This window comes from Ptychodera flava, chromosome 12 (assembly GCF_041260155.1).
Source record: "Ptychodera flava strain L36383 chromosome 12, AS_Pfla_20210202, whole genome shotgun sequence".
Taxonomy (NCBI): Eukaryota; Metazoa; Hemichordata; class Enteropneusta; family Ptychoderidae; genus Ptychodera; species Ptychodera flava.
This window is the reverse complement of record NC_091939.1, coordinates 40,249,416-40,521,863: the sequence shown is the minus strand read 5'-3', so window position 1 is coordinate 40,521,863 and position 272,448 is coordinate 40,249,416. Positions and strand designations below refer to the sequence as shown.

At 36.8% G+C, this 272,448-nt stretch overlaps 11 protein-coding genes and 1 long non-coding RNA gene across 19 annotated transcripts; 7 read left to right on the top strand and 5 right to left on the bottom strand.

Annotated features, from left to right (window-relative positions):
* The first annotated feature begins 3,090 nt into the window (after positions 1-3,090).
* LOC139145892 (adenosine receptor A2a-like) lies at positions 3,091-19,847 on the top strand. The gene is made up of 2 exons (XM_070717337.1): positions 3,091-3,700; positions 19,046-19,847. Exons 1-2 carry the CDS (start codon positions 3,128-3,130, stop codon positions 19,451-19,453), a joined length of 981 nt encoding a protein of 326 aa, XP_070573438.1. The 5' UTR covers positions 3,091-3,127; the 3' UTR covers positions 19,454-19,847.
* Positions 19,848-48,668: 28,821 nt separating this feature from the next.
* LOC139145877 (NFATC2-interacting protein-like) lies at positions 48,669-64,987 on the top strand. Its single transcript, XM_070717305.1, has 8 exons — positions 48,669-48,785; positions 52,821-52,989; positions 53,429-53,569; positions 55,098-55,226; positions 55,988-56,150; positions 56,863-57,007; positions 58,777-58,904; positions 62,386-64,987. Exons 5-8 carry the CDS (start codon positions 56,097-56,099, stop codon positions 62,545-62,547), a joined length of 489 nt encoding a protein of 162 aa, XP_070573406.1. The 5' UTR covers positions 48,669-48,785; positions 52,821-52,989; positions 53,429-53,569; positions 55,098-55,226; positions 55,988-56,096; the 3' UTR covers positions 62,548-64,987.
* A 969-nt stretch (positions 64,988-65,956) lies between these two features.
* On the top strand, positions 65,957-74,121 carry LOC139145876 (uncharacterized). Its single transcript, XM_070717304.1, has 4 exons — positions 65,957-66,343; positions 67,314-67,418; positions 67,855-67,924; positions 68,509-74,121. The coding sequence occupies exons 1-4, from the start codon at positions 66,335-66,337 to the stop codon at positions 68,796-68,798; spliced, it is 474 nt and encodes a 157-aa protein (XP_070573405.1). The 5' UTR covers positions 65,957-66,334; the 3' UTR covers positions 68,799-74,121.
* Positions 74,122-75,753: 1,632 nt separating this feature from the next.
* On the bottom strand, positions 75,754-76,272 carry LOC139146315 (myosin heavy chain, cardiac muscle isoform-like). The gene has a single exon (XM_070717721.1). It carries the CDS (start codon positions 76,270-76,272, stop codon positions 75,754-75,756), a length of 519 nt encoding a protein of 172 aa, XP_070573822.1.
* Positions 76,273-77,913: 1,641 nt separating this feature from the next.
* Positions 77,914-79,773, top strand: LOC139145875 (uncharacterized). Its single transcript, XR_011555041.1, has 3 exons — positions 77,914-78,070; positions 78,835-78,946; positions 79,159-79,773. It is a non-coding gene; the product is annotated as an uncharacterized lncRNA (long non-coding RNA).
* A 3,523-nt stretch (positions 79,774-83,296) lies between these two features.
* On the bottom strand, positions 83,297-105,105 carry LOC139145874 (apoptosis-inducing factor 3-like). Of its 5 annotated transcripts, none has more exons than XM_070717300.1 (18): positions 105,038-105,093; positions 100,716-101,132; positions 99,877-99,930; positions 98,808-98,895; positions 97,463-97,572; positions 96,792-96,901; positions 96,167-96,211; positions 95,765-95,846; positions 95,099-95,211; positions 94,398-94,576; positions 92,886-93,016; positions 91,526-91,641; positions 89,035-89,247; positions 88,375-88,492; positions 87,623-87,721; positions 85,399-85,474; positions 84,818-84,922; positions 83,297-84,675 (listed from the first exon to the last, which is right to left on the bottom strand). In XM_070717300.1, the coding sequence occupies exons 2-18, from the start codon at positions 101,020-101,022 to the stop codon at positions 84,642-84,644; spliced, it is 1,980 nt and encodes a 659-aa protein (XP_070573401.1). In that variant the 5' UTR covers positions 101,023-101,132; positions 105,038-105,093; the 3' UTR covers positions 83,297-84,641. The 5 variants fall into 5 exon arrangements, with proteins under 5 accessions (XP_070573401.1, XP_070573399.1, XP_070573402.1 ...); XM_070717298.1 differs by lacking the exon at positions 91,526-91,641 and adding an exon at positions 91,716-91,831 and having other exon boundaries at positions 105,038-105,089; XM_070717301.1 differs by lacking the exons at positions 91,526-91,641; positions 99,877-99,930 and adding an exon at positions 91,716-91,831 and having other exon boundaries at positions 105,038-105,105.
* Positions 105,106-105,620: 515 nt separating this feature from the next.
* Positions 105,621-109,256, top strand: LOC139145869 (cytochrome c oxidase subunit 6A, mitochondrial-like). Its single transcript, XM_070717293.1, has 3 exons — positions 105,621-105,764; positions 108,352-108,512; positions 108,915-109,256. Exons 1-3 carry the CDS (start codon positions 105,662-105,664, stop codon positions 108,999-109,001), a joined length of 351 nt encoding a protein of 116 aa, XP_070573394.1. The 5' UTR covers positions 105,621-105,661; the 3' UTR covers positions 109,002-109,256.
* Positions 109,257-110,188: 932 nt separating this feature from the next.
* On the bottom strand, positions 110,189-147,466 carry LOC139145870 (ribosomal protein S6 kinase-related protein-like). Its single transcript, XM_070717294.1, has 10 exons — positions 147,248-147,466; positions 126,762-126,953; positions 124,944-125,027; positions 122,356-122,424; positions 120,998-121,070; positions 118,772-118,920; positions 116,781-116,898; positions 116,095-116,297; positions 115,183-115,422; positions 110,189-114,632 (listed from the first exon to the last, which is right to left on the bottom strand). The coding sequence occupies exons 1-10, from the start codon at positions 147,314-147,316 to the stop codon at positions 114,588-114,590; spliced, it is 1,242 nt and encodes a 413-aa protein (XP_070573395.1). The 5' UTR covers positions 147,317-147,466; the 3' UTR covers positions 110,189-114,587.
* A 235-nt stretch (positions 147,467-147,701) lies between these two features.
* LOC139145872 (thioredoxin-related transmembrane protein 2 homolog) lies at positions 147,702-155,028 on the top strand. Its single transcript, XM_070717296.1, has 7 exons — positions 147,702-148,047; positions 148,487-148,661; positions 149,327-149,403; positions 150,762-150,868; positions 151,471-151,536; positions 153,342-153,471; positions 153,808-155,028. Exons 1-7 carry the CDS (start codon positions 147,895-147,897, stop codon positions 153,949-153,951), a joined length of 852 nt encoding a protein of 283 aa, XP_070573397.1. The 5' UTR covers positions 147,702-147,894; the 3' UTR covers positions 153,952-155,028.
* A 3,879-nt stretch (positions 155,029-158,907) lies between these two features.
* On the bottom strand, positions 158,908-181,629 carry LOC139145873 (huntingtin-interacting protein 1-like). The gene is made up of 25 exons (XM_070717297.1): positions 181,335-181,629; positions 178,011-178,074; positions 176,753-176,895; positions 175,869-175,925; positions 174,692-174,772; positions 173,503-173,582; positions 173,044-173,105; positions 172,751-172,891; positions 172,210-172,343; positions 171,657-171,794; positions 170,622-170,785; positions 169,867-170,011; positions 169,178-169,262; positions 168,547-168,635; positions 167,800-168,289; positions 167,293-167,382; positions 166,813-166,899; positions 166,401-166,508; positions 165,769-165,911; positions 165,310-165,420; positions 164,753-164,905; positions 164,480-164,580; positions 163,645-163,874; positions 163,119-163,291; positions 158,908-160,643 (listed from the first exon to the last, which is right to left on the bottom strand). The coding sequence occupies exons 1-25, from the start codon at positions 181,515-181,517 to the stop codon at positions 160,608-160,610; spliced, it is 3,288 nt and encodes a 1,095-aa protein (XP_070573398.1). The 5' UTR covers positions 181,518-181,629; the 3' UTR covers positions 158,908-160,607.
* Positions 181,630-211,252: 29,623 nt separating this feature from the next.
* Positions 211,253-230,024, bottom strand: LOC139145890 (coiled-coil domain-containing protein 62-like). Of its 4 annotated transcripts, none has more exons than XM_070717336.1 (12): positions 229,914-230,024; positions 221,235-221,527; positions 219,241-219,433; positions 218,770-218,936; positions 218,273-218,374; positions 217,687-217,764; positions 216,848-216,941; positions 216,253-216,354; positions 215,566-215,755; positions 214,829-215,033; positions 214,185-214,291; positions 211,253-213,835 (listed from the first exon to the last, which is right to left on the bottom strand). In XM_070717336.1, exons 2-12 carry the CDS (start codon positions 221,421-221,423, stop codon positions 213,829-213,831), a joined length of 1,434 nt encoding a protein of 477 aa, XP_070573437.1. In that variant the 5' UTR covers positions 221,424-221,527; positions 229,914-230,024; the 3' UTR covers positions 211,253-213,828. The 4 variants fall into 4 exon arrangements, with proteins under 4 accessions (XP_070573437.1, XP_070573435.1, XP_070573436.1 ...); XM_070717334.1 differs by lacking the exon at positions 229,914-230,024 and adding an exon at positions 225,680-225,957; XM_070717335.1 differs by lacking the exon at positions 229,914-230,024 and adding an exon at positions 224,587-224,755.
* Positions 229,735-236,488, top strand: LOC139146312 (density-regulated protein homolog). Its single transcript, XM_070717720.1, has 4 exons — positions 229,735-230,176; positions 232,402-232,617; positions 233,720-233,875; positions 236,358-236,488. Exons 2-4 carry the CDS (start codon positions 232,422-232,424, stop codon positions 236,486-236,488), a joined length of 483 nt encoding a protein of 160 aa, XP_070573821.1. The 5' UTR covers positions 229,735-230,176; positions 232,402-232,421.
* The last annotated feature ends 35,960 nt before the right edge of the window (positions 236,489-272,448 follow it).

Genomic DNA, 272,448 nt, shown 5'->3' with positions numbered 1-272,448 from the left:
ACATGGGAACACAACACGCAAAGCTAGACAATAGTCAGGTCATATGCTATGTCCATTTCAGGTAGAGAATCTGTCTGTAAGAAATGTAACTGTTAAGTAACTCTTTGATGTTTTCTCAGCTTTGGTTTTAGAACAGTAGTGTTGTAACATGCCTCATTCGGGCTAGTCTTCCTTTCAGTCTGTCTAATGTATTCGATCACTTCAATTCTGTAAAAGTAACAGAGAATATTTCTCTCAATATAGGAGATAGATTTTGTGTGAGAGAATAGATTTGACCGGGAGTCTTCAGGCCGCAGACTATGAGAATACGATGGCTTAATGAGAGTTCACAGGAGCTACTTGTTTATTTCAAAATCGTTTTTAGAAAATCTGGCAAGATACAATAGACCCCAATGAACGATGACGACTTTCCTTACTAAAGGATGCACGATACTCATTTCATGAATAATCTTTGGAAAAAGTCTTCTGTATTATTTAATGCGTTCGTTTATAGGTCAGACCATAGCTACGACCACAGATGAATCGCGCGTTCCTTTCAACTTGATCCGGTGACATTTTAATCAAATTTTGATTTCTAGTGAATCGACTTTCAAGTAATGTACATTACTGCTTTGCCATTGATATCCGTCGTTTAAGTATCGGGTTACTCGCAAACGGCAAATCGAGTTAAATGCTTTTCTGTTTTGTAAAGACGAAGAGCAAATGAAAACTTTATTGGAACACAAATACGTCAAGGCTACGACCCGATATGAACAGCCTACTTTACCTGTGATCCGTTGTTATACCGTTTCAGATTACAATGATTAAACAAAATGTCATGTTATCAAAATGTACTCAACGTTGAAGGATGGCAATATCGCGATACCAAACTAGGCCGATTACATGGCCAGTATTTGACTTCCCCATGGTTAGACAGTAAGTAGCATTTATTTGTCATGCCTACTGCGATCATCTCAGATGAAGATATAATTTTTGGGAAAATTGTTATTTAGAAATTGTAAAAACATCACCCTTACACTTTGCCTTATGTCTCTGATGGCGTCGTTATCGGAAGACGCTATTGTTTACACTTGTCTTCTAATGGGTACAGTGATCTCACCTGCAATGTGCGTGTACAGAATAACGGGGTATGTTGCAATGCTGTTCTCAGACTTCTCTTATACCCTAAACGAGGGTCTTTTTGCTGCCCATGAACACAATTACCAATAATGAGATACCCGTTAGGGATTGAAATAACATACAATAAATTCGTTCAATAATTCGTTAAGAAAAGGGAGCTCATGGTTTAAAACAGTCGATAAGGAAAGGACGAAATGTGGCGAGTAACAGTTAGTAATTTAAAAGTCAGCAATTTACGCGTCGAAAGAGAGCGGTGAGGTCAAATCGCTCCTCATCGAAAACTGTTGTGATTTACAGAGTAATTGACTTCCATGATTTCTTTTCCAACGTAGCATGGTTATTATTCGATGTCAGAAAACAAATCCCTGAAAACATGGGTATTGGCAATATGACATGTCTAGGCTTGCCATCAAAGCCTAGGACATTTGTCACGAGATTCGCATTTTCCGAATTAATCGACTTGCTCCAGGGACAAGTTTTCGCTCATGTATAACAACTTATGGATCGATGAATGTATCAGTCTGTGAATAATTTCAGTATTCATACATAAGTCAGCAAAGTCCGCCATATATCATTCATACCAAACTGAAACCTTCAGCAACCCCTCGAGATAAGCTCTCCGTGTACATGTTTGTGCCATAGGCTGCGATAGAGAATAGTGATTCGGTCTATTGGAAAGAAGAAATCACCTATTCGTAACATTTCTGCCGAGTTTTGTGATTCTTATGATAGAAATGTTTTGTTTTTATCGAAGATTCAAAGATATTGTTAGCCCTTTAGCCAAAAATTAAATAATATTTCTTTGACCTCAGATTATCATGTACGTCACTTGCAGTGCCCAATGCAAGTGTTTTGCGAATTTGACTATATTCACTGGTTTTGACACATTATCTATTTTTGCTCATTCATCCATGCATGAAAAACTCACGATGATGCTGTGAATAGTCATGTTCAGAGTAAAGCGAATGAGGTGGGACGAAAAAGGTATGTTTGATCGACGTTATTCATTAATTGAACCATTCAAACACGCGTAAATGATAATTTTATTTGCATGTTTTTTGTTTCCAGGGTGATAGATCTGTCCTATCGTCCAATCAGCGTTAGGCGCCATCTCCGAAATTAATAAAAACCTGCAGTGGCGTAAATAGTGGTCTCAGCTCACGAGCCGATACCAGGAGACCCTGGGCTTCTTGATGCACTTCCAATCCTGATGATTTCGATGCAGCTTCGCTCATACCATTCCATTATGCGCTATGCTCATCACCAGAAGAGAGTTTCCACAACGAGTGATACAACCAATGAACACAAAGTAACTGTTTTGGAAACTGGCGGCACTACAGCTGAGACACATCTGTCCGTCAACTCAGCAACTGCATCCCAATCTGGCAATGACTTTTTCTGAAAGTAATTTTGTTAAGGTAGAGACTTTATTCAAGACAATTCAACTGCAGTTTTCTTACGAATCCACACGGTGCGGATGCCTTTCAACCCAGGAATGCAACCATTTCCATTTATTTTCGTTGAGACTGGTTCAAACTAAAGGTGATAATAGCCGTTGCTACAGAATAACGCAAAATTTTCCGCGGGGTGAGACTTATTCAGATCGTACCAACGACAGATTTTAACGATTTGGAAGTTTAAATTCATAAAAGGGAAGACTTCACCAGGTGACTGAACGCAGATTGAATAGACTCCATAGAGTGATCTTGTCTTTAGTTTTTGTACATCGTGACTGTTTGATTGAACTTAACCGATCCTTTGACGTCACAGAAACCGACACCAGTAAACGATTTCAAATTGTCTATAAATTGGTGTTAAGTAATACCAACATTAGGCGAGCGCTGTAAAGCACTTCTGCATTTGAAACACGATATACTGTGACTAGAATTACACCAGTTCTGCGCCAGCTTGATAAAACTAACCCGCTTTTCGCTGATTTGCAAGACACATCGGTACAACAGACTCCACTAGTAAACACATATGAGAACGTATTAGAACGTCGCTAGAAATGGCCGTCGAATTGTTCTACCTTATTACTGAGATAGTAATTGCCGTATTGGCAGTCTTTGGCAATGGTTTGGTAATATGGGTCATCTATCAAAATAAACGATTGCAGACAATCACAAACTACTTCATACTGTCTTTGGCGGTGGCTGACTTCTTAGTAGGATCATTAGCCATTCCCTTCGCAATACTAACAAGTTACGGTCTACCTGCAAACTTCGAGGCATGCCTCTTTATGTTGTCATTCTTGTTGGGACTTTGCGCAAGCTCTACTTTCAGCCTGATCGGCGTCAGTGTCGACCGATACATCGCCATCGTTCACCCGCTACGCTACCATTCTTACATGACGACAAAAAGCGCCGTTGCTATGATTGCCGCCTCCTGGTTCATTGCAATGATTATTGGTACGCTGCCTATGATGGGCTGGAACCTTGGACGACCGGAAGAACCCCAATGTTTCTTCATGGATGTCATCGCAATGGAGTACATGTTTTTCAATTTCATCGTGGCGATTATAGTTCCCCTTGTCGTCATGCTAATACTCTATAGTATTATATTCAACACCGCGCGGAAGCAGGTAAGCTATAGTAGTACAGAAATCCGATATATTTTGTATTCTTCGAGATTAGTGTAGATTGACAACCTGAAGAAATCCCTGCTTAGAAGACCAAATTAAAAGAAAGAACACTTTTGTTGTCTATGATGGGATTTTAAGAAGACGGGTATGTATGTATAGATCCACAATTTCAGGAATAGGTTTCGCTTTTCAGATACAGAGAACAGTATGTATGACTCTAACCAAAGATTGCATTATTGTCAAAAAGATAGAAAGTCACGGACCGATAAAATCAGAAATACATTCCAAGTCTGGTAATAGCTTTCCGTCAGGTAACTAACTGTTGGCAAGAATGTGTTCAGTACTAGCGTTGGACACAGTGAATGGTTTGGATGAACTATAAAGATTTTATCACGCAGTCCGTCTGTACAGAATGACAAGGCAGTGATTACGTAATGGAGGTGCATTTCCAAAGGTCCAGCAGTTACATCAATCACCCTAGGTTATATCTTTCTCATTTTGGCAATTTTATACTTTCTGAAAAAAGTCTTAATCGATAGTCTGACTGCAAATGCTCTTCTATTCCCTTCAAACTGATAACCTCACACCGTGCCCTACTTTTTCCCGTAGAACGCGTAAAATTCACATAAATCGTAAGAAAAGTGTCAATGCGACTTACAGAAAGACATTATTGACTGTCAACCTTTATGTATCTATTGGTTCCTTCCGAGATTTTTAAATATTTTATACGGTCATTCTATTATTTTTTATTATATTGGCAAATCAGATTTCGGAAATTTACACCTAATAAATACACCAGATGGCATGAAATAAAACACGCACATTGTAGTGAACACTTGGTTACACTAAAAATTGTACAATGATTTATTCAAAGCGGGAATTACACATAATGATTCCACTTAATATGAAATATTTTGTAAATGTTTACTGAGAGTTCGCCGAGGATGATGTCACTTGCAACGGTACAGTCGTAATGCTTTGCAAATATCAATTTTAATAAGCCTAGAAAATTTCAGTATCTTTTGTTTACTTGGCAGACAGGCAAAATGGGTTCTATGAACTATCAAAACAAACGGAAACCGCAGCTGTCATAATTGTACACTGCAATTAGTAATCAAAACTCATAGTTGTTTACACTTATTTGAACTTGTAAAAATATATTTAATACAAACTCTGTGAAAAGGAGCGCCGCCAGGTTTTCAAATAGCTTGCAACTCCCATTTTGTCATAGGTCTATTATGATAGGACCTTGACAGATCGCTTGAAAAATTGAGTGATTTTAGGTGTATCTGTCTGTCTGTCTGTCTGTTTATCCGTATGTATATGAATATATGTATGTATGAATGTATGAATGTATGTATGTATGTAAATGTCTATGTACCTATCTTTCTCCCCCTGCCTGTCTTTCCATGACATATTCATTTAAGTCTTTTCAGAATGCACGCATCTTTATGCATTCGTCATCTGTCTGTCTGTTCATATCTGTCTCTATCTGTCTGTCTGTCTATCAGTCTGTCCTGTCTATGAGTCTGTATCCGTCTCTGTCTCTGTCCGTCTCTCTCACACATATTTCCCTTTACAAGAGTAATACTGTCGTAAAACATGAAAAACCAGACTTAACACAGCAAAATTGTCACCATTTTTAATGGACGCCCGTGAGATACTTTGCAGACAGACACTCAATTATAGCGTGTGTTTCACCGCACAAGTCGCTTACGCAGGATGTCACAGCTTGTGAAAGCCTTACTCCTATGAAAGAATGGCATTAACCACATGTGGATTGGGATATTCATCCCATTGTGTGTCAGTAAATTTAGTAAACTGTCAATATTGTGTAAAGAGATAAATCATTCAATATCTTTACAACAGTGTCAACAATGGGAAGTAGAATTGCTGAACTCTACATACACAAAACACGGCACGTCGTGTTCTGTCCTGGAATAGACAGAGTACTGTTGCTGGTACAAGCTTTGTATCACATTCGAATTCTACGATCATTAGCAAGGACGTTGCTGTACGTCGATACTTTTCGATATTCAAAACTGAAAAAGGAGAAATGAAATCAGTCTTTTAAGGCTCATTGAAGATTAATTTGCTTAGGACAACACCGACCTTTGTCAGTCAGTATTTTAGTAAAAAATTGTCAATTAATGAAAACTTTGTGGCTCACTTTTTTACTGTGTGCTATTGTTCTCACTGCCAGAATTGTTCTGAAATCTAGGGCACTGTAACCTCTAACACACAACAAATTATTGTCCTACCGGCCAGGTGTTGTCTGCCGGGTGTAAATTTACTCTGTATGAATTTATATGCAAAATCCCGGTCACAGTTCAGTTCAGAGTAATTTATGCACATTTTGCTCGTTGCATAGTTTAAATTTAACACTGTGAATATTTTCAGCGAACCCGTTTTACAGTGATAACAGTTTATAGTGACAGAAGGCCGTGTCATGTGACGAAAACGTGTCTGTTGATTGGTTGATGCTGTAAAATGGAGGCTGAATATCATCCGTATTTATGTCGTTGTATTTTGCTCAATTATAGCGTCTGCTGTCATCGCCATTGTTGTTTATGTACGAGTAAGAATCCTTGCCTTTAAACCATTGAAAGCAATCCTCATCTGTTTACCCCTCGACTGAAACTTTAAAACTTTCCTAAGAATCATATAAATTTTGACAGAATATAGTGCACATACGTGGCTTTATACTCGCTGACAGCGACAGCATGTTAATATTGAAAACCACCGCTGTCTGTAAATGAGGCAAACTAGCAAAGATAATAGCTGGACACTGCAGTGCACAGCGTATTACAGCCTTAACGTGTTTGTCATTGAATCTAGGACAGAATCCCAAATGACGTACATCTGTAAGATGTGATAATAACGGGTTCATTATTGCCTATATCTGTCATCTGTGTACAGTTACGTCCGGTAATTAAAACTCAAAATATCAAATTCTGATAAAATTTACATCAGGAGTGTTTATAACATGCACATATGTATGTATTTCACAATGGCCTGATCCATCTTCCCGAATGCCGAAGATACACTTCCACCTCGACAGTGCTTTGGTATTTTAGTATCTATGATCAGCTAAGGTCAGTTTGATAGATTATGCTTTTAAGGTCAAGTTGGCAGTGTTTTCAACAATGACATATATATTTGTCATTAATTTTCAATATCGAAGGAATTTTCGTGATCAGAAATTCATTTCAGTCACATTATACAGAATGTATCCTGGTCAAAAGTTTGTGAGATACTGCCAGACCTGAATTGCGTCACCCATAGGAATTAAAAATTCCCTTCTTTGTGATATTCCCTTCACGTTTACCATATTGTAATATCTCCTTTGAGAGAGAGAGAGAGAGAGAGAGAGAGAGAGAGAGAGAGAGATCAAACCGACGAATCGGATGCTCCATGCGATTGTCGAAAGCGACTCGCCAACTACTAAATAACCCTACTTTACATTGCCCTGAGGGCAATACATTTGTCATAGCGAATTCTTTAATCGATCGTTTAAGCTTCATTAGCATTCCTCTGAAATGACTTATTTACGAAGAATTAGGTGGAAACAAAATATAATTTAAAGGTCAACTGAAAATAGCACACCTTCCCTGCCTTCCCAAGGACTGGTTGTTCTACTCGTAACAACTGTTGAATTGCCATGAGATGTTCACTTGAAACATGAAAGCTCGATCCCCATCTCCAGGTTTATGAATGAACATTTCGCCGGGACATTCCGTATGCGCGAAGAGCTCCTCAGTACGTTGGTCGTGCAGTTTGATATCAATATCAGCAGTAAATGATACATCGATTCATGGTATCGTGCAATGAGCTATGAGGGAGTGATGTCCCAATGGATAAAATACCACTTCATTACTATTAAAGTTGTGTTTGTTTGTCAATATCTCTCGCAAGTTGAATATCGATTTATTGAAGTACGTTGTGTTACTGACTGGAATGTGAAGTTACAATGTAAGAATAATAGGTCTATTTGTGTATTAGACAAAACTCTCACCTAATATGGGAGGTAAATTGCAGTTTGTACATTTTGAAATTAAATGTAAGTGTGAAAACAGCCCAACTTTTTTAGGGTACTGTACGATTGTCCACAATTCAATTGTAGTCATAGCTGTGAAAGAATGACCAGTTTTTACAAGATTCTACCAACAAATCAGAGCAGAGGCACGATTTATTTTGGCATGTAACCGAAAAAATCATATTGATGGACAACTACGGATACTCAAATTGGAAGTCAGGTACCTGAGAAGAATTTACCTTTATTTGCCGTACGTTGTCCCTCTTACTCTCAGTATCTGTATTGCCGAAACAATAAACCAGAAAAACGGCGGTGGTCGACCAACGCAGGATTGAAACCGCTATTTAAATTATTTCAGTTGAACTCCTCTGCATCCATGCATCCGTACATCCATAAAGTTATATTAATAACGCAGACAACAATCGAGTCGCTGTTGATGGCATTTTTACTTTACCAACACACTGTCCATTACTTTATCTATTGTAGAATCTGGAAAAGTAGACCCCGATATTTAAAATTTCAGTCTATTTCCAAATGTCGGAAAATTGTTTTATCCACCTATTTTGTTTCATTTCTGATGTCTATTTCGAAACAATGACAAATACAGCCTTATTGTCTGCGTTTTTTCTCAATAGGTATATGGACACGAAAATGTTATAGTCAAAAGAATATTGTAATTTAAAATTCCTTTTATTCCCAGAATGGTATACCTCATTACCGTGACTTCAAAGGCTGAACAAAATGAGCACATTAATGAGATCATCAATAAATTGGCATTCAGACTGAACTGTTTAGAATATAGCGAAAGCAACAATTAATCTTCATTTAGATTTCACAAAATTCGATCAAAATAATTAAGTTTCACATGTTGTGAGTGTGATATCAAGAATACCAATTGCAAACATTAACATTTTGCAATGGCTAAAAGCACGTTTACCGGTACGTTTTAGTCCTTAGGGACTTGTGGGTTTGGTCATGTCAGTGCGTCGATGTGTGCGTGTGTCTGACCGTCTGTCCGTTCACGCACATAACTCAGCGATGCCGGGAGCGATTTCATTCAAACTTGGTACATAGGTTACTCCCTATGTCATACATATGCACGTCGATTTGTTTTCTGATCCGATCCAATATGGCCGCTTGACGGCCATTTTGTTTCTTGTATTTCATGCCGGTGCGTCCGTTCACGCAAATTTCTTAGCGATGCCGGGAGCGATTTCTTTCTACCTTTGTACTTGGATTATTCCCTATGTCATACATATGCACGTCGATTTGCTTTGTGATCAGATCTAAAGTGGCCGCATGACGCATATTTTGTTTCCTGTATTTCATGTCCATCCACAATGGCACCAGGGTTCATCCACAGGGGCTCGAGGATCCGTTTATACAGATATCACAGACATGCCTGAGCCAATTCTTTTCAAACTTGGTACAAGGATAATACACCATAGCTAGCATACATATGCACGTCGATTTAATTTGATTTTGTATGCATATAAATTTTACTATAACCCAAATGGGATTCGAACCCCCACACACTCACGGCAACATCGCCTAGCTGCCAGGCCTCACACAAAACCAGTCGGCCACTGCTTCCAACCCAAAAAGAGTTGGTCACAGTAACCGACTTAGATGTTACAATTCTGTGCGCGACCGAACAACACAGTATGCGTGGAGCAGACGACACACAGACACAGTACATAGTACACACACATATAGTAATTAGTGCTAATTTGCATTAGAGCTTGTACAGATATCGGTCACACAGAGTTCTAATAGCATACAATGAAATATGTCAGTATTGTACCAAATAATTGCTAATTAGCATATTTTCATGAATTTAATCAATGAACTTCCCTAATTAGTGGGCTTTGTTTAGAAATACTGCATTAAATTTATGAAACGTGATACAGATGTTGATCTGTCAGTACTGTGGTACTGTGTGAAGACATTACGAAGTAATATGTCAATAAAAATTGCTAATTTGCATATTTTGATGAACTTTCATAATCAGTGTGATATGTCTTAAAATGCTGCATCAAATTTGATAAAACGTGGTACACATGTTGATCTTCTAGTTATGTAATGACGTGCAAAGATATATAGCGGTATCATGTCAATTAAATACTTGCATATTTAGTGAATTTTCGTAGTCAAGAAATAGTTCAACGAATTTCATGAAACTTGGTACAAATGTTGAGCTTACATTGCTTTCACTGTGAATACAGACGTTTATCAGTGTCATGTTTACAAATTTTAATAGGCATATTTAATAAAATTTATAATTAACGTGATATGTCCAGAAATACTGCATCAAATTTGATGAAACGTGGTACAGATGTTGATCACACAGTGTGTAATACAATTCAGTGACACTTAGCGGTATCGTTTAAATTAATTGCCAATTTGCATACATAGTTTTTAGGGTAAATGTCAAGAAGCACTGCATCAAATTTTATGAAATGTGGTACAGGTGATAATCTGTCAGTGTAATAATAGGATGAAAAAATGTTTGGCAACATCTTGTCGATTAATTACTACTACTGGACTTATTTAGTGACCTTCTGTAATTAGGGTGGCAGCCCAGATTGGTTTTACATTTTCACCACTATGGAACTCATTCTCGGCCATCGAGCCCCATCTTATTACAGTATTTTTAATCACAGACCCAATTAATGAACAGGACTCTATTCTCTCTCGGAGGACCTGTATTCAAAGTACCAATTAAACAGTGGGGACTGTGTCATCAACAATGACTTGTTTTCAAATTGAGGGTCGTTTGTACCCACATAGAGTAAAATATTGAATGACGTAGGTTTCTAGGAAGTTATTAACACTATCCGTCCAAATAATTTCACGAAATTGTCTGGAAATAAGCAGATCAGCCGTTGATGCACTAAAATTAGAAAAAAAGCATGCTGGATAATTAAATGAGAGACATGCAAAGATTTTACTGTCCAAATGACTGTGTCCAATTCGATTTTAAAGAAATATGCTTGTAATATTGTAATAAATGTGTTTTGTATGACACATTAAATCTAGCGAGGGCGTGTCGAAATCGGAAAAACAAACGTTTTTTTTTAAATCACACGCACCAAGAAGTAGCAACATTTCACACACAGTTTGTGTGTCAAAAAGTACACAGGTTTTTTTTTAACAGGAAAATATGCACTAATGCCAACTGGCAGAGCCGACGACGCATACGAATTAAATACAAGAGTCAAAAGTAGCATCACCAGAAGCAGCCTAAGTGCTCGAAATCACCAGATTTTTCTGTTATCTTTAAATTTGTTCCTGATTTTTGATGATATGTCGTAGTAAAGTGAAACAATATGGTCGCGTTGTCAAAACTCTGCACCACGAATCAGCCCATGTGATTAAGTGGAACGATATAGCAGACCTTATACACGTATTGGGTTGAACATAATTGTAAATAAAATACAATTGCCGGGTTTTGCGTACTTTTGTTGTATTAAACCTCTCAAAAGCTTGGCATGTACGTCAGATCTAAGTGTGGTACCGGATTGACATCTGTAATATGGTCATACGCAATAGCATAAGTGTTCTCTTGACGGGCATACGGAAGAGAGGTTTCGAAATTCAAAGCATAGCTGATTTAAAGTCAACACTTGTCCCGGAATAAACGGATGATATATCCAATTCGTACTACTCGTCGGCTGCATTCGTAACACTCTAATTTTAATCCCATTTTCAGCAAAGCGGGCCACCCTGAACCCCACTGTGTTTCTTTAGAGAACAAAAATACTGTCTTTTGACGTTTTTGGTGGCACTTGTCTATTGTATTACCCCTATTTGTAACAATCAACCCTATTTGTAACAAAATTTAACCAACTTGAAACAAAACCTAATTTTCTACAAAACTTGGCCGTATTTGATGAAATCTTGATGAAATGTGCATATTAGTATGTTTTGGGCAATTTTTATTTTTTCCTTGTCGAAACTCATTTTTTCCGAAAATGCTCGTTAGATTAACTTTCGTTGTGCAGGTTGCCTAGTATAAGAGGCCTACTCGTAAGATATAATCGAGTTGTGCAGATAGGTTTGTTTTGGGGCAATTTTCACCAATTTCGGTCAGAAAAGTTAAAAATCTTGTTTTCTGACCGAAATCATACTAAACCTATATTGGGTTAACTTTTGTTACAAATTGGGTTGATTGTTACAAATAGGGTTGACTTGTCAACCCTATTTGTAACAATCAACCCTATTTGTAACAAAATTTAACCAACTTGAAACAAAACCTAATTTTCTACAAAACTTGGCCGTATTTGATGAAATCTTGATGAAATGTGCATATTAGTATGTTTTGGGCAATTTTTGATTTTTCCTTGTCGAAACTCGTTTTTTCCGAAAATGCTCGTTAGATTAAATTTCGTTGTGCAGGTTGCCTAGTATAAGAGGCCTACTCGTAAGATATAATCGAGTTGTGCAGATAGGTTTGTTTTGGGGCAAGTTTCACCAATTTCGGTCAAAAATGTTAAAAATCTTGTTTTCTGACCGAAATCATACTAAACCTATATGGGGTTAACTTTTGTTACAAATTGGGTTGATTGTTACAAATAGGGTTAACGTGTCAACCCTATTTGTAACAATCAACCCTATTTGTAACAAAATCTAACCAACTTGAAACAAAACCTTTTGTTACAAATTGGGTTGATTGACACGTCAACCCTATTTGTAACAATCAACCCAATTTGTAACAAAAGTTAACCCAATATAGGTTTAGTATGATTTCGGTCAGAAAACAAGATTTTTAACATTTTTGACCGAAAATGGTGAAAACTGCCCCAAAACAAACCTTTGGCATGTATCTGCACGACTTGATTATATCTTACGAGTAGGGCTCTTATCCCTAGGAACCTGCACAACGAAATTTAATCTCACGAGCATTTTCGGAAAATGAGTTTCAACAAGGAAAACAAAGAAAATTGCCCCCGAACATACTAATATGTATATTTCATCAAGATTTCATCAAATACGGCCAAGTTTCTTTGAAATTTAGGTTTTGTTACAAATAGGGTTGATTGTTACAAATAGGGTTGACACATGTCACCCCTATTTGTAACAATCAACCCAATTTGTAACAAAAGCAGTTTCGGAAAAATGAGTTTTGACAAGGAAAAAAAAAAGAAAATTGCCCTCAAACATACAAATATGCATATTTTATTAATATTTCAACATATACGGCAAAGTTTTTTTGAAAATTAAATTTTGTTACAAATAGGGTTGATTGTTACAAATAGGGGTAATACAGTCTATTACTTTGTCAATTTACTGGGTTGTTGTTTTATATATCTGTCAGCTGTACATGTTTCTGTTTTGTTTTGCGTGCTGGTATACTACATAATATGTCGACATTTGTGCGTACAGACTCATACATCGTTACATCGACAGTTCGTCCAACGCTTTTAATGAATTGTGCTCGTCATACTGTCTCATAAAATAAATCATGCAGATCATAGCTGTTCTAAAGGATATGCCAGAATAAGTAACGAACGCCGTACGGCCAACGAATGATCGTATTTGTTCATTCGGATGAAATCTTTGTCAATTATTTCTCCCGGGGGATAGGAACTTTTTTGAAATACATATTTCATGTCACATTATCTAATAATTTTAAATAGAATGAGGAGTAGGCATTACCGGCAGAGGTGCCATTTCTGATAAAAGATCTCGATATGGACAGTTATTTGAGAATTAATAAATAAAAGGGTATTCTACCACCTGTTTCTGAAAGCATTTTGATCATCTGTCTCCTTCAAAAACGGGTACATTGTGTAGTTTCCTCGGAAAATATTGTAAAATTGGTAGGAAAGTGTACGTAAACCCGACCCTGAATTATAGTTACCGCTTTCATTGAGAAAGGAAACAAGGGTTGTTATCTTTTTCTAGGAAATATAGCGACTGTTTTTAACGCCTTGCTAAAGAAATATTATCAGAGTATTGAAACAACATCTGCAGGCGTCTCTAGAAGTTTTCATTGGCTTTTAACTTAGAAGAATGATACGTAATTCAAACACATGGAATATGATATAAAGATATACTATGTACAGTCGTTCCATTTAGACGAGTAAAAAGACTCTCTCGTTCTTATAAATGGTAAAATGCCAGCAGAGATGATTTTAGCTCACTGTCAGGAGACATATAAACGCCATAATGGGTCCTTCAGCTGCCTTCACAAACACCGCTTTTCACGGAAGGCTATTGAATCTGCATCAAGGCCACCATTAATTGATATTTAACATATTGCTATTTCAATGCTGATTTTTTTTTTCAAGTTTGCAATCTACAGACAATCATTTATCACTTCGCAATGTGTTTGAAGTATAAGTCATGGAAAACAAAATTTTCCATTGATTTCTTTTTCATTCATTTCTATATACAAGATATGAAGATGTAATAAAAATGGCAAATTTTTGATATTGAGAAGTCTCTCCTACCCACAATATTTTATTCCATATTGATTTCATTTGTTTTTTTATGTTATTTATCGAAATCGGAAATTGTTCTTATCCTTACCAATAATTTAGCTAAGGTGATTTTCTTTGATGTAACTGAAGTCAAAATAATGCACTTATTAGGTATATATATACATAGTCATGGCTATGAGATTCGTTGTGGCATGTCCGAGTTATGGCTCCAGCCTGGCAAAAATAAAAACAAGATGGTCACTCTGCGGCCATACTCCATCGTATTGCATTATTTACGTGCATCTTTACTTCATATTAGTACGCTCTTGTGCCAAGTTTTATTGAAATTGCCCCTTGAATTTCTGAATAAAGGTTCTCGACAGACAAACATTCAACAATTACGGCCGTATTAGATCAGAGAGCAAAACAAACTGATGTGCATGTATCTTGGCACAAGAGTAGAAGTAGCATTGTGACCTGGAACATCGCGATAATGCCATCTTGTAATAAGGATCTAAAGTGATACTTAACACCAACAACTTGTGAGTCAGTTTCAGTTACAGAAAGCATTACAGTCTAGACATTCCCAAATGGTACAAGCTTAATAAACAACAACAACTATCTGTCTAGTCATGTCATAGCACTGGCCCGTGACCGACAAAAATTCAAACAAAATTGCCACCAGACACTGTACTTGTTCGATTTTATCGCAGAGAATGTTGACGACGTACATCTAACTGTCATGGTACTTTTGTCCTTCTGCCAAGTTTAATTAAAATCTGTCCATCTATGTCAGATTACCCGTTGAAGATTGACAAAACTTAGTTAATGGCCACAATTCGCCAATTAGTGACAAATTTATATGCATGTATAAGCTGAAGTCATAGTGTACTGTGTTTGTGTCAACTTTCAATGAAATCAGTCAAAACTTATGTACATTATAGCTCTTCGTACAAACTGGCAACCTGGCGGCCGTATTTGATCGGATGACGAAATAATTCGATTAGCATATCTATGTCATCGTGTGTTGTCCCTATATTAAGTTTGAGACAAATCGGTCCAGTCATGTCAGAGAAACGACTCCACACGGACGCGCATGGGCAGACGGGACGCGATCCAGAAGCCCACGTTCCGGACTTCGTCCGACGGGGACTAAAATATTTATATTTGCAACACGATAACGATTTCAATAAGTTGTATGTAAACATGGTTTACTGTGTATTCGATTCCCCTTCATGCTCAATCACGATAAATGTACTTATATTTTTCAGGTATACTCTAATTGACTTGTTAATGTAGTATTCAGGTCCTTTCATTTCCCTCTCATTACTCCAAGCCTTTGGAAACCGTTCTATAGTATGTACAGTCTAGTGTCTAACCTGCTAAAACGCACACCTATGAAAACTAAATGGCCTTTCAGAGTTTTTCTTGAAATTTATTGGTTAAAACGTAATACGGTCCTGGGCCCTTGAATTGACACGTCAAGTTGTAGGAATATCGGGCGGAAGTTAATATTAAGAAGGTTGTATCTTTCTATCCAGCAGTTCGCTGAACAATTTGGTAGTCTCATTGTCCATCTTTCCGTATTTCTGCCTTCTACTTTAGTGTCGATTTGTATCAACGCGACTTCTAGACTTCTTGATTAGATTATGTAAGGCACACAGATTCCCGGTGCATTGATTAAACTGGAAGAATGGGTTTGTAATAAAACCGATTTTAATTTTGACATTTACGTGACGGTGAACGATCACGTCTAAAACAATTCGATCCAACATGTGAAGTAAACGTAATATATTGTATGCAAAGGTCAGCGTGACCTACTTATAGACAAAATAGGGTTTTCATAATTAACAGCAGTTTTTATAGCTGTCAATTGAATTTGTAAAATATCGATAAGTTGATTGTCTGTGCCATGCCAAGAATTAAACTTGGTAATAGACGTTATAAATACTTTATTAGATCAGATTGTCTTGAATCTAAGGTGATTAACTTACATTCAACGGCCAATAAGTTGTTGTATTTTTAGCTCCGCTGTCTGCGACACGGAGCTTATCAAATAGGCTGATTGTCCATCCTCGTTCGTCGTCCGTCCGTCGTCCGTAAACAATTGCCTTCTTCTTTGAAACCGATGTCGGATTACTTTGAAATTTGATATGCAGTTCCCTTGCAGTGACCTCAGTTAGGTTTGTTCAAATCGTGGTGAAATTTGCATATTGTATTTTGGGAGCATTTTTGCTGTTTTTGGTAAAAAAATCGTCTCTAAAATCGCATGTTTGATTGCTTTGAAATTTTATGTGTTCAAATTGTGGTGTTATTTGCATATTTGTATTTTTAGGCAATTTTTGTCATTTGGTCACAAAATCTTTAAAAATCTTCTATTTTAAAACAGCAAGTCAGACAGCTTTGATGTTTGGTATATAGATCCCTGGGGATGACCTTTTTCAGATTTGTTCAAATTGTACAGAAATATGCAAATTTGTATTTTTAAGGCAATTTTTGTTATTTTTGGTCAAGCATTTATTTAACCAAAAGCGCTTGTCTAACAGCTTTGATATTTTGTATACTGGTCCGGAGGGATGATCAAAATGTGATACATTCAAATTATGATGAAATCTGTAATTTGTAATTTTAGTCAAATTTTGCCATTTTTGGTCAAACAATTTGTTTTTCAAAAAACTGCTCGTCTGATAGCTTTGGTTGACATGTTCTTAGGGATGATCTTAACGTGATATGTTCAAATTATGCTGAAATCTTCAATTGTGTATTTTTGCAGCTCTTTTTGCCATTTTATGTCAACCCATTAGGAAATGGGAGCTATCAAAGATTTCCATCTTCTTCATCAACACATGTGACACAAATAGTTATTCGCTACATAACACAGCGAGTCTATAACGGCCGTTAGGTCGCTTGTTGAGTAGTGCAATAAGTGCAATATCTTAATAGCTTAATGTCACTTCTGTTTACTGAATTGTGGGGCCTCTTGCAGATCTGACAGGTCACCATTATTGTAAGCACACTTTCTATGTCTCTCGAGAATCACTCATTATTGAATGGTTCAGTACTGTTCGGAACACTTTGCTTGAAATGAATACGACAGACACATATGCAGAAGGGGTGTTTGTTGGAGTACAATTCTTACCATACAAAGTGCTAGAAAACGAATGACCGATCTTTCACTGGCAGAAAGAGAAATATACTTTACATTCACTATGTCAAGTAGCCACTAATAATACACAAATATATCGATTGCCGACAAGTGTTGAGCAAATTTAAGAACAATGGTTTTAAGCTTTCAGTAACTGTGGGTCTCGTACGGTATGGTTATCGACCAAGTGGATTTCTGTTCATCTTGGGTCGATTCCATACACGACTGGTTTACATTACGCTTCAGAAGGTTCATGTTTGCTTGTAACCTAACGTTATTACATGGACGATCAATACTTTACATAAAATAGAGAAAGTCTTGCTTGCGACTTTTAATAATCATTGCAATTATGAACGCTATTCAGAGCAAAGCATTGAAATTCATGGAAGCATAGTTTCAATAATTCATGCACGATTTGAATGTCAGCTTATAATGTAATTATTGTGGATGAAAATTTGATTAATATTTGATGTCAACCTTTGCGACTTCTGTGTTCTACTCAAAAACCATTACAGTCCCAGTTTTTGTCAAACCATTTCGAAGAATTTACCTATGCGTTACATGTAACTGTCGTCCTGGACAGTCATTCAATCAAAATATGGCCTTTGAAATATTTCATGCATTCTTATCGAAAATCTGCTCCGACGCAAGTCACGGTTCAACTCTCTCACATTTTTACATCGATGTCAATTTGCTAGACTAAATATACACGGAAATACATGGACGTGTTGTCAAGTAAAGTCATAGACATACATGAACTAGGTGTAACCACTTTGAAATTTTCGACAATTCTGTGACCCTGTATTCAAGCAAACAACTATTAGTGAACACACTTGATGATGTTATACAGTGTTGGGTTATACATTAATACGTAACCTATCCGATTAACTTCAGACACAAAACTTCGTGGATTTCATTAGAATGACTTCCTTAACGAAATGGCGCCACCAAGTGTACCGTGAAGTTTATGTATAGTTTGTTATGATGACTAAGAGTCACTTATCCATCTTGATTTTAAATTGAATCAAGTGATGCAATATTGCAATACATTCTCCAAAGCTTAAAGCAACATACCAGTTTTACAGGCCGACTGAACCCGCAAAAGATAATATATACTTACTAGTAAGATTTCCCCACGTAAGAGACCTCATCACAGCCGTAGCAAAACAATTTACTTTTGGTGCGATGTGTAACAAACAAACAAATTTTAATATTCTTTAACTTCAGTGATCTGAAAATAACATTTTTAATGTAACAAAGAAATGTTGACCCCAATTTACAGAAATGGGGATGATATCTGCACGCTATAGGCCCATAAACGCGATGGAAAAGTTCCTTCTGTGAAAAATGAAACACCTGTTTTTAACTATTTTCCTTATCCATACTCTCCTGCAATGTTTCGTTATGCATGACTCGAATAAAAATGACCAAATACCGAACAACTATATACACCCGTCTATCTTTCTATCAGTCTGTCCTTTCATTGACAAACTATGCGCTCTCTCGCTCAGGTAGCCTCTTTTCTGCAATTCGTTAGGAGGGAACAGAGAACAATGGGAGCTTATTTGACTTGAAATTGATAACAACTAGAAATAGAACTGACCATTCTTATTTATTTTGAAAGAGAACATGGTCTATCGAGTCAGAGTGTGTCCACAGAGTGCTAATGTTGGTGGCGATTTTCATACACGTTTGTAAGCAAGTCATCTAACAATATTGGTTTTGTGTGTTCTCCACAGATAAGAAGCATTGCCGCCCTTGAAGTCCACATGCCAAATAAGAACGACCGAGGAAGAGGAACTAAGAAAGAACTGAAGGCGGCCAAATCTCTAGCCGTTATCATAATTTTCTTCATGGTGTGTTGGTTTCCCATCTACATTATCGATACATTGTTTTTGTTCTGTCCTGAAAGCTGCCAGGTTCCATTGCAATTGCTGTATTTCAGCATATTCATCTCTCACGGTAATAGTGCATTGAACCCAATCCTCTACGGCTTTGGAAGAGACTTTCGCGCTGCCTATAAACGCTTCTTCCTTGGCTTATGCCCGTGCTGCAAGACCCTGTCTTGTTGTCAAGACGACCCGCGTAAACCTAGCGAAGGGCAAACCAACTCGAGTCACGAAATGAGCGTGATGCGAGTCAGATGAAGTCAAGCAATGTCACATGTCATACTAATTTTGAGTATATTGTAACCATATAGACGATGGAAACGCCAAAAGGCTAAGACCAAAGCTGTGCGGCTGATCGGCCCAAGTCGTGACAGTCTTATATCAAATGGTTTCCTGAAGAAATTCAGTGATTCGTCTGTATTACTCACCACGCTAGTCAAGTTCAACAACTGAGTCACGCGTAGCGGGCTTTGTTGAAACACTAACTTTCAATCTATAATTTATGGGTAATATTCGTTAGCTACTGTAGACTAAAGTCTATAGAAGTTATTGGGATGGGTACCCGTCTGGCGTCCGTCGTCTTTATATATGTATGTATGTATGTATGTATGTATGTATGTATGTATGTATGTATGTATGTATGTATGTATGTATGTATGCATGCATGCATGCATGCATGCATGCATGCATGCATGCATGTATATATGTATGTATGTATGTATGTATGTATGTATGTATGTATGTATGTATGTAATTATGTCCGTTTGTGAGGATGTCCGTCCACTCAAATATCAGAACCGCAGTACTTGCAGATTTGATATTTGTTGTGTCGATGTACAATATAATTATGAGAAACTATTCTTGTTTTTTGATATTGTTGAAAGTATGCAAATAAGCGCAAAAAAGGCATTTTTGGTAAAAAATCTTCTTCATAATCGCTGGTCAGACAGCTTTAATATTTGGTATATAGGTCCCTAGGGATGACCCAACTTAGATTTGTTCAAATTGTGATGAAATATGCAAATTTGTATTTTTAGCATATTTCTTTGTCATTTTGATCAAAAATTTATTTCATCAAAACCGCTTGTCTGACAGCTTTGATATTTGGTATACAGATTCATGGGAGTGATCAAAATATGATTAATTCAAATTATGATGAAATCTACAATTTTGTATTCGTGGGGCAATTTTTGCCATTTATGGTCAATAAAAATTATTTCTCAAAAAAGTACTTGTCTGATAGCGTTGACATTTGGCATACCGGTTCCTACAGATGAACTAAATATGATATATTGAAATTATGATGAAATCTGCAATTTTGTATATTTGGTGCAATTTTTGCCTTTTTTGGTCAAAAAATTTGTTTCTCGAAAACTACTTATCTGATAGCTTTGATATTTGGTATACAGGTTCCTAGGGATTATCTCAGTGTTATATATTTAAATTGTGATGGAATCTTTAATTTTTGTACATTTGGGTCAATTTTTGCTAATTTTGGCCAAACTCTTTGTTTCTCAAAAGTTGCTCATCTGATAGCTTTGATATTTGGTATACAGGTTCCTAGAGTTTACCTTAATGTAATATATTGAAATTATGGTAAAATCTTCAATTTTGTATTTTTGTAGGTAATTTTGCCATTTTTGGTCAGGCCATCCTGAAATGAGCTCTCAAAGATGACCACCTTCTTCATCAACACATGTGTCACACAAAGTTATTCTTTACATAACACAGCGGAGCTCTGCGTACTATTAGGTCGCTTGGTTTTTCAAAACCTCTGGTCAGACAGCTTTAATAAAAGGACAAAGTTGGCCATTTTTCATGAATTTGTTTGATACGAGATACTACTTATATTGTTTGACATGTTGAAAAATACTGAATGAATGGATGACCATGCATATATTCCACCCTGGTTTTAGACAAGATAAATGAAACAATCGCGAAAATGAATTAATAGTCACGACCATTTATTCTTTCTCGCGATGGTTTCATTTAATTTGTCTAAAACTGGGTTCGAATACATCATGCATGATCACCCATTCATTCAGTATCTTTCGAAATGTCAAACAATATAAGTAGTATCTCGCACAAAAATTCATGATAAATATCCGACTTTGTCCCTTGAATATTTGGTATACAGGTCCCTACGATGACTTTAGTGAGATAATTTCATACATTCAGGAAATACTTAATTTTGTATCCATGTCTATGGTAGCTTCAGGGACATTGGCCCTATGTTTAATTATGTAATTTGGCAGAATTTTGTTTTCTGAAAAGCCCAAAGCCGTTTGTTGATACCGTTGTCCGGCACTAAGAAAATAACAAACACAGACATTCAGGTGACCATACAAACCTTGTAAACTGTAAGAGTGCAAACACATAGAAATATTTTTAGTATCGTTATTCTTCGCAATTAATTCAAGACGCAGTTGAGGTCAAGACCAGACTGCGATACGATTTGGGTCAGGAAGATAGGCTAACTGTCTGGGTAATTTTGTAAAGTGCCGCAATAGTAACGAAAACCGAGTCTTCTCCGATTGACGGTATTTGGGTTTTTGACGTTTGACGGTATTTTTTGTTTTGACGTATTTTATTTTAAAAAGAGAGGAGACAACACCAAAAACCTGTCGCTTTCTAGAAGCTACTATGAACGCCTTGCATTGTCTGGCAGGGATCGATTGTGTTACGATGGTTTACGACCACAGTAAAATTAATACTGTGCAAGGTGAATTAATATGGTTCTTTTTAAGTGACACAACCATCACGCTAAACTGATGTTGACATTATAAATATTGTATAGTGCAATTAAGATGTTTTATGTCGGCGCTTCTCCTTCGTTAATTAGTACTCTTTTAAAATAAGCCTTTTTGATCATCACCATCACATAACTTTATTTTCGTATTTTGTGTTCAATGCAGGGTAAATCCTTCAATAATTAAAGTATTAAATATGCATGTATCTATTATTATGCTAAGCTCCCAGTGTCAAAGTTAAAGAAGTACATAAGGTTGTGGTGATATCTCGGTCGGGTGGACCATGGTATTTTTAAACCTGTAAAGATGGCTAAAGTCTAACAGATGCATTTGGAATAATTTCAGTTAATTTGGCATAATTTGCAGGCAGACAAAGCACTTGCTACAGTTGTTTGTGGCTATTTGTCACTGCTAAGCTGTCATTGCAAACTATCGCTAGTAAAAACTTCAGAAGGCGCCCATCGATTAAAGGGATATAGTCGTAGGAACTGCACTCAAAAGTCGCATGGGACCCATACTACCAATGTAAACACTGTATTCAAGGTACGATGGTGATTGCTGAAAGTTAAGACATGTCTGTCAGAATCTACATCGTATAATTTAAATATTGGAGCTATGATGATGAGGTGCATCTAGCTATCGTACACGAGATACATTGTTTGTAAAGAAGACACTAGCACAGGCGCAGTTCCGACGACTGTTTCCCTTTAATAGCATTTCGACAGCTTATTTCTTTATCTATGCGTCAGAGGAAATTGCTTGAGACAAGAGTTATAAACCTTCAAGCAGAACCTCTGGAACATCGATTGAACGCATCATCTGAAGATAGTGCCTTTTCTGTGTTCTTCTTCCTTGAAATTTGTGTAGCTATCAAGTTTTGGGGTAATTTAATTTATTCGAATACGAGTTCAGACGTCGTGAATGCTATAGTCACAGCATATTTTGCCAAACATTAGTTTATAAATTACAATACCCCACAATGGTCAGATCCAATGAATTTCGCTGCATTTGTATATTTGTTTGATTCTGGTTTCACGCCGACGTATTTCAAAGCAAAGAAGAAAATGCTTGCTTGATGTTTTTCTTCATGATTGCTCACCATAATTTTGCCATAACTGTTTCCCGTAACATCAATGCCTTAAATAGAACCAAGTGATATTGGCAAGATTTGAATGCATCCTTCTGGATAAACTATACATGACATGAATTATACGAGAAAATTCTGAAGTCTATAATATTTCAGCTTAATCTATACACTAACCTGCGACATTTTAAATTCATGAAAATAAATTTATGGGTGCAATGATTTAGAGCAATAAAATTAAATTCAAATTCAATTTTGTAAAAAACGGAGACAAGAGAAATTCAAAAGTTTCAGCCAAAACTATTTTAACCTTCGACGACTGTTCAGATTCGTTAATTTATTAATTCGTCTAACAATCAAATACTCCTGATCCGTTACGAACAGGAGTGAATTCTACGGGAATCTATTTTGTGTTGAACTTCAGGCTTTAATATTCTGTATCGAGTTAACTCGGTTAAAATTTCTCACAAATGAATCATCCGGGATACAGACGACTTACAAAGTATCATATCACAATAATTTCTATTCCATTGAAGTACATTTATGATTCGACTCAAGAGACTATACATATACATGTAAATAATTTTGTTATGACTGTTTTAATAGACTTTACGAATAAAGAAGTGTGTAAGTAATTCTAAATGTCGTTTTGTGTTTCCATTTAAAACATATATATATATATATATACTATATATATATATATATATATATATATATATATATATATGCTTATATAGTAGATAGATAGAAAGATAGATGCATACATAGATACATACATAGATATGAACGCCCACACGAACGCCTTGTGATGTTTAATGTGCATGACTCTGAAACCTTCGTTTTACACACAAACTGTGAAATTTTGTTCCAGTTTGGTATGACATGTAACATTATTAAGGCTTTAAAAAAATTCACATGATTGTAAACTTATTCCTTGCTAAAACACTGTACATTGTTCATGACTGTAAAAAAACATCCGTGCAAATATCCGCAGGTATCAAATTCTTACGCCAACAACAACTATAAACATTAATATGTCGTTTCATGAACAGGATCCTGGGTGTAAAATATATCATTCAAGGAAAGAATATACTTCTCAAAAAGTCAGTTGAATCTTGTTCCGCCTTAATGCAAATAAAGTTAGCTATTGTGCGAATCGTAGTCGATTAAATTTAATCGGCTGCTTAGGTGTCTGTTATTTTATAGTTTGGTATATATATAAAACCTTGAAATTATTCACACAACGCAACGCCCGTTACCGAGTACAGAGAGAATTGAAAACGTGATTGTTATATTCATCACAATGCAACTAGGTCATAGGTAACGATGCTGGAGATGTGTTCGTTTAATTAATCAATTCATGAAGTTGGCGTATTCAGGCTCATGATACTTCAACCAGAGACTTTTGGGTATTCGAGAAGGGCTTACATCGTTGTAATTTAATTCGATAGATGGTTCCATACGTATAGTTCAATTTGAGAGAGAGTTGCATCAGTATAGTTTAGTTCCCAAGGGGTGGGAGACAGCACCTTCTACGGATGATTAACTATCAGGACAATAACTGTATGAATCTTAGGCTAAAAAAACCATAATTGTTGCCCTTACATGCTTTTAAAAAATAGGATAGTTCCTTCCTAGCACATTTTCACATTGCATTGTGTTGTTACATGGCAACACAAGACTAGTGTACACATGTTTGAATGACATCAAAACCGAACTGAATCATCATAATTCTTCTCAGCGCAGAAAATTTTTCACCATTGATCACAGTCCAGGTTTTTCTAGATGAAATTATGATTCACTTGTGTCAATTTGGTTACCGTCATGTAAATATCCTTTACACAGAAGTAATCAAATTGACCTGAGTAATGTAAGAACGCCTGACATTTGTTTTCATCAACTACATATTCGTGCCAACATGAACCTGTATAACTATACGCCCTTCCCTACTTTCAGAAAACTTTACACATGTGTGAAAGTCCCTACCCTGGTTAAGAACATACATGGAATTCATAAACGATTGTATGACCGGAGTTATATCGATTGATATGTAAAGTTGCGGCTGGTTGACCAACAATTGATTTGGAAGATGGCTTCACTGGCGAAGTCACCAGAGCGATGCACCAATAACAGCAGTACATGTACTAGTGTGCGTGAAAGTATAGAGAGCTATGGGGAGAGGGGATATTTCTCAGAAAAGGGAGTGTGCAAGGGATGCCCAACTTGCAAATCATTGTAGTCGGTAAAAGCAATTTCTCAAGCCCAAGAAACTGGTAAAGGGGGTTAGAGTAATGCAACTTAAGTTTGTATATTTTCATTCTTTTCAAACTTTATTACCGACAGTTACTGTGTGAACATAAGTACTTACACTTTGTGCTAAAATATAAAACATCAACAACTTTTAATATTAACATAGAAATAGAACATGAAATGCGTTTATAGTTTTCTTGGCATTTTCCCTCACAACGTCTTCAAGCTGTTGTCATTCTTAAACTTCTCGCAATTGCTAACAACTAAAGCGAATATACTTTATGTCGAAGTTCTTCATGATGGCCTCGCTAACATGTATCAATCTGCAACACTTTTAGCCAAGACCCTGTAACATCGCTAGCGCATTCAACACAAACAGAATGGGTTGTACAATAAAGGGAACAATGATGACTTTACTGTAAAATTTGTTCGAAAGTCCGAACTAAAATGTATGTCACTGTGGCGGGTGTAGTAAAGAGAAAACAGACAGTTGACCAGTAAATCCCTTCGTCCATTAACGAGCTATTGTTTGCCGGACGTTGGCCGGGAAACGTCCGAACTCACATCTGCTCACGTGTCTAAATGAGTTGAAGGGTTATATTTTTAGGATACAGGGAACACATCATAGTGTCCAGCCGGTGTGCATCTCACCGTGTGGCGCAAGCATTGTCTCCATGTCGATAAACTGACATAGATTTACTTTTTGTTCAATGATGGATAGTCTTACATAACCGGAGGTTACCAGCTGTCACATGGTTTAATCATACGGCTGACTCGCAGCGTGTTTGCAAGGTTATATCTGATTGGTCGATTGTCACTATTCACAGCAACTTAGGGAGTTTATTTGTATTATTTCATTATAACGGTACGATTCTGCCAATCAATTGGATAACAGCTTCGAAATCGCTGCGAGTCGGCCCTAATCATAAGATCGATTTCAATTGTCACACAACCATTTCATCAATTTGCAGTGATGAACTCGTCAACGCTTCTTGTCAACTCTACGGCCAGTGCAGATTTCACTATGGTGTGTCGGTCCCCAGAGGTCCGACCGAACTGGAGAACTGCCCTAGAGGATTGGGGAATAGCCTGGGACCTTCATGTGTATGGCTTTGGATGCGTCTTCATCCTGCTCACGTTAGTGACTGGCTGTTTGCTCTGTCGTTATTGTTACTATGTACATAGTGTGAACCAGAGAAAGTCAGCCAAGTTGCATTTTTCGCTTTATCTGATGATTCTCGGATTGGGCGTTACAAGATTTGTGCATCTCTTCACTGATGCGTACGGATCAAAGACTGTTCTACGATGTCTGCTGTCCATAGTAATTTGGTCCCTTGGATGGCCATGTCTAACAACCGCTTACAGCATCCTTCTATTGGCGCTCTTGGAGACAACCAGGCTTTACTTAACATCGCCTAAGTTTCAAAAAGCTAGCGTCATTGCCATCATTACGACTCTACAGTTCACTTATCTCATCATCAGTGACGTCATCGTTGCTTATTTTGCCGATGCCTTCGTGATGATCATCCTTTGTGAAGCCATGTTCGTAGTTTGGGACCTATTGCTAACCATTGGATATCTGCCTGCCGCCAAAATCCGTTCCAACCTGTTTTTGTCTAGGCCGAACCAAACACCGTCGGAGAGGGAAAGATCGGCCCGGCTTCGTCGTCTGACGCGCCTTATCTTTGCAAACAGCGCAGTCAGTTTTCTGCTAATGTACCTACATATTTATTCAGCCGTGGAACTGTCCATGGCGATTGCCAAACGAGAAATGGATCTGCATTGGGCATGGTTTGCCATACAAAACGCCAACAGAACGCTGGAGATAGTGGTGTCGTCTCTCATTTTAGCAACGATCACAAACGTTAGAAAACCAATGCTCACCAACAGTCGTGGTAATGATACATTAAACATGCGTTAGTGAGAGCGTCAGTTGAAATATTACACGATATAATAGTTTCTCTACTGTCTGTGGATTAACAAAAGCAAACAAAATATGTTGAAACAATAGACAAAGGTCAAACTTGATAATGTTTATCATACAGCACATGTGCTGGTATATATCGCATGTCGTCAGGATGTTTCGTACAGTATGAACTTAGAGGAATAATTGTGTCCCTTATTGTCATTTCTTTGCTCACTGACAGCGTATTCAACACAATTTAGCAGAAAATGGTGTTCCCTTATTAAGAGACGAACAGTACACAGATCATACAATTGCTTGTTTGGTGTCTAAGCAAAATTATTTCTCGTGGTTTTCCATGTGCAAAAAGAGTATTCTTAGGTTTAAATATTTAACAGCGATGAAATAGTTGCAGGTTGATTCCGCGAAATAATATTACCCGTACAACGTAACGTTCTAGGAACTACATACAACCTGTTGATTCTCTGTACAAATCTATGACGTCAGTGCTTGGCGGTGTTCAGCAAATTTCTCTTCAGAACAGCCAGTGAGTAACTCACAAATTCTGGCTGTTATTGTTGTTGCCATTAAAAACATGTACAACAATTAGGGCAGGGCTTAAAAGCCGGTATGTTTTAGTGAATATCATTTCCCTGTAATTTCTCTCGAGTACGGTGCAGGATTGCTTGATAGCTTACTAGCCCCTAAATAGCTAGAGGTAGCTAAAACCTACATTGCCATAAGAATGACTTATATTTAGATATTTGTGGCTATCTAAACTATTATTTATTTCCACATGACACTTTTAGCTGCTAAAAACAAAATTGGTAGCTATTCAGCTAAAAATATATAAATCTTGTACGCCTGGCTATTGAGCTATTCAAGCTATTAGCCGTTTTTAGCAGCTAATAGCCACTCTTATAGCTAGCTATTAGCTAGCTATCAGCTAAAAACTCCCAAGGTCGGAATGGGCTGGCTATTGAGCTACTCAAGCTATTAGCCATTTTAGCAGCTAATAGCCACTCTTATCTAGCTATTAGCTCTACCAGCTAAAAACTCCCGCGGTCTGAATTGGCTGGCTATTGAGCTATTCAAGCTATTAGCCATTCTTAGCCGCTATTAGCCACTCTTAGCTATAGCTTGCTATCAGCTAGGCAGTGGACACATTTTAGAAGGCCTGACGACTACTTACGAAGGAAGTTACGAGCGTGACTTTCACTGAGGTGTACAAAGAATTAGACATCTGATAAATATACTGAATAAATATTGTAGCACCAAGAACGTAGTATTGAGTTCTATATGGAAAATATTTTCTTTCATGCAAGTGTAAGTTTCTACTAACCACAGCACATGGCATTTTTTTCTGCATTGACTGCTACAGAAATCACAAATTGTACGTATTGAGGATTTCATTCACTTGCATGAAAATTTTTTTTGCCAAACGAAATGATCAGGAGAATCCTGCGATTGGTAGAACCAAGAAAATAATATTAAGTCACATGGCTGGTTGAGCGGTAGAGTAATTGTGATCAGTCTCTGTTTGGAAAGGTTTCATGTGATTGCTTGTGCCTGACAAAGTTTCCTGTGATTAATTGTACGTACATTCACGCAGAGGCTTTATGAAATATCCGTGACGGGTTTTGCATTGTCTTTTGCTCAAAGACTTATGAAATATGCATGTCAGTTTGCAGCTGAACACAAAATTATTTGTAGAAAACTTACAACAACTGACAAGTACTTCCATAGGAAGTTACACAAGCGTTTGGACGATAAGCTGTTGTCTTTGCTTGGTCTCTGTATGTGCGAGAATATGGGTAGAACCAAGAAAGTTATAACAAATGTCAGGTTACTTTAGAAATACCTAATTGTATTGTGCATTTCTCGTCGAGCGGGGCTCTACGGAGGAAATGGTGAACGTCTTAATTATTATGTTTTTATAAACAAAGGGTAGAATCACTTCAAAAGATCACACTGTACTTGAGAATTGGTTATGTTCACTTTACAGGTTTTAAGAGATACTAATCCCGGCGACAAACATGAATGACTGATTACACAAGTTCTAAATCAGACAAAGAACTGCGACAAGGAAGTTCATCTGGAAAAGCGGAAGCGCAGTTGCGAGATCACTCAGATCGGCAGTGGGAATAATTGGTGTAAATAAGAAAGATATCGACAAACAGGTGCTGCATTGCAAGAGTAATCGCACTGTAAGACATTGCAAGACTTCTCGAGTTTAAAAGAGTGTACCTTCCGAAATTTTGTGAGCAAATGTTGAAAATGTAATAAAAAGTCAGAAAATACACGTACAAAAGGCAAGGCAAGGCAATAATTAATACGGGAAAACATGACGGTGTTTTTGCATGAATAAGATTGATAAGAGAATAACTGATAGCCAGCTAATAGCCAGCTAACATTGGCTAATAGCGGCTGAAAACGGCAATTAGCTTGAATAGCTGAATAGCCAAGAATTTTGGTATCAAAGCAGAATATCTGAATAGCTGCTCAACAACCCCGAAGCAGCTATTAAGTTTCCGCCATAAGGTCCCAAACACAATAGCTGATTAGCCACTAATTATCCCCTGAGTCATAGCTGTAAACTCTCGTAGCTGAATAGCAGCTAAAATGTCAAAGTTGGCTATTTTGGCTATCAAGCAGTCCCGCACCTTTATGATTTCACCGGTAACGTGCGAAAACCTTGGGCTTTAGACAGGCAGCTTATCACATTGCCGTAGAGATATAAACGCAAGGTTACTGTGTATGACGTCGTTCAGTCGAAATGATCATTCGATTGTGTGGTTAGCGTTGTCCATATCTCAACCACATCAGTTTCTATGCTGAGAGATTATCACGTTTTATTTTCAGTAATACATCAAGATCTTGACGAAAAGATCAGAGAAGGTAGTTGAAATTAAATCCCCAATAGCTGCATATGAATATGTAATGATCCGATCTCCAAATATCCTGAGTTTTCTAAGAGTTTTCTTCGAATGAGACCAATATAAAGACTGGAAAAGTTTTAAAATTTTAGATTTCGAAACAATTTTCAAAAACTAATTATATGACAGAGACAATAAAGATTACAACATCAAAATGTTGGCTATCGTGTGTTGTGCGTTCAAGTAAATGTCATCATGCTTGTTTCCTTATGATCACGATCTGTATGTGGAGGAAATACTGCATTTATGTACTTTTCCGTAGGGCCACCATTTTATGAGTGCGTCACCCGTTTATTATTTAACCTGTTAAAATGCGTAGGCATGGTCCAAAGCAGTGAGCAGTTATTTGATACACGTCCTTCAGTTAGCTCATTTATACGAACCGACTTTGGTTTGAAAATAAAATCACGAAAATGATGAAAAAAATTCGCAGCTACTGGGCCTTTAAACGACCCTTGAATAAATGTTACCCACAAAAAAACTACAAGCGGGACGTCATTTGCTTTTAATGGTATCTATATATTAATATTAGGGTTTCATATTTAGGTTATAGCGCTTTTCTGTGTCTCATATGAATTCTATAGGGAAAGGTAATGATATACCACGTTTGTAGCCCTGTCTCAGTTCTTGTGTTCAAATACTTCAACAAAAAGCAAAATGAACTTTGATATGAAGGTGATGGCAACTAGAATCGACCGAGACACTGTTTGAACTGATTGATTGCCTCGAAAGCAATACCCATGTTTGATAACCCCCTACCACCATATACAAGTAAGTTGTCACTTCCCATAGCTTTTTGTGATGATACCGTATCACAAGAAACAGTAAGGTGATATCTATGTCTGTCAATTCCAGAGTAATTTTCACATTTGTAAGATCAATTACAATAAAAACATATATAAATCGTTCATGTTGAGTTATATATCCATTAAAAATTACGATATCCTAATACGTATTTTCACAAATGTGGCAATAATATCGGGCTTTGTCAATTTCTCATATAATGGTGAATAAAAACAGGAAAAATGGATAAAAGCTAAATCTATATTTGTATTGTTAATGGGAAGAAATCAGATGTCAAAGAATTGCACAAGTAGACGTTTTTGGCTGACAGATGTTGCAAGTTATAAGGCAAGTTACTGGCCTTTTGGAGACTAAATTGTCGAAAAGCATACAGTATCTAATACTGGACGTAGTTGGGTTCATTTGCTGGCCTTGAAGCAAACTTTCACTACCCTTGTTGATCAGTATTGCATATCGTCAGCTGACGGTGGACAAACATTTGTGAATGAATAAAAAAATACATCATATTGTTTCGTTATTGGTCTTCTTATATATGTAATATTTTTGATGACCGGAATTTTGATTCAGATGGACTACTTCATGTAAACTTCAGTCTAGCATCAAGTCGTTTGCGACTTGAACTAAACAACTGCTTGGTGTGAAAATGTAAACCGAAAACCAAAACTAAGAACATATGTCCTCTTTAAAACTGATTATAACGTAGAATGCTATGTATCGATGTGTCTGTCTTGTAGACGGCTATCTTTACTGGCTCAATTTAGAACCGGTGTTTTGCCTTTACGAATAGAAACTTGAAGATATTGGGGAGAAACTGTTGACAATAGAGTTTGTATTTTCTGTAATCAAAATGCTAAAATGAGACGCACTTTCTTTTTCATTGTAATCTTTATGATAATTTGAGGGAAAATGTATCAAACTTTGACATCAGATACTGAGACATGTAAATTTTGATGTTTAGAAATGTTAGGGGAATATCAAAGTTCATTGAAAATGCATTTACAAGGAGAAAAGAGCATTTATATATGAATATTTGAATACGCATTGATTTCTGCTTACAATGCCCTCGTGACCTATAATTTGCACTGTCTTTAAAGTGACATGTAAGCCCATTGGGTTGGGAGGTGTTAACCTTATGCTGAATTGTTTTTTTAACCATGGATATCTCATGTCACTATAATAAACTTAACTAACTTGCTATGAATCTTTAACAGTACATAGTGAATAGACGGTATCATAGAAGAACTGCGGTTCCCAGACACTTCGCACCAGAACCACTTCGCACCAAACCATCTCATTCCATATCATTTCGCACCAAAACAACTTCGACCGAAGACCTCTTAAGCCCAGGAGCCATGTTGCCCCAAACCAACCGGTAAAGCTGAAAATAACCAACCAATGCCATCGAAGTTTCCATCACCTTTTCATCATCCCATGACGAAAGTCTTGAAAGTGTACACATTTCAAGAGAATGGCATTGCTCAATTCCGCGCACGGCACCTGAGTAGCAGCTTTTAGTAGTCATACTTTTTCTAATTCTACCGTTTATGGTTTTGTGTAAGAATAAATGATTCATGGTAGCCAAAATGTCCTGACACGGTCATGCTTCCAAGCTGCAGGTAAAACAACGCTGTGATACATCGTGGTTTTAGGACGAATTGGCAGTATTATGTTGGTATTATACTCGGAGCGAAGTGTCAGTTGATGAAGTGGCATGGGACGAGGTTGTACTTGAACGAGGTGGTTTTGGTACGAAATGGTCAACTTTTGGGACGAAGTTGTGTGGGGCGACCCGGTTTTGGTGCGAAGTGCCTGGACCTCAAGAACTACTGGTGCGTAGTGCCTGGGCCCCAAGAACTACGGTCACTCAACCTACATCAATAGCGAGTGTATCGTTGATAGTGAACTATACGAGCACATGTTAATTGTTAGATAGACAGACACACTATTGAAATAGAGTTAAGGTGAAATTTTCTCTGGATAAAATGTCACTAGATCATAAGTTCCCTCCAGACCGAGGAGAAAATCGGGGGGAGCTATGGGTTCCTATGTAAACAAAATAAAACATGCTAAGCCCTACATATAATCCATGATCACATGTCTTTCCTACAGCGATTTCTAAACCGTGTTTGTTGAATTATTTTAGTTTAGTAGAGTCTTGCGCCAGAACAAAGGAAATGAAGATGACGATAGAAGATAGTTACAAGAATATAACTACTTGTGTCACGAACATTTTTTTTCAATATGCAAAGAGGTGTTCAACGATGGGATCCCCTTTGGCCGTATCTATTTATCGCAGCTGTTGATCAACTTTTTATCGCCACTATAGAAAATCTTCCGATGTATATGCGATAAACTACACGTCAATTGTTCACTCGATTCAGCACCTTCTTTATGTTTAGTCAGAGGAGTATATCAATTTTACCAAAGATGTTTTCAAATAAACAAATAAATAAATAGATAAATAAATTAATAAAATATTAAATAAATAAATAACTAAATAAATAACTAAATAAATAAATAAATAAATAAATAAATAAATGATCGTTGTTTCAAGTACATATGGAACAAACTAACGGGCAAAAAGACATTGACTCGTGATATTCAAAATGGGAATTGAATATGAGAGCTTTATCAACGATGACTTATATCTTTACACTCAACATGGATAAATAGGTCAATGAATTAAAAGGAAAGCAAATAGTATGAATTGTATCATGCAGTGAGTGGGTTTATGGACAAATTCAGCCTGGAACTGGTATAGGATGTGGAATCTAAACATTTTAACCAAAACCAATTCTGGAAAATACTTTGACAGCATAGGCGAATTGATAAACCAGAATCAAGATCTTGAATTAATCTTATAATATACCTGACAAAAATCCAAACATTCTAATAAATAACAAAACAGTGCATTATGTAAATTTGCATCAACGTGAAATTTGTTATTTCGATAATTTATCAGATGCAAATTACAGATTTGGGAAACTTGATTGGTTCGGTCAGTCATAAAGTATAACCCGATCAGATCAACTGAAATGATTTATTTCATACATCCGATACCTAGACAACGGAAAAATCGGACTTAAAGACAAAGAATCTGAAAATTAGCATGATTAAATGAACATGGACATTTCATAGAAACGATCTGAAAAAAATTCTTCCACTGATTCAAAATAATAGGCGACACCACACTGTAAAGTTTTCAGTTCGAAATATGCGACACTATACACTGTAAAGTTTTCAGTTCGAAATATTTACACAGAACCATTGCTGACAATAAATTTCTAACAATAATGAACATTGTTCATACAGATAAATGTTCAGTTCGCGATGAATAGATGAAAGATGGTTTAGATATTCTTTCCTAAAATGAATATGGTCTTAAATTTTTTGAGGAAAATTGATTTTTCCAGACGAAAATACTTTATAAAACTTACTTTGACTCAAGAGAATGTTATTTGGGAATACTAATATATGATTCAGAAGGATGCATAAAATACCATATGTTAAACTATTTGTAATTTTCGTATTTCTTTCTCAGAATATACTGTTCGTGAGAAACACCAAACAGATATCGGGCAGCGTTTTGTCTTCGCAAACAGGATGTAACGCGTCAAAAACACACAAAGAGAACCCTGCCTATTCTTCCAAAAGCCAATTCGTAAACAGTAATCGATTTTCAGTCTTTGGCACGACTAGCAGTCCCGATTTGAAGTTTGCGCCTGACATTTCTAGAAGTCTGAAAATTGCTTAAAAATGAAAGTACATATTTTTGTCCCTATTTCACAAGGATCACTCGACATAAAAACCTTTGTAATAATCCGTTTTCGGAATCTAAAAATGTTAAAATATTTCCTGTTAACATTATATTTATTTTTATCCATTTATTTATTCATAATTACACTGGTTAACTCCCTCTGTCATAGAGACTGATTTCAAAGGAGAACAAATAAATATGTAAACGTAAAAACGACCATGAAATAAAAATCTGAAAAATAAACAAAAAGGACAGGTATATCCAAAACTACAAAGTTAAAAATTCAGCACGCTACTAAAACAACAAATGAAATGCCAAAACAGTTGAAGTGGCAGAGTCTTTGTTTGGAATGGGAGGGGGGGGGAGAATAATGTACAACAAACTGTAGCGTTAACACACACGTTAAAAGTATATTGGACGTTTTACACTCAGTGATCTGATCTCTTACAGAAAGACACATTTTTCATTTCATTTGGATGGCCCCACAAATGTCACCGTAGAAAATGTGATGATTGTGCTGGCGATAATTTCATATTTTATCTCCTCAATTCTTTCTACATAGACTTTATTACATCTTCTTTTTTAAATGGAAAGAGCAAAATTTGAAATCATTAGCAATCAGATCAAAGTATTCAAGTCGAGAACTATTTAACGGTAACCGCAAGGACGTGTATTTATCTGTAAACATTGACTCTTCAAACTGTCTGAAGTTAGTAACCAATAAGCGCCACTGACACAGAGCTACAGTCAGCAACAAGGTTTAATGGGATTGGCTGAAAGTTCGATGACGTATGCAGACATGGAGCCCTAGCAGCCAATGGAATGGTAGATGGGACAATGGACTACATCACAATCAAACCTTCATGCCTTCATTCTGAGGTTGTTCGTCGGATAGAGAACTGGTTTATTTAATGCCAAGCACTGAGTCAACGTTTTTACGATTTGGACATCGAGAATGACATCGGTAAGTGTTGTGTATAATCACTATCAATTCTAAGATCATGGATACAGGCATAGAGAAAGATAGATAGAGTGGCAACAGGTATTGTTTAAGGCGTGAAGCGGTTACGTAACTCATCCATGTTCGCCTCGCCTGAGGTTGCTCTCGCCTCTCTTTTCCGAAGAGTGCCGACCATGAATCCTTCGGTAATTTTCGGATTTTCGCCAATTGTTAAGCGAAAGTATGTTCGGCAAAGTTTGTGTTGTTGTTGTCGTGTGGTGCTGAGCAGAATTGACGTGCTGGCGAAAACGGGAGTGTTTTGAGCTTCAGGAAAATGAATTTTACCGTTTTAAAAATTCCTCTCATATTTTTATGAATATATAATGAGTGTGTTTGAACCAAATTTGCAAGTCTTTTATCGATACTGACTGGTTTTACTCAATGGTTTACGGTCAGTCATACCCTCTTTTACACGTGCGTCAAGGAAGGACATGTTTATGAAACTGCTGGCGTGTTATGTTTTGATTGGCGTGAAGCAGTGTTTCTGGCCTGAGAGCACACGAAGTAACTATGGTTGCTACGCGACTGGCAGTACGATGCCATCTCGTCGTATTTTTCGCATAATCTCGTGTAATTATCAACCACAAACAAAGCCTCCAAAAAGTTTAACACCTTTGGAGCTCATTTTAATATGAAAAGCCAATAGTCTACCGAGACGACCATGGAACAAAAGACATGCAAGTGTTGCGACTCTGTCTATATGTTACTCTGTGATACAGGTGATGCCTTCATCAAAGTGTGATTTGGTCAAACGGACTGCCATTACTGTAATTGATGATGTGTAGGCCTACTTTTATATTACTTGTAAGTCAATGTTTGTATTCTGTGATTCTGAAATCTCATGAGAAGGAAGATTATTTATTCTTACAGTCGATGTTACTCATTCCATGTGAGATTTAAGATACCAAAAAACTTTTACACATAACCTGCTCTACCAAATTCTTTGTAAATAGTTCAACATTCACCACTGATAATAAAACCATGATTGTGAACGGTGTATGTGACCATGTGACCGAAATAGAACCGCTGATTCGTTGAATGTTCTGTGACAGACAATCACACGCCCAATGATTTACGCATGCGCCATAAATATTCTTCAGGACAATGGTTGGTGGCGAATAAGGAATACGAGTGCGTGTACATGTGCATCATTACGGACAAAGACTACTCTTCATTCGTCGCAACTTTTACAAAAGACAAGGTTAAAACCTATTCTTGAACTACTAACGGTAAACATGTATTGGATTCTGTACACCACAAATCAATAAATTGATTTATTGGTGCACACATTCATATATCTGACTATAAACACATGCTGTTATCACGGAATGTGGATGCATTTTGGTTGTAAGTAGCCTAAGTGAATGCTTTTGATATCTTATTTTTTGTTTGCGTTGTAAAATACAGGAAATACAAGTGAATATGGCGAAAACTGAAGACAGCATAAGCAGAGAGAATATCAGTGGAGATGGCAAAATACCATCACTGACTAAAGATGAACAAGGTGAAATTACGGCGACCGAAAATCAACCTGGTTCAAGGTAAATTTATGACCTGTCTTTATGTTTTTATACACGAATAAGGTTTGTAGTAGCATAAAATGAACGAAAGGTCAACATTGTTATGTGGAAAAGCCCAAACAACTCAGACACTAACATTTTCCGTGGAACCGTGGAATGTACCTGTGCTCTGCACTGTCCATTCAAAGTGCCACATCATTTATAAGTCTGGTTTCCAAATCTATAATCACGCATGGTGCTAACAAACAAATCTTTGAAATCATCAGGATAAGACGATTTGGCCGGCGTATCGGAAGATTCTTCCACCGTCTGTTCAGAAGACGGCAAAGACCACAAAACAATAGAGATGGCGTTGATAATGTGACAGTAAGCAACTTTGATTACATTATTTCATTTCCTAATATTGATTTCATCCTAGACGACAATCCTGGCAGTATATATATATATATATATATATATATATATATATATAATATATATATATATATATATATATATATATATATATATATATATATATATATATATATATGGTGGAGAGTTTTGTAGATCATACGAGCAAATATATCCTGCAGAGCTCAAGTTGAAGTGTGAGCATAATGGACAACATGCTACATTTCGCGAATTGGACATATCTATAGTAGATGGAATATTCGTCTATAAAATCTTTGACAAGCGCGTGTGCGAATGCCAGATCGCGAAAGTAACATCCCTTCGTATATTTTTTATGGCACTGTATTGTCAGAATATCTGCGCATTGCTCGCGCAACACTTCTAATAGAAGATTTTCTTCCAAAAGTTGCCAGCCTGTACAACAGGATGTTGTCTCAAGGAGGACAACAACCTAAAATTATCAGACAGTTTCATAAAGCTATGTCAAGACATCCTCAACTCTTTGAAAAATTCAATGTAACACTGAAAGACATCATATATAACATCAGACTCAGAATAACTTAAGGTGTGGTGGTACCTGATCAGTACTGCTTGGGGAGCCAAGGCAGTTGACTGTATTGTTTTTAAATCCCCGAAACAGTCGCCTTGGTAAATAACTGATGAACACCTAGGAGATTTTGATGATGTTATTTCTTTGATGTATATTAATTGTTATAAACTAATCCTGCTGATGTCATATCTTCATCATTCATATGACACAATCATAGAGAACCCATAATGATCTATTGCTTGCACTTGCATGACGTTTCTTTACATCATTGCTGTATTTATTTCCATCCGAGTGAATTTAAACTGTTTAACTACTTTTGAATATATATATATATATATATATATATATATATATATATATATATATATATATATATATATATATATATATATAATATATATATATATATATATATATATATATATATATAACCGTACTCTCTGTGCCCAAGTTCAGAGGTTGCCATAAAGCCATTATGGTGATAACCGGGAGGGCACATTGTATACATTTTGTATATATATATATATATATATATATATATATTATATATAATATATATATATATATATTATATATATATATATATATATATATATATATATATATATATATATATATATATATATATATATATACCCTGCACATATCATTACTTTTCAGGCGACGGAAGATGAAGACAACACCAGTGCAAATGAGGGTACAGTCAATACCGTTACCAGCAAACAAGGCACCAGTGAACAAGGCTTTGTAAGTAGCGTGATTCGCATGATTATCTTAGAACCCCCGGGTCTATGATATTTTATAATTTTAAACCAGGGAAAACTACATCATTATTTAGATGTCTTTTAGTATTGTAAATGTCTATAAAACAATATTATGGACCTTATACTTTGAACGCTCTGAGCCCATTATGATGAAGTTTGTGATAATGTCAAATGAAGATGTTACATAATAAAACATATCGCCTTCGGATTTAATTCGAAAACGAAGAATGTAGGAAAGATTTCAGGGGAAGAGAGTTGTACACTGCAACGCAGAGTATCTATATATCAAAACATTTCATTTCCAATGCATCTATCTGACTATGTTCACTACTACCCAGCGAAAGACAACAACCTGGGTACAGCATGTTTATCATAGAAGCAGTGTACAACTTTTAACATACTGAATGTTTTCAGGTTCTAGAAGACGATAAAAGCAACGGTACAGACGAAAATGCACTCGCCCAAGACTTTGCCCTCCCTGACAACACCAATGAGGACACCGATGAAATAAGCAAAGTAAGTGTGATATAGTAAGATACAGAGACAATGATGTTCACAGAGATGCCTCATACGAATTGAGAAATTTACGTGCGAGATAAGGGGAGGGCATTGAGGCAACTATACACCTAGCCCATGGTTAGCAGGCCAGTAGAATTTTTGTTGTTGAGGGTTTGGTATTGTGAGCACCCTTTATGGTTAATAAATTTTTACTGACGTCGAGACTTATTGGTGTTATGCCCTTGAGCAAGGCACTTTACTCATTAATTGCAGGTTTGAGTCATGGGTATATAATATATATATATATATATATATATATATATATATATATATATATATATATATATATTATTTTATTTATTTATTTATTTATTTATTTATTTATTTATTTGTCATTGGAAAGCAAGTCGGAAATAGGAAAAATCCATTTTGCATACAGGTAACAAAGAATCACCTGTTGTATTCAGCAAAGGCATAAGCCGTCGCACAAATGTCCGTCCCCAAGTATAGGGTTGGCGGAAGGGGAGTCTTGGTCTCAGCACAGGGTTTCTCTTATGCTTTACATGTATTTCATTTTAATACGTTTGACTATGATATATGTATTGATAATAAAGATTTATACTACCAACCTGGTGTCCTGGTGTTATGTTAGCACTGGTTTTGTAACCATTTCTTTTTCTCCTTCGTTCGCCGTGCCACGTATTTGTCCTTTGACAATTTACGCGAAGTTTTGTCACTGTCGTCACTGATGCGTTTGATTGCCTAATGCGCCAAAGCAAGCAAGGGTAAGTTACTAATCTGTGGACGCTGTCACCAGGTTATCACCGGATGAACTTTGACAAAGTCAACAATGAATGCACCAGCAAGGAATAACCGGACATTATTGCCCTATGGCAAAGGGGTAATTTATGACACTTTTACAGTTAAATAGCTTACCATCACCATTTTGTACACTGAGTGATGTCATGCAAGTATTCCACGTACTCTTGTGATATCACCAAAGGAAAAGAGAGCGACTTTGTCGTTTTAAAGGCGAAAGATTACTATCATACTTGAAAAATCCGCCCTAGACTTTTAGGCCCTGGAACATTCGCAGGCAATTAAAGTACGTGGATTGGGATGACTGCCAGCAAGCAACAGACGACAAGTATGCCCGATAAAGAGCCGGGAACATTCCGTACGCAAAGTGCGTGGTTTGGGATGGCAGTCAGCTAGCAGTGCAGCGGACGAAAGGTATGCCCGATGAATAGCCGAGAACATTCCGTACGCAAAGTGCGTGGATTGGGATGGCTGCCAGCCAGCAGCAGGCGACAGGTTTGCCCGATCGATAAAGAACCGAAAACATTCCGTACGCATAGTACGTGAATTGGGATGGCTGCCAGTCAGCAGCAGGCGACAGGTATGCCCGATAAATAGCCGAAAACATTCCGTACGCAAAGTGCGTGGATTGGGATGGCTGCAGTCAGCAGCAGGCGACAGGTTTGCCCGGTAAACAGCAAAGAACATTCCGTAGGTAAAGTACGTGGACTGGGATGGTTGTCAGCCAGTAGCGGGACAGGTATGCCCGATAAACAGCGGAGAACATTCCATAGGCAAAGTGCGTGGATTGAGATGGCTGCAGTCAGTAGCGACAGGTATGCCCGATAAAGAGCCGAAAACATTCCGTACGCAAAGTGCGTGGATTGGGATGGCTGCCAGACAGCAGCGGGGACAGGTCTGCCCGAAAAATAGCCGAGCACATTCCATAGGTAAAGAACTTGGATTGGGTTGACTGCCAGCCAGCAGCAGGGACAGGTTTGCCCGAGAAATAGCCGAAAACATTTCCGTACGCATAGTACGTGAATTGGGATGGCTGCAGGCCAGCAGCGGGGACAGGTATGCCCGATAAATAGCCGAGCACATTCCATAGGCAAAGTGCGTGGATTGGGATGGCTACAGTCAGCAGCAGGCGACAGGTTTGCCCGGTAAACAGCCAAGAACATTCCGTAGGTAAAGTACGTGGCCTGGCATGGTGGTTGTCAGCCAATGGCGGGACAGGTATGCCCGATAAACAGCCGAGAATATTCCATAGGCAAAGTGCGTGGATTGGGATGGCTGCAGTCAGTAGCAGGCGACAGGTTTGCCTGGTAAACAGCCAAGAACATTCCTTACGTAAAGAACGTAGATTGGGATGGCTGCTAGCCAGCAGGGGGCGACAGGTATGCCGGGTAAACACCCGAGAATATTCCGTAGGCAAAGTGCGTTGATTGGGATGACTGCCAGCCGGCAGCAGGCGACAGGTGTGCCCGATAAACTGCCAACAATATTCCGTACATGTCAAGTCTCTGATTTTTGGCTGAGTCATCCAAGTCAAAATATGCTTTAAACACAGACAAAAATATACCATTTTTTTCTGCGCCTGTCGCAGATTGACAAATCTACACCTGCCTAACATCAATTTACATTAGTTTTCTTTTTAAAACGAATTTTACCTTTTAATGAGTCAGCAAAAATTAATGGGCTGATTATCATAGAGATGTGTAAGTGTGGCACTATATTACATGGGTTTTAATGTGCGGTCGCAGGCAGAAGTTGACGGCCTTGATGATGAAAGTCTCGTACTGCTCTTGAACCATGGAAACAAGTATTTAAAGAACGAGGTGTAAGTTTGGTATTATATGTGTTCGGAAATCCTAAAGGTTTTGCAATGCCGTCCGATAAAAGTGGCATGGACTCGAAAGTCGGGCCTCGGGAATTAACTTAAGTAAAAAGTGCACCGATAAAGAGCCGACAATACTCCGTACGCAAAATGCATGGATTGGGATAGCTGCCAGTCAGCAGCAGGCGACAGGTTTGCCCAATAAACAGCCAAAATATTCTGTAGGCAAAGTGCGCGTGGATTTGGATGGCTGTCAGCCGGCAGCAGGCGACAGGTGTGCCCGATAAACAGCGGAGAATATTCCGTTGGCAAATGCGTGGATTGGGGTGGCTGCCAGCCGGCAGCATGCAACAGGTGTGCCCGGTAAACAGAACATTCCGTACGCAATGTGCGTGGATTGGGATGGCTGCCAGCCAGCCAGCAGGCGACAAATGTGCTCGGTAAACTCCCGAGAACATTGCGTACGCAAAGTGCGTGGATTGGGATTACTGCCAGTCAGCAGCAGGCGACAAATATGCCCGGTAAACACCCGGTAATATTCCGTACGCAAAGTGCGTGGATTGGAATGACTGCATGCCAGCAAGCAGCAGGCGACAAATATGCTCGGTAAACAACCGAGAACATTCCGTATACGCAAAACGCGTGGATTCTGATAGCTGCCAGCCGGCAGCAGGTGATAATTATGCCCGGTAAACAACCGAGAACATCCGTAGGCAATCTGATTAAAAAATCAGCTGTAGAGTACGGCGACGTCTTCTTATGCGTACGCGGTATTCTCTCGCTGTCGTAGTGCATGTAGTGGGAGGCGACAGCGAGAGAATGCCGCGTACTTGGCGTACTCATAAGAAGACGTCGCCGTACTCTACATCTGATTTTAATCAGATTGATCCGTAGGCAAAGTGTATGGTTATGGATGGCTGCAAGCCGGCAGCAGGCGACAGGTGTGCCCGATAAACAGCCAACGACCAGTGGGGAATAAAAACGCTTATTATGAGGAGAAATGAAAATCTCTTTTGACGTATCTTATATTTGATTTCAAGACAGCAAAGTTTGAGCACATAGAAGGTACAATTCATGAACTACTGAAAATGATCATCTTCAAAACTTGCTGCATATATTCTCTACTGGCGGCGGGCAGTGAAGGACCTTGCGGCCACAAATGTCTATCCCTACGTACCACTAGCGGTGCACTTTGCTTTGATTAAGGAGCGGCGTGCCGAAGCGAGAATTGTCATGTCGGGTACAAAACCATAATAAATTGCTGCGTTCATTTTTGACGTTGATATAAAATTTGCTGATCGATATTTTCTGGATATTACTTTCAATGGAAAATGATTTGAAGTTTTATTGTGTCTGTTTGTTCATGATTTTATAAATAGAGCAAATAAATGAATCTTACAAATAATGATTCTTTACCTCCTACTAGGCTAATGAAGACCCAGCTGAACACATTGTCCATTTCTTATTGAGAATGAACGCAAGCAGTAACTTCAGTGGTGTAAGTGTGATCCAGTAACCATGGGAATCATTGACTTATAACCAAACTAAAGTATATAGTTTGAATGGGATCAGTGCTTAATCTAAATTGTCAGAGATTATACGTTGATGAGTCAATGATGGCGGTACCAATATTTTGAACTTCGATGAAGATCAAATCAATTATTTATTAAGTACAGAAATCTCCCATTTACGTCAAAAAGTAACACTTGCACGGGGCACGTTAGTTTAATCTGGGACGAATATACCTGTTAGGTATACTAGTCCCAGGTTTAATCTATGATTGACCATAGGTATGACATCAATTTGTCACAACGACTGAAAAGTACACAATGTATCTAGTATTTTATAGAGTTTTCACTTTGAAGTCTGAATGGCAAAACATTTTGAACTTTAGTGTATATTAACTTTGTATCTCAACACAGCTAATTGTACAACTGCTTTCCTGAATGGTTTTGTAAGGTCGACATGTTTCATTCAATTTTATTTGATAGATTCCTGTTCGCAATCAGGGACACGTAGATCCACAGAGATGGGATCTCGAGAGACTTGTTGCCGATATGAGAATTGTAAGCGGGGCTGTCGATGACGCCACCATGGACAGTGTTTTGTTGGCGCTGATGCGAAGGCTGCAGGTTTGTCCAAAACGATATGATATGATTTTGAGCAAGAGAACTTTAGAATCAGTTGCTGGTTTTGACGATTGATGAAAATGTGAAATTTTCTTAGACTTGGAAATTTTTCTACACTCTCTGAATAATGTCTCCAACGGTAAGTGGCACATAGACAATTAAGTCAACAAATCTCATCTCTTTCGTTCCATGGTCTATGATTAATCCAACGCAGTTTCTAGTGTACACCAGGCAATTTGATCGGCACGTTCTTTAAAGTCGACTTTTTAAAATCATGTTTACAAAGATTACATCATAAGATGTAAAAATTATCAACATTTTATTAACTCGCCCTCTTTTCATTGAGAAAACACCTCTCCGTTTTCAATGCTTAGACAAGTCATTATGCTAATAATCACTTTGCAAGGCGACAAAATTTAAAATCCCGGATCTGCTTTCACCAAAAGCCTATACCTTTCGTCTCCCAGTATTAATGCACCTATGACGTAAGGTACTTCAATTGCTTACAGAATCACACCCTCTTTTTTTGTTGTGTTTTGATTCAACTTACTTGCTGTAAACAGTGCGTTGAACCAAAACAAAGGCAAATACATTCCATAAGTTTCGTTGCATAGAATAAATTGTTTTCTTTGTTGCATGTTTTATTTCAGCGTGGTACAAGACTCAGGCGTTAAACTGAATTGGTAAAGGCGAGTTGAACGCGAATGTTCAAAAAAGAATATAAACGACATGAAGATGCGAAGACTGCAGATACTGCAACGCATTACATCCGATACCAACACGGGATGGCATTGTTACCGTGTAACACACATAATACTCCATGCGATCGCGTATTTCGCTAGCTCATTCTAAACAATGTTGGAATTGCTCATTGAAGCAGTCCAGTGTTTGAAAATGATATTTAATTTATCGATAATAAATATACTGGTATTTCTATTCATCAGTAATAATGTTCACACATTCATAATTTTTTCATAAGACCTGAATGACATGTTGACATTATTACGAATAAATGTCCAATTCGACATCTATCTATACCTCCGTAATCTATCTGCTTTGTATACTTGCTTTCTATTTAGAATTCCTACACTGCCATGTTAATGTTTTACAGTAACTGCACGTGCGTTTGCTGACGCCACAGGAATCCCCAATCTCTCCACATTCCGAATCGACAGCACTCCACGATACAACGAAAAGAGATGCCTTTTCGGTTAATCTTGGAAATATGAGACAAGTTTATAACCCCGCCCCTTCATTAAAAAATATGGAAGAAAGTATAAGCAGTAAATATAATAAACCACATTTTGGTGGTCGTAACTTTGACTATATATATATATATTTATGTCCTTATTTTACACACACACGTCCCCACGCGCGCGCGCCCGCATACACAAGCATTTTCAAAATGGTTATCCCTTTTTTCATGTTACGTGATCAGACCTAGCAGCGAAAATACTATTTTCTTAGAAAATGGAAACACACATTTGTACAAATTTTTCTCGAAACCCGTTTGGATGATTGCAGTTTTTATGTTTGAGAGTATGACGTCATTCTCACGTATGATTTATAGGTGATCCTGATTCGTAAAATTATCCGGAAGCGCGTAACTTCATCACGTGATATTTAATTACTGTATATGAGGTAATTTCTTTTGCAAGAGAATGGCCAAATTCATGCAACTTTTAAAAGTTTATGACACTATGCATATAAAGCCGGTTGCAATTCAATTGACTCACCCCTCTCACCCTGGCAATTTTCTTCGAAAATCCGTCATGGTTGTGGTAGTCTGGCTGTTTTCTCATGTTCATCTTGGACAGGTAAATACTGAACCACGACTGGAACGCACTTTCACTGCAGCCTATCATCAAAGAACAAATCGGAAATCATTTCCCTTAAGTTGGAAATGAGTTGCTTTAAACGTGTTTTCAGTACTTGTTCTCGAACACAGTGAAGTTTTGAAAGCTGCCTGAATCGTTAGATTGTATCCACAAGATCAGGGTTTCTTTGAGGTTCACAGGGCAACCATCGAAGAAAAGCGTAGTATAAAGATTAAATTTTGAGACTGAAAATTGAAAGGAAGTTATCGAGATTTACGAATCGAACGAAGAACCCTCGGCTACGGTATGCAGTAAGATGTAATCGATGATATGCAAGCCTTGAACAACTTGTTGGTCAAAGTTCAAAACCCAAGAACAGATGCGTGAAATGGAGACGAAATAGGAGAAGCGACAGTGTTCCTCTTTTATTCAAAACTAACGATTCAGCCGAATGAACGCATAAAAGTTATCATGAAATATTTATATGATTGCATGATTTGTGCAATTAAAATCAAATACTTCCTTATAACTATTGACTGGTTTCAGCAAGTTTATTTTAATTACATGTATTCCGATGGGTATCCGAATCTTTCAAAAGATGTTGGCATGATTATTCTTGATACGCCCGCATACAAACAGGTACTTGGCTATAAACACGAAATTTGAGTTCACACTTTCTCCGCAATATTTTACCTAAAACAGAGTCCAACAAAACTCGCACTCGCAGCCACGTATTTAAATTGACTTTAATGATTGCACAAATATCATAAAGTCGAAAAATTTTGTTTCTGATAACCAAGTAAAAGGGTACTTTCTTCAACACATGGAGCTAATTATCTCCCTGCGTTTGAATCAAAAGAACATGTGTAAAATGCTTTAACAAAACTACTATGTACTTGTAAAGAGTTAAAAGTTCACTGACTTGATAGCCTACGTACTGCAGTCTATGGTTGAAAGACGCAGGAGAGTTCACCTCGGAAAATCCTTGTCAAACGACTCCTTTCTACGGCCGACGTTGACTTTAAAACGATCAGACGAAGAGCAACAGCCACTTTTCATTGAATTGGCAACACTCAGGACACGCAAGGGGTGCAACACTCAGGATACGCAAGGGGTGACCTATCTTAAACATATGTTGCTCAGGGATCTACGAACTACGATCACGGTTCCTCAGCCTCAATGGTAGTTGCACAACACCTATGGGCTATAACACATTTTACGCAGAAAATCACCTTGTCTCCCCAATCTTTAACCTCGTACAAACGACGTTTTTCACCTTTCAGTCGGCAGGACCAAAAGAGGGTGATGGAGACGTCAGTGTCGTCATATACTCCAGAAAACATCGTCCGTTCTCAACTATTGAGAGACTGACCAAAACTCTCCATTCACAAAACTGGCCACAACTAAGCTTACAACGAGTTTACATCAACTTGACGGATGACAACTGCAACGTGGCACATGTTGGGTCACTTTAGAGAAAATTTACATGTCTCGTGCACAACACACCTGGGTCCTTTGTGTCAAATCATAGACAGCAGAGAAACGTTTCTCTACTGTCTATGATCAAATTAAGTCACGTGTAAAGTGTAGCCGTGTAAGAGACCAATAGCTACACGAGACTTAATAGGAGATCGTCGTAAAACTAGAATTGAGTCCATACCAGCGTAAAGGGGATCGATTGCAGTTCGTACTTCAATTACTTAGAGGGGTATATGTGTTAGTCTTTACTTGTCAAAGATATCATCCAACGTTTATGAAACTCCGATACTTCTCAGGATGCTTGATATGAAGAACATTGATATGTGTGTTATATGAGTTTGGATGATGTTTTTATTGTTTTATTGGAAAAAGTTCATTTTTTCCTCTCCCCAAATGTAAAGAATTAGTCCTGCCAACATAACACCGTGTGTGCATCATGCGACACGCAATTTTGTTGACAGAGTTCTATTAATAGTTGTCATCGTTACACATTACATATTTGAAGGCAGTGTGTTGAACAAGTGATTGTGTTTCAAAACCAAAATATAGATTACATCTGAGTGATCTGTAGCATTAATCGGTCAGGCTGGAAGTAAAAATGCTCTATTTTGAAAACGAGAAGATAAAGATAATGCCCTTCGGATTGCTCATCTCGACCTTGTAACTTGTCAAGGTCAACGACATAAGATAATAATCAATATACCTTACATCAAAATATATAATTGTTTAGCATTGAATTAGCTCGAACAATGACAGTAAAGTATGATATGCATTAAATGCTACTAGCCTAAAGTCACGATCTGTCACAACATGAAAACCTTGAAATATTTAAAAACTTAAAGGCCTTAAGCAGTTGTCTCAAATCCTTGATTCTTGCATTTATTGCTTGTTGGCATTCAATATCTACATAGTCCTTTTGAGCTCCTTTGATAGTGTCGTCCAGTTCAATAATTTGTTTAGAGCTAAAGCTGATAAAAATCTGAAGACAACGGCGAAGTGTTGTTAGTGAACAATGGTATCAACATACACGGATACATGTAAACGTACGGTATTCTTACAAGTGTATCCCTCCATCTTCTTCTTTCTATGTACCCAACGGCCCGGACATTAAATGGTTCTTCCCCCGAAAAAATTGAGGTAGTCAGTACGCCGTTTCTGTGTGGCCGCAACGTACACTGTATCGATGGCAGTGATTGACTTCTGGACCAATCAGAGATCGTTTCACATCTTCTGTGAATAGCGGAACATTTGCAAAATGGCGGAAGGTTTGAGTGACAGTACGGAAACCGCTGAGAAGGAACTACATCATGATGAACAGGTATTATTCGCTTTAGACAGTTTTTAGACATATTTTGAGGAGAGTGATCATGGCGTGAGATTTTTGCCATCTTCACAAAACTTGTTGGTGCACGATGCCAAAGTTTTACACCTGCAAACACCGCACATCGTCTCTGTTGTTTATCTTACATGTAGTTAATCCCCGTTGCACGTTGTCTTTTCCCATTGTTCGTAGACTTCTAGTTACAGGTAATCATATCTCAAAAAGGTGTCCACACTGATATAAGGTCCTTTCAGGCGCTTTCTGTCAAGTTGCTGACATCAGATTTAGCTTTGTTTCTTCAATTTCATCATTGAATTCAAAACTCCCAATCACTAGATGCCAATCACAGTGTAAACACGGAGGCAGTACTTGCATAATGCCTGCTCGTACAGTTTCTGGTACACTCACAGTCTTTTGTTGACAGAAATTCGAGCCAAAGATCAACCTTCCGGTACTTCGCTGAAGTAGAAGCTGCTGTTCCGTCGCTTTTCTTCACAGCTCCTTGCCTTGGTACCGGTACTGATTACGCTTAGTGTTATGGGCATTTCTTTATGACAACGCAGCCCGATATATGTACTACAATGTACATGTACCTCCATGGAGAACAGACGCTTGTCCTGTGTATTGCAGAAAGCCATGTGTAAAAATGTTTGAAGTTTAGACGTTTTAAAAATCGGGGTTCGAGATTTATTTATTTGTTTGGTGGTCAGGTTTCAACCGATGACCACCAGATTCAAATTTTGATAGTCACATGCAAAATGTTGGTGGTCCAAAAGAAACTAAGTGGGGTAGTGTAAGGACGTACCACACGTCTATGGGTAACCAGGGTAGAGTAATCGTACTACGAGTGTAAAGTTGGCGTCATCCTCATCCTCAGCCTCAGGGGTCACGTGAAAATGGGATGAGGAAGACACTACAGCATCAGCTTCACAGGCGTCAGATCTGATTATTCCTGACTGCGCCTGATGGAATAATAAGTATAAAAATAACTGTAAAAATGTGCTCCAAGTTTCATATCACTTAAAATCTAAATCAAAACACAAGGGAGTTTGTATTTGATAATATTTAGTAGCCTCTCCTCTTAATATCCGCTTCTCACAATGTAGTTATAACACAACATTCTTAGCCCTCAAATTTTGAATGCTGTATGTTTAATACGTCGACTTTTAAGGCCTCAATTCATAGTTATACAAGTTAATTGTTTTATATGTCCTCTGAATAATTAGGGCTGTCATATTGCCTCTAATGGTGGCAATTTTTACACATTTTGGACCATATATGCCTTTTTTGCACCAATTTTCGGAAAATCTTAATGCAAGAGTTGAAAGACACCAACAAACACATCCACGGATCATGGACTGAAAATTACGTGCACTACCAAAAAACTAGTCTTTATGAGATATTCTAATGATAAAATATTACCTGCAAACCAGTTTTACTATTCAAAAGAAAGTATTGAAAGAATGGAGTTGTTATTTTCTTAATTTGTTGGCAAATTTTATCATTTGTCCGTCATCAGGTAGCGTCACTTTGGCAATCTTCAGATACGACGCTGAAGCTGACGCTGAGTAGCGTCATATTCAGCATCAGCTAGAAAGGTCACCTGAGGATGAGGATGATTCCAACTTTACATTCGTAATGGTACTATCAGAGTTTGATTCTTGTGGAGGTCAAGGTTCATAGGGGTGGATAGTGGACTGGTGTCGGTAGAGTTGACTTGTCAGAGCTCAATGTCTCAGAGTCAGTTGCCCTCTGAAAAATTCAGAGCCCTCTGAAGATTCAGAAACTCAGACTCCAGAGCTCAGAACTTACACTTTAGTCACTGAAAGTGCTTAGAAAAGCCTGTACGCCAAAGCCAATGAATATGGCAGTGAATCAGAGGAGCCAGCCAAGTCTACTGCACACGATCCATTGAGATTACAGTCACTAAGCTGAAAGGTGTAAATGAATCTAACTTTTGTGGTATTAAAATTTGCTTGCCCTTCATCTTTCACTGCTGAAATTGTAATTGATACTCTATGAATAATCGAAAGTAACCACAGCCTGCCAAGTGGCGGTTTTATTAGGTCCGTGCATAGTTGCTTGTGGTTTGGTACACGGTGATGGCAGCTGTGGTATGCATTTAAAATGTAGGTAATGCATACCACAGTGGCCATTGCTGTGTACCATGTGTATCACAAGTGACTGTGGGTCTATGCTGTGGACATTGCTGTGTACCACAAGTGACTGTGGGTTTGTGCTGTGGACTTGCTATGTACATACGATGCATTTTCTGTGCAAGTAATTTTAGCAATATTATCATTTATTTGACTTGTTACACTTTATTATACAGGTAATTTTTGGTGCAAACGCAATTCCAAACTCGGGAATCTGAGGTTCTAAATCTACAGAGGGCTCTGAATTTTTCAGAGGGCTCTGAAAAGTCAACTCTATGGGCTGGCATCTTGTTGTGGCATATATATAAACGTAGACTCTCTCACAGCCCCTTCTGCTACGCAGCTCTATCCTCAACCATATGGTGATGCGCCCTCAATGGTCTTTCTAGCAAGCGAGGCTTACAGAGCCAGCTGGGTTAAAGTGTAGCGAATGCAAATGACTTTTGTTATAGATTTTCAGTTTTGACAGAACTGACACAAGCACTGAGTCACTGAGTGCTGATGACTCGACAGTGATATTTATCAGACAATACTGGCCACATGAAATCAGACTGTATTAATAACATGAATTACTGCATACTATTGGTACTGCATACTTTTGGACTGTTATGAAGTTATATAAGGGAATTGTACCTTGACCATCTGACCAGACGATATTTGCAAGGAAATGTTATGCAACGCAATGCAGATTTTATTATGATAATCATAGCAGTAAACAGTAAAACAAAGAGAGACATTGTCTATCCAAGCAAACACTCAGTTGAGTAGAGTGGATTAGAGTTGAAGGACTGCCATTGAACAGACAAGACGTACTACATCACTGCCAGAGTATCTATCTTGGAGGACAATCTATTACTTCAATGATGTATTGTGATGTGTCTGGATACTCCTAGCAATAAACCCTGTATGATGCCTGTAACATTTACAGCTCTGCAGTGTACCAGCATGACCACCAAAAACCTGGTGGTCAAGATGGACCACCAAAAATAAAATGGGTGGTTAAAATGAGATAACTGGTGGTCTTTTGATGCATGACTACTGGTTATTCCAAACCCTACTATAGTGTCTCAATAAAATCTTACATCTGCTAACTTTTGTTTTAAGTACACATCCTTGAATCATAGACCCTAAAAAAGACTACCCTTGAATCAAACTCAAACTTGAGAATCATATTCCTGAGATAAATCCATCATCACCACAGTTGGGCTGATGTGCAGCATCTTGGAAGCCGTTATCCAATTGGGTAGCTGAGAACAGTGACAATCGACCAATCAGATATAATCTTCCTTGCATGCTGCACATCAGTAGCCGCAGTTCCATAAGGCATAACCCACAACTTTCCCTGGCAATCTTGGGTAGTAGTGAAAGATGTGCCACCTTTCCCAATTGCAGTGGAAAGATGTTGGCTCTGGAACTGCAGCAAACCTTCCATAACTAATGACATTATACAAATGTAGATTAATGTCTCAGTATTAGACAAAAACTTATAGCTTAGCTACTGCAATGGCCATATATTCAGAACGTATATTGCATATACCTGTTTGCACTGACTCCATTCTGTAATTCCATATGTACTCTCTATATACACCCTGATTGCAGTGTCGTAAAGCCTTTTGCTTTATGGCTGTTGGTTGTTACATGTACAATGGAAGCAAGAAGAAATACAGTTTTCAGCATTGGCTTTATCTGAGTCATAAGTGCACCTAGTATGGTGTTTTCTATATGTCACGTATATGAAAAGATATTGATTTTGTAAAGACGCTGAGTACGGAGTACAGTGCACACTTCTTGGTGAACTTTTAAAACCAATCACTATGGTAATCTTGCATGTAATTTTGGTAATAATAATGCATTGATGATGTACTGTTGTTCACAGGCTGATGACGATTCTGAGTGTATCTCTGAGAACATAACAAAGAAGAAAGCAGCCACCAAGAGAGCAAGACCTGTCACTCTAAACAAATCCTATGAACATATCTACACAGTTAGTGACAATTTATTCAGATTTGATCAACAACGTGTTCCAGCTCAGCTCATTGATTCAGGTATTAACACTTTCACACCTTGTAACAGTGTTTATCAACTTCCGATACAAACCTATTAATTCAAGTTCTGTCAATATATGTGGTTTGAAATGTTCTTCAAAAGTGACGTGGTGAACTTTGAGGTGAACAGAGCATTTGCTTCTGTGCACACATATCTATAAGTAAGATAACAACATGATGTGATTTGCAGTATTGTTATGTTGTGTCTTATCTTTATGAACAGAAGATAATCTTATGACTTACATAGACTGAAATATTCATAATCAGTGATGTTCTTGTAGAGATTGCGAAGAAAATTTAAAAACTGCAGGAAACAATGTCTGTGATCTATTTACATGACTGGCTGTTTCAATAAAAATGAAATTACCAAAGGAAAGGTATTAGATGATGTGTGTGTATTACTGTATGTTTTTAAAATTGAAAATTAATGTTTTTGCAGATGATGATGATGATGACAATGACATCGTGTGGCAGGGACAGTTATCACCGGTGAAAAAGCCAAGGAGACCAGCAATGCCAAAGGCGATATATGTTTCATCAGATGAGGAAAAAGACGATGATGTTGCATTGTAGGTTACAAGTAAGTATTTCATTTGATTGGATGAGAAAGGAAGGAAACGCACAGTGGTTGTTTGGTGTGATGGAGAAATATCACTGCCAGTGAGTCCACAATATTATCATTTAGGAAGACATGCAATCTACCCCTTCTCCCTTTGTTGATGACAAAAGTTCAAATGGCGTCAACTCTCACTGTCAGTGATACTGAAAAGAAACTTGTTGTAGATGATCAGAGACATTCTGTGTGAAGTCAGGGTAGTGAAGTATTTCCACAACAGCAATCTTTTGTCAAGAGATATGACTGCAAGGAAAATTACACAACCCAATGCATAAGGAGATGTTTAATTAGTCCCCACGGACACCGTCCGGGGGGACTTATAGGTTTGGTCATGTCCGTGCGTCCGTCCGTGCGTGCGTGCGTCTGTGCGTCCGTCCGTTCACGCAGATATCTCAGAGATGCCTGGAGCGATTTCATTCAAACTAGGTACAAGGATTACTTCATATGTCATACAGATGCACATCCATTTGTTTTCTGATACGATCCAATATGGCCGCCAGGCGGCCATTTTATTACGATTTTTTCATGTACAGAGCCATAACTCAGGCATGTTCCAACCGATTTTATTCAAAGTTGGTACAAGGACATTGACCAATGTCATAGATATGCACGTCAATTTGTTTTGTGATACGATCCAAAATGGTCGCTGTGCGGCCATTTTATTACGATTTTTTCATGTACAGAGCCATAACTCAGGCATATCTCAACCGATTTTATTCAAAGTTGGTACAAGGACATTGACCTATGTCATACATATGCACGTCAATTTGTTTTGTGATACGATCCAATATGGCCGCCAGGCGGCCATTTTATTACGATTTTTTCATGTACAGAGCCATAACTCAGGCAAGTTTCAACCTATTTTATTCAAAGTTGGTACAAGGTTATTGACAAATGTCATAGCTGTGCACATCAATTTGTTTTGTGATACGATCCAAAATGGCCGCACAGCAGCCATTTTATTACGATTTTTTCATGTACAGAGCCATAACTCAGGCATATCTCAACCGATTTTATTCAAAGTTGGTACAAGGACATTGACCTATGTCATACATATGCACGTCAATCTGTTTTGTGATACAATCCAATATGGCTGCCAGGCGGCCATTTTATTATGATTTTTCATGTACAAAGCCATTTCTCAGGCATATCCGCATGTTTCTACCGATTTTATTCAAAGTTGGTACAAGGACATCGACCAATGTCATAGCTATGCACATCAATTTGTTTTGTGATGCGATCCAATATGGCCACTGTGCGACCATTTTGTTACGATTTTTTCATGTCCTGAACCATAACTCAGACATGTATCAAGCGAATTCATTCAAAAGTATTTTTATCACAGACCTAATGAAGAGGACTCTATCCTCTCTGAGGACCTGTAATCAAAATACCCATTAACAAGTGGGGACTGTGTCATCAACGATGACTTGTTTTATTCACAGCTTTGATTTTCAAATTTTGGTTAATTTTTCTGTCTCTTCATCCATAGGACTCCTGAAAAACAAAATACCAGCATATACTCTGACAAGTCGCCATCACCGCCACCATCACCACCACCACCGTCATCTGTCAGTGTCATTGTACAACCCAGAAACAGAAGAACAACAAAAGTTCTCAGGTGTGTGCCATTGATATAACATTATTTAATTTCTTTGCTGAGATACATTTTTACACACACTAACCTATTTGAATGTGTCTGGAAGATAGATCTCAGAGCTTACTGCAAGAATACTTGCCAGATCATTTGTCTCAGAAAAACAGAAAAATTACGAAAACTCTTCAGTTAATTATCTTGACCATCTTGACCATAAAAGCTAATCATCTCTGGTTTCAGATAATTTTTCAGTTCTTTGTTGATGTAAATATTTTACAAATTTGTAAAAATTGAGCAATTTACTGAAATCCAAATTAGTAGTTGGACACACTGTGTTGCAAATTTGCAAAATTTATACCTTTTAATCATCAAAGCAGGGTATTGAAACTAAGTTAATGTTTCCAAGTTCTCAATATGAGAAAGACTTTGCAGTCAAGAATTGTTTGTACCTGTTATAAGATGTGCATTACATTCTCTTGATGTGGATTCCATTTCTCATTACAAAAGTGAATCATGGAAATGTGTATATTGTTGACATAGGTTGGTTTTATGTAAACTGGTGTAAAATGGTATAAACTGAGAAAATTGACTGTGTAGCCAGAGTGTGCTCTGCCTAAATTTTGCATTAACCATTTCAGATCTGACTTTCTGATATACCTGAGTGACCACTACATATAGGCTTCAGATCTGAGAGGGTTATCTACAGTGATTAAATATTCTGATCAGCCTGTACATTTGAAAGTTGATGCATTTGTTCCCATGAATGATAAAGCACATCTTTTTAGGAATGTTGATGCAGCTGTTGATTCTATCAGAAGAAATGCTTTCCAAAGCCCACTAGCCCAGTCACCAGATGACTGTTTCATTATCGGATCACCACAAGAAGACAAAATCATGAAAGTCAAGATAAGATGTAAATTAGGAGTACAAAGATATGATATGAAAATGGTATGTATTGACTGTTTTGTATTTGGACTCTTTGTTAATCAGGTTTTCTCAGATCAATTATTCCATGTTTTATTGCTGATGAATAAATGATTGGAAAGATACTGTTTTTTTAACAAGGATCAGACCGATCAGCTACTTAGAGCTAGTATATCAGCAAATTTGTTTGACATTACATTTTGAGAATGGCTAATAGAAATTCAAGAATCCTGCATGTAGTGTTTTTAGAGTACAGTTTCTGTGAAGTGACCAAGCCTAATATTATGTTAACAATGTTTTCAGAAAATAGCCCACATCAAAACATACATTTTAATGTGCACAGAGTTTTTCTTATTACCTGCCTGTTGAGTTTTGATCCCCATCTTTTTCAGAAAAATTCATTTTCTTGAGTTGTGTGAGTCTTCAGCTAGCCTTCATCAAAATGAAACACTCCAGTTTGCATACATAACTGTGCACTGACTCAATGTACGTCCTATTTGCACCAATTCTCTGTAAACATGGCCACATTCTTCACTGATGACATGAGTTTAGTCTAAACCATGGTGATGAATAGGTTAAAGTATCAAATCAAAATGTTTCAACTCCTTTTTAGAAATCATACCTTTATTTGCACCAGCATTCTTCAAAAACTATATGTTCTAACTTTCAAACATGGGTATGAGAATATTTCTCTGTGTTCCAATGTTGCCAACTAAAATACTTTTTCCTGTTACAGACTGATCGTTTTGGTGTGATTATGAAATCTTTGGCTGGAAAACTTAATGTTGACTCAGAGAGAATCCTTTTAACTTTAAAGGATGATTCCATAGTTGCTGAAGACACACCACTATCAACCAACCTACAGATAACTGATATTATAGGTACAGTAGTGAATTTTTTATCTTGTTACGTGCAGAGAAAACGAACAAAGGGTGAACTCAGCAGTTAACGTTTAAAACAAAATTTATTACGAAAATAAAACTAATTGCTAAGTCAGGGATAGAGTACAAGCTTTAAAAGTGTACAGACTACTTATCTCAGCTGGACGGCAAAGCTCCAGTCTCAGAGTTGTGACAGTCAGTTGGATGAATGAACAGTCCTTTGGCTTGCAGGCTTGAAGCTACACAAAGTCCACAGTATAAATCCAGCGTTGGCAGTGAAGGTCTTGAAAAGTCTTGAGAATGACTACTGCTGGAGTTTAGTAACACACAAGAGACACGATCCCAAAAGTCTGACTGGAAGCTGTGCACGTCCCTTTTATAAAGGCATATAAGAACAATCTAGAACTTTTATTGACATGCTAATTACTGTTCTAAAATTATCTCCCTTACACAACTAATCAACTTTCCAGAACATTCCAAACATGACTAATTGAATTCAAGGTTGTGAGGTCATCAAGGGCAGTGACCTTGAGAATGTTCTAGACTAATTGAACTCAGGTCATGATGAGTGTGGGGTAAATGACCTACATAACAATCTGCTTATTTCAGGTTCTTGTTTCATATTTGTAACAATTTTAGGACCTAGATGAGTAAAGGCCACTACCCAGTGCAACATTATGTGTAATTTTTGATGCACTTTCCATTACTTTTGACATGACTGTAAAATATTGTCTTCTACTCCCAAAATCATGTTTAAAACGCATGGCGTTCGAGTTGTCAACTCAGCCTCCATGGTGTGTGTGTGTGGATTGTTGACAATTCCATTCCATTTCAGTTCAGAACAGAATTCATTTGTAAAATGTAATACTACATATTGTTTGTAATGCACTATGTTTTAAGGCTAATTCTTTGTATTTCATTATGCTTTAGGGGAAAATTGAGGACATGTTATTGTATTTGTTTTCTTAAACAGAAAGTACGACAATTATCAAAAATTACAGCTATTGTCCCTATATTGTAGCCACACATCTGTGTTAGTGACACATCTATTGTCATCAAATGATTATGAAACCTTGCTGATGCAAACTGAACAATAAGAAATTCAATGATGTCTGTAATTAAATTACAGTTTACAATTTGCACTGCTGGGTTTGGATTGAAATAATACGTTGTTTATGTTGTTTCACAACCAATGATAAATTATCTACTGGTACTGATATGTGACATCATATCTCAATCCTTGCCAAAGGTGCCAGTTGTAGAATCTCATCAAATTAACTCAGATGCTACTTGTTTTGTTCATATTGTATACAGAATTTCTGCTTGCTTCAACTTGACTTTAATTATTTCCTGACCATTGATGTAAATCTTTTCAGAGTTAAGGAGGGTAACACACAGGGGAAGCACATCCAGGGAATAGTTCCCCCTGTTAGACTGCAATGATCAGCATTCCATCTTCATTCCTGCACACTCTCCGGTCATTGTCACAGTATACAGTATATACATTGATATCTGCTATAAATCAGTCATGAATGTATTATCAATCATAGTAGAATAACTTCAGTCATAGAATGGCTTGAGTATTACAAAAAGCTGGTAAAAATCCTAGTTTCTCTGTCTTTCAAGATTCTGAGTCCAAAGATCCTATTCATTGTTCTTGCGGAACAACTGGAGTAGTAGGCTCTAATGCGAAGAGTCCACCAGATTCAATGTCAAATTGTATACCTGTCAGCCTGTCAAACATGATGATTGTATCTTTCATCTTATAGATTGTGTAGTTGTAGATGTGAATGCTGCGACCTCTGACCCCAACGATGTCTCTGAGAGTGATAATGATTACGTGCAAATCAAAGTACAAGGCAAAGACAAAAGCAAAAAGATTATATCAATAAAAAGGGTAGGTAAAAGTAAACCAATTTCAGAACTATTTAGCTGGTTGCAAATCTCATAGTATTCTCATAGCAATTCTATCTCAAACAAGAATGGTCCTTTGTTTACTGTTGCCTTCAGCAGATATGAAGTGTACATGTCATTTGGTCAGTGAACTCTCGATAGTTTGGTTTCATTTAACAAAAGCAAACTATTGTAATTATGTAATGTGACATGAATTTCCAATTTGAAACATCAGTTTCATTATCAAATCGCTTGTATTGCAAAAAAACTCTCGCAATGATGAAACCATTCTGTCACCTGTGGTGTGGAATTCTGTGATATACTCATCCCTTGCTCAAGTTAATTTGTCTGGCTCAAACTGCATTTGTCTGTAGTTTGCACAAGTGTATGTTTATTTGGTTAACACAAAACCAAAATATCCTGTACACCACATGAGTGGGCCTTTTATTGCAGTACAGTGTTACACTTAATAAAAACATCAAATCATTTGATAAAAGATTGCTGATCTTTCTGAACCGTCACATGGCTACCTACATGTGACAACTAGATAGTCTCGACCCATACTTGCACAACAAAGACCAGCTAAAACATCTTTATTTAGATCAAAATCTTTAAAAACCACTTCTTGGAACCCAAGGAGAGATTGTGTGTACTGATATTTACACAACAATGATCAGCTAACATCTGTGGTTAGATCCAAATCTTTCACAAACGCATCCAGGAACCCAGGGAGAGATAGCCTCTACTCATATTTGCACAACAAAGAGGGCAAGCTAACATCTGTGTTAAGGGAGAACCATTTGATTTTTTTTTTTGGGGGGTATGGAGGAAATGGGTATGGGAGCAAATTTTTTTCCTGTCACAGTGACAGCAATTTTTTTTTCCTACCGTCAGAGCTGCATAATTTTTTTTTTTTCGAATGGAGTAGCAATGCAAATTTTTTTTCCTTTGTCATAAAGTTTGTGATGCATTGTATATAAGGGAGCCGTCATTATTTACAGCCTGAAACTCAGAAATTTCGAGTGACACCCCCCCCCCCCCCCCCCCGTCAACCATGAGAATTTGAGTAACTCCCCTCTCTAACTGAAATTTTGACTGATCCCCCCCCCACTTAGAAAAGTTAAATACAAATACATGTATTTGTAAAATTTACAAAATACAGCAACAGTAAAGACCTTTGAAATCCTGATGTACTCTGCTAGACTATCATCAGTTATCTCATGATGGTTCAAAAAGGTGAACCCATCAAAATGAAATTGCAAGTCACAATAAAATAAAGATATAAAAGCTCACGCAGTATCTAACCATATAGTATATTGTTTAATTTGGATGGGTATTATGACAGGGTTTTCACTTGGATATCTGACCGGGCAGAATTTGAAAGTACAGGGGGAGAACACGCAAGAGGCTTAGGGGGAAAGTGTCACAGGGGCTTTCCCCTATCTTGCATGGAAATTTTTAAGATATTGATGTGTGCAATGGTGCAGTCTGGTGCAATCTGAGAGGTGTTTTTTAATTTGTTTTTTACTAAGTGAAACTGTTAGAACACCCCAAGGGGGAGAGCATGAGAGGGGGTTTCCCCCTCTCGTATTGGAAATTTTGGGAAATTGATGTGTTTAATGGTGCAATCGGAGAGTAGTTTCAGGTTATTTTGCATTTGGTAAAACTGTTTGAAAATGACATTGAACACTGCAATATTTTTTTTACATTTTATGCATAATCAGTGTTTGTGTCACAATATTCAACAACCAAACAATGACAATACAATTTGTGAAAAACAGTTCTGTTTGCCAGAGACTGAAGATAGATAAATATACAGGAACGGAAAATCTGTGACCTTCTTGTGTCATTTCTCCAGCTGCCAGCTTCTAATGAAAAGCATGAATATGGTATGTTTAACTGTCAAAATGGTCATTGAACTGAGGTAAATGAAAACATGTTTCTGTGATAATAAAGGATGAATTTACAACAGTTCAGTTTTGTCCTAGATCCTGTGAAAATTTTGAGAAATTGATGTGCGCCACGGTGCAGTGTAGTGCAATCCGATAGGTATTTTAAATTTGTCTTTTACCAGTAAAACTGTTAGAAGAGCCAAGGGGGGGGAGGGGGAGAGCACGAGAGGGGGTGCCCCCCTCTCGCATTGAAAATTTGAGAAATGGATGTGTGCAATGGTGCAATCTGAGATGTGTTTCAATTTATTTCGCCAAAAAAAATTGAGTAACCCCACCCCCTTCTTCCTTTCCACATTTTGAGTAACGTCCCCCTGAAGTTTTTAATTTTTTTAGTGACCCCCTCCCTTGTATTTCATTACATTTGTTGTTCCTCAATTTTTCATCGTCAACTTGTACATCTTCTTAATGTATCTATATTGAGAAAATAATATATTGATTTTAACACTAGTTTATTGACTCCTGTCTTGTGTTTTAAAATTTTCACAATTTACAGAAGTCAAAAAGTCCCCTTTAGATAGTGCCTATGCCATTGAGATATTGCAACAGAAATTCTGAAATATGATTTCTTGGGTCAGAAAAGGGAAGGAAAACATTGAGTGTACTGAGGTGTAAAGTAGACCTATGTAGTGCATGCTTATATCATAAGTGCTGGGAAAAAAACATAAGAATTGCTTGTGGTAAAAACATTTGCGCCGCCTATGGCGGCGCGCCGGCAAGAATACATGAGAATAGGGTTTCTAAATTTTGCTAATTTCTGGTGCATTGTGACAATTTTTTTTTTCACTTCTGTCTGTTATGACAATTTTTTTTTCTCAGGCCATGGCAGGATCAATTTTTTTTTCTTCTATCTCACCTGGCGACAATTTTTTTTTTCTCAAAATCCTCCATACCCCCCCAGAAATCAATGGTGTTCCCCTAATTTACTTCAAAATCTTTCATAAACATATCTAGGAAGTCTGGGAGAAAGTGCTTTTCTGCATTGACAATGTTTTCCATGATAAGTCACTATTGTGACTGATTGCTAGTCAGACCAGACCTTGAAAAAACAGTCATTGTGTGTTTACACATACTTTAATACAGGATCATTTTTTTCTTCTTTGACCCTTGCCCTTAGATTTAGAGATTTGATTTGCCATTGACTCTACAAGTCTCTGACTCACGAAACTTGTGCATACTATTAGATAGTCTGGTACTGGGCTCACTCACAAAGTTTCTGGAAATTCCTACATTGTCTGAAACAGTTCAGAAATGTTGTAAAGTGCAGAGGGTATACAATGGCTGTCATTGTTTCATTAATAACAGGAATATTGATAAATAATCGTGCAAGGCTTACAATGTGTTACAGGAACACTGTATTGAAGTCATAACCCGTTAACTGCTGTGTTATAATTTGTGTAGTGGAGGCTGATATTTGATATTGTCATAATGAAAGTCGGAAAACATGTAGGACATGGTTGCTGAATTATTGGAAACATACAAATATACATGTAGATGTTTGATAATCATGACAGCTTTTTTCACTGAATATTACAGACAGATCCTTTGGAAAGGTTAATGGAGGAGTACAGCTCATGGAAGCAAATTCCAAGAAACAAGGTCACCTTCTTCTTTGACGGAGATAAACTGTCCCCACAGAACACACCACAAGACTTGGATATGGAGACAGATGATGTCATTGATGTTATGATCACATGATGCTCACATGGTTATCACATGATGTGAAATTCAGCTGTTTCCAAATGCATGAAGTCATACATGATTCATAACGCAGGCAAAGGTGCTGTTGCAAAGGTACTATTATATAATCCAGGTTCATATAATGCATTTTAATGCAAAATAAAAACAATTTACAGGGCTTTTATGCCTTTTCTACGCATAGTTTACTGCCAGGTAGAGTGTGTCAACATCTATGCACTGCAAATACGCCATAAAGCAAATCAGTTCAATGAAATCTACCGGTACAATCTGGTGTATAGATTTGAGAAAACATTGCACTGTTGAGCAGCAATTGAAACTTTCCTCAAAAATACACAACATTGATATTCCAGCACAGTGGTATATCGTATGACACTCTATACTGGTATTTTGATAATTCTTGATAAAAAAGGTGAATAATTAGAGAGTGGGACTGATTTGCTGGTTGTCTTTATCATTGTATATAACTCAGTATGGCTTTCATATTTCATTATTCCAGAAGTCTTCCGTGCAGTTACTTTGTCATACCAAATTTGCATATGACCATATATAGCCATAGAGTGTCAGTAAAACTGTACAAGTGCAGGCTATGGTAAGATTATATTTTGCATGGCCTCCAAAGTGAGAATCTATGATTAATTAGCGACAAACAGAGATACATGTACCTGAATTCCTGAAACTTCTAGATACTTATAAACTATTAAGCAGTTTGGCATATTAAATATTTCATTTATTATACGGAATAACTTTGATGTAGCAGATTTGGGTCAGTTCCCATAATTGCTCTGTGCTTTCAATGTAATTTATTGATACTGATATCAAAGAATACGTGAGATTTAGTTACTGTAGAGCTTTGAACTTTGAAGTAAATTTGATTTTTAACATCAAGCTTTTGAGGTTCAGCTGCTATTTACGTAACTGTTTTAATATAATTGATCAAATTATTTCGATTGTTTCAGTCTCTATGCATAATCTTGAATGTTTTCGCCAGAGAGTGAAGCTCTCTTGAAATCAAAAGAAATGTTGATAATTACAAGATGCCATGATGAAATGAGAGATCTTTTTTTCTGAAAGCATTCAGAACTATGTGAATGAAATATTAGCCATTTATCAGTAGCAATAAAGAGAGTGAATGACAGCTTTGTCATAGAATGTACAAAGTTATTTATCATTGTAGTAAAGTGATGTAATTTCTTATTTTGTAGAGTTAACACCCAGCTGCCCAAACCATACCCAAAGCTACCAAAGTGTGGCTGAAACCCATTAGACACATGTAGCAACTTTAATATGAAAACCATTAGGATTGAGTGACAGTTCAGAACCACGGCCCAACTTTAAGATTTAGATTGCATCATGTACCATTGTGTTATTCATTACTGATGCTGATAGTAAAATATATGTAATTTATGATCTCAGAAAAGCACCTCTGATTTCCTTTTCTTTGTAAAATACATTTCTGTTTATATTAACCATGCCACAGGTTCTATCCCATGGGTGTTGCTATAGTGATGGCACATAATTTTATAAGAGTACAGAACACAAATAAAATACCTCACCTGTGAAATAGCTCATTTCTTTACACTTTCAATTTTTTTACGTACTTATGACAGAATAATATAATGCTGTAGAGACACTCTGGACATGATCCAATGAAATATGATTTTCAATTTTCTTCTTGTTTTTTGTTAGGAGATCAAATTCTTAAAATGATCAGTACATATATTGTGATGATTGTTTCTATCACAAAGTTTTGTACAGGCAGCTTATTCGGTGTTGCTATGATACACTGGAACAAAACTAGCATATCATGTACACCAACACTGCAGTGCTGCTATGGATTGCAAAACAAAACTAGCATATCATGTACACCAACACTGCAGTGCTGCTATGGATTGCAAAACAAAACTAGCATATCATGTACACCAACACTGCAGTGCTGCTATGGATTGCAAAACAAGACTAGCATATCATGTACATCAACACTGCAAATCAATAACATTGACCAGAGGTTATCACACCAACTGTATATATGTATAGTGTACGCATATTTCAACATTCAACAGGCGTTTTATAATATCAGATTTGTTTAAATGTTTTCCATGTTTGAAATAAATGCATTTATTTCAAAGTTGTTCATGTTGTTTTAGCATAAAGTTCCCAGTTCTGTAGATTACCTGAAGTATTTGCCAGAATATAATGTTCATTATGTATTCACTTTACATAGCAGCTGATATGGCAAACATTGGAATTATTGACTGCAATGTTGCAAGCAGCTCTGAGTCAAGTTAACTGATGTTGTGCACGGAATACACCGTTCAGAACTTTAGAACCCATTCATACAGTACAGTATGGCAGGCTGCTTGAACAGCAGCTCAATCATGAAAACTGTGTCAACACCAAACAATAAAACACTGTCAGATACATGTATCTGCTTCTACCATTCTGTGTTTCTTATTTTGCATTTATAGTCTTCTTTGGACAAATACCCTGAACAACTTGTTTGCTAATTGGTTAGCCTGTACTATTTGAACACTTCCAAATGTGCATGTTGGGATTTGTAAGTCAGTAGATGTTACTGGGATTCCTTTTGGTATGGCAAATCAACGGAATAATCAGCAGCAATGGCACTGCAATTATCTGTGTTTTTCTCAACAATAAAAATGCTTACTTTCATGAAATCTTACTCAGTAAACAGGTATCAATGATGTTGGTTTGGATTTCAGTTTCTTACTTGCAAAATTCCACTCATTCTGATATTTCATTGATACTATAAGCTTAAATTTCATATAAGGAAATAATCTAAGCATTAACCCTTTCACCACCATGGTTTGTCCCAAATCCATTGTTTTCTACGGTAAAGTTGGACCTGTACACAGGGAACTGGGGGTGAAAGGGTTAAAACATGCATTCTTGTATTTCCCAATCAAAATATTTTACTGGTAAATCTCTTCAATCTGTTTTGCCAACATCATGGCTTACTGATATGTATAAAAGAGTGTTTGGTACAACTGACAAAATGTACAATGTTATCTTTCTCACAGTTGCACACAGAAAAGCAAAAATTAAAATTGTGGAGCACATCTCCCCCCCCCCCCCCACGTATGAATAACTACACATTTGCACTTTTTATAATAGTAGGGTCATGTTTCTAAAGAATGTCATTTTCAAAAAGGGGTCTCTGCTTTCAAATTTTGATGTCTGTAATGCACCTTACAAATCCAGTAAAAGTGAGCTAGTTCACTGTGAAAGTGGTCTTTTGGTGTGAAACCACTTTGAAAGCAATATATGTATTCTGACAGCGCCTCCATTGATATTGTTTGCCCAGGGTATTGCCCTGTGGCGGCGCACTTGTTGACCCACATTATGTTCGAAGCATTGACTCATTGTGACCCCACCCACCTAGCACCTATTCAATACTGGGTGAAAGTGTCAACATGGCAGACTCTGTAGATCGACTCCCAGCTTGGGATATTCAAAGGCGATCGGCGGCGTACAAATATGTAGCTGCCGAAGACGATACCGCATGGAATACTTTAGAGAGCAGAAAAGCTAAGGGTAGGAACATGTACTACGATCTGTACCAATGGAAAATGGGACAATCCCCAGATAATGTGAGAAAATTCTGTGCCCCCGACATTGAAGATGACGAACGCGAAGATCTGATTGAGTGGATTCGAGATATCGAAGACAGCGGATCGTGTCAAAGTTTGCAGATTTTATTCTCATTTTCTGTTCCTTATCCAGTTGCCATAGACTTTATAGTGGTTTAGAAGAATCAATAGTTTCGATGGGAGCGGTAGGTATTTACAGACGTTGTCTACTTTTTTGTGTATTAATTACTCACTGCAGCACGAACTTTGTGCAAAGGCTTACCCGCATGGCAGTTTCTCCGTTGCTCACTACCACACCACTGTCCCAGGTAGCCCTGCGTACAGGTCCGTATAACGCCGGGAACACACAGACCTGTATGCAGGGCTATGTCCCAGGCTCCATAGAGCAAATAGGGACTTGAATGAGTTGAAAAGTCACAATAATCTAGTATAATGAAGAGCAGAGTGCGCAAGCAACGGTACAATTAGCACAGGATTGCACAGCAGAGGTAGCTCTCTGTGAAGAGCCATGGAGGTAGCAGAGCTAGCAGAGCTATACCTCCGTGGTAGAGCGAAAGAAACCATAAACGTCACATTCGTGTTCTTTCTGATGCCATTCTCGATAAACGTAGCGCACATTTGAATATAGTGTATTATTACTGGCAAGGTGTTTATAAACTATCGGTGCATAACAGAGCGAAACTCGGATGTCATTTAAGGAATTTCTCACCCTGGGGGCTTACTTCAATCCATGCACGAAGTACGAAATCTGTGTTTAAATTTGAGGACGCATACGTATACCTAGCTCTGCGTGGCAGGGCTGTGTGTTACTGGTGTTACCGGCGTTATACGGCCTGGAGCCGTAACGCCGGTAACACACAGCCCTGCCACGCAGAGCTAACGTATACCGAGGGGCTGTGGTGTAAGTTAATATTAGCTTTCCCAGTGGAAGGAGGGATGCATTTTCCACATAGATATGACAATATGCTATGTCCACACAATTACTGTTTGCATGAGTATATTATCATCCTGTTCACTACTTTACTCACAAAAGTGTAATAACAAAATTTAATAGGTTTACGAGTAATAGATTGATCGATTTGTAGAGTAACTGTTGATCATATCTTGAGATTGGAGATTTGTGATCATCTTCATGTTCATCTTTTCCTTTTGCAGGGTTGTGGTTATTGGGAATACTTGCTTCAGAAGAGAGGTGTTGATATCATTTCTTATGACAAAAATACAGAATTTGCACCGGAGATGAGATACATTGAAATAAAGGTATTAATTGTTTTGGCGATTTTCTTAATTGCAATATGTCGATTTGGTTTGACTTATCTGGCCTTTATTATTTAAGAATTCAAAGGTTTTTACTAGTGTCCATTATCACTGATCATGCTAATAATAATGCAATGTAAGTATGCTGTATCTCTTGGTGGATGAGACCTTTTGTTCAAGGCTGACCAGTGCTGCATCTCTTTAGTGTATTGCTGTAACTCCCCGGAGCTTATACCCACCCTCACTCAGTATCTCATCTGTCTGTGATAGGAATTCCGCAGTAAATTGATTGCCAGTATAAGCCTTTCTGTTTTAGTGCAACCTCAAATTGTTCTTTTCAGAGAAGGCATGTTGTATAACTCTTAGATTACAGAATTGGCTATGGCTGTGACACATCTGCAAAATGATCATGAACTTGATGAACTGATTTTCATTTCAGGATGGTGAACCAGACAAACTTGCTGACCATTCAGATAAAACGTTGATGTTAAGTTGGCCAGACGCTGATGGTATGTTTCAGTTTAAAACATGACTCTTTCCAAGGTCAAAACTCTGTCATCTTTAAATTCATTTCGATTGCCCTTACAGTGTTCACAATCAAAATTGTCAGTATACGATCAAAGGACAACCAAAGTCATATTTAATCATAGGGCAAGGAGTTATACTTACGGAAAACAGACAATGAAGGTTTAGGTAGGGTTGACAACAAGGCCATGGAAGAAGTTTGGTCAAGAATGAGACAAAATATCTGCAGAGAGAATATTTTCAAAGTTTTATGCACTCTTGCTGCATTTTGCAAAAAATTGCAGAATATTCACATTGCTTTGAACAGTTAAGGAACAAGTATGGATGAAAAATGTGTACATCAAATCTTTGAACTTCCAATTTACACGTCTTCATTCTGACCCATCCCAAGTTTCGTAAGTTAGGTTCTGTTGGTCTGGAGTAATAGATTAATCATATATCCTTGATGATAAACCACCATGCATTTACACTAAAATCAGAATAGTTAAATCATTTTTTTTTTGAGAAGTAATCAGAGATACAATATAGCTTCCAATACCTTTATACATGACTGGGAATTTCTTCACAGAGGGGTCAACATTTTCATTGGATTGTCTGAAGTACTACAAAGGTGAGAGTATTATCCATATTGGTGAACTGTTTGGAGAGACCATGTCAAGTAATCCATGGGGCCAATCAACATCACAAGCATTCCAGATGCAACTTGGAAAAGAATTCCGTTGTATCAACAGAGTACAGCTACCTAACTGGCCAGGTCATATGGATTCATTGACATTATGGCGCAGAGTTGCCAAACCAGTAGAATGTGATGGAGCATTATTCCAATATGTTGATGTACCACCAAAGAGATATTATTAGGAATATTGCCATGGAAACATGCTATTATTAGGAATATTGCCACATGCCATAGTCCACCTTCATCCAAGTTTTCCAGAATTTATAAACACAGAGCTAAAAAAACAATGCAATGTCATTTATTTGTGGGGAAATTGGTTTGGGAATCTGCATTTAAATTGTCACCAGTGCTTCATGTTAACAGCTGACTATCTCCTTGTTTACCGTCCTAACTCATTTTAATCTGTATTTTTTGTCAAAGTTCATTAAGGATAGTCTATCCTTCAAGACACACACCTACATACAATAATTTTCAATGTTTGAATAGAATCTTCGTTTACATGATAGTTAAACAGTAATTGTGACTTCCATACATTTCTGTAATTCTAGCTCCCATTGCAAGCCCCTGGTTTATTGAAATGTATGAGTTTGGTGTAACTTTTAGTGTGTCTAAGTCTTCAAAACTAATAGCAGTGATACAGAGTACGTCTCAAAACTCTAAACACAGTCACAAACAGTATATTCTACAAACCACTGGCAAAAATATTAGAAAGCACTGCCTTTAGGTGTTGTGAGTTGTGGCAAAGTCTGTTTTCAGATCTATTGACAATCCAGTCAGCCATTTGCATTTCATTATATTGGTATAAACATAAACTCTACACCGTTTTCCTTTCCGTCTAATGTCAATTTTGTCAGGAAAAAAACAGTTCTTCAATTGGGCAGAATATCCTGTTTACTTCACCGTGAATAAGTTGAATCGGGCAAATATTTAAATTGAAAAAGATTTGTTCAGACAGGAAAAGCTGATCTCTTTGTGACAGGATTTTCGGATGAATGAGTATTCTGACAAAAGAACTAGCATGGGCAGTTCACATGATATTCTTAACGGCCTCTTTTGTTTCTCTGTCATCACATGACAAGCTGAAAGTAATCATATCTTTGTATGTGCATGTTAAAACATTTATTTTGTGAAGCATGGTATGAAACAATGAAATGTTTCTGCATAGGACTTTCATAGAAAACTTACTTTGATAGAAAAAGTCCAACAGTTGAAGTACATGAAATGAATGGGATTACCAAACAGTGTTGTTAATTGATGCACAAATAATCAACATTTTGCTGTGTTTATGTATATGTTGATTTCAGCTCACGTCCCAAGAAATTCAACCAACGGCTGCCAGTGTTTTTTTTTCCAAATTTGCTTTTGACATTGTTTTGTATGTCGTTGTTGATAGTGACATTGCCAAGGTAAATATATAAGGTGCCTTTGTGGAATGCCACAAACTAAAACTATAGTGAATGAGTACAAAAAAAAACCTTGGCTACATCATGTTTGGCAAATGGGTTCAGTGAATGGTGGTAGTGTTTCAACAAAATAGAGAGATATACATCTCTCATGTGAATTTTATTGCAACATTTGTAACATTTAGTACTTGGCAATTTCAATGATAGTGTAAAACTTCTTTAATGTCAAGCGTTGTGACAAAAAACACTGCAGTCAAAAAATGAATTGCACTGAATTTTCAACGAAGCATAAATATGTAGTTTTAATTTATGTAATATTCTTGAAACTAAAGAAAACCTCCTAGATGATATACTAGTATATGTGTAATATTCCTTATCATATTGATATTATTATCTTGAGGACAATCTATGACATAAACTGACTCTTTTTTTCCCAGTGAAAACAAATATTTCTATTTTATCAGATGAATTGACTTATTTTGATGTTAAATGTCCAACAATTGAACTAAACATTTACAGTATATTTTTTGTAATAACTTCTAAAACAGAGATTGTATTTGTAAAATGTGTAGCAATGTAGTGTTTTCAAACCAGAAATTGAAATCATATTCACAATACTCTGAGCTTACTTTGTAATGGAATTGTAAGTTTTACTGCAATTAGTATATACCAGTATTCATTCTGGAACCAGATGGTCTAGATCAACTATACAAATATCATTCCATGATTTTTTGTTAGGAACATTATGGTATTTGTATTGTTCTCTGTTAATTTGTTATCATTTTACATGATGGGTGAAGACACCACATTTCATCAAAAGACTAATGAAACAAACAAACAAATAATGAATTTCTGTCACAAATCTGATTTTCAACCTACCCGATGACTCTCTTCCTCACCTTTAATTTTTTATTTTAAAAAATAGCAGGGGCCTGTTTACCATTTCTTCTGTTTCTATGGGTGACAGTGAGGGAAAATAAAAAAACTTGGAAAAAATCTTTACTTGCTTACTTTCGAGATTGGATTCAGAGATTGAGAATAATTTTGTTTTTTTACCTCCCATTTGCCATACATATATGGCAATTGGGAGGTTATATGGTTGAAAAAAGTCTGTATGTGAGATGTCTGTCTGTATGTATGTATGTATGTATGTATGTATGTATGTATGGATGTCTGTCCGTCCAACGCAAAAACTCACGAACCGCTGCACGTATTAAGCTGATTTTTGGTGTAGTGATGCCATACATGGTGTAGATGTGCCGTTGTTAAAATGAACTTTTTAGTCTCATAGATATGCAAATGAGGTAGGAAAACGGCGAAAATGGTCAAAAATCAATAACTCAGGAACCACTCCTCTGATCATTGTCATATTTGGGTTTTACGTACCTTAGGCCCAACTCATTTAAACATATAGATTTGATGTCAATATTTGATGCTTTCTATTTTTAATGAATTTTTTCTTTCTTTTTTGCCATTTTAGTAAAAAATCTTTTTCTCTTAAACCAATGGTCGGATCGCTTTAAAATTTGGCGTGCAGATGCCTTGTGATAACTCAAAATAGAATTCATCAAAATTATGGCAAAATTTGCATATTTGTATTTTGGGGCAATTTTTGTCATTTTTGGTTAAAAAAATCTTCTTTGAAACTGTGTATGCCATTACTTTCTAATTGGGTGTGCAGGTTCCTAGGAGTGACCTGAAGATGACTCTGTGAACTCAAGCTGAAATTTGCAAATTTTGTGGTACTTTTTGCCATGCTTTCAAATTTGGTACATAGGTGAAATGTAGTAGGTCATTCATTCAAAGTCAAATACTGCCTGTGTGAATGAGCAGATTATGATTGTGCTGTTCCAGGCTGAGGTACTATTTATAGGAATGATGCAATGATGATGTTTTAACTGAATTTGACTTACATTGTATGTAACTCTTGTACTGTATAAACCCTATCAATTCACCCAGAAAAAAATAATTAATATGATTTTAAATAATTGAATTAATTAGGAAATCAACAAAGCCAAAATAATTTTAGTATAGAATTATTAGAAAGTTCAATTTTTTTGACAGTTCATAGTGAACTGCCTACCATCTTGGAGGATTAAAACATGTAAAGGCAACTTTCCTGAATCCCAACTTTGATATATTCTGAACCGTCATACATTTTGCTCTGCATGTTATCTAAAAGAAATTTCTCATAATAGTTTGTCATGATAGGTTGGTCAAATAAATAGAGAAAGTTCCAATTTCCGTTTTTGGTTGACTTGGTAAGGATAAAATAAAATTACTTTTGAGGAAAAAAATAGAGTGGTCAATTAAAAGAGTGGTAAAGTGATAGGGTTTTTATGGTAAAGCTGGGCTGTAAGATTCCTCATGTGCTATTTATAGCAATTATGCAATCTGTGTAAACAGTGCAATGAAAGTGTTACATGATTCCTTATAATGCTTTTGATGACCTTGAACTTCTTAAGTTGCAAACATTTGTCTCTTCTGTGTGCTTTCTCTGAGTACCTAGGGGCTCAACTTATTCAACAGAACTTAAATACAATGTTTAATTTGAAAGTTAAAATGTGCTTGGTTAATAGGATGAAAATATTGATAAAGATATTCATCTGAAGATTCTTTATAACCTGACAGATATGCTGTTTTTTTATGACGTAAATCTTGATAAGCAAGTCCTGTTTACTTTAATTAGAATGTAATTAACTCTCGTTTATATTATTATAAGCAGTAGTATCAAGTTGAACAAGCTGATATTGACAAGTTGGTCGGCTGTTGGAGGTTAAAAGCTGTAAAAATAAATGTATGCATGTATGCATGTCTATCTGTTTGTTTGTCTGTCTGTCTGTCTGTCTGTCTGTCTGTAAGTATATATGTATGTATGTTAGTTAGTATGTGCGGATGTATGTCCGTCCACATTAAAAACTCCTAAATCACAGCACCTAACATCTTAGTATTTGGTGGACTGGTGCACCTGGGGTGGAGATGTGAATTTGTTGAAATAAACATGTCAAGGTCAAAAATATGCAAATGAAAGGGAAGAAAGGAAAAATCCTGCAAATTGCTAAAACCCTGTAGCCACTGGCCAGATTTGGTTGGAACTTGGTATGCAGACTCTTTATAGTGACTTAAGTTACATTTCTTCAAATTGTGTTGAAATTTTGAAAGTTGTATTTTTTGGGCAATTTTCCCGGCTTTTTTTGTCAAAAAATCTTCTTTTCTAAAAGCCCTCATCCCATTGCCTTGAAAACTTGTATGTATGATCATATTTGTATTTTTGGGGCAATTTTTCCCATTTTTTGTCAAAAAATCATTTTCTCCCAAAGTATTTGTTAGATTGCTGTAAAACATGATAGTCTTGATCCAAGGGTTGTTTTCTGTCAGATGTGTAAAAGTCATTATGAGATGGAGCATTTCATATTGCTCGGGTATAAGATTAATTTGGACTTGCAATGGAATTTTCTTAGTCAACCTGTAAGAGTGCAATGTCATGTGTGTACTAGTAGTTAGTATCTCTGTAAATGGGAGGACCGTGTCATTGACGCTATTTTTAGAATATCAGACCTCAGTACACAGGGTTTCATCTTAGGAAGATATTATAACAATGGTGCATCATGAAAGAGTGTAACTACAATAACTACAAAAAAATTATTTTTTTAAGTATTTAATGACATATCAAAAAAGAAATTAGGGTTATGTGATGTACATTGCAGGCATTAGCCCAGAGAATGTGAAACCCAACATGTCTGTGGGCACTGTGCTTTTTATGAAGATAGATCAATATTAAGTTTTGGTGACAGTTCATAATAATCATATCATCTTGATGTTGTAAAGCCTGTAAAACTGGATTTAAATTTTGTTCAAGTGTTATGATTCTTCCAACAAGACTTTTTCCAAAAAAACTTAGATGGGAGGAGCATATTAAAATACCATATGTATGTCTTTCTTGAGTTTTTTCACAGTAATATTGATAACAATCTATGGTGATGTGAATGTTAATATTTATATTTATTTTTGGTATCAAGGGCTTTACTTTTCTCAGTCTGTTGTTGAGATAATATGCGGAGAAAATAAACTTGAACATTTTTCAATAAAGTTTTTTATAAAACTATGGTGTACGTAGTGAGTTTGTAAATCTACTTCCCTTTCACACTCCATTTGTCCTGAAATCTATCTCCTGTAATTCTTGTGATTGGCAAGTCCTTTCATCTAAGTGAAATTTCCAATACTTGCAAGCTACATACAATCCATTTTCAGAGATGTCAGAACTCCACTGGGTTGAGATGACGCCATCTAAGTTACCCCTAATACATTGAGATGCCACAACACTGTCAAGTTTCCACTGCATCACAGTGAATAAGTAAGTGTAAGAAAACATGACAAACTCAAAGTAGGCAGTGTTCATTTATTGTACTGGGGGTTGGCAAGCAAAGTATTGTGCCTCTGTCAAAATAATAGCGCTCACACTCAGAATATTCTTGATGTCTCTGCCTCAGAAGATGATAAAAATTTGATAAATTCTATTTGAAGGCTATTAGAGCTAATATTACTTCAGATTAATATAGTGTATAAGTATTATGCTAAATAGATGTTACCACCTTTGAAAGATTAAAATTTGTGTCAATTGTCAAATTAAACATTTTGCAAAATGTGGGCCACAATGTATAAGGTATAGGCTAAGCCATGTCTCAAACATTTCCCAAATTTTCATAGAAAAGCTGTTGATGTCCTTCAAATGAATTGAGTGCAATAAATGTGTTATCCTTAACAGATATTCATTTGATACAGATCTACTACAGAGTAAAATCATTTGTGTCAATTACTTGCATCATATAGTTTTGTGGTAGTTTGTGGTAAATGGCCCCATGTTAATGTATATGCTAATCCATATCTGATAGCTTACTGTCATGGTTTGTCTAACTTCATCCGCACCATGGCAAGAGACTGCCTTCCCCACTCAGATGGTTAAAGCTACCGGTATTGTAAGACAAGCCTACATAGACTTGCAGAAAATAGATGTACTAGTATTCACACCATTCTAAGAATGAAGACGGAGATAATCATCTTTATTTCCAAGAATATTTTTGTACTTTAGTTCAAGGCTTTACATCAGGGTGAACATTTTTGAAAATAATATTATCTGTGAACCCCCCCCCCCCCCCCCGGCCATAATATCTGAATGTTCCCTTGTGGCTGTTAAAAGAAACGATCTGCCAACAAATGTGACTGATTCTGTTCATCCAGGGCGTTTGGCTTCACATACTAGTAATTTAAAATATCATGGCAGGGACCATATACATTATTGGAATAGCCAATGTCCTTCCCAACGGTCCATCCCTAAAATTCTTCATATTTTTCATCCACTTTAGATCCAGATATGTTAACATGGTAAGTAACTACAGTAATGAGAATAGTACACTCTGATTCTTTGTTCAAATTTCTTTTTTATTACATTTCTAAATAATTGAGTGAAATGGCAAATAATAAATGAAAATACAAATTATAAAATAACAGATAATAACCTAGTAACATCATTGACAGGATTAAATACTTCCTGATGAAATGATTTCTCTGTTCTATTCAAAAGACTTACAAAACCTGATTGCAGTTCAATTCTAAACTACATGTATATTGAATATAAGAAACTTTACATTGTTGAGATTTGTCACGGCTGATATATTGTTATTGCAGAGTTTCTCTTTATGCTTGGAAGTTCAAGAACACAGAAAACAACATAGAGTCAAACACATTGGCCTGGGCCTCTGTTCTGTTGCTTTTCTTCCACCAATCTTTCAAGTTGTTCAATTTTGCATACTAGTCTCTGCTTCTCCTTCGCTGTGACAGCCAGTGCTGTTACCAGGCGTTTGTTCTTTGTTTTCAAACGAAACATTTCAACGTCTGCCTCCTTGTAGTAACTTAGCTTCATTTCCAGATGTTTGGAGTTTTTCTGGCACTCATCAAACTTTGCTTTGTATTCTACAGTCTCTTTCTCCAAGAACTCAGCCTTTTCTTCTTTCAGTTTCATATGCTTCATGACATCGCTCAGTTCATTAGACAGCTCATCCTTTGCAAGCTGCAACTGTGAGATGAGTTTTTTACTCTCTGTTGCTAAGTCAGCAATCTCATCTTGCAGTTTGCAATTTTCATCTTTCAGTAATTCTAACTGATCAATATCTTTGCGATGACACTCATCGGTGCGTTGTAAGTTGGCATACATTTCGTTGTTTTCGATGACGATTTCTTGAACTCGTGTCGTCATCTCCGAGAACATCAAGCGAAGCTCGTCCAACTCACTTTGCTCATAGTTGTCTTGCTCCTTCGGCTGTATACGAGATATCATAAACTTCCGAAACATGCTTTGCTGTCGAAGGCGTGCGTTCTCCTTTAGTATCTCTTCGAAGCGGAAAGCGACATCATTCAAGGACCTTTGGAACATGGCGACGTCCCAGTCGCTATGGAAGAAACAGAGGACAGCATTAACAACTGCAGAGGATAAAAGTTGAATGAAATGGTGACATAGAGCAAAAAAGTACCAGTGTATAAGTCGGGCAAAACTCCCCCATTGCACATCTTTTAGAATAATTTTATGTTGGCTTGTGTATCTAATGACGAAGAAACTGAAGAAAACAACGATAAATAACTAGAAAAATTGCACTTGGTGACAAAAGTTATATCGTTCTGCTCTTTCATCGCTCTATATAGCTGTAAGCGTAGTCGATGCTGTTGACAATGCGGCAAGAAATGTAGCCTACCTTGACAGGCTATCTCCGTGTTCACAATCTTTTCGCACATTTGTTCTTTGCGTAATATTTCCCATCTTTTCCAAATTCTGGATTGCTCACTGAGTACGTAAACGTTGTATGTAAGACAACAAAACTTTCCGCATTCAGTATAGCTGGTGCAGTACACGCCGAATGATAACACAGTAAACAACGCGTTGCCAGACAACATCTTGTTCGAATATTCGAACAAAGTTAAAGTCACGTCTATGCCCGAGTACGCGAACACGCAAAGCGCTTGGAACTGTCCCGATCGTCAGGTAACATAAGATTATGAAGAAGTGAATTCGTCATTTCCTTTGCACATTACCTGAACCCGAAGAAAAAGTGTTTCCTCTGTCTTTCTAAATATAGAAGGTAGGATGTTTTTGCATGTTTTGCTCTCACGACCGAAACTTTGGTAACTTTGCACAACTCAAGCGTGATCTTGGGATGCGTTAGATCACTGAGCTTACGCAACGCGTGAACTTCTCATGTATGCGATTGTCTACATTTTTCGTTTGCGTTTCAGGCATCGGTTAATTTTTTCGCCACCTTATCTTGTAAGGCCTATGTCATCAGTTCAGTTCCCTTATTTGACAGCCCTACTGAGGAATAAATTATCATTTATTAACAGTTTCTAAGGTTGCTTATGCTTTTTCGCCTAAACTTAGCCTGAACTGTGTTCAATGGTGAATATTTTAACGAAAGTGGACGTTAAGCAGTTTCGTAAATATTGTACGAGTGTTAAAGTGATGTTGTACTGTTTTGCTTTTTTTGACCTATTTGTAATTGTTGTTTACTAAGCGTACAATGTTTTCATCATGCAAAACTTCGTTAGTTGTACTTATTGATGGGTCTATTGTTATCTAAAAAAAATTCCAGCTCCGTCGAGACGGTCATTAGGTGAATTGAAATAGATTAAATAAATAAACAAATAAAATCTAAAATCATAGACTAAAAAAATGGGTGAGTCTATGCTATACAATCGACCTTCGCATAGACTCGTTTTTGAAGGGTCTATGATCTCTGCGAAGTAATGAAAACGTTTGGACATCGGTAAGAGCGCCACCATAGACAGGACATCGCTTTCAGTGACCCAGATCAGGGGTTACAACAGGTCATAATCGGTACGTCTGTTCGTCGTGTGCAGTGCTGAAGGCATGCTGTAACTGTCTGAAGTCAAGATCGTTTGTAATACACTCCATCTCCGAAATACCTTTGAAAGATGTGGTTAACAAGGTTATTGTTGGCCCACAGGCCCCTAGGTCGCAAAGTACCTGGACTACAGTGGACAGGGTAAGTGTTCATACAGTAAACTACATACTTTGCTCAGCTTAGCCACAGACATGGAGAAACTATACAAAACTATGATAAAGCCCGACGTTATGTCGCTAGTGCTTTGCTGTTTGCAACGCCGCCTCCCTAGGTGAGCACTGGTGACATACCCGTAGGGCTAGGATAATAGCTAGGCCTTGCTGCAGTTACGTAGGCCACAACTTTTCTCGGCGATTTTTGTGTGATGGGCCCACTTATCCCCACCACACAAAATCGTATGGGCCAGGGGAAAGTTGTGGGCCACAGAACGGCAGACCATGGACCCTGGAGATCTCACTTCTACCTCCGCTTCCACAGCTAATAATCATAATAATGATCGGCCAGCAATTCTCGACCGCAGGCCGTCCGGGTACTTGCGGGTTCTTACGTCGTTTTTGCGTCACAACGCCGTGAAAACAAATAATTGAAGTTCGGATTTTTCAACCATCAACCAATATTCAAAGTTGCAATATATACATAAATGATATAAATTTTAGTTATGCTTTTTTTCCCACACAATTTCTGTGTCATTCGCTCTTCTGTATTGTCTGATATCTCATTCACCTCGCTCGTATGCGTTTCACCTATGTAGTAATTTCTCTTTTAAACTCACTGCTAAGATGTCCAACATCAACAAAAAACTTACGGTAGTGATGGATTAAAGTTAGAAAAGATGGACATCTTCTTGGCTTGTTTTAAGCTTGACATTATTGTGGTAATTATGAATGTTTGTTTATTATTTAAAGCAAACATCGGCGACCCCGCATCATTACAAAATTCATGATGAGAAATTTACAAAAGAGACTTGAGAGAGAAGCAGAAAATGACAGGCTGTTGAGTAGACCATTTCTGACACATGTAAGTATGTTACTGACTTTGGGTTCGTTTTCGTATTTCCTGCATTTATTATGGTGTGCCCATTACAATGCATGTGGCTATAGACAAACATACTATCACCATTGTCAAATGGAAAGCAATGTATGGTTATTTTCACATACATATCAAATTAGCAAAGTTAATTTAGTGTGATTTCATGGTCATTAACACATTTGGTCTTTGATCTCTTGCAGGCAGAACAGGTAGAAGACCATAAACTTTCATCAGCTAGGGAACAAGTGGAAATAGACAAAATAAAGGAAGCCAGATACATACATTACCAGAGCACAAAACCATGGACACACATTTTGATCATTTGAACGTTACAAGGAGATGGGGAGACCAACAGTAAATTGACTGCATACAAATACTGGTATTTATTTTGTGGTTTTGTAAATGCAGGTCTGTGCTCAGCATACTGAATTTGACTGACAGTAGAATGAGACAGTAGTCTGTGTGAAGAGGTGCAGGGCAGGCCAAGATGCAAAGTTGATGGTGTCTGTATTGTCACACAGCACAAGTGCTCTTGATATGGAAAACATTTTAAATTAATCCTGACAGTTCAGCTGTGACTGATATTATGATGTACAAGTTCCATATTCTGCTCTACAGCAGCTGTCTTCTCACGAATGTGAAGTCAGTTTTGCATCTTTTCTTATCAGGAGTGGATAAAACACACTGTTCAGGACATCTTACAGTTATTACAGTGAACTGTAATAAACAAGACTACTTTGCAATCTGTGGGCAACTGTTGAATTATGATTATTTTATGGCAATTGTGTAATAAAAATTACATTTATACATTTGAACCCGTTTTTAGCTCACATTTGGTTATACCAATGTGAGTTTATCGTATAGGCTGAAGTCGATGGCGTCTGTATGTATGTGTGTATGTATGTATGTACAGTATGTCCGTCAACATCAAAAACACGCAAACCGCTGCACGTTTCAGCTTGGTATTTGGTGTGTGGATGCATCCTGGGCTATAGATGGGATTTTGTTCAAATGAAGTCTGCGTTGCCAAAATTATGCAAATGAGCTTACAAAATGTGAAAATGCTTAAGCATTAATAACTCAAGAACCGCTCTTTTGATTGCTTTGAAAATTTGTGTGCAAGTACCTTAGGTGAACCTTATATAGTTTTATAAATATGTGTAATATCCTTAATTTTGTATTTTTGCTGAATTTTTTGGTGATTTTTCTCATTTTCAGTAAAAATTCTTCTTCTCTGAAACTGCCAGCCCAATCGCTCTCAAATTTTGGTTGTCTCTTTGCAAGGGTGTTACTTTTCTAATTTGTTGAAATTATGACAAAATTAGGAAAATTACTATTTTTGAGCAATTTTGTCATTTTTGGTCAAAAAATCCTAAACAGTATTTCCTTTTTAAAACCCCTGGACAGACAGCTTTCATATTTGGTACACAGACGTACAGAGATGACAATAGTTAGATATGTTGAAATTGTCCTGAAATATACAAATTTGTATTTTTAAGACAATATTGTCATTTTTGGTCAAGAAACTTTATCTCAAATTACTTGTTTGATAGCTTTGTAATTTAGTATAAAGTCCCTTGTTTGATAGCTTTGTAATTTGGTATAAAGTCCCGAAAGATGTATTAGATAAATTTCCTGCTCAAAGTGATGGGAAACCCCAAAATTTGTATATTTCAGGTAATTTTCTCAGTTTGTGACCTTAAATGACCTACACCAACCCAGGATATGTTGTGAGACAATTTTGAAGGCTGTGAACATAATTTTGTCATATTTGGTATCAATTTGTAGGAAAATTTGATCCAGAAAACAAAGCTAGGTGATTCTTTTCATTTTGGACCAATTTTTGCAACTTTTCTATGTAAGACGTACAAGAACCGATGAGAAATTTGGATCCAGGATAATTCCAGATGTTGTAATCACCGCTCACAGTGGAAGGCATTTCACTATCTAGTAACTACCTTAAGTGCTGTTTACATTAGAATGATAACACTCATGGCATTAATTAAAAATCTCCAAGGTTGTAAATGTACTTCCTGTCATTTGGTCTTATGTAATACCAAGGGGTGGAACATTTGATATTCAGGAGGGGGTAGGGTCTAGAAGATCGATGATGCAGCATTACTTTTTTACCAGATCCCTTGTGCATTTTTGCCCACTTCCACCTTTTTAGCTCCGCTGTCAGCGACGCGGAGCTTATCAAATAGGTTGATTTTCCGTCGTCGTCCGTCGTCATCCGTCGTCCGTCAACAATTGCCTTCTCCTCTGAAACCGCAAGTCCAATTGCTTTGAAATTTTATATGCAGTTCACTTGGGGTTACCTCACTTAAGTTTGTTCAAATTGTGGTGATATTTGCATATTTGTATTTTTGGGGCATTTTCTGCTGTTTTTGGTAAAAAAATCTTCTTCTCTGAAACCGCTTGTCCGATTGCTTTTAAATTTAATATGCAGTTTACTTAGGGTGACTACAGTCAGATTTATTCAAATCGTGGTGAAATTTGCATATTTGTATTTTTAAGGCAATTTTTGTCATTTTGGTAAAAAAATCTTTAAAAAATCTTCTTCTTCAAAACTACAAGTCAAATAGCTTTGATATTTGGTACATATGTCCCTAGGGATGATCTCTTTCAGATTTGTTCAAATTGTGCAGAAATATGCAAATTTGCAGTTTTAAGACAATTTTTGCCATTTTTGGTCAAATAATGTTTTTTCAAAAAGTACTGGTCTGATAGTTTTGAAATTTGGTATACAGGTTTCTATAGATGAACTTAGTAATATATATTGAATTTCTGATGAAATCTGTAATTTTTATATTTTTGGGCAATTTTTGCCATTTTTGGTCAAAAAATGTGTATTTCCAAAACTGCTCATCTGATAGCTTTGAAATTTGGTATACAGGTTCCTACAGATAACTTAATGATATTTATTGAAATTATGATGAAATGTGCAATTTTGTAGTTTTGGGTTAATTTTTTCCATTTTTGGTCAAAAAATGTGTATTTCCAAAACTACTCATCTGATAGCTTTGCAATTTGGTATACAGGTTCCTACAGATCACTTAATGATATTTATTGAAATTATGATGAAATCAGTAATTTTGTAATTTTGGGGCAATTTTTTCCATTTTGGTCAAAAAGTGTGTTTCTCAAAAAGTACTGTTCTGATAGCTTTGAAATTTGGTATACAGGTTTCTACAGATGAGCTAAGTAATATATATTGAATTTCTGATGAAATCTGTAATTTTGTATTTTTGGGGCAATGTTGCCATTTTTGGTCAGAAAATTTCATTCTCAAAAAACTACTCATCGGATAGCTTTGGTTGACATGTTCTTAGGGATGATCCGATGTGATATATTCAAAGTATGATGAAATTGTGTATTTTTGCAGCTTATTTTGGCCACTTTTTTCTGGCCATTGCATTAAGCTATCAAAGATTTCCACCTTCTTCATCAACATGTGTCAAAAATAGTTACTCTCTACATAAACACAGCGGAGCTATATCGGCCGCTAGGTCGCTTGTCTTTTTATCAAGCCTTCTCTGTTTTTGTTGTTGACATTTGCTTATGTATTTAGGATCTGCTTGTCCCATTGCTATAGAAGTTGATATGCATGTTCCTAAAGATGACCTCAAGTACCTAAGTTGGAGACCTTATTTGCTTTTGTCATTCTTGTTTTTCCTGGTTTAAATTTTTCTCGAATGGACCAATTCAAACCGAATGTGAGCACATAGTGTCCTTGACGGTATTTTTACTAATATGCAAGAACCATTATCTGATCTCTTTTCCCACCATTTTTTGTCACAAAAATGAAATTTTGTTTTCAAAGAAGGTGAAGTATAACTGTTCAACCACTAGCATATTGAGTTATTGCATTGCTTCCACCAAGGAGACTGTTCACTGATGGTTTTCAGATACACGATATTTTTAATAACATGATATGACTTTCTTGTGCTGTTGGTAGATTCAATTTATTCTGTAACATAATGAAAGTACTGTAACTTGAGATAGTCAATATTTTGCACTTTCTGCAAAATTATTCAATACCGATTGAAGATTCTGATTGTTCTTGTAAGCGTGTTCATTGAAAAATCAAACCAGTTTTACCAGCTGCTTTCCCATCATCCACTTCGTCAAAATATCAGAGAGAGGGCTGAGAGAGAGCTGAGCTTCACTAAGAACAATCAATTTCATGTCAGATTTGAGAAAATATGTTTTTGGTTCATTTGCAGTATATGCGATACTCTGCCCTTCACATAACATTTCTTAACAAATTCCACATTCAAATCACAAACCCTGGAGTGTAGCTCCAGCATCCGTATTCCAATAAAACACAAACCACGATGGGGATAAATATTGTATTTTATTTTTAAACAACGGAAGAGTTCACAGCAGGAAGGACTGGAAGTTGTTTGATGAGGTAATGAATTAGAAAGTCTACATCCATATCTCGTGAAACAAAATTTGTTTAATATTTAAATATAGAGTAAATATGGATTGATATTTCACAAATCTCTCCATTATACCTGCGATTTCTATCAAACTCAATATGAAACAGTTTCATGAAAATCTGATCAACCTACACGTAATCAAACCTTGTAAATATTGTTGTTACTATGAATGGAGAGTTAACAGATGCAATCACTGGCAAGATATGTCACTTTTCACTGAGGTGAGGTGAACCAGAACATGTGACAATACCTCTGGATGACAACACATGAAAGTTGCTTTCATTCACATCACTATCTATGAAAACAAAATACAAGCTTCACTGAAATCCACAGTTTATCAGTAGATTGTTTTCCACAAAAATAGTGCACCTCTCTATCAGAAAGTTATGTAAACAACAACAAAAATGTGGTGGTGATCAATATGTGGCATTTGTTAGCAGGTTAGAAAGAAAGCTACAGCAGAAATCACGTCTGATGTTGTATTAGATTATCTAGTGAGTCCAACCAGAGTTTCAGTTCTAAATTTACTTTTTCTATTAAAAGGGCAGGTTTGAGTGCGTAAATTATATATTTTTGAAAAAAATTAAAAATCATTGCATAAATGACCATTATTGAATCATATATACTGGTAATTGTACATAGAACCACAAAAACTTCTATGATTGTCTTCCCCAGACAAGCCATGACAAATTTCACTTATTTTACCAATAATCATTCATGTAAATATAGTGCTGAATAGGTTTAAAGCAATAAAACAAAACTTAATTTTGAAATATATGAAAATTAAAAAAAAAAATGTACAAAAAATATGTTTGTTATCTTACATCATTCAAGTTGCTAGAGATATAAAAAGGACGAAGAGTCACATTTTAAGAGATACCCCCCCCCCCCCCCCCCCCCCCCCCGGCAATGTTTTAACTTCTAAATGTTTTGATATCACTTTAAATCTCATTATTGATAGTAGTAACGTAAACCATTCAGTAACTGGTTGTTAATAGGCTCATTCTATTCTCTATGGTAAACCAAATTTACAATATTTTGAAAGAAAGATATATGCATTTACACAAGTGTTGATACACAGGTCTTATGTTGGAATGGATACATGGTAAATGAGTAAAAATTGATAAATACTATAAATTTCAACCTTACAAATAAACGTTAAAACATTTCATTTATCAGGTGTATGTATACATAACTACTTCCTTGTCACTATGGTGATGGTATCACAAAAACAGCAGCTACAGGAGGCTCTTCCAGTAGGTCTTGTCACCCCTGTGGGTACGGTATAAGAAAGTAGTAAGGCTGAGTCAAAAGAAATCACTCTCTGATGATGTAGACACAAGACTGCCTGATAAATTTGCCCTGAATCATGGGTAAATAATGTACCAGTTTTATGTAAATTACTGACACTTACTGTAGCTCTGATTTTCTGATTTCCTTTCCTGCCAGGAACATTTCCGCAGCCTGAGACACTGCTGGATCTGAATTCATACTGGCAACAGCTACCACATTGTCACCCCTGCCATACAAAAACACAACCACAGAGATCAGACTCAAACCCAACACAATCTTTTATATCTTACAGCGTAGTTTCAACTTTTTCCTAACACAAACAAAAAAACAATCATTTTGTCATGAAACAGTATGCCAAGATATAAGTTTTTCGATCAGTAAAGGACATGCTCCCAACAATGAATAGAGATGGGGAGGTTCCAAGTTCAGTCATATGTGGGATGATTTGTTCACCACAGCGCCATCTTGAGGTGAACATAGAAATGTCAGTCAGGCCAATCGCCTAGTTGCTGAAATGTGACAAGAAAACAGAAAATTAACTGAATACGAAAGAAAGAAGAATACTTTTGTGTAAGTATTTTCAATGTTGTAAAATCAAAATCTCAATTTAGGACTGCTCCAGTTTAACTAGTTTTGTATAGTATGGAACAGGATTGTTATGGTTAGGGTGGTAAGTGATGTTCAATATTCTGCATTCCTTACCTGGTATAGTATGCCACGAATTGTAACTCATCTAAGTTTCCATCGATGACAGTATCATCATAGCCAACGTTGTACCCTAGAAGATGATTCAGAATTTTCTTGATGAGAATTATCATTTACAGTGAATGGTGTTCTTAGAAAGTGCAACGCTGGTGATGGAATTGATGTCAGAATGATGAATGGCATAGTGAACAGACTTTACTTTAGCAATGAAACAAGATGGCTTTGAAGGAATATAAAATGCATGCACTTGTCATACCTGATAATTTGATGAATACTATAATTTATTTCATGACATGATGAAAACTTGGACCTGAGATGTCACATAACCAATGTAACTTTCCATATTATTTTATGAATTAAAATAAAACTTTTAATTTTTATCTGGCCAAGATGCTTACCAAATAATCTGTCATTATCCATCATGAGAGGCATGTGAACACCTTGACAGCAAAAATTGAACTTGACTTGTTCATTTTCCTGGTTTCAACAGCAAAAAAATTTTGGTTACCCTTTCAAAGCAGTACTGTACTTGTATACAGTGTGTGCATGATCATCCTAAACAACAGATGTCGCAATTGGGAGCAGCATGCACAGTTGAATACAACTGGCTGTCATTTCCACAAAACAAAAGAAAACAGAGAAACTCTGGATTTTCCAGATTTTAGCAAATGTTTTGGTGACGCTGTTTTCAGATTTGAATCCTCTCAAAATCCTCTAACTGTTGCAGTGAGGTTTGCAAGGCATTCTGTAATGTGACACAGTAACCCAGGCCCTATTCAGAATCAGACCATCAGGTAAAGCAGATATGATCCCTTCACCTACAACATTAGCCCAGTTGTTCAAGATAAATTTTAGAACTACATGTAGGTGACTCTTGATGTATACTAGAAACATTGCTTTGTGGCAGAGTTTCCCCCTCTATGGTTGTTAAAACCCATTGGTACATATTGTACGACACAATGTGATAGGAGAAAGTTGACTGGTGTGACCACATGAATTCAAGCTTGTCTATAAAAGTACAAAGGTTACAGATGGCAATTTGTGAGTGAACTTATGTTGTTGTAGCTATTTGAACATATAGACTATGAGAGCCTAGCCTCAAGTTTATATCAACTTTGGAAAGAAACATTCCCATCAAAACACTGCGTCAATGTTGTCTTCTCCAACATAACTAAAAATCACACACTTTCTCCACTGAGCAAGAGTGTTTTAGACAAAGATACCAAAGGATTGCATTGACATCATTTTTTAGAAGACAGAAATACGCTGTGATTTTTCAACTTCTCAGTCATACTGTGAGAATTGCTGTGTGAATCACAGCCACTGAATGATTGTAAAATTCATAGATGATACAACACACACCAATTGTGTGCAGGACAAACTGCATGGCCAAAAGGTATGGTATTTACCCATTTCACATCTATGATGGAGTAACTTATCTAATTCAAATAATCTCAGAGTAGTCGGTCCTTTGCTAGATATCTGAATCTGCATCACTGATTAGCATCTCAACAATTGCTGACTGTTACCCTCATTGTTGTTCATAAGAGTTGTGAACAGTTTTAGTCTAAACTTATTGATCAACTGTAGAGTCAAAAGCATATGGTTCATGTTGGACGGTGTCATGTAGACTAGACCACGTGACGGCTTGTTACTTATTTGTTGTACAATAAAAATCTTACAGCAAAAACCTTAGCCATTTTCTTTCACTGTAAAAGCTATGAGTAATTGTATTTGTCTTGATCCTGAGTACGTATGTGTACCGGTAGTTGTTGTCACTTGCAAAACGAGATTTGCCACAACACCTTTACAACACATTCACTCACAACCATTTATTCCTTCTAATTATTCACTTAAGATATGAATAAATGCACAGACTTGTAACACATTTATAGTCAACCTGGTAGTTGCTATTCTCATTGGATACCTAATATATGATATCGCAATTCTTTTTTACATAATTGGTTCCTGGAAATTCCCATGATGTTTGAAATGCAGCATGAAACCACAACTTTATTTAACCTATGAATCAGTAGGAGATGACAAACGAATACAAATATAGTGGTTTAGTTAAAGGGGCTTTTAAACGCTTTGAGATAAATTGGGCAATTTTATCGTGCATAAATTTACAGCGGTTGTGGCTTTAAAGAAAGTGATATAAGCTGTTAATAGCAGCACATTGACAATTTCACGTACATGAAATATGGTAATACTGACTGACCTGTAAACCTTAGACTTTTGCCCAGCATCATTGTCCAGAAATATGGAACAGTATTCACTTCTGTGTCTTGTCCTAACATATTCAAAGCTGCAATACGGCCTGAGAGAGAGAGAGAGAGAGAGAGAGAGAGAGAGAGAGAGAGAACACACACAAGGGGATTTGAAATAAATATCAATCCACGGTACAAAGTATAAACTTCTAAACTAAGACTGATTGTAACCAGATGAAACAAGTGCACCACCTATCAGACAGATGGCTCAGTTTAATCAGATTGAGATGTTGGCGCATACCATTCTAGGTGGAGGGTGGTCAAAAATTTGGCAGCTAACTATTCTTTCCATGACAGCAGCTTTACTGCATTAGTGTTTGAAACTAATTTTAGTCCTGACTGAAAATAATTTTATTTTTGATGTAACACTACCAAAGACATCGGTATCAAGCACTTGCCTTTCCAAGAAAGCCAAGCATGAATAATTGTTGGCGATGTGTACATGTGTCTATTGAATATTTATTTTTAGATGCCCTGAAAAGCCTGATACGGTAAATTCTATCATGAAAGCATTTTGAAACAGAAAAATGAACATTTGATTCAATATTGGATGCTTCACACTACATGGAAATGCTTGACGCGTGATGAGGTCATCATTAAAATATTGTGTTTACATATGAATATTCTGCATCACATTTTCCTTAACACCTTGCCATGCATTTTGTATGAGTTATTTGTCAAAACTCAGTAATCTATTACTTACCATGCATATGAGCTATTTGCCAATGTTGTATGTTAACTCTTTCACCATTTAACATTGCCAATGGAAATTCTACAATGTCACCTGCTGCATACACATTAGCTTTGCTGGTTCTCATGAACTGTTTGGCAAAAAACCAAAAAAACACATGTTAGGAAACTTAATACGTATTCCATTCCTTATCTAATGCTTCTTATCTGTTGTATGCACATATGCTGAGAAACTTAACTATGCAAATGAAAAAAGTAATGATGACAACAGAATCAAATTTTTTGTATGAAGTAAATAACTATTTTGAGTTTTGAAATCACAAATCCACAGCATTATTACAGCTACTGTCCTTCTGTATGTACACGTTGACTTGTTCTCAGAGAAAGAAAATACCAAACCATTCATCAAACTTTTGCGGAAAATTGCACAACTGATAACAAAAAGGTGCTTTAAACCACTCTGAGACTAATTGATTAGATCAAATCAGTATTGATGAATGACACTACCTTTGAAAAAAATGGAACATTCCGTATTTCCCTCGTGATACTTATGTTAGGCTGTTGCTTTCAGGTATTGCTTGCACACGGAAGTGCAGGTACAAATATCATCCTAAGGTGGCAGCCCTTTCATCTACGCAGAAGTTGATATCAAACTGATTTCTGCCATACTCACCTTATCCACTGAAAGCTGATGTCTAGCATTCATAGTTAGTCCACTTTCTTTGAGGAATTCAGTTGTTGGAACAACGCCAGCACCAACAACACAGAGTTCAGCTGGTAGAGTCTCACCAGATGCTAATTCCACAGAATTGAGTTTACCGCCCTCTCCATGGAATGCCTTCACGCTGTTGTTCATGAAGAATTTCACATTCTTTGCTTCCAACATCTGAATGAAATAAAAAAATAAGTAAATGAAAGTGAAATTACAATAGCCAGAACATATGATGTAAAAACTTAATTTGATACAAAAAACATATATATAATGCATCAGCATTTTCAAAATTCATGGAACCCAGTCAACTCCCAGACCCTGATTCACCATCACATGTACAGATTATGCAAAATAGGCAGGACTTGATTTCACTTCAACTTTCCTGCTCTTGATGCTAAGCTTGTGTTGCCCTGCAAAAACACAGACACTCTGATGTGGGGGTCAAGAGGTCAGGTTTCTGCATTGAAAATATGCAAAAGGTTAGGAAAGAATTGTACACGTAACCTCATAGGCCTGCATTTGCACATAAAAAATGTCCTCATGTGGTGGAAATGGTGGGAACTGCCTGAGCTTCTTGTCTCAAATCCTGCTGTATTTCTTCCTTGGCATAAAGTGTATTCATGTATTGAACTGAATGTGTACGAATGCAATTGAATTTTTTCTAGTACCAACCAAGTAGCATGCTATTAGCATAAACCTATCAGTGTCAAAGCTATAGAAATCAAACAACTGCTTGGATTCAAATCTGAACCTGAAAATCACAGTCAAACTACCTTTTTCAAACTTGAAAAAAAATAATTTGCTTTTACAAGTGTCACCAGATCACTTAAAACTTGGATAGTGAGTCAATATTGTCTTATCCAGCAGTCCAAGACTATTTCCAGAAAATGCACATGTAGCTGGAAGATCCCTGATATGATTGCTGAATTTCCTTATCTAAGAAATTGATTATCTGTCTTGGTAGTAGGTGACAGATACCTAGTAATTCACTACAACTTGACGGGCAAATTGCTGGTTAGCTTTTGTTCACAAAGAGACTTTACTTGAAATCTTGAATGTTGTTGAAAGGATGGATGCTAACAAATGATTCAAGGACAGTGATGATGCATAACAAAATAATACGCCGCGATCAGACAAGAATGTGGCTGGAGAAACTTTCTGAATGGGTATGCAGATTGATCAAAGAGATTTGCTGGATTGGAGTTGTTGGATTTCATGAACTTAGCAAGGTATGAAGGAACAACTTTACCCATTGATTTATCAGATGGTAAATATCAAAGTGTTGGCAGCTACTCGTCTGTAAATACTATGGATATTGTGTGTGGTTTAGTGTGCAGACAGTGTCAGGTAGATCAGTAACTAAACCTGAATGCATAATTATTGGGTTAGAGCAGTTAGATACCCATGTTCTGATGACAGCAAGTCAGGTCTGGTGAGTCCACATAGCCTTCCTTAAGGCCCATTATTTGTAACTTTTGACCATTTTTTACCTCGGAAAATTCCATGTTGGAGGCTCATATTTGTTGCAAAATGTTGTTTTAAGAAGAAACAAACATGATTAGTGATGTTATAGCCACATAAAACTGCTAATTTTTGTTCAAACGTGTTGCCCTTCCGAGCTCGTTTGTTGACGTCTGGCACGCTCAGCGTGCTGGGGAGAACGCAGATAATGGTGACGCCGCGATCACGCGAGATGTACAAGTTCACGTTTATTGCGGGATCAAAACAACATCGCGTCGTGGATAGCCAGACATCGCTACGCAACGTGCTCGGACAATGGACTACGACGTAAGTACCGGGCATAAGTAATGAATATTTATTTTGAAATTGCTGTAAATGGCTCGCGCATGTGCAGAAGAATGCCTACGTTGCAATCCGCGTGTCAACAGAGTTTGTATTTCTGTCCGGACAAGAATTGAAATTTTCGTTGTAAAATCACATGTTATTTAGTTGTAGGGCACGTAATGTTTCCGAATAATATGCGATTCTCTGTTATTTGACATGCTATTCAACATGAGCCAGTGATCATTTCGATTAAACTAACGGAAAATCGCCATAAGATACAGCTAATGGAACTTTAAAGGAAGGCTACACCAATGTTAGATTGAAACTCTTGCTTGTAGGTGCTGCCTGCACCAAACAGTGAATTTGCAATAAATGATCCCTGCAACTAACTTATCAATGAAAACCCTGGTTAATACCTCTCACAGCTACATTGCAATTGAAGAAGAGCTGTGCTGGTAACTATGGTAACTAGTCAAAGGAGATGCTATAATATCTACAGTGTTAGTTTATGCATTGCAAGGACATGCATTGAAAATCTTATGTTTCGAGAATCTAAAACAATGTTATTTAGTTTTGCTTAAAACTATTACAGTGTCAATGCCTTCAAATCATGCAAATACAAAATGAAGCATAGCATACTATGACATCACAGCAAAAGCAGTCTCACCCTCTGCAGTACTACTCCTAACTGCTCTCCTAAACTTGCTTGAAATGCAGTGTTACCGCGACCAATAACTGAGATGTGATTGGCTTTGTCAACAAGATAGCTGGCCACTTCCATGCCTAATCACACAATACACAGAAATCAATCATAAAATGTCACACAGGGATAAAAAACAAAGATCAAATAAAACTACCCTCTGGAGGGCGCCTCCAACTTGTGCTCCCACAGCAAGTTCAAATGGTGTCTTTTCTAACCCTATAGCAGAAATGCTAGCAGCTTTATCAGAGAGGTATGCAGCCACTTCCATTCCTGAATGAGAAAATACATGAAACAGCAAAATTTGGGAGTGAACATGTATATGGTGCTCTTATATGACATGACAGTGATGCAAATATGAAAACTGTGAAGTTAGTGCCTGCAGATGTTCTGAATACATAATATCAATTGGAATGTTAAAGATTTCACATCAAAATTGCACCAGTAGTATTCCAAAATTATGAAAGTGGTAGGTAGATGAGATAATTAATTGGTTAATATATTGGTTGATGGAGTGGAAACTGCTAGAATAAGAAGGAATAGTTTAATTTTATGAGTTGAGTCAAAATATTATGATTAGTAGGTAGTTGTACAGACACATTTGCCAATGCTTATGGTATTGTAAAACATGAATCTATAATGCTATGTGCTAGTCTGATACAGTGATTGCTATTATTTGAAACGTCTCAAAACAGTTCTAATACCGTCCAACAAAAATTCTCGACTTTCATGTAGGAATACTTCACATTCGTTTAAAAGATAAAGACATTAAAAATATTTTTTCATAATTCCCTCTCCTTGTAGTAATTCGTTTTAATGCAAACAGCACTCCTGGCCTTTGTATTTAATACTAAGTACACATCATGAAACTTTAACCAAACTATTCTGATGATGTAATTATCTGTTTTCAAACGTAGCCATGCATTATGCAATAAGTACAAACATAACATTTCGGATTTTGTAAATCTAAAATTTACACAGTGATGTTATCATGTAGTAAAAAGTTGCAGTTTGGTCTTACTACTAACGACAAATACGAATTTTTAAGTCATCAAATAGAGCTAGTGAAATTATGTTTACCTCATACATGGTACTGCGATCTCTATATCCCTTTGCCGATTACAAAATGGTCACTGCTATATGCTTTCTGAAATTAGTCACTTCTCAATAAATATCAATTTCTAGAAATCTATTATTATTTAGTTTAAAAGTAAATAGATTTTGCCTATGAATTTGATATTGACAACTTCAAAGTATTGATGATATCAAAACATCCGAATCCAATGTTTCACAACCTGGCAGTGTATTTTGCATTACAGTGCCATACCTATAAATGATGTGCCAATGATGACAACCTGTTTGCCTTTAGCATTCTTGGCGATAGCATTTGCATCATCTGGAGTACGGAGAAGACACACATTCTGAAGGTCATGACCTGGTATTGGAAGTATCCTGGGTCTGCAGAAGATGACAACATAATAGACAATATACACGGTGAGTTAAATGAGAACCAGATTAAAATTTGTAGTTTAATAGATTTAACTTCTATACCACCATGATATGAATTCTGGTTCTTGACAGACGGACACGCACAGAAAGGCAGTGGGACAAGAAAGTATTTCTATGAATACACAGTAACAAGGATGTAAATATATGTTGCGGAGCTCGAAATACTTTTTTTTCAACCACCTGTTCACTGGAGAGGTTAAAATAAAAAGTACCTGTCCCAGTAAATAAAATGCCTGTCCACTAAAAATCATTCTGTTCATTCCTAGAAAATGAATTAAACTCATCCGAGACAAAGTCCACAGAAATTACATTAAAATTATTATTTATATCACCTCTTTTGATAGGTGGCAACCATATTGAACAGTTTCTATGATAGCTGATATTACAGGGAAAATGTTAATTATGTTGAGTTACACCGTTCATTGTTGTTAATCAGGTTAATAAGGCAAAAGCGCATTCCACAGTGTAATTTTGAATATTCCAATATGGCTGCCTCCTATTAACAGTGTTGAAACGATCGTCATATTTTTTATCTTGTTTTAGATCTTTGAATGTCCGGATCATGGTTTCAACATTGTCACAAACCACGCGCCCCTTTAAGGCAACAGCTTAGCGCTACCCCTTGATTTTTGCATAGGTCAGTGGAGCAGAAATTATGCTCTGGCTTGTGAGAATGGGTTTCAAAAATTTCTTAAGTTACATGGATAGAAATTTTTACATATACAGTAGAGGGAAAAAGATTGTAATTCTGATTTAGAGTTGAAAATTCTACCTAGTATCTATTCGGACAAGAACTTTTAAAAACTGCCTGGGACAGGTAGACAAGCATTATTCAAGCCCTGTATGGTATTAGAGATGAAATTCTTACAACATGGTCAAGGTGTACACAGATATTACAAGATGAATGAAAGTTAAATCTTTCAGAGGATGACAATTGGAGCCATCAACAACGAAACAAATACATGCAAAAACTTAATTCTGTTATGTTGGTGCCGACTACCGGTACATCCCGTACTTGCCTACAAAATTACACTCCATGTCAAATTAATTGAATGATAGATTGTATTATCGTCATTGTAATTTTTGATACATGCACATTGAATCAGTTTCATTGCTTTGTAGTGATAGGAATTAGCTATGCTACACATGCTTGTCTTCTGATCAAAGGCCCCTTACTTGTCATATACAGCCCATTACAGAACCGAACATACACAATCATGTGATTTGTAATTATTTAGTTTCAAAAGTTCATCAATGAGGAAAAGTACAACTACAATCCCAAGAGATGTAGCGGTGAACAAAAATACATCTACAAATGTTTGTCACATACCTTCCACCTGTTGCAATGAGCAGATGATCATAGTTGATACTGTCTCCATTTTGGAATGTGACAGCATTTAGTACAGTATCTATGGAAACAGCTTCACTCTCTGTCATCACTTCAATATCATAGACAGAGTAGAAATTCTGGTCTCTGAGGGCAATGTCTGATGCAGAACTGTCCAAAGCCTGAATTATATCAGAGAGAACACTATCGTGATTGTCATTATTAACCTCTATTATCATCATCATGGTTAATTGTCAATATCATCATCATCATCATCATCATCATCATCATCATTAGCAGCACAAAAGGCAGCAATATAATAATAATCATCATCATCATTACCATCATCATTATCATCATCATTACCATCATCATAATTATCTACTGATTGTTCCTTAAAATCTGCCCTGCTACATGTACCTCCTTCCTCATGCTGTCCTTTTCAACTATGATTACTACATCCCTTTGTCACAACTACCGGCATCTCTGTACTTCTTATTACAATGAACGTTGAATGAAATGTTGATTTAATTCATGAATTAGCATATTGTTACAAACAGCCACATATCAGTATATGCAAAGATATTTTCACTAATTCTACACTGATGCAAGATTGATAGTAGTGCTGGGTATCTTTCAGAGTAGACATTTAAAATATGAGCTGAGAGGCAAGCAGATAACATGTACCACATATGATGTCATACCTTACTGAGTTTAGGTCTGTCATAAGGAAGATGTTTTTCCTTGGTTGCTATGACAATTCTTCCTTTGAATCCTTCTTGTCTGAGTGTCTCTGCGCAAACACTGGATGCAGCACCTGGTGACAAACACAGATGTATGAATCCACTGTGTTTGGATACCCATCAAACCTTTGTGTACATTGAAACCAGTGGGAGTACTGTATGTTAGTCCCATTGGTATAAGTGGCTCCATTGTTATGATCGGGTAAAGGAGTGTCACCTTTACTAATAACTCATCTTAGTGATTGGAGACTTACTTTTAGGTATGTGTACAAATGAGATAAAGTCAAATTTTCTGATGATTTCATTATGATCAAACTGGAGTAAGAATGAGATACAGCCATGCAGCATATCATCTTATCCTGTAGTACAATATCCTATCTCAGAGACCTCTTTCGGTTTAATTCTTTCAATTTTGTATTTACAAACGTACATTCAAAAGTGCTATAAACACTGAAATAACATTTCCAGTTGATTGTAAAGCATTTATATAAGAATTCTCATTTCATTCACATATCACCTTAGTTCAGAGCATTACTGTGACTATCGGTTACTTTTCTGACAGAAAAAAATACAATTTGCTGTAATAAAAACACATCACACAGATAAGAACAAAAACCAAGATATCACCTCCTCCAATCAGAACTACATTGACTTCTTCATCAGGTGAACGGCTACTCATTTCTTTGATTCTTCTGGTCTTCTCCAGTGCCTGGTTCAAATAAATTTGAAAGGGTTTTAATCGTTGAACCTTTAAGTGTGTGGGACAAAAGTGTTACCCTCCTAAAATGATAAATGTTTACACATAAACACCAGCTTTCAAAAAATAACATCTTTGATGACTTCACTTTGTCAAACAAAGTTCTGATTTTTCTCTTCATGTCAGGGAACACATAAAATCAATTAATAGATCAACTTACTTACTAGAAAGAAAGATCAGCAAGAGAACTCTGGCCAATATCAAAGTGATAATGATGTAATGATGTAGTCAATGTAGTCATATAATGACAGATAAAATGTTGTTTATCATACCTTCTTATGTGTCTTTACAATGACATTATCATCCTTGATGTCAACCTGAAATGTAGAAATGTTACCTTGTTAATCCAGAACTACAGCTTAAAGTTCTTCACCATAACTAGCAATACATGAGGATATACATGTATACCCATGAGAGTTTGACATGAATTTGTCACTGTCCATGAAATGTTGCTGGATTCAGATGGCCTTGTCACAGAGTAGTGTGTTAGCCAATTCAAGACTTCTTCAAACAATATGCAGAGTAGAACTCACACAGTCTGGCACTAAGTCACTATTACAAAGACATTGCAGTCAAAACCCCTCAGCTAAATCCCAACCCTTAAAAAAGTTTGGTTCAGTAACAGAGCTAAGTATTTACAGACAATAAGTTCTGTTGCTCCAACACTTAGAAATGTTACTACAAAGGCTCTGTTGGATGTAGGCATTTTCAATGACAATTTATAAAATGCACAAAATCAAATCATACTAAAAGTTCAACAGAGAATTTCATGAATGACAGATCCCTTCACACTGAGTCATAAAATCTTGATGACAGGTTATTCTCACTGCTTTGAAAGGAATTACCAGAGTCAGTCTCATTGATCAAATGCCTTCTGAGTTTTGCTAAGTGTTTCACCTCAAATTTCTGTACTCCATCCAAGCCTGGGAAGTCTTCAATATCACCGCTTTGGATGTTAAAGCATGCACCATGCCAGGGGCAACGAACTCTACCATTGCACAAAACACCTAGAAGAATAGTGATGTCATTAGATAGGAGACATACACAGAAAATTAATCATCACTTATTAATAATATACATGAGCTTTATAAACCTACTTGGTAATTTTATACAACTTAACATTTCAGGATGAAAAACTCAATTCTAACACTAAATACAGAATGGTATCTCTTAGGATTTGTTCAGAAAAGATCAAATACCATTACTAGGTTTTTCTGATGTAAGGTGCTGGTAGTTTTTTCTTGGCAAATGACAAGTTCCAGAAAGACGTTTTCATGCCTCTTAAAATATTCCATGTGTACAGCTTGAGAAGCAACAGCTCAATGTATACGATGTATTCTGATTAAATCTCTACTCTGTCTCTTCAAAATGCAAGAATACCTTAGCATATTTCTAAACTGTTTCTGTCAAGTGAATGATTTCTGGAGTAATTCCTGTGCATGTACTCTGCAGTTTTTATAGAGTCTGAAAAAATACCCTTGACTCACAAACAGCTTCACTAGGTTCAAATGACAGCAAAAGATGTGAAAATAGATAATTGGAATTACTATATTTGACATCTAAAGTACCTTTGACAAGTGGTGCTCCATAGTGTGTACATTTGTGACCTATTGCAGTGTACGCTCCAAGGTCCTTGATCAGAAGGGCCTTACCGGGTCCAACATCAACTTCTCGCATCCTGCAGATCAAGACACGAACTGTGGTGAGGTAGACTGAATAATACTGGATCCATACCAAGCCATATTATAATTTAATATTATCCTTTAAAGAATATTCTTGGTATTTTTAATCTTGAAAGATTTATAACAGATGGCTTGCCCTGTGAGCTTATAGCATAGTATACTGAAGGAACCATTGATAGTGGTGCCATTACAAATCAATGGAATAAACCTAAGCAGACTATTGTGTTGATGGCTGGAAAGCCAGTAAATACTGCATATGTCACAGCAAAGCTGTAGACAAATGCAAAGCCACTAGTTGGCTACCTGTGCTGATACTGTGATAAACATGGCCATGAACAAAATCAATGAACTGGTAATTTTGATTGATTGAGTTGCGAATTGCGATATCATCGACTGGTATGTAAATGCATATATTGTGAACCCAGATATGTAAATAAGGCTAACAGTTGGAGACATTTCAAGGTTTCCCACTGCTACAAATCAAAAGAAAAAAGTCAAAACATTCATGTTTAATAGTTCCATTTGATTGACCTATCAAGATTTGACCCATCTCATCGCTTACCTATTACATAATAAAGGTCACTGACCTTTTGTATTGTAACACATCCTTTAAGATGCATGTCAGACAATAGACATTATACTGTCTGTGATCACTCAAATCAAGTGGATGGTTACTGGTATTGATTGCTAACTTGATGTAGGTACATGAATTGGTTTCACTTTCATATGGATGACACCATGACATTGCATTTTTCATTCTGCAAACATTGGCTTTCTTTTATTGCATGTTTTATTTTTCTGAATTTCTGTACAAATTTCAGTGACCTATCAATAAAGTGTTCACTGATATCAAATCTGATTGCATTTTGCATCTATTGAGTATTGATCAGTTTTTCAACTGTAAAGTTCAGGAAAATACAGATGTCCCTGCATTTACGATCTCATTATTTTCAGTAGAATTCTGTGACTAAATTGCTGTTACAATACCATCAACTACATCACGGAAGTGTTACCAGTATAGGAAACCATGAGAGGGAGATCATGACAGGAAATTTTGTTTCAAAAAATTATATCTGTGTATGCAACAAAGGGAACCTGTGTTGGTGATACATGTACACAATGTTTAGGACAGATGATCTGATATACTGTATTGTATTATCAGCATTCCAGTTTAAGTTTCACTTTCTACTCCCCCCTCCCCTCCCCCCCACTGTGGCTGATTAATACTCACTCTCCATCTTTCATATCATCTACTTTGCAAACCACAGCTTCCACCGGTACAATCTTCTCTGGTTTCGGCATTGCTGCAATACCGTACTCTATACATAGAAATGGCATAAATGTGAAAAATCTGGTGTTATATGACTATGCAGAAATTCAGAATAAATACACGGGTCAGCACACGTATGCAAAAAGAAAAGAAATGTGATATTCCATAATATTGAAAGGAATATTTTATCTACGTCAATCAAATGAAAATTGGGTGGTACCATTTAAAGGCTACCAGAAATTTAAATAACACTGACGATACAATTACTTTCCCTCATGACTCATCATCTTTCACCATCTTGGTGGTGATCACTAACATCAAAAATTTCTCAGCTAGTTTGTACCGGTATATTCCAAAATATAAATTGACAAACATGACAAAAACCAATGACAACATCTAAAATAGTAGTCTGGGAATTAAATGACATGCAACACAAGTATACCATGAGTTATGCAACACTTTACAATGATAAAATACATGCACAGATAATGTAATATACAGTAACTTTCCATAACAAATAGATAAGCATGCATTTATAGGTTACATTAGACAGATACAAACACAGGGGAAATGTGGCTGTCAGTCTGATAATATTGGACATTACGAAGGAGAGATGACTTACACAAGCAATACAGCTAACTACACACCACAAACAGCACACTGTTCACAACAATCAGAGATACTTGTAAGTACGGTCCCTCCACTGTGTGTTGCAAGCTTAAACACCCACTACCCTGGCCGGATGTTTAACTTGTTTTCCTGTCTGTGCATGCATTCATGAATATTTTCAACTACGTTACGATAGAGTGACAATGTGATCCAAGGTCGTTGAATGATAATTGAGGTTAAAGGTTACAATATATGGCATGCTGGTTGTTTGCATATTAATAGAGGGACAGCACAAACAAGTATCCAGTTAGTGTGGTGTGCCGTATGTAGCGGCACATGCATGAGATATTAAGTGATAAACAACACATTTTTAAGCACGCATTTACAAAAAAGCAGTTTTTAAGCATGTTTTTCATGTTACCTTTGCCATTGTTTGTAGCTGCTGTGCCATTTGTGTGAGCATGGCTGTTGTTTGCTGTGGCATATAAAGAAGCAATATATTATCACTTGTAAGGCAATGGGCAGAATGAATAGAGGGGAGGGAAGCCAGTTGGGAGGGAGGCAGGGGGATAGAGAAAAACATACTAATAAAATAATTTTAGCTGCTCCTCAGCCAATCATGCTGTTTTCTCTTTTTAAGATTACTCTCTCATAACTGACATAATTTAATTATCATGAATGACAATTCATAAGACAGGCCAATGAACGTGTTCTTTTAATTATTCTGATATTTCTGAATTTTTTCATGAACGATATCAAGATAAACTGATTGTTAAAGTCTTTGCTTGAATGATTATGGTCATTAATTTGCATCATTTCAGTTGCAAAATTCCAAATGTACATCAATACCAATGATTTCTGGATGTGCAATAACAGATTGTTAAGCGATCAAACATTTCTGAAATGAAACTAAGTGGCAAAAGGCATTCATTGCTAAACGGTTCATGCAAACACCCCTTTCGATTTCGGTATCATTACACACACCTTGGTTATTTGATTTTTCTGTTTCTGTTTTGGTTTATCACACAATCTATCACTTGCACTGATAGAATTTTCTCAGAAATGGCTGCAGGCTGGTATTTAGTTTGTGGAATGAAAATGTAAATCCTGAAGAAAATTTGGAATTTATTTATATTAATGGCATTGTGCATCCAACATTTTGCTGTGTTTGCATTTTTACAGTTGTTGCAACTCAAAGCATCACAAGGAGGCTCCTTTGAAAGGTAACAGAAAACTAAAATAAGATGTCTGATAGCTTACCATCTTTTGAATTACATATCCCCATTGTACTGAAGGTATTGTACTGATACAGACAGGCACTTTGGTGTTTTCCTGTAAACGTTGATAGTTGGTTGTTGATAACACCTGTGTATCCACTGGACTGAAATGTTGAGTACTTTTTCCTTGGCCGGGAAGACTGAAATCTCTGCTGGTGAAAAGCTTTCACTTGTGGATAACCTCTTGTTGTAAAATGTGTATTGACAGGTTTGGAAAAGATTTTCCCTGCTTGAGCTTCTGGACGGATTTGGAAAATTATAAATATCTGAGATAACGTTTTACTCCTCATTGGTCACACTAGAGTTAGACTTCTTCGTCACTGGTCAATTTACAGGTCAAAGTGACTTTTACCCTTTGACCTGATACATTTACAACTTGTTACATATTTTTACATAGCATCTGTGAAAAGAAAATAACAGGAAATGTATTTGACAGGGAGAATATCAGGTTTTTCAGTTTTCTACGATATGTTTGCGGTATATCTAGTTGTTCAATTCCATGTCCATTTGATAGGTTATATTAAATCATTTAAGATAGAAGTGTTTAATTAACAGTTGTTGGTGAAAAGGTTAACAGACAAAATGATTTTGTGGAGAACTAGGTCATGCTGTGTGTATAGTACAAACATGTATGTACCATGTAGCTATGGTAAACCTTGATAAGAAAACTGTAAAGTCATCTCGTAACTGTCAGCAGTCATATTAACATAGACAAGTTCACTATGCTGCAGCTGTGTTTCAAACTCCAAGCATCACATGATGTAATCACTCATTAGTCATTTCATTTGTTGTTTGCTTTAGATTTTCAATGAGAATTTATTTCATTGTTCTTAAATTGATGAGCTCTACTAGACATATACGTAGGAATGACTTGCCAAATGAAGTTGTTTCACTTGTTTTTATTTACTGATTCTGATAACGGCCAATGTAATAAAAAGTCATGCATTTCATTTGCTATCTCATTGTCTGATCAAACAATGAGACTATCCACTGGTATGGATGATTTTGAACATTTTGCAACTAATGAGGGACCAAAAATATCTATGTCAGATAAGAAGGTTAATTCTTTTAGTTTGGGGGTGGGGGATTAAACTTTTTACATCGCCCCTCATGTATGTAGACATAAGTATCCACACAGTTTAGGGCATGGTAGTTTGTGACTGGTAATTATCCCAAGTAAGTTTTATCAAAGTAATGAAAAATTGGAATATCTAAACAGAATTTGAGCTAGTTCTCATTTGATTTTCAAATGTGTTGGTGATATTTGATAAAACATTGGGGAAAGAACAGTCAGTACATGTATGCACAGCAATGCTTACATTCCATCCAAACTCAAAGAGTTTTTTGTCTTTATTAATAGATATTCGATGTGTGTATCAACATGCAAAATTTACATAATACATGATACTGTTTTTGCTATGGAGATTTCATTGAATGACTATCCTGTGTTCAACAGTTAAATAATATATTTTTCCTTTGTTGAAAAATTTGATGTTGGATCTCATGTATAGATTTTTAATATTAAAATGTATGATGATATTCATCTTAATATGAATATAGCAAATGTACAAGAATAGTTTAAAGTATCTTAAGGTGGGATTGTCTTTTTGTAAGATCTTTCAGACGCAGCGGTCTATATTTACCCATGCACTTGGGTGGATCTCACAAAATCAATAATGAACTTATGTTTTTTTGAAAGATGACATGTTGATGGCTATAACTGATTTAGTTCCTAAGATAGTACATCTGTTAGCTTAGTGGCATTCTGGTTTGTTTTTGAACTAGGATTATGGACATAGTGAGTGTACATGTATGGCATAGCTCAGAATAGTTGCATGCACCTTGGTTCTTGTGTTCTCCATATGATAGTATCAATCAGTATATGACAATAAATCTTCAATGTGTGATATTCAAATTGAGACATCAGACTTTGAGTGGCACTGTAAAATCAGATTCTTTTTTTCTATATTTTGTTCTATCCCCCTGTAGTTTTAGGGTCAATTACGGACTGTTGGCATCAAACGAAAATTTGTAGAAACAGTAAAAAAAGATAATGACCTTCAAATCTTTAATTAGCGTTACATTTTTGGATGAGATATATTTCATCCTTCAAGATTAACAAAGTGATGTTATACATGAAAGGTACCATTTTAAATGTTAAAGATGTGATTTATAATGCACATTCATAAATGGTTTGACTTCCACTAGCAACTTCTGTACATCATACAGGCTTAACCATTTAATGGATAAGGAAACTGACTCAGGGTGAATCATTTGATTTTGGGGGAGGGGGAATTGGAATGTCAACAAAGCTGTACAGTCCAATGCTATTGAGGAACACTGGAGTAATACATGCAATTACAAATAAACTACAATGTAGAGGCCAACTGAAATATATATGAAGTATTATTTGCACTGCTTACAGAGGCAAAAACAATACTAGATATATGACATATTATATGTATGCACTAGATATATCAATATTGATTCTTGACAAAATCCTCTAACTCCAACTCAAAAATCAAATGGTGCTTTCCTAAGGTTGTCTAACAGCATGGGTTGTATCTATTCTGGAGACTGTTTGTTCATGGAAAAGATTTTACACAGAACAGTGATTGTCAGCAGTTCTACATAGCACCTGTTATCTGCAAATTTGTAATAAACAAAAGTGCCAACTTTTATCAGGAAAAATAAAAGTGAAATTCCACAAGACTTACTTCAAAGTGAAACCAAATGAACTCTGACCATTCTGTATCATGATGATGTAAGCTCAGTAAATCCTTCACTTTTATCTCAATGATCTAATCTATAGGAAGCATTCATTTCTCATGTGGGAGTGGGGGCTGCAGGACTGGAGGTGGGTCATTCTGAAAACCTGTCCCAGGGGAGGGTCAAATTTGCAAATTTTACTTTACATTTTTAAAGTGTACAGAAATTCTAAATATTCTGATTCACTGGTGAAAAAAGGAACAGAAACATGTACAATGTACTTGACTTGGTGAAAAATACCAAAGTTCTAGCAAAGTTCAATAGTTCAATAATAACACCACCATAAATAACACTGAGAAAAGAGTTGCAAGTACAAGTGTTTTATGAGCTTTTGATTCTCTTTTGAAGACAATGTCAGTCTGAGGAATCATCATTTGACTGGAGTTCCCCAGAGGTAGTACCCTAGCTCTCATGTTTCATCACTGACTTCATGATTAGTTCAAGGCAACTGCTGTTGTTGATGATGATGATGTGCCACTTATTTAGATTTTAAACATCCTAGACAATGAGAGTGATACAGAGTCTATTGACTCTTACAACAGTGACAATGATAGTGATTCTTGAACAGAAATAACATGTATTTTCAGAGTAAAATGGTCAGGTTGACTGTGTACAACATGGAAATCACGGTATCATTATCAAACAATATATGTTTGATGTCCCCTGCACATTAAAAGCCATCAAAATAATTAAATATTTTGAATAACGTAGTATTGTGTAATTGCATGAATAGTAAATGAAACTACGTTGAGCAATGTTGCCAATTTTCTAAATGAAGTTTACAAACACAACAAACCACCCATTGCCATTCAAATGACTGATGAAGCCCCATCACAGTTGCTAGTATATTTTCATATTTTTTCTAATATTTCTTTTGCATGTGTATTTGTTTTCTATTATCGTATAACCCTTTTTAATTCCCCTGGGAATTATTGTATGTTAATAAATGTATTACTACCAAATATCTGTATCAAATCAAAATATTTTTCAAGGCCACAGCAACAACATACATTGAGTATACGGGGAGAGTCATGTTCTATACATTTGGTAAAGGGGAAGGTCATCTTTGAGAAAAGGGACTTGGGGGGAGGATAACATTTCACGCTACGGACATGCTTCCCCCCCCCCCAATAAATAAATGAAAGCTTCCTTTATCAAAACTACACGGTGTGAGAAGGTGGGTATGATTGAATCAGGAGCACCGTTCTAGTTTTACGTTGTTCGTTGCTAGAAAGGTACTTATATATTACTGTAACAGGTTCGCACTGAATGAATAATTTAAACTGAGCAGTACATTAAATTACTGATTTATGTTTATCTTGCCATCTTTCAATTCAAAATATTTGCTTCACTTGAGGAGTTTGTCAATATTTACATTTCATTTCATGGACCCACACGTAACAGTGAAAGGGATCATCATCTGACGGACGGAACGACTTACAGCTGAAACAAATGACAGACACAGCATTTCGCAATATGTGAGAGTAATTTTCTGTAACTATGCAATCCAACTTTGCGTCAGTCAGGGTACCTTACCTGCCAGACGACAGGTGTGTACGTCTTCGCCCACTAGCCTTGAAGTGCCATGCTCCAATACGGAGAAGTGAAGCAAACACGATACTTGTTGCTTAGAGAGGTCATAGGTGAAATCAGGGCCCACTAAGTTACAAGAAATTATAGAGGACTTTTTTTCTGTTTGAACTTGAGAAATAGCCACAAAATGGAATGCACACCATACATCTGTACAAACATTGCATCAAAGATGTTACAGGTACTGTTATTGCAAAAAAAAAAAATGTCCCCGGGGGTAGTTTGAGTAGGCATCGGTGCGAGCGACTTCAGCGATGAAACTTTAGGGGTGTTAGCCCCGATGTCATTACCATTTAAACCCACTTCGAAAGCGTGGAATTATGCACTTGAAGTGAGAGTAATGCATAATTTTTAAAGCCCATCTAACGAAACTGAACCAAAAAAGACTTAATCCACTAGCAGACCTGATAAGCATTTCTTAACTTTGTAAATCCTTTCTTAACTCTGATCCAAACAAGCTGTTATATGCGAGTACCCCCGGGGATGGCAACACTGCATAGATTCGCCAACCTAGGGGAATTAATTTGCATCCGGGATATTCATTTCTTCGCCATCTTTACACCGGCAAAAATGGCGTCACGAGCTGTAACCATCCTGCGTCGTCCCTTTTCCACCTCAATCAGGCGAGCCAGTAGTGAATATTCGCATTCAGCACAAGCAGGAGACCATGCAGGTAACACAATCTCTCCACTTCTAACTGCCTTCTGTGGGTTAACCTAGTTGATATGTATGTCATTTCCGTAAGTTTTGTGACCTCGTTTCACCCATGTACATCATGTCCTCCGGAGCTAAGCGCACGTACACATTTGTACACATTTTCATCGCCTGAGCTGTACACCCTGCGGTGATATGTGAAACATTATTGTATATATTAGAATTGTCATAGAGCATTTTTTATATACCCATGAATGTTTTAACATGAAGCTTTTTTTATGCGGAGCTATCAGCTGGGCTATCCAAGTTAGGGGGCGCCATACCACTTGTACTACAGTAACAAACTTAGGCACACCAGATCAAAATTGGGATTTCCTCCCGATCGGGGGAAAAATTGACTTCCTGATCAGGAGAATATCTTGCGATATGGAGACTTCTATTGACAGAATAGTGCGCAATTTAATAGACTTTTTGACATTTAAAAAAGTGTACAGTATGTTAACTATCAAAGTGAGGGTGGGTTTGCCATTGGTCTGAAAAAATTCACTATTATTGATTTCTTTGCATACTTTCACATTTATTTAATAACAGTGATACCTTCTGTGAAAACGACATACAGCAAACTGTCACTTACATGAAATATGTATTTCAGCCATGAGGATCAACTCCATTTGTGCTTTTTCACATTATGCTCTGGATTTCAATCATTAACACTTTTTAAACTGTTTCACATCAAGGACAAAGTCTCCCGATTTTGAGAATTCTTTATAATAGGAAACAGGTCTGACCTGCGAGTGAGGGCAGCGTAAGGTTTATCGTCATTGATGTTATCATGTAATAGTATGCTAATTTTTATATTCATCACGGTTGCATACTTTTGCCATAGAGGATGAATGGCTCCGCTGTCAATTTAATATTTCTAGAATAACAATAGACTACAGCAGTTAAATCAGAAATGCCAAGTTTATCAATAAAATCAATAAAAACAGTAAATTGCATGATTCAGATCAGTTTATTATAACAGGGCCAAGAACAGAGGACATCTGATGCAAACAAATACTTGTTATTCCTGTTGATTGCTCTCCGCCACACAATTTTTAATCCCTGCGTGAGTTGGCTGTTCATTCTCGCGAGACTTGGCTTGTTTCTAAATGGTGGCAGACAGGGGTAACGGAATACGGCTAAGTGAATTAGAAATAATCATTTTGAACTAAATTTCTCACTTTCTTTGCAACAGATTCTTTTATCGGAAAAACACACTGTCGAGTAGGATTTGTGGTAGATAACATTTTTAATTTCACACAATCCGTGATCAAGTAGTCAAATGGCTGCCTCCATGTAAACAATCGGAATTGCTCTCCTTCCAAATTTGTAGGTATATAGAGATTCCATTCTGAATATATTCATGTGTACGTGTAAGTCTGAATGCTCGCTTTGCGAGTGGCCTTCCGCTGCTCTCCGCTGTGCTCGCTATATGAGAAAGACTGTAAGAAGGATAGCTGTATCAAATAATTGTAAAAAATTCTAGGTTTCCCGATTGGTAGATTTTTGCCCTTCAAGTCTAGTGTGCCTTGCTGTCTTGTGAACTCTTCCTTATTACGGTTAAATTCAGACTAATTTTCTATGCTTTCTCACATGCCATGTATGTCATTTTCTATTTCATTGCTCTCAGAATTTCAATCCATTCATGATGATGATTTATGTGTCTGCCAGTTCTCTTGGTTTGATTTAAAGAAATGATTTTCCACATTTTGAGGGACATGCTACCGATTTTTGAGCATCTCTTTTAATTTATTGATCATGTACTTATTTAGTGGTCGCAATATTGATTAAATATCACCCGCAAGTTTGTAATTACACCAAAATAAATGACAATGCCAGGGATGAGGAAGGTACAGTACATGTAGATTCAGTGGGCAGTTGCAGAGATCCTGAAGCTGTTTTAAGGGTAGCTCTTCAGAGTACCAGGAGAAGTCCACACTCTGACATGCTTGGAGAACCATGCACCACAAGAACTCCGCAGTAACTCTGCACCAAAAATACACCTACACAAAAGTGTCTGTAGTTTTCATTATGGTTATTTTCTCATTTTAACAACCAAGTGTGCAAACCTGAATGAAATACATGGCAGCATTTGTATACATTTACACATACACCACCAGTTATCGGTGCCATAATCCATAAACTTCAGAATATGCATGGCAGCAGTCTTTTAAGCGCACACTTGCATCACATATTAGGGTCTATAATTATAGGGGAAAATCGATGAAGTTTTCTTTAACATGAAAAAAAGGCAAAGCTTAATAAAGACATATTGTAGTGTGAGGCCGTGTAGGATGTGGTGCTGACTTTGCAGCAGTGCCGTGTTCTTGTGTTTTCGCACTTCTAGTCAAGGATACATCAAATTGAATGAAATCCTCAAATGAGTCATAAAATATTATGCATATACATAGTGGACTCTCTCTGTGATTAGCAACTGATTAAATGTATTCAAATTATAAAATGAAGACTGAAAGTTACGATAAATACAAATTTTTCTATTTGTGATGTCGAGATTTTTTTGCTGTTTGTTGAATGTTTACTGAAGTGATGTTTTTATGTGACAGCTGGAGCTAAACAGTGGAAGATGCTGAGTTTTCTGATAGCTGTGCCAGGCGTAGCTGTGTGTATGGTTAATGCATATCTCAAGGAAACTGAACATATGGAACATTTAAAGGAACACAGACCAGAATTTATACCATACTCACACTTGCGTCTGAGAACCAAGGTTGGTGAACCTGCAGGCTGTTTTAGTCTTTGTAAATTATTGCTTTCATTATTTTAGAAAATGGGCCTCTCAAAATATATCACGAGAAAGCATTTCTTAGGTAGAGCATAAATTTTACTATATATCTACTTACATCAGCCCAGAGGAAAGGCCTGTCAATGACCAGCATATGTTGTGTTTTGGTAGGATTGAATGTAGTCTACTGAACTAATGCAAGCTATGGTCATGATTGGCAACAATGGTGTGGCTGTGAATATACAAAGCTCATACAAACTTCAATCACTTACTGACTGTTACAAATTGTTGAGTTTAAAGGAAGTGAATTCCACCTCACTTTAGAGGACATGCTGTAGAAATTACTTTGATGTTTGACTGAGCTCATTCAATGTTGTTCTTTTACAGCCCTACCCATGGGGAGATGGAAACCACTCACTCTTCCACAACCCACTGACCAACCCTTTGCCTGATGGCTATGAAGATGTCGAGTAAATGATTCATCAACAGCATTTTGTTACCTGCATCGTTTTTAGTGTGCATAAAATGTTTAGTTTATTAATTTGATTGCAAGAAATATGTAAATTGATATTTAGTCAAGCATATAATGTGTAGGATTGCTTGTGTCATTTCAATGCAGGAATCCAAATAACAGCATAAAACAAGTATACAGAATTCCAAATATTGTTTCAAACTGATGGTCTTGTGTGTTGTGGATGAGTTAATGCAATAAATAACTTTTAAGTACCAGATCTGTTGCTGTATCAATCTGTTGCCATTTTCCAGTTATTAAAATTTCTGCATACATTCAGAGAGCCCAGTACATATACAACAAAACCTTTAAAGGCGGAGCCTCCCTTTAAAAGGACGCCAAGGTATGGCGGTGTTCACTGTGTAAGTGGACACCAAAAAGGCAACACGCGGGCACACGCTCCAGAAAATGCCACTTTTTAGTTTTCCCCGGCCGCAAAAACACAGACAGACTGCCAAGCGGTCAGCGCGAAGTTGCTACCGATCGAACTCTGTGGTTATATTCAAAGTCTAACGCGACTGGAAGACAATTTTTTAGGAAATTCGAGCGTTTGTGGTGGGGAATCAATGACCGTTGGAGATTTGAACCGACCGTCAATCAAAAGCTTGCATAAACTCTGTTTGCAGGATTAGCAAAATGTGACAAAAGGTTGAGATCAGTTTGTGTAATCAATGTTATAGAAATCAAACATCGTACTGGCCAAGCGTTTGACTGGGAGGAGAACTCCACTAATGCGAGAACCTGGGATTGAAAAGTGCGGCTTTAAGTCCTATCTCTTTATAGAAATCATAAGGATCAACAAAAAAAGTTTTGACAAGGCTTCCTAATCCAGACTGGCACATTAAATCTTCAGTTAAGACCTTTGTATAAAAGCGATTCCTTCACTCCCTTAGCTCTCGTAGCATCATGAGAATGATCCACATGTACAAACAAAATTATATAAATTACAAGACTTAAAACTGAGACAACATTAACACATACAAATTGATTCTAATAATTTCCTACATCTAAATGGCGGAGTAATCAACATTCTTGTCTGCAACAATACAGTGTTGGTTTTTCCAACTGTCTCGTGGAAGACGAAGTGTACGGGTATGTTTGAGTCTGGCAGGAATGAAGTGAAAAAGTCTGTAGAAACAATGACAAAGCATCGGTGAACATCAGTTTATTACTAAAGTACAAAAATGACAAGTGATGTATACAACAGAACTGTACACAACAGGCACAAATAGTACTTTTGAAAAAGTGACAGTATGTCAGCAATAGTAAAGTGGTAAATATCTGGTGGTGCAGTTCAAAGTACTGTATTCTATCATTTGATCACTGTTGGGCATTAATCATGGTTCCGCGTGTCTTGCATGGAGTGCCATGATTTACCACATGGTTAAAGTATATGCTATGCTAAATTTGGAAGTGTACCAATCTGTTTCTTGAAACCTTTTGTAGTGATAAATTCAGCACAAATGACTGTCTTTACAGACAGAAAGAAGAACTTTTACTGTCTTCGTTGATTTTGAAATAATAGCCGGCACAAGTGGCTGATGATCAACTGCCATTTTCTTTCAATACATCAAATAAGTCTGACTGACTGAACAAAGACCATGTATGCAGTTGAAAATGAACAAACAACTGACAAGTTCCAGAATCTACTAATGTTCATCCACTAAGAATTCTCCTCTTGAAAAAAAATAACATCTACATAATACCCTCTCTCTCTTTATAAATAGAAGTTTTACAAGAACAAAAATATTTTCTCCAGTGTGACTGAACTATATGTTTGAAAATTTTTTAAAGTATTGATGGTTTTATAAAGTACTCTGGCAGTAATATGGTGGCAGTAAATAAATTGGTAAAGTTATGACATATACAGAAAATCAATTTATACTTTAACATTTACAAATTCAAAGTCAACATATAGTAATAGCATAACATATACATACAAATCATGCATAAATGGAACAGAAATTCGATTGCATAATAAACATATGCAAATTTCATGCATGCCCCAGTTTACCAAAAATTGAAATAAACAAAATGTGTCCTTTGTGCCACACATTTGATAATTGATGTGCCTAAAAACTACAGGTTTATAGCTATTATGACGGTCCTGTTCTCTCAACCATAACAGCATACAACTCAAAGGACTTGCACTGTTTAGTTACAGAGATTTACTCTGATCAGAGCCTTACACTGTACGGCTATCTAATCAATCTATTGGTCTCCACTGTACCAATGAGTGGAACACATTTAAGTAGTGGAGATGGACACCTGCAATTTTGAGTTTTGGCAAAAAGTCTGACCAGAACAGGTAAATATCAAAAAATCGATAGCAACAATTGTATGATATCATAGTAGAGGACACCATGAAAAAGATTAGACTGACTTGACTGAATACACAGTACATGGTTGATTTTAGAGCCTTGGAGAAAACCTCATTACACAAGGTTACAATGTCACAATGTTTGGAAGATCTGGGACATGAGTGTAAAACTTGGTTGTGCTAGCCTTGTGCATTGTGTAAAGCTTCAATTAATGATTTACTTTTCAAACTATGATTATGCATGCATGTTTGGAGAGGGTGGCTTTGGTGTGGTGAATTCATGGTTTGTAGTGTGTTAAATTAGAGGAAAGTTGAGAAATAATCACTGTACTGTGTTGGTGTGAAAACTGATATCTTTTGAAGATTGTTTATAAGTGGGACTGTATTATGCCACTCAGACACAGTGATTCAATCTTGTGTCCATGATTAACATTACACAAGGGATGATTCAATGACATGTACAGAAATGCACAGAGAAGTAACAAACATAAAACTTTGTAAATCAAGAATGCACAACAAAAGTTCAATATTTCATACTGTCTTGCTAAGTTATCTGGCACAAGTGCAAATGATGACAGTTAAGTTTGGGTGCTTCAGTAACAACACCAGGTATGAGTTTTTAAATTCAGCCTGATTAAATTTTATCCCTGTACCATCCCGTGATGATCTTTATTTGTTTCACCTACCGGTATAACAATTGTATTATAACTAACCATGACTTTTTGGTATATTATGATTTAGGACTACAGTTTTTTAAAACAAGCAAACTAAATCAGATTTTCTTGCAGGCTCTGACCATAACCTGGACCACCTGACTTTATACATTTGACAACTGCTCACTGGGACTTTATATACATGTAACTCTTGATGTTTGCTGATTTTATATGGAAAATTACTAGTTAACACAATATGTTAATTTGATGTTTGCTGATTTTATATGGAAAATTACTAGTTAACACAATATATTATGACATCTTAGTATCCCTTCATAGACGATGATAAAATAGGGTTTACTGCACAATGTAAATGAGTGCTTCAGGTAAACACTGATTTTAACTGAAGTTGAAATCATTGCTTTCAAAGAATTGCACATAACTTCTAGTCTCTAATAACATCATTATACTCCTGCCATCATGAACTGAACAATGATTATACCATAAAAATAATAATTGTCAATGTTGTATTGTTTGAAGAACCTCCTGACTGTGATTCTGTGGTTGGACACCCAGTTGTATTTTATTTTTTAAATTGTTGTCTCTGTGATGCTGTGATTGGTTACCAAGTTGCAGTTTCAAAATCCCCCTCGGCAGTGATACTCTTATTGGTCACCAAGTTGTCCTTGGCAGTATTTTTGTTATTCTGATATCATTCATTGACTATACCAGTAAATACAAGGGAGTCAGTCATTCTAATATAGTTTATACCCTATAATGTATGGCATGTCACTCAGTCTCCTGGATACTGGTCGTAATGTACCGATGCAGCTTCACCTAAATGAGTCATATCAAAACTACTGAGAGGTTCTAAACAACCATCATTGATATCAAATTGTATTTACATGATACCCTTTGGCAGTGAATCCACATGTATTACAGATATGTGTATCATGCTACCCCTGGAATTCCCATCTGCCATGGTCGACAGCTCAAACTGTGAAATTTGTCAGAACCAATTATGATCATTGCTTACTATACTATGTACATTACATTTTGAAAACAATAAAAATCGGCTTCTTTGAAATCTAGGTGACTTTACATTAGTGACACTGGATACTGAAGAAAATGAAAAAGTTATCTAAATTGTAGAGAGAGTATTATAGAAGTGAAATGTACAAATTGAGTTCCTGTGATATCGGTTGTGCATTTCATATAATGATTACCAACAATAAGTTTGTAAATTTGTAATGATTCTCATTGAACAAAACTTTGTTCATTTCAGTCTTCAGCAACAACATTGACCTTGGGTCACATCATTCTACGGGTGACTGTTAATTTCACTTGACATGAGAGTGTTATGAATCAATCTTCCAAAATAATTCTAGATTTGAGAGAAACATCCACCAAGATGATAATCCCCATTGCTTTCTGCTCTAAGTGTTCCATTGTCTGTCCTTCTCATAACATGCTTTTCTTCATCGGAACTACTCAAATTTTGTCACAAATTTATTCAAACAGGCAATATGCCTCTGTAAGGTAAAGCAACTTGTAACTTCTAAATCTTCAATCAAAACACATATTAATTAACTTGAATCAACTGAAAAATAATACTATAAATACTAAATAAATGTTACAGAAACAATGTAAGATCTCTGAAACACATTTTTGACATATTTCAAAAAAATGTTCTCAGTTCCATTCTGATATGAAGTGAAATTTAAAAGTACCCAGCAATGGGTATTTATAGACAACTCACACATATAATGTGACTATAGTGTACTGTTTACTTTGGACTACATGTAGATGCATGATATTTATACAGCTGATACAATGCTTTGAACTACCAGTGGTGATTGATATACTCACTAGTCTTTCACAACAAAGATGTCAAGTTTACATTTCTGAAAACTTCTCAAGAAGCTTCTTGTGAAATGGTAGCAAATCTTGTATCTTGATTTGATTTGATTTCAATTATAACTATGATGCAATTCCTGTAAACCTATAATTTGCAATGAATACATGTGTAATACAAACCAATCTAAATCTACATGATTACTATCCATTCTACATGTGGCAAAAGTTACTAAGCTATGAAACCCGGATTATGTATTCAGATTCCACATGTCATGCCATTTGACCTTTTCCATTGCCATGCCATCCATGTAAGACCGAGTCACAGAAATCAACCTGATCAAAGTAATATCATAGCCATCATGTGAATCATGAAACTTCAGCACTTCATTGCAATGTTTCAGATATAATTTGAATGCTTCTGTCTTTAATCTCAAAATCTCATCATCTTTTAGGATGGTTAAAAGATTAGGTTAATGTATTCACCTAATGAGTTCTATTACTCTGTACATTCCAATTAGAGGTACTTTATATCTTTTTAACAATATTTTGTCAGGTTCTTACTTAATCTGTTGATAGGCACAAGTTGGAATAAGTAAATTCAGATCTCAGTAGAGACTTCCACTTTCTCATCACAAGACATCAAGAGTAACCAGAGTTTGGGCTTGATGTACCCAGTCTTCTCATTGGTGCATTACTGTCAGCTGACAATCATGTGACAGTCATTTTCCGGTTAATGATGGATTCACCCAATCAAAATTTTCCAGCTGTTGGGTAATAAGGGAAACAATGACAATGTTAGCTAAGACTGTAATGTTGGGAAACTTCTCCTAGAAAGAAGTGGAGATTATATTCCATGATGTGTGGCAGACAGGATGTGTGTAAGACGACCACATGTACCGGTAGAACAGGTTTGAGCATAGGCTGTCTATGGTTTGAGAGAAGGGTAAGACCAGAGAGAGAGATCCCTCCCAATGTTTATACAATGTTACATGTTTAGCTTTACGAATATAACTTTACAGCTGACAACCAGTGAGCAAAATCCAATCTAGGATATGTCAGACGCATTTATTTTTTATGTTGGAATGTTTTGTTGCAGAGCAAATTGTCGAACACGATAACTGCATGCATGTATACTGCAGATTTTTAAAATTCCTTCTCATGCTACTTTTGTAAGACCTATATTTTAGGTTCACTTTTGTAATACTTTCAGTACTATTTCAATTTAATGTAATTTGTTTTACGTACATGATGATTGTTTTGTATTGTGTTGGCAAACTCACTACATTAGTTTTTTTCACCAAAATCTAAACTCACCATTGCTTCTTCTATATTTGGGATTGCTGAGTGTCTATTCAAATCTTTTTTATCTGTAGTGTGTTTGACAATGTTTGGCATTGACTTGTACTGCCGTGAGTCGCCTTGTTTCATCGCCATCTTTGATCGAGGTGAAATTCTCCTGTCCAGCACATCATCAAATGAAAGCCGCAGAAAGAAATCCTGTCTCTTGAATACAGTCAAACTCTGAAGTCGTCGACTTACATCCTTGGCAAGCAGCTGATAAAGAGATAAGAAAGAATTCAAAAATATCTGGCAGTGACAGAAAGAACCTGTGCATGTCCTGTTTTTTTCTTATTTCAAGAACAGACAATTTCCAATGAAAAATGTACTTCATGTAATATGCCTATAGAATTTTGGAGAATCGTGATGACAAGTGAGTTTTGTGATTGATGATTATCAGCTACATCTTTGATGTATACAACATTACTTTTGTTCTGTTTGTTCTGATCATAAAATATTTCCTTGTCTTTTATCAAAAATCACATTGAAATGTGTAATGTTCGATGTTATTGTTGTAAACTGAATTCGGCCATACAAGAATTCATTTATTTACGATTACAATAAACATTGTACACAATGTGTTAGCTTTGAAACTAATACTTTGTACTTCTACACTGTTTACAGAAACGAAGCTGTTGCCCTTTTAGTCTTTTATAACTTTATTGTGATATTGATCGATCTCTCTAACCACTTAAAGTTAAACATCAGCGAATGGAAAAAGTCACATCTGTGTTGTCACTGCAAAACTTTGAAAACCACAGAATTAGTTGTAGCCATTATTATAATGAACCATTGATTAAATATGCAGCAAGAAGGCATTTAAAAACTCTTGAAAGCATGAGCAGCAAAAGCTTGGGAAGAAAAAGTTTTTCCTGACAATAAACTTACACCTTTGATAACATTCTTAGCGCCAATACTGACATAGTTTGGCATGTCATAACTGCAGGCCATGATGTTCTTGTACATTTCAAGATGAGTGTCTGCCGCTGGCACGGGAAAAGTACCAGTTATCATAGCAAACATGACGACACCTAGTGACCACCAATCCACTGGATAACTGTACGGCTCCTCTGGATTCAGTGCCTCAGGAGCTGAAATGGTCAGTAAACCAGAAAAGATGATAGTAGGAATTTTTTAATTATAGCAGAAATGAATGGAAGGTTTTCACCTTGAGATGATATGTACTGATATTCTGATATTATGAAAGTTAATGTGAACTGGAATTCTGGTACAGAAGAATGTGAGAAATAAAAGAAAACTGCATCAAAGCAGCTAGTATTTCAAGGAGTGCTTTTCACCAATTTCATTAAACTTTTGGATTTTTTTTCAACGGTGATTTCTTAGCAGACCTTTTCCCTTTCAACAAAATTCATATAGAATGTCAACAATTTGAGCAATGTCACAACCAGTATTCCATTATAGTGATTTTCATTTGCTGCACACAGTAGTACAGCAATATGGGACAGTTTTGCTAAACTCTGACACTAGAGGGCACTCTTGATTACTGATGACTCTTGTGAGTCTCTCTCTCTGTATATGGAGTGTAAAGAACAAATTGTTTGAATTAATCCTACCCATATATTGCATAGTTCCACAGATTGTTCTTGCTCTGTATCCCCGTGACAACCACCTTGCTAACCCAAAATCTGCCAATTTAACGTGTCCTTCTTCATCTAACAAGATATTCTCCATCTGTGATCAGAAGGAAACATGGTTACATTGTAAAACTGGCAGATCGTCCATGTAGCCGACACGAACACGAAGTGTGTGTTACCGGCTACCAAAAACTATGAAAAATAGTAAAGAATGAGCTACAAAATCACTATCAGTTTTAAGTTGAAGGTAGAATAAGTCTGTGCCTTTGTATAAAATACTATAAAAATAGTAGAAAGTGAACAACCAGCTGAAAGTTAGTTGAGGAGACCTTAACTGCATATCATTTGCATCTCATTGTCGGCTACATGGACTGTGTGCCGTAAAACTTATGCTTTTCATACCACGTTATGTTTTCATAATGCATTATATTTTATCTCAAATTTATGTAAATTGTTTAGTGCTTCATTCTTGCTTCATAATGTTTTTCTGCTTCAACAATTTCAGAAGTAAAATTCTATCATCATCCATCATGAGATGTTTTTCATTCTGTAACTGAAATTCAGAAATCAGGCCATGTTAGAAATACTGAGTTGAAATTACAAAAAATAATAATGGTTCACATTATGTATTATACCATGTATGACCTTTGACCTAAGTAATCTGTTGACAAGGATATTGAATATGAGAGACTGCTATTCAGGTCATTCCAAATATAGTGTGAAAAGTAGACAAATCTTATTGAGTTGCAGTTGTCCATAACACTATAATGATATATTAACACTCCTGATTATTTACAAGGTTTGGTCACAGAAAAGAAACAAATGCAGTAAAACAGTAATATTTGAATGCATGTGAATTTTCAGCATTTTGTCATCTAAAGCTAAGAGCTAACAGTTTGTCAAACCATACTCTACACATGGAATGAACATGGGTTCTTCTGATCTTGAATAGCAAAATTTTGTCAAATCTTGTCAGCTTAGAATTTTATGTAAAACAATTATTTGACCATATACAAGTGGTTTGCAAAAGCGTGATGAAAAAAATATTTCATAGTCTAATTTTTTTCCTGAAACATGATCCTGGCAAACATAATGGTATTATAATGAGCTGTGAGCTATTGACTATCAGTAGCGGTAAAGTGATAGTGTGAGGGCAATTCATCTCAAAACTAAGTGATGAAATCTTGTTTCAGTTTCCTTCATTTTTCTTGAGGTACCAACATCATATATGAAAACTGCAATGACAGAAAATCTGGTGATAAAAAACTCAGGGTCATTAACCCTGTCATGCGAAACTTATTTTTTGTTAAACTAGATTTACTTGCAGATTAACATGAGACACAATTTTGTATGGTTACTTGTTTCATCAAAACTGTGTTTATTCTTTCGCTGAAATGCTAGTAAAAACAACTTACACAGAATCTCTGTAAAAAACAACAGCTTCCTCTACCTACTCTGAGAATCAACAAAAGAACATAATCATTATGGATATCACTATGGTTACCAACACCAACTTGACAGCTACAAAGCCTTATAGCACCACTTTCTCAAAGCTGCTTTATCCATATAGAATTATAGTAACATTTGCCTTATTTCCCATATCCTATTACATTCTATTACACCTTAGACCTCATTTGTGAATCCAGAGTTAGTATTTTCCATGAAAAAAAAAAAAAAAAAAAAAAAAAAAAATGATGATTGAAGGGTGACTATCATGACAGTTACACAACTAGTTTATCTCTAAACCCTTAAACTCTTTTTAAATGATAATCCTCCAAAACCCCAGAGACAGACTGAGATGGACACCTTGGACTATCTGAAATGATTGTTTCTTAAATATTTTGAACAGTTTTTGTTCAGTAAATTTGTCACAAATTTCTTGGTACCCTTAACATTTCAATGATTGTTACCTTGAACCCCTTAACACACCCATTGTTAGAATAACTTTGGTATAATCACATGTTTGTTACCTTGAGATCCCTGTATAAACATCCTGCTGAGTGAAGGAAATCTAAAGCCAGCGCTATTTCTGCTGCATAAACCCTGACACTTTCTTCATTAAACTGGCCTTCTATTGTCCATAGTGTGAACAAATCACCATGATCTAAATAATCAAAAACTGACGGGGGGAAAAAAAGAGAAAGATTATAATACACAGGATGGAAAACAACCATTCTTGTCATGATCATACTCTCTTTAATCCAATACACATACATTACTCAGTATAAAGTATTATTGCCAACACATGACAATTTGTATTTTCTTGAGAAACATTAACTCACTTGATGTTCAGTCAATGGCAATAACTGTAGACACTAAGGCTGCGTTCACAAATAACGATTAGGGGGGGGGGGGGGCTGGAGGAATCTCAATTGAAATCTTATTTTTTTCAGATCCCCCCCCTAAGTACCCTAAAAAATTTTCAAATGCCCCCCTCTATATGGTCAAAATTTTTCAAGTCCCCCCCAACTATCACAGGCCCGCATATTTGTAAAGGATGTGAGCGCAGAAAAAATAAACATGTATTGCGCCGTTCTGCTCACAGGTGTTCAACACTACCTGTATTAGCACTTTGTATAGTCATATTCCCAAGGCAAGTTCTTTAAATGCATCAGTGAATTTTTTAGATTTATTGGTCTAAAAGCCAACTTGAGATAATCCAACTCTGGCCAGGTCAATTGTTCCTGTTGAAGAGCACACAAATGCAATCATGAGAGAGTAGGAAAATTGTGAATTCTGGCTAATTGCCGTATTGCACAGTGACCTACCAAAAAATTGTTTCAAAACTACAAGACCTATATGAATTAGATGCTACTCAAAATTGACAATACCGGAAGGTTAAAATATTCCATCAAATAAATGTTTTCATCTCTGAAATTTTGGGTGTGATAATTGCAAATTTGGTTAAAAAATAAATAATTCCATTTGGTCACATATTTTTTCTTTTAGTCTTTACTATTCAAAGTTTTACTTCTGTATCATTTTATAACAAGATTGTGAAAATTTAGAAAATCAAGCATGGTGACCCCATCTTTTTTCTTTAATATTTGATTATTCTCATATGCCAGAATTCAAACATTTCTGTTTTCTTCCATGTGTTGCTCTCTGGCCTGATCTTGTGTACAAGTGAGTTTCACTGGTATGAGTGTCATTTGACCAAAACTCTTCTTCAACTACCATGTACATCAGAGTCAGAGCTGTTTCTGTCACTGTTCAGGTATGCAGTGACAGTGACACTGCAGTAGCAGGGTAGTATCTGATAGTGACTGTTCCCGTAGGCAGTAGCTGTATTAACTTTGATAATTTTGGCAATATTTTTGTTCAGTTTACAACTGCGTTCTTGTTCTACTCCCTACAGCATGTTGAATTGTCCAGTATTCAGCTTGCTATCACAGCCTATGTATGTGTACCATGCATTTGTATCACTGACAACTGACTGTCAGTCTGGACTCCAATTAAATTATCACCAAATACATATTTATATTTATATATACAGGCTTTGTCGACAAACTAAATATTGAGTGTTTGAGCATGCTGTAGGGAGATAGCAAGAAACTGTAGTTGTTATATTGCATAGAAATATTGCAGAAATCATTAACAGTTGCAGCTTCTGCCCTGTTACGAGGTTCAAGTTTTGTTTTTTTTTTACGACAAATCACACGTTTAGATTTTTCGAGATAAAAGTCATGAAATGTGACAAAATGGTTCTAGATTTTGTTAAATTATTACTATCAATACATTTTGATGACATGAAAAATGGTATTCATTTTTCATTGAATAACCTACAAAAACTTGGAATTGAAAATGTAAAACTCAAAAGGGACCCAAAAATTTTGAAGTCCCCCCCCTACAGGTAGAGCAAAATTTTCAAGTCCCCCCCCCTCCACTACCCCAAATTTTCGAATCCCCCCCTGAATTCCTCCAGCCCCCCCCCCCCCCCCCCTAACCGTTTTTTGTGAACGCAGCCTAAAAGAAAACCTACATTGCTGGTTGTTTACAAATGCCTGTCAAGCAACTTTTCACCACCAGCTCAATTCAGTATACTCTTTCTCTACAAAAATTGGACCACGTACCACACATAGAAAATGTAGGTAAATAGGTTTTTTAAAGAACAAAAAGCAGTGTTGACTCTTGTGAAAGCAAGAACGACTGAGATGACAACTAAGGCGCTGTGTTTGATCTCTATGGTTACTTACCTAAATATAGATGTGTTCTAGTTTGCCATGTAGAGTGTGCCTTCACCAGAAAAGGATGACTGCATAAAACTGACTGAGAAATGTCAGAAAGAGAGGAGACAGCATTTTTAATAGGATTAGTTTAGTAAAAGTCTGTGATGGGAAAAAGAAAAGTGTTTGAAGAAGACTTTGAGATTAGAGTTAATGTGTTAGTGTGTACTAGACTGGGTAGATTTGTGATGAATACAGATCGTCAATCAGTCATTTCATACTGTGAATATTTATGAATGGATGTCACTTTACAGTGGTTGTGAGAATAAAGGCACATGTTATTGGCAGTTCATTCATTTATTGAATGTATTTTTAGAAAACACTCGATGTTGATATTCTAGATTCCTGATTAATCCTCAAAAGTGGGTCAATGTATGTAGATATTGAAATGGCTTTTTATCGGTTAATGCTTGCCTAATTAGTGCTGGCTTAATTGAAACAATTATAGCAGTGGTTTCATTACCTGAAAGCCTTTTCCACTAACTGTTTCTCAACGATATTTGATTTATGTAAATTATAAATTTGATGTCGCTACAGTAGCGTGCAAAATTTGTGTTTATTGAAACTGAACATTCTAAAATGGTTTATGAGCAGAAACATTGATTTTCCGCTTGCATGTTTAGTGATGTCTGAAAAAATGTGTATTTAAGATCTCTTGGTGCAAAGACTGTCAGTATGCGTGCAGTTAGACATTACTTCACTCTATGAAAATGGTAATTTCTGTCTCAGGTTAAATTGAAGCAAACTTAATATTAACAATGTACAGGGATAATTAAAATGTCATAATGATTACTTATAATCAATTTCAGAATCTTCAGAATTTAAGCACTATTGCGAAAAATTGTGACAAATATGAGATGTTCAACTTAATTTGTGATTCAGCCCTTCTACACATACACAAAATTTTTTTCGAGTCCATTAAATGAGAAAGCATCACATGTACACATTGAATGCAGGTAACTGAGACATAGCCACATTAAGATTTATGTTGTGTAATGTGTAGAGGAGAAACACAGACAAATCAAAGTGAGTGATCCGATACTACATGATAATAACTGTACTCTCACCCTTGGTTGACTTCATGAAAATTAGCTTCTCTAAATGAGACTTGAAACTTACTGCAGACTGTGCGATATAACTAGCAGAATGTAAATCACATTGTATTGAATGTAAATTTACAGAGCCTGGCAGACTACCATGGTGATGATTGATTGTGACAGCAATGTTAGCTTCAGTCTGCTTGCCTAGCAAACTGATCTGACATGAGTCATAGGTTGTTAAATGTGAAAATAACCTTAATCCATACAACCACACTGTAACTATATTACCTGTATAAGTGCCTCTTGTTTACACTGCTTCACAATCTCTGTTTTAATCACTTCTGATTTAGACATAATCTAGGAGATAACAAAGGAGATAGAAATTCAAAGATTATTTAAATTAACCAAACATTCAAGACTATGGTGGAATATAACTTATAAATTATGCTACAGTACAAAACCAACAGGTGTTTATTTTCAGCTAGTTGATTAAAGAACTGACATTTCAATCAAGATTGTAGGGTTATACTTCACAGAACATTTTGCATGAAATTCCTGAATGTTACAGACCCCAGAATGAATTGATCTACTGGTATATACCACAATGTATTGACCCGCTAGGCTAATCATTCATTCTCTGCATGTCTGTAAGAGCCCACTTTATGTATGTTTCATTCTAGCTTTGACTATTTAACGTGAATATATGAACAAACATTCTGGTAGCATTGTGGTTACCATGGCGCTGATATACTGGGCATCTTAACTTCCACTTCAGATCTGCAGTATACTCTGTAAACACCATTCACATTTACTGACAGAGACAAACAAATATATTATTTGTGAAAATGTCCTCGCTCACAAAACCTCTGAATTAATAACTGACAACCACTAGTGATTAGCCTATACGGCTAAGAAACTTAGTGCTGTACGTGCCCAAAGATTTTTTAATGCTTTAGAAACAATTTCTCATTATTTTCTATTCAACACGTAGGAAAACTGACAGCGATTTTAAATAAAAAATCCTCCAGGTCGTCTTGCAATACACATCATACACAGAGTGCATAAAGCATCTTGTTTGATGATTGCTACTTGACCATATTACAGGCTGTGAACTCATTTTAGATGCAGTTGCATTTTTCACCTGAAATACAACTACTAAACATGGATCTAGGTTTCTCTGACACGGTGCTTAGCTTTCTGGTAAGTGAATTACTCTTAGCACATCCCTTGGGCAATCAGTGAAAATAAATGTAGCGCTTTGTGCATCTTCAAAATCACTGAGTCAATTCTTTGTCAAACTGACTTTCAGAAAATCCCATTTGGTTTGTAACATGACTTTTGAATTAGATTGATATTTTACCACGGTGAATTGTCACTGAGCACAGAATAATTATAGTTTGTAAGCCAAACTTACCATGTGATTTCACATTATATTTTATCATATGAGACATATGGGATCATTGAAAGTGTTGAAGGCGTACTTCAAGGTGGCTGTATTTTAGGCTTTACTTCAGAGAAGACTGTCAAGTTTACTTGTACATTTGTGTCCCGTACTCTTGCCATTGAGATTCACTACTCAACACTGTGTCACCAGACTACCGTACTGTGCTGGTATTTGTAAACTAATCACAGCAATTAAATGTACTGCATGTCAGCTTGCATGTACAAAACAAATGCACAACTGGTATACTCTTTCAGAATGCAAAGAGCTAATCCAAGCCACTGTAAATTACATTTCTGATTAAGAATGGAACTTTCACCGGGTTTCATGCAAAATGTCAAAGCAAAACTGTTGACACAAGTTGACAAGAGCTTTCAACAGCCATCCAATGATTGAAAAGAAGTGATTTATCATTCCGCTGTTGTAAACTCCCCTGCAGTGATGATCAGTAACTTTTGCATTACACTGAAAGTTTTTGGATTAAGGGAGGATCACTGGACTATTTCAGCTGACTATTGCTGAGAGAAACATTATGTTCCAACTCAGAAAACAAAGTGAGTGCATTGATCCTTTCATACCATATTTGGAATATACCTCTTATCATTTTCTAAGCAAAATTGTACTCATCTATAACGGGAAACAGTGGCAGGTTTCAAATCACCTCTTGACCTCTATAAACATCTTTGCCTTGTTTGCCACTGATAATAAAACATGGTGAATGAGCTGACGTGCCTAATGAGGGAAGATTGACCTTAAGGTCATCCTTGAGATCTACCTTTAAATGCCTGCAGAAAACTTGGGAATGTTAAGTGGAAAAGGTCAGTCACCTCAATTGACCTGATCTTGTCTACCTCAGGGTAGAATTATCCGGCATTCTAACTCTTGAGTCTAAGTGTGACTATTGGGCTGTCTTGTAAAAGTAAAGATCAGAAAGGCCAAGTCAGGATTTTTTTCTGATCTTGCTTCAGTAGAATATTATAAGCTGTATTTCAATGTTGCCATCAGATAACTACGCGCACCGTTACAGTTTGCATGACATTTTTTGTGAAGACTATGACTTCTTCTGAGTAAACTTTAGTCAAAAACTTCTTCAAAGTGTTTACAGTAAAAGCATGGCTTCCACAGCAACAATTTCCCCAATGCCTGTATCTTTATATTATGTTATCTATGAACATATCAAACTGAAATTGTCAGCATGCTTTGATCTTTATAATTTTTGTCCATCACTGAATGGCAGTCTGAGCACCTTAACTATGGAAATAATACCATTCCTTATAAAGCGATGGAAACAAAGACATTTAATGTTGAAGGATGTATTCCTGATGTACATTAACTAACAAAAAGTAAACTCAAACATTACAAGATTAGATAGGCAGATAATGTGATTGGACAATTAATACAGAAGGTCAAAGGTGAACAGGATTTATGGAAATACCTTCATTGCATAAAACTTCTTGTCATCAAGTTTTTGCACTTTGAGGACTTGTCCAAAGGCACCCTTGGAAAGTGGATGAAGAACCTGACAGAAAGAACAATAAAATAATTTACAACACTAATAACCAAAGTTTTCTTGTTGTTAATTTGTACAATAGATTTTCATTTTCAGGTTAATTAATGTCTTACAACCCAAACTCAATATGGCAGATGCATCTTAACTTGTAAAGCAATTCACTTTGTCCTTAACACCATTATTGATTCAGTAATGGTTAATAAATAGCAGAACAGATATTAATGAGATACAGCAATGAGCATGGTGGGAAAAATGAATACTTGTTACAGTTTTTTTTATAAATAAAAATAGGACAGCTTTGTCCAGACTGAATAAAAATGAGCAATCATATTAGACTTTTTTATGACATTTCTCAACTACATGATTGAAGAGTCATTAAAAACAATATGTCTGCTGATTGGATCCTGGCTTCCTGGGATTATCCTTGCATGCTAATCAGAGGCTGCTCTTCATTATCCAGTGAATATCTAGGATTATATTATATGAGAAGTCTCCCCACTGATGCCAAACTGTGCAATTGGCACTAATAGAGCATTATATCACTACAGACATTATCATTCAGAGTACATCATCATAATTTCATCTTTTCTAGATGGAATCAATTCAGTGTCGCCTATTTACTGACCAGACAATGATTAATTGCCATTTCAATTTAATTTTCATTTTGCTCGAATTCACTCAGACTTGAAGCTCATCTTGTTACTCTATGGCTTACATGTAAGATAATATTCTTTTCAATCCACTCACACACTAAAAAAAATGTAATTAGCAGTGGTAGTTTTGTGTTATCTTCATTTTGTTCACAGAATTTTTTTTATTTCAGTAACTGATACTAACATCACAAATGATTTCCATGAAGACTGATTCATCTCATCAGTAATTGGACTCTCAAATTTCAAAAATATATAAACTGTAGGTATTACAAATATAATTGGAAAAACAATTCACAAGAAGTGTGAACAGCCAAGCTAAAAATGATTCTCTGCTGTTACCTACATGAAGAAACTTGCTCCTAATTTCTCAATTTGAGTCTATCAAACGCAAAGCACAAACTTAAATCTGAAGTTACGATAATACAGGCTGATGATTGTTAAGGGACATTTGTAGCAAAGCAAAGGTGATGGAGTTACTGGGGATATTTTTAGGATCTAACTCATGGAAATCTCAACAATTCTCTTAATTTTATAGTACTACGATAATTAATATCTAAGAAAATCATAAACCACATTATCATATATCTACCATTTAGAACAACTTGGCCTTCTTTAGGGTATTTTTCAAATAATCTCATATTACTGAATAGATGTAAATTCAAAGGCACAATATTTTGAAATACATTTAACAGTCTAACTAGCTTTGGAAGTGTTGACAATGATATGTTACATTCCAACATGCTGTATCATTTTACCTTTGAAATACATTCAGCTAATGCATTCACAGGTCTGGCAAGTGAAACTAGAGTTTAAAACTGCCAGATAGCTGCAAACATGGAGACAATATTCTTATATTCTCCTTATTGATTTTATGATATGAATATCATTGATTTTGTTGTTTTGTGCAAACTCGAGGCTCATCAAATTCAACATTTCACCAGACAGTACGAACGATCTACAGAACTTGCAATTCTTTCATCAGACTGTTGTTTGCGTTTGTTGGAAATTTAATAACTGATAAAAATCTCTATTCATGTTATATTTTGCTTTATCAGCACATTTAACGAGAAAGTTCTTTGCATAAGATCACCTCAAAGTGTGTCTGTGCCATGTAGTGTTTAACTTCATACTCAGGTAGAAATACAGCTTCAACCTGTGGAACTGGCCATCGTGTTAGTGATGCAGCATAAGGATTGGCAAGAGTTGACGAACGTGGACGACGTCTCGATGTTCTTGACCATGACCTTTCAAAGGCTTCAGGTTCACTGACACTTCTGGATAGCTGTAAGAGAATAAACAAAATAGTATGATGATGATGTGTGGATTTATTTTAATTACAGACAAATAAAATATGACAAAAATTCATTAATGTTAGCTATTAAACATCACGCCATAGTCAATTCTTCGTTTCTTCAATTTTCTCACCTGATAATCACAACCAATCTCTTGGTGAGAAACATTACTAATTAAATTGTCATCAAATCAATGAACTGATCAATAAATAATGTCTGTTAATTGAAAATCACTGACAGAGTCAGACACTGCATAAGTTACATTGCATAATGGTTAGCCAGCCACACAGCCTGTGAGTTTGCACTGTAGACTGATTTGGTATTTACACTGACACTATTGTAGCATTAACCTTGATACACCAGTTTGATCAGCTGGATCAGTGTAAGTACAGTCTGATCAATTGCCAAGGTTTTTAACTGATAAACAAATAGGGAATACTAATTACTAACGGCATAAATCAAAGGTGAAGATTCAAGAACACTTTTGTGATGTCTGTAACTCCAGCTTTAGCCAGACATTTCTTACTAGACATCCCACACCCTGATAGCGATGGATCTCAATGACACATTTTAACTTTTACACACACACTAACTTGAAGCATTGAAGATTGCATTCAGTCGGTAGAATTTATGGCATCATATTATGAGAAGTAATGATTTTTCATCTTGATTAGGGTTTATCTATTCCCATGAATGTGGAACTGAAGGTACCTTGTGAAACTGTGGAATGGAATTACTTACAAAATTTTCAGGTGATTCGAACAGTCAAGATTTTATCTTCACAAAGCTAATATTTCAATGTTTGAAAGTTGTGAGGGATTCTGGTTTTCAGCACAACTGATACAGGTACCGTTCAACTTGTACATAGTTATATTATGTGTTTATTTTGTGTTCTTCATTGACAAAGTACTCCCTGATGTTGTTGATATTCGGATATTCAGCTAGAGAAAATAGCCCCTGAGCAGTGATATAATGACCATATTACCATCAGTAGAATTTCACCATCAGTATTTTCTGAGATGAAGAAAGAAAATATTAAGTCACATGCATAACTTGGGTATAAATTTTGTATTTTTTTGTTGAGAGAGGACAACTTAGCTTGTCCATGTGATAACATCAGTGATTACAAATATGGTTTAGTATGGGAATTCATTTGTGGGGAATCTGTACTTATATTAACATTTTGTTAACCTTGAAAATCATGTCTATTCAGAGGAGATAAAATTCTATACAAATGAAGATGAATCATTTTTTTGTCCTTCCTTCAGATGTCTTACTTTTAAAATTTAATTTCAAGATAAACTTTATTGCATTATTTGTCATTTTCCCCTTGTGCTTTGCAAGTTGAAAGCATTGTTGACAGACTTGACCTCGCAATACAGAGAGCTATAATATATGATTTGGGTGACTTACACGGTTGTTGACTGAGAATAGAAACTCATCCAATCCATCAAATACGACTTTTCCTATCCATTGCTTCAACAATTCACTTTCATATAAACAATACTGAAGTCTTTATGAAAGGATCATAACTTGACCCCTGCCAGTGAAACCATCTCCATAGTTGATTTGTCATCCTCATAAAAAGTCTGTATCGCTCAGTGAGCCCATAAATCATTCACTAAGCAGTTTGTAACATTAGAATAGAATCTAGCATACCGGTAGTCTTGTAAGTGTCTTGCCGCATGTCACACTGTCCTTGTTATGGCATTCTTCTGTGCATACCCTAAAATATCTTGCCTACATCTACCTATTTTGGTTGAGTGACTGACAGTCTATAATTGGCAAAAATTTCTCTCCAAGGAAGTGTCATACTCTACTCTCAGTTATAATTTTTATTTAAAAAATATAAACAGAAAAATTATTCATTCCACTTGACAGCAGAACAAAATACACAACTTACGGCTGAATTGCCATACAAAATTCTTAAAGAAAACCTAGATAGATTTTCTGTGTAACATTGATTTCCAATTGATGTCTTCTGGGTACAACCATAAAAATTCCAAGAATTTTACGATTGATATATTTTTTCCATGAAGAGCATCTGTAAGTGATCTCAAGTTGTCATTGAAGGTTTTCACACAGACTGTGAGTTTCGTGTAAAAGGCGGACTCTAGCATTGCGTGAAGATATGATAACCGGTAATATGAACTAGTGTTATGAACTAATACATGCATATGGAACATATCACAGATGAAATGCAAATCACTGTCTTGTCTCTACCAGTGCTCTAAACACCCTTAGGCAATACTGGATTGATTTCAGTTTAATCCAGGTACCTGTTGGATATTGTAGACCACACTTGCCATGGCCATCATGCATGAATTACATACAGTCCCTGGTGTTTGGCAACACAGTGCCATATGACACAGACGCCGGGCCTGAAACAGACGCCGGGCTTGAAAGAAATTGTCACAGGTGATAGTGACTAAAGAGTAGAGAGTTCAGAATGACTTAACAGAATCACTTATACTTGCTCATGCACTGGTTACCTAGAAGCAAGGTCAATAACCAGAGATCTACTTCATAGATATCTCGGGCAAAATACAAATTATCTTGGGGATATATTAATGTTAACACTCATGATCAGCACCATGATTTTCAGTGGTAATCCTAGATTCTGATCGGACACATATTTTTTGTAATGAGATTTTAAATGGCTCTGATTTATTAATTTTAGGGGTATATTTTTACATTAAGTATACCATTTCAAACATTTCTTTAATTCCAATTTGTTATGTGAACAGTAAATTAAGAGACCAATGCATGAATGCCTAAAGCTATAGATCATTCAATATTGACTGTGATATTGGCATTAGTGATGTATTAAATTTCATTTTTGAAATTTGACTACTGGTGATGATTAAGATGGTAACACTAAAACAGTTTGACTTTTTAATGTGTAAGACATGAAAATTCATTGCACTATTGTGGTGATGAGAAGTCAGACAATGACTTAATAGGTTGATAATTTGCAAAAAATGCCATGTGTATAAAGTGTTTCAGGCAGTCATTTTCAGTGCAGATAGTTTCTGCGTGTCATTGACTTTTGTTGATGATTTCTGTATGAATTGATCTCACTTCACTGGTTGAAAACAACTGAATTATCTTTTGATACAAAACAAAACTTTTTCTGTTTGATACTTTTCTAACATTATCTTGATACAACAAGTCTCTAAACCTTCCTTTGTTTATTTACCTCTACCAGTAATCTGTATACCAGTATGTGCATGTAAATACACATGTAAATATGTATATATTTTTATACTCTACTATGTAACATATCTTTACATTTCAAATGGGTATTATTTTCTCATACTCTATTATGCAGTTTGATACTTTGTTTACGTGTTAATGTTATTCGTTTACTCTCATTTGTACTTGTTCCTTCATAATCAGTACATCTCAGTGATGCTGACTTCATAATTTGAACCAATGGCTGGAATCAACATCAGCTTAAGTTGATCCATCATCAGCTTGATACATCATCCAAAAACTGTTAATTCACTGAAAATGAGTGATGCAGAATACACTGGAGGGATTATGGCTTAGTTCTCAGTGTTTTCAATGGTATTGGCAATATCATGCAGAACAATGATGCAGCACTAATATATCAGAGACTGCCAGATATACCATAGCAATGTTCATTTTGCACAGAGTTACATCATCATAAAAGTCATACAATTATTGACATAAACCGTAATGGTATGATATTCCTGCCATTTGATAGACAGCACAACATCGTCTACTGGTGGCTATACTTAAACTTTGTTCACTGCTTAGATAATAGCATATTGGCAATAAGTACCATACTGATTATTGATTCTACATGCCTGCTTTATCACCCTTGGTGTATGCCTAGATTGATGTACTGAACAAAACCTTGTTTTGCAAATGACGCCACTATTTTAATGAATAAACAATTAGATGATTGATTAATTAATTCAATTAAATGATGTACTTCATGAGATACACCATTAATATTTATAAAAGGATTTCTCTTCATTTCCGTACCAAACACATTTACAGCTAACAACTACAACACATACAATTGACACGAATGCTTTAATTGTGATATCACAACTTGACTTTATGACATTTGATTTTTGATATAATGACACTTTATTAGTTTTCACACCTACAGATACCATGCAGTGACATCCTTGACACGTTTACAGAAAATAAGATGCAGAATGGCAAACACCAATTAACACAGATCACTGGCATAAAACAAAATGATGCCAGCCCTGTAGTTTTTCACATCAAATCGAAACAATTATATTGGCTGCATAGTAACCATCTCTGCTTCATCATTAAATTCAGCATTTTTGTTATCAAGAGCAGTAAGCTGTGAATTATTCTAGGGTAATAAACAGCCAAGTTTTCCCTGTCATTGTACTGGGTAAATCCCCTGATACATTAGGCAATATGCTGTATAACAGCAACTGGCATATCCTTAGGGTACATGGATTTATTGTCTAAGCTTTCAAGATTTCTGCCTTCTTGTGCTCATATGAGTCAATTTTGCAATTTTCTCACAATTTGTTTGACAGTCAGTCCTATGTCAATACATTGGTAGCCTTGCATGTTATGTATATGGCAGTTACACAAAACTTGAAGTAAAAGAGCCTCACAACAATACAAGACTCATGAGTCTAAAATTGGTAAAAACGCAAAGCAATTCCTAAAAGATACTTCATGTCTCTTCTTCTAACCATGGTAAAAAAACAATGATACATGGACTTGAATGATAATATCTGCCCTGATAATGCTACATTGTAATTTAACGCCATTAACACCTCACATCTCCCTGCAGTAAAATAATAGCTGAAACCCAGTACTGATCTACATATCATCATTTCTATGGTAACTGATTTAGTACTGACGGAGGTTTCTGTCAAATCTGTTCAGTTTTACAATTTAATAAATGTGAAAAAAATCACAGTTGTCAGGGATCACTGACAGGTATTGGCAATATCTGATACATAATGCAATTTCATGACAAAATTATCCAGGCAAGTTCATTTGTTCATTGAATCCTGAATATTGATGATACGACACCGCCAACCTGTTCAATCTTTGTGAATTCCAATCACTGTGCTGTGATTACATAGCAACAGGGATTCTTAGAAACTGTAAGTCATTCAAGGAAGTTGACTGCACTTTCATGACAGAACTAGTTCACATTTAAACAGAACAGAGTCCCACTTTCTTGATACTCTAAACAGTTGACTGGTAGATGTACAAATAATTACTGATGACAACTGCTGCACATTTATAGATACAATTTGTTGTTTTATTTTGAAATTCCTCTGTCTCCTACAAACTGGCAGCTGTCAATCTGATTCAGTTTCTGGATCTAGGCTAATAAACAAAAAAGGTTAAATAGGCAAATGTAATAAGCAAGATGTATCTTATTAATGTTCATACTACATCTATTCCATGTGTACTGGAACATTTGGTTCTCTATACAATGCAAGATGCAGGGTACATGAATATTCCACATTGATAAATCATTAGCATAAAAATTCAATACCAAAATAATGCTCATCAATATAATTTGCATAAATGAATACTAATAGATCACACATCTTGCTCAAATAGTAGTTCTTTAACAATTACATTTAACACCAACCATATGATATGCAATTCTTGTCAGGTAAACTGCTATCTTGTTAGGACAATTTCCTACAGTGTTTTTAATTGAATAATTGTAACATGTAATCTCTATGTAAACTACATGTACCAGTATTGATGACACTACACTGCTATTCAAATACGATTAGCATAGTCTGATGCACAGAATCAACACAATCTTACCAATACATCAAACACCAGGCCATTATTTAACAGTTATAAAGTGCCTGTTGAGATTTGATAGTTGAGTGACCTTACAAATCTGTTATGATATTATCAAATTGACAGTGACAATGTTTTTTATAAAATCTTTCACGTTGTTCAATTTCATGGAATACTGTATGATAGTGCAACGAAATACTTGCATGGGATTGTAATTATATGTACATGTATTGCTGACTCTGGTCCCAGTTGACAGTGTCCACAAAACAACTAGAGGCATCCCCATTGCACTGCCTTTAAATAACCCAGTGTGATATGGACCATATCTATTTGTCAAAATGATGATTTTACGCCTGGCAAGGTCCTAGTGAAATTGAACCAGTATGTGTGTGAAGACGGCACATCATAAGGTTGAAGCTACATGTTAATGTATTCATTGAGTATAAGGAACAAACCAGTTGTCACTGATCAAGCACTATGATACACTATTGAAAATGTTTGTGATAAAATTTGTAGCATTCTCAAACAAGAAGTAACTCTGACAAACATTCCTGTAATTTTTCCATGACAAACATTCCTGTAATTTTTCCATGCTTTAGCTAAAATTCTATGAAGTAATAGTGACTCACAACTGAAAATGTCAGCTTAATTTCAACCAGGAATCATTACTAGTAAGGGCTTTATGGCAGAGTATAATTTTCTATGTAAATATAAGAGAGAAAAGAATCAATAATTCATTAAGTATACTTTCTCACTGTCATAATGACTAAATTTGCATAAAAGTTTCTGGCTATAAGTTTTGATATTATTATTTACTTATGCGGATATATCCATTATCATGGCTTTAGCTGATAGATGACTCTCTGTCATGTTGGTAGAGATGGACCTGCCCCTTTCCTGAAAACTAATGATATGTTTAATAACTTCACGGTGTCATTTGATTGATGAAATAATGAAGATAGAGTAGTTATTCTATAATTTGATCAGCTGGATTTCAAAACTGGTATTTTTAGATTCAATCTGCACACAACAAAGATGGAATCCTTCCATCACACACATATCACTCACTCTTTATGACATTTGACTCTTTAAGGACACTTGAACTTCATAAAAAAATGCCACATATCAATTGGGTGCCAATTTCAAAAATGAAACTTAACCAAAACAACAAAATAAAAGTACTGAGTGTTGCTTTCAAAATGAAAAATTGTTACTGCCTGAACCGACAATTTCATGTAATGCTAGGGATGAATAGTAAATCACTTACAGTACAAAACCGGTAATTGCACAATGCATTGTGGGTAAAAAACTGACCTTCCGTGAGTCAATAAGTGTACATACAGAGTGACCACTGCTAGTAGGTCCATACTGTGTGAAAAGACTGATCAGTCAACTTAACTGATGTAATCATTTTATTTCAAGTCATTAAATTTCAGTTCACCATGAGTTTATTACTCATTTTTGCTCAATGCCCTCACACTAAATTTTAAGGCAATTTTGAGAAATAGGCAGGTTTCATGCGTTAAAAGTTAAATGAATATAGTATGAAGATATTACTGTCAAATATCATATTCAGTAGCTGTACAGCACACACTGTTCCACAAATTCCTGCTTTGACTCATTACGCAAACACTTTGATTTTTGTTGCCAGAATAACTACCAGAGGCAGGATATGTCCCAATTTTATCATGCACAGAAAACACAATCTGTAACTTGAAAGGAAACATGACCCAGGGCAAAGGATATTCTATAAAAAGATGAGTGGATTATCTTACATGGAAGCTTTCAAAAACTATGTATCTTTCTGGTTTTAACTTTCACAGCATGATCAATAATTCCCTACCAAGTCTAATAAATACAATATTCTTGGCTAGTTTCTGCCTGATTTTAGAGATATGGAAAAAACATAAAGTATTGGAAATAACGAAGTATGGTGATTGACAGATAAAGTGTGTTAATAATAGAAGTAGCTGCCAATGATTTGTAGTGATTGCAACGATGACCTTGGCTGTTCCATGGTTTCATAGAGACTGGAAGGGATTTCATCTACAGTGTAACAGAAACATGAAGCAATTAGATTGGTAAAGATTAGGGATGTCCTGTATATCATATTTCATCTTGTTTGTAAGTTTCCTTTATTTGTGATATCCTGAATTGTGGTTTTCATGTTTTCTCTTCATAATGCAAATTTATACTGATGTAACTTTTGATTACAATATTTATAATAAATAGATAATACCGGGACAGAGTTTACATATTCAATGAAGACATACTACGATTGCAAATGATGTAAGAATTATATCAGAATGACTATTTGGTAGATATATTTCTATTGTGATATAGTTGATGTATTGTGCTGATTATATTGGTGTATTTTACCGGCTGGTTAGGTTTTTATCAGCTTTACCTCTGAGCAAATTGAGTATCTGTGCACAACTTTCAAAGGAGAAAGAAGGACTACCTTCATTAAGTTGCTGTATATATTGACAATCTACCATCAGATATAATATTCCCAGATGCTGTATTATTGCCAGAGCCAGTTCCTTTTCTCCAGGGTCTATTGCCAGAGCAATGTAATGAAATGTGATAAATGCAGCAACTGTACTGTGGTGTTCAAACATTTACGCAGAAACATGTAAGTGGTAATGTGTGAATGGTACAATGTGACAATAAGGGAAGGAAAGATACCCATACTATGAGAAAGTGTGTTGCATTTCATGGATGAGATGACTTGGATGGGAAAATAGCTGAGACAAGAAATACCTGGTAATTTTGTCATGTGTCTGGCTAAAAATGCATTGTAAACACTGCTTTTTAAATGCTCAGACTGCAGCGTGACTTTTCATTGAGTTATTGAAGCCATAGGTAGAGTTGCAGAGAAAAAGTAATATTTAATTTTTTCCAAAAGTCTGATTTATGGATTATGAACAGATATCCTATAATATGTTATACTAATATTTAGTGATATATGATGATATGGCAAACAATGAGTGTTCAATGGCTGACATATGAACAATACAAATGAGTAATTTATTCAATTATGCACTGACTGCAACACAGACCCTGGACAGATTGTGACTGCAAGGAATTAGGTTTCTACAAGTTTGAATCTCGTTGCTAACCTAAAATTGAACATCCAAGGAATTAAAACTATTGTTGATTTCTTGTCATTATCATATACCTACATTCACATGCCTGTGTAAAGCTATGGGAGAAAGCGCCCTCAGATCCGTGCATTTTTTTTACGTATCACGCCCCAGCCCGGTGCCCAAATATGGGCAATCGCGTGCATTTCTGAACTATCTCGATTCTGGTTACTACGTGCGTTGCTATCCGCAAGCGTTCCATTCGTACACAAAGCCAGCGCGAGATTTGGAAAACGTCTGCTCGCTCAGATCGTAGTTGCGCTGGCGACAGTGGAACAGCGCCGGTAACATCGGCTTTTATTTCTAAATTCTAGTGAAATCCTGTATATACTAAGTGCGTGCCTGTTCAGGATAAATTACAAGAAACTGACATGCACGCTTTTGTCCTTCTTACACCTCGATTTCAGCCTTGATCTCTGTTGGTCACGTAAAAGTACGCATATTGCTTTGCGCGTTCTAGAATTCTGCAGGTAAACAAATGACGTCATTATGTATGTAAATCCGTGACGGGAAGCGGCCATCGTATTTATGAAAAACTGACACAAATGGCGATGAATTTTTGATATCCCACGCATTTTTATCTCCTCAACAATGTTGAATATAATGTAAACTACATATTTATCGTTCCATAAGGTATATGATAAAACCTTTACGGCCCTGATACGGCTTTTGTGGCCCTTGGTCGTATGGCATACGGGCCCTTGCACGCTCGGGCCCTTCCGCCGTACGACCTCGGGCCGCAAAAGCCGTATCAGGGCCGTAAAGATTAAAATAACTTTATCTCAAAATTGGAAATTCAAATTGTTTGTAAATTCAAAATTAAAACAAATGTTAATATTAAACATTATCTTCAGCAAGTGACTACATGTTTGAGTAACAGTACTAAAACTATCCACTCAGCAGTGAAGCTATAACAATGTTTTGAAAAATCCAAGTCACTAATTTTATCATATTGGTATAATTTCAACAAATCTACAGAAAGTCATTTCTGTGCATCATAAATTCTTAACAAGACAAGTTTTTGACCAAAATGACAAAGATGTCATTAAAAATACAACAGTTACTATTTCTTTCAAAAGTTTGAATAAAATTATTATCCTTCTTGATAGTAAATCACATATGAAAGTATTTTGACCAGAGTTGAATCTTGAGAAGATGTCCAACTGTACAGTATGTTGACAGAATGATAACAGACAGCTATAGTGGAGCTCAACTTCAGAGTTCACTGTCTTCAAGCCTGACAATTTTTCCCCCAAACAGGAAATGGGAAATCCTTAAATCTCGGCATCAAGATGATATAATATTTTAAACTGGTCAACATCACACCGGTAGTATTGAAGACAGGTGTATTGGAGATATGGACATGGAGGACATTACCAAGTGATCTAGTATCGATTAAGAAATCATTTGGACTTCCTGTCTCTGATCCATCTACCAAGAATCAAAGTGCCTATGTTGTAGTTTAGGACAGATCAAATTCAAATTTATGGGAAATGGCTTATCTTTTGTTGTTTGCTACATTTGTAATTGATGGATAAATACACCCTGCGTATGCACTGAGGAAGAAAATAAAATTTGGAATAATATCACAGTAACGGTAGAGTTACATTCATTAATTCTGTCTTGCTGGGAATGCCAATGTTGTCATAGCAACAGGTTTAATGGGAAATAAGCCCCTGAGGAAGAAATCTCCCACTTCAACTTTCTGTAGTCAGGGCAATCTGCAGCTCCAGATTACAACGATATCATGGCTTTCAAGATTGTTGACCAAAATATTTTTCAAAAGAAATTCCGAAAGACTTGTTCCGCATGGGTTATTTTGTCTGTAACATTGGAAACAAGATACACCATCAAGTTCATTACTGTACAAATTGGAGACAGTATACTCAACTGATTTTAGACTCAAGTAATGTCGTGCTTCAATTTTAAAAAAATTGTTGTCAAAGGAAAACCATCTTTGAAATAAAATATTCCTGTATTATGCACTCTTTAATAATTTGGAATAACTTTCTTCAATGTAAATTGTAGGGCATTAATTAAATTTCACTTTTCACACATCTTAATTACGATTGTCAAATAATGAAATTACATGGGTGTCAATCAGTTCCATCAAATTGAAATGCTAAACTGTTAAAATATTTGATGAAATCAATTCTGCAGAAAACTTTTGAATCTTCTGACAATTAACTTTTTCAAATACAGAATATGCTGATAAACTGAATGTAATACAAAACCTCACATATTCACGCCATCAATGAGATAGGTGTATGCTACTCAAATAATGAAATAATGAAAATATATGGTCGATAAAACCACTTCCTGCATAGTTTAGTGGTTTAGGATATTCTCTCTTGAACTAATACTGTGCAGTACTGTGTAGCCAACCCTGCTACAGAATGCATACTTTCATGTACAGAGCAGGGATGTATGTCTGCAAAGCCCCTATAGATGCATGTATATTCAATCAAATAGAGTTTGTTGAGAGTGTTACGGGATGTATCTCATCTGACGTTTGTGATTTCCAAATTTACCCATGACAATATGATTTATTTTTGATATAAACATTGTTTTCCATTCAGCTAACAATGTCACAAAAGAGCAAACATGCTTTATAAGTGAGTAAACACTGTGGCTGGTTTGTAAATGATAGAAAAATGGCTTTATAAAGTGTTTACGAGTCACTGATTTCTGTTAAATTCTTATCATTTGGTATGATAACATCTAGCCATACTCACACAGGGAACACTTGTAGTGAAAGACTCATTCTGAATTATTATTTGTGGAATTAAACTGAGCTTCCAGCTATATATTCATGTGAAAGTGTGATGAATTTTTACATTCAGATTACAAAGCCATGCATAACACATTGTTTCCAGGTAGCTGAAATGCTCTATGCAATGTAAATTGTTGAAATTTCAAATAATACCTTTTATCACATGGTTACTTCTCTAGGAACAGGTTAAGTATATATGGAATGTTACTCAATGTGTGTTAATATTCACGTAAAGAAGGCAAGACTGTTAATGAAGTTATTGTGATCTGAAAGACTCTAATGACTGTACTAAACACATTCATCATCTGAAGCAGGTACATGTTCCGTTTCAATGACATCTTGAATTTGATATGTTATTTTCACCTTTCACACAGAATTAACGTTCAGTCTATCCTTGAGAAAACTTAGCTCTTATTCATACCATTTCCTGTTTCTTACTCGTATTTTCTTTTTCTTGTCCATAACACCTGGATGACATCTACACTCCCTGTACTTTCAAATTCATAGCAGGGTTATTAATTGTTACTATGGCAACAAACACACAGTCCATGGTGACTATCTGAGAGTTTATGCAAAGTCAACTCAACTGATGTATTAGTAATTTACTTGGAAAGAAAAGGCCTTAATGGTATATCTATACCTTCTAATATATTCTATTTTCATTTTTTCAAATTTTCCACTGATTTTTCATCATTCTCTTGGACAGTACACTGTGTCGTCGATGCAGTATTTTAAACCATAATGTACTATTCATGTTTCAATGAGTCAAGTAAACACACACTGGTTTGACCACTGATTTCATTAAAGTTTAATTGCAGTATAATTCAATGTAATTTAATTTAGAGTGTGTGCCATGAATATCTGTTGTTTTGATTGACAAAATCTGAAAAAGACATGTTAATATGATTTGACCATGAGAGTTTGAGAAAATGGATCAATATACAAAGTTATTTGCTGCTGTGCATTATGGAAAGGTGAAGATTGACTGTTTGGACATACAGACTCAAATCAAATTATAAAACATATAAACTAAAAGTTAGACCACCAACTTTTCCACCACAAATATTTAATGATGGTAAATACATACTATTCAACAACAGATTACAAGCTACCGGTATAGTGTCAAATGATACAAACAGTACCGGTATATGTACTAGGAGAAGAAGACATAATATTTTACTGAATAGCCAGGAATAAGTCTATGTTTTAGAAAGTAAAATGACAGTATCATCCTTGAAATCTGATTTTTATATCATTTCATCTCTGATCTTTAGGTATGGCTTCATTGGATTCATATCATGAAACTAGGTGTAATCAAGTATACCGTATTATGCATCAGTTAGACAGTACCATACACGTCTGAACCATATGTCCACCATAGCGTTTACAAAGCTCCCCTGATACTTGCATAGTTGGCTTCTTCACCCTAAGTTTCCTTTTCAGAATTCAAATGTATATAAGAAGATGGAACCATATTACATTGCGGACAGGGAGAAACCCAATGCTTATACACTTTTGTAGCATGAGGTCAAAGTTCAGTGTAAATACTATTTGTGATGAGAAGCACAGTTGATCATAAAGGGAAGAAATAAAATTTGATAACAACAAAATGAAAGACAATGAAGATTTCTGACGGCTCACATTAAAGTTTAATGTTCCTTGACAAAAATACTAGGACTTTCTTGCGAAAAGGGTGTGTACACTGCACTACATATTGAATTTCAAAATAATGAAAGTCATTTTGAAAAAAGTGTAATCTCTGTTTATTTATTTTACGAGATAGAGTGTGTTTCCTACTTCCTATGGTCTACATTCTTACAGCCATAGTTTTAGTGAAACTGAAAAAATATTAGAATTCTAACACAGATAATTTTTTACGCATCAAATTGTAGTAAACATTTTTGTATACATCAATGGATGGAAAAGCATATTTAACCCTTTTCCTTAAAGTCCATATTTCACCTGGAGGTCAAGATGGTTAAAATTAATGAAACACAACATATTCCATATGGTGTATTTTAACATAATACTGTACATTTGAAAGCTGTTGAAACAACAGATACTGTAAAGTTGATTTTTTTGGAATAAAGATGCTATAACAGACCAAGCCAAGTGGGTGAAAATACGTCATATTTTGGCTCAATACCGCTTTTTACAGACTTGGCTGATAGGGAAGTGATACTGTCTGGCAGGAAAAGGGTTAAAGTAGACACTTGTTCTGTTTGTTTCATAAACCAAATTTGAACATCAATAGAGCTCCATTTCATATTACAGAAAAGCAAGCATGAATTTTTTTTACAAAAACAATATCAGTTTGAAAATATTTTATATTTGTGATTCTTTGTAAGTGTCAATATGATTTCCATAAACTGCAAAACATACTGCATCTGAATTGACTGCAAAATATGCTACATCAAAATTGATTGAGAATTCCCAAATAGACTGAATTCAGTGGCTGAGTGGTCCTTGTGTTGTTAACAAATACATAACTCAGATTGTTTGCACTGTCTTCTTCACATGGATGCCTTCAAGGAAACAATATCAATCTTCATAGAGGCAAGCATACATCAGTTGATAGCTGTCATACAATAATGAAAAATTCCTTTTTGCATATTTGTAAATGATATCCAGTAACCTAGTGACCTTCAAGACACATGAAAATGATAAACTTTGACATACTGACGGCTAGCTACACTACAGAAAATGATGAGGCAATTATTGTACAAATCACTAACATTCAAAAAACCCACACCCAATGTGATCGTAAATTTGATGATCAAAAGAAACAGGTCCCTAGATTTGATGCCATCGGATGATCAGTTGGCATAATTTAATAATGTTGAAGCAAAATGGTTTCATATACTAGTATAGTTTGAAATGTTTATAAATCATGAAATACTTTGATATTAAGAGTTTGGAAGTGATTTTGCAACTTCTATCACATTTTTATATAGTTTTTTTTTTATCTTTTTTGTCATTGTCTTCCTTCTAACAATGCTGATATTTTTCTGTTTTTTTTAAGGGGAAGGGATGTTTTTGATTTCTTTAAGACGAGCAAATACTGTTTTACAAAAGGTCAGAATGGCTTTGGTGTCACTATGGTAACAAAAGCATAACAGAAACATTTGACCTATCCTGAGGTAAATTGTTCCACTTTTATACAATTATTGAATTTTCATCAATGTAGCTCTTCTTTCTCCCTTAAAAACTTGAATTACCTGAATGAAAATATATCCAGTGTTCGCGGTGACTTTTTTCTCCTCGCGTACGGCATACGCATTACTCTGCTAAAATTGCGTAATGGCTGGATTTGAGTGCGTAATTTCACTTCCGCACTCGATTGATGAAAAAATGACTGCAAAATACAATGTGCCGTTGAATAAACCTACACAACATATTCGGATTGTATGATGTATCATTATTTTAATGTAAACAGTTTAACAAACAACTTGAACAATGTTGAAACATAAAAGCGAAGGTTAGACATGCGACCGTCAAAACACATTGGGCAACCCAAAAGTTAGAGTTATGGCAGCTTATCAAGACGGTTTCTGGACGTTTCGGCACCAAGTCGTTTCGGCCCAAGACGTTTTGGCCTTCGAATTTCAGGCCCTTTGTCGACGTTTCGGCACTGCAACCCTAGACGTTTCGGCACCGCTGAAGGCTACCTGTGGGAACTAGTGCTGGAGCGTAATCTTACAAATCAAGTTCTAAAAGTACAGTGTCAACTAACATTCACGTACATGCTTTAATATTTGTGAGAACATGGGAAGAGACCGTAAGAAAAAACTTCATATCATTTTCAAATCTGTGACACAAGTTTATCGATATCAATAGCCGCCGACACGGCAAAAGTTTGAAAGCGGTGACGAAACAGCACGGCAAAATTCACACAAAATGCACATAAAGTACTGGTCAGAACGCAAAGGTCACGCTTACGAATATGACGGATCAGTCAATTACTGAATAGTTTGAAAAAAAAATCGAAACACAGATGCCGAAACGTCTTGGGTTGCAGTGCCGAAGTGACTTGGGCCGGAAAGTGAGAGGCCGAAACGACTTGGTGCCTGAACGACAAGTTACCATCCAGACACTTCTGCAGTGTTCAAAATTTATCGGGATTCCGACGAGCTCTACCGATGAATCATTTTTTTTCACGGACTCGTAGAGCAAAGTTGAAAGAAAACAGATTTGTCTGCTTCGATGCCATGCTGCATGTGCGCTTGATCAAAATTTGGGAACAGCGAGACGCGAACATAATGCACGGTTGGCACTTATATAATTTGTCGCAACATTTCTGTCAATCACTCACTTTCAGAAACTATCGTTCGCCTGAAAATTAGCAATGTAATTCATAGGCACAGCTGACATGATAACGTGCCTAACGTGATAACGTGTGGACTACGATGCCGATTTTGGACTACGATGCCGATTTTCAGACAACGCCCAGAGAATCCGAAACTTTCCACACAAAATGAGTGATTGACAGAAATGTGTTGCAACAAATTTCGTCTGGTTGTCGCCTAAGCTTAGTCGTGGAGAGTGCTTTCGGTGTTATTCTTTGCGTATAGAAAACGCATTACGATGAGAAAAATGCGTAGAGAGTCAATTTCAATGCGTAAATACGCACGATTTTTGCGTAAACGCGAACTCTGATATCAACAGCTACTACATGTACATGGAACAGAGTATGATAGTAGGTTATAAACAAGACAAGCATCTAAAGAAGTGTTTTGTACTGGTACTATATTTTGCACAAGTAGGTGCAGTTAATTGGTTCACAGTTTCTTGATGAATTATTGATGACTTTTCAAGACAACAGAAATCAACATCCTTTCTATTTTTGCATAGTCAAAAAAATAGCGTCAATGATACTTGGCTCACATTTGGTTTGATGTGACAGGCCAGAGTGACTATACTTAAAGTAAGTTTACCCCTGGGAACATGCATACCAAGTTTCAAAGCAATCGGATAAGCGATTAAAGAGAAAATGACTTTTTGACCAAAAATAGGAAAAATTGTCCCAAAAATACAAATATGAAAATTTCACCACAATTTGAAGACATTCAACTAAGGTTACCTCTAGGTAAATGCATACCAAGTTTTGAAGCAATCAGAGCAGTTAATTTAGAGAAAATGAGTTTTTGTCTAAAAATGCAAAAAATTACTCCAAAAATACAAATATGAAAATTTCTCAACAATTTTAAGATTTCCGACAGAAGATGACCTTAGGATCAAGAGTATCAAATTTCAAAGCAATTCAATGAGAACTTTGGGAGAAAATGATTTTTTGACCAAAAATGGAAAAAATTGCCTAAAAAATACAACTTTCAAAATTTCACTAAAAATCTAACTTAAGTTACTATAAAGAACCTGTATACTACGCTTAAATCAAATCATGGCGTGAGATTACAGAATTTTAGCAATTTGCAGGATTTTCCTTTTTACCTCATTTGCATATTTTTGACACTGACATGTTTATTTGAACAATTCACATCTCCACCCATGGGTTTGATTGGATGGATATACTTCCATACATATTAACATACATACATACGTACAGACATTCAGATGCCGCTGATCTAAACAATATAAGCTCTCTTTGGTATATACCGGTATACCAAATGTGAGCTAAAAACATTCCCATGACTGACCTGCAGGACTGTTCCTGTAATAAATCAGTTTGCTACGCAATTTTGCATGTTTAAAAAACAGTTTATGAAATTAATATCATTAATTTTTAACCATAGTTATGAGAAGCATGACAGGGCAAAATATATATTCCTCTGTACACAATTGTCACCATAGTCACCTGTCAGGTTACTTACTGTACCATCGTTTGTGTCTTACAAGATCATTTTGCGCTGAAAACAAAATGCAGAAACCTTCAGAGAAAAAATCCAAATTTTCAGACCTGGTAAATCACTTTGCATATTTATTAAAAGTTGCAACTCAAAGAAATCTGCAAACTTTGACACAATGACATCATCCAAGAATGAGATGAACATATGTGTAGGTTTTAATATAAATTTAATGTGTAACAGAAATGTACGTAAATGTTTATGTTGAGAAATATTGGATTTCATGATGGCTGCAATATAAGGGATTGTATGGATAAACAAATTAAATTTGATAAGTTTTCCTCCAACAAACATCATTTTAAGAAGCTTTAATAGGCATATACTGAATCCATAGCTGTGTTCTTTCGCTAATTGAATATAAAAAACAAGAATTTGTATCAAAAGAACATGTCTGAATTCTTTTATTTCTTTAAATGCATATAATTGAAATTATTGGGTGTGATAAATATCAATATGTGCCTAAATTTGATGTGAAAACTTGACAAATGAATTTCAACAAAGAACGCCGCTGAAAATATTTTCACCAGAGCTGTGACAAGTTTAATTAATTTTGTAATGATATTGCTACACTAAAGAACATAGATTATCTGATGCAACAGGGTCCTTCACTATCTGCCTAAGGTTTCCCTTCATATTGTTTAACTTTAGAGGGTGTTGAAAATGAAAGGGTACCATAGATACAGTTCAAATCGGTTTGTTGCACATGTTAGGTCTCTTACAATATAAGGCTTTGGACCCGACATCTTCCCATTTTCAGATGAGTGATAAGCGCTCATAGATACGTACATCACCGATTTGTGGGATAACATTAAAGTTTGTTGCTGTTTTTATTCCGTTCATATTTAATATCTGAGAAAAAGAAGTATATGCGCCAATGACGAATAAAAACATGATTGTTTTGCTATGCAGTCTATTTGCAGAAATACACGCGCGGTTAATTTCGACACAGCAGGGATTTAGTCACGGTTGGCATGCAAGCAGAGCACATTAGGGGTGGACCATTTGATATGCTGGGGGGCTTGGAAGATTTGGGAAAAAAAAAAAGATGCCAGGTGCAGTTGCTCGAAAAAAAAATCTGGCTTTAAGTGGCTGATGGAAAAACAATTATGGACCATTGCGACTCGGAAAAAAAAAATCTTGGCAATTGTTCGATGCACACTGCAGCATCAATAAAAATCAAGCAGTAGCTCTGGAGTTTTATAAAGCATAAACCATTTCAAGCTTGAGGAACAATAACTGAATATGAACAATTGTACAGTATACATGACCTTCTGATTAGAGGAAGTATGCTGAAATTGAAATTGCTCACCAGTGTTTTCCAGAAATGTGTAAATCTGAATGTATAGATTTTGTCAAAATACCACAAGAAGAGAGACAGTCTGCAAACATTTTACTATTATCGTTTGCGTATAGAAAACTCATAACAATGAAAAAATGCGTAGAGACTCAATCCAATGCGTAATATTATTACGCATTTGATCGACTCTCTACACATTTTTTCATTGTTATGAGTTTTCTATATACGCATGTTTTATTCGTAAATGCGAACACTGTTATAGTGAATTATCTTACCGATGTTTTTCTTAACAAAAGCGAATGTGTTTTGATTAGAATAGAATGAGTTTTGGGGAAACTACTATGTGGTAATGAAGAATGGGAAATGGGCAATGAAATGAGCAGACAGCGGGTGATTTAAGATTAAATGTTACATCTTCACTGCAAATAAAACCATAAGTGTGTCATAAATAATACAAACAAAACAAAATCATATGTTTGTTTGTTTTGTTGTATGTGAGCCACGTCTAAGACACACAACAAAAGTACTGTTTCAGTCTGTAAATGTCACCTCAGATGCCACCAGAGAAAACCATTTCCACTCCAAAATTTCATTTTTCGCCTTGCGAGAGGGGGGACACCCCCCTCTCGCGCTCTCCCCCCTCGTTCGCTACGCTCACTCGCCGCTCGGTCGCTTCGCTCCCTCGCAGTCCACCCGTCTACTTTCTTAAATTACCCGGCTACTTTTAAATGTAAGGACAATACTGACAAATAAATGCCATAAATGTACATGATTTTACAAATATATGTAGGATACCATCATCTCTTCTGATGACACCAGTGATGTTCTCAGCAAAGTTTTCACTGTAAGTTTGTTAATGCTTAATGTAGAACTCAGTAATCAGGTTGTTTGATTTGTATTTTCAGTGTGTTACCCATGGTATAAATAAGATCTATAAACTGATATTTTTGTAAAGTGAATCAAAAATGTACATGTATTTACATATCTTTATTTAGTTTCTTGAATATAGTCTGTGTGCGATAGAACAGCATCTTGTTACTGGGTGTGAAAAACCAAGCAAACAAACATTGCACCGAAATTTGGTAAAAAAAATATATCTCGAAGAAGGAAAGTGAAAAAAAAAGTTGCCAGCATATGCCCTGTAGAAAAAAAATATTTCATGGTGAAGCAGGTGGGAAAAAAAATAATGGCTCTCCACCAATCTTCCAAGCCCCCCCCCCCAGGATATCAAATGGTCCACCCCTTACCGACAATATATAGTAGTACCGCACAGCTTGCGTTGAAGCGTACATACGAGGTGATACCAAACGTCAGCTACTACAGTGCTACAAATACAAGCTATCATCGTCATGTATGTAACGTAAATGACGCACTGAGCATTGCGAATATTGATACAATTTCTACCCACCTTCCTCCGTTCTGCGTAACTAAGGCGTCTGTGGCTATGTCTGTTGCCCATTGTGACATGTTCTCTCATAGATGTTCACAAATTGGTATTACGAAGTGGTCATCTTGGGCAGATACGAAATCAGCATCACATCGCAACCGCAGTCTTCAGTGACTGATCACACTTTCTCCCGCCCACGAACTCATTCAAATTTAATTCATTCTCTTCGCACAGCCACTACACATGTACTTACAGTACACGATAACACGCCCTCAGAGTCGATCGTTGTTCACTGTCTTCTTTCTCCCCGAGATGTCGGTCATGTCATACATCACCGCATCCAAACGCTTATCTCTGAGAAACATTCAGTGGAAAGTACATTTTCTAAAGAGCGACTATTCTTACTTTAAATCAACGAGCCCTGTAGACTTTTTAAATATTTTCATATTGCTATTGACTGTGACCTTTAACCCGGAAGTAGAAGTCTGCTATGAGAACGCTCTGAGGAAATCGTTGTGTGTTTCCTTTCAGCGTTCAGTTTAAGACTTCTTAAGTCGTTTCTGTCGACGTACATTCAATTTTTGGGTTAAGCTTACTACATTGTCTTTATATGCATAACGATCCATTCAATTTGCCGAATTTCGATCTTTTGAACCAACTTTCTGCCAATGGCCCTGACGAAGGACCTGAATAGAGTGAGGCGTCTGCTTCATCCATATTACATCGCCAATATCATACTGTGTTTATCGTATGTCTTCCTGAAAGTGACCCCGCCATGCTGCCATATCCTTTTCCCGGCGGACGAGTGCAGTCTCAGTTGGGTAAGATTTCGGCTTTTCGAAGCGTTAAAAGCAGACTTGATCTACCAATACTCAACTATGTGTGGCGTGTGACAGTAAATATAATGCCATGGCTGGAGATTATGGTGGTGAGGAGCAAAAAAGGCAAATATTGAATAAAGTCAAGAAGTTAATAAATTTAGGAAAAACTACGATTTACTGATGAGAATCTCTTCTCTGCATGATATGATATTGGTAGTAAATATAATTCTCAATTTCCATTTCTTGTTACCTTTGTTGCTGCAAAAGTTGTGTGTATTTGCAAAACTGTATGTGGAGACACACATACATCCAGTAAAAACAAATCTCACATCTCCATTTCTCGTTACCTAAATTGGTCCATGAGTTGTGCATATTTGCCAAACTTAACGTGCAATGAAAAACAAATCTGACTTGTTTCCATTGCTCGTTACATTTGCAGGAAGATTCCAATGCATATTTGTTTCTGATGTGTGTATTGGTTGTCAAGAATCGACGTTCAGATGATTGGATCCAGTACTTAAGTGCAGGATTTCTCTTCACCAAGGTTGCTAACACTGTATTATTTGCCAAATCAGATCCAAGATGGGGAGCTCTGTTTGGTGTAGCATGTCTCAGTAAGTCATACCACATTTCCTATGAAGATGAAATAAATGTATTAATATATACATTCATTCAGACAAAACTGCAGGGTTTCAATTTTACAACCATCAATTTGAGCAAGTGTAGCTATCACAAAGTCAAACTTGTATGTCAGTACGTATCATCATGTCCACGGTCCATCGGTGGAGGGACTGTGCCATGTCCAATAATTTGTCTATAAAGTTTTCACAAACAATTGTCAATTGTCAAAGATAACGTGTTATATCATGTAGATTTAATAAACATGCTGCTACGACCGCAGTACATAGGTATATATGAGAATTAACAGCGTATGTTACAATGAGAAACAAACTTATTGAATCAGTGATGTAACATTTATTGTGCACATTCATAGATACAGTACACTAACAAAGGTACATACAGACATACACACAAACCCTGGTGATTACCTCCTTCATAAAGCACCAAGGAGCCAAAACTCCAAAGTCCACAAATGAGTCATCAATAAAACTGTCCTGTGTTTCCGTAAACGTTTGTCTCGCAACATAGAAATATGACCCCAAGATAACCCTGCAGCACTTCAAACAATACCATACCATTGTAACTCATTATACTGGTAACGATTCTGTTAGCAATGAAGAAATAAAACTATAAACTTTGATCTGCCCTCTTCTTGCAGTAATTTTTGTGGTGTTTCCTGAGCCAGCCTTTTCAGGTCCAGATAATATCATATACTTCAACGAAGCTACTCTTCAGGTAATAAAAAACTTGGTGTTGCTCTTGTTCTTCTTTATTTCTGTTTTGTTATCTAAAATTCAAAAATTCTAGGGTAGCACATTTTTAATTAAACAACAACAAGAAGGTCCAAAGTCACACTGAGAGATATTATTATCTTTATCTGATGAGAAATACCCATCTCACAGCCCTTTATCTGTTCACTGGTATCAATAAATATCATCTCTGTCACTTTTAATGACCTTTGTATTTTACAGATTTATAGTAGCTGTTATTTTGACTTCATGCCCTCTGTTAAAATATAGCCTACATTTCCTGGCAACTATGCTTAATTGAACTTCTTGTACACCCCTCCAAGTCAGATCTTGTTGTTCTATATTTACTTCAATGTCAATAAAATTGGTGTACCGGTATATGGTGAAACTTTAATCCTTCTTTCCTTCCATGGAATGCAAACTTGCCATAGAAGCACATGTCATGAGTTTTATCAAAATTTGGCGGTGAAAGAGTTCAGATCTGATCATTGTTTTCTATGAATGCTATCAAAATGACTGATTACTTGTATTCAGTTCTGGATGAGCCATTGTAGAACAATCTGTTAGGGCTTCAAAGCCAATATTTAACATTTTGAAATCAATTATTCCACTAAACAGGACAATGTTATTGTTTTGGGTATTTTTCTTGGCATAAAATACCGCAAACAAAATCAATCATGAACTCAACAAATTGTGATCATGAAACCTTGCCGTATTGTATCAGTAGAGTGAGGTATGCACTTCTTATGAAGTGTCTATTGAGTCAATAGCAGAAATGGTTTTGTTTTCTGAATCTACCTGTAATAAAGAGCAAAGGCAGGTTATCAGCACCCTCAACGTGTTTTATGATTTGATAATTTAAAGCAATTTTTCCTATATTGCAAAATTAGAAATAGTACCCAAAGACAGCAATTTTGAAAAATTAAATTTTCTGTATTTTGTACTTTGAAGTGGTCAATAGATGTCACTTACCTTATATACAAATTTCATGATTAGCATGTATCTATGATTTAACCAGAAGATATTCTGGTCTTATGTGGAGCAGTGACATAGTATAGTTTGTGGTCTTCTTATAGGTATTTTTTAATGATTGCAACTGTACGTCAGATTGATATTGCATATTCAATGGTTGAGATAATATTAACTATCCACTAGGAATCAAAAGTTCAGAGGTCACCTATTGTTCAGAAAGCCAAACTGGCTTTATTACAAGTATGAAACCAACACATTATATCTTTTTTAACATTTACACCACACAAAATGGCTCAATTCAAACTAATAAATGTCAAATCACTATGCTGCAGATAAGTTTTTCCTGACAGAAATTTTTTATGAAATTTTCAGGAAGAGCTTGAGAAGGACAGAAATGGTTATTGGTTGGTAGAGTTTTATGCTGGTTGGTCGCCACCTTGTGTCAGATTTGCTTCATTATTTGCTGAGCTTTCTGTCAAGTAAGTCAGAGTTCTTGTTGTTATTTCAGTATTTTCCAATCCTAAACTAATTGTTTGTCAATATGCTTGGTTGACTTCATATGGTCAATCAAAGAAAATCTCAGCTTAGAATGAATAGCTCAGTCCTATATGTATATTTCCCCATTGGCATAGACTTGAAAGGCATTGACTTGAATTCAAGAAAGTTCCAGGAAAATCTCAAATTCAGCAGTCTAGTGTGTTATATATCATGACAATAGCAGGACATAGGGTTCCAGTCTCTGAATTTTAGAAATTTTTGACTTACTTTGTGATGGTTGGGACATTCAAAATGAGAAGATACCACAATACATTGTAAATCTTGAATAACAATGACTGCTTCCAATTGCTTTTGCCAAGTCATTTATTCATTCTAACGGTAAGTTTTTTCCAAAATAATTTTTCTCATTTCTTATACATTATTTTAGTATGACTAACTCTTATCTTGGTTATCCATTCACACATCAGTCACTCATATGTTTTTCATTGACGAAGGGAAATTATTAGTTAGGTGGCCAGATCCTTGATAATTCTTAGTTTACCACTCGTTATGTTCAATTTTTAACATTTACTTCCATTTACAGGTATTCTAATGACTTTTTACGTTTTGGTAAATTAAATGTAATCACTGCCACAGAAACAGCTAAAAAGTAAGTAGAGTATATTTGATCATTTTATTCAAGTAGAACAGCTTAAAGGGGAAGTTCACCAAGGATGATTTTTACATATATGGTAGCTTTGTGGTCACTTACCCCGGAAAAACTATTTTCGCCATTTATAAATTGCAAGATTTTTACAAAAAAACGATAGAAATATTACAGGAAGTTGCCCATGTAATTTCATCATGGGAAAAGCGCCAAGCTTGGAGCTTGCATAATGTGATATGGAAGGGACCATTTTCCCGAAGGTATGGCATTGTCCACTCACCCATGCTTAAACCAGGCTCTGCGTATTTACATAATTGTTGTTTATACTGAATATCCTTGCATAAACAATGAATCACTTATAATAAACTTTCCACTGTCAGATTTTGTGTTGCTGTTTACTACTGTGTTACTGTGAATGGACAATGTGGAGGCCATACCCGTCCGAAGATGGTCCCTTCCATATCACATTATGCAAGCTCCAAGTTTGGAGCTTTTTTCCCATGATTCAAATTACATGGGCAACTTCCTGTACTATTTTATCGTTTTTTTGTAAAAAATCCTGATATTTGTAAATGGTGAAAATAGTTTTCCCTGGGTAAATGACCACAGAGCTACCACATATGTAAAAATCGTCCTTGGTGAACTTCCCCTTTAAGTTTAGAAGTCTCATCAATATACCATCAAATCCTTTGTAAGTCAGATCTTATTCATGTTACTCTTAGTCTAACAGTTTTGTCACTGGTGTATTTGTTAAGTATAATTGTGTTTAAAAGTTGGCCAAGCAGTAAGATCAGTGGATCCAGCAGGAAGCATTTGTCAATGTCATCAACTTGGTGATCCATTTCAGATCTCCTGCTATGATACATACTGTGATAGAGATCATCAGTTAATGACAACTGTAATCTACAGTCTACTGTTGAACATTTGAAGAACTAGTCAAATAGTTTGGTTCCAGTAGTCATCAATCAATTACTAAGTTACAGTTATTGTTATTGATATTGTAAAGGAAAAGAGGATGAGATGATATTAATGAGATCATTCTGTTGTGGTTTGTCATCAGAGTTGAAATTGACAGTTTTATGGTTTAAATTGGAATTTTTATGGTTGAATTGACAGTTTTATTGTTGAAATTGGCAGGTTTATGGTTGAATTGTTATTTTTATGGTTGAAATTGACAGTTCTATGGTTGAAATTGAGAGTTTTATGGTTGAATTGTTATTTTTATGGTTGAAATTGACAGTTTTATGGTTGAAATTGACAGTTCTATGGTTGAATTGTTATTTTTATGGTTGAAATTGACAGTTCTATGGTTGAAATTGAGTTTTATAGTTGAAATTGACAGTTTTATGGTTGAATTGACAGTTTTGTGGTTGAAATTGGCTGGTTTATGGTTGAATTGTTATTTTTATGGTTGAAATTGACAGTTCTATGGCTGAAATTGAGAGTTTTATGGTTGAATTGTTATTTTTATGGTTGAAATTGACAGTTTTAATACGGTTGAAATTGACAGTTCTATGGTTGAATTGTTATTTTTATGGTTGAAATTGACAGTTCTATGGTTGAAATTGACAGTTCTATGGTTGAATTGTTATTTTTATGGTTGAAATTGACAGTTCTATGTTGAAATTGAGTTTTATAGTTGAAATTGACAGTTCTATGGTTGAAATTGACAGTTTTATGGTTGAATTGACAGTTTTATGGTTGAAATTGAGTTTTATGGTTGAAATTGACAGATCTATGGAATCACTCCTGAAATGCTTGTTGGTAATGAATCTTTTGATCTACAATATAAACCTTTTTGGTTTCAGATATAGAGTTGATACATCATCGATATCAAGGCAGCTGCCCACAGTGATACTTTTCCATCAAGGCAAAGAGAAAACCAGGGTTCCTATTTGGGATAAAAAAGGGAAAATAGTGAAATACAGCTTTAATGAGGTAATGCATGGGACATTTTATGTAATATGATTTGGTTTCAAAAGATACAGCAGTGCAGATATTTATACCTTGTTTGTAAAAATACTCTGTAAACGATTTGGTAAATGTTAATGTAAAGCAGCAGAATCATTGATATCCCACACAAGTGTATGTGCAGAGATTAATTCTTTACCCTTGTTCATGGTGACAACAGTTCATACTACCAATGTGTAGCATTTTCTGATTGGCTAGAGGATTACTATCATCAAGATTGTGAGAGTCATACTTCAAATTGGAGTGTGATTTTAACAAATGAGAATTCTGAGTTGTCAAAATGAAATATTGTTTTTTTTTCAGGCAAACATCATCTATGACTTTGATCTGAATAATTTGCACCAAGAAACTCTAAAACTTTGCAAAATCAAGAAATCCAGAAAACAAGATGATAAGGAAGTTGAGGAGAATCATGTGAAAGATGAAGAGCAGAAGAAAAATGATTGAAGATGATGATTATGTAAATTACTCTAGATAATTCTGAATTGTGTCCATTTTGTCTCTTTCACGGTAGATACAGTGATTTTGAAAATGTTGCACATGAAAAAAATTGTTGATATTTGAGGAAAGTGTGAATTTATTACAGTTTTTACATAGTAGTTAGAAGTAAATGGATGAAGGTTGCCGTAAAATATGCAGCATACAAAATTAATAGGTTCAGTGAAGTTCAGCATCTATTGAAGAGGAAATTTTCAACCTGGATTTAATCTGTTCAAACACTTTTTCATCAGTAAGATAAGGTTTTCATCTCAGTGTACAGCTATCATAAAGTACTTAATTTACAAGTGAAACATATTTGAGTGTCTTTCTAAGGTTTGGGAACTTGTTGGGAACTTGGGAAAATTATACTACCACATTTCTGCTCACTGTTTTGATGTATCTAGGAAACTTATAGAGTGGCATGGGAACCCCTGTAACATTGACCAGTGACTGTTTTGAGTGAAAAATGAGTACATCATACTAAAAGTACTCTTTGTAAGCATTGTACTAAAAGTACTCTTTGTAAGCATTGATGACAAATTTATGTAATCTATGTGTCTGTTAAGCCATTGTTTTGTTTCTGTTCAGCAAGTCAAGCAGTGCAAGTGACCAGGTATACCTTTGCTTTTGCATGTCTTACCTTCTACTGTTTGGGCATTACACAGCTTTACATTGTTCATTAAAAGTTATATGACTGGTCTGTTGAGTGCATGAAATAGTCTGATTGATTCATTTAATACAGAGGCTGAACACACGTAAGTCAGCATTTCAGTAAAATTTTGATGAGAACTTTTGTAAGGGCATCTATGTATTTTGAAAAACTGTCTCATGTGTATTTTCTTTTGAATCAGTTGAACTGAACAGTCTGAGAAAAACAAATTATTGATTCCTTCTAATAAAATGAAGTTGCCAAGGATAACTACTTTGACACTTTCCTATTCTGTTGCATCAATGGGCATTCTGGCTGTATTGATAGCAATTATTGCCAATTCTGATCTCAATTTTCAAATTCTTAGCCTGGTAATAAACATTTTCAATAATTCAGATTTTTTTGTTGTTAATCTTTGCTTCACTTTGATTCTTCTAAACATAATGACATGTAATTGTTATTCTTTGTTTAGAGATGGATTACATTACTTCAAAATAAAAGAAATCAAAGAGAGTTATAATGGATATGCTGAGAATGTGGCACAATCACTTAACCCTTTCACCCCTAGTTCCCTGTATACAGGTCCAACTTTACCATAGAAAACAATGGATTTGGGACAAACCATGGTGGTGAAAGGGTTAAAGGGCTAAGATGGTGGGGAAAAGTACACGTACAAGGAAATTAAGTGCTCCTATGTCTGTTTGAAGAAGTTGCTAACTAAATTTAAAAGACAATTCAAGAGTTTGTTACTAACTATAACTGCAGGTGTGCGCCATCAGCCTTTTCCGCTTGAAACACACATAAAGTTTGTCATTGTTGCATGCATGGCTGTTGTGATAGTCTTTAATAGCCATTCATGTCTTAGTTTTCAATTTTTTACCAGCACTCACCTACTACATTATATTGTTGTCATACTTGCATTCATAATTTCAAAGAGGGTAATCTAAAATCGTAGACAAATATTTCTCTTTGCATATCAATGAGAGAACGATGTCACTTGCAAACAGCCCTATTGCTCTTATTTAAGCTACTATGGATATTGTTTTGTAAAATACCAGTTGACAGCATACAGTCTAAATTATTAGAACACAACTCATCATTTAGTAGAACACAACTCATCATGTCCCTGTAATTTCCTGTGTCATTACGTCCACAACAGTAGTGTTGCAGTCAAACATACACACAGAAGACGGCATATACAGTACTTATTGATAAGAGTGCTGGCATCACAGCATGTTTATTGGAAAGACAGCCATGGTGTGCTTTACATAACTGAGATCTCCATCTCAAGAAATAATCAAGGCTATACAAATTCACATGAATTTCCTCAACTCAAAAGAATTCAACACTTCTCCAAGCTGTTTCCCCCTGCACCAAGACTTACAAAAACACATTCAGGATGACGTCAATCACAACAAGAAATACAAGACATATTATGGTACAGAAAAGCCACATAGACATAATGCTTACATTGCAATGGACAGTTAAATGCATATTACATTAAAGGCATCTTTCAAGATATAATTGAGGTGCTTGTTTCATTTTATTCTCTTGTTCATGTTCCTCTCCAAACAACAGCCAAACTACAGCAAGTTACCGGTCACATTATCATTTAATAAACGTTTCCTTTTGATCAGGTTAAACCTGCAAAAAAAATTACACTGAGACCTCCCCTCTTTTTTTGCATTGTGACAACTTTCTTTGAAGAAATTTGAATAGTGACACATGGTCCAAACACAATACCAAATGAATGTAGAATTTGAAGCCATGGAGAGTCTAGGGCTGAAGAGAATATTCTTAAGATAATATGTGTCTCAGGGACAGATATTCAGATTTTTACAATCCTTTCCTGGTCTACCATGTGTGGGCTTTATGTTTAAGCTGTTGAAAAAATGGTTTTCACCTCAATTTTTTTATCAAAATTAAGTTTTGCCCATAGAGTTTAACACCGGGATAGCAGCCATTTGGTAAATTTCAACTGTCAGTAAATGTTAGGTAGTTTGTTTCTCTTGTACCAAAATTTTACACAGTGACTCCCAATTTTTATTCTTGATTTGAGAAAGAGCAGTTGAAAGTTTCGAAAAGGAGAGTTTGAGCAAAATTGAAGTAATTCAGTTTCAAGGCTACTTGTGAGATCTTGTAATTATCAATGTAACGAAAACATTTCTCCTACAATATTACAAGTAAAATTCTCAATTGACGTGGAGTCTTGCTCAAGGTTTTAAGTTTACATTGCTTTTTCAGCGTAACACATTCAAGATTTTGAGTAGTAGTGCATGTTTGTATTAAATGGTCAGTGGGTTTGACAGCAAACACCCATACTCAGTCCGGAATCATGGAGTATCACGTACATTGTCACAATGGAAGAGTTGGTGGCTATGCATCACATTTCAATACTGTCATTGTGAAGTGGTAAAGAGAAAGGAAAATACAATTAGTTTTAAACTGAAGGGTAATCTTTTTGAAATGTCACTTCATAATTAGTTCCAGAGACCAGCTCTGGAACTGTTAGTTTTTGCTCACTTTCCTTCTTTCTTTCTTTCTTTCTTTCTTTCTTTCTTGCTTTCTTCTTTCTTTCTTTCTTTCTCTATTTCCGGTATTACTATCATAGAACATGCTATACACAAACTTTACCCTAATTACCCAGAATGCATTGCGACACGCTTATGACGTCATCGCTCAACTCAGACGGGTTTTACGGGCATTTCTTGTGTGTTTATTTATTTATTTTTTATTCTGCATTGCTCGACTATCATATTGCGTTCAGCTATTAATAATTCTAGCTTTTTTTCGCTTTGTTTTTTGTTGCTTTTTGATTTTATTTTTCTCTAAATACTCGCCGTACGTGGCTATACTGTTTCGCCCGAATGTAACAATGGCGGCACATAAGATGGCTTCGGTCGCATAGAGAGAGAAAATTATAGCTTTCCCTAAATTTACAAGCGCGGCTGGGTACATCGTGTACCTAGGCGAGGTGGGTGTGCTCGAAACGAAGGTCAATGCAAAATTTGGATTCAAAATCGGCTGTTTTGGCGGAGAAACTGCCCGTCGTATTTCTGAGGAGCCACCAGCGGTTTTTCCCCGGTTTTTCCTATATCAGTCTGCTAGGCCGTTAACACACAGGCCGGTAACACACAGCCGTCACCGCACCGGCGCCGGCATGCGTTGGCTGCACGTTAAAGCAGCTCAACTTTCCAAGATCAAACGGTCAGTATCTCGTGAAAACAGCGACATTGCAATGAAAATTGTTTTAGTCTGTGCTTTTAATCAAATGAAAATGCATGTGGCTCGGTTTTTCAATTTCAACGGCCTAGGTCCGATGTTTCCTCTCGTCTGATCATCGTCGTAAACCACGCACCTCTTTACGGCAACAACTCAGCGCTACCCGTCGCGATTGACTTTTGCGTAGATCAGCGGAGCGAAAATTATTGCTCTGGCTCGCGAGAATGTCGTCTGATATACATTTCCGTGCGTTGTCGCCCCCGTATGTATCTGTTTCATTTTTACCGTACATGTAGGCATTTGTAATCTGTGGACTGCCTTGCTTTTAGTTGTATATCATTGTGTTTACTGCTAGCAGCCCTATAGGTACGTGCTTGATAGCTTGAATATTAAAAGCACTCTTTCATTCTGCACCTATCTTTGTCACACATTCTCTTGTTTCTTCCGCTGCTCTGGTCTCTGGAACTTCGCTTTTGCTTGCAAATGCTTTCTAGTTAATACTTGAGTTAACAACTGCAAGGATGTAGATGTATGGTAGGCTAGAATTCCATAGTTTTGCTCTTCCATATCTACGGAAGTCAGTGGATCACTGGAACCAGTCAGATGAAGACATTTCAGTTCATTCAAGCCGGCAAAATAATTTGAATTTTAGGCTTGATACCTCAGTTAATGGGCAGATTATTACATCAATTATTCTTGAAATGAATACTCATAAATGAGAACTAAACTTGTGCTTCTTGTCGTGGGCTGACTTGCACTGATTTGTAAGCTGTTATCCAATTGGTTAGCACAATCTTACCTCTATAATTAAACAATACAAATAAACTCCCTGTGAATAGTGACAATCGACCAATCAGATATAACATTACAAACACACTGCAGGTCGGCTGCTTTTCATCAATGAAATCTCTCACAAAACCTTGATAAACACAGAGTTTAACATTCAGAGCACAGAACAGAAAACAACATCGAGATATACATAAAACATACACACCAAACATGATAGACACAAAATATACCAACCAACAGAGAGATGGACAAAGACAGTCAGACACTGAGCAAGATTTATTGACACAATAATGCAGAACAAAATGAAAACAACAAACAAAATTTTTGGAATCAATCTGCTGCTTCTAGTCTGTTTGCAAGATCTTAATTGTGTAGCTTTGCAACTTCCTATCGGTATATGTGGATTTATTAAAAATGAATGGGATAAATATGCTATGTTGAACATACTGTGTGAGATTTAGCAACCTTTTCAACTGTAAACAGAGCAATCACTGCCTATACGTATTTCAAAATGAAAACAAATACTGAGTGATGTGTAATCAGTACATGTAGTTGAGAATGTCTGATGAGATCAGTAAGGCCCATAAAAAATTACAGTGTGTGGATAAACCCTCACAATTACAACGCATGCAAAATTAATTATTCAGAATATCATCATTTTCAAAGGAGAAAAGTATCTTGGAACGGACATAATCTAAAATGTGATACTGTACAATGCACTTTTATTACATGATATACAACCAAAGTATGGACAAAATCATCACAAATATGCTTTAAAAGATTTCCAAAATTGAAGCCTATGGTCCCAAACAAGGAACTGACATAAAATGATGGTAATATTTATGTATCCTGTTCTACATAAAATGAGATATTATCCCCTAAAATTTCAAACTTGAAATTATAGAATACTTTTGTTCCTTGGTTTCTTCCTTTGCGTCAAAACATCTAACCTAGTCTGCTGTTACTATATGTATATTTACAAGCGAGGCCATATGATGCCCTTACATATCACATCCAAAGTTTCCAGAAAAATAAACTCTTGGACTATTTTGATATCTTCTCCATTGATCAAATGGCTATTAATATTTTTGAAAACAGGGTAAGTAGTTGGATCGAAATTTTGGAACATCTCTCTGAAACATGGAGATATTCTTGGTGGAGTCAAGATATTGATTTGATCACCTGTCATGTATCTAGTGTAACAATCCAGAGTCCAAACGTATTTCAAGGCGGGAGGCGTGAACTCCATTCTGTTTCTAAATCTTTTTAGAAAATCTGAAGACTTTCATTATACACTTCAAACGACTTTCCTCATTTTCTTTGTCATGAAAAGATGGAAGCAAGCAAGGTACTATCTATGATCAGTAATCAAGGCGTAATACTGATAACTTTGCAAAACTCTGTTTCAAGTGAGCACGAACACTCCCATAATTCTTTTTTCAACTTTTTTTCACAAAGACTGTGGACTATTTATGGTTATAGAAGATCCTACAAGGTGTATTTGGTAATGCAGTGGTAAGTGCCTTCAAAAAGACAATTTAGGTTTTGCAACACTGTCAAAGAGTCATCGTATCCACCAACTCAATGAATTCATTACCTGTGTATTATGACAGGATATGAACTTATAATGTGAAATAATTATCATTATCTTCTAGTCAGTGTTCATGACTATGCCACCTTTTATTAGAGTGAAAGTTTCATGCAGGAACACAAATAATGCCATGTAATTCATTATAAAACTACAATAGTAACCTTCTGTCAGTAAAGGATTGTTCCCCATATAATAAACTTTGTTCAAGACTGAAATGCAATAGATTAGACTCAGAAACAACTTTACAAGGCTGTTGACATCAAGATCGCATTATCTTCTTCATTGACTGGTGGTACGACTGTTGATAAAAGGTGGAGTGGATATTTGACGAACAATAATTTCTGCAAAATATGCTGTTTCCATGGTGATCTATTAGTTACGAGCTGCAACATTGGCTGCTTCTTGGTCCTGTAAAAGGATGAGACAAAATAGTCAATTCTGTCAATAGTTTTGTTACTGTGATGTGCCATACTGATATGACATGAAACACAGCAAACTGATGTGAGAGTCACACCATTTACAGTCCGGACAACTGTCAGTGAAGTACACAAAGTACAACTTTCAGAATGAAGTTACATATCAAGTTTGAAAACAGACGAAATTGGCATTACCCACTGAAATGCTATTTCACACTCTAATACTAATGAGGTAATTGACTCAGTTGCATTTATCAAAATCATAAACCAGTGAGTGACAATCAAATGTTTATGTTATCTTAGCAGTTAGTAAATTGGACTGATTTATTTTTGCCAAAAACAAAACAATTTATAGATATTTCACACTGTGGCTTCTTTTGATTCATTCTTGACGTCTCTATACTGTTTCTGTGCAGACCCCACCTACTTGAATGATAAAATGCTTTATATGTACACTCAGGATTCATGTTGGTGCATATTTCTCGCATGTTCATGCAAAAATATCATAGCCGCATCCGAAAAATACATGAACACAGTCCATCTATCCATGGGTGGATAGAGGGACTGTGACAAGAAGCAGAATGCATTGCATACAGTGCAAAAGTCAAACCTACTGAAGGGCTGGAAGATCAATGATAGAGTTTACAGGGGCCAATCTGCATCAAGTACTTGCAGCTTGATGCTGTAAATCGATGTTGAAATCATTGGGACAAAAGTAGATATGTAAATTCGACAAATATAAGTTTTAATTTTACTTGAGATATTCTTCCATACATGAGCATGCAAGAGAGGGACACCCTGTGACTATGAGTAAGACTATACAGACTTAGTGATACTGAACTAAAGAACATTCATAAAGATTAAGATTATAAATACAAAGTATTGATTCAACAAAACAGAATATTCTTTATTGTAAATGTGTGTCAGGATTTCAATGTCACTGTGGAGTTGAATGGTTGATTGCATACCATAGCAGTCATATACAGGACCTGATGACGAAAGCTAACCACAACTTTGCATAGAGTGAACACAAGTGGCCAGGGTTTAGCTTCAGCAATGCATTTCCCTTAAACTTGGGTTAACTACTATCATTGTCAAGGAGACAGTTTTGAAAAAGTGTGAATGACATTCTATGTGTAGGTATGACTTCAAGAACACTAAAGAAACAGAAAATGTCTTTGGGAGTATTCACTGATCAGACGTAAAGTTGGCAATTGCAATGAACACAGCTAATATTCAGCCTACAACAATTTATTTGTAAATTTAGCGATAGAGGGTCTAACACAGACATTCTACCACTGCACTGGAAACAGTAAGTTGAACAAAGTTGGAAAATGATAGTGTTTTTGTGGTAATTTGATCAATATTCATTGATGATTCAGGGTAAAGTGTGAAATGCAAAAGGACAGTTAATAAACTACTGGTAGCAGTAAATGAAATTTGGAGATGATTGATTGGCTGTGAAAAGGTTAAAGGTCACACCATTCTGCATGCATTATGGGTAATCCTAGATTCTAACGGGAATAGGAAATTCCCCCCCTTAAAAATATTTAACTTTTATTAAAACAATAAGGAAATTGGATCATTTTTTTAAAATGTGAGTCATAAAATTGTGAAATACAACAAAGCAAACACACAAACACTTGTGTCACACCAAATATGTTACACAATCTACAAATCTTTACAAAACACTGCTACATATGCTTGTCTGAGATCATTCTTTTCCTACAATTTGGTATGTTTAAGTTACTTTTTCTGAAAAAAATCAATTGCTCTAAGTGTTTTGAATGATTTCTGTGGACTGACTAAATCTGCAATCAAGTAGAGCCTCTTTCTTTACAGCGTACATATTACCATATATAAATGCATATATCAAAACAGATCAAAAATGGAAATAGAAAAGTAATGTATTTTTCTTCACTTTCAAATATGATTTTCAACATTTCTACAATATTAGGAAAACTGAACCTCAGAGAAACATGATTTCACAGACAGGATAACAAATTTAATATATCATATAGTGCTGCTGTAACAATAACATGATACACAATACACAGAATTACAATAGATCAAAGTGAAATACATAAAACATATCACAAATTCTTCCAACTATATTTGTCAAAGGAGGTGACAGAGAAAGGAGACCAAATATACTTTGAATGCTGCAATCTTGTATAATATTCTTGAAGATGCACACAGTTTGGTTGTGACACTGTGGAGATGATACGTAGACTGCAAGAGTGTGGAGTCAAGAAGATAGAATGGAAATGTACACAACAAAGAAACCACTATCTGCTAGGCTGATGGTACCTATTGCGGTCACAGAATGCAAACGGACCACAACACACCACAGCAAAGCATTACACAGTATGGGTTGATACCATTATGATGGGTAGGGGTGAGTAGGGTAGAGTGAACTGTGTGAACTGAGAGTGGCATGTAGTGTGTAGTTTGTTTAAATGCTAACCTCCTCGTCCCATCCTTCACTCTCCCCTGCTAGCTGATAATGCTGTTTTCTAAGGTTAGCTAGCTGTCTCCTCTCCCTCTCTAGTTTGCTTTCCAATTCTAACACTTTCACTTGGGATTCCATCTCCATTCTCTTGGTATCCATCAATGACATATTGCTGAAATCCATGGTATCTGTAAGACGGAAATTAAAAGACAAAGAATTAGAACTAAACGCTATTTTTCTGGTAGAACAACTCAGTGCTGATATTGCTAAGAAACCTAGATGATGATGTAAGATATTTTCATGGTGCTGATCAGTTACAGGAAATGATTGCTGATCAGATAATCAAAACATAAACTCTATATTATAATTGTTTATTCAGCATAAAGATACCCTTGGAATGCTTAAATTATTCCAGTCCTAATTGTTTTGGGATCATCTGTACCATATGAAATGTAACTGTTAAACAAGCCATAACCCAGTTTGGTTGTGTCTGATGATATTCTTACATAATTGTCATTCCATGGATCAGTAAATTTCTCACCTTGCTCTTCAATCATTTGAGCACCAGTCTTTGCAGTGGCTACAACAGTGGCTGTAGACTCAGCTACCTTTCTTGATGCGGTCTGTAGAGGGGGTAAACTCTTACTGTCTCTCTCAGCCTTGACACGGCTAGCGGCTACCAGCTGGGCAGTACTGGCAGCAATCTCATGTGAGCATGCAATTAATTCCTCAAATTTACCATTGCCTTGCAACAACTTATCTGCGGTGTCACTGCAACACAAATCATAGAGACAAAGTTATCTGTTGTGTTCCTTTTAAAGTGAATTTGAAGCAGTGCAGTAGTGACCACCATGACTGAAGGTCTTGTGAGGTCAAGCGACAAACATCTGATGCTGCTAACGTAGACAAATTTTCGCTGTCATACTTCTTTGAAAATCGAAAATTGTATTTTTCCCAATGGACTTTACACAGGGATGGCAGCCATTTTGAATTTCAAATATCAGCATGTGTTAGGTAATTTGATCTCTAGTACCAAATTTTGCATGGTGACCCATGATTATTATTCTTGATTTAGTAAGATAACAGTTGAAAGTTTCATTGAGGAAAACACATCTTTAACCAATCTGATACCAATCTGATAAAGTTAACACTGTATACACATGAGGCTGGTCATAGTCCATATAGTTTCATCACTTTACACCTTCACTCCCACTAGAAACCAATAAATTACTATACAATAATGGAAAATGAAAACTGAAGCCACAAAAGTTAAATCACACATGTTAATATACTTGAGAAGCCACGATGTTGGCTGAAAGAAATATTTGACTGCCTGTCATATGATAAATAGACTTGTAAAGTGTAATGATACTTACACTAACACACTTGCACCCCAGCCGACAGCTTTGGATGCCGATATCAAGCCTTCCGTCCAGCGACTGTGTCTGGCGTAGAAATCCTTGGATGTTGATGTTCCCTGTCGACAAATCATACAGAGAACAATTAGAAGAATATATTCTGATCTGAGTTATGTGAAGATGAAGCATAATAGAGAAAACTAGATCTCAATAACAAAAACCAGTTCCAAAGGAGCATGAACTATGCAAACACATTCTCATTTGGAGTTGAAATTATTGCTGTTGACTTACCCTGCCATGTTCAACAATTTCACTTTGTAAAACTTTAGATCTGTTGATCAATACTTTGATGTCCTTCATCAGTTGTGTACAGGCATCAAGTATTCTCTCATTCACCTCCAGTCTGACACCACTGCTTTCTTCTCTTGATTTGTTCAGCATTTGCTGTAATTGGAATTACAAAAATTAAAATGTGTGTTATGTGGAGATGATGACTGAATTCTGAGAGTAGTGAAACATTGACCATATTTTTGTACAGATTTGAAATCCAACATTTCTATTGTATTTTATGAGTCACATAGCAACAGACCAGTTTTTACAAAAATACTGTTATTAACCAGTATGTCTGGTGAAAATTTGCAAGATATTTTGGATTGATTTTAATCAAAGCTTCGTACAGTCATGATCGTCTGTGAAATCTTATATCAAATTCTGCTCTTTAAAAGTTCCCAGCCTTTCCAAGAAGCATGTTTCAAGATATCCTATGTTGACAACATCAACTTTTGGATGTTTTAACACAAAGAATTATGTTTAATAGTTTGCATGAGGGCACAGTCTTAACCACCAACCTCAATTCTTGATACAGCTTCATCTACACAAGTTGCTGTTGTCTGCATTTCATCTTCCACTGTGTCACCAAGTTTTTGTTTTCCTACATCAGCTTCCTTAATCAGCAATTCCTATCAAAGAAACCATCAGGAATGTGTGTAATTGACCTTCAACTCAAAGTTAATCTATAAAACATTTGCTAAACAATTTAGCATAAGCTATAGACACATTCCAATACTGATATCATTATCTCAAATACATAATGAATTTGCAGTAAGGTTGCAATGTTACGAAATCTATTCTGTTTCTCACCCTAAAGAATATCAGTTAATGACAAGGCACTCTATGGATCACCAGATACAAGTTTTCATTGTTTCTAACACTACAAATTTCTAATATCTTGACATGTCAGTTTGCTACATGATATAAATTTCATCAAGGATTTGAAGTTGTCCATATCAGCACTATGAAGTACTTACTTCAGCCACTGATTGGATCTGTTTTAACACAAGCTGTATCTGCATCTGTCTGTCTGACACTTTGTCTTTATTGTTCTTCTGTTTCACTTCAGCCAACAATTCCAAGGCTTTCTCACCACTTGACTTGCAAGTATCCGATAATTCTGTGAAGAAATGACAGGTGAGACTGTGTAACAACAACTTGCAAATGTCAAATGTTGTCATTCATTGAACTATTCATAGACATACACTGGATTGTGTAGACAACAAATGTATGTCTTAACCTGTTCACCCCAATTCCCTGTAAACAGGTCCACAATCAATGTTGCTAACAATGGGTTTGGGTTAAACCATGGTGGTGAAAGGGTTAAAAACAAAAAATATAAATATAAAAAACCTACATAGAAATTTTGCAGCATAACTGACATCAGTGGCCATATTCACTGGGAAAATGAGACAAGTCATAATTGCAAAAATTGTTGCCATCATTATGAGTTTTTGCCATTTTGTACACCTAGAGTTCCTGAGCCATATCTTCATCTCTGTCCATGGTTTTTCTGTTTCTCTCTGTCAGCCAATCTGTCAAAGCTAGCCCAAGTATTTACATCAACAAAGATAGTAACAATGCACACATAAACTTAACAATGACTTACTTTCCCCTTGGTCTAAGGGTGCCATGTGTGAGGTGGCTTTTCCATGTAGAATGAAATCACTGAGTGAGTGTGAAAACCCAGCCACACTTCTGATAAGTGTTGATACCACTGGAATGGAAACAGAACGATGGTATCATTAATTTCAGACATTGATACTTGTCTCATTGCAAAGTCTACAAAGTGAAGGAAAGAATAAAAACTGTGATGTGAAATTCTGTGAGAGGTAATGTGCAAAACAAACACAAACACTGGTTGTTGCCATGTATGAGGTGAAAATATTCACCACAACTTGTCATGTGCACGAAACATCGTGACTGTTCTGATTCATCATCTTGTGTTATCATCTGTGAAGTTTGAAGGGAGACAGACATGATATGTCTGTCAATATCAGAGGGTAGCATCATAACCTTACCAGAGTTGTCATCTGCAAAACCATCATAACTTCTTTTGACTGAATTCAGAGATTGCTCCAATGATCCAAATCTTGTCAACAGATACTCTGGCAAGTAAATAACAATCCATGAAATGGTAAGTACAAAATATTGATGCCAGAACCCTGTTATTGCTTCTTTGATCAACAGTATTTTCTATTAAAGATCAGCACATGTAGATGTTATTTTGCATTTTTTCTACAATTGCATATTTCTGCAAATATTAATCAAACATCAGAAGATTGAGCTGAAGATTTACATTTTAGGTTTTTGGTAACATCATCAACCAACATAAAAATGTTATCTTTAGTTCTATTAAAAATCAACAATAATTATGAAAGCCAGATAGAGTATTGTATCCTCTTACAAATCACTTTTATACACTCCCACTCATACTCACACACACATCCACGCAACATACATACATACACACTCTCTCTCTCCCACACACACATACACACCTGCTGTACATGTGGCTGCTGAAAACTGAGGGTTCTCCATTTCTTCAAGTGCTTTCTTAATCACATCTTCAGCTTCTTCAACTGAATTCACTGTCAAAAGAATTTTGAGTCCAAAACTCAGTCACTCAAAACGTTTAATATTCTTAATAATGAAAATAAACACCTGTAACACATTATTACTGTTCACATAGTATATTTGCTGATGTCTTTAACACATTAATCTGGCTCCCTGCATGATATCAATGTATTACTGTTTACAGATTCTATTCATTTTGGCGTTTTAATCAACTTTATTATAAGATGCTCACCTCCATAAAACACGATAATTCAATGTGTTTGTATGTACAATCATAGTACATTTATCTAATCCTCTAAAATACTTTTTAAATCACCAATGAACAAAGATACTGTTTCACTCAGACAAACTAGTACATGTAGAATTGTACACTCCATTGCACAAACATTACACTTAGCATCCTGAAAGAAAAGCACACAAGTTAACTTCACCTAACACAGTATAGGAATCCTCTTCCATCTTCTTTTTCAATCTTTCTTCAGCTGCCTGTCTGTCAGCGATTGCTTTTTGTAATTCTGCTGCTTGTCTCCTCAATTCATCTTCTGACATGGTTTTCTCTGATACAGTTTTCTCCAATATTGCCATCCTTTTCTTCAAATCATCCTCTGCAGCAAGTCTTTCATTGACTGTCTTCTGCAGCCCCTCCTCAGCCATTTTCAGTCCCTTTTCTGTCACAATTTTAGCTTCCAGTGAATTTTGTAAATGATCAATTTCTTTCCTGTAAGTGTCCTCTGTTTCTGACTTGACTAATAATGTCTTTTCTAAGTCTTCATTTTGTTTGATCAATGCTTCATGAACCGTTTCTTTCTCTTTGACCGCAGTCTGCAGCTGTTCAATCATTTCCTCTGCATCTTGATGTTTCTTATCATTTTCTTCTGATATCTTGGTGACAGCTGTCAGTTGTTTGGCTGTTTCCGCATTCTTTGTTGGTGTAATAAAAATATGTACTATTACAATTTAAGGTGTTTTGAACAAAAAGCAGAGTTTGATGATCGACTATCATATGATTACTGACTTTTAAAGACACTGATACATTTTTGTGCATGAAATGACAATTAAGGACTAGGGAATTTCCCTATTATTTTATGTCATGTTCTCTTACAATAGAAACAATTTTATGATAAACACATTAGTTGATGTCAAAGTTCAAAGGCCACTGAGTGTATTTCTTTTCTCACCTTTCTAAGCAGTTGTAAATGCTCTTCTCTGAGACTGGTGTATACATCTTTCATTTTCTTAAATTTCTCTTCATTGACTTTAGCTTTTTCTGCAAAAACAAAGACATTCATGAAACTCTATTACAGATGATGCATTTGTGTGTAATATATTTGTTAAAATTTCCTTCCTTGAATACAACAATGTTGATTAAATTTGCCAAATATCACTAGACATAATAAGAGATATCCCAAACACAAATATATCCTACTGTGGTTTTACGACTTATCCGGACACCAAACTTGCTAATTACCCAGCAACTTCGCTGATGATATTGAGACTTTGATCAGTAATTACCACAGTAATGGTAGAAAGCAACAGCACTAAAATGGCAAGCACATTCAAGTATTGTAATATTCTATTTTGTAAAATGTATTCATTACAAACATATCAGTGCCAACATTATCTACAGTTTTATGTCTGTCTTTGAAGTTTTCAAAGAAAGTCGGTAATTGAAATAATTTCAGCAAGCACAAGATAACACTACTGCCGACTGGTAAACAACATCAAAATAATCAATTTGTACATATTGTTGAATTTTTCACTCTGGGAACATGAATTATTTTGAAATCACCTATCATTGTGTCAACTTACTTTCAAGCTCTACAACTTTTTCTTGTGGTACTTTACTTGCCATTGCGGTGGACTGCTCTAGCTGTTTCCTTAAAACCATTACTTCCTGTTTACAAAACAATATTACAAAATATGTACATTACCATACTGAATGAAACTTTCAATCTGTACAGTATGGAGATAAATGACATTGTATCTTTTATGTGGTATATTATGTAGTCAAATGAGATCATATCATAGTCTCTTGTACATTACTCAGGTTTAATTCCTTATCTGACACTGATCTTGATGTGCACTTGATGGTCTACCCATGATACTGACAGGTTCACAGACCCAACATAGTATTTCACCAAAACTTGGAGCTTATAACATTTATCTAAGTTTTTATCAGTACATTTAAATATTTCTCTGATTGTGTACTAATGAGAGCATATTTGGAAACATTTTCGCCCACTGTGTCAGAGACAGCAACACTGAAAGCTATCTGAGGAAACAAAGCCAAACACTACATATCACATAGTAGACCTGTCCTATTTTATGCACATAAATACACACACACACACACACACACACACACACACACAAATACACACACACACACACACACACACACAAATACACACACATATACAGACACACAAATACACACACACATACACACATACAGACACAGACACAAATATACCCATTATTACATAGACAGGGCTAACCTCCTCTCTTTGTTGAAGTAACTCTTCCACATTCTCTAACTTTCTTTTCAAACCATCGATAAGTCTTTGGTCCACATCTTTCATCTCATTCATCTGTCTTCTCAGAATGGCAAGATCTCGCCTGAGTTGTTCAATTTCATCATCCCTGAGTAAAACCAAGAACATATTGTTATCAAATGATATCATCCGTAACTGAAGAGATACTGATGACAAAATCAGAGAAAAGTTACAGAGTTACAAACAAATGTTCTGTCCTAAAAACTTTGTCATAAAAAGTTCAGTTTTGAAGCTTTGAAAGCAGCATCCCTACGATACGCACAGTTTCAAAGAACTTGGAAATAGAACTGTTTACATTTTTTTTTGTCACTGATTAAAGCAGATTTATGCCACATTTTTCTCAAAACAAATTTTGCAGATGCTATGAGCTTGAGTCAAAGCTCACTGTACACTTGAAATGTATGTCTGGAATTACTTGCGCAGTCCTAAATCCATTTCTTGACATTAATTTTAAATCACTGACATTCCCATCACATGGACTGACAGTCAATTTCAGCACAGATTTCAGAGCTAGATTAAATGTACAGATCGCCTCCATCTATGCACGATGGTTTTCATTAGCAACAATGGTTGTTGAAGAGAATATTTCAGTTTTCTCATTATTATTATTACAACGATCATCAGATTTCACTTTTACAGTTCAACAAAGCTTTGTGGAGTGTGGACAGCATAAAAGGAGTGTTCATGACGTCTCTTGCCTTTCATCTCTGGCTGGTTGTGGGAATGGTGGTAATGGAGGAGCATGCTGTCCATTGGTAGTTGCACCAAAGTTGTCGTTTTCAAAGATGTTGGCAACTTTTGTGTTGTCACTGAAGGTGTCGATGCTTTGCTCAAACATGACCAGTGTCTCATCTACTGGAGTCTGGTATGGATGAAATCATGTCAATGTCAATGTCATACATACTATTGTTATGCAAATTTTATGCTGTTCATCACTGCTACTAGTATCAGAGCAAACCAAATGCAAGGTCACATGTCAGTGTCACTGAGAGACGTCCACTCCATTGTTGGACATGCAGTGCTACCCACAAGTAAATAATCCTTCCTTGGAAACATTCAACAATAAACATCTTCAAAATTCCATTTGTTGCCATTGTCAAATGATGACCTTAAAATCTATCTATTAATCAGTTGTTCTTGCTTTTAAAATTTTCTTGTCAATGTAAACATTGTGCTAAGTATACAGAGTATAGATATTCAATGCATTCGGCAATAAATTTTCAAAGACATGCAAACACAAACATTCACAAATAAAAATCATAGGAGCAGATCTAACACCTTCACCCCTTAACTGTATCTCATTCAACATATCAAAATAATAAGGGAGTGGACCTGAAGAATTCTATTCCCACCTTTGACTGGTGTGTTCAAAGTGCTTGGTTCAGTGAATGGAAGAGGTGTGGTGTGTTTGCTGTGTACAGACTTGTACACCCAGTGATCTGTGATTGGTATCATGCTCTACTGACTGTGAGAGTGATTTGTGTGACTGTAAAACTAGGTTATACCATTTACTGAAAGGTGGGGTACTATCTCGGGTGATTGAAGAAATGTCTCAACCCCAAATACTTTAAAACTATGAAGATGAACAGACAAACATCACCTGAAATATTGGTGGAATGATCCATGGCTAATGTGATTATAATTTTAATAGGATCATTCCATTATTTTGAAGGGGTGAAAGAGTTTGAAATGCTACCTGGGATGGGGTGAAATGAAAATGAAGTGATACTGACTCTGCTTTGACTGCTGGTGTTACTCACTGTTGGACTTTCTGGTGTCATGACGCTGTCAACATCATCATCGTGCGCCATGACAACCACCGGACTAACATGAGTGTTGTAATCTGAAGCTATCAAGAAGTTTGGTGGGTTCTGAAAAATATGAGGAAACACATATTACAAAGTTGTAGACAACATATTTTGTGTCAATATTCCTTGTGGTCTCTATCAATAATTCATTATTCCTCTTTCAACTTAGGTACCTCTTTGTCATCATAACCTGAGACCATACTGGTTTCTAGTACAAACACAAAATAAACAGTCCGTATTTTATGTTACCAATTGTTCCTTAAAATTATATGTAATGCACAGCACAAAGTTTCATTGGTGTATGAAAATTTACTTGACTAATAACCAATGAATATAGTCTTTTCAAATGCTGTGAAGAATGAGCAGATATAAATCTGTAAGACTGTCAATGGTTCTTCTCTGAATTTCTCTGACAGTGAATTTTTGTTTACAGTAACTATTTTGCTGAATTAGTGAAGAATGTCTGTTTGACACTTACTGCTGGAAGAGTGGGAACTTGAATAAGTCTTTTGAAGTATTGCAGATTGCTGGCTTTACGAAAGAATTCTTTCAAGGCTTTGAATTGCTGTCGGAATCTTTCCCTGTGTCCTGACAAGGTGTCTGGTGGAAGACCTGATGTAAGACAATAAAACATCATTAACAAAAGCCACAAAACTGAGTTACAGTCTGTGTTTCGATGAAATGCTTTCTCAGTCAAAAATAAACAGAATATTGACTTAAAAAATTTGTCTAGTTATAATGTAGAAGAACAGCACATTTGTGATAGTCATATTGATCGTTTATGGACAAAAATTCAACAATATAATGAACGGTTCACCTGTAATTCTAGACATTGTGTAGATCTCTTAAACATAAATATCATACTTCTTAATTACTCACTTACTACCTACTCAGTTTCTCAAACGTGAAGCTAGGTGATACCGATAAAATTGTTTATCCAGTAGAACTACAGAATATGATCACAACAATCCAACATTGTAGCAATGCCACAGCCTAATAAAATCACTGAAGACACTTACAGGCATGTAATTTGAAGAGTATCTTCACACTGAGGTCGTAGAGGGCGCTAGAATCTTGTATCATGGGTATCAGAGGAGCCAATCTGCACTGTCCAGTGGATGTCATGGAGTTTGATCTTGCCGGATCAAATGAATTGAACACTGCAAAGTAAATGTCAGAGATAATTCAAAAACACTGGTCAACCTTGGTATTTACAACTGGTGAGGCAAATTAGTTATCTGTACTGTGTGGTATTTTTTGTGATAATGACATATCAGAAACTACTGTTCAGTATTACAGATAAGTGACTTACCAGCATCTTGGGTTGCTAGGACAGCATCTAGGTAATCAAAGAGTTCAACTGACAACTGAAAACTGAACAGAAGAACAGAGAAATCTATTTAAACAAACTTAGAAATTTCATTCAACAAATGAACATAGGATGTGCGGCAAATATCAAGTCCTTGTTCATTTCATGATTTACAATGCAATGTATTTTTTACTGAAAGTGACCTTGTTGTTGCCTTCAACAGAGCTTACAAGTATGGCAAGAACTTCAATGATGACACAACATAAACAGACCAACTCTACCTAGCCTGTCTAACAGTCAGTCATATCACTGAATTGTTCAGTCAGCCTTGCAAGGCCCTGAAAGGTAGCTGATATGAGAGTCTGAAGGTTATCCAATATGCCAGTCTGAAGGGTATCTGATATTTATCTGAAGGTGGCTGATATCATGCCATCCTACTTTTAAGAGACGTCTTGGAGTTACTTACAAGTATTGACATCTCCTTCAGCAATCTGATCAAGTTCATCAGCTGACATCTGAAGATTGCCAGGCATTTTGGGATTCTGTCAAAACAATAATAGAGGTACAGTCATGGGCATGTTGTCATAGCAACACACCAGGTATATTCTGAGACGTCCACCTACTTTGTCTGAAAAGTCTACAAAATTGTAATCTGATAAAATTAAAATTCAACAATTCCAAGATAAGAATCAACTTGATCCTACAAATGGCAATGTCACAACCAAGGGCAGTTAGACAAGCTAATCCATATCTAAAATAATCAAAGATGTATAACAGGTACTGAAACATGAATGGGATACTTCCCTGTGGATTACACTGAGAATTAACAGAAAACCCACTTCCACCATCATCGTTCCAGGAAAGCACTGTAAATGTCTAAGTCAAAGGAATTGGCTTCAATGGTGTGACAAATTTTGTTGTCACAATGCTTCATTCAGTGTCATTCATTTTCACATGCAACATCAGTATTAGTAAACAATTACGTTGGTTCAATATTTTGTTTTACTGCCAACTATCTTGCTGTGGTGCCTTGTCTCACTTACAAAGGACAGTCTACAAAGCTACCAATACACTATTACTATCTCCTCACACTGCATCCTGTAGAAATATTGGCCATGGAACATTTAGCTGCTATGATGGTGACTTTGCCACCCTTATCCTGCCAAGTTCATGTGTCACTATCAGGTAAAATTGGTTAAAACCAGTGAAGCATAATATGTCCTTATGTTGCATTTTAACAATGACCTGAACATTTGAAGGCCCCTGAAAACACCGATACTGATGTAACATGATTTAAAAACCTGCTATAGACATACTATGCCAATTTGGTGAAAAAGTATGGTTTTTGCCAAATATGGCTTTTTGCTGGCTTGACAGATTGGGAAGTGTGACTGCTTGGCTGGGTAAGAGTTAAAATTCACACTAATATTTTGGATGCCTGCTCAGAAATGAGAGAAAATGATAGTATTGCTCCATTTCCAGATCTCATAAGAACTTATCAATCAGACAGTAGTGAATGGAATCGCATTGTGACTGAAAACATTTCTTAAAATTCATTCCAATGTAAACGACACTCCAAAATATTTGAACTGAATAGCAGAGAAAGATATTCAAAGTTACACAGAAAACAAAGAATTATTTAGATACTCACTTTCAAATGAAACTCTAGTTTAGTGATAATCAACAAGGTGTATGCTGCAATGAGTTTACCATATCCCTCTTGTAGATGACCCTACAGAGATAATTACAATCATTGTTTAAATCAGTTCAGAAAAATCAATAGTGCACTTATGTCTATAGAAAAATTTAGTCCAATTGCAAAAACACCCAAACTGAGGTTTTGAAATGACCAGTGATGTGAACTGCCTATATGTTAGAACTTGATAATTGTGTAATCCAGTCTCTTGGGAGCTCCTTACTAGAAAAGTTCCATATTAGATGGTAAAATTATACTGAAATTGTAGCTTTTGGCTTGAGAATTCTCTGTGCATTGTCAATCGATCTGATCAGTAAAAGGGCAAACACACTAACTCATTACAAGTGTGATGTATGCTGTAAATTGAGAGGATAATTCATCCATTCAATTCAATACTCTTGATTCATTGAACACAGGCCAGCAATAAAACTTGGTGGCAAGTAATGTACCATTGAGAACAGTATTGATGTTCTACAATGAAGAACTATGGGTGATATGTTTAATTCCCACAATGGAATTTGTCAATGACTGAAATATATGATGTATTTTACAGAATTCCTCATTTCTATCCTACCTTTAGGGACAAATTCAGAATATCGGTACCAAATTATTGTGATCAGAAAGCTAAAGTATTCCTATCAATACAGTGCAAGTAAATCTACATGTAGTTCATATTTGACAATCCCTGTCGGCAGTACCATAGCATAACTGTGGTGGTCCTGCAAACATTTCTGTCACATGAATTCCATAAATATACAGCATCCCCCTTTTCAAACAGATCAGAGGAATACGTCATTCCAGGGCTAATTAAAATTGATAGTACACTCTACCACATTTCAGATCAGAGGATATGCTCATCCCTAAATTATTATTTTCTTTGACGGAAACTCTTCACCATGGAGTCACTAGTAATTTGTCAATAATGTATACCCAGTTATTAGAAGCGACAATTAATTCTGCCTGATAGTTGTTCAATGATGGTTAAGTAGAAAAGTGATGAAAATGGTGTCATTTGCTTCAAAGGAATAATGAAGAACATCAATGTCTATTTCACTCTTTGCTAATTTCACAAGTAAGATGAGGTGACATTCAGTTGATATACATTGCAAGAGTGACATGACATGATACTTACCCACATCTTTCCAAGGTCTTCGATGTGTGTTTTGTATTTCTGTGAATCTGTCAAGGCCTGGAATAAAATACATGTAGTATTACATCATTGTCTCCAGGCAGCAAATGCCATGGATGGAAGACCTCTACAACTACTTGCTAGCTTACATGTACACCTCTGGGGAATTTTAGAGAACACATTGGAATAGACAAGAATATGGAATGAAAAGAAAACCAGCAAGTCTAGAAAAAGATGAGAAAACTTCATCTCGTGATTTATCCCTCAAATTCTGTAGAAATTTCTGGAGGTTAAAATTCATATGTCTGCAATATGTTTTTCTATTCTGCATATCTCAATCATTCACTACAATTTATACTTGAATTGGTTAAAATATAATAAGATATGGATGAGCGTTGACATCAAAGCTTTGGGCATTGCAATGCATGTAATCAATTACTGCCGCAGTAATTGATTACATGCATTGCAAATACATGGTGCCTAGAGTAGCATACAAATAGAGTAAAGTGTACTGATACGCTTACAGCGGCTTTGATCGTTTCATCAGATATTTGATCAATGCTGGTTCTGTCTCTTCAGTAACTGAGATATTTACTATTCATCAATATGACAGATGGAAAACGATAATGCAACAAGGAAACAAGGCAAGAAAGACACTTGTACTCTGACGTTTGTTGAAGATACCAGTGGCTACCATGGCAACAAATGAAACACATGCTGCTGTGCCATACAACTAGTATACTGCTTGTTGAAAATAAATGTTTGCCAGCGTGGAATGAGAACACAATGAGTATCTACAAATAAAATTTAATGATAAACACCAATCAATATCTGATATGGCTGTATGGCCGACTTGTCAATTATATGTACATGTATTTGTAACTTACATTTGGATGTCCTTCACGGAGTACTTTATGACACACATGGCAGAATTTCCAACACACTATAGGATTTCCTTGAAGTGGAAGTTTACCACATACAGACCAGTACGTGCCAGCTCCTTTCTCTTGAAATGTACCAATAATGGCACGTAGATTGCAGTCAAGGAAATCAACACCCAATTCTGAACGCTATCTGAGCTCTAATGGAACCCTAGCTGTTTACTTAGAAAATGATATTTCCTGGTGTAAAATGCCAAGCCAATATGAACACCAATTGTAAATTATCATAAAGAGGGGGTGATATTCTCAAATTACAAGTTCAAAAGAAGTGAAAATTCACATAACACACATTTTGAACACTGCATCATACTGTACGTGCATAACACAACTTGGATATGAAATGAATTTTGATTGATCAGCTGTTACGTCAACCAAAGTGGTAACTATATTGTAATCATTTAACAAAATGGATTTTTCATGTCGAATGGACATGTCAGATAATACTTCCTGAATGAGGTACGTTATTCATTGGGAAATTCTAGTCCTTCAATTCATTATAAAATATCCAAAAAGAAACTACGCTGAAATGTTACTAACAGGGTGATCTCAAAAGGTATAAAGCCCTTGGTATTTGATGTTTTGTATATATCTGTACAAACAGTGTTGATGCAATGGTGTGATGTAAGTGTCAAGCATATCGTCGCACTGTACCGTACATGTAAATCGTGGTTTGAAATTTGCTTTGGGAGCCAAAAGATTTATCTGTGGTGAATACAACTGCTTATGCAAGCATTGCTTTCTTCATTCATTCTGTATGAAGGAAGTACTGCTGGATATTTTCCCATCCAATCTTCCAGCATGGTTTCCGAATGATGATCAATTACATCTAAACAGTATAGAAACTGACATAGACTGCCACTTAGTATGTAACATATCTGACATGCACGAATTCTCTTTAAGAAAACAATGGGAAACCCTTGCACATCAAATGCATTGGCAGAGGGCTGTGTAGCCTAGATTCTATTTGTCCGCTTGTCTCCGTACCTCCGACCCACTCCACTGGGTCAGAGGTACGGAGGCAAGCGGACGAATAGAATCTAGGTTAAGGGCTGTGACACTTGGAAAAAATCTTCAGTTGATTCTGGAGTCTCAATAATCTTGCCTGCAGTTTGACAGCTTATTGTCCCTACACTCCAGCTTGTACTTGTACAAGAATGGTGACACTGTACATCAAACATAAATTCATCCAATATTGAAAGGATATTTCTGCAGTGTTTTTCTTTGACTGGTACCTCATTTGAGTTGATAGCTTTGTTAATACTGGTGGTCTGTAAAAATGAACACAAAGAAAATAATCATTATTGTTTACTTGAGTTTACATACACAATATACTTTTAGCAAAATCCATGTTGACAGCACCTGTTGTATGAACAACTGATGTCTGTTAGGCTATACATGTATTTATATGTTGCATGTACAGTTTGTGATTTTCATGTTCAAATAAATTGTGTGAGTATCCGTAATATATGTTATATTTATAAAATGTATGATTTGAAAGGATGACTCCCTGTAACGCTGACAGTGTTTTTAGTGACCATGATCTGGCTCCTTCCAAATACTTGTAGCTTTCTACATAAACTACACAACTTCACTGTTTGAGGTGTCAGATATAAAGTTGACTTGAATCCAAGAACATCGTTATTGTGCAATCTACTTTGACACCTCTGAATACATGTAGGTACTTGAGACATCTGTTGTTTGTTTCAACAGCGCAAAGTGCATCACACTTTTCAGATATGCAGTTCAGTAACCAGTTTGCACAATATTGAGTAATGTATCTAAATTGTCTTTGCTTCAGAGGGCATCAATGACATCAAGCTCATATTACCAAGGTACTTCCATGTACGCCTATGTTTTAATGCCAAGAATTCAGATTATTGTAGTGAATACCACAGAATCCAGTATTTTTATGATGGTACCTGTCACAAAATCAACCATTAATATGGATTACACCATTGTTACACTGCCTGCCCTTCAATATCTTTATCTGAAGGACATAGCATTGTTATTCTTATGTAATCCTACACAGTATAAATCGTATCTTATATACTAGTAGGTCATAAAATCAATTCTGTAAATTTTTCATGATGATACGCATGAACAAAGCTGCTTTGTTCACTGTAATACAATGTTTGCATGGTACATTTCTGGGATACATACAAATGTGTTTTCTAAGAAGACATTTTTGGATTGAGAGACTTTTTCCAAATATTTATACTGACAGATTCTTGCATTGATTCCTTAAATTTCAAATACCTTTGATGTAACACTCAGTTTACTAATATCTTCAAGCATTTGGTATTTAGATATGTGGATAGGATACTGTATCCCTGGGTACAACTCTCAATCCTAGCATTGTATTGATGTAGTGGTAGGATACTGTGAACACAGACCTGTATGCAGATCTCGAGATACATCTACATGTATAGACTCTCGCCAGTCGCTTGTACTGCTTGGTTTTGCGTATTGGCATAGCTTCCGGTATTTGCTGGTACAAGCGAGTCCTCGTGCCTTCGGCACTCAATCTTCGCGCCTTTGGCGCTCGATCTCCTACTTTGGATTGCTACCGCACTTTAATAAAGTCAATCCGGTCAAAGAAGGCACGAGGGACTATCAACAGTCTCGTGCCTTCAGCACTCGATCTTGCGCCTTCGGCACTCCGGCTCGCGCCTTCGGCACCGATCGCCTACTTTGGATTGCTACCGCACTTTAATAAAGTCAATCCGGTCAAAGAAGACTGGCACGAGGGACTGTCAACAGTCTACTACATTAATACAGTATGCAGCTTTGCTTGAGAAACATACCTATACACATATCAATTGTGCTGTTACTGAACTTGTATATGTTACCAGAGTAACATAAACAGAACAATGCACATCATATTATCCATTCAATTTGAAAATTCACCGAATTTTTTTTATGTAAAAAACAATGCTCCATAACCGTGATCACAATCTAAAAGATATCACACAAAGTTCTATCCACTTGTATGAAATGCTTTCAAGCTGTAAGATCTCATTCCCATTGCAAAGTCTCTCCAACATTCCGGACATGGAAAACAGCTTTTTCTGCCTCTCTGAATGAAATACAAAACCAACAGAGACCTTGGAGTCAGTTCAATAAACATTCAAAACAGCATACCAGTACTGTGAACCAGACCATGCAACGTGATTACTTCACACAGGAGACACAATGTGTAGTCAGCTATACAATGTATACATTACAAGTAAACGTCTAGCAGACATCTTGATAGCAGTCAAAAACGTTGTACACAATTAGTAATAACCATTTTGATCTGTATTCCCTCGTTCTGAAACAAAATCACCATACCACGTACCGGTATAAACATAGACCTTACACTGTTTTCTTTGATACTTCTAAAATGGAAGTTTCACAAACATTACTGTAACATGTATCTGAGCTTCTAGTATGTTTACCATAACCGAACATCAGTAAATTACTGTTACTTTAGTAAAGATCTATCTATGGGTTGCTACAATGAAGTTTTTGAGTTGTTCGAAGAAGAATGGCTATATTGTTAGCAATTTTGTATTTCGCATACCCATGTAAGAAATGTGTACTCAAAATAAAATAAAAATTTCGCATATCATCTTCCTAAATTTCAAACCATAATTTCAAATTACTGACATGACAAGACGCTGACCGCCTTGAATATTTCAACTCGGTAATCTGTATCAGATGTTGTTCTATGAAGGTTTTGCATTAGATACTTTACCCAAACAGTACTCAATTTACAGTAAACACTACTTGTACATGGCAGATTTTCAGACATAACAATTTCCTTCTGCTTTACACAGTTTTCTCACCAAAGAGCCAAGTACATAACCCTACAGCTGATTCCAACGTTCATCACTGAATGCTTCATAGCATGTTTGTTGCTGCAGAAGATATACATTTTGCATTATTTGACCTGGCTGTTCACATGTATGTACCAGTATTTGACAGCCACACTTTCACACTAGCTGTAGGTATATGGTCCAGAAACTTTCCATAGTTTTGATAAACTACCCCACAACTTACGTAAGCTTTAGACCGCATACCAAAACAACAGAGTTCATTTTCAAGGCTATAATATTTCTCACATTCAATATCACATTGAGAAATTTATTTAATTTTTCCATGTCTTTTTCAGTTATGCAGCATGAAGTTACTCGTCCCTCAAAGCAATTTAATCATCATACTATTTACACTTCCAGAATTACAGCTTTACAAAAGACCTTGTAGAGTGGAAATATATGGGACTTGGTTGACAGGTATACAACTGTTACCCAATAAATTTCCCTTTCCGATAAGTTGTTCTAAAGATAGTGAAGCCTAGTAACAGCATTTTCTTTGTTCCGAAAATTTTCTGATTTGCTGAACAACACTAAAAAAGAGACTACTGATAAAATGCCATACATTTGAAAAGAAATCAATTTTACAAACTGATTTTTAAGCAATCAAAAGTGATGGTTGCTGACAAAACTGCAACCAGTATCTCCAGAGATCCCATTGATGATAATCCTACCAGTTTCTGTAAAGCCTTGACACTGATCGCATTGCTATTATCCTTGTCACCAGTTCCATTCTTCTTCTCATCAACACGCTCCAAAGCTTTGCTGACCACGATCTGAGACGTTTCTTTATCACCAACAACATCCTCTTCCAAGTCAGAGTCAGGTAGCTCTTCCAATCTTGTCCTTCTAGGCATGTTGAGTTTCAATCTTGACTCCACAACAAATGAAGGACTTCAAAGGCGCAAGCGAAAGCTGCTGTCTGGTGATCTTCAAACACAAATGTCTGAGCTCCAGGACCCGGCCAGTCTTCTAAATAATTTGTTATCAGCTGTATATGATTACATAAACAGAATGTATCCTATGCTGAGGGTTTCCTGTTTTGCTGTTCTTTCCACCTTCCAGCCCAGTGCATGGACAGTCTTTACAACCTACACTATATTCAACAGCAGTGAACGCCACAGAAATTTCATAACCTGGTAACTGCAAAAGATGGCTACTCTGTGATCAGCTGGACCAAGAATAAAGAACACCAGGCATGTGTTATGACATCACCATGATACAAAGCTGCTGAGCAGTAACAGATCAACTGGCAAGGAAGAGACCAGCGTCAGTCAACTGAACTGATTTGTTTCAGAATGGTGCCAGGACTTGCAATGATTACACGCACTCAAATCAGTATGTTTGTTACCTCATAAAGTTACTGGGTACATTATACTTGTAGAGGGGCAACTCCCCCTTTGGCTGTGCATACGGTATTTTGCATACATGGTATGCCCACTGATGATTCAGGGATGTACCTTTACTTTACGGAAGGCAAAGTTAGACCTTTGTGTACATGTCAAGGCAAAAGCAACAAATTTAGACATTTTCTTGACACCTGCAGATCTTGTTGTTATACCAAAAATGACACCGGTCAAAACTTGGCATCAATGGGATTGAGTGTTTGGTGGCTGCAGGTGTTTGGTTTGCCATAGATCACTTGTACACAACGTATGTGTAGATGTACAATGTGGCTTCTTCTTGTACCATGAATTTTAATATTACAGAGTTCAAGGGTGATAGGTATCCAGTTTTAGAAAAATGTGTGAACCACCACTTTCTCAAAACTGGTTTCTTGTCACTCTGTGAGTTCTGTAATACATGCATTGTAGTGGATGACATATGCAGTATGATATACTACTACTTTAATATTTCAGTAGCTGTATTCTTTCCATTTCAACATTATCTTTTTGACAGTATTTTTTGTTATTTTCTTCTTTGAGCAAGGGTGAACATACAAACCACTACACTGTAGTTGTAAATATATACCTCTATTACTTACCAGCATGACATACAACAAACTTTCTATGAATACAAATAGAACACCTTTTCAATAATACTGATCCCCCTATGAATGCAAGTTGAACTGTCCCTGACTTCAAGAAAAAACCCTGAGGTTCTGTGGAACCCCACTGAACAATGTAAATTTACAGACACTGAGATAGTTTTTATTCTGTTTATTTCACACTCAATGTGGGTGTAAACCAACCTCAAGGTTGGCAGTAATTGTTTTCTGTCAGCTTGTCTAGATGCTAGCATATTCACGTACCATGCTGTACCAGTCATCTTAAACACAAGCAAAACACGACTACAAATGGCATGTTGCATCTGGGAGACAGGGTTCATACACTGCAGTACACAACACCATTTCTGGCCTTTAATGTCACACACAGGAAACCTGTATTTTCGGTGTAAATTAAGTTGTTTATTTTACTTTTTAATCTTACATGTTGTCTCAATGGTAGACTTACCGTACCGTGTTCAGAAGTAGTAAACACTCTACTATTGCTTTCATCAAGAGTTTTGTATCAAATTTTATTCCAACTGGCCGACTGTTTAAAACACTGCTCATTATTACAAATAAATTTAAAACTGAAATCCTTTTGAATACCACTGGGTTGGGATCTATAAAATCTCTAAACATCTAAGTTGTTTTGGACCTACATCAAACATGGAGTTTACATCCTTATACTTTGCAGAACTATTCCACGTTTAACTTGTTTAAGACTACGCAATGAATCAAAAGATGCATTCCTATGTCAAGTAAACACATCTGTATGTCTTTCACTGTTAACGATACAAATGTATGGTTTTCACACACAGCATGACTACATGTACAGTAACGTTTGAGATGACAAAAGTGATCTAGCTAACATAAGACACGGATTGTTTTTTGTGGAGATCGGAAGGATATTCGACATCACGTTCTTTTTAATACTTCCACCTCCGTGATAAATATAGAAACACATGTAAACAGCGACACATGTGGAATCAATGTAAGTGTCAATGATGAAAAATGCATGTGTACAAGTATTCTTGCACACAACAAGATGTTGATAAAGCTACAAATCTGAGCTTCTCATTCATTTTGTCTCTACAATATAAATTACAATATTATTATTATTATACATGTATTATTATATGTATCTCTGAGATCTTATTACAATATTGTATGATTGACAGAGTTGTCTGACAGTATAACACATGGAGTTTGTCATGTGTTACATCAATATCTGCTGGTCAAAGAGCTGCATATTTCAGTTATCACATGAAAGTGTGTGCAATCCACAGCAACTGTCACATAAACCCAGCTTACATTTAACTATGATGTGATATAACTGACTACATGTACATGTAGTCAGTAAAAGCAATAATGCTCATCCTTGGTTTATGGAAGATAATGATTTGTCTGAAAGCACCAAAAAGGCAAAGTGGTGTTCTGTTCACAAATTCAATTGTCTAAATATGATTGTGTTGAAAACTGATCACCTGACAGGAACCAAAGATGCTGTATATTCAGTTGTCCATGTACAAACAGTCTCTGTAAAATATGAAGCTGAATTATAATTAGTTCCTAGGGTTTACGGCAGAATCAAGAAATTGAATACAGAATGGACTCCAAACACATTACGCAAGTATTACAGTACATGTACGTGTACATGTCTCTTTAGCAAATTGCATCTTATTATTGAAATTAAAGACGCCAATTTTCTGACAGAGTTCATAATACATCTACTTGTAAAACATTTAGAAAGCATGTCTGTCCTTCAGAGAGGCAATTTCTTTGGCCACATCCTGGCGGCAAGACTCACATCCTAGCAGCAAGACTATCTAGCTGAGATAATCATAGAATGCAGTCTAGACGGTACATCTAATTTCCTATTCCACACCTCACTGGTTCTAGTAGAGCTGATTGAAGGATATCACAGATGGCAGTGATCAGAAATTTACATGTACAGCAGATGTTTTGGATCGTGATTGATTCTAAGATTTTCTAAATACCGGTAATTGTAGCATTTTCTAAATATTAAGAGGCCAAACATTAGACTGCAACCATGCTTAACATTATCAGGCAAATAAATACTGTTACAAATGTTAAGTACACCCTTGAACACTGATCGAAATTGTACAAGGATAAGCCTTCTTCCAAAATATACGAAACAAAATATTGATCAAGCCTAGGATTTCCAATGGAATACAAGAACCTAGCTGCATTGTGAAATAAGCGACGTTAGATGAGTTTATGCATTTTACACGCCTTATTCTCTGTTACTATTGTGAAAATATTGTTTTTGAGGATTGGCAATATCTACATCTAGGCATAGATCATTGAGGGTCTCTGTGATGTAGATAAAATGAGAACTACTGTCCAAGGTAGAGTGTGAAAGCACTGATTTACATGTATGTCTTATATCAAATATTATTATTATTATTATTATTATTATTATTATTATTATCATCATCATCATCATCATCATCATCATCAAATGCATATTGTGTATATTAAGTGACTGAATATCTCCTTGTAACATTCACTGCAGTAGCTTACTGGATGATTGATGTGAAGTTGGATAAATTTTTAAATTATAAGTTCATCACCTAAAACCATCAGTGTAAGTAGTATACATGCAGGGCTCGAAATTAGCAGTAGTCCCGCGTCCACAGACTACCAACTTTTCCCTGGGGCTGCCAAAATCCATGAAATGGTAGCCCACACGGACTACCAAAGACCGGGACAAAATTCAGTCAGTAGTTTGCGTGCAATGTCCAATATCTTAACTGACGTACTTGAATGACAGGCATTGGAAGTGATGGTCATTTTGATAATGTTTCAATCAAGAGCAATATGTCTCCTCCCTACAGAAAGCCCATGGTCTATTTTCATCACTGCTACAGTATGTCCAGTCTCCATGTGCTGAGAAGGTCGTAATTGTTGTCATGACAACTATCAAAATTTTCATACAACTCTGAGAATGAAACAAGTTGGCAATAGATCACCGAAGTTTTGAGCATCGCTGTTGTCCATTGGGCCAAAAAAAGATTGTTTCTGATCACCGTGTGCATCATTTCAGAACCTGTGCGTCATGGCATTTTATTGGGTTACATACTGATCAGTACAGCTATCCTTGATAACCCTGTTTGCATGTCCAAAAATGCTAAAGAGAAATTGGAATTATTATGCAGCCAGTGATAAAAGACAATAACTGTTGCATCAATAGTGCCAAACCAGCATTGGTAAGAAAAAAAGGGAAAAAAAGAAAACCACGTCGCCGTATCACTCTTGCTGAATGTCAAGGACCAGAAACATTTTTTTTTTGGGGGGGGGGGAGCTTATACCTGTTTCCTTTTGTTACTAGTTGTAAAGTATTCACATCAAATGACTAGAAAATTCACTTCATGGGCAGAATCTTGAAAAATTGCTTTTTCTTGTCTGGTTTATGAAAAACAATACCCCTAAACTAAAATATGCATGGACTACCAGCCATTGTTACTGGGCGACCAACTTCAGAAAATGGTAGCCCAAGTGGACCACCAGGGGAAAAAGTTAATTTCGAGCCCTGACATGTACATAAACGTGATCACAGAATGAGTGAAAAGAAGTTCTAAATCAATTAAGAACCACAATGTGACATTTCCATCTTCCCATCATCTTTTCACATATGTACTGTATTTGAAATCTTTGTATCTGAATACCTATACACAGATTTCTCACTCTTTGTACACCTTAAATGTTTGGGAAGTTGTCAACTGGATGACCAGACTTATCATCGAAAAGAACTGAAGTACAAATCTTGTTATGCTATTGTCATACCAGTCTGTATCAATTCCTTTATTGTTGGAAATATTATTAGTTCAAGTGGCAGCCACAATTTTACAGCTGGAAGTTACAAAGATGTACCAATGACCTTGGTCTTGGCAACTCCATGACCTTGCCCTGCATAACAAAACAGACCATGTCCTTGACATACCGGTACAAACAAACCGTCACTAGCTAAACATTGAGGTGTTTCAATAGCCACTAAAACACATTACACAAACTGAAGACATGCAAACTATCAAAACATCATGTCCTGTTTGTAATTTTTCAATGCCAGGGCAATATTCTGAGCTCTCTATAACAAACCATGTGCTGTGTTTCCTAAAGAGTTCCTGCTGATCTGTGTATTGATCACTGACACAGGAAACTACACATTTCAACAGAATACATTCTGCCAAACACTGAAAGAAAGCCAAAATAATACAAACATCATCATCACACCAAAGGCACTTCATAAATGCTTGAAACATTTACCAGTTGCTACACTAACTCACTCAAGATTGTTGAATGGAATCAAATGACTCAGTACATACATGCAGGACACCAATCTTTTGACCCTTTGCTCTACAAGCTTTCAGCATACCAGTATTGATTTCATGTGATCTGTAGGGTTTTAGGCAAGGGAAACAGGTCTGCATGGATAAAAACCATTGACAACAGAGAGACTCTACCATACATGTATAAGGTTAAACTTTGACTTTAAACAAGTGGTTTCCTTGCAAGTGAAATACAGTATTTGATCATGATGAGCTCAGAATAAGACAATCTTGATAATACCCAAGTATAGAAGATTTCCTGACACTTGATATCAATCTGCTAGGACAATAACGTATACAGATATGAGAGTGTATCATGAAACTAATACTGAATGTATTCTGCAAGCTGTAACTTTTGATGTTGGCACTGGTAACATTTGTATGAAAAAATACTGGAGGAAGAAGAATAAGATATGTATTAGTTTTATGGAGTGACGATGATATTACATGTGTTGTCCCTTTTTAAGTAATGGAAGGTCTCCTTTGACTAGATCATAAATATCAATGTACAGATAAATGTACAGAGGTAAGCCATTAATCTGAACAACACAATGTATGGAAGTTATCTTATGATATCTACTGTACATAGTGAATTCAAGAATTGCGTCAACCGCTGGACAAGACAATAACTATGAAGAGAAACCCATCAACTGGTTTGACAAAGACATTGGGTAACCTCTACATGTATACATTGTAATCCAGCTACTGAGATCAGCGCAGTCAACAAACATCTGATTTCAACAATTAAGATTTAGAAAACTTGATTTGTAGTTTAGTCCAAATACAGATTTCTGATCTGAGATAGCCTACAGTGTACCTAACTTTCTGGATAGGATGAATAAAATTGACAGTGGTGGGGCATTACAAATCAGTGCCGCCTATTAGGGACTGGGTTGGAAATTTTTACAACCTGGTTGACATTTTCACAAGTCACACTGATCAATCAGTTGGCCAGTAATGACAAAAGATTGGAGAACTGAAAGAGATAAATATTAAGTTTATAAAAATAATAGGAACAGGGGACAGAAAGTTACTTTTAGAACCTCTACAGGTTCATTTTACACTGCTTAATTTGGAAGGGGCCTTTCCTGTCATCTGTCAGAAAGTCTATTTTTACCAGTGTACTGTTGATCAAATGACTACATGTATGGGCCTGCCCACTGTCAACAGAAATATATTATCATACACTTTAACAGCACATGTATATACTGGTCTTAACCTTTCAGATTCCAAGATTACATGTTTCTCTGAAATCTGAAAAGTATAAACATCTTTACAAAATTACAAGTAATTCCATAGGATGGAGTTGGAGACCAGGGATATCTTTGCAGAACAAAAGTCAAAGGATATAGAAACTTCAGCAAAATGCCAACAAGATACATCATTCAACCATTAGAGGGGTGTCCTGCATCAACAATATTCATTATTTTTCCCCTGGTTGTGATGAAGGGAAAGATATTGGAAAACACTTTAAACATATTATAAGAAATATGTTATAATAATAGCTAAGGTGGCATAAGTGTTCACAAGGACTTTTTTAGGATTTCTCACGTATAGAAAGTATGTGAGATGTTTTTATTTTACTGTTTTATTATCCCTTTTGATCATCCCAAGATTGCACCGTTTTTCCAGTACTTCTCTCTGATGCCAGGGACTGCATTAGAAAATCTACGACCTCTGACCCCACAGCAGCAGACACTCAGTTGTCAGCAAGGTTATTGACCTTTGGACACTGTGTTGAGTAATAGCATCAATGGAAATGATGAGGGAGTCATGTGACCTGAGTCATCGCTGAAGCCTGACAGTATGATTGATGGAACATTTGTCATGGAGCATTTGTTGGGAAGATGGAAGCAATAAATATTTCATGTCATCACCGTAGCAATGTTTATACCAAGACAAAAATTTATGAAACTTCAAACTCTTCTGTAACAACAGCAGAGAAGACTGAAGTTTACTGAGCTCACATACTCATGCTGTACTTCAAAAGAGGCTAAATCCAACCCTTAGTATTACTACTGATATAGTGAAGAAAGTCTCCTTACTGTAGCTCCATTGCCAGACATGGTGTCATTTCAGACAATGCTACATATTTTGGTGTACAGCAATGATACAGGATTTCATTCCCACATTCTTGAAATGAATGAATGAAAATACAGTGCATTGACTTCAAAATCCTGATGACAATTATCAAATATCTGTAACTTTAGACAAGCTATAGGGATGCACTATCTTTGTATCTGGCGTAGTATTTATAGTATATTTTGAGAGGCAAAAAACAAAATACTGTGATGTATAATATCCACTTACTGGTGGTGCTTGATGTATTTCAAAGACCAACTATGGTATTATCAACACTGTTAATACTTGGACACTTTGAATAAATCCTAGTAGAATCAAGCATTTCCACAAGGGAATCTGAGCAGTGAGCCATCCCTCTGTTTTGAAAGCAATCTATTCATATGTTAATAACCATACAAAGAAATATATTTTCACTACAAAAGAATATGCAAATTATGTATTAATGTGGAAATTAGATTTCCCTTTATCATTCCAAGCTGTGGAGAGCACTGAGGTTTATAAAGCTATATTACTTTGTGTGACTTTCCTTTTTACAGATCAAAGTGTTTGCAAATGTTCAAATTAATCATCACAATGAAATACTTTTTACATCTCAGAATGTAATTGTACATTCTTTCTATGTTTAGCATCTAAACAGCCGGCTGCTGTCAGTGTAGTAAACAAAAATTTCCATCAGTCGAGCAGGCATAGGAATTACTTTTTGCATTTGACCTGAAGGAAATTGGCATTGAGCAATATGCATTATCAAGTCCTATAGATTGTAATTAATTGCCGTGAAATATTGATAAGGAAATTGTTGCCTTCTGAATAAGACGACCCCCCTCAGGCATGGTGTCTTTGTCTGCTGTTTCTAATCATTTTGGCATGATAACAATTGATGCAGGGCACTTCCACTTTTACATGTAGGATCAAATTTCCTGTCAGACATTTCCACTATTGAATTATTCATTGCAAGACAAGTACATGTATTTGCTTGCTTAAAGTGACATGACTGAGGCTAAGGAGGGGTTATAATTGAAGACAGAACCCCTTCAGGGAGGGTGGTGTCACAAAGGTCAGTGTTACTTGAGGTGGGCCATTACTGGACAGGTTATATCAATATATTCTGAAGATCATGGCACACATGCAAACAATTTGTAGAGAAAAAGTGTATAAATGGACTGAGTACTGGCAGTGTAAGGATTGGACCTTAGGGACTTTACAAAGTTTTGAAAATACAAATGTAATTAATGAACAGGTTGGGTTAACATGTTTGTGTAAACTATCCTATGGATGACAAACTTTCTTGAAAATGAATCAAATGAGTATGACAAGGATGTATGGATGTTAAAAAATGGACCTGCATCATCTGAAGTAAATGCATACATTTGAATTATGATTTGCAAACCAAATTTTTTGTACACTGTACCTCGCCTGGTAATTTTTAATTTCTTTGGAAGATTTGGAATTGTGCAAAGGTCTTTTCATCTTCAAAAGGTGAAGTGAAATTTGCTAGACTTGCACTTAATAAGCATACAAATGCAATTGTACATTGCTATTTCCAATCTGTCACTTTTATCAGCCAAAAATTGTGGAGCACATGCTAATGATTGTTTTGTTACGGACATACTCAAATATTTTGCTAGACATACCACACTGTACAAAATTATGTTGCTCACTATATTGGGTATAAGGCTTGTCTTTTTACATGTGATTTGATGTACGCTGTATGTGTATTGCAGTAGAGCTACATGAATCCTGCCAGGGTTGACAGATCATACCCATATACCAGTACAGTATCTGTTGTAATATGGAATGATGTCATGCACATGTTCACTGTAAAATCAAATTCTTTGAAGTTAAATATATCTGGAAACACCATTTTCAATGGAATACATCACAGCAATAACCTTAGAAAGTTACATATTTTTATCTGGTAAAGACAACTTTGTGTTTACTACATTCCAAAATATTGCGTATTTAAAGGGACAAAGTCGGCATTTTTCATGAATTTTATGAATTTTTATTAGAAAACAGTAACTGATTTTACCTAACCACTACAGGTACATTTGTACAATTTTTTTACAACAGCTACAGATGACATTTCCTAGCTACTGTATGCTCTGTAAATCAGTAAAATGTTGCCTGTACTGGCTGTAATATTGTTCTAAATATAAAGCCAAGAAGAAGGTAAACATCCTCATCAGTTTCCTTTGGCCCATGATTACACCAACTACCAATCACAGACATAGCAGTAGACTTGGTTCAAGTCGGTGAATTTTAAAAAAAATAAAATCATTTATAATAGTTTCTCTTGTGTCTCTCCTATTTCGTACAAACCTATCCGCAATTTGGCAGCTCACGCCAGGTTTTCCCAGCGATTGAATGCGTCACGTTTGAGTCTGCGCAGTAGTGAGTTAGTTTCTGCCGGATTCACCGACTTGGACTTCTTGCAAAGTACAGGCGGTGAGACGGACTGTGTACACAGTGACGTAGAGCAAATACAAAATGATTGACAGCCCCCGCCGTTATTCTGGCCATAAGACGAACGCTTGCTAATAAACCTCTGCATGCATTAAAAAGTTTGTTGTCATCTCCGTGCGAAGCTAGACATCGAGTACGTTTTATATCTGGGCGAATAATAGCATCAAGTTCGTACATCCACCGCGTTTTACAACTGATCGGTCGACCACCGCTAATCATGCGAGATTACCAAAGAAAGCTTGTTGAGAGTTACATTGAGGGAAAAGATGTGTTCGTCTGCACACCAACCGGCAGCGGAAAATCACTGACATAAGAAGTCGCTCCACATTGTTTTGATTTCCATCGCTTCGGGCACGTAAGAGAACAGGCTCCAACTGTAAGGACGATGTCTTTTTCCATCCTTGAATAACCGGCCACGATTTTCGCATTTTGTAACATGGGCCCCACAAACAACACATATTTTCACGCGTTTTCGGTGATAGAACAGAGGTCGTGCTGACTTTTGTGGGAGTGATCGCACTCGACATTTTGTCAACAACGCCATGTGAGTTTTATGCACGTCTCGTTTGGGTCAATTGGTAACTCCTCCCAACATGTGTAAAATTAGTGATGTCATCTTATGAATAATATATGAGTAAAGAAAACGTCATCTCATGAATAATTTATAGCAACGCAAACCCTGCAAGAAAGCCAAGTCTGTGATTCCGGGTGAAACTCCGCTGTATAGCGTTCACTCCACTCATCGCGTTCACCCTACTCATCGCGTCCACTCACGCGCGCGTTTCACATGAAAGCAAAATACAAATCATTGCGTTCACTCCACTCAAACATTCACAAATCACAGACTTGAACCAAGTCTAACATAGCAGCTGAAATGGATACCTTCTATGGAAACACAACACCTGGTACAGCCATCAACTCAACCATGCACTCAGTGGTGAGTTTAATGGATGTCATTCAGGGGGATATATCTTGACAGCTGCCAGTAAGAACTGGCCATGCTGTGATAAGGAGTATGGTACATGTAGTGTCACCATTCAATAACACAGCCAGTATACTGTACTAGTAAAATGTCATGTAGTGTAGAAAACAGTTCTCAAATCATGAATAACATTGTCACAACCTTTTATTTTCTAGGTATATTTTTATTTTGAGAATTAAATTTTCAGTACATACAATGACAACATGAGCATTCATCTTCAGAATTCACAGAAAAGTAAATTAATGTGAACAATGAGATATGCATGGATTGGTTGTTTAATAATGAAACAGCATTTTTATCAGGTATGTAGGAAAGGAATGTGTCTAACTCACATTGGAAAACAAAGACTGATGTGACTTTATTCAAAAATGCATACATGATATTAGGAAAACAATCAATGGTACAAAAATGGGAAGGCTAAATTCCAGGGATTGAAAGTTTGTCCTTTATGAAGGATATCCCTAAATCTACATCTATGGTACTTTAATGCCATCCAGACATACAGTACATGTACCAAGATGGTACAAAGTCCTTCATGTATAATTACATGTATATGTGTTTTATAGCCATCCATATCCAGATGGTACAATGTAGCATAACATTAACACTACAATCCCTAGTCCTGGATATGTGCTTGTTAACACTGACAGTTTACATGTCATTATCAGTCCTTTGTTCTCTTTTGAAAATTATATGCAGTTACATAATTAACTATTCAAAGTTGATGAACAACCTGCCCCTTTAAAAATTGGCCTTTCCAAGACATGTAACATAAGGTCACACAAGCTGTATCCCTTTTCTAGGTCACAGCAGGTGTCTGTTTACACAGACATATTTTGGTTGTCACCAAAACTGAGATATTTATTCCCACAGCATTAGACACATGCTCACAACCATGTGAATCATCGTATGTGTGGGCAGTCAATGCTACAAATAGTACAATGCTACAGTTTTGGATGAGTCATATACTACTGCAGACAATGCTTCGTTTTGATTCATTCATCTACATTACAGTTACACTAGAAACTGTTATTGTCAAGCTGATGTACACCAGTCAGAACAAGTAAAATAAGTGAACCCTGGAATGGATTAAATTCATTGTTTTCTTAAAAATTAATGCATGGACTAGCCACAACTTACATGATATTTTATCATATTATGTCAAAGTTGAAATGTGTTCAAGTAAATCCATATAATGACTAAATACAGGTGATGACATCAATGAGACAAGTATGCAAGTGGAATATGAGAAATACGTAGTAAGTAATGAGAAAACTTTTCTTACATATAGTTGCTGTCTGATAAGTGATATTGTACATCAAAATTCCAAACATACCGTCAAGTATTAAGGAATATGCATTTCAATAGTAGCGCCTTGCAATATTGGTTTGTATCTGCAAGGTGGATACCACTGTTACATAATTGTACCAGTACAAGCCATTGTGACCTTCCTGACCTGGTCATTCATTTGTAAGGGGGTAAAATCAGTAGCCACTGTTGTTGTGCAAGCTGTCTGACAGCATATATGTACATGGACCAAACTGTCTAGCTATGGTAATCACTGCACTAGGAGTGCCATATACATTGCAGAACAAAAAATCTCTGGAATTTCTATTGTCACCATGAGCAAGACTGTGACCCTGGTCTTCCCTGGTGTGCACTACCATTCTGAAATAGTATCCATATGGGTATACAGAGGAATTACAGGACATAATCCACCAATCTTAACAATACATAAATTGTTTCTTGCAATGCATATCTTTTTTACTAGAACTATATAATTACGTACAGACGTAACTTTTAGTGTTCTCCTCAAATATCACTGAACAGTATTGGCTAATTTGCATAACCTGTACAAAGATCCTAATTCCTTCTCAATTTACTTTGTTTTGGTATTCTTACACAGTCATCTTATCATGTAAGTAATCCAGTGTCACAGCTGTAAAAGTATTTTTGTGTCTGTCACAGGGCATGATGGTTTGATTTCAACATACATTGTAGCTTAGCTTACACTAAATCATCAAACTGACATTGCTGATGGTTAACCCTGATCAGATACTAGACCAGCAGTGCAGTATGACCTATAAATTAAAAATTTCCTCCTTGAAAATTGGTTTAATATTAACTACATCAAACAATTCTCAAAAATGATCAATTTAATTTGTATTTGCATTACATGACCATGTACAATAGTGTTTATTCAGATGTATAGTTAATTTTACAATGCACACTTAATTACTAGCACAAGAATTTCATAAATTGTAATATTCTGACATACATGTACTTTGGAATAAAAGAAACATTAATTTGAATTTTAAGCTTGCAGGGTTGATATCATTCAGGCAATAGGATTTATGTGTCTCCTTGTTTTTCAGCAATACTAACTTTGATGGTTTTTCATTATTTTTATTCTATTTATCGATTGCAACTTCTTATTCTACTCCCCAAAGAATGTTGAAACACCCACTATTCAGCTTGTCAACTTAGTGTCTATATGTGTAAAATGCATGGATATTGTTTACATTTGAATTCTAGTCCGGACCAGAAGTCAGTTTTCAACAATAACAATGCAGTTTACACACGTGTTGGCTGAGTTGACAAGCTGAATACTGTGTATATCAACATGCTTTGGGGAGTATAGAACAAAGAATTATGGTTCATATTGTGAAAATATTATCAAAAGTTAGCATTACTGGCCCTTTAGAAATGTGCCAGCATTCATTGGTCATTTATCAATGCTGAAAACATTTGTAAATGACAAGCTTTCCTAAATTCCTACATGGGACTTTTATCACAATGTAACATCGAGTTGAAAGAAAAATACCCTGGCATGAACATAGACACACTTCTTGACTACTCATTTCTTAATCACTGATAACAATTTGAGATGTCAGGATGAAAGAAGACTGGTCCTGATTGAATAATTTTACAAATCAACACTATCCTAGGGGGTTCAGTTGCTTCAAAAAGCCATAGGGAGGACCCTCTGAGAAAAATGCAGTGTTTTCATAATAAAGATTTTTATTTCAAAATATTCAAATGTTCTTAAGGTGTACCCTGGACTTGAAATGTACTGTACAATGTTCCACTGTGCATGCATGTAAGTCATCAGAGACCATACGACAGCTGGAACAATACACCTTCTTGAAACCATCAACACCAACTCAAGCTTGGTTTTTGTTTTCAACTGACCTTGTCAATTTACTGTATGGCAATAAGCAGTTACCATGGAAATTACACAAAGCTCTAAAATACACTTAACACAGCTTCACATTCCAAATACCAAGCAATGAAGTAGACTAACAGCTTATCACGTCCCCTACTCTAATACAATGGATCACTGACACACACAACTCCACTGACAAGGAACTGAAGGCAGACACTTGTGAAAGATTACCTCTGACCTAGAGCATTGTTTTGTGACATACAATATCACAACACAGATCAATACAACATCCAAAACACCTCATCTACAAGTACTGTACACACAACAGCAATCAATGTTCTTTCATCAGTTGTAAAATCAACTTCAATTGACCTCCAATTTCATTCACTGTACCACAAGTCATGGGATTCTGAGAACCAAGAAATTTTCCATAGTATTTATGAATAGCAATTTCTGCTAGTACAGGAAGTGATTCAAGTAAATACAAATACATGTGTCAAATGAAATACGGTTTTATTACATTGCAGTGAGAATATCATAATTACACGGCTGACGGAGAGTTAGAGCTTTGCAACTGAAATAGTTTGATTTCTGGGTTTCTATGTAGGGAATCAATGCACATCTACCTTGACATTTCTGTAATACATGTACATGATTGTATTTGTAATATTAGAAATCACAATGAAATAAGATAAGGCCTGTACATGTATGTGTAAATATGGTCTTCATTAAGAGAAACACTATCCTGGGACGTATATTTATGATCTGTAGCTTTCACAATTGAAACACTGACTTGAGCACATCCTGAAATGTGTCATCATTTTGTGATGGGAAATGTTTTACCAAACATTTAACCACCGTCAACATAAATCTATGCAACCATCAGTTGTGTAATTTTCAGTCATACATGTAATGAAGCATTGGTGTGTAATCCAATGGATAGAAATCATTGTACAGCTGCCTTCTTTGGGTTGGTCAAAGTGCGGCAAAAGCAAACAGATTTCAAAACAAGTGTGTGCATACATTTACATGAAACAGCCATTTTATGACACTAGACAGCTTTCAAAATTGTGGTATGTACAGTAGGAATTAACAAATGTACTATATTGGCATCTAGATTTTACTTTTGGGAAAACAAATGTTACTCTTGCTGATGAGACCAATATATCAATGTAGGCAGTGTGACAGACAACGTAAATATGGCAACAGACGTGTTTACAGGTCCCTTTACCACCCATCTTTGTACACATGGTGCTGATGCATCAAATGTCATTCTGAAAATAGTAATTCATTTGTACACTCACTACTCTCCTTTACATGTAACTCCTATCCTGCTAAGTTCATCTGTCACTATCAGTGTTTCATCCAGGATGGCATAACAGGGGGGATTTTCCCCCTTTACCGGAAAATTTAGTGGGGGATTTCACCAGTTCATGTGTTCTACTTGTATCTCTAAGGTGTGACTGGCTCCATTTCATGGGGGCTGGTCCCCGCTCAACAACTTACTAGGGGGTGCCAACATGTCAACAGAGGGGGAATCCCCCATCCCCTGTCTAGATGAAACACTGCACTAAAAGTATCAGGTCAAGTTTATTAAAACCAGTGAGGCATAGCACGTCCTGTGTATGTTGCATTTTAACAAAGATTTGAACATTTGAAGACCCCTAAAATACAAATGGTAAACGTGATGTTCACTAACTTGACTTAGTCTATGACGGTTCCTACATTGTACCAGGAAGGTGAAAATAGATGTAGCTTTTGGCCTTATACTGCTTGCACTGACTTAGCAGATGGCAAAGTGACAGATCGGGCAGGGAGAGGGTTAAAAGTATGTATCACGATCAATTAAAATTTACTGAAGATTTATAATTGCCATAACCTAACATTTTCCTTGACAGAACTATATACACAAAGTTTTGTTTATGGATACCCTACAATGTCTAACACATCATATGTCCAGCACCTGCTGACATTAGAGAGTCAAGAACTCAAAAAGTCACATTCTGCATTCCAGCGATGGATTGCTTTACGCAGTCAAGTCATGATTTTGTGATGTGCATATTTTGTCTGACCTGGAGGCAATTCCAAACCTATAATCATCCACAAATTGTCATTTGTTAAGTCTTATCAACTAGATCTGAGATTTGCAGGCTAACATTGAAACCCCATTATTGAAAGATTATCAATTGACAGTGGACTGCTGAAGTAAAATGGAAGGGATAATGATTGCTATTACTATACAGTATAGGTGCAAGTAGGGATTAATGTGCTTGAATAATGACCATACCCAGCAGAGACTGACATAAGCATTAACCTAGTATCTGCAAGTATATCATTATGTATATTTGGGACTATGTGTACCCTACAATGTTTTGAGTTGGAAACTGCCAAAAATGTAGATACTACTGTACACCATCCCAGTGTTGTAACTGAACAATAAAATATAAGAATAGATTTAGTCCAGAATATTCAACCAAAGGTACTATGTACACTGGATATGAGGATAATACAGACATCAATAAATGATTGCAGGTATATAAAATAGCAATACTATTATTCATTTTCTAAATGAACGACAGGACAATATTCAATGTACCAGTTCTTCTTTACATAAAATATCAACAAATGTGAGTACAATTACAAAAGTCCAAGTCCCTTGCAAACTGTTTTTTTTTTTCAGAAATAGTCATAAAGCACAGGAGATACATCACATTGACGCCAGTACATAACAATCAAAGGATAGGCTGCATGTATGGGTATAGGGCACTTGGTAAGAATTATAACTGTACATGTAGTGTTATAAACTGATAAATACTTAACCAGCCAAGTAAATTATCAACAAAGAAGAACCAGTTCTAATAATTTCTAAATATAATATTTTCATATCTTTCTCAATGATTTATGGCAGATTAGTTTGTATAGTGGTAAAATTCTCTTTGTATTGATTTAAAACATCGGGAAAACTTCAAATTCAATTACTTGAAATCATAAATTTATAGATTTCAAACTTACGATAGATAGTACATACTGGTATACTCAATTCATCCTCAGATATCAATTTACCCTGGTAAATTTTACTGCAGTATGTAACTGTAAGAGATAATTTCATTATCTATTTTAATTCCAAACTACCATCTAAATTCCCCTATTATCTTTACAGTAGTATTCCTGCAATTGCATTGATAGATATTTCTTTCCATCACTAAATTTTTGAATATAAGAAAACAATATTCATATACATGTACTTTAACAATTTGGAATGACAGCTTTGATTGTAATATGCAATTATGTCAGATATAAATAATTTTCAAAGACAATCATGGTGATATATTAATGTACATAATTTAAACAAAAGATATTCATTCAGGGAGGGAAATCAATACTGTCTTTTGTTACACCATACTTATAGTGTAACTAATTAAATTAAAATTATAAAGGTGATGTAATCTCCTGTTAATTGCAATATATCATTAATGCACAGCTATTTACAATAAATTATATCACTACCCTTCCCTATAACAATATTACTGTACTTTAATCATATCCATTAATAAACAAAGAGAGATCATTGATCCAATACATGGTCAGAATATATATTGTTAGCTAGTCAAGCCAAACTTCAATTCAAAAACAAAAGATGACCTTTCTATAATAAAGTAAAGTGGGGTGATGATACTATGGCTAGCTTGTGTAACTTATCCTTTCTTACTGGATTTCAGTTTTGATACTCAGATGATATGAACATTAAAATTTTATACCAGTCTATACCTTGAAACATGACTATGTATATATGTATACGTGGAATTGTGGCTCTGACTGAGTGTGGAATCCTGACTCTGACTGAGTGTGGAATCATGACTCTAAGTTTGGCAGACCAAAGGTACATTAAATGTAAAGCTTCCTTCACATTCTTGCATGTCCATTGGATATACAATCATAAAAGCAAAATTAGATGAAGTGGTTTCAATAAATTGCAATACATTGTAGAATATCCCTTTTATTGCCAAGTTCATATTTCACCATCCCGTCAAGTTGATAAAAACTAGTTAAGCAATACATGTCCCATATGGTGCATTTTAACAAAGACTTGAAGATTTGAAGGTCCTTGAAGACAGAGATACTGTAAACATGATGTTTACAGACTAAAGCTGCTGTAACGTACTGAGCCAGTGGGTGAAAATACATATGATTTTGGCTCAATACTGCTTTTTACTGACTTGGCTGACAGGGAAGTGATGTTGTGTGGCAGGAAAAGGGATATTTTGGAATTTTTGGTTTTGAAAAGTACCTGTACAGTACATATATGAACAAGTTTTGTTTATGTTCATGGTAACTATGTGTAAATGTACACGCAAATCTATCACTGCAACTGATTACTGTCTTGCAAATGGAATACTAACAGCAAGTGTTATTTACCACTGGTTGAGTGGTACTGGTACAGCAATGTTTTTATTATCACTTGACTAGCCAGCAACTATTGAACACAATGGTGTCCCTGCTGATAGAGCTGGATATTTGATTCATCCCCAGGGAAGAACAGATGACCTAAGCTAGGTCACTTACTCAAGTACAGTACTTCATAAGGGGCACACACACTTACTTTGGCACTGTGCAATCCAACATCTAACAAGTCACAGTTGTCAGTTATGGGACAGATGGTCTCAACACCAGTATGGTACAATGGATGCTCTTTCACTTCTTAGAAGTCTTGTCAAAAAATCTCAGCTTTCACTTTTAAAAGCTTCTGACAAAGGGTTTTAACTCAGCAGATTTTGGCACAATATCAGCATAGCTGCCTCTACACAATATACCTACACAATGTCACTCATGAGGAAAGCTGACACCCATTAAAACTTTAAACTTTTCACCACTTTTGGACATAATACTTCATATGTTCATTGTTTGTTTCACAAATCCAAAGAAAGTACCGTAGTTAGTACATGTATTGGATTCTACAAAACTGTGAGACATTCTGTCAACATTGGACTTACAGTACAATGCTCAGCAATATTGAACTTACAGGTGCCAAATATGTGTTTTAGTCAGAAATGAAACGCTGAGTGAATAACAATAAAGGTGTGTAAATTACTACTGGGAATGGCAGCACAGCAGAGCAAAGATCAACAACATAACAAACAATATCACATTTGATATAACAAAACCATTTCTTGATTACTCATTGGTCAACAAAGCCTACATACCTGATATGATGTCATCAAGTTATGACAACTCACAACCATCCTGACCTCACATCACAAAGTTCAATCTCTCACATCCCTGCTTGAAAGGTTGGGGGATTTTCAACAGTGGCATATAAGTAGGCAAGGAATTGCCACGAGTAATGATTCCTACACAGAGTTCTGACATGAAGAATTTGACATTTAGTAGTCTTAAAATTTCCTCAGTGATTTTATGGTGTACATGTAACATGGAATGTCAGTGGAGTTGCCCATTTCCTATCCTTTTCCACAAAACACTGCCAGTACTGACAGTATCACCTCCCTGAAACAATGTGATTGATCAAACCATGGATACTGCTTAGGTCTATTAACAGAAATATGGTGGAAAAAATGAACCGACTTGATAGATAAATTGTACTAATGCTTCAGTAAACTCATCAGGTTCTGACAGAACTGATAACTGTACTGAAATAACTAATAATGCTTGTTATCAGGGTTTACTTGTTTTTATCTTGTTTTGAATGAACAATGCTGAGTTTCTATTTCACCATCATATGTCTCTTTGAAAACTGGGTCAGTGTGAATAGACAGGGTCATCAAAAAGAGACTACAGATCATTGTGAATTGATGATGATGGATAGCCATTAGTGATTCAGATTCTAAGTCACTGGAAGGAAAGAGTTGAACTTGCATCGTTTTAATATCTATCGTTATTTTAAAGCTTGAGAAGTCGGAGCAGAAGTGGCTGTGAAACAAGTGATAACACCCACATAGGGATATGTTGTCACCTTGTGCCTGGTAGCATCATCATACCAACACACCTTCAGGAAAAGGACAGCCTAACTACATTATACCTCACATCCTTGACCCGCATTTGAATACGTCATTGGGTTTGGAATTTTTTTACCGCTGTGTAACCTGCATCGGAAACCTCAATCCTGTTTGTTTTAATCTTTGAATTTACAAGGTTTCAAAGGTTATCTTTACCTGATAGATAGAGCTCTTCTTGGATCTGTGCTGTATATCAACATATCTGAAATATTCAATGAAACACACCCCCCTCTTTTGCCTACACAAAAGAAGTCCATCAATAGTGGTTCAGAACTACTATACAGCTAAATTTGGCGACTGATGTCAAAAGAAAACTTACAGCTACATGAACACTGTACATGATGGCATGTACAATACCTATCATATACCATGAATACACATGCTGCATTTTTATTAAAGGAAGCATTTGTTATTCAATACTGCACGTGTTAATGCAGTTGGTGTATGATAGTGAAGTGGTCAGGCCAATAAATCAAACAAACTGAATGAAGAAGGCAGCCAAATGCCAAGATAACGTGTCCCAATACATAATTTCTATCCCAGAGGGCAGATCGTATGAAAGCAAGATTCCAGTAAGCTCTTATGTAAAAACCACAAATGACCTAGCTACTAAACATAGTATTGTCAGTTTTATTGTCCTCTTGTCAACTAGAAGTAGTCTAGAGAACAGTGAATTCAATTTAAAATACCACATAATATGTACTGTACATGTGATTCATGAGATGAAAGACCCTAGTCATTTAGCAAGGACTTTCATATTCAGGGTCTGATGACAAGCTGATGACATGTGTCTGTATCACAGTAGTGGTTACATAATGGTCACTAATCGCTAAAGGAGTGGGTAATACAGGGAGCCTTGAAAGGAATATTGGTAAGCCTTGCTTATCACAAAATTTGTTGGCCACTGGTCATTTGATTACATTTGTGATGTCACTTTGTTCAGTACACCACTGTCACCAGCAAAACATGTATGCATGACCTGAAACTTAACGACAAAGTTGTCATTAGAAACCAGAAATATAAGCCAGACAAAATGCTTCAGGGTTTGCTCATGAAAACATTGACACAAAGAATGCAGAATACTGAATCTGCCTGAATATTTGCTGGACATTTCACAGCAAACTGGAGGCACAAAGAAGGGAAGTGAAAGTCAGAGAGTAAAATGGCGATGACTGCCAGACACTAGCTTTCTTAAGGGAGGAAGGAACTGGAATTTCTTTTCATAAATAAACACATTCAGCTCATCCTGACACTAACGATTTTACTTCCTTCCTAATCCATTTGTTATGACTATCATGGCACGCACCTGTTGGCAAATTGTACATCATCCCATGACACACTGGCGGTCATTGATGTCTTTCACCTTAGTTTCAGGACACATGGTGGCACATCCTTGTTAAATGTTCCCACTTACTTCACATAATACAAATACATCTGTAGCTCTTCTCACACCCATTAAATATATTCCACTATTACATTACTGTTTTCAAAACAAAACAACGTAAAGTTCTCTTCAACTTTCTTTAAATTAGTACCTTTCTTTAGTAAAGCACAGTGCATTGAGTTATATTGACAGTGAGTTCACTTTTATCATGATTTTATGAAATGATTTTGTAACCTATTTACAACAAAGCTTTAGAGAGACTGGTGTATAATGAGGAAAATGGGTTGACAAATTACAAATAACTTCAAAACTGTAGACAATCCTTGACTTGCACATATGCTTTCCTAGATCATATTGCCTTGTTTAAGGCCACACTGAATATTCATGGCTATGCAATACCTCAATACAGTATTGATCCAGGTTTTGATAATTGCATGGGAAAATAAGACCGTCTATGCCTATCAAGTACTCTCTTCAAAGATCCGGTTCTTACTGTGCTATTTTTGGTGGCTACTTGTGGGATTCAATGTACTGACAACAATGAGACACATTGTCCCCATTCTTTTGATGCAGCACAAACCAACACGTTTCCCCAGTGCATTGTTACCTGTTGACATCATTACTGGATGATGTTTAATGAGCCGGTGGTGTGTGTGTGGGGGGGGGGGGGGGGGGGCTTTAGAATAAGGAGTATATGGATATTGTGATATTTAAAATGCCTACATTGCTTTGATTTCTCAGGGCTTGATTTGTAGTATTAGTAGTCAGCGCTGAAGTAGTAGTTCCAAACTGATGCGTTGCATATATCATGTTTACTTGGTTGGCCCATGGTACCTCCATGGTTGGCCAGAGGATGTGTCGGGTGTTCTATCAGACTTTGTTATACAACACAAACTCGAAATTTACGACTTTGTTGAGCTCGTGACACCGTATCATTATCCACCGTATTGTGCCATTCTCAGTGTAGTTTATCTTAGATTTTAAACAGTCGAGAAAGAATCAAGTTGGTCAGTAATTTTCTTCGACACAGCTAATAATAACAGCACAAACCGTACGAAAACTAACGTATTCCAGGAACTGCGTGATTTGCGATGGCAAGGCTGGCTGCGGTCATTGCGAATTCAATGCAGTTCAGCGAACGACGATGACATTACTGATAACTGACAACTTTACTAATGTTCCAAATACTATTTCCGATACACTCATCATGTAGGAGCTCACACTGTCGTACATGATCATCCGTTATCTAAGTCGACAAGTGCTCTAACTGAGCTCAGAGTCAGAGCACTGCATTTGCAATCAACCTACCTGTGATTTCACGAACTGCTCTCTCTCCTGCTCTAAACTATTGGTACTTCGCCTGGAAAGACGTGACATTCTGAACGATCGTGGATATTATTCTCTATGGATCTTGGAGATAATGTGATCGGATTGTGTACGCCTGGTATAAATGTCTCCTACGACTTCCCACGCTGAAATACCTGTGATCGTGCAGCGAATATACATCAAGATGGAAAATGGCGGAAATCGAATACGTCAGAGCATTGTGGGTATGACAGTCGGGTCAGATTCTGCCACCGAAATAAAGAGGATTTCCTCGCACAAACCATTTACAGGGCTCTTGCCGATCGGTCGATCTTTTTCTGTATTTAATACGCAAGGAAAATATTATAAAACATTTATCGATTGACTGATTGAAGAACCCATTTCTGTCGTTCAACAAACTTTGACTTGATGTGACAAGATTCGCAGTTACTAAGATCAGCTTTTGCGCACAATTCCTACCCGTGTAGAATGGTTCAACCTGGGTATTCCTTATACCATACGTTTGTTTCATTTCCATGCGAAATGTTTTTTTGTTTTGTTTTTTTTGCTTCGTGCGCTTTTAACACTCTCACAGTGATCGAAGGAGCACATCTTTTCAGGTATAAATGCATTTTCACGAAATGACATCGAAAAACATTTTTTAATAATATTACAAATTCATACTCAAATATTGATATCAGGATGTTTCATATTTTGTTAGTATTATATATATAATATATATATATATTATATATATATATATATATATATATATATATATATATATATATATATATATATATATATATATATATATATATATATATATATATTGATACCACCAGCACTAGATTCAAAGTTGCTGTGCACTATGTGGCTGAAATCCAGCATGTTTTTCATGCTCTATATACCGGTATATAGTGTTTCAGTTTTGCCCCTCAAATTCTTTTCTTGCATTAACATATTCTTGAGAATTCACTTTCAACATGTGTTCCTGAAGCAACTGCTCATACAGAGGATATTCCTTTTGTTTTGTTATTTCACAACTCCTTGAACTAGTTGAAAATGTGCTCACAATCATGGATAGCATGATAAAGTTAGCATACACAGCAGTTAAAGATAGAATAAGCAATGCACTATGCAGTATAATTAATTATCTGTGTTCCAGCAGTCAAATGAGTTGGAAATTTAATACAAGTTGAAACACATTTCAGAACTCAGAGTCTGAAAACATAATTGTCATAGACCTCTGGTTAATTATCTTATATGTACACAGCATATGAGTGTATATTTCAATGGACAATAGATGCGATCAGGTTTAGGTTAAGGTTAATCAAGGCCAGCTGATACCGATTTCTCAACTTTAGGGACTGGTCAGTTTCTTCGGCTGCGGGGGGGGAGTGGATTATTTTTTGCCGACGTCAAAAAGGTGGCTGATCCCCCCCCCATTCCAATTTTGAAAACAGGGTGACCCCTCCTATTCCAAATTTGAAAACAGGGTGACCCCACCTATTCCAAATTGAAAACAGGGTAAACCCCCAGCACGGACAACTGTAAACAAAAGGTGGACATATATATATATATATATATATATATATATATATATATATATATATATATATATATATATATATATATATATATATATATATATATAATATTTTACATACATTTATATTTAGCAGTCATTCTGTGTTTAAAAGAAGTTGTTGGCATGTCAGTTGTAAGATAGGAATTCAAAGTGTCAATCTTAAAGTTTGAATACAGTACATTTTGAATGAGCTGTATTTTGAATGAGCTGTGAATGTATTTTACACTTACTATGCTTAACCAGATGTCCTGAACTGTTGTACAGAAATGGATGTCAATCATTAATATCAAAGAGGAAAAAGCAGTAAATCAAAAATTTTGATGGGTGTTAAGACTTGCCAGCCATCCAATTAAATCTCCTGAGGAGCCATAGAGAGGCATTTTAGCCAAATCTGATGTGTGCAGTGTCTGAGATGACCTTTTCTTGTAACATTGAAACCATAAAAGCACAGCTAATAATGACAAAAACTGCCTTTTTTAACTGTTATTTTGGTCATAAAAAAGCATCATTCTACAGAAAACCTGAGACACAAAGGAAAACAGTTGCATCAATGAGAACGAAAGATATCTTGTCATTTTTCTATCTCTAAAATAAGTCACTGTATCAAATATCTATAATGCATGTTGCTTTCTCATACTGAATTCTCATACAGAGAACAGAAAAGTATCAGGAATTTGTCTTGCATATCATGTGAAATGCAGATTTCATAACGGTACATTTTCACTTAGCAAACATCAAGATATCTGTGGCATATATCTCTGATTTATTAAAGGGCACGGAGAAAAATATGAAACATCCTGATATCTCTGATATATATGTCTTGTATATTAAAGTCATGCACAGGAAGGGCGTGCTGAAAAATGTCTGATATATTAAAGTAATGCGCTCGAAGAGCATGCTGAAAAATATTGAACATACAGATATCTCTGATATATGTATGCCTGATATGTTAAAGTTGGGCGTGCTGAAAAATATGTCTGATTATTAAAGTTACGCACCCAAAGGGCGCGCCGAAAAATGCAACTGAATGATGAAATTTGAGGCTGACACGATGCATTTTAGGCAATGATGAGCCTGTGTCGAAATTCAAAACACACTAACCCGCCCTATTGGGCATTTCAAAACATGTGACCCCCCTATCACCAAAGTCAAAAACAGGGTGAAACCCCCCCCCCCCCCATGAATCCATCAGCCCCCCCCCCCCCCCCCCCCCGGCCGAAGAAACTTACCAGTCCCCTTATCAAATCCATGGTTTCATTATGTGAAAATACAAGACTTAATTACTAGCAAAACAGATTTAACTTCATACATTCTTACAAATGCAAGTTGTATGGGCTTGATCTCATGTTTACAACACTGTCTCTGATCAGTGGAATTGTATTATCATAGAACAACTTGACCTTTGACCTAGCCATCACTGTGCAAGTAGGAAACGCCCACTGGCACTGCTTCAATACACTGGATATAGAAGGGTTCTAGTAGAATGGTATTTCATTCACCAAGTCATGTTTCACCAACTGTCACAAATCATGAAGGGTCATATGATATTTGTCAAATTTTATCAGAAACTCAATCACATATATATTGATTTTAGATTTACAAAGAACTACAGTAACTGCGCTATCTTTGGAGTACTCCATTCTGGTCTAAACAATTGTGATGTATGGGCTAATTGATATTCTCCAATTCTCTCGTTCAAGAGAACAAATTTATATATATAATTGCCTGATTGCTTTGTATGAGAAAAAGTTCTATTGCAGAAAAAACTTCCATGGAAGGTTCACAACGCTTAAGCCGCACTCGCCCTTAATTGTCAGTGACTAAGTCATCACAAATATGTGATTGGTCACTTTAACATATTATTCACCCAGCTTGCCTTTTGAACAGTCCATGATTATATGCATTGAACTAATTTACAAAATGGTTGGGCCAAAGTCTAGTGGGTCAGGAGGCTACCAGGATCTGTTTGGTAGGTTATAATTATTCACAGCAAGAGTTTGAAACTACAGTTATCATGTAGCAGATTTGTGTTTTGTAGTATGTTATCAATTTCAATGAAATTCAGCTAACCAATATGCTACAAGCTTCTAAGATGCTTCACATTGCCAAGAAATAGTTGGGCACATTCATGTATGTGAGTCAATTAATATTGATCAACAGATAGAAGAGAATGAACAAATTTGAGTAATTCTTGAAGACTTTAATTCAGTTATTATGATGAACACTTCTGCAGCAGCAACCATATTTAGATGGAAAATAGAAAGAAGAATGAGCGAAGCATCCAAACCTAGCATCAAAGCAAAGAAGTGTCTGCATTCTTGCTATTTATTGCCAATATATATATCTACAGTTTCTTCCAACATACACTACATTGGAATTCAGCTAGTGTTGCTCACTTTTTCCCAAGGTAATATTTCTTATCAAAGATGACATGAAAATCCAAATATACTAAATAATTTTAAAGAGTAGAAAATACAAATTTTAGTATGGTAGCAATAGTTTACTTGATGGATGAGGGGTTCATGTTGGTAAAGAAAACCTACATTTTGGTATTAAAATGATGGAAATTAATTTGTCAAAACTTGATCAGTGCTTTGTGAATTTAACATGTTATTGATACTACAGTAAATGTGGAAAAAAAACAAACAACAACTTTGCTTTGTATTATCTCTGTATTTTCTATTCCCATTCTTAAATGGCAAGCGTTGAGAGACTGACATTCAAAATATTGATTAAAATCACAATAAGCAAAATTGAAATAACTGTTATTCAAAATGTAAGAACTTTATTGCCAAACAAAATCATCATTTTGTTATATAGTGTTTAAGGAACATATTGTGAAAATTTCACTACATTTTACCCAGCCAGAGTGGGGTTAAATGTTTTTGAAGTTGAAAACAGGAGAAAAGTCATGAAATTGGGCAACTTCCATAAATTAACACTTTTTCTCACCCAACGTATGTCCAGCATACACATTGTAGGAGCTCTGGTGTTACATGTACCTTGATATGGTGTAGGAGATCACCAAACTAGGTCATATGGGACCACTGGGGTTATTTTGGTATATTGTTCCTTGTGACTACCAGACTGAGGACCACTGGAGTTGTAACCTTCATATTGCTGCAAGGAACTACCACTGTAAAGTGGGATTACAAGGGTTATTTGATATAGGTGCTGGGTGGTGTGTTCATTAACTTAAAGCATTTCTATATTTTAGGAGTTAGTTAAGAATTTTTGAAGTTAGTTAAGATTTTTGAAAATTCCTTGAGTCTAATCCATACAAGGAAACTACTGTCAACTTTTCTTTGGGTCATGGTGCAGTAAATTTGGCTTTGAGGCCACACAAGTGTTGAGGAAAACCAAATGCTAAATGATGATCTGACATACACTGGAACTTCATTACATAAATTGCTAATGTGTTTGCCTTTGAAAAAAAGGTGGAAAGATGCACACAACAAACTTTTCTTTTCCTGTCTAAATTCAAATATTGCTTTTAATCAGTGTTCAGAAAGTCCACATTATCAATTGACAGCCGTGGTAAGTATCCAAGGAAACAGCATTACACACATATTACGAAGACAATACACTGAGTACTACACAAATAAATAAACTAAACATAAAAAGTTTGAAGCCAAGCAAAAACAACTTAGCAGCATTGGGTTAGAAAAAGAACTGAAAACCAACAATTTTCAACAACACTTTGTAGATTCTTTAGATGTGGGATTGCAACAATGTGTTTTATCAAAAACACTCTCCCATGCCATCCATGACACAAACTTCAAGTGACAGGTAGACATATTTGTTGACACCATGACTTCTTTATGCCTTATACAGTCAATTCAAATTACATAAATCCATATATGGTAAAAGACACATTCATTTTCCCATGGCAACTGAACCAAAAAGTAATGGGATGGATACTATTCTGAACATGACAGATGTCTGATGACCGAAAATAGCAATGAAAATTTGGTGTGCCTACACAGTAGTGAAAGTTAACATAGAATACTAGAATGTAATTATTGTGATTTCTGAATAAACTTTACAGCCAAGATTATCATTCAATTTTTCTTTAGAATAGCATGGAAGTTACTAAATGGATGCAGAAATGAAAAATTAACAAAACATGAACAAACTCAACATGTTACACATCAAGGAACAGAGACTGAAAATTTGACATTTCACTTTGCAAAAATTCTTATCATGTAAAGCAGCACACAGTTTTTACACTCCTTATACATAGATATATGAATCTCACATCAAACAATGAAGAGAAAAACGGATTTCATGTTCTCAATTCCAGGTAAGAAAAATGGTGGACATAATTGTACAATGCACAACATACAAATTCAGTCTAAAATGCGACTTGTACACTGGTTATAATTGACATCATGCATGACTAATTATGTGTACATCAAGTTAAATATCCATTGATAAATCAGTAATTAATTCTAACTTTAATGATTGTAAGTATATGTAGTCTAAAACATTTTGAATACTGGTACCTTGAGATTGTCTTATGAGAATAAGCAAAAGTTTTTATACATCACACACTCTGAAATGAGAGAATAAACGTCTGCAAGATGAGATTCTTAATAAATGATTTCATAAAAAGGCAAGGTAAGTTTGCATTACAAATATTCCATACTTTTCAGTCATTCTGTTCCAAGGCTGGGAGAGAACGACAGAATCACACACATTAAATCTTATAAAAATCCATCACATGGATATTTCAGGAATTTCATATAAATGTGTTGTATAAAGGTTACATATGAAAAATACCAAGAGATATAAGGCACACTTAATACTGGGTAGGTTTTCATCAATGAGTCAAAGGGTGACAAGGAATATAGTTGATACTGCAAGAAGTTCAATTTTTCACTTTTAAGTATCGCATTTCTATTATTAATATGAATGCTTTCACTTTGTAACCGAACTAAAGGTATGATATATTTTAAGTACGGAATATAGCACTTGACTGAATGGAACAAGTTTGCAAAAGCAATATTTCAGATTTTTCTGCCTCATACTTTTTTGAAAGCATTTAAAATGAAGTACATAACAAAATAAAAACAGCAAAGTACCCTGAGGGCAAATATTTCAGAAATTGTTTCACAGAGTTAACTTACAACATGCCCTGTATCCTTTGGTCATATTGGGTCTAAACCACTAAAAACACCTAAATTATCACATTTGTGTCAGAGGGTGGCATGAATATCACTGCCTGATTTGAAAAACTGATATGTTTGTTTCATGAAGTTCCTATGAATAAACTGAGCAAAACCGTTGAATAGAAGCTTGACATAAGTTGGACTTTGGATTAAATAACCTAAATTGTCCATGTTAACCTTATTTATAGGTACACAAAATATTATGAATGACTAGCATCAGTGTTTTTTTGCATAATCACTATAAGTACAAAAGGCAAAATAAAACAAAAAATACAGAGAAAGGATAAATGCTGGCGCTTTTCAATAAATAGGAGCATGCTTTGCAACAGAAGTTTTCATGCATAGATTAGCTGTATATTAAAATATCAACAGATATCTGATTACATAAACTGTCTTATGGATGGCTAAAATCTTATTTAATTTACAAAAATTGAAATGTAATTCCTAAATAAGATAGCAATTAAACATGTCATAACCATTTTTATGTACACTTATATTACATAATAAAGCGTATGTAGAAGGGAATTTAAAAGGAATGATACCGTATAAATTTTTCATCATCACATTTTATCAAGATCAAGTTGATAAAATTTGATTCATGTCATATTGAGTCATAAGAATGGAATAAATTCTGAAAGCTGTATTGAAAGATAGTAAATCTATTTACAATTGATTTATTAATGTACATTTGTGACTATTAAAACAATGTATTTACACAGAGTTGACAGGTAGGTTTACGCTGAAGAAATTATGAAATATCATGAATGTGAAGATTTAATTATTTCTTAAAATTTCACAACTTTGTATCAATGACATGGCTATGTGATGGACAATACAGAAGATGCATGGTACACCTGAAGAATAGTGGCTGAGATATTCCTTGTTGTAATCTACTTGTCTAAAGGTGCCTTCTGTAATAAATGAATGGACCTATACCCCTTTGGTTGATACTGAATTGTAAAATGGTTTAAAGACAGCCCACTATTCTTCAGTCACACTCAATGAATTTTTATATTTGAGACCACTAAATGGTCTGGATTGTGTGTGCTAGACATTTCTGAATTCCTTTAGTCACTTTTAGCGACTTCTGAAAATTTCTTGTGTCAGCTCAATACATACAAGTACATTCAATTTGTCAAACTTGTACAGGTCATCTTGAACTACCTTGAATTACTAGCACATTAATTGGTGCCAGAAAACACATTGGTGTAATATGTAGCCATAACAAAGTCATTAAGAATACTGCTGATTCAAAAAATCACCTTGTAATACAATATGTATCTTGATAATCTGTTGAGATCATACAAACCATATCAAAAAAAATTCCTAAAAATGAACATTAAAACTTGTTATCACAGCACTACAGGCCATTTTGGAAAGTTTTCTGAACAGGGGTACAATACAAACATACGTTTCATGTATTAATATCTTAAAATCGTAGACAGGTCATTAAACATATATGGAAGCATTGGGGTAACAAATAATGGAAGCGGCTTGTAGATGGCATTTGAAAATGTTACTGCTACCAGGCAACAAGATGGCATTGCTGCAAAGCATGAATTTCACTACACAACCTCTCACAGTGATAAAAAAACAATATATAGAAATCTTCATCATTGCTTTTTTCTTTCTTACTCGAAGAATTAAAAATGTTGAAATTGATATGCTTAAGCAATAAAGCACACCCAGTGACGGTACAAGATTTTGACCAGTTCACATAATATATGCACAAACAATAGTCAGTGCAGATATGGAGTGAACTGGTCAAAATTGAATTGTATACCCGTTGCTGGTGTTTTTATTGCTATTATATCATAATATTGAATTGAAATTTTGGTGTGACATGTCAAAAAGGGAATTTTCCTCTAGCTGAGAGCTTGTGCCCATTCCAACAAATGGAACATTCGTAGGAATATAGTCGGGTTATTTTCATGTCTCAACCAATCAGATCGCAGTATTTGGGCCGTCAATATACTTGTATATGATACTGTCTTTAAAAGAACTTCAAATTACCGGATGAAGAGTTCTTATGACAATAGCAGAATGAATTTTTAGGTAACTTAGATACCAACAGTTTTGCCTTTTCCAGAAAATCACTTTGTCAATATTCAATTTTCCTGGATTGAATGGATCCTTTGGTAGCTATGGCCAACTCTTTCCAAGAGTTCATATATACTGCATGTACATTTGTCAAACACTTGATAACACATCCATGTAAGTACTGATCAGTATTGGTGTTTGCAATGACAGAGATTACACTAAAATGCTGTCAATATCACATTACATAATCACAGTAATCATTGAGGATATTATTTTAACATGGTGGTATTCTACCATGATAAATGACCATCTCTATGAATAGAAATGGCACCCATTGGAAATTGATACAGAGATACACATATCAGAATCCTGTATTCAAAGGCAGTAGTACATACAAAATAATTGTGACACTACCTTTTTGTTAGTGAGAGTATAGGTAGGAACATTCATTAACTGTTTGTACCACTGCCTAGCCAAATCCAAGGTTGTAAAAGTCATGAACTGATTTTCAAAAATTAGTGGAAAACAGTATTAAGATGAAATCTGGCAGGAATAGAACAAAGCTTAAGGGCTTCAAGGTATCTTTGGTAACTTTAAGTCTTGAAAGGAACATGACTCGGCATCTTGTCTTACATCTTTAGTGACTGTTGGCAAACAAGAGACAAAATTGTTGTGATCAATCAAGATGTCAACAGGATATCATGGATAAACATTTCAGCAGCTTTGTCTCAGCAATACAGTTAAGTCTTCAATTGTTATGTACTTCAGAGTAACCTGACATTCACATTCTAGAAGTGCCTTCAAAATCAAAATCATTTAAAGTTAGCGAGACACAATCAATGAATTTGCAAGGATCAGGAAACGAACAACAATTAGTAGAGCGCCACCTATGGGCAAAACCTGCAATGACAGGTTCAAAGAGTATTTGTGATTTTTTGTGACCATTTGCATCAACATTTCACACATCAGAGTTGAGACAAATCACCAGCTTACCTTGGTGAGAAGTAGGGAGGTAATGTTGTCTGTTCAAGATTTCTAACCATCTCTCTTGACTCTGACAACAATCTGTGGAGTTTACTGGTTGGAGAATTGTCAGTTAGCTGTAAAAACACAAACAACAATTGATTGACTTTAAGTCACTCTATCGTTACTTTACATCATAAAATGATATAATATCATTTTATGATGTACAAAAAAGTTACAAAAAAGTTGAACTTGAGAAGATCAGATAGAATGACAAATCTATGTGAAACAAATTCACTAGACTGGAGACATAGTGCATTGATTACTGAAACAGTAATCTGGTTACTGTACTGTATTGAACACTAAACATCCACGTTGTTATCTTTTGATTTCCTTTTATTATAATCTCTCATCTAAAAGTAAATAGCTGGCTCATTTGACTCAGTGTTTTTTTGACAGAATATCTCATGAAAAAATGAAGACAACCATGTTAGCTGAAAACTGCATTAATGAAAATAAATCTGTACAAAAACAAAGTGCACTAGTGAATGAAAGTTCATTTTTATGAGAGTAACTAAGATTTCTGTTTGTAGCGTCTACATCTACAAATTATTTCTGCAACACTGACTACTGAAGACTTGATTTGGATTTCTGAGTGTGGATGCAATACTCACATCATTAGCTGTGATATTCAGCAGTTCATCAGTTTCTCCACTACTACCATCCTGAGCTTGTGCATCGGCACTAGTGTCAGCTGTATCCAAATCCTTCATTGCCAGAGACGGTGACTTGGGAGATAGCTTTGTGGTACTTGTTCTGGATAAAGACTTTGAAGGTGATATGCTGTGGCTTGGTGATAGACTACGGCTTAACTCTTCACTGTCAAATCAAATCAAGAATTTAATATAACACATTTCTGACTTGGGAAATGACAAGTTTGGTTGAAAACCTTGCAAGAATGTCTACAGAGGAGACAATAAGTCAGTTATGTGTGTATTGACTTTTCACAAAGAGGTGTACACCATTAAGGAAGCTACAAGATTGAATCCAAAGAACAGCTGTAACTGATGGTAGTTTTTGGTGACATGTTATGTACAATAACCTTAAATTAATGTTCTGTGTCTTTTGAAGTGAAGAGAAATGCATCAGGTTCAAGACTGAGTAAAATCCATAAGACTATTGATAATATTGGTCATAATAAACTTCTGACTGTCCACATTTCAGTTAATACTCCATTCATAGCCATTACTGCATACACTTTCTCCATCTCAAACAGTCTTCAATTTCTAAAAGCCATCAATGCACTATACCTAAATATTTTGACTAAAATTGAATTGCTGAAACTTAAAATTCAAGTAACTAAACCAACGTAAAAAGTGTTGAAGTATGAATTAGAAACCATATTACTCACACTGTATCACTAAGTCTGCATTCTTGTAAAGCTAATAGTTCATCTTTACTTTCCAAGTTCAACTGCATCAAGGCCATTTCTTTCTGTTGTCTGTCGTAAACTTGTCTCAAGTTATTGAGTTCTGCTTCAACTCTGTCTTGTCGTGATTTCTGTAATTCCAGTAACTGATCTTTTCTCTTCTCTCTCTCGTCTTGTGGAAAAGAAAAATGCATAAATTGTAATAAAACTTAATATAATCAGGGTAACTGTGCTGTGACTCGGAATAATTACCTGCCTGCCATGCTGGCGTTATGCTTACAAGACAACAGAATATCCAGGACTGTCTTCTGTGTTTCTGGTTTTTTCTATTTACTCAGAAATTGTTTCTTCAAAAATCTCACATGCCTTGTACTTTTTGTTTAACTTTAAACTAACAGTACAGAGTAAATCACTGTCACTTTCAAGTCTTATTTCTCTGTGAGCTCATGGTCAGATCCCTAAGTCTTTAATCTTTTGTTTTCAAAATAGCATTGGTATTTTCAAACGTTTTGATAAAATTCTGTACAAATATTTACTTTGCATAACAATTATAGAACTTTAGAAATTATTTGGAATCAGCCTGATACCATGACATCCAAAATTGTCAGTATCAGTATATAGAATGGTTTAAAAAACTAAATATTCTGAGCTTTCTGATGCACAACTTACTTGCAATTTGCAATTCTTTCTTCAAGGACACTGCCTCTTCCCTTGCTTTGCTTGTGAGTATTTGTTGTTCTGTGTTGTTGCTATTGGAAGCCCCTAATTCTCCTGAAGTAAGACAGGATTAAGAAATGGACCATTTCTTGTTAGTCAGTACATATTGTAAATTGACGGTAGATTTCACAGATGTATACATGTAAAATGGTAAACAGTGTAAAGTCATGCTTTGTGACTTTTCATTACATGGGAAATGCAACATGATTTGAAAGCTTATCTTAATTATCTAGCATAAATCCACTCAGTGTTTTGACTGAGTTAGATCAAATTATCAGTGTACTTTCCCTTAATTTTTTTTTCGTATTCATATTATCTATATAATAACTTAAATAAGAAAGCTTTCCATGCAGTGCTTCTGCGTGCATTTACGGACAGTCTGCAACACAAATAATCTATAGAGGCTGGGGATATAAAATTTCCAATGAAAAATTCTCTCTCAAAGTTTGTTCAGTGAAGGGAGAGTGAATTTAAAGTACAGAAGAGTAAGTTTGTAAAGTGTCTTTCCATTTTCCAAGGCCTTTAAAGGATAGAGGATAAAACTTACCCCTGAGGCGTTCAACTTCAGCCTTTGTATCGCCAAGTTTTTGTTTCCACTCTGTTATTTCTCGCTTGCTTGCAAGTTCTGATTGTCTGAGTTCCTGGATTAAAAAATCAATGTTTATATTTATATTTGTAAACAGTGCTAACATTTACACTAACAAAACAATACGCTGTGAATCATTTCGCATCTCTACATACCAAATATATTTTATTGTCTTTATTGGGCGTTTGTTTTTCTCAAATCCGCTAAATTTTTTGTACAAGACATAGAGTAGGTTAGGTACCCTTGTGAAAAGATATTGATGAGGACAGGAAATGTTTTGATGAGACAAGTGTTTAGATTGGCATAAATCTAAAATACAATTTTATCATATAGATAGGGTGGTTTACAGTGAGCAATATAGGATGTCAGTTTGGTAAACTACACCACAATTATGGTAACATTGTATGATGACAGATTGAAGATTATCTAACTATGTAGACTCCAAGCGAATGCTGTTTCCAATGACAAAATTCAACTGGCCAGTGTGAGTAGAATTCAATTTCAGTCATGTTCAGCTGAGTAACAGGAGTACTGGTTAGGATTGGGACTTTATGAGATTGGGTTTGGGGCTGTATGGCATTGTGATTGATATGTATATGAACAACTGCAGTGCTCACCATATTCAAAATGTACCAAGACTAAGATAGAAATTGAGTTCAGTATTGCCTGAAGATGTTTATAAAATCAAATGGACTGTATGATAAGTTATGTCTTGGTATGGTGTGTTCAATGGGTGTACCAAGATTAAGACATAAATTATCAAACTATGACGGGTGTGAATACATCACAATGATACTGACCTTGCAAGCTGCATCAAATCTCTTGAGTTTGGATGTCACGTCTGTGATATGTGAGGATGCATCTAGTAGGTCCTTGTCCTGCATAGTAAGAAATTGATACAAAATAGATTTCATTGACAGCATCCTTCTGAGTGTATAGATTATGATCCTAGACAGAAGAATCTGATCATCAGTGTGTGTAGTAAACATACAAGATCAGCTGTCATTTCAGTGCATCATTTCTATCTGTCAAAATATTTCATTTGTAAATCCCACCGGTACTTTGCTTGTCTCACATCTTAGATTCTATATAGTGGACACAGCATTGTCTAATGGATGACATAATTTATCTGCTGTTATTGTCTCTGAGTCTTCAATTTGTAAAAATATTTCAATCATGAAACAATAAATATGTCAGGGGCCCTTACAGATGGGAATGGGTGAACAGGCTCAAATTATCAACAACTTTAATCTTAGAAAGAGATTTCATTCTTCAACTTTCTCTTTTGTATTCTGTATGTGAGAATTATCTGTAAGATGCAAAACATCAGCTCAAATTAAAATTGTAGGGAGCAATAGGTTACAAAAACATAAATATGGGTCTGACCTTAAGTTTCAACACTGTCAACAGCTCCTGTTCTCTGGCTTCAAGCTGTCCAAGTTGAGCTGATAGTTCACGGACTGTGGAAGTTAATGATCTGTTTCTATCCTGTATTAAAAAGAATACGTACAGTGATGTCATGTGAACATTGTCAAAACAATCAAGCTGCAGTAAAATACAAGAAATTTCCTCTAGTTTCATTCTTCACATCCATACATGTACATTTCGGAAGCTTTCCATTCAGAGTTCATATAATGACATGACAGAAAAATATAACTCTAGTGGTAATTGGTATTTGCTAACTTTAACCAATACTTTCTCAAAAGCACAAAGACATAAACCTGCTCCTGTATTTGATAATGAGGACAGTCAAAAGAAAAAGACTAGTGTAGTTATTGTCGGTTGAAGATGATGAAGCCAGCATATAATACCAGTGGATGTACAATTCACAGCAATGACAAAAACCAAAACCACATTTTGGACACATACTCATGACAACTCACCTCTAAATCTTGTACATACATGGACGATGATGACGCCTTTTCTGACAACTGTTCCAGCTGTTTCTGAGTGGATTCTAAAGCACAAGTTTTGGATTGTTCCTGAGTTTCAATGATTTTAAGTCTGCTGGCCAGGTGTTTGATTTGATCATTCTTGCCACGTATTTCAGCTGAAAGATAAATGAATACAGCCTATGTGAATAACATTGATCATTCACAATGTAACTTGGCTGTTTGTACAATTGTACATACTGGTTTATCAACCTGTCAACATATACAATTTCAAAAACAGTCTGATAAATCTGTTTGTATCAGGTATCTGATCTCACTGGTGAAAGTTACCCTGTCACTGAAATCACAATTTGATAATCAGATTTATTTTTTTCATATTCAATGCATTCAATACGTAATGATGAAAACACACTATACAGCATATACAACAGGACACAGACATATATTTTGTTTTTTTCTCACCGTCATATCTTGAACATCTTTGTTCTAACGCTAGAAGTTTCTGTCTATCTTCATCCCATGCTAGTAATTGTTTGTGATGGGCATGAACCATATCATTCAACTCTCTGTCTCTGTCTTGTAATTCAGCAATCAACAGCTGTAACTCTCTTCTCTGTTTCTGTATTGTTGCTGCTTCCAACTCTGACATGTAATTCTGGAGAAAAGGACATTTATTCCATTAACAGGATTCAGACAACTTAATCTGGCACTTGCCTTTGTATTGTAGAGGTTCATCTCATGTCTGTGGGATTGTCATGCTACATGTACAGCCAGGCCTGTCAAATGCTGCTGGGGAATTGATCCCACTTCCTGACCAACTGTTCCTACCCATTATATACAATTGCTGGTTACTATTGAGAGCCAGACAATAATATAACATGTATATTTCTGAATCAGTAAGCTTAGACCAAAAATCACACTTCTTGTTTTCTTACTTTCTTATAATTTATTTTCAACAGACTGTTCTACTTAAGCTAAATTATGATTTGGAGTTTCTAAGTCTACTTCATATGTTTCAAATAAAGCTATGGGATATATGTAGTCCATACAGACTACAATACCAGTATAACATATTACTCATATGTTGCTTGACACAATCTAATATTTTCCTTCTCTATTCAGCTCAAAATTGTACAACTTTTCAACCACAGCAGAAGACAAAGTATAAAGCCCTGGAACTTGAGAAAAATTTGGGGCCAAATATCCTTGCTTCTTCATTTTCTACATCTTCTAGTGTTCTGAAGTCCTCACACATCCATAGATAAATGCATAGATAGAAGTCTGATTTCAATCACTTCAAACCAATAATCAATCATATAATAGAACACAAAACAATGACATGTACATTTTTAAAAATCACACATTAATCCAAGAGTGTAACCATGTAGAAAGCTATGAATCAATCCATCATCAATCAATCTATCATTTGATTATTCACCAGTTGATCTTGCTGTATGCTATTATTTAAAGAATCATCATAAGGGTCAGAGAGAGGTCTGTCAGTCACTGGCTCCATTTGTAACAGTACTTCATTTGTATCACAGCGTATTTTGCTCAAAATCACTTTTTTGCAAAGATGCATGTAATTTTCACTGATTTGTTGACCCATAATTGAAACACTCTGGCAGTGTTACCTTTACCATGTCATGTAGTTGTAAGTTGGGTGAGAAAGAAGTGATGTAAGTTTATGTAAATCGCCAGATTTCTGGCATCTTTTTATTCCATTTCAAATATTTTAAAAGACTGGATTTTCAGTCAGGCTTTGTCAAATTTGGTTTTCAACAGAACTACAATTTTGTTTGGCAATAAACTTCTTACATTTGGAATAAGAATCATTTCAGTTTTGCTTATAATGATTTTAATCACTTTTCTGAATGTCAGTCAATCCCTGCCGTTCAAGAATGAGAATAGATAATGCAAAACAAAATTGTTGGTTTTTTCTCTACATGAACTCGAGCTTCACATATGATATAAATTTCATAAAGAAGTATCAAGTTTTTACTTAAATTCATTTTTATTATTAATACCAAAGCTGAGGCATTTTTCCCAAAATATGTAACCTCTTCAGCCTTCAAGTAAACTATTGCTACCATACTGAACTTGAGATTCTCTGCTTTTTGACGATGTTTAGTAGAAGGGGGTTTTCTTGTCATCGTTGATGACAAATGATGCTGTTCAAAAAGGTGAATTGGTTAAGAGCAATGCCACCTCAATGCATCTGCCTGGTTATTTACATTTTCTTCATTATTTTATAACATGGACATGCCGGCACATTCTTGCAAATACACAGCTGTTTCTAGCAGGGAAAGTATAGCACTTATTATCATGCCAGTACATATTCCACAACAACTTGAAGATTAGAAATCTTACTAGACTCATGTGTGATATAATTTCGACAGAATGCCATTTTGACTACCTTCATACCTGTGATTGTTAGTGTTAGTATTGTTCATTACCTGTCTTGGTGGTGAGCTGTGGTAGGTTCTGGTAGGACTATCAGATCTGCCTCTGTTTGGACTAACCCCAGTCCTGTGTGACAGTGGACTACTCCCAGCATACCTCACTGGGCTAGTATATGTGTGCTGTCTACCAGCTGCTGGTGATGTATGATGGGAATTCATGGTTGGTGATGAGTATGAGGTCATTGCTGTAGTTACTGCAGCAGTAGTACTGTTCTGTGATGGTGACAGGCACTTAGGTGTACTGGTCTGTGGTTCATACGATACACTCCTAGAACCACTCTCAGTACCTGTTCAAGCAACAACAAAAAAATGATATGAGATATTTCATTAATAACAACTTTCAATCATGAATACCACTTGCCTTAATCACTTTTTCACATTCATTTTAATTTCAATAAATTCTTTCAAAGGACAGGAAATGCCAGACAGCTTGTTCCATGAATAGTGGTGATACCATATCAAGCCATTATCAAATACATGCATCATTAAAATTTCATGGTTTCCATGGTATGTAAAGGATGGTATTCATCAATCATACATTAAGTTAACCTATGACATCAGAGAGGGAATCTGTTGAAAAGTGTATTGAAAAGACTGCATTTCTATGCAAAGCTGAAACTGCTTTTCATGTTAATTTTCATCAGTCATGGTGAGCTAACACTTTGCACATAAGATAATGGTTGACCTGAATAAAGTTCAAGGCATCTGAGACACCTGAACTGATTGCAAATATCAGATAAAAAAAAGAGAATTATTTAAAAGATGTCCTTTATTATATAGACAATAATGTCTTTTAGCACACAAAGTGATCTGAAAGTACATCTGAGCACTGTAAAACTTAATTACAATGCCACATTTGGACCAATCTTTCAAGACTTGCCAAGTACATGTAATTATGATTAAATAGAATAACAGGGAATGTTATATACATGTACACATCGTTGGAAATGAACACTACCATGTGAAAAAGCAAATAGACCATAATGTGACCACAATCACTGAAAAGCATTACGGTACTTGCTGAAATTTGAATCTTGTTATTGGTATGTGAATCTACCAAACAGAGTGGAGATAAATGAAAGTGGAAATAGTAATGACAATAGAAATTATATCAGAGTATATAAATACAGCAAAGACGCCCCAAACATCAATACGGAAAAGTAAATTCACATTCAAATTAATCCCTTTTATGCAGATTTGAAAGTGTTTCTAAATACAATAACAAAACTTGACCAGATTTCTGTCACATTGTTAACCACAAAAATCATATCCCCTGCAAGTGCACTCAAACGTTAGATCAGATTGGAAACTGTACCCTTATCCCTGTTGATGTTTAATATTTCACTCAGATTTTATCATTACAGTGGCCATACTAAATAAATACATAGATGGGTAAGTACTATACAATACACAATCACTGAATCAGGCTGATGGCAATTATCGGTAACAATTCAATCATTTGATTTGAATTCTCAGACTTTGAGCATTAGATGGTGAATATATATCATATTCTGAACAAAAAGAAATGAACTTTAACATTAACCTGAACAGAATGTCTTTATATTGAATATCATAATATAGCCACAAAAAAATAAAAATTTTGGGAATAACACAAAGATGATGATCTGAAGACTGGAAATTTGAAAAAACTTATCAATTTATTAAATTACGATTGCAAAATTGGAAAATTCTCCTCCGTCCAAAATCCAGTCAACATAAAACGTGGGGTATAAATACAAGCTGCTGAAGATAAAATCATATAGTGTATTGAGTGATCACAGGAACAGCTTGCAGGACCCTGGGAAACTTTCACAGTTTGTAACATAACCAGATACACTAGCAGTTTGTAGTGTAACCAATGATATACCAACGGCTTCACAGCGTAACAACAGAAGACCAAATGACTGACCTTTGTCCTGGCTACTAGTCACTGTTGAGTAAGTCACACTCACTAGTGTGTTAGCTGTACTCGTCTCCACGCAATGTTTTGCATTTCTAAATCTCAACACTGCAGTTGCACTCATAGTGTGTAGGAAAATGAAAGCAGTTCATTCATCCAAAACGCTATCATCCAATTACTATCCTAACCACTTTGATAAGCTAGGCAATCCTGCTTCCACGGTAACAATACTATAATTGTTTATGTTGACGTGGGCAAAATCACTGGTATATCAGATGTGCCAGTATTAATGCAATCTAAACATGAATTCAGTGTATGGATAAAAAATACAAAAGAGAGATTACCTTCAAACAGACCAACATATAGCAAGACAGACAGCTGTTCAAAACTGAAAGTGAGGCTATGCAAATCCAAAAGCATTACCGACTATCTATCATGAACATCCATGATATATGTATGATTTCAATAAGACTCCAGTAAAAATACTGATACTTTTATGTTGACAAAAAATAAATTACCTTGTAGAATAAGCGAACGCCAACTTCTTCAATTTTGCACCACTCTATTGGACAAAATACTGTCATGACTTTCACTTCGATTTACATTACAATATTTTCCTTGAATAATAAAAAGCCTTTGAACATTATTTATCACTTCTTACCTACACTATAACAATACCTGAGAGATGCACTAATTAGCATATGCTAATAAGATTTGACTAACTGTTCGGTGACAGGAAGAACCAAAAGTCACAGATTTTTAGAGCACCCTGTTGAAGGTGGCTTTCCATGACTAACCTACTACTAACAAAATATAATTAATTCATATGAGAGTACTTTCCTTTTTTAAATTAAACTTTTTTCATTCAATGTTTTAGTCATCTTCTGCTATGGTGTAAATTCAAAATTTTTTTCAAAATTCTTACTAACACTGTATTTATCTGATGATTTTTGGGTCTTCTTTATGAAGTAGACAAGCTGAGAACCATTGAAACCATTGGTATTAAAATATTAGGTGTCTGGTGAAAATTACTACATATCCACTATGCAATGCTAGCCATGTATGCTTTGTTGGGATTTGGAAACCATGGTGACAGGAAAGCTAGCCATTTAAAAATTAACATAGCTCCATAAGGAATGTAATCCACCAGGATATCCTGCCACTAGATTTTCAAGATCAAGGTAAATTTGTCAACTTGAATCATTCTCAAACTGAAAATCCTGAGAAAAATGCGTACATTTGCAAAATGGTGCAACAAACAATACATTGGTCTGTATTTGTCTACTGACAGACATTGTAACAATTGGGGACAAAAGAGAGGTCTCCATGAAAGACAAAACAGAGTGGCCATAATTGCTTTGTTGCAACACAAAAGACAATAGCTCAGTTTACAGTCATGTAGAGAACTGCTTATTTAGGCAGCACAGATAATCTTTCTACACTTACCTGCCATGCTACATACTTGATACTTCAGCAACATGCAAATCATTGCGACAAAAATACAGCTCAATATTTTGCAACCAACAATCTGGTAACTTTAACTGTTGTACACATGTGTCTGTTCAAAGCAACCTGTACTACCAAGCCTTCAGTTCAGCTGCTATATCAACAGTCATAGATATCTCACTGCCTCTTTAAATATCAGCAGTGGGGTAGCATGTTTATCTACATATCACCTAGTAACAATCTTGGCTGCTATAGATAAGTTCTCATTCATGAGCATGTGACAACATATTCCTACATCTTGAAGATGTTTACGCTTGATATGCATGTAGCCAGAAAATTGGCAATGGGCATGCAAATTAACAGTTTGCTCACAACATGTTAGAATTGACTCTACTCTAGAATTACAACACCTCCACTCTAACTCAGTAACTGCCTACTATCGGTGAATAGGATCAAATGCTGAACCACTGCAAAGACCATGCATGTGACTCAAACTAAATTAAAAGATTTTAAGTCACAATAAAGTGCTCTGAGGAAAACTGAGAATGTCTAGCAAAAAGCGGACACTTGACTGCAACAAGTTTCAACAAGTAGTGATCTAGCATTACCTTGCAGACAAATACAAATGTGCTACCTACTTGAACAGTGAAGGAAAGCAGCTGCAGATCTCAGCACCAAGTACTACAGTGAGTTGACACGGACGATGTCTTGCCAAATGTGCGAAAAACACACGCCAACTCAGAAATAATAGAGATTATGATTTAAATGCCAACCTCACATGTTTCCCTGCAATAATAACACTAAATACTGGAGTTACAGGAGAATTCCTTTGTAACACATGAATGAATAGAGTCCCGATGACAGTTTGTGATGAATTGCTCACGCACATTCCAATGCTGCCCTGAGAATGGATTAACTTCACAAAGCAGTCAACAATATTAGTGATATTAACACAAAACACATTTGGGTGAAAATCGCTCACTTGTGATTCCAGTTATTTGTAAAAAATAACATTAGATTTTCACTACCACTCTAGGGCATACATGTAAGCCATGGAACATTGAAAATGCATTGAAAATAAAGGAATACTGACCGCTTATCAACCCCAGCAGATCATCCAGGTCAGAGAATATCCTCTCTGGCTCCATTGCATACTTTGAAACTATTCCATTCCAATAAAATTACAGATCCTACTTATGCTACTACACTCTGCCCAGCAAGATCATGATTCTACGCACAGTGGGTAACTGTCAAATTAACCGCCCTCGGTCACTTTGCATACAACAATTGGTTATTATTCAAACAGGTGTGGGGTCTCTTGGGTCCATTCATAGTACAATGGGGCCCTAGGACTGTCCTGGCCGATTCTCTATTGTTATGTACACACACGCTATCTATAAAGGCAAAACAGAAAAGCTTCTGAGGTCTTCATTTCAGCTTTTTTCAATCAAATCAATAAAATTTTGTCAAGGAGCTAGATGTTAAAATAGAATTATACGAAAGGACACAAAATATTGATTTTCTCAGAATATTGCTGGAGTATGCTCACTGGCAGAAGATCTGCCAAGCAAGCTAGGATTTTCAGAGAGTTAAACATGTTATGGTGGATTGGTGAGACTAATCTACATCAAAATCACTTTGCCAAAAAACCTGACAAGACATGCTTAAAGGACAGTTGCCAAGCAACAATGTCGAAGGTGATATCACCTGGCAACATTATTGGCTTGTATACAAAAACCACTGAGTAAATTTACATTTTAATTTGTTGCCTGTGAGATACTAGTAAGCATTGACAGCAACAAGTCTCTATTCTGGTGAATGTATTATCTCATGGAAAATATTATACAAATATTTTGAATGCACTTAATACTTGGAGGATGGGCCAGTGGCTAGAGCAGTGGACTCACGATCAAAGGATGGTGAGTTCGAGCCCCGGCATGGCTGTGGTGTTGTGTCCTTGGGCAAGGCACTTTATTCCTCATTGCTTCTCCCCACCCAGGAGTGATGGGTACTGGTAGGACAGAGGTTGTTATGTGTGCGTTTAGCTCTGCTGCGCTTATTGGCTGCACATGTGAGCTGTTGTCTGCTCCCCAGGGAGTTGAGTGGTATAATATTAGGTCCAGTGACCAGGGGTAATAATAATTGTAAAGCGCCTTGATCACATCTACTTGTGGATATGTGCGCTATATAAGAACCAAATATTATTATTATTATTATTATTATTTGTATATGTGACAGTACACCCACTCTCAAAAACCCTGAATTGTTATACACTTCATGATAAGTATTTTCTCATCAATCACAGTATTTCTAATGACTATTATTAAATATCTGAAAGTAATTTCACATGTAGCACTTTGCATTGAGTGTAAATTGTATGTATTCCCATTGACTGCACAGCATTGAATAAACAATTTAACAAGGTATTACAAATATACAATTTTTTTTAAAAAGCAAGGGTAGAGTTTGTGATTTGGTAGAAAATGATCAGTAAAAGTGACAGAATTGTTGTGTTTTGACAACTTGCTTTCAAATCTATATTTTTAAGCCTACCATCATCCTGAACTGATTTTTATCAGGCAAAGTTTATATTGCATTTCCTTTACATATGAAATTATGAGCAGAAATATGGACAATGAATACTCTATTAGCAGTAATGGTAAGTCTACATGCAAACTTTCTGTCATTCCATTCAAGTGGAAACCCTTGTAACAGAAACAAACTTGGTGAAATAAATTCAATCCACTCTAAGAATAACAAATTATGTTTCTCTGCAATGTATTACACGGACAAACAGATTGGCTATATCACCAAAAATATTTCATTTCACATCAGAGCTATTCTATATTTTAATGCTAAGAGCTTAGGCGTATTGGCAGAACAGGCTTTAACTGTTAGCAAAGGTCTATCAGTGATACTTTGACAAAGTATCAATGATGTAGTCACCTTTGTGTTATGAGCTCATTAGAATTGTGATGTCTATTCAGGAAACAATATTTATTTGTGACCATTCATCCCGTCACTATTACAGCAGTTAGTTAATGAGTGTAAAATCACTTTTAAGCAAACCGTCATATTGATCTTATTGGAAGCCATTTTAACAAAACACTATTGTCACCTTCCTCATGGACCTCAGTGTACTGGTTATACCTCTTTAGATTGTTCATTGACAAGACACCAAATTATGCACAAATCGATATGCATGCTGTTTTCTAGACACATATCTGGATGTCAAGTGATACCAAAGAGTAAGAAAGTATTATGAAATATTTCTACTGCAACAGCATTCACTTAAAATCAACATTATGGTTAGGAAGTATCCTCTATTTATCCCTGGTTACATTTCTCATAACTTCACAATCTATGCTATGATTGGCGTGAATAATGTAAATCATTTTAACAACCAAACCATTAAACACAAACATGATAAAAAAAATACAAAAAAACTTGGCAGCTGTCACTGTTAGCACTTTTCTTGCAACCTATAAACATAGTATGTCATTGTATGACAACAATACACCAGAGTGATTTAATCGCTGTCTTGACCATCAAATAAATATCATCTCAAGATGTATGAGTTGTTGTATTGTTGGGTTTGCGGATCTCCATGGCCATTGCAGATGCTATGGTATTTAGTAAAGGTTTTAAACTAAATAACGTCTTTCATACAGATTTTCAATTTGAGACTTTCACTAAAAGTATGTCAAAAGAGGCTTTTTTAAAACATTATTTGGAAAAGAGAGCCAAGGACAGAAAAACAAAAGATATGAACATTCTCTTTTGTGTGATGAAGACAATAGGATAATTTATCAAAACAATGTGTAGGATTGGGAAAGTAGATTCACATGACAATGTACCACTCTTCAGACAATGAATGTTGCCAGGTATAAACAACACAAAGCTTTCGTCTCACCACATGTCCCTCCACACACAGAGTGTAGCTGTCATCTCATTGATCGACCTACAACAATTTATAAATTATACGGCTTCTTGAAATGACAATTTTTCTGTTTGTATAGGGTTTACTGGTATGAGAAACCAACTGTTATGTCAACAACTGGCCAAGTCAAAGGATAGAGATTCGCTGTTTTAAAATACAAAAATTTAAATTCAGGAAACCTTTCTTTGATACCGTTATGCAATGACTTTCTCTGAGATATGCCAAAATTTTGGTTTACTTGAATAATGAAAGATAACAATAATATATTCTTTATGTGTACTGGAAGCCAACGTGCATTGTCTGAATAAAATCAAAATGTCAATGCAGTCTGGATGTTTCTTGTTTTCATAAATAAATATGGTATATGAAATTATACCAATTAAGCTGACTTGTAAAAAGGATATGGTATAATGCTTTGTGTTCAATGAAAGTGTGCAACATATCAATATATTAAGTTCTCTTCGATTAACAGATGATGATTAACAACATGTAACCCACTGTGCACTCTCCAGGTAAATTTTTCGTGTGTACTTTCAAATTTTTACAAGTTGTAGCGGATTGTCTCTCTAAACAATGGAAAACATGCTGTTTCAATCAATATACTGGTTTTTCATTTATTATTTATAACTTGAATGTCAAAGCTAAATACTGATGCCATGTAACACTAATAGAATCAGATATAGTCATGGGAGGTATTGGACAAAGAAATACATAGTAAACTAACCGGACAAGTTCAATAGACAGTTTCTTTAACTTTTTATTCCTGTAATATTATACCCTTGACGATGGAGGTAGCAGAGATGCCTTGACATTAATTTTTACGTACATTGCCCAGAGGTGTGAGCACTAGTTTTCACCCGTCTACTTCTTATGTAAAAATATAGCATAAAATTCCTTAACTTTATTAAAGTTTCGTATGCATCAACATTAACCAATTACAGCAATATTGTGTAGACGTCGAGATCTCAGTAAAAAAGTTATGGGCCAAATATCTAACTCAGTCTTGACTAGTGTGGTTGAGGCGAAAACGACTGGACTGTGGCTTCATTCATTCGCAAGCTCGTGTTTCTAATTTGAAAATCACAGTAGCTCTACCATCGTGAAACTGTACGTCCGGAATTTTTTTTAGTTTATAATCGCACGTAGACATGGCGATGCAGTAAACAACAATATACAACAAACATCTCTCTATTTGTCTCCGGCAAATCAACTCGCGGTTCAGTCCGTTGTGTTGTTAACGTTGCTGTACCTTGGGATATTTTAAACACGCGTTCCCAGTCCACACTGATGAGGGACCGTGTTTCTAAGAAAGTGGCAGTGATACACTTGGGTAAATGTACACGAAATAATTTAAAGAGTGTTTATGAAAAATGCGAAACCTCCTTACCTTCCGGGAAGTATGAATACGCCGAAATCGGCGGCCTCCCTTGGACTGTACTGGATCACCACGACACGTTACGCGTAACGCACGTCCAAAAGTGTCACGAAGCTAAAACTTTTCAAAATATAACCTTTGTTATTGGTGCGCATGCGTAAGGTCATGACGCAAGTGCTCTTCGTCTTATCACATGAAATAGGAAATCGTGGATGGAGAAGGTGATCGCATTCTGGATCCTGCATCATTCAACAGTTTTACATATTTAGATAACGGTAAGTAAATGTCAAGACATACTATGGCATTTTCATGATCACTTAGTGTCTAAAGGATAAGAAGCTAAACTGGTATGTTGACATGTAAGACTGATTGAAACACCGTGAGCGATGCCGCATTGGTGGATGTCATAGACAGCCAAGCGTAGCCATGTACAATAAATAGTATGGTGTGCAGTGCTGCTCGCAAAATTGCCAGTTGAAAATGAAACACAGAAAAAACTTGATGGGATGTAGAGGTAGACCTACTATAGGTTAGATGGTCAGACAGATGAATTATCCTACCTTAAAGAAGGAGGGAGGGGGCTTTAGAGAAAGACCTTCCAAGAAAGACCTTCCATGTTTCTCGACTGTCTGTGATTGGTCCAACACACACACACACACACACACACACACACACACACACACACGCACGCACGCATATATATATATATATATATATATATATATATATATATATATATATATAAATATATGTGAGGACAGCTGTATACTTTGACATAATCTTTATAATTTAATACACACACACACACACACACATATAATATATATATATATATATATATATATATATATATATATATATATATATATATATATATGATACATCTATGTATATATATATATATATATATATATATATATGATATTTCTGTGTTAGTACAGAGTTAAGTTTTGAATATTGTTTCTGTGTAGCTTTACTCACAGTCCGTAGAGGGACTGTGCTTTACTTCATCACTGTAGTAGAACACAGTGTTTTGAATTGTGAATGCTTTGGTCAGAGTTATCATATCTGCAAATGAACAATAGGACTGTCTTGCAAATTACTTCAGTGTTCTATCAATATTATGTTAATACGCAAAAATGAATATTGGTCTGCAAATTTATATGACATTTTTGGAAATTACACATAGAAGAACTACGAAAATACAACTCTATAGGCAAATGTTACGAAGAATATAGAAAGACGTATTAATGGCTCAGACTACAAGCTGCGACAACAGCCATGCATGTGACACTGACAACATTTTTTCCACATTTGTAGCAGCAGTGACCTATGTCATTTGTGTGCAGCTATACCAGTATTTAGTAGCTTACCTTTAGCCAGAAACAGTGCTATTAGAAAGCTGCATCTCTGATACTAAAATGTGAAGAGCCATCAGAATCCCTAGTTGGCTATTAGCATCCCTTTGGTATTGGAAACAAAAAAAATACATGATACAAGGATGGTTCAGTGATGGGTCACATGACTGTTTACATATCGTTTTATTCCTTATAGAAATGTTTGTAAATTTGCACTTCTCAATGTGTCATTCTCAGTCTCAGCTAGCTGTTGCCATACTGTTGAATGCATGCTTTTAGTGATTTACAGGTAACTAGCATCTTTTCCAACCCAACAAGAACCAACTTGCCTGATACCCACTCGTATGTTGTTTGATAACATGTAATAATGCATGGTCTTTTATTTTTACTTTATTTTGGCTGTGAATGGACAAAATAAATGCCTCGTAGTCCACTCAGTGTTGTTGTTTTCTTATGTTTGATTCGACTTTGGGCAGCGGTCGGGATGCATGCCTTCACCTCTCACTTTCGCTGGCATTAGTACAAGTCATAATCATTAGTAAAACATGTGCGAGTTATTGTGTGAGTTAGTATTGGGTGAGTTGATATCGGATGAGTTCATATCAGAGAAGAAGCACATTCTGACAAAACTACAGACAGATAAAACAAAAGAGACCAATCATAGTGCTTAGATAGTGATGTATATCAGTAGTATTTGAGTAGTCTGACAACTGAAAATATCTAGTTGTACTTGAGTTCTTGCAGTGCTGTGACACATCTATTTTGTCTTGAATGTACAAGTACAATTACAACCACCTACACTTGAACTTTTTCTAACCAACACAAGGCTGAAACATAGGAAGTGACATAGCATGTTCATAGGATATACCATCATTACTAGCCATCAAGATAAAATGATAGGATAGCCAATATGTACATCCAAGGTAACATACATCTTTTTTGTGCACAGCAGGGAAAACAGTAATAATAATGCAACTGGCTCTATAAACACAGTACAACCTCATTTGCAATGATACTTGTCAAGTAGACATATCAAATTCTAAACTTCTGCCATGAAAGAAACTACCAAAATGATATATCACAAATATTTTGATGTCGGTGTTTCTATAAACAATGACTGCCCTTAATACATTTTATTATAGTCTTCCAGAAGTGTCACATCATGGCTGCTGCTGAAGTAGAGGTTGCAGCTGCCGGATTAGATGCAGAGGATACAACACCTGATAACACAGATGAAGTGACAAGTCAACAGAAAGAACAGCAGGAGCCAGAAGTGAAATCAACGCAACCCAAAGAACCAGAACCTAAACCTGAACCTGAGCCTGTCTCTTACCCAATCAAAGTCATTTACTGTGGAGGTAAGGGTCTACACAAAAGCCAAGCAAATAGATTTGTTATATCAGTGAAATTGTCAACAAAAAGGTGATGTATTTTATCCACACTATAAAAAGATTTTATGAAAGTATAATGGCATGCCACCACATCACAAATTTATGACAATGTTGAATTGACAGGAAAGGGGCATGTAATTCTACTTTTAAACTTTTTCTAATCAGTTTTGCTTTCTGGTAGTTGTCTATGATTGTGTTTGTTTATGTACACAGCCTGAGGAACCCAACAACATGCCTCTAAATCTGAAAGTCAGTTGCATTACTTGTAATCATTACCATATCATTCAGCTTCTTTCTTACATTGTCAGACATTTCTGATGACTTGTTTAACCCTTTCACCACCATGGTTTCTCCCAAACCCATTGTTGTCAATGGTGAGTGTGCGCCTGTTTACAGGGAATTGGGGGTGAACAGGTTAAGGCGGAGGAGTTCTTTGACATTTTGAATCCATCCCATAATTCTTTGATGCATAGAGTTTTGTTTCAAGTATGTACTGATTCAGCTATGATATCTGTCCAGTGGTGTGTGATCATTGTCTGCATGACAGTAACGTAGGTATTGTAGAGAATCCTTAACAGTGACCCGCCATGATGACATGATACTGCATCAGTGATATAAATAACAATCTACAAAAATACACTTGAAGAATACTTATCCCAAACTTCTTTATAAAAGCACTTTGGTTCTCCTAGGGTGCCCTTCCATGTTGACCCCCCTAAGGATTATGTCAAATGATGATATTGTTCAGTGTTGCCTCTACTAATGGCTGGGAAGGACCATGTAGTCACTGCATATAACTTTTCCGAAGTATTCTCTGGTAGCTATCCTTGCTAAAAATTACCATGAATATTTGACATAATATTTCACAATGACCCTGAATTCCCTACCCAACATTTGATAGAATGACCCTGGAGTTTGTAATGTTCAAACTTGACTGTGATCCTTTATACAATAGGATTACTGAGTATATGATCCATTTCATAGCAGATTTCAATTACCCGTATTGGGTTGTGTTTGCTATTCACTCTGTAGTTCATTCACCCTAATGGAAATATATTACTTTTCCCAGAGTGCACCATGCCACTTGAGTACTGTGAATTTCATCCAGACTATGAGAAATGCAAGAAGTGGCTTGAGAAGAATTTACCAGAGCAGTTTGAAGCAATGATGAGACTTAGAGGAGATGAAGATGAAACCAGCTCAGAGAAGAAGAAACAAAAAAGAGGTAAATCTGACTTACCAAACTTATTTACCGGTATAGCTGTTGATAATGAGGCCATTTGAATGACATTTATTTAACCATGAACTCGTCATAATGTTTTAGATGGAGAATTTGTATCTTTGTCATGCAAAGAGCCTTGAGCTTAGTAATAGTATCACTATTTGGGATCAAACACCTTGTCTTTGTTTGTTCATTTCTACCGTTCATAGCTTGGAAAATGGAGTAGACTCATGTCTCCTAAGTCAAAGTGACAAAGGCTTTTTTAACATGACCAAAATCTTTGGGACAGGAAAGATTGGATATTCTTACATTATGATAATGGTATAAGTTTGGACACCGTGGATGATTAAGCAATAAGGCACACCCAGTGATGGTATACCACAAGATTTTGACCAGTTCATGACATATATGCACGAGCGATAGCGAGTGCATATATGAAGTAAACTGGTCAAAATAAAGTGGTATATCGTCGCTGGGTGTGATTTATTGCTATTATATCATAACAGTATATTGAAATTCTGGCCTGGAGCGTCATAAAAGGAATTTTGCTCAAGCTTAGAACTCGCGCGTATGCCAGCCGTGGTATATCGCCAATATACCATGGTTCTCTTCGCGTCTCGACCAATCAGATCGCTGTATTTGCACCATCAATACACTGGTATGATATAATGTCCAATATTACACTAATTTCAATTGAATTTGTGTGATTGTTATGCCAATCTCACTGTTCTTAAAGTCAGTGCATTTAAATTGTTCATTTAGGTGGCTATAGTCATATGCTTTGCCATTGTATTTCATTTATCAGTTGCCATACTGAAGATTGTTTGATGCATGGAAATATTAGTAATCTGATGTCAGCACTTGTTGTGTATGTCTATGGAAGGTTTTACTCAGCAAGGTTTAAACAGTGCATGGAAATATTAGTAATCTGATGTCAGCACTTGTTGTGTATGTATATGGAAGGTTTTACTCAGCAAGGTTTACACAGTGCATGGCAATATTAGTAATCTGATGTCAGCACTTGTTGTGTATGTCTATGGAAGGTTTTACTCTGCAAGGTTTACACAGTGCATGGCAATATTAGTAATCTGATGTCAGCACTTGTTGTGTATGTCTATGGAAGGTTTTACTCAGCAAGGTTTACACAGTGCATGGCAATATTAGTAATCTGATGTCAGCACTTGTTGTGTATGTCTATGGAAGGTTTTACTCAGCAAGGTTTACACAGTGCATGGCGATATTAGTAATCTGATGTCAGCACTTGTTGTGTATGTCTATGGAAGGTTTTACTCAGCAAGGTTTAAACAGTGCATGGCAATATTAGTAATCTGATGTCAGCACTTGTTGTGTATGTCTATGGAAGGTTTTACTCAGCAAGGTTTACACAGTGCATGGCAATATTAGTAATCTGATGTCAGCACTTGTTGTGTATGTCTATGGAAGGTTTTACTCAGCAAGGTTTAAACAGTGCATGGCAATATTAGTAATCTGATGTCAGCACTTGTTGTGTATGTCTATGGAAGGTTTTACTCAGCAAGGTTTACACAGTGCATGGCAATATTAGTAATCTGATGTCAGCACTTGTTGTGTATGTATATGGAAGGTTTTACTCAGCAAGGTTTAAACAGTGCATGGCAATATTAGTAATCTGATGTCAGCACTTGTTGTGTATGTCTATGGAAGGTTTTACTCAGCAAGGTTTACACAGTGCATGGCGATATTAGTAATCTGATGTCAGCACTTGTTGTGTATGTCTATGGAAGGTTTTACTCAGCAAGGTTTAAACAGTGCATGGCAATATTAGTAATCTGATGTCAGCACTTGTTGTGTATGTCTATGGAAGGTTTTACTCAGCAAGGTTTAAACAGTGCATGGCAATATTAGTAATCTGATGTCAGCACTTGTTGTGTATGTCTATGGAAGGTTTTACTCAGCAAGGTTTAAACAGTGCATGGATATAGATAGATACACACCATACATGTACATTACCCAAGAAATGATATGATGAATTATTGCTTGTACCAGTACAATATAATTATTCATTTTCACTGGTTGTTTGATCATCAATTCTACTCATGTAAGATAGAATGCGCCTCTAAAACTTTCACAACATTCTTTTAGCCTACAACCTGTGGGGCTCGTTTTGAAGCGGTAAATAATATTTTTCCCCTGCTTAGTTTTGTTAAAATCAGGAGTTTGTTTTATTTTCCCCATAGAGATAACACAGGGATCCCAATAGTGATAACACAGGGATATCAGCCATTTTGAATTTCAAATGCTAGCATTATTGGGTAATTTGTTTCTCTGGTACCAAAATTGAACCGTGACCCCTGAGTTTTATTGTTGACTTTTAAAGAGAAGAGTGATTGAAAATTGACTTGAGGAAAATTTGTTCAAAAGTGTAAATTTTTTAATTTGAGGGGTGGGCTACCTTAAAATATTAATCAATGTATTTCACGTTTAATGATTATCTTTGTGTCAATAGGGGGTAGAGGAATAATTAAGACAAGGAAGAAGACAGCGCCACAGAGAATTACAATCAGCAGAATGCAAAGGAATAAAAGAAAATATGTGACAGTTGTCAAGGGCTTGAGTACCTGTGGTAGGTTCTGCTGAAAAATATATATAATCAATTATATACCAGGTATTATGTCATTACGTGTACTGTAGCCCACCATTGAAAGTCAGTTAGCATATAGCATATCTGAATTAATAGGAATACCCATCAGAAAGAAGATAATAATATCTTACATTAAAGACACTGAAAAAATTTGCACATTGTAAAAATTTGCTGTTTATAAAAAGTAATTCATATATATAGTGAGAGAGAGTGAAAATTTTGAATGCAATAGAGTGATGTATCAGTATGGGAGATGATTGGATGTGATGTAGTGATATATCTGTATGGGGTAGCCAATTGAATGTGATGGAGTGTTGTATCAGTATCAGGGAGGTGATTGGATGCAGGGAAGTGTTGTATTAGTATGGGGTAGCTGATTGGATGCAGGGAAGTGTTGTATTAGTATGGGGTTGCTGATTGGATGCAGGGAAGTGTTGTATTAGTATTAGGTAGCTGATTGGATGCAGGGAAGTGTTGTATTAGTATGGGGTTGCTGATTGGATGCAGGGAAGAGTTGTATTAGTATTGGGTAGCTGATTGGATGCAGGGCAGTGTTGTATTAGTATTGGGTAGCTGATTGGATGCAGGGCAGTGTTGTATTTGTATTGGGTAGCTGATTGGATGCAGGGAAGAGTTGTATTAGTATGGGGTAGCTGATTGGATGCAGGGCAGTGTTGTATTAGTATTGGGTAGCTGATTGGATGCAGGGAAGTGTTGTATTAGTATTGGGTAGCTGATTGGATGCAGGGAAGTGTTATATTAGTATTGGGTAGCTGATTGGATGCAGGGAAGTGTTGTATTAGTATTGGGTAGCTGATTGGATGCAGGGAAGTGTTGTATTAGTATTGGGTAGCTGATTGGATGCAGGGAAGTGTTGTATTAGTATTGGGTAGCTGATTGGATGCAGGGCAGTGTTGTATTAGTATGGGGTAGCTGATTGATGCAGGGGAGTGTTGTATTAGTATAGGGTTGCTGATTGGATGCAGGGAAGTGTTGTATTAGTATTGGGTAGCTGATTGGATGCAGGGAAGTGTTGTATTAGTATTGGGTAGCTGATTGGATGCAGGGAAGTGTTGTATTAGTATAGGGTTGCTGATTGGATGCAGGGAAGTGTATTAGTATTGGGTAGCTGATTGGATGCAGGGAAGTGTTGTATTAGTATTGGGTAGCTGATTGGATGCAGGGAAGTGTTGTATTAGTATTGGGTAGCTGATTGGATGCAGGAAGTGTTGTATTAGTATTGGGTAGCTGATTGGATGCAGGGAAGTGTTGTATTAGTATTGGGTAGCTGATTGGATGCAGGGAAGTGTTGTATTAGTATTTGGTAGCTGATTGGATGCAGGGAAGTGTTGTATTAGTATTGGGTAGCTGATTGGATGCAGGGAAGTGTTGTATCAGTATTGGGTAGCTGATTGGATGCAGGGAAGTGTTGTATTAGTATTGGGTAGCTGATTGGATGCAGGGAAGTGTTGTATTAGTATGGGGTTGCTGATTGGATGCAGGGAAGTGTTGTATCAGTATTGGTAGCTGATTGGATGCAGGGAAGTGTTGTATCAGTATTGGGTAGCTGATTGGATGCAGGGAAGTGTTGTATTTGTATGGGGTTGCTGATTGGATGCAGGGAAGTGTTGTATTTGTATGGGGTTGCTGATTGGATGCAGGCAGTGTTGTATTAGTATGGGGTAGCTGATTGGATGCAGGGAAGTGTTGTATTTGTATTGGGTAGCTGATTGGATGCAGGGAAGTGTTGTATTAGTATTGGGTAGCTGATTGGATGCAGGGAAGTGTTGTAATAGTATTGGGTAGCTGATTGGATGCAGGGAAGTGTTGTATTTGTATGGGGTAGCTTATTGGATGCAGGGAAGTGTTGTATTAGTATTGGGTAGCTGATTGGATGCAGGGAAGTGTTGTATTTGTATGGGGTAGCTGATTGGATGCAGGGAAGTGTTGTAATAGTATTGGGTAGCTGATTGGATGCAGGGAAGTGTTGTATTAGTATTGGGTAGCTGATTGGATGCAGGGAAGTGTTGTAATAGTATTGGGTAGCTGATTGGATGCAGGGAAGTGTTGTATTTGTATGGGGTAGCTTATTGGATGCAGGGAAGTGTTGTATTAGTATTGGGTAGCTGATTGGATGCAGGGAAGTGTTGTATTAGTATTGGGTAGCTGATTGGATGCAGGGAAGTGTTGTATTAGTATGGGGTTGCTGATTGGATTCAGGGCAGTGTTGTATTAGTATTGGGTAGCTGATTGGATGCAGGGAAGTGTTGTATTAGGCCAAAATAAAAAATATGTGCTGTTCCGATTACCCGACCTACCCCAATTTTATCCCCCGACCCTAGACTTTTTAGAGCTTTGTAAACCCGGAAGTAAAAATAATGATATGAAAAAACGTGAAACGCATGAAATTACAGCTAGTTTTCAATCGGGTTCGAACCCACAACATACGGCATCAGTCGCCTAGCATGAAACTAATTTTAGTTCGATTTTGATACTTTTTGATCTACTTCAATAAAATGTTGTTGAAACAATACCACGCGTAAATTTCCGTACGCTGATTTTGCATATGAAAGCCTATCAGCCAGTTGAGAGTTACGTTCACAAAAGTTCGTTGCCCTAGCCCGATAAGGTTTCTGTGTCACATCATCTCTGCACGATCGAGAAAAGGAGACAAACTGAAGGTTTTATGCATTATATGAATGTCCATAGCATTGAAAATAATTCTGATAGCAAAATTGACACGAAACATTGGACTTAATATTGGACTTTACTGGTACAGAAACGTGCTCAGTGCAGACTGAACAAGCATTGAAGCAAGCTGTGGTGTCAATGGGCACATGGGCCCTGTTTTTGAATTCAGTGAACAGACACTGACTCATTTTTCAGAGCAAATAAACCCTAAAATTAACTGTCGGTGACAACCAACCTTTCTGTTTGTTATTTTCCCCATTCTAAAATGACTGAAAAAAGCAACTGGAGCAAATCTGACATCGAGAAAAACTCAACTCCACATTCAATTCAAAACAAGGGATCTGACCCTCTAAGTTGTTCGTTTTAGCTCTACTGAGTCTGCGCACAAAACTGCAAGACCAGCTAGGTCACTACAAAAACAGCTCACTGGTTTGCAAAGGGCAATGTTGATCCAAACTTACAGTAGTGAAGGATGATATACGCACAGTAAAACGTGACAAACAAGCACATTATTTTTTTCAGAAGCTACAAAACATTCTTTTATAACTACAATAGATTTTTTTCTTGGCTTGTGTAGTGCAGACAGTTCAGTAAAAAATGAAAAAATCCCTTGAAGGTACAATGGGATGGCTGGCTGTTGTTAATTTTGATGTTTGAATGTACATTAAGCCCTATGAAAGCAAACTTACAGAATATGTGCAAACAAAAATACAGAATATTTAAGCATGAGGGAATATGCTACAATTTTTAGGGATATCAAAACTTATGAATATTAATGAGCCGTCCGCCACTCTTGGAAGCCCTATACATTCACAACAGTGACACCAAAATTTGTTGACTTTGAAAAAATCTTATAGAGGATGGTGTTTGGAGCCAGCAGCTTGGATTGTGTAAGCAAGTGATTTATGGCTTGTAGTATGTATATCACAAGTGACATCACTGCAACATTAAAACTTACATAAGATGTCCTCAAATGTTTCAGTTAAATCCCCCCAAAATTTAAAATCCCCCTGAAAAATTCCAGGAGAGTGGGACCAATTCCCCCTGGTATAGTATCCAAGATGAAACACTGCATTGATGACCGTAAATATTGTGTTGTGTCAATTCTTACAAGTCAGACTTACCTGTGGATAAACAGTTCACTTTCCTGTCAAAGAATTGTAATTTAGCCATATCAATTTCCGTGGCAGTCTAATAAACCACAAATTTCAATTCTACTGATGAATATTTTATTTTAATAAATTGGTATTCAATTTGAGTGCGTTTCATGAGGAAATTGTTCACTGTTAGTTGGTTTGAACGCGTACAAAATGCACATTGAGAAATAAAAAAAAATAGAAAAAAAAAAAATTTCCCTACTACCTCCCATTTTTGAAAACCATGTAATCGGAACAGCACATTTTTTTTTGTGGCCTTAGTATTGGGTAGCTGATTGGATGCAGGGAAGTGTTGTATTAGTATTGGGTTGCTGATTGGATGCAGGGAAGTGTTGTATTAGTATGGGGTTGCTGATTGGATCAGGGAAGTGTTGTATTAGTATGGGGTTGCTGATTGGATGCAGGGAAGTGTTGTATTAGTATTGGGTAGCTGATTGGATGCAGGAAGTGTTGTATTAGTATGGGTACTGATTGGATGCAGGGAAGTGTTGTATTAGTATTGGGTAGCTGATTGGATGCAGGGAAGTGTTGTATTAGTATTGGGTGCTGATTGGATGCAGGGAAGTGTTGTATTAGTATTGGGTAGCTGATTGGATGCAGGGAAGTGTTGTATTAGTATTGGGTAGCTGATTGGATGCAGGGAAGTGTTGTATTAGTATTGGGTTGCTGATTGGATGCAGGGAAGTGTTGTATTAGTATTGGGTAGCTGATTGGATGCAGGGAAGTGTTGTATTAGTATTGGGTAGCTGATTGGATGCAGGGAAGTGTTGTATTAGTATTGGGTAGCTGATTGGATGCAGGGAAGTGTTGTATTAGTATTGGGTAGCTGATTGGATGCAGGGAAGTGTTGTATTAGTATGGGGTAGCTGATTGGATGCAGGGAAGTGTTGTATTAGTATTGGGTAGCTGATTGGATGCAGGGAAGTGTTGTATTAGTATTGGGTAGCTGATTGGATGCAGGGAAGTGTTGTATTAGTATGGGGTAGCTGATTGGATGCAGGGAAGTGTTGTATTAGTATTGGGTAGCTGATTGGATGCAGGGAAGTGTTGTATTAGTATGGGGTTGCTGATTGGATGCAGGGAAGTGTTGTATTAGTATTGGGTAGCTGATTGGATGCAGGGAAGTGTTGTATTAGTATTGGGTAGCTGATTGGATGCAGGGAAGTGTTGTATTAGTATGGGTAGCTGATTGGATGCAGGGAAGTGTTGTATTAGTATTGGGTAGCTGATTGGATGCAGGGAAGTGTTGTATTAGTATTGGGTAGCTGATTGGATGCAGGGAAGTGTTGTATTAGTATTGGGTAGCTGATTGGATGCAGGGAAGTGTTGTATTAGTATGGGTAGCTGATTGGATGCAGGGAAGTGTTGTATTAGTATTGGGTAGCTGATTGGATGCAGGGAAGTGTTGTATTAGTATGGGGTTGCTGATTGGATGCAGGGAAGTGTTGTATTAGTATTGGGTAGCTGATTGGATGCAGGGAAGTGTTGTATTAGTATGGGGTTGCTGATTGGATGCAGGGAAGTGTTGTATTAGTATTGGGTAGCTGATTGGATGCAGGAAGTGTTGTATTAGTATTGGGTAGCTGATTGGATGCAGGAAGTGTTGTATTAGTATTGGGTAGCTGATTGGATGCAGGGAAGTGTTGTATTAGTATTGGGTAGCTGATTGGATGCAGGGAAGTGTTGTATTAGTATTGGGTAGCTGATTGGATGCAGGGAAGTGTTGTATTAGTATTGGGTTGCTGATTGGATGCAGGGAAGTGTTGTATTAGTATTGGGTAGCTGATTGGATGCAGGGAAGTGTTGTATTAGTATTGGGTAGCTGATTGGATGCAGGGAAGTGTTGTATTAGTATTGGGTAGCTGATTGGATGCAGGGAAGTGTTGTATTAGTATTGGGTAGCTGATTGGATGCAGGGAAGTGTTGTATTAGTATTGGGTTGCTGATTGGATGCAGGGAAGTGTTGTATTAGTATGGGGTAGCTGATTGGATGCAGGGAAGTGTTGTATTAGTATTGGGTAGCTGATTGGATGCAGGGAAGTGTTGTATTAGTATTGGGTAGCTGATTGGATGCAGGGAAGTGTTGTATTAGTATTGGGTAGCTGATTGGATGCAGGGAAGTGTTGTATTAGTATTGGGTAGCTGATTGGATGCAGGGAAGTGTTGTATTAGTATTGGGTAGCTGATTGGATGCAGGGAAGTGTTGTATTAGTATTGGGTTGCTGATTGGATGCAGGGAAGTGTTGTATTAGTATTGGGTAGCTGATTGGATGCAGGGAAGTGTTGTATTAGTATGGGGTAGCTGATTGGATGCAGGGAAGTGTTGTATTAGTATTGGGTAGCTGATTGGATGCAGGGAAGTGTTGTATTAGTATTGGGTAGCTGATTGGATGCAGGGAAGTGTTGTATTAGTATTGGGTAGCTGATTGGATGCAGGAAGTGTTGTATTAGTATGGGGTTGCTGATTGGATGCAGGGAAGAGTGTTGTATTAGTATGGGGTTGCTGATTGGATGCAGGGAAGTGTTGTATTTGTATTGGGTTGCTGATTGGATGCAGGGAAGTGTTGTATTGTATTGGGTAGCTGATGGATGCAGGGAAGTGTTGTATTAGTATTGGGTAGCTGATTGGATGCAGGGAAGTGTTGTATTTGTATTGGGTAGCTGATTGGATGCAGGGAAGTGTTGTATTAGTATGGGGTGCTGATTGGATGCAGGGAAGTGTTGTATTAGTATTGGGTAGCTGATTGGATGCAGGGAAGTGTTGTATTAGTATTGGGGTTGCTGATTGGATGCAGGGAAGTGTTGTATTAGTATTGGGTAGCTGATTGGATGCAGGGAAGTGTTGTATTAGTATGGGTTGCTGATTGGATGCAGGAAGTGTTGTATTAGTATTGGGTAGCTGATTGGATGCAGGGAAGTGTTGTATTAGTATTGGGTAGCTGATTGGATGCAGGGAAGTGTTGTATTAGTATTGGGTAGCTGATTGGATGCAGGGAAGTGTTGTATTAGTATTGGGTAGCTGATTGGATGCAGGGAAGTGTTGTATTAGTATTGGGTAGCTGATTGATGCAGGGAAGTGTTGTATTAGTATTGGGTTGCTGATTGGATGCAGGGAAGTGTTGTATTAGTATGGGGTTGCTGATTGGATGCAGGGAAGTGTTGTATTAGTATTGGGTTAGCTGATTGGATGCAGGGAAGTGTTGTATTAGTATTGGGTAGCTGATTGGATGCAGGGAAGTGTTGTATTAGTATTGGGTAGCTGATTGGATGCAGGGAAGTGTTGTATTAGTATTGGGTAGCTGATTGGATGCAGGGAAGTGTTGTATTAGTATTGGGTAGCTGATTGGATGCAGGGAAGTGTTGTATTAGTATTGGGTAGCTGATTGGATGCAGGGAAGTGTTGTATTAGTATTGGGTAGCTGATTGGATGCAGGGAAGTGTTGTATTAGTATTGGGTAGCTGATTGGATGCAGGGAAGTGTTGTATTAGTATTGGGTAGCTGATTGGATGCAGGGAAGTGTTGTATTAGTATTGGGTAGCTGATTGGATGCAGGGAAGTGTTGTATTAGTATTGGGTAGCTGATTGGATGCAGGGAAGTGTTGTATTAGTATTGGGTAGCTGATTGGATGCAGGGAAGTGTTGTATTAGTATTGGGTAGCTGATTGGATGCAGGGAAGTGTTGTATTAGTATTGGGTAGCTGATTGGATGCAGGGAAGTGTTGTATTAGTATTGGGTAGCTGATTGGATGCAGGGAAGTGTTGTATTAGTATGGGGTAGCTGATTGGATGCAGGGAAGTGTTGTATTAGTATTGGGTAGCTGATTGGATGCAGGGAAGTGTTGTATTAGTATTGGGTAGCTGATTGGATGCAGGGAAGTGTTGTATTAGTATTGGGTAGCTGATTGGATGCAGGGAAGTGTTGTATTAGTATTGGGTTGCTGATTGGATGCAGGGAAGTGTTGTATTAGTATTGGGTTGCTGATTGGATGCAGGGAAGTGTTGTATTAGTATGGGGTTGCTGATTGGATGCAGGGAAGTGTTGTATTAGTATTGGGTAGCTGATTGGATGCAGGGAAGTGTTGTATTAGTATTGGGTAGCTGATTGGATGCAGGGAAGTGTTGTATTAGTATTGGGTAGCTGATTGGATGCAGGGAAGTGTTGTATTAGTATTGGGTAGCTGATTGGATGCAGGGAAGTGTTGTATTAGTATGGGGTAGCTGATTGGATGCAGGGAAGTGTTGTATTAGTATGGGTTGCTGATTGGATGCAGGGAAGTGTTGTATTAGTATTGGGTAGCTGATTGGATGCAGGGAAGTGTTGTATTAGTATGGGTAGCTGATTGGATGCAGGGAAGTGTTGTATTAGTATTGGGTTGCTGATTGGATGCAGGGAAGTGTTGTATTAGTATGGGTTGCTGATTGGATGCAGGGAAGTGTTGTATTAGTATTGGGTAGCTGATTGGATGCAGGGAAGTGTTGTATTAGTATTGGGTAGCTGATTGGATGCAGGGAAGTGTTGTATTAGTATTGGGTAGCTGATTGGATGCAGGGAAGTGTTGTATTAGTATTGGGTAGCTGATTGGATGCAGGGAAGAGTTGTATTAGTATTGGGTAGCTGATTGGATGCAGGGAAGTGTTGTATTAGTATGGGGTTGCTGATTGGATGCAGGGAAGTGTTGTATTAGTATTGGGTAGCTGATTGGATGCAGGGAAGTGTTGTATTAGTATTGGGTAGCTGATTGGATGCAGGGAAGTGTTGTATTAGTATTGGGTAGCTGATTGGATGCAGGGAAGTGTTGTATTAGTATTGGGTAGCTGATTGGATGCAGGGAAGTGTTGTATTAGTATTGGGTAGCTGATTGGATGCAGGGAAGTGTTGTATTAGTATTGGGTAGCTGATTGGATGCAGGGAAGTGTTGTATTAGTATTGGGTAGCTGATTGGATGCAGGGAAGTGTTGTATTAGTATTTGGTAGCTGATTGGATGCAGGGAAGTGTTGTATTAGTATTGGGTAGCTGATTGGATGCAGGGAAGTGTTGTATTAGTATTGGGTAGCTGATTGGATGCAGGGAAGTGTTGTATTAGTATTGGGTAGCTGATTGGATGCAGGGAAGTGTTGTATTAGTATTGGGTTGCTGATTGGATGCAGGGAAGTGTTGTATTAGTATTGGGTAGCTGATTGGATGCAGGGAAGTGTTGTATTAGTATTGGGTGCTGATTGGATGCAGGGAAGTGTTGTATTAGTATTGGGTAGCTGATTGGATGCAGGGAAGTGTTGTATTAGTATTGGGTAGCTGATTGGATGCAGGGAAGTGTTGTATTAGTATTGGGTAGCTGATTGGATGCAGGGAAGTGTTGTATTAGTATTGGGTAGCTGATTGGATGCAGGGAAGTGTTGTATTAGTATTGGGTAGCTGATTGGATGCAGGGAAGTGTTGTATTAGTATTGGGTTGCTGATTGGATGCAGGGAAGTGTTGTATTAGTATGGGGTTGCTGATTGGATGCAGGGAAGTGTTGTATTAGTATTGGGTAGCTGATTGGATGCAGGGAAGTGTTGTATTAGTATTGGGTAGCTGATTGGATGCAGGGAAGTGTTGTATTAGTATTGGGTAGCTGATTGGATGCAGGGAAGTGTTGTATTAGTATTGGGTAGCTGATTGGATGCAGGGAAGTGTTTATTAGTATTGGGTTGCTGATTGGATGCAGGGAAGTGTTGTATTAGTATTGGGTTGCTGATTGGATGCAGGGAAGTGTTGTATTAGTATTGGGTAGCTGATTGGATGCAGGGAAGTGTTGTATTAGTATTGGGTTGCTGATTGGATGCAGGGAAGTGTTGTATTTGTATGGGGTTGCTGATTGGATGCAGGGAAGTGTTGTATTAGTATGGGTAGCTGATTGGATGCAGGGAAGTGTTGTATTAGTATTGGGTAGCTGATTGGATGCAGGGAAGTTGTATTAGTATTGGGTAGCTGATTGGATGCAGGGAAGTGTTGTATTAGTATTGGGTAGCTGATTGGATGCAGGGAAGTGTTGTATTAGTATTGGGTTGCTGATTGGATGCAGGGAAGTGTTGTATTAGTATGGGGTTGCTGATTGGATGCAGGGAAGTGTTGTATTAGTATTGGGTAGCTGATTGGATGCAGGGAAGTGTTGTATTAGTATTGGGTAGCTGATTGGATGCAGGGAAGTGTTGTATTAGTATTGGGTAGCTGATTGGATGCAGGGAAGTGTTGTATTAGTATTGGGTAGCTGATTGGATGCAGGGAAGTGTTGTATTAGTATTGGGTAGCTGATTGGATGCAGGGAAGTGTTGTATTAGTATTGGGTAGCTGATTGGATGCAGGGAAGTGTTGTATTAGTATTGGGTAGCTGATTGGATGCAGGGAAGTGTTGTATTAGTATTGGGTAGCTGATTGGATGCAGGGAAGTGTTGTATTAGTATTGGGTAGCTGATTGGATGCAGGGAAGTGTTGTATTAGTATTGGGTAGCTGATTGGATGCAGGGAAGTGTTGTATTAGTATGGGTAGCTGATTGGATGCAGGGAAGTGTTGTATTAGTATTGGGTTGCTGATTGGATGCAGGGAAGTGTTGTATTAGTATTGGGTAGCTGATTGGATGCAGGGAAGTGTTGTATTAGTATTGGGTAGCTGATTGGATGCAGGGAAGTGTTGTATTAGTATGGGTAGCTGATTGGATGCAGGGAAGTGTTGTATTAGTATTGGGTAGCTGATTGGATGCAGGGAAGTGTTGTATTAGTATTGGGTAGCTGATTGGATGCAGGGAAGTGTTGTATTAGTATGGGGTTGCTGATTGGATGCAGGGAAGTGTTGTATTAGTATGGGGTTGCTGATTGGATGCAGGGAAGTGTTGTATTAGTATTGGGTAGCTGATTGGATGCAGGGAAGTGTTGTATTAGTATTGGGTTGCTGATTGGATGCAGGGAAGTGTTGTATTAGTATTGGGTAGCTGATTGGATGCAGGGAAGTGTTGTATTAGTATGGGTTGCTGATTGGATGCAGGGAAGTGTTGTATTAGTATTGGGTAGCTGATTGGATGCAGGGAAGTGTTGTATTAGTATTGGGTAGCTGATTGGATGCAGGGAAGTGTTGTATTAGTATTGGGTAGCTGATTGGATGCAGGGAAGTGTTGTATTAGTATTGGGTAGCTGATTGGATGCAGGGAAGTGTTGTATTAGTATGGGGTTGCTGATTGGATGCAGGGAAGTGTTGTATTAGTATTGGGTAGCTGATTGGATGCAGGGAAGTGTTGTATTAGTATTGGGTAGCTGATTGGATGCAGGGAAGTGTTGTATTAGTATTGGGTAGCTGATTGGATGCAGGGAAGTGTTGTATTAGTATGGGTAGCTGATTGGATGCAGGGAAGTGTTGTATTAGTATGGGGTTAGCTGATTGGATGCAGGGAAGTGTTGTATTAGTATTGGGTAGCTGATTGGATGCAGGGAAGTGTTGTATTAGTATGGGTATGCTGATTGGATGCAGGGAAGTGTTGTATTAGTATTGGGTAGCTGATTGGATGCAGGGAAGTGTTGTATTAGTATTGGGTAGCTGATTGGATGCAGGGAAGTGTTGTATTAGTATTGGGTAGCTGATTGGATGCAGGGAAGTGTTGTATTAGTATTGGGTAGCTGATTGGATGCAGGGAAGTGTTGTATTAGTATTGGGTAGCTGATTGGATGCAGGGAAGTGTTGTATTAGTATTGGGTAGCTGATTGGATGCAGGGAAGTGTTGTATTAGTATTGGGTTGCTGATTGGATGCAGGGAAGTGTTGTATTAGTATTGGGTAGCTGATTGGATGCAGGGAAGTGTTGTATTAGTATTGGGTAGCTGATTGGATGCAGGGAAGTGTTGTATTAGTATTGGGTAGCTGATTGGATGCAGGGAAGTGTTGTATTAGTATTGGGTAGCTGATTGGATGCAGGGAAGTGTTGTATTAGTATTGGGTAGCTGATTGGATGCAGGGAAGTGTTGTATTAGTATGGGGTAGCTGATTGGATGCAGGGAAGTGTTGTATTAGTATTGGGTAGCTGATTGGATGCAGGGAAGTGTTGTATTAGTATTGGGTAGCTGATTGGATGCAGGGAAGTGTTGTATTAGTATTGGGTAGCTGATTGGATGCAGGGAAGTGTTGTATTTGTATGGGTTGCTGATTGGATGCAGGGAAGTGTTGTATTAGTATTGGGTAGCTGATTGGATGCAGGGAAGTGTTGTATTAGTATTGGGTAGCTGATTGGATGCAGGGAAGTGTTGTATTAGTATTGGGTTGCTGATTGGATGCAGGGAAGTGTTGTATTAGTATTGGGTAGCTGATTGGATGCAGGGAAGTGTTGTATTAGTATTGGGTAGCTGATTGGATGCAGGGAAGTGTTGTATTAGTATTGGGTAGCTGATTGGATGCAGGGAAGTGTTGTATTTGTATGGGTTGCTGATTGGATGCAGGAAGTGTTGTATTAGTATTGGGTGCTGATTGGATGCAGGGAAGTGTTGTATTAGTATTGGGTAGCTGATTGGATGCAGGGAAGTGTTGTATTAGTATGGGTAGCTGATTGGATGCAGGGAAGTGTTGTATTAGTATTGGGTTGCTGATTGGATGCAGGGAAGTGTTGTATTAGTATGGGGTTGCTGATTGGATGCAGGGAAGTGTTGTATTAGTATTGGGTTGCTGATTGGATGCAGGGAAGTGTTGTATTAGTATTGGGTAGCTGATTGGATGCAGGGAAGTGTTGTATTAGTATTGGGTAGCTGATTGGATGCAGGGAAGTGTTGTATTAGTATTGGGTAGCTGATTGGATGCAGGAAAGTGTTGTATTAGTATGGGGTTGCTGATTGGATGCAGGGAAGTGTTGTATTAGTATGGGGTTGCTGATTGGATGCAGGGAAGTGTTGTATTAGTATTGGGTAGCTGATTGGATGCAGGGAAGTGTTGTATTTGTATGGGGTTGCTGATTGGATGCAGGGAAGTGTTGTATTAGTATTGGGTAGCTGATTGGATGCAGGGAAGTGTTGTATTAGTATTGGGTAGCTGATTGGATGCAGGGAAGTGTTGTATTAGTATTGGGTAGCTGATTGGATGCAGGAAGTGTTGTATTAGTATTGGGTAGCTGATTGGATGCAGGGAAGTGTTGTATTAGTATTGGGTAGCTGATTGGATGCAGGGAAGTGTTGTATTAGTATTGGGTAGCTGATTGGATGCAGGGAAGTGTTGTATTAGTATTGGGTAGCTGATTGGATGCAGGGAGTGTTGTATTAGTATTGGGTTGCTGATTGGATGCAGGGAAGTGTTGTATTAGTATTGGGTAGCTGATTGGATGCAGGGAAGTGTTGTATTAGTATTGGGTAGCTGATTGGATGCAGGGAAGTGTTGTATTAGTATTGGGTAGCTGATTGGATGCAGGGAAGTGTTGTATTAGTATTGGGTAGCTGATTGGATGCAGGGAAGTGTTGTATTAGTATTGGGTAGCTGATTGGATGCAGGGAAGTGTTGTATTAGTATTGGGTAGCTGATTGGATGCAGGGAAGTGTTGTATTAGTATTGGGTAGCTGATTGGATGCAGGGAAGTGTTGTATTAGTATTGGGTAGCTGATTGGATGCAGGGAAGTGTTGTATTAGTATTGGGTAGCTGATTGGATGCAGGGAAGTGTTGTATTAGTATTGGGTAGCTGATTGGATGCAGGGAAGTGTTGTATTAGTATTGGGTAGCTGATTGGATGCAGGGAAGTGTTGTATTAGTATTGGGTAGCTGATTGGATGCAGGGAAGTGTTGTATTAGTATTGGGTAGCTGATTGGATGCAGGGAAGTGTTGTATTAGTATTGGGTAGCTGATTGGATGCAGGGAAGTGTTGTATTAGTATTGGGTTGCTGATTGGATGCAGGGAAGTGTTGTATTTGTATGGGGTTGCTGATTGGATGCAGGGAAGTGTTGTATTAGTATTGGGTAGCTGATTGGATGCAGGGAAGTGTTGTATTAGTATTGGGTAGCTGATTGGATGCAGGGAAGTGTTGTATTAGTATTGGGTAGCTGATTGGATGCAGGGAAGTGTTGTATTAGTATTGGGTAGCTGATTGGATGCAGGGAAGTGTTGTATTAGTATTGGGTAGCTGATTGGATGCAGGGAAGTGTTGTATTAGTATTGGGTAGCTGATTGGATGCAGGGAAGTGTTGTATTAGTATTGGGTAGCTGATTGGATGCAGGGAAGTGTTGTATTAGTATTGGGTAGCTGATTGGATGCAGGGAAGTGTTGTATTAGTATTGGGTAGCTGATTGGATGCAGGGAAGTGTTGTATTAGTATTGGGTAGCTGATTGGATGCAGGGAAGTGTTGTATTAGTATTGGGTAGCTGATTGGATGCAGGGAAGTGTTGTATTAGTATTGGGTAGCTGATTGGATGCAGGGAAGTGTTGTATTAGTATGGGTAGCTGATTGGATGCAGGGAAGTGTTGTATTAGTATTGGGTAGCTGATTGGATGCAGGGAAGTGTTGTATTAGTATTGGGTAGCTGATTGGATGCAGGGAAGTGTTGTATTAGTATTGGGTAGCTGATTGGATGCAGGGAAGTGTTGTATTAGTATGGGGTTGCTGATTGGATGCAGGGAAGTGTTGTATTAGTATGGGGTTGCTGATTGGATGCAGGGAAGTGTTGTATTAGTATTGGGTAGCTGATTGGATGCAGGGAAGTGTTGTATTAGTATTGGGTTGCTGATTGGATGCAGGGAAGTGTTGTATTAGTATTGGGTAGCTGATTGGATGCAGGGAAGTGTTGTATTAGTATTGGGTAGCTGATTGGATGCAGGGAAGTGTTGTATTAGTATTGGGTAGCTGATTGGATGCAGGGAAGTGTTGTATTTGTATGGGGTTGCTGATTGGATGCAGGGAAGTGTTGTATTAGTATGGGGTTGCTGATTGGATGCAGGGAAGTGTTTGTATTAGTATTGGGTAGCTGATTGGATGCAGGGAAGTGTTGTATTAGTATTGGGTAGCTGATTGGATGCAGGGAAGTGTTGTATTAGTATTGGGTTGCTGATTGGATGCAGGGAAGTGTTGTATTAGTATTGGGTAGCTGATTGGATGCAGGGAAGTGTTGTATTAGTATGGGGTTGCTGATTGGATGCAGGGAAGTGTTGTATTAGTATTGGGTAGCTGATTGGATGCAGGGAAGTGTTGTATTAGTATTGGGTAGCTGATTGGATGCAGGGAAGTGTTGTATTAGTATTGGGTTGCTGATTGGATGCAGGGAAGTGTTGTATTAGTATTGGGTAGCTGATTGGATGCAGGGAAGTGTTGTATTAGTATGGGGTAGCTGATTGGATGCAGGGAAGTGTTGTATTAGTATTGGGTAGCTGATTGGATGCAGGGAAGTGTTGTATTAGTATTGGGTTGCTGATTGGATGCAGGGAAGTGTTGTATTAGTATTGGGTAGCTGATTGGATGCAGGGAAGTGTTGTATTAGTATTGGGTAGCTGATTGGATGCAGGGAAGTGTTGTATTAGTATTGGGTAGCTGATTGGATGCAGGGAAGTGTTGTATTAGTATTGGGTAGCTGATTGGATGCAGGGAAGTGTTGTATTAGTATTGGGTGGCTGATTGGATGCAGGGAAGTGTTGTATTAGTATTGGGTAGCTGATTGGATGCAGGGAAGTGTTGTATTAGTATTGGGTAGCTGATTGGATGCAGGGAAGTGTTGTATTAGTATGGGGTTGCTGATTGGATGCAGGGAAGTGTTGTATTAGTATTGGGTTGCTGATTGGATGCAGGGAAGTGTTGTATTAGTATTGGGTAGCTGATTGGATGCAGGGAAGTGTTGTATTAGTATTGGGTAGCTGATTGGATGCAGGGAAGTGTTGTATTAGTATTGGGTAGCTGATTGGATGCAGGGAAGTGTTGTATTAGTATTGGGTAGCTGATTGGATGCAGGGAAGTGTTGTATTAGTATTGGGTAGCTGATTGGATGCAGGGAAGTGTTGTATTAGTATTGGGTAGCTGATTGGATGCAGGGAAGTGTTGTATTAGTATTGGGTAGCTGATTGGATGCAGGGAAGTGTTGTATTAGTATTGGGTAGCTGATTGGATGCAGGGAAGTGTTGTATTAGTATTGGGTAGCTGATTGGATGCAGGGAAGTGTTGTATTAGTATGGGGTAGCTGATTGGATGCAGGGAAGTGTTGTATTAGTATTGGGTAGCTGATTGGATGCAGGGAAGTGTTGTATTAGTATTGGGTAGCTGATTGGATGCAGGGAAGTGTTGTATTAGTATTGGGTAGCTGATTGGATGCAGGGAAGTGTTGTATTAGTATTGGGTAGCTGATTGGATGCAGGGAAGTGTTGTATTAGTATTGGGTAGCTGATTGGATGCAGGGAAGTGTTGTATTAGTATTGGGTAGCTGATTGGATGCAGGGAAGTGTTGTATTAGTATTGGGTAGCTGATTGGATGCAGGGAAGTGTTGTATTAGTATTGGGTAGCTGATTGGATGCAGGGAAGTGTTGTATTAGTATGGGTAGCTGATTGGATGCAGGGAAGTGTTGTATTAGTATTGGGTAGCTGATTGGATGCAGGGAAGTGTTGTATTAGTATTGGGTGCTGATTGGATGCAGGGAAGTGTTGTATTAGTATGGGGTAGCTGATTGGATGCAGGGAAGTGTTGTATTAGTATTGGGTAGCTGATTGGATGCAGGGAAGTGTTGTATTAGTATGGGGTTAGCTGATTGGATGCAGGGAAGTGTTGTATTAGTATTGGGTAGCTGATTGGATGCAGGGAAGTGTGTATTAGTATTGGGTAGCTGATTGGATGCAGGGAATGTTGTATTAGTATTGGGTTGCTGATTGGATGCAGGGAAGTGTTGTATTAGTATTGGGTAGCTGATTGGATGCAGGGAAGTGTTGTATTAGTATTGGGTTGCTGATTGGATGCAGGGAAGTGTTGTATTAGTATGGGGTTAGCTGATTGGATGCAGGAAGTGTTGTATTAGTATGGGGTAGCTGATTGGATGCAGGGAAGTGTTGTATTAGTATTGGGTAGCTGATTGGATGCAGGGAAGTGTTGTATTAGTATTGGGTAGCTGATTGGAGCAGGGAAGTGTTGTATTAGTATTGGGTAGCTGATTGGATGCAGGGAAGTGTTGTATTAGTATTGGGTAGCTGATTGGATGCAGGGAAGTGTTGTATTAGTATTGGGTAGCTGATTGGATGCAGGGAAGTGTTGTATTAGTATGGGGTATGCTGATTGGATGCAGGGAAGTGTTGTATTAGTATTGGGTAGCTGATTGGATGCAGGGAAGTGTTGTATTAGTATTGGGTAGCTGATTGGATGCAGGGAAGTGTTGTATTAGTATTGGGTAGCTGATTGGATGCAGGGAAGTGTTGTATTAGTATTGGGTAGCTGATTGGATGCAGGGAAGTGTTGTATTAGTATTGGGTTGCTGATTGGATGCAGGGAAGTGTTGTATTAGTATGGGGTTGCTGATTGGATGCAGGGAAGTGTTGTATTAGTATTGGGTAGCTGATTGGATGCAGGGAAGTGTTGTATTAGTATTGGGTAGCTGATTGGATGCAGGGAAGTGTTGTATTAGTATTGGGTAGCTGATTGGATGCAGGGAAGTGTTGTATTAGTATTGGGTAGCTGATTGGATGCAGGGAAGTGTTGTATTAGTATTGGGTAGCTGATTGGATGCAGGGAAGTGTTGTATTAGTATTGGGTAGCTGATTGGATGCAGGGAAGTGTTGTATTAGTATTGGGTAGCTGATTGGATGCAGGGAAGTGTTGTATTAGTATGGGGTTGCTGATTGGATGCAGGGAAGTGTTGTATTAGTATTGGGTAGCTGATTGGATGCAGGAAGTGTTGTATTAGTATGGGGTTGCTGATTGGATGCAGGGAAGTGTTGTATTAGTATTGGGTAGCTGATTGGATGCAGGGAAGTGTTGTATTAGTATTGGGTAGCTGATTGGATGCAGGGAAGTGTTGTATTAGTATTGGGTAGCTGATTGGATGCAGGGAAGTGTTGTATTAGTATGGGTAGCTGATTGGATGCAGGGAAGTGTTGTATTAGTATTGGGTAGCTGATTGGATGCAGGGAAGTGTTGTATTAGTATTGGGTAGCTGATTGGATGCAGGGAAGTGTTGTATTAGTATTGGGTAGCTGATTGGATGCAGGGAAGTGTTGTATTAGTATTGGGGTAGCTGATTGGATGCAGGGAAGTGTTGTATTAGTATTGGGTTGCTGATTGGATGCAGGGAAGTGTTGTATTAGTATTGGGTAGCTGATTGGATGCAGGGAAGTGTTGTATTAGTATGGGGTTGCTGATTGGATGCAGGGAAGTGTTGTATTAGTATGGGGTAGCTGATTGGATGCAGGGAAGTGTTGTATTAGTATTGGGTAGCTGATTGGATGCAGGGAAGTGTTGTATTAGTATTGGGTAGCTGATTGGATGCAGGGAAGTGTTGTATTAGTATGGGGTAGCTGATTGGATGCAGGGAAGTGTTGTATTAGTATGGGGTAGCTGATTGGATGCAGGGAAGTGTTGTATTAGTATTGGGTAGCTGATTGGATGCAGGGAAGTGTTGTATTAGTATTGGGTTGCTGATTGGATGCAGGGAAGTGTTGTATTAGTATTGGGTTGCTGATTGGATGCAGGGAAGTGTTGTATTAGTATTGGGTAGCTGATTGGATGCAGGGAAGTGTTGTATTAGTATTGGGTAGCTGATTGGATGCAGGGAAGTGTTGTATTAGTATTGGGTAGCTGATTGGATGCAGGGAAGTGTTGTATTAGTATTGGGTAGCTGATTGGATGCAGGGAAGTGTTGTATTAGTATTGGGTAGCTGATTGGATGCAGGAAGTGTTGTATTAGTATTGGGTAGCTGATTGGATGCAGGGAAGTGTTGTATTAGTATTGGGTAGCTGATTGGATGCAGGGAAGTGTTGTATTAGTATTGGGTAGCTGATTGGATGCAGGGAAGTGTTGTATTAGTATTGGGTAGCTGATTGGATGCAGGGAAGTGTTGTATTAGTATTGGGTAGCTGATTGGATGCAGGGAAGTGTTGTATTAGTATTGGGTAGCTGATTGGATGCAGGGAAGTGTTGTATTAGTATTGGGTGCTGATTGGATGCAGGGAAGTGTTGTATTAGTATTGGGTAGCTGATTGGATGCAGGGAAGTGTTGTATTAGTATTGGGTAGCTGATTGGATGCAGGGAAGTGTTGTATTAGTATTGGGTAGCTGATTGGATGCAGGGAAGTGTTGTATTAGTATTGGGTGCTGATTGGATGCAGGGAAGTGTTGTATTAGTATTGGGTAGCTGATTGGATGCAGGGAAGTGTTGTATTAGTATTGGGTAGCTGATTGGATGCAGGGAAGTGTTGTATTAGTATTGGGTAGCTGATTGGATGCAGGGAAGTGTTGTATTAGTATTGGGTAGCTGATTGGATGCAGGGAAGTGTTGTATTAGTATTGGGTTGCTGATTGGATGCAGGAAGTGTTGTATTAGTATTGGGTAGCTGATTGGATGCAGGGAAGTGTTGTATTAGTATTGGGTAGCTGATTGGATGCAGGGAAGTGTTGTATTAGTATTGGGTAGCTGATTGGATGCAGGAAGTGTTGTATTAGTATTGGGTAGCTGATTGGATGCAGGGAAGTGTTGTATTAGTATTGGGTAGCTGATTGGATGCAGGGAAGTGTTGTATTAGTATTGGGTTGCTGATTGGATGCAGGGAAGTGTTGTATTAGTATGGGTTGCTGATTGGATGCAGGGAAGTGTTGTATTAGTATTGGGTAGCTGATTGGATGCAGGAAGTGTTGTATTAGTATTGGGTAGCTGATTGGATGCAGGGAAGTGTTGTATTAGTATTGGGTAGCTGATTGGATGCAGGGAAGTGTTGTATTAGTATTGGGTAGCTGATTGGATGCAGGGAAGTGTTGTATTAGTATTGGGTATGCTGATTGGATGCAGGGAAGTGTTGTATTAGTATTGGGTAGCTGATTGGATGCAGGAAGTGTTGTATTAGTATTGGGTAGCTGATTGGATGCAGGGAAGTGTTGTATTAGTATTGGGTAGCTGATTGGATGCAGGGAAGTGTTGTATTAGTATTGGGTAGCTGATTGGATGCAGGGAAGTGTTGTATTAGTATTGGGTTGCTGATTGGATGCAGGGAAGTGTTGTATTAGTATTGGGTAGCTGATTGGATGCAGGGAAGTGTTGTATTAGTATTGGGTTGCTGATTGGATGCAGGGAAGTGTTGTATTAGTATTGGGTAGCTGATTGGATGCAGGGAAGTGTTGTATTAGTATTGGGTAGCTGATTGGATGCAGGGAAGTGTTGTATTAGTATTGGGTAGCTGATTGGATGCAGGGAAGTGTTGTATTAGTATTGGGTAGCTGATTGGATGCAGGGAAGTGTTGTATTAGTATTGGGTAGCTGATTGGATGCAGGGAAGTGTTGTATTAGTATTGGGTAGCTGATTGGATGCAGGGAAGTGTTGTATAGTATTGGGTAGCTGATTGGATGCAGGGAAGTGTTGTATTAGTATTGGGTAGCTGATTGGATGCAGGGAAGTGTTGTATTAGTATTGGGTTGCTGATTGGATGCAGGGAAGTGTTGTATTAGTATTGGGTAGCTGATTGGATGCAGGGAAGTGTTGTATTAGTATTGGGTAGCTGATTGGATGCAGGGAAGTGTTGTATTAGTATTGGGTAGCTGATTGGATGCAGGGAAGTGTTGTATTAGTATTGGGTAGCTGATTGGATGCAGGGAAGTGTTGTATTAGTATTGGGTAGCTGATTGGATGCAGGGAAGTGTTGTATTAGTATTGGGTAGCTGATTGGATGCAGGGAAGTGTTGTATTAGTATTGGGTAGCTGATTGGATGCAGGGAAGTGTTGTATTAGTATGGGGTAGCTGATTGGATGCAGGGAAGTGTTGTATTAGTATGGGGTTGCTGATTGGATGCAGGGAAGTGTTGTATTAGTATTGGGTAGCTGATTGGATGCAGGGAAGTGTTGTATTAGTATTGGGTAGCTGATTGGATGCAGGGAAGTGTTGTATTAGTATTGGGTAGCTGATTGGATGCAGGGAAGTGTTGTATTAGTATTGGGTAGCTGATTGGATGCAGGGAAGTGTTGTATTAGTATTGGGTAGCTGATTGGATGCAGGGAAGTGTTGTATTAGTATTGGGTAGCTGATTGGATGCAGGGAAGTGTTGTATTAGTATTGGGTAGCTGATTGGATGCAGGGAAGTGTTGTATTAGTATTGGGTAGCTGATTGGATGCAGGGAAGTGTTGTATTAGTATGGGGTTGCTGATTGGATGCAGGGAAGTGTTGTATTAGTATTGGGTAGCTGATTGGATGCAGGGAAGTGTTGTATTAGTATTGGGTAGCTGATTGGATGCAGGGAAGTGTTGTATTAGTATTGGGTAGCTGATTGGATGCAGGGAAGTGTTGTATTAGTATTGGGTAGCTGATTGGATGCAGGGAAGTGTTGTATTAGTATTGGGTAGCTGATTGGATGCAGGGAAGTGTTGTATTAGTATTGGGTAGCTGATTGGATGCAGGGAAGTGTTGTATTAGTATTGGGTAGCTGATTGGATGCAGGGAAGTGTTGTATTAGTATTGGGTAGCTGATTGGATGCAGGGAAGTGTTGTATTAGTATTGGGTAGCTGATTGGATGCAGGGAAGTGTTGTATTAGTATTGGGTAGCTGATTGGATGCAGGGAAGTGTTGTATTAGTATTGGGTAGCTGATTGGATGCAGGGAAGTGTTGTATTAGTATTGGGTAGCTGATTGGATGCAGGGAAGTGTTGTATTAGTATTGGGTAGCTGATTGGATGCAGGGAAGTGTTGTATTAGTATTGGGTAGCTGATTGGATGCAGGGAAGTGTTGTATTAGTATTGGGTAGCTGATTGGATGCAGGGAAGTGTTGTATTAGTATTGGGTAGCTGATTGGATGCAGGGAAGTGTTGTATTAGTATTGGGTAGCTGATTGGATGCAGGGAAGTGTTGTATTAGTATTGGGTAGCTGATTGGATGCAGGGAAGTGTTGTATTAGTATTGGGTAGCTGATTGGATGCAGGGAAGTGTTGTATTAGTATTGGGTAGCTGATTGGATGCAGGAAGTGTTGTATTAGTATTGGGTAGCTGATTGGATGCAGGGAAGTGTTGTATTAGTATTGGGTAGCTGATTGGATGCAGGGAAGTGTTGTATTAGTATTGGGTAGCTGATTGGATGCAGGGAAGTGTTGTATTAGTATGGGTAGCTGATTGGATGCAGGGAAGTGTTGTATTAGTATTGGGTTGCTGATTGGATGCAGGGAAGTGTTGTATTAGTATTGGGTAGCTGATTGGATGCAGGGAAGTGTTGTATTAGTATTGGGTAGCTGATTGGATGCAGGGAAGTGTTGTATTAGTATGGGGTTGCTGATTGGATGCAGGGAAGTGTTGTATTAGTATGGGGTTGCTGATTGGATGCAGGGAAGTGTTGTATTAGTATTGGGTAGCTGATTGGATGCAGGGAAGTGTTGTATTAGTATTGGGTAGCTGATTGGATGCAGGGAAGTGTTGTATTAGTATTGGGTAGCTGATTGGATGCAGGGAAGTGTTGTATTAGTATTGGGTAGCTGATTGGATGCAGGGAAGTGTTGTATTAGTATTGGGTTGCTGATTGGATGCAGGGAAGTGTTGTATTAGTATTGGGTAGCTGATTGGATGCAGGGAAGTGTTGTATTAGTATGGGGTAGCTGATTGGATGCAGGGAAGTGTTGTATTAGATTGGGTAGCTGATTGGATGCAGGGAAGTGTTGTATTAGTATTGGGTAGCTGATTGGATGCAGGGAAGTGTTGTATTAGTATTGGGTAGCTGATTGGATGCAGGGAAGTGTTGTATTAGTATTGGGTAGCTGATTGGATGCAGGGAAGTGTTGTATTAGTATTGGGTAGCTGATTGGATGCAGGGAAGTGTTGTATTAGTATTGGGTAGCTGATTGGATGCAGGGAAGTGTTGTATTAGTATTGGGTAGCTGATTGGATGCAGGGAAGTGTTGTATTAGTATTGGGTAGCTGATTGGATGCAGGGAAGTGTTGTATTAGTATTGGGTAGCTGATTGGATGCAGGGAAGTGTTGTATTAGTATTGGGTAGCTGATTGGATGCAGGGAAGTGTGTATTAGTATTGGGTAGCTGATTGGATGCAGGAAGTGTTTGTATTAGTATTGGGTAGCTGATTGGATGCAGGGAAGTGTTGTATTAGTATGGGGTTGCTGATTGGATGCAGGGAAGTGTTGTATTAGTATTGGGTGCTGATTGGATGCAGGGAAGTGTTGTATTAGTATTGGGTAGCTGATTGGATGCAGGGAAGTGTTGTATTAGTATTGGGTAGCTGATTGGATGCAGGGAAGTGTTGTATTAGTATTGGGTAGCTGATTGGATGCAGGGAAGTGTTGTATTAGTATTGGGTTGCTGATTGGATGCAGGGAAGTGTTGTATTAGTATTGGGTTGCTGATTGGATGCAGGGAAGTGTTGTATTAGTATTGGGTAGCTGATTGGATGCAGGGAAGTGTTGTATTAGTATGGGTAGCTGATTGGATGCAGGGAAGTGTTGTATTAGTATTGGGTAGCTGATTGGATGCAGGGAAGTGTTGTATTAGTATTGGGTAGCTGATTGGATGCAGGAAGTGTTGTATTAGTATTGGGTAGCTGATTGGATGCAGGGAAGTGTTGTATTAGTATTGGGTAGCTGATTGGATGCAGGGAAGTGTTGTATTATTTGGGTATCTGATTGGATGCAGGGAAGTGTTGTATTAGTATTGGGTAGCTGATTGGATGCAGGGAAGTGTTGTATTAGTATTGGGTAGCTGATTGGATGCAGGGAAGTGTTGTATTAGTATTGGGTAGCTGATTGGATGCAGGGAAGTGTTGTATTAGTATTGGGTAGCTGATTGGATGCAGGGAAGTGTTGTATTAGTATTGGGTAGCTGATTGGATGCAGGGAAGTGTTGTATTAGTATTGGGTTGCTGATTGGATGCAGGGAAGTGTTGTATTAGTATTGGGTAGCTGATTGGATGCAGGGAAGTGTTGTATTAGTATTGGGTAGCTGATTGGATGCAGGGAAGTGTTGTATTAGTATTGGGTTAGCTGATTGGATGCAGGGAAGTGTTGTATTAGTATTGGTAGCTGATTGGATGCAGGGAAGTGTTGTATTAGTATTGGGTAGCTGATTGGATGCAGGGAAGTGTTGTATTAGTATGGGGTAGCTGATTGGATGCAGGGAAGTGTTGTATTAGTATTGGGTTGCTGATTGGATGCAGGGAAGTGTTGTATTAGTATTGGTAGCTGATTGGATGCAGGGAAGTGTTGTATTAGTATTGGGTAGCTGATTGGATGCAGGGAAGTGTTGTATTAGTATTGGGTAGCTGATTGGATGCAGGGAAGTGTTGTATTAGTATTGGGTAGCTGATTGGATGCAGGGAAGTGTTGTATTAGTATTGGGTAGCTGATTGGATGCAGGGAAGTGTTGTATTAGTATTGGGTTGCTGATTGGATGCAGGGAAGTGTTGTATTAGTATTGGGTAGCTGATTGGATGCAGGGAAGTGTTGTATTAGTATTGGGTAGCTGATTGGATGCAGGGAAGTGTTGTATTAGTATTGGGTTGCTGATTGGATGCAGGGAAGTGTTGTATTTGTATGGGTTGCTGATTGGATGCAGGGAAGTGTTGTATTAGTATTGGGTAGCTGATTGGATGCAGGGAAGTGTTGTATTAGTATTGGGTAGCTGATTGGATGCAGGGAAGTGTTGTATTAGTATTGGGTAGCTGATTGGATGCAGGGAAGTGTTGTATTAGTATTGGGTAGCTGATTGGATGCAGGGAAGTGTTGTATTAGTATTGGGTAGCTGATTGGATGCAGGGAAGTGTTGTATTAGTATTGGGTAGCTGATTGGATGCAGGGAAGTGTTGTATTAGTATTGGGTAGCTGATTGGATGCAGGAAGTGTTGTATTAGTATTGGGTAGCTGATTGGATGCAGGGAAGTGTTGTATTAGTATTGGGTTGCTGATTGGATGCAGGGAAGTGTTGTATTAGTATTGGGTTGCTGATTGGATGCAGGGAAGTGTTGTATTAGTATTGGGTAGCTGATTGGATGCAGGGAAGTGTTGTATTAGTATTGGGTAGCTGATTGGATGCAGGGAAGTGTTGTATTAGTATTGGGTAGCTGATTGGATGCAGGGAAGTGTTGTATTAGTATTGGGTAGCTGATTGGATGCAGGGAAGTGTTGTATTAGTATTGGGTAGCTGATTGGATGCAGGGAAGTGTTGTATTAGTATTGGGTAGCTGATTGGATGCAGGGAAGTGTTGTATTAGTATGGGGTTGCTGATTGGATGCAGGGAAGTGTTGTATTAGTATTGGGTAGCTGATTGGATGCAGGAAGTGTTGTATTAGTATTGGGTAGCTGATTGGATGCAGGGAAGTGTTGTATTAGTATTGGGTAGCTGATTGGATGCAGGGAAGTGTTGTATTAGTATTGGGTAGCTGATTGGATGCAGGGAAGTGTTGTATTAGTATTGGGTAGCTGATTGGATGCAGGGAAGTGTTGTATTAGTATGGGGTTGCTGATTGGATGCAGGGAAGTGTTGTATTAGTATTGGGTAGCTGATTGGATGCAGGGAAGTGTTGTATTAGTATGGGTAGCTGATTGGATGCAGGGAAGTGTTGTATTAGTATTGGGTAGCTGATTGGATGCAGGGAAGTGTTGTATTAGTATTGGGTAGCTGATTGGATGCAGGGAAGTGTTGTATTAGTATTGGGTAGCTGATTGGATGCAGGGAAGTGTTGTATTAGTATTGGGTAGCTGATTGGATGCAGGGAAGTGTTGTATTAGTATTGGGTAGCTGATTGGATGCAGGGAAGTGTTGTATTAGTATTGGGTAGCTGATTGGATGCAGGGAAGTGTTGTATTAGTATTGGGTAGCTGATTGGATGCAGGGAAGTGTTGTATTAGTATGGGGTTGCTGATTGGATGCAGGGAAGTGTTGTATTAGTATTGGGTAGCTGATTGGATGCAGGGAAGTGTTGTATTAGTATTGGGTAGCTGATTGGATGCAGGGAAGTGTTGTATTAGTATTGGGTAGCTGATTGGATGCAGGGAAGTGTTGTATTAGTATTGGGTAGCTGATTGGATGCAGGGAAGTGTTGTATTAGTATGGGGTTGCTGATTGGATGCAGGGAAGTGTTGTATTAGTATTGGGTAGCTGATTGGATGCAGGGAAGTGTTGTATTAGTATGGGTAGCTGATTGGATGCAGGGAAGTGTTGTATTAGTATTGGGTAGCTGATTGGATGCAGGGAAGTGTTGTATTAGTATTGGGTAGCTGATTGGATGCAGGGAAGTGTTGTATTAGTATTGGGTAGCTGATTGGATGCAGGGAAGTGTTGTATTAGTATTGGGTAGCTGATTGGATGCAGGGAAGTGTTGTATTAGTATTGGGTAGCTGATTGGATGCAGGGAAGTGTTGTATTAGTATTGGGTTGCTGATTGGATGCAGGGAAGTGTTGTATTTGTATGGGGTTGCTGATTGGATGCAGGGAAGTGTTGTATTAGTATTGGGTAGCTGATTGGATGCAGGGAAGTGTTGTATTAGTATTGGGTAGCTGATTGGATGCAGGGAAGTGTTGTATTAGTATTGGGTAGCTGATTGGATGCAGGGAAGTGTTGTATTAGTATTGGGTAGCTGATTGGATGCAGGGAAGTGTTGTATTAGTATTGGGTAGCTGATTGGATGCAGGGAAGTGTTGTATTAGTATGGGGTAGCTGATTGGATGCAGGGAAGTGTTGTATTAGTATTGGGTAGCTGATTGGATGCAGGGAAGTGTTGTATTAGTATTGGGTAGCTGATTGGATGCAGGGAAGTGTTGTATTAGTATTGGGTAGCTGATTGGATGCAGGGAAGTGTTGTATTTGTATGGGGTTGCTGATTGGATGCAGGGAAGTGTTGTATTAGTATGGGGTTGCTGATTGGATGCAGGGAAGTGTTGTATTAGTATTGGGTAGCTGATTGGATGCAGGGAAGTGTTGTATTAGTATTGGGTTGCTGATTGGATGCAGGGAAGTGTTGTATTAGTATTGGGTAGCTGATTGGATGCAGGAAGTGTTGTATTGTATTGGGTAGCTGATTGGATGCAGGGAAGTGTTGTATTAGTATTGGGTAGCTGATTGGATGCAGGGAAGTGTTGTATTAGTATTGGGTTGCTGATTGGATGCAGGGAAGTGTTGTATTAGTATTGGGTTGCTGATTGGATGCAGGAAGTGTTGTATTAGTATTGGGTAGCTGATTGGATGCAGGGAAGTGTTGTATTAGTATTGGGTAGCTGATTGGATGCAGGGAAGTGTTTATTATTATATGGGTTGCTGATTGGATGCAGGGAAGTGTTGTATTAGTATTGGGTTGCTGATTGGATGCAGGGAAGTGTTGTATTAGTATTGGGTAGCTGATTGGATGCAGGGAAGTGTTGTATTAGTATTGGGTAGCTGATTGGATGCAGGGAAGTGTTGTATTAGTATTGGGTAGCTGATTGGATGCAGGGAAGTGTTGTATTAGTATTGGGTAGCTGATTGGATGCAGGGAAGTGTTGTATTAGTATTGGGTTGCTGATTGGATGCAGGGAAGTGTTGTATTAGTATTGGGTTGCTGATTGGATGCAGGGAAGTGTTGTATTAGTATTGGGTAGCTGATTGGATGCAGGGAAGTGTTGTATTAGTATTGGGTAGCTGATTGGATGCAGGGAAGTGTTGTATTAGTATTGGGTAGCTGATTGGATGCAGGGAAGTGTTGTATTAGTATTGGGTAGCTGATTGGATGCAGGGAAGTGTTGTATTAGTATTGGGTGCTGATTGGATGCAGGAAGTGTTGTATTAGTATTGGGTAGCTGATTGGATGCAGGGAAGTGTTGTATTAGTATTGGGTTAGCTGATTGGATGCAGGGAAGTGTTGTATTAGTATTGGGTAGCTGATTGGATGCAGGGAAGTGTTGTATTAGTATTGGGTAGCTGATTGGATGCAGGGAAGTGTTGTATTAGTATTGGGTAGCTGATTGGATGCAGGGAAGTGTTGTATTAGTATTGGGTATGCTGATTGGATGCAGGGAAGTGTTGTATTAGTATTGGGTAGCTGATTGGATGCAGGGAAGTGTTGTATTAGTATTGGGTAGCTGATTGGATGCAGGGAAGTGTTGTATTAGTATTGGGTAGCTGATTGGATGCAGGGAAGTGTTGTATTAGTATTGGGTTGCTGATTGGATGCAGGGAAGTGTTGTATTAGTATTGGGTAGCTGATTGGATGCAGGGAAGTGTTGTATTAGTATTGGGTAGCTGATTGGATGCAGGGAAGTGTTGTATTAGTATTGGGTAGCTGATTGGATGCAGGGAAGTGTTGTATTTGTATTGGGTTGCTGATTGGATGCAGGGAAGTGTTGTATTAGTATTGGGTTGCTGATTGGATGCAGGGAAGTGTTGTATTAGTATTGGGTAGCTGATTGGATGCAGGGAAGTGTTGTATTAGTATTGGGTAGCTGATTGGATGCAGGGAAGTGTTGTATTAGTATTGGGTAGCTGATTGGATGCAGGGAAGTGTTGTATTAGTATTGGGTAGCTGATTGGATGCAGGGAAGTGTTGTATTAGTATTGGGTAGCTGATTGGATGCAGGGAAGTGTTGTATTAGTATTGGGTTGCTGATTGGATGCAGGAAGTGTTGTATTAGTATTGGGTAGCTGATTGGATGCAGGGAAGTGTTGTATTAGTATTGGGTAGCTGATTGGATGCAGGGAAGTGTTGTATTTGTATTGGGTTGCTGATTGGATGCAGGGAAGTGTTGTATTAGTATGGGGTTGCTGATTGGATGCAGGGAAGTGTTGTATTAGTATTGGGTAGCTGATTGGATGCAGGAAGTGTTGTATTAGTATTGGGTAGCTGATTGGATGCAGGGAAGTGTTGTATTAGTATTGGGTAGCTGATTGGATGCAGGGAAGTGTTGTATTAGTATTGGGTAGCTGATTGGATGCAGGGAAGTGTTGTATTGTATTGGGGTTGCTGATTGGATGCAGGGAAGTGTTGTATTAGTATTGGGTAGCTGATTGGATGCAGGGAAGTGTTGTATTAGTTGGGTAGCTGATTGGATGCAGGGAAGTGTTGTATTAGTATTGGGTAGCTGATTGGATGCAGGGAAGTGTTGTATTAGTATTGGGTAGCTGATTGGATGCAGGGAAGTGTTGTATTAGTATTGGGTTGCTGATTGGATGCAGGGAAGTGTTGTATTAGTATTGGGTAGCTGATTGGATGCAGGGAAGTGTTGTATTAGTATTGGGTAGCTGATTGGATGCAGGGAAGTGTTGTATTAGTATTGGGTAGCTGATTGGATGCAGGGAAGTGTTGTATTAGTATTGGGTAGCTGATTGGATGCAGGGAAGTGTTGTATTAGTATTGGGTAGCTGATTGGATGCAGGGAAGTGTTGTATTAGTATTGGGTAGCTGATTGGATGCAGGGAAGTGTTGTATTAGTATGGGGTAGCTGATTGGATGCAGGGAAGTGTTGTATTAGTATTGGGTAGCTGATTGGATGCAGGGAAGTGTTGTATTAGTATGGGGTTGCTGATTGGATGCAGGAAGTGTTGTATTAGTATTGGGTAGCTGATTGGATGCAGGGAAGTGTTGTATTAGTATTGGGTAGCTGATTGGATGCAGGGAAGTGTTGTATTAGTATTGGGTAGCTGATTGGATGCAGGGAAGTGTTGTATTAGTATTGGGTAGCTGATTGGATGCAGGAAGTGTTGTATTAGTATTGGGTTGCTGATTGGATGCAGGGAAGTGTTGTATTAGTATTGGGTTGCTGATTGGATGCAGGGAAGTGTTGTATTAGTATTGGGTAGCTGATTGGATGCAGGGAAGTGTTGTATTAGTATTGGGTAGCTGATTGGATGCAGGGAAGTGTTGTATTAGTATTGGGTTGCTGATTGGATGCAGGGAAGTGTTGTATTAGTATTGGGTAGCTGATTGGATGCAGGGAAGTGTTGTATTGTATGTGGGTTGCTGATTGGATGCAGGGAAGTGTTGTATTAGTATTGGGTAGCTGATTGGATGCAGGGAAGTGTTGTATTAGTATTGGGTAGCTGATTGGATGCAGGGAAGTGTTGTATTAGTATTGGGTTGCTGATTGGATGCAGGGAAGTGTTGTATTAGTATTGGGTAGCTGATTGGATGCAGGGAAGTGTTGTATTAGTATGGGGTTGCTGATTGGATGCAGGGAAGTGTTGTATTAGTATTGGGTAGCTGATTGGATGCAGGGAAGTGTTGTATTAGTATTGGGTTTGCTGATTGGATGCAGGGAAGTGTTGTATTAGTATTGGGTAGCTGATTGGATGCAGGGAAGTGTTGTATTAGTATTGGGTTGCTGATTGGATGCAGGGAAGTGTTGTATTAGTATTGGGTAGCTGATTGGATGCAGGAAGTGTTGTATTAGTATTGGGTAGCTGATTGGATGCAGGGAAGTGTTGTATTAGTATTGGGTAGCTGATTGGATGCAGGAAGTGTTGTATTAGTATTGGGTAGCTGATTGGATGCAGGGAAGTGTTGTATTAGTATTGGGTAGCTGATTGGATGCAGGGAAGTGTTGTATTAGTATTGGGTTGCTGATTGGATGCAGGGAAGTGTTGTATTAGTATTGGGTAGCTGATTGGATGCAGGGAAGTGTTGTATTAGTATTGGGTTAGCTGATTGGATGCAGGGAAGTGTTGTATTAGTATTGGGTAGCTGATTGGATGCAGGGAAGTGTTGTATTAGTATTGGGTAGCTGATTGGATGCAGGGAAGTGTTGTATTAGTATTGGGTAGCTGATTGGATGCAGGGAAGTGTTGTATTAGTATTGGGTAGCTGATTGGATGCAGGGAAGTGTTGTATTAGTATTGGGTAGCTGATTGGATGCAGGGAAGTGTTGTATAGTATGCGGGAGTTTGTATTAGTATTGGGTAGCTGATTGGATGCAGGGAAGTGTTGTATTAGTATTGGGTTGCTGATTGGATGCAGGGAAGTGTTGTATTAGTATTGGGTAGCTGATTGGATGCAGGGAAGTGTTGTATTAGTATTGGGTTGCTGATTGGATGCAGGGAAGTGTTGTATTAGTATTGGGTAGCTGATTGGATGCAGGGAAGTGTTGTATTAGTATTGGGTAGCTGATTGGATGCAGGGAAGTGTTGTATTAGTATTGGGTAGCTGATTGGATGCAGGGAAGTGTTGTATTAGTATTGGGTAGCTGATTGGATGCAGGGAAGTGTTGTATTAGTATTGGGTTGCTGATTGGATGCAGGGAAGTGTTGTATTAGTATTGGGTAGCTGATTGGATGCAGGGAAGTGTTGTTATTAGTATTGGGTAGCTGATTGGATGCAGGGAAGTGTTGTATTAGTATTGGGTTGCTGATTGGATGCAGGGAAGTGTTTGTATTAGTATTGGGTAGCTGATTGGATGCAGGGAAGTGTTGTATTAGTATTGGGTAGCTGATTGGATGCAGGGAAGTGTTGTATTAGTATTGGGTTGCTGATTGGATGCAGGGAAGTGTTGTATTAGTATTGGGTAGCTGATTGGATGCAGGGAAGTGTTGTATTTGTATTGGGTAGCTGATTGGATGCAGGGAAGTGTTGTATTAGTATGGGGTAGCTGATTGGATGCAGGGAAGTGTTGTATTAGTATTGGGTAGCTGATTGGATGCAGGGAAGTGTTGTATTAGTATTGGGTAGCTGATTGGATGCAGGGAAGTGTTGTATTAGTATTGGGTAGCTGATTGGATGCAGGGAAGTGTTGTATTAGTATTGGGTAGCTGATTGGATGCAGGGAAGTGTTGTATTAGTATTGGGTAGCTGATTGGATGCAGGGAAGTGTTGTATTAGTATTGGGTTGCTGATTGGATGCAGGGAAGTGTTGTATTTGTATTGGGTTGCTGATTGGATGCAGGAAGTGTTGTATTAGTATTGGGTAGCTGATTGGATGCAGGGAAGTGTTGTATTAGTATTGGGTAGCTGATTGGATGCAGGGAAGTGTTGTATTAGTATTGGGGTAGCTGATTGGATGCAGGGAAGTGTTGTATTAGTATTGGGTATGCTGATTGGATGCAGGGAAGTGTTGTATTAGTATTGGGTAGCTGATTGGATGCAGGAAGTGTTGTATTAGTATTGGGTAGCTGATTGGATGCAGGGAAGTGTTGTATTAGTATTGGGTAGCTGATTGGATGCAGGGAAGTGTTGTATTAGTATGGGGTTGCTGATTGGATGCAGGGAAGTGTTGTATTAGTATTGGGTTAGCTGATTGGATGCAGGGAAGTGTTGTATTAGTATTGGGTAGCTGATTGGATGCAGGGAAGTGTTGTATTAGTATTGGGTAGCTGATTGGATGCAGGGAAGTGTTGTATTAGTATTGGGTTGCTGATTGGATGCAGGGAAGTGTTGTATTAGTATGGGGTAGCTGATTGGATGCAGGGAAGTGTTGTATTAGTATTGGGTAGCTGATTGGATGCAGGGAAGTGTTGTATTAGTATTGGGTAGCTGATTGGATGCAGGGAAGTGTTGTATTAGTATGGGGTAGTGCTGATTGGATGCAGGGAAGTGTTGTATTAGTATGGGGTTGCTGATTGGATGCAGGGAAGTGTTGTATTAGTATTGGGTAGCTGATTGGATGCAGGGAAGTGTTGTATTAGTATTGGGTAGCTGATTGGATGCAGGGAAGTGTTGTATTAGTATTGGGTAGCTGATTGGATGCAGGGAAGTGTTGTATTAGTATTGGGTAGCTGATGGATGCAGGGAAGTGTTGTATTAGTATTGGGTAGCTGATTGGATGCAGGGAAGTGTTGTATTAGTATTGGGTAGCTGATTGGATGCAGGGAAGTGTTGTATTAGTATTGGGTAGCTGATTGGATGCAGGGAAGTGTTGTATTAGTATTGGGTTGCTGATTGGATGCAGGGAAGTGTTGTATTAGTATTGGGTAGCTGATTGGATGCAGGGAAGTGTTGTATTAGTATTGGGTTGCTGATTGGATGCAGGGAAGTGTTGTATTAGTATTGGGTAGCTGATTGGATGCAGGGAAGTGTTGTATTAGTATTGGGTATGCTGATTGGATGCAGGGAAGTGTTGTATTAGTATTGGGTAGCTGATTGGATGCAGGGAAGGTGTTGTATTAGTATTGGGTAGCTGATTGGATGCAGGGAAGTGTTGTATTAGTATTGGGTTGCTGATTGGATGCAGGGAAGTGTTGTATTAGTATTGGGTAGCTGATTGGATGCAGGGAAGTGTTGTATTAGTATTGGGTAGCTGATTGGATGCAGGGAAGTGTTGTATTAGTATTGGGTAGCTGATTGGATGCAGGGAAGTGTTGTATTAGTATTGGGTAGCTGATTGGATGCAGGAAGTGTTGTATTAGTATTGGGTAGCTGATTGGATGCAGGAAGTGTTGTATTAGTATTGGGTAGCTGATTGGATGCAGGGAAGTGTTGTATTAGTATTGGGTAGCTGATGGATGCAGGGAAGTGTTGTATTAGTATTGGGTAGCTGATTGGATGCAGGGAAGTGTTGTATTAGTATTGGGTAGCTGATTGGATGCAGGGAAGTGTTGTATTAGTATTGGGTAGCTGATTGGATGCAGGGAAGTGTTGTATTAGTATTGGGTAGCTGATTGGATGCAGGGAAGTGTTGTATTAGTATTGGGTAGCTGATTGGATGCAGGGAAGTGTTGTATTAGTATTGGGTTGCTGATTGGATGCAGGGAAGTGTTGTTATTAGTATTGGGTAGCTGATTGGATGCAGGGAAGTGTTGTATTAGTATTGGGTAGCTGATTGGATGCAGGGAAGTGTTGTATTAGTATTGGGTAGCTGATTGGATGCAGGGAAGTGTTGTATTAGTATTGGGTTGCTGATTGGATGCAGGGAAGTGTTGTATTAGTATGGGGTTGCTGATTGGATGCAGGGAAGTGTTGTATTAGTATTGGGTAGCTGATTGGATGCAGGGAAGTGTTGTATTAGTATTGGGTAGCTGATTGGATGCAGGGAAGTGTTGTATTAGTATTGGGTAGCTGATTGGATGCAGGGAAGTGTTGTATTAGTATTGGGTAGCTGATTGGATGCAGGGAAGTGTTGTATTAGTATGGGGTTGCTGATTGGATGCAGGGAAGTGTTGTATTAGTATGGGTTGCTGATTGGATGCAGGGAAGTGTTGTATTAGTATTGGGTAGCTGATTGGATGCAGGGAAGTGTTGTATTAGTATTGGGTAGCTGATTGGATGCAGGGAAGTGTTGTATTAGTATTGGGTAGCTGATTGGATGCAGGGAAGTGTTGTATTAGTATTGGGTAGCTGATTGGATGCAGGGAAGTGTTGTATTAGTATTGGGTAGCTGATTGGATGCAGGGAAGTGTTGTATTAGTATTGGTAGCTGATTGGATGCAGGGAAGTGTTGTATTAGTATTGGGTTGCTGATTGGATGCAGGGAGTGTTGTATTAGTATTGGGTAGCTGATTGGATGCAGGGAAGTGTTGTATTAGTATGGGTTGCTGATTGGATGCAGGGAAGTGTTGTATTAGTATTGGGTATGCTGATTGGATGCAGGGAAGTGTTGTATTAGTATTGGGTAGCTGATTGGATGCAGGGAGTGTTGTATTAGTATTGGGTAGCTGATTGGATGCAGGGAAGTGTTGTATTAGTATTGGGTAGCTGATTGGATGCAGGGAAGTGTTGTATTAGTATTGGTTAGCTGATTGGATGCAGGGAAGTGTTGTATTAGTATTGGGTAGCTGATTGGATGCAGGGAAGTGTTGTATTAGTATTGGGTAGCTGATTGGATGCAGGGAAGTGTTGTATTAGTATTGGGTAGCTGATTGGATGCAGGGAAGTGTTGTATTAGTATTGGGTTGCTGATTGGATGCAGGGAAGTGTTGTATTAGTATTGGGTAGCTGATTGGATGCAGGGAAGTGTTGTATTAGTATGGGGTTGCTGATTGGATGCAGGGAAGTGTTGTATTAGTATTGGGTAGCTGATTGGATGCAGGGAAGTGTTGTATTAGTATTGGGTTGCTGATTGGATGCAGGGAAGTGTTGTATTAGTATTGGGTAGCTGATTGGATGCAGGGAAGTGTTGTATTAGTATTGGGTAGCTGATTGGATGCAGGGAAGTGTTGTATTAGTATGGGGTAGCTGATTGGATGCAGGGAAGTGTTGTATTAGTATTGGGTAGCTGATTGGATGCAGGGAAGTGTTGTATTAGTATTGGGTAGCTGATTGGATGCAGGGAAGTGTTGTATTAGTATTGGGTAGCTGATTGGATGCAGGGAAGTGTTGTATTAGTATGGGTTGCTGATTGGATGCAGGGAAGTGTTGTATTAGTATTGGGTAGCTGATTGGATGCAGGGAAGTGTTGTATTAGTATTGGGTAGCTGATTGGATGCAGGGAAGTGTTGTATTAGTATGGGGTTGCTGATTGGATGCAGGGAAGTGTTGTATTAGTATGGGGTTGCTGATTGGATGCAGGGAAGTGTTGTATTAGTATTGGGTAGCTGATTGGATGCAGGGAAGTGTTGTATTAGTATTGGGTAGCTGATTGGATGCAGGGAAGTGTTGTATTAGTATTGGGTAGCTGATTGGATGCAGGGAAGTGTTGTATTAGTATTGGGTAGCTGATTGGATGCAGGGAAGTGTTGTATTAGTATGGGGTTGCTGATTGGATGCAGGGAAGTGTTGTATTAGTATTGGGTAGCTGATTGGATGCAGGGAAGTGTTGTATTAGTATTGGGTAGCTGATTGGATGCAGGGAAGTGTTGTATTAGTATTGGGTTGCTGATTGGATGCAGGGAAGTGTTGTATTAGTATTGGGTAGCTGATTGGATGCAGGGAAGTGTTGTATTAGTATGGGTTGCTGATTGGATGCAGGGAAGTGTTGTATTAGTATTGGGTAGCTGATTGGATGCAGGGAAGTGTTGTATTAGTATTGGGTAGCTGATTGGATGCAGGGAAGTGTTGTATTAGTATTGGGTAGCTGATTGGATGCAGGGAAGTGTTGTATTAGTATTGGGTAGCTGATT

What these genes read in the sequence shown, in the direction of transcription:
- LOC139145872 (XM_070717296.1), top strand. Translation starts at nt 147,895, where the DNA reads ATGGCCCTGACGAAGGACCTGAATAGAGTGAGGCGTCTGCTTCATCCA. An exon ending in TCAACGAAGCTACTCTTCAG is followed by an intron (nt 149,404 to 150,761) that starts GTAATAAAAAAC and finishes TGAAATTTTCAG; the next exon opens with GAAGAGCTTGAGAAGGACAG. An exon ending in TTTGCTGAGCTTTCTGTCAA is followed by an intron (nt 150,869 to 151,470) that starts GTAAGTCAGAGT and finishes TTCCATTTACAG; the next exon opens with GTATTCTAATGACTTTTTAC.
- LOC139145873 (XM_070717297.1), bottom strand. Translation starts at nt 181,517, where the DNA reads ATGCCTAGAAGGACAAGATTGGAAGAGCTACCTGACTCTGACTTGGAA. An exon ending in AGATCCAATCAGTGGCTGAA is followed by an intron (nt 165,421 to 165,768) that starts GTAAGTACTTCA and finishes TTTCTTTGATAG; the next exon opens with GAATTGCTGATTAAGGAAGC. An exon ending in GTGAAGGATGGGACGAGGAG is followed by an intron (nt 160,644 to 163,118) that starts GTTAGCATTTAA and finishes ATCCTTTTACAG; the next exon opens with GACCAAGAAGCAGCCAATGT.
- LOC139145874 (XM_070717300.1), bottom strand. Translation starts at nt 101,022, where the DNA reads ATGAGGAGTAAAACGTTATCTCAGATATTTATAATTTTCCAAATCCGT. An exon ending in TGGAGCACCACTTGTCAAAG is followed by an intron (nt 96,902 to 97,462) that starts GTACTTTAGATG and finishes CTATTCTTCTAG; the next exon opens with GTGTTTTGTGCAATGGTAGA. An exon ending in ATCAGCTTTCAGTGGATAAG is followed by an intron (nt 88,493 to 89,034) that starts GTGAGTATGGCA and finishes TTTGCCAAACAG; the next exon opens with TTCATGAGAACCAGCAAAGC.
- LOC139146312 (XM_070717720.1), top strand. Translation starts at nt 232,422, where the DNA reads ATGGCTGCTGCTGAAGTAGAGGTTGCAGCTGCCGGATTAGATGCAGAG. An exon ending in CAAAGTCATTTACTGTGGAG is followed by an intron (nt 232,618 to 233,719) that starts GTAAGGGTCTAC and finishes TACTTTTCCCAG; the next exon opens with AGTGCACCATGCCACTTGAG. An exon ending in GAAGAAGAAACAAAAAAGAG is followed by an intron (nt 233,876 to 236,357) that starts GTAAATCTGACT and finishes TTGTGTCAATAG; the next exon opens with GGGGTAGAGGAATAATTAAG.
- LOC139145890 (XM_070717333.1), bottom strand. Translation starts at nt 223,264, where the DNA reads ATGAGTGCAACTGCAGTGTTGAGATTTAGAAATGCAAAACATTGCGTG. An exon ending in ACAGCTCACCACCAAGACAG is followed by an intron (nt 219,434 to 221,234) that starts GTAATGAACAAT and finishes CCTTTTCTCCAG; the next exon opens with AATTACATGTCAGAGTTGGA. An exon ending in TGAATATCACAGCTAATGAT is followed by an intron (nt 214,292 to 214,828) that starts GTGAGTATTGCA and finishes GTGTTTTTACAG; the next exon opens with CTAACTGACAATTCTCCAAC.
- LOC139145877 (XM_070717305.1), top strand. Translation starts at nt 56,097, where the DNA reads ATGAAAGTCAAGATAAGATGTAAATTAGGAGTACAAAGATATGATATG. An exon ending in AAAGATATGATATGAAAATG is followed by an intron (nt 56,151 to 56,862) that starts GTATGTATTGAC and finishes TTCCTGTTACAG; the next exon opens with ACTGATCGTTTTGGTGTGAT. An exon ending in AGATTATATCAATAAAAAGG is followed by an intron (nt 58,905 to 62,385) that starts GTAGGTAAAAGT and finishes TGAATATTACAG; the next exon opens with ACAGATCCTTTGGAAAGGTT.
- LOC139145870 (XM_070717294.1), bottom strand. Translation starts at nt 147,316, where the DNA reads ATGAGAGAACATGTCACAATGGGCAACAGACATAGCCACAGACGCCTT. An exon ending in TGGCACAGACACACTTTGAG is followed by an intron (nt 125,028 to 126,761) that starts GTGATCTTATGC and finishes TCTTTCTGTCAG; the next exon opens with GTTCTTCATCCACTTTCCAA. An exon ending in CTAAGAATGTTATCAAAGGT is followed by an intron (nt 115,423 to 116,094) that starts GTAAGTTTATTG and finishes TCTCTTTATCAG; the next exon opens with CTGCTTGCCAAGGATGTAAG.
- LOC139145892 (XM_070717337.1), top strand. Translation starts at nt 3,128, where the DNA reads ATGGCCGTCGAATTGTTCTACCTTATTACTGAGATAGTAATTGCCGTA. An exon ending in TCAACACCGCGCGGAAGCAG is followed by an intron (nt 3,701 to 19,045) that starts GTAAGCTATAGT and finishes TGTTCTCCACAG; the next exon opens with ATAAGAAGCATTGCCGCCCT.
- LOC139146315 (XM_070717721.1), bottom strand. Translation starts at nt 76,272, where the DNA reads ATGACGACACGAGTTCAAGAAATCGTCATCGAAAACAACGAAATGTAT.
- LOC139145876 (XM_070717304.1), top strand. An exon ending in TGAGATACATTGAAATAAAG is followed by an intron (nt 67,419 to 67,854) that starts GTATTAATTGTT and finishes TTTTCATTTCAG; the next exon opens with GATGGTGAACCAGACAAACT. An exon ending in AAGTTGGCCAGACGCTGATG is followed by an intron (nt 67,925 to 68,508) that starts GTATGTTTCAGT and finishes ATTTCTTCACAG; the next exon opens with AGGGGTCAACATTTTCATTG.
- LOC139145869 (XM_070717293.1), top strand. Translation starts at nt 105,662, where the DNA reads ATGGCGTCACGAGCTGTAACCATCCTGCGTCGTCCCTTTTCCACCTCA. An exon ending in ACAAGCAGGAGACCATGCAG is followed by an intron (nt 105,765 to 108,351) that starts GTAACACAATCT and finishes TTTATGTGACAG; the next exon opens with CTGGAGCTAAACAGTGGAAG. An exon ending in ACTTGCGTCTGAGAACCAAG is followed by an intron (nt 108,513 to 108,914) that starts GTTGGTGAACCT and finishes GTTCTTTTACAG; the next exon opens with CCCTACCCATGGGGAGATGG.